Genomic DNA, 208,109 nt, shown 5'->3' on the forward strand with positions numbered 1-208,109 from the left:
TTAAAATATATGACTTCCAGAATTTTGTTTAATTCGCTTACTTAGTAAGACTCTGTACAAGAGAGTGGAGCCCAGAAGTTTAAAAAGGACCAAGTGCTTAACGTGATAGAAGATGGATAACCAAAAAAGTAGGTTAAAGCAGCTGCATTGATTACCTATTGCCGCATAAAAAATTTTCCCAAAATTTAGCAGCTTGAAACAACAAAAATTATCTTACACAGTTTCCGAGAGTCAAGAATCCAGGAGTGCTTTGTTGGGTGGTTCTGGCTTAGGTTCTCTCCTGAGGTTGCAGTCATCTGAAGCCTTGACTAGAAGATTAGTTTCCAAGATCCTCTCACTCACACGGCTGTTGTCAGGAGGCCTCAGTCCCTCTCTGGCTATTGTAGGAAGCCTTAGTTGCTTGCTACATGGGCCTCTCAACGTGGCAGCTTGAGTGTCTTTTAGATGTGGCAGCTGGCTTCCCCCAGAGTAAGCAGTTCAAGAGAGAGCAAGGTAAAACCTAAAATGTCTTTTATAAACCTAGCCTTGGAAGTGACATACCATCACTTCTGCCATTTCTCTTGGTCACACAGGCAGTCCTGACACAGTCTGGGAGGGGACTACATAAGGGTATGAATTACCAGGAGGTGAGATCATTTGGGACATCTTGGTGACTGGCTACCATGGCAAAGAATCATAATAAATTATAAATAGATAACTTAGACATTTTAGTTTTAGATGAATATGTATTCTTTGGTCAATCTTTTAATGTAGAGTCAATGCCTTTATTGGAGTATGGGTCTGCTCAGTATTCTGAAATATCTTTGTTGGATAAACAACACCTCAAAATCATCATCTGGGATTTCCAGTTTCTCTTAATTTTAAAAGGAAAAAAAATTTAAACATATGAAAAGCAATGAGTGCAGAATGCCCTGAGATTTTTACATATGTTGTACTTAAGTTTTTACACTTGTCTTCCTCACCCTTAGCTTGATGGTAGTTTTCATACTATGTGCTTTTATCTTTCCAAAGCATTCAACTAAGCTTTCATAAAAACTATTGTTGTTGTTATTAGTTGCTGTCAGTGTGGCTCCAACTCACAGTGACTTTGTGTATAATAGAACAAAATGTTGCCCAGTCCTGTGCCCTCTTCATGATGATGTTTGAGTCCACTGTTTCGGCTGTTGTGTCAATCCATCTCCTTGAGGGTTTCCCTTGTTTTTCCTGACACTCTACTTTACCAACCATGATGTCCTTTTCTAGCAATCTATATAAAAACTATAACTTTTTATTTTGGCTCTATTTTTCTTCCTTTTTGTAATATTTATGTAATTTTAATAACATGCAACTAGCATAACCAAGGTTGAGAACAAACCCAACCAATTCGTAATATGTATAGAAGGAATATATGTACATACTGGTATATCTTAGGTTTCTTAGAGTCTTCTCAAACTTAGTATGTCCAAATTGATCTCCTGACTGCCCCAGCCTAAGCCTTCTCTTCCCAGTCTTCCCCATCTCAGTAAATGACAACTCTATTCTTCCAGTTCCTCAGGACAAAAACTTCTCTTCACACCTCGTATTGAACTTGATACCAAATCCTACCAGTTCTACTTTGAAAATGTACCAAGAAAAAAAAAAAAGTACCAAGGATCTGACCATTTCTCACTACCTTCACATTACCTCTCATCCTGATTATTGTGTGTGATGGTTAAGTTTGGGCTGTGATTCTCAGTGGTTTGGCAGTTACTGTGTAGTTTAGTAGCTATGTAATGACATAATCACCTCCATAATGAGATGATGTAATGTAACCATCTCCATGATGAGACCTGTTATGGGAGTTTCCTTGGGGGTGTGGCCTACATCCAATATAAATGGACTTGGCAAAGTTCTTTGGCTTTTGTTCACTCTGGATCCTACAGCTGGCTCCTGTTCATCTGATCTGCAGTTCTTGGGACTTGAGCTAGCAGCTTATCTGCTGATCTTGGGATTCATCAGCCTTCACAGCCTGTGAGCCAGAGGCCTGCTGTCTGCCTTTCCTATGTTGAGTTCACCAGCCCCTGCAGCTAAGTGAGTCAGGAGAAGTCTCCAGCCTGACCCACAGACTTGGGACGTTCCAGCCTCTGTAATCACGTTAGCCATTTCCTTGATATAAATCTCTCTCTCTCTGTATATTGATATGCTTCACTGGTTTTGCTTCTCTAGAGAAGCCAGCCTAAGACATCTAGTACCAGGAGAGTGGGGTGCTGCTTGTAACAGATACCTACAATGTGGAAGTGGTTTTGGAATTGAGTAATGGGTAGAGGCTGGAAAAGTTTTAAAGTGCCTAATAGTAATAGTGTAGATTGCCTTGAAGAGACTGTTGGTGGAATTCTGGACATCAGAGACAATTCTGCTGAGGGCTCAGAAGCAAGCGAGGAGGGTCATAACGCCAGAGATGACACATACACCAAGAAGCAGCAGCAGAGAAATGGCAGCAGCAGAACCAGGGGTGGGACCACAGCCTTCTAGGTTTCAAAGAGTCAGATCTTCACCAACTCAGTTCCAAAGTGTGGGGCTGCCATTAATAAGTGCCAGGGAAATGGAGCTGGATCCACTGCCCAAAGCTGAGGGGGTGGGGCTGCCATGCCCAAGGGGCAGAAGAACAGGGCCTGCTAGGGCTAAAGGGGCAGGGTCAGCACTCTGACAGACTAGGAGAATGGGGTCACCCAAAGCCAAGGGAGCAGAGTTGCCATTCCAGTGGGCCTGGAAGGCGGAGCCAAAGTCCTGGGCCGAGGGGCCTCCACCCAGATTCTGGAAAGTGTGGTCAACACCCAGAGTCTGGAGGGCAGAGTTATTCCCTAAATGGTCTCAGAGAACAGAGGATTATTTTTAAGCCTTATGAGCTAATGTAAAGTGTTCTGCTGATTTCTTTGGTGCCTGTTATTCCTTCTTTCCCTCCAATATCTCCCATTTATAATGGAAATGTCTACCTTGTGCCTGTTCCACCATTGTATTTTGGAAGCAGATAACTTGTATTCTGGATTTCACAGGTGAAGAGGAATATTTGGCATTTGTACTTGGAGTCGATTTAAGAATTTTGGGATGATATGTGTTTTACATGTGGAAAGGAGATGAACTTGGGGGCCCAAAGAATGGAAAATTATGAATTGTGTTCCCCCAAAATGTGTGTCAACTTGGCTAAGCCATGATTTCCAATATTGTGTGGTTGTCCACCATTATGTGAGCTGATGTTCTACTCTGTTCTCTAGAGTGGCTATGGGCCAGCATTGACTCCACGGCAACAGGTTTGTTTTTTTTTTTGTTGTTATTATCCTATGTGTTGTAAATTCTAACCTCTATTAGGTTAATGAGGCAGGATTAGAGGCAGTTATATTAATGAGGCAGGACTCAATCTATAAGACTAGGCTGTACCTTGAGTCAATCTCTTTTGAGATGTAGAAGAGAAAATCAAACAGAGAGGAGAGGGACCTCATGCCATCAAGAAAGAAGTACCAGAAACTGAGTGAGTCCTTTGGAGCTGTTGTCCTTGCACTGAGAAGCTCCTAGACTGGGGAAAAATTGATAAGGACCTTCCCCAGAGCCAACAGAGAGAGAACAGCTTTCCCTGCAGCTAGCACCCCGAATTCAGACTGTGAGCCTCCTAGACTGTGAGAGAATAAATTTTTGTTTGTTAAAGCCATCCATTTGTGGTATTTCTGTTACAGCAGTGCTCGATAACTAAGACATTGTGGAGCCCTCCCAATTGGTCTCCCTGCTTCCTCCCTGTCCCTTTCAGTGTTTGAAGCACATCAGGGATGGTATTGAAGGGAGCAAAGCAGTGAGCTAGATCATCCAGTCCCTCTTTCTGTATTGGAGCAAATTTAAATAACTTATCAATTTAGAGCTTTTCTCTCATTGAGGAATGAATGGCTTTGTCCCTTGGAAAAGAATTTCCATCCTGAGCAAATAGATGTGTGGGGGTGGGGTGGGAAAGCAGAGTTATATTTAAGAGCAGGAGATCTTTTGGACATCCTTGCATAACCTGAGCACAGCTACCTGCCCAGGGCTGAAAGTTGGAAGTGGTTATCTTGTCACTGGTTTTGTTTTTTGTCTTTTCATTTTTGCATGTAGTGAAGAATTAAAGATCTCCCACACTGGAACATGTCCCCTCTGGATGTGCATTTTTCAGACTTTAGTACTACCTCCAATGGGTTGAATGACTGAGTGGCAGTACGAGTTGTAAAGGACTGGGGGTGCCTAATTTTTGCACATGCCTTTATGGTTTAGAGACATCAGAGATTTGCGTTCAATTGAAGAAAGGGGAAAAAAAAGATTATATATATTCGTTTATTTCATCTTTTTTTTTTTTTAACACTTTATCAACCAATCTCTTTGGAGTTAAAGACAGGGGAAGCAAGAAAGGAAGAGCAATACATAGATGAAATGTTCCCGAACTGATGCCTCGCACTCTTGCCAATAAAGAGAATTATAATGTAGTGACTTGGCTTCTTGATTGGAAACCAGGACGTGTAGAATAGCTAAGAGACGTGGGCCCCAGGGCAAACGGGTTGTGGGTAGGCGACAGCCAGCTCCAGCCTCCTAATGAAGACCATTCCAGCTTCCTTCTTTCCCAGAGGAGAGGCAGCCTCCCTTCGCCGGGCCCTGCCCGAAGTGTAGGACGGCCCATGGTTAAGAGCGTCAGTTCAGGGACCGAGTGCCGGGCGACAGGCAGGTTCTGGTGAAAAGTTGGCAGCCGCTACCGTCCCCCTCGCCTGCTTTCCTCCTCGCCTCCCCACCCCTCTCCGGGCGATTCGGCGGAGGTGGGGGGGTGGGGTGGGGAACTGGCCTTGTGTTTTGGAACAGCTGCAGCCGGCGCTGGGCCCGCCTGGAATGCAGGAACAGGCTGCGCACCAGGACTTTTATGGAAACTTGCTGCTGGAGACCGTGGCGGCGGCGGCAGCCAGAGGGCTCCCAGAGGCTGGAGCAGCAGCGGCAGCAGCCGGAGCGCCCAGACCCCTGCCGGCACTCAGGCGCTGGACGCACACAGCCCCTCCGTGCGCCAAGGAGGACATCGCTTCTAGCCGGCTCCTGGCGGGTGAGAGGAGTGGGGGAACGTGAGGCTGGGGCGGCGGGAGACAAAGGTGTCGGGTGCCCTGGTTGGGTACAGAGGCTGCAGGGACGCGTTCCCGGTCTCCTGAATGGGCTCAGCTGCAGGACCGGTACGGGTCGGGCTCCATCCAGCTGTGGCTACGGGCTGGTCCCCGGCCGGAGCGAACTGGCCCTCGGAATTGCGACCTTCGGCCTCTGCGAGTGCGGACGAGTCTGCTTCGTTGGCTCTCGGCGTTAACCGGCCTCTGGCTTCTGGTTGCGATTTTCTTACCCCGCTGCCCTGGTTTTTCTCCGCCTGCGCCTTGACCGTTGAGTTACGGTCCTGCAGGAAAGGAGCCCTCCGTGAGTGGAGTGGGTGCTAGTCCCTCTGCTGTTCCCTTGGGATCCGAGCAGGTAAAGTTCACAGTTTTCCCGGGAAGGAGCACCCCCGCCACGTGCCCGCCGCGGACTGGGTCTCAGCTGCAGTGTCTTATTTTTAAGAGGGATCATTCTTGATCTGACAGTGTGAAGTCAGGGGAGTGAAATGTAATTCAACAGCTCATCATCTACGCCCTCCCTCCAAACTATTTATTTTTCCTGATTCTGCCTGAGGTGGAGGAGCTAGATAGAGCTGAAAGTTGAAGTGACTGAAGAATATAGCCACCTCTTGAGACCTCCCATGTCTATTTGCTTTTTGAAAACGGCGAGCCATTCCAATTGTGTTTGTAAACTGTGAAACGCACTACGAATGCTAAAGATGTATTATTTTTGGCATTTGTATAAAAAAAAAAAGTTGAGAGGCTAGTTGATTGTTGCAGTGACTCTCAGATCTTCGTTTGAGGTTTATTGAAGGTCTACAGTGTGCCCTGAGAGTTGGAGAGAGAGATAACAAGGTAAAAATAGCATAAGGGTCTGTCCTAACAAAATGTCTGTCCTTGGGAAGGAGGCAGGTAGAGAAAAGAAGTAAACCATAATAAAAAAAAAGAAATTAGTTGCATGAGCAGAGCAATGGCAGCATTATTCATCAGCTAAATTTTGTCAATGGATTTATGTAACAGAGGCCTATTGGCCTGCCAGTCACAACAGAACTATGTCTTGGATAGTGCGATTAGGTAAACTTAAGTATTTATACCATCTTAGTCATACATTATTAAGTGGACCACATAACCCCCCCCCCCAACACCCCCCCCATACTATCCATTTACAGGATAAATTACTGCATAAGAAGACTCAATGTACTTAAAGCTCTGAAATTCTTTTGAGTTTGGGGGTATTGGTAAGGTAGAAAAATGCATAATTAATTAAATGAGGGAAAGAGGTCCTTGGGGAAGGATATTCAGTATAAATGAACTTTGATTATCTAATGTAGCTGGTTAAGATTCTTCCTTATAGTTGTTACCAATCCGTTTTTGAAGATATTTTTATTTTGACCCTGCTTCCTAGGAATAATTTAAGGAAAAATTGGTGCAATTCTGTCTTTCATCTGCAACAACTTTAAAGAGTTCTAATCAAAAACCACAAAATTCTTTTAACTTCAGTTTTCTTCATTACAACTATGATGTAATTCAGTTTTATTAGAAGATACACACTTTTAAATGTATTTTAAACTGAAATGTAGTGAATAGCAAATTTTCCTGCTCACTTTAAAATGAAATCTATGCTATTTTTGAAAATTTGATATGTAAGACTGATCATTGTCAAAACGTATGTCATGTTGAGATGACTATATTTAGCATCAAGAAAGGAATGCATTATCTAGGTTTTTGAACAGTTTTTTTCCGCTGAAATTTTCCTTGATGTATTTAGGTTAGGGTTTCACTTGTGAACAGAATGAAAACTGAGTGTGTATATTTGGAAAAGATTAATTGGGGACTGAGATTACTTAGAACCCTGAGTGGCCTGAAATGACACACTTCATTTAGGAAAAAAGTAAAACCTACCAGCTATCTTTGGAAATACCCAAAAGGCAAAGAAAAGTATTATTTAAATAAAAATACTCAGGGTTGTATATGACTAAAAGAAAACTGCAATAAATGTAAAAAAATATGTAAGAGATGAGCAGATGTTTAAAAGTTTATATGAAGAAAGAGGACTCTTAATACGTTTTATAGTATGTAGGCCACACACACACACACACACAAAACCATCTTGGTAGACTATTTCATGATTTAATGGAAAGCTGACCTACAAAATTCTTAGCGGTTTCACATACTTCTTTTTTAATTGATCTGTGGTCCACATTACCTGTGTAGCTTCTTTCTTCTGGTTTGTAATTGCATACTTATATTTAGATATACTTAAAATTGTTGTCTTTTTTTAATTTAAATATCCAGTTCATAGTTTGGCTTAAGTTATGGTGATGTACTTTCCACGCTATAGAGTGAGTGGTTCTTTACCCCCAAATCCAACTTATTTAATTTTTAGTTACAAATGTTTTTAATCATAAAATTAGTATGTCGTCGTTGTTGTTAGGTACCATCCAGTCAGTTCCAACTCAGTGAATCTATGTACAACAGAACTAAACACTTCCTGGTCCTGCACCATCCTCACATTAAAAATTAATATACCCATGTTATATTTGTAGTTAAAAATTATGGAGAATGGAAAAGGGGGGCTTTAAAATTTGACATACCTACTGTTAGTATGGAAACCTTGGTAGCATAGTGGTTAAGTGCTACGGCTGCTAACCAAGGGGTCGGCAGTTTGAATCGCCAGGGGCTCCTTGGAAACTCAGGCAGTTCTACTCTGTCCTGTAGGGTCGCTATGAGTTGGAATCAACTCGATGGCAGTGGGTATGGGTACTGTTAGTATTTTGATATATTTCCTTCTAAGTCTTTTTTCCACGCATGGGATTTTTTTCCTTGCATTGTCACATCTCAGTGAAACAACATACATGAGAATATCTGATGTACTGTCTGCCATATAGTCAGGTGTCCAATGGGTGGTTCTTTTTCTTTCTCCTCTTTTTCCTTGCCATCTCTCCCTTTTTGCTCTCAGATTAGAAGACAGGTAGATCAGGGGCTAAAAACTAAAAAAAAAAAAAATTTTTTTTTTTTTAAAACTGGCAACCAAAAAAGCCACTTCCAACCACAGACCTGCTTAAAAATCAGAACATTTTTAATAAAAATGTGGATTTCCAGCCACTCTTGAAAAATTGGAATATCTGAGCAAAACTAGGTCCATATTCCTGCATAGTAACTATAGAACTAAATAGTGGCTGCCTCCTTAAATGGGGCACATGTACTCCAGTTTGACATAGTCTCCACATTCCCTACAGTTAGTTATTACTCAGTGACATTACCAGTCGGATCCTAAGCTCTTGAGCATGCAGTTCCATGATCTAAGTACTAGGGCAAGTCTGAAGCCAGGTTATGACAGAAAGTCTGCTGGACTTGGCATTATGAACCTGGACTTTAAATGTTGTAAATTTATTTTGGTTAGCAAATCTCCTAAATAATGTGATCATGAGAGTGGGGAAGAAGTTACCATTCATTGACACTAATTGTTAAGTGTCAACTAGAGCTGGAAGGGACCATGTGTTGCTAACCAAAACAAACCAAATAGTTTAACTGGTGGGATTTTAGGTAGCATAGAGGAGATATTTCTGGGAAAGAAATCTTTCCCAGGATCTCTTAAATGATTCTACTCTCTCCCCATCCTGGAAATGTTTAGAAGAGATTTTGTCAGGCCCCTAGAGCTTAACCATAAAGGGGTTAGCTACTGTTTTGCCTTCTCACCCCACCAATTTCTTTGGAGCCAGAGGCCTAGGTCTTCCCATTCCTAGCTCTATCTTTCAGTGAAAGGCCATCTTCCGCTTGCAGAGAGGTGCAAACAAGCCCAGACTCCTCCCTTAATTACCACATCCGTTTGCTTGAGAAGCCAACTTCCTGAAGCCCAGAGTTTCTGGTTATTTATGATACCTAGTTTAACCTAAACCCACCCTCATTTTATTTTTATTTTCCATTATTATCATTATTATATGGTGCATATATATCATCAGCACTCCTTTTGGAGGTATCAGTCATAAGTCTAATTTGGGCCGATGTTGGATCAATTTTCCTGTTACTTCTTTGTCATTGGTTTACTCTTAAATATGTATTGAGCTTGTTCTATGTCCTGGGTGCTGTATGAGTTACTAAGAATATAGAGAGAAAAAGAGCACAGTTCTTACTTTTCAGTGACTCACAGTGTGATGAATGTACTTTGAAAGGTATCACATGCAGTCATATGAATGCAAGGTATTATAAACTATACTTACAGAAGAATGGTAGGGCAGGTTGAAATTAAGATTCTTCTTGTCAGTGAGGAGTTGTGTATTAGTAGGAGAAGAAATCTCACTGCTTCAAATAGGTGCAGTAGGATCTCATTTCAGATTTTTGAATTGTGATGAGGGTTATGACAGATTTTGTAGTTTTTTTTTTTTTAAAGTATAAGGTTGCAACCTTGATTAATTAAATGTAATAGAATTATATTTAAATTTTTATTTCTTGTACAAGTCAAAAAAAGATGAAAATTTAGGCTCACTTCTTATGGTGCTCAAAAGAATTTTTTTTTTTTGGTTCCAGTTAAGTGTACAGTTAAGTATCCCATTTCAAACATTCTGTAAGTTGAGACCAAGAATGTGCTTGAGTTCAATGATACGCTGACTTCAAAGCTGTCACTGCCTTGACAATTCTGTTCTCCTTGAAGAAGGAGATGATGATATGTTAACACAATGAAATAGTTATTGTAGGTGATAGAGAGCTACGATTTAAAATTCTTTTTTTGATTCCCAAATTATTTGCTATTCTTGTACTATCTTAATTGCATATCTAAAATATCAAGGCAAACTAATTAAATTTACAAAAATTGGAGGCCAAACATAGGTCCAGTCAACTTCTAGAACAGTAATATTAGCACACATATTTTAATATAGATCTGTTGTCCTTAGTATTTTATTATACTTTTGATGTATATATTTTCTCACAGCTTGAATCTCATTATACTGCCCAACCTGGAAATTATTTTGTAGCAACTACGCTTGAAGCATATTTTATCAGGCCATTAAGTCATTTTTGAAAACTTCATGAAGCCTATCTCACTATTACTATGCCAGGTGACACCAATATTAGTGTTACCTTTGGGCATATTATATATAAATACCCTTTTAAAGTCTCATGTGCTTAAAAATTAGGTAAAAATGGAGAATGATAGAGTGAAATGTGTAGTTGCCTCATATTCAAGAAACCTGGAGTCTAGCTCCTGATTCTGCTACTAAACAGTTTGTAACCTTGGAAAGTCACTAAATCTCTTTGTGCCTTAGTTTGCTATGGCAAATGAAGGGGCCTAAGTGATCTTTAAGGTCCTTATATAAAGAGCTCTGAAATTCCATGATTCTTAACCTGTGCGTAATCAGACCCAAAATGTATTCCTGCCCGGAAGTAAAACCTGTCCAAAACTGAACTCGTTTTCTTTTTTTGCGAGGAAAACAGAAAGTAGCAAGTTTACTATCTGTGCAGATAAGGAGCAATATGGGGTCTAGCGACCAGAAGACCTTGAGCTCCGCGAATCACCTGGTGGATTCGAACTGCTGACCTTTCGATTAGCAGCCATAGCTCTTAACCAGTATGCCACCAGGGTCTCCAACCCTGACATATAGTAGGGGCTTACTAATTATTTGTCAAATAAATGGTTGAATGGGTCACCACGTCCTGTTAATTCCACTTCTAAAATGTCTCTCCCAACCTTTCATTCTTATTGCCAGTGTTCCAGTTCAGGCCCATATTGTCTTTTGCCGAGACCGTTGTACTTGTTCTCCTCCCTCTAGTCTTTCCCCACTTTACTCTAGCTTCTGCACTGCTACCAGTCTGTCTCTCTTTTCCTTTCTACAATACATATCTGATCGTCACTATTCTGCTTAAAAAATCCCTTGCTGCATCTTCATTGCCTGTAGGATCAAGTTTAAGCTTCTCCTTAATGTGGCATCTAGGGATCGTCCCAGTCTGTCCATAGCTTGTCTTTCTAGTTTTATCATAGATTCACTGGACAGATTATAGATTCCTATAATGGTTCTTCAGGCATTGGTGCTTTTGTTCACGTTGATTCTTTTGCCTGGATGCCTTTCCCCTTTTCTAGCTTGTGAAATCCTACTTATCCTTCAAGGCTAACGCAAAGGTCACCATCTCTGTGAAACCTTCCTTAACCTCAGCTTTTTCCTTAACCCCACCACAGTCTTTTCCATGTTATTATACCCAAAACCCATTTCTATAGTCATATATATATAGTCCATATATATATATATATATATGGAAACCCTGGTGGTGTTGTGGTTAACTGCTATGGCTGCTAACCAAAAGGTCAGCAGTTCGAATTCACCAGGCACTCCTTGGAAACTTATGGGGCAGTTCTACTCAGTATATAAATACATATACACTGCTAGTATAGCACTTACTACTTTGTGTTATAATCAGCTGGTCCCTTCTATTTTTCCCACCCATCTCTTATTCGTTTTGTATCTCGTTGCCAGACATGATATCTGGCTCATAGTAGATTCTCCTTCTCATGAAAATACAATACATAAATACAGGCCTGATATGGGAAATTTGAAAAAGATACATCTTTTTTGATAAATTGTGTATAGACTATAGTAATATCACAATAGTTCTTCTGAAACCTCTGGTGGATATTTGGTTGTCTTCATTTAATTTGAATATTTAATATGCTGGAATGGCTTTACCAAATCCCTTTATCATCCCAGCCTTGTTTATTTTGAGCAAACTTTTGCTGATGAGCCATGTGTTCACCCTTATCTTTTGGTCATTGTTTTCTGTCCTTATCTTTGTTAACAACTTAACTGGCTTGCCTGGGATCTCAAACATTGGAAAAGTTCAATGAGGCCGAGTTGTTGTGCCACTACTGCCCCTTGAAGGTGGCCAAGGACAGTGCATCTGCCTGCTCAGACTTAATCACTTAATGCTAGACTGAGAGAAGTCTGTGAGATTCCAGAAGTAAAACCGTTTGGCATTCAGGTCGCTAAGTATAGGAACTGTTCAAAACAAATCTTCATTTAGCATTCTAAAATACAGTGAGGGAGTGTTCAGTCTTGGGGGTCCCCAAGATTATTCAGGAGTCCACGAAGTCCTTTCTTATCCAACAGCTAATCTGTATAAGGTCATATTCATATACTACATCCAAAACACTATACCACTGTAATTTGAATATTGAAGCACATATGAGAATGTACCTGTCCTTTTTTTTTTAAATATAGGAGCATGAATATTGATTTTATTTTTAATGAAATTTTTTATTTTCTTTCTTTTTTAAAGAATAATATTTTACTGTGTTTTCAGTGAAAGTTTACACAGCAAATTAGGTTCCCGTTTAACTATTTCTGTATTGTTCAGTAACATTGGTTACATTTTTCACAATGTGTCAACATTCTCATTATTTCCATTGTGGTAGTTCTTTCTCCTGTAATCTAGTTTCCTTTCCCCCTCCCCTCCTTACTTCTCACCTTTGCCTTAGAAGTAGACATTGACTGTTCGGTCCCATATAGATGATTTTTTAGAGGAGTGCAGTACTCATGGGTGACATTGTTTATTTTACTTTATCTGTTTTTGAGCTGAAAGATGTCCTCCAGGAGTAGTTTTGTTCAAAGTTTAAAGGGTATCTGAAGTTGGTAGTCTCAAGGGTTTCTTTAGTCTCAATTGGTCCAGTAAGTCTGGACTTTTTAAGAATTTGAGTTCTGTTTTATATTTTCCCCCTGTTCTATCAAGGTCCATCTTTTGTGTCCCTGATCAGAACAGTTAGTAGTTGTACCTGTCCTTTATTAAACCTGATATTAAAGAAATTTGCAAAAATATAAAATAATGCCACTCTTCTTACTAATTAATTTTTGGAAAATATAGTTATTTTTCATAAAAATTTTGTTTTTGCTTGTATATAATGGGTCTGTTGTTAATTTAAATGAATGAATATATATTTGTAATATTTCCTTTTTGATTTCTTAAACATTGAATATCTATAGATATAATCCATATATCGCATTTTTACACAAACAACACTCACCTTTCTATTCGTTTGCTGGCCCTGCCCAACCCCTAGCAAGGTATTTTCATAAGTGAGCTATGCTAATTTTTTTTTTATACCAACATGTGGAAGAGAATTGGCCTGGTGGTACTTGTGAGGGTGCCTTGAAGGGCAAGGCTGCGACTGGTAAACAAATGCAGAAGACGTGCATTATTTGCATAAAAATCCTGAACCCAAAAAGTTTGAGAATCACCACTCTTTTTCTTCCAGTGAGGGTATTTTCTTTAATATATCACAAACTTTCAGATGTTACCTAGATAAAGCATTTTCCAAACTAAATGTGTAAGCCTTATTATATTTTTGGTAACTATTTTTTATCCCATCTAGACTATGCCCTCCATACATCTATACACCTTTGTTTATATTGTAGTGCCTTACACTGTAGCTAGAGCATTATAGAAAATGTTCAATAAATGTTGCTTGAATAAACAAATAAGATTTATTCATTTCAGCTTTAATTTCTTCATCTTTTTCCATTTATTCTTAGTTCTGTTATACTCATCAGCTTTGAATCTATGAAATAACATGCATAGAGTATGGCACATAATAGGGATTCAATTATTAGTTTCCATCCATCTCCTTTATTCAGTATAGAGGCTCTTCCAGGTGTCTCCTCTGTTGTACAGTTTTTAAAAAGTTCTTACATTTTATTTGTATATATAATTTAGTTTCATTAATGACCTCATCAAATGAAAACTCATCAAAAAAATTTTTAAGTGAGTTGTTACTTTAAAGTTTTCCCAAGAGAGAATAAAAGGCAAGAGTTATGGGTTTTGATTGTGGGTATATTTCTGAGGAGACAGGAAGATGTGGTGCATAGTAACTAGGAGTTACTATGAGTGCAGCAGGTGTATGATTTAAATGGGTTTCTGGGTAGAAAGTACTTGTATGTTATGCTAAAATAGATGTTGCACAAAATAAATAAAGGGGACTTTCTATTGTTTAATAAGACAATGGAAAGACTGATAGGTGTTGAAGTTTGGCAGTGGATATTTGGGAGTTGGTTATATTAGTCTCTCTAATTTTGTATGGCAGATTCTCACCTTCCAGGCAGGAGACCAGAGTTTGATTCCTGACCAGTACATCTCATGCACAGCCACAACTCATCTGTCAGTGGAGGCTTCTATGTTGCTTTGATGTTGAACAGACTAAGATGGACTAGGAAGAAAGGCCTGGCAATGTACTTCTGGAAACCAGCCAGTGAAAACCCTGTAGATCATGACAGTCTGATCCACAGTTAGTCATGGGGATGGTGTAGGACCAGGTGGTGTTCCGTTCCGTTTTAATGGGGTTGCCATGAGTTGGGGGCTCACTTGATAGCAGCTAACAACAACAATTTTGTATATGTCTGAAATTTTCCGTAATAAAAAGCTAAACAAAGAAGATCAGTTAGATTAATATATCTGAGATATTTTACAATATAAAAACATTTTGAAAGCTTATATTAACTACATCTGGAAGACTAAGCACATTTGAAAGTCTCAGAGACTGAAGAAGAAAAAGGATTTATGCTTAAGGTAAAGTGGAGAAAATCACCATTTCTATTGTAATTAGTTTTGAAAAATACTTCATTGGTAAAGAAGTGCCTTAGGAATAGTCTTGGAGGTGAAAAAAGGCTGTTGAATTTACTTGTCTAGGTGGAATGGTCTTTTCTATCACCTCATATGCCTGTGAAAGGTGAATAATAAAAAAGGAAGACAAAGAAGAATTGATGCATTAGAGATGTGGTATTGGTGAAGAATATTGAATACCACGGACTGCCAAAAGAATAAACAAATCAGTCTTAGGAGAAGCACAACCAAAATGTTCCTTAGAAGTGAGGATGATGAGACTTTGACTCACTTAATTTGGACACGTCATCAGGAAAGACCAATTGCTAGAAAAGGACATCATGTTTGCTAAAGCAGAGGGCCAACAAAAACAAGGTAGAGCTCAGTGGGATGGATTGACACAATGGCCACAACAATGGACTCCAACATACCGACAATTGTGAAGATTGCACAGGACGGGGCAACATTTCACTCTCATACATAAGGTCACCATAAGTCGGAGCTGACTCAATGGCAACTGTTATGGATTGATTTGTGTCCCCCCCAAAATGTATGTCAACTAGTTAGGGCATGATTGTGTGGCTGTCTACCATTTTGTCATCCCATGTGATTTTCCTGTGTGTTGTAAATCCTACCTCTATGATATTGATGAGGCAGGATTAGAGGCAATTATGTCAGTGAGGCAGGACTGAATCTACAAGATTAGGCTGTACCTTGAGTCAGTCTCTTTTGAGATATCAAAGACAGAAGTGAGCAGAGAGACAGGGGGACCTCCTACCACCAAGAAAAGAGAGCCAGGAATGAAGCACATCCTTTGGACTCAGAGTCCCTGTGCTGAGAAAATCCTAGACCAGGGAAAGACTGATGACAAGGACCTCCCCCAGAGTCGACAGAGAGAGAAAGCCTTGCCCTGGAGCTGGAGCCCTGAATTTGGACTTCTAGCCTCCTAGACTGTGAGAGAATAAGTTTATGTTTGTTAAAGCCATCCACTTGTGGTATTTCTGTTAGAACAGCACTAGATAACTAAGACAGCAGTGAACAACAACAGGTGGAAGGTCAAAGAATGAGAGGAGACAGGGAACACAGAGTCTGAAGGAACCTGCAGAAGGGCTTGCAAGCCCAAATGAGAATTTTAATTCTGATCTATGATGTACCATGCAGTTAATGTCCTCAGAGTTGGAGTGATAGACTAGTGTTAGGGAATGCAGAGAGGCAGAGATTGAAGTAGATGAGTGGACAGCTGGTGGACCTGGATGAAGGCAGAAAGAATGTGGCCTACAGTATTACCCTACAGCACGAAATCAAAAGGATCAGGGCTAGAAGTTACTCTGGAAGTTTTTAAACCTAATTTCAATAATAGTGTATGCTTAAAATCATTATTCTGATAATATGTATCAGTTAAGAGCTTTGAAGAACAAACTCTGTTAAAATAACTGCCCTGTAGTAACAAGCTAATTTTATGTCATCATCACACTTAGACTCTGGTAACTATTGAAAAGGTTTGATAATTTGAAAGTGTTTATCAGGATTCTGAGGTAGGAAAAAACTGTTTACAGTGAATACTTTGGATTTTATAGCCTTCTCATTTTGATAGTGATACACATGAATACTAAATATAAACGAGTCTTTCTGGTAAGCATAACTATATGAAATTGGAGGAAGAGCTGGGGCTTCTGTGCTAAATAAAGCAGCAAATGTGACAAGTTCATAGATTAATGAAATGTTGACTGATAATATATGTAAAAAGCATGAAAGTGGGAGAGTTTAATGCTTTTTACATATATTACCAACAGAAGATTTTAATATAGTATAAACAGCTCATTAAGAGAATAAAAGTTGAGCCAAAGGAACAGGAGATTTTCAGACTTGTCATTTTTGATGATTACTGCATGGATACTGAATATCTTTCCATGATGGTTTTGAGGTTTATTTTAAATTACAGTTTATTATTTAACAAGCAATGAGCCTGGCGCTGAAAGGGAACCGATCCCCTATAATCTGAGAAGGGAGCATAAAGTCTACCAGATACACAGTTGAAAATCTGAATGGAAATAAGAGAAATGCAGGATGTGGATTGAGAGTGGCAGTCTTTTTGATCTTAGGCTATCAGGTATGGTTGATGTTGAAGCCCTACCTGTGCCTGCAGATAGTAAAGCAGGCTGGGCCACTTAAAAATACTGATCCAAACCTTTTGTTGAGAGTTTTTGCCAAGAGACTTAGCTCTATGAGAACAGGAACAGTGTCCGTCTTATTCACTGTTGTGTTCTCAGTGCTTAGTAGAGTGCCTGGCACATGTTGTTCACTGCTGTAGAGTTGGTCCCAACTCATGGTGACCCCATACACGATGGAATCAAACACTGCCCGATGCTGCACTATCTCCACAATCCACTGCAGATCGGACATTGTGACCCCTAGGGCTGTCATTGGCTGATTTTAGGCAGTAGACCACGAGGTCTTTCTTCCTAGTCCATCTTGTTAAGCATCACAGCAACACACAACCCGCTGATAGATGGGTGGTGGCTGTGCATGAGATGGATCGGCAGGGAATCAAACCTGGGTCTCTCGCATGGGAGGCAAGAACTGTACCACTGAACCACCAATGCCTCATGCCTGACACATAGTAGATGCTTAATAAGTATTTATGTAATGAATGACATATTCTATTTAGCCTGTAACTCTGCATAAGGATGATCATACATATATCCACACAGCACTTAACTGTTTATAAAGTACCTCGCCTTGAAGTTGGCAGGATTTCTCATTCAGCAAACAATTATTATATATTCTTTCTGTATGCCAGGCACATGCTAGCTGCTGGGATACAGTGTATACAAAATACAGCTTACTGTCAGAGAGTTCACACTCTAATAGAGGACATGGTCAAGAAAGTGGGTTATTACAGCATATTATGGTAAATGCTACAATTGGGGTGTTATGGCAGCACATAGGAAAGGCATCTAACCTAGTGTTGTGGAGTCGAGGAAGACTTACAGAAGAAAATGACAATTTATGTAAGAACTAAAGGACAAGGACGAATTAGCTCAGTGAAACAGGAATAAAGACATGGGAAGAACATTTAAGCCGAGGGAGCCGGCTGTGCAAAGGCTTGAGGCGTGCCAGTATTTCAGTATGGGCGATACAGTGAGAAGGAGAAGTGGATAGAAATGAGGCTAACAAGATAGTTTTAACTACCAGTGTATATTAAACCACTAAAGAAAAGTATAAAAAAGAGAAGAAAAAAGCAAAAACTGAAACCTGGGGGCAAACAACGTCTAAGAGGTGGAGAGAGGCAAAAAGCCCTCAAAGGAGACAGGGAAGGAGTGGCTGGTGACATGAATGAATAGGGAGAAAATGATGTTTTGGAGCCAAGTGAAGAGAATTTCAAGAAAAGAGTGATTGACAGTGTCAGATGTAGCTATGAAGATCAGAAAGAGGAAACTGTCCATTTTATTTGGCAATAGAGTGAAAAAAATTATACCTTTTTTACATATGAAACTGAAGTTCACAGAAGTTAACTGGCTTGTTTGAGACTGCACGGTGAATAAACGTCCTCAGCAGAAGCCGTAGCCAAGTGTTTCCGCCTCTAACTCCAGTGCTGCTTCCACCATCGTGGCCTTCTTAATGTTTTTGAAAAATCAGCAATAAACGGAAACATTGCCATTAGGATATTCATTCTCAAGTAATTAGATGAAAAGTTTTGTTGATTATAGCACAGGTAAAACCTTACAAACTGGATGTTACGCCCCACCCCAGTTGTACTGATATTATACCGATCAGCATAATATAATGGATAAGAATGCAGATTCTGTAAAGACTCTATAGTCAGACTGACTCATTGGTTATGTGGCATTGGGCAAGTTATGTGACTTTTCTAAGTCTCAGTTTTCCCATCTGTAAGAAGATTTCAAATCCTATTAAATAAACTCCAAGATATTATTCTTGTATTAATGCTTTTATCCAATTTTAAAATGATGGGGTTCAAAACTTATGAGGAAGGGTTTGGTAATAGTATTTAAAAGGTTGTCATGGGGCGTAAAGGAAATAATGCATGTTAACCACTTGGCACATTGCTTGGTACATTAAAAAAGGCTCAATAAATGTTAGCTTAGATTAACATTGTCATTAATTTTATTCACATTGTCATCAAAGGATGCACTTTCAAAATAGTGGATTTAGGCTGACAATACAATCAATGACTGTGGAAAAGAGTTCTTTGGAGTGCAGTTCATAGGCCAAATGGAGTCAAATTCATACCTTTAAATTTAGTTTAACATAGATAGACCATTGAGCTAGCTAAACTGTTTATTCCAGGAAGAGTCACGTCTCTTCTTAATTATCCACAAAGCAATCTTGTGAATATTTATTCTCTTGATTTTTGATTTTTTTTCCTCCAACATAAAACTGTTTAAGAGTAAGAATCCTAAGTGTTGCAATCTACATCTTAAAAGTAATTCCAGAATACAAAAAGCTAATAAACCACCAAATAGAAAATGGTCATGACTTATTTTGCTACAATTTTTTATCCTCAAATGGCAGAACAGAATAAACTGTCAGCAGTTATAAGTTCTAATTGCTTGCTTATATTTTAACCAAAAATAGTTAAGGCTAATACAGTTCAAATTTTTACTGACTTTGAAAATGAACAGAATACTAGAATGACCTTTAAAAAACTATTTTAAGTGGTTTTACTCATTGTATATTTAAAAAATTAATCTTATTTTATTCTGAATCTATAAATAAGCCAAGATATAATTTGAGGATTTGAAAAATTAAATTAAGAGTGTTAGCTGATTCATTTATTCTCCAGGACTACCCTTGACAGGCTAATTCTTCACTGTCACCAAGCCACTCAATTTTCTGTTCATTTCATTGGTGGTGGGGGTAGGGAGGGGGAAGCTGGTAGTGGTGGTGGAGGCTTCTTAAGTTTCCTTCTGGCCAATTAATTCAGCTAAAATTATCAGTCCCTATGATTCCATGTGAGATTACTCAGGTTCTTCTCATACCCTTTGGTATTACTCTTTTTAAAAATACACAAGTTATACGTGTTTATATGCTTACTGGTATGGAAATGTAGGTTTTATGAAGAGGGTAAATTATAGTCAGGGAGACCAAGAGTAATGAAATTAATCAAAATTATTAGTACCTCAGAATGTTAAGTACTCAGATAATTCAAAAATGGTTACAGCAGTTCATCAACAGGGAATTGCCAGAAACTCAAGTCGGATTCAGAAGAGGATGTGAAAGGAGGAATATCATTGCTAATGTCAGATGAATCTTGGCTGAAAACAGATAATATCAGAAAGATGTTTACCTGTGTTTTATTGACTGTGCAAAGGCATTTGACTGTGTGGATCATAACAAATTATGGACATTACAAAGAATAGGAATTCCAGAACACTTAATTGTACTCATGAGGAACCTGTACATAGACCAAGAGATAGTCATTTGAGCAGAACAAGGGGATACTGTGTATTAAAATCAGAAAAGGTATGTGTCATGGTTGTATCCTTTCACCATACTTATTCATTCTGTACGCTGAGCAAATAATCCAAGAAGCCGGACTATATGAAGACGAATGTGGCATCAGGATTGGAGGAAGACTAATTGACAACCTGCTATATTTAGATGACACAGTCTTGCTTGCTGAAAACGAAGAGGACTTGAAGCACTTACTAATGAAGATCAACGACTATAGCCTTCAGTATAGATTACACTTCAACATAAGGAAAACAAAAGTTCTTAAAACTGGACCAATAAGCAACATCATGATAAATGGAGAAAAGACTGAAGTTGTCAAGGATTTTCTTTTACTTAGATCCACGATCAATGCCCATGGAAGTGGCAGTCAGGAAATCAAATGATGGATTGCATTGGGCAAATCTGCTGCCAAAGACCTCTTTAAAATGTGAAAAAGCAAAGATGTCACTTTGAGGACTAAGGTGCGCCTGACCCAAGTCATGGTATTTTCAATTGCATCATATGCATGTGAAAGCTGGGCAATGAACAAGGAAGACTGAAGAAGAATTGGTGCCTTTGAAATATGGTGTTGCGAAGAATATTGAATATACCATGGGCTACCAGAAAAATGAACAAATCTGTGTTAGAAGAAGTACAGCCAGAATGCTACTTAAAAGCAAGGATGGTGAGACTTTGTCTCACATACTTTGGACAGGTTATCAGCAGGGACTGGAGAAGGACATCATGCTTGGTAGAGGGTCAGTGAAAAAGAGGAAGACCGTCAGTGAGATGGATTGATACAGTGGCTGCGAAAATGGGCTCAAACATAGCAATGATTATGAGGATAGGCAGGACCTGGCAGTGTTTTGTTCAATTGTACATAGGGTTGCTATGAGCTAAAACTGACTAGATGGCACGTAACAACAACAACAATGTTCGGTATTATTCTAGAGGTTTTCACATACGTTATCTCACCAAATCAAAACTCAGAAACAACAGAGCTAGAATTTGGGTTTAGGTATGACTAATAAATTGTGGCAATCCAAGTATGAAGTGTTAAAGGCTTGCATCAGTATGGGGGCAGTGGAAATAGTGATGTAATACATGAGAAAATTTGCAAGAAACATTAATCTTGACTATTAAAATTTAGGTGATAACAAGAATGAATAAAAATAAGATTTAAGAAGCTATGAAAATGAAAGATATGTTTTGTTGGTTATACAAGAAGAAATACCTAATAGTTAAGAGAACACAACTAGAGCTATTTGTTATTCTTATAGGAGGCACATAGATTACTTATAATCCTTGGTTCATGACACACTCTCATCCATGCATGACCTGCTTTTATTTAGTTAGCTGATTATAGCACTCACAGACCCACTAAACAACAAATGTTAGGACCTATTTAGTAACTTACATGGATTCATTTCCCACCTACTCTATCATATTGTCTCCTTTCCACAAAGAAAACTAAAGCCCCCAATGACTTCACCGGGGAATTCTTGCAGACATTTAAGGAAGAAATAATACCAACTCTATACAAGCTCTTCCAGAAAACTAATGAGGAGGGAATACTTCTTAACTCATTCTATGAGAGGAACATTACTGTGATATCACAAGTAGACACTGCAAGAAAACTATAGGCCTATATCCCTCAGGAACACAGATGCAAAACTTCTTACCAAAATTTTATCAAATCAAATTCAACAATCTGTTAAAAGAATATTGCATCATGACCAACTGGGGTTTATCCCAGGAATGTAAGGTTGATTTAACATTTGAAAATCAGTTAATGTAATACACTATATTAACAAACTAAACAAGCCCATATGATTACCTCAGTAGATACAGAAAAAGCATGATTCCAACATCCATTCCTGATAATTACTCCAGAAAAACTAAAAATAGAAAGAGACTTAATCTAATAAGGGTATCTACGAAAAACCTACAGCTACCATCATAATTAGTGGTGAAAGATCGAATGTTTTTCCTCTAAGATCAGGAACATAGCCAAGATGTCTACTCTTACCACTTCTCTTTAATGCTGTATTGGACGTTCTAGCTAGTACAGTTAGGCCAGAAAAAAGAAATAAAAGGCATACAAATTGGAAAGGAAGAAGTAAAACTATTCTCACAGTTTACACAATAGTCTATGTAGAAAAACTGATGGACTCTATAAAAAAGTTAATAGAATTAATAAGTTACTTTAGCAGGGTTGCAAGATATAAGATCAGTATACAAAAATAAATTGTACGTCTATATACTAGCAATAAACTGCTATTCAAAAGACACTGTTAAGAGAATGAAAAGACAAGCCACATACTGAGAGAAAATCTTTGCAAATCACACATCTGATAAAGGACTTTTATCCAGGGTACATAGGGTATTTCAAAGTTCAATTACAAAACAAATAACCCAGTAATAAAATGGGCAAAAAATTTGTACACTTCACCAAAGAAAATTTACAACTAGCAAATAAACACATGAAAAGATGCTCAATATCATTTGTCATTCAAAACCCAAAAAACCTGTTGCCATCAAGTCCATTCTGACTTATAGTGACCCTGTAGGACAGAGTAGAACTGCCCCATAAGGTTTCCAAGGCTGTAATATTTAGGAAGAAGACTGCCACATCTTTTCTCCTGTGAAGTTGCTGGTTGGTTCAAACCGCTGACCTTTTGGTTAGTAGCTGAGCAATTAAACCACTGCACCACCAAGCCTTAGGTAAATATAAATTAAGGAAGAAATAATACCAACTCTATACAAGCTCTTCTAGAAAACTAATGAGGAGGGAATACTTCTCATTAGGTAAATATAAATTAAAACCACAATGTGATACCTCTACACACCTTTACAATGTCTAAAGTTTACAAGACTGACCATACCAACTGGTTAGTGAAGATGTAGAGAAAGTATAACTCTGGGACACTACTGGTGGAAATGTAAAATCGTCCAACCACTTAGAAAACTGGGTGGAAATTTCTTAAAAAGTGAAACATACATCTACCATAAGGCCCAGCCATTATACTTTACTTATCCAGAAAAATAAAAGCATATATCTATCCAGGCAGTCCCCGGGTTATGAATGTCCGATTTACATATAACATGTAGTTACAAACCAACCCCATAAAACCTATTGTATTAAAAATCTGAGGTACATACAATGGCTTGTAATAACAAACAAACAGTACTTTGTGATGCACATCAAAACATTACTGTATCATCATTTAAAGATGTTTTAGTGTATCTGGAAGTGTTTCTTTAAAGTTTTTCTGTGTATCTGTTTTAGTGTATCTGGAAGTTTTTATGCGTAGAAAAGTACGCTACATACAAACTGACATTAGATATGAACCGTACCTAACTGCTCTGACTTACGTAAGAATTTGACTTGAGACAGATTTACCAATAGAACTCATTCGTAATCCAGGGACTGCCTGTACAACTAATTGTACATGAATATTCATAGCAGTTTTGTTTGTAATAGACAATAACTAGAAAAATAAGAGACCAAAAGGGCAACAATTACTGTAAAGCAACAGAACTCAAATGTCTACCAGTACATGAATGGTTACGGTATTTTAATGCAAATAATGTACACCTTCTACATTTGTTTGCCAGCTGCATCCTCCCCTGCAAGGTATTTTTGTAAGCACACTGTGCTAATTTTTTTACAGCGACATGTGAAAAAAAATTGGCATAGCGGAACTTGTGAAAATGTGGTTGGCAACCAAATGTAGAAGGTTGCGTTATTTGCATAAAATATGGTAATATATTGTAGTATATTCTATAATGGAATATTATTCATTAATAAATGAATTAACTGTTGGTATATGCAACCAAATGGATGAATCTATTTTTCAGAATAATTATGCTGAGTGAAACAAGCCAGACAATAGAATATATGCTGTATGATTCCATTTATATGAAATTCTAGGAAATGTAAATTAATCTACAGTGATAGAAAGCTTGTCTACCTGGGATTGTGGGGGAGGCAAGGAGATAGGAGGGAGGTATATATATTAAGGTAATAAATATATACAGCACTCCCAAAAGAAACTTGTGGGGGTGCTATATATATTTATGGTATGATTGTGGTGAAGGTGTTATGAGTACATACATATGTCAGAACTTATCAATTTGAACACTTTAAATAAGTGCATTTATTGTGTATCAATTATACCTCAACAGAGTTGTTTTGAAGTTTTTTTTTCTTTAATAGCCAATAGATAAAATTCTAAAAATTATTCAATTAATCCAAAGCTAGGCAGGAAAAGAGTATAGAGGAGCAATAACAACCAAAAAAGTAGACAAACAAAAAACAAATATTAAAATGGTAGCCCCAAATCCAATGAGACCAATAATTACATTAAATATTAATTGACTAAACACTGCATCTATCTATTAATATCTAAGGACAGACATTATCAGAATTGATTTTTTTTTTTTTTAAAACAAGGTCCAATTATGTTGCTGTACCCAAGAAATACACTTTCCATATAGGGATACAGATAGATTGAAAGCAAATGGATAGAAAGTGACATTCCATGCACTGTGTTAACGTAAGGAAGCTGGTGTGGCTATATTAATATCGGATAAAGTAGGCTTCAGGACAGTGAGATAAGAAGAGGGAAAGTTAATATAGATGAAAGGGTCAATTCTTCAGGAAGACATGGCAATATTAATATGTATGACCTTAAAGAAGTTTGAAATTACATGAAACAAAAATGACAGAATTAAAGTTAGAGAATGATAGAAGAGTTAGCCAAAAAAACAAACCAAAGAGATTAAAATTAGTAAAGACATAGAAGATCCAAATACTACCATCAATCACTTTGATCTAGTTAGAATTTAACCCAATAGTCACAGAATACGCAAACTTTTTAAGTGCACATGATATCTTCACCAAGTTATTCTTGGCCATACCCTAAAGAGATCTTTTAACACCATAAGCCTTGTACTTTCTACACCCTGAATCCTGGGAAAAGGAATTGAAAATCATCTAAATATTGTAATAATTTATTATTTGCTTGGCATTTGTTAGTATTTTTTGAAGAGTAATTAATATCCTTTTCTAATTACAAGAATACATAGCATATTATGATATCTACTAAAATAGTAAAAATTAAGCTATTGAAAAGTCTTATAAAGGAAACCAAAGTCCCAGAGAAGAAATTAGTCTACAGGGCTGATAGCCTACACAAGCCATGGGCTCATCTACCCTGAGGCCAGAAGAACTAGATGGTGCCAGACTACCACTACTGACAATTCTGATCAGGGCCACAGTAGACTGACCCTAAAAGAGCAGGAGAAAAATGAGGAACAGAACTCAAATTCTTAAAAAGTCAAGACTTGGAGGAGGGGGCCAAGATGGCTGACTAGGTAGATGCTACCTCGGATCCCTCTTGCAACAAAAACTTGGAAAAATAACTGAATCGATCACATACATGACAATCTACGAACCCTGACCAACAAACACAGATTTAAAGAGTTGACCTGAGTGACAGAGACCGAGAACGAACAACTACGGGGAAGCAGCGACTGTTTTCGGAGCCTGGAGCCAGAGTCCCAGTCAGGTAACCTTGGTGCCGGGCTTTGGACTGGATGCAGGGGAGCTGAGCACAGCATCCTGTGACGGTGCAAACACGAGGTGCAGACCTACCCCCCTGAACTGACCTAGGGAGGGGGCCCAGCCGGTCATCGCGGGCGGTGCGGCGACGCGGCTGGCAGGAGGAGAAGTCGCCGGGAGGCAGCGACTGGTTTTGGAGCTGGGAGTGCAGCGTCCCAGCCAGGGAACCTTGGCACGGGGCTTTGGACTGGGCGCAGGGGAGCTGAGCACCACATCCTGTGACGGTGCAAACGGGGCGCAGGCCCAGCCCCCTGAACTGATCTGGGGGGGGCCCAGCCGGTCCGCACAGACGGCGCGGCCATGCGGCTGGTGGGAGGAGAAGTCACCGGGAGGCAGCGACTGTTTTTGGAGCCAGGAGTGCGGCATCCCAGCTGGGGAAACTTGATGCTGGGCTTTGGACTGGCAGCGGAGGAACTGACCGCGGCTTCTGAGACAGTGCAAGTACAGGACGCGGGCCTAACCCTCGGGGGCAATCTCTACCCAGCCAGCACACACAGGTGACGCGCCCCTTGGGAATCTCAGATAAAACAGTCATCCCAAGCGAGATAAGTAACTTTGTCTATATTCTGGGGTGCTACTCTCTCCTGTTTTTCTGAACACTCCCCTCCCCTTCCCAGGCGGCTTCATTAACATTGGAATTTCCTGATCCAGAGGGAGAACGGCTCCGCGGCTTTTCTTTTCCTTAGAGAAGCAACCACAAAAAACCCGGGGACCAAAAATCCTTCCCTAATTGGACTAAAAACACAGAACCAGCTCCAGCCAAGCATATGTGATCCACAGTCTCGGGCTTTCATCCCTACAGGGAACAAGGTGGCTATTATAATGCAAAGGCATTTCTGATAGGGATCTGACTGCATTTTTTTTTAGCAGATATACTGGAAAGACAAGTTTCCCAGGTCTGATATCTCTGCGTATTCAACAGAGCCCTCACTGACCCACAACAAGGAACTGAGGGCTGAAGCTCCCCCCAGACCACCTAGCCTCCTGCCTTAGGGGTCTAAGGAGGATGACACCTGCCAATCTGTAGAGATACTTGCATTGGGGGCCTAAGGTACAGCTGCAGAGCCCACCCACCAAGGTGCTTTAGGAATAGAGACACACCTACCTCACTGACACTTGGGGGAAGCCTGTCAGCATCCTGCCCCCTCTGGAGTGTGAACCCCAGCTGCTACTAGAATCTGGTGCACACAACTATCACCACTACTTCTCAAGGTGGATAGGTGACAGGGTGCATCACACACTTGACCCAAAATCAGATTCTACTCAAGAATAGTGAATGGACTCAAGCATAGATATCTGGTAACAGCCCAAACCAGCTGGTAATAGGTCATAAGTAAGTCAAGGGCTACAACAATCAAGACAGCACAATCTAGTAGCCCATCCACGTATATTGAAAGAAAACAAAACAAGATAAGACTCAGTGAGCAAATATAGAATAAATCACTACAATATCTTAGTGATGGCTCAGAGACAGCAGTCGATATCAAACCATATAAAGAAGCAGACCATGACTGCTTCTACAACCCCCCAAATAAAAGAATCAAAATCTTTCCCAAATGAAGATACAATCCTGGAATTATCAGATACAGAATATAAAAAACTAATTTACAGAATGCTTCAAGACATCAGGGCTGACCTCAGAAATGAAATAAGGCAATCTGCAGAAAAAGCCAAGGAACACACTGATAAAAGAGTTGAAGAACTCAAAAAGATTATTCAAGAACATAGTGGAAAAATTAATAAGTTGCAAGAATCCATAGAGAGACAGCATTCAGAAATCCAAAAGATTAACAGTAAAATTACAGAATTAGACAACACAATAGGATGTCAGAGGAGCAGACTCGAGCAATTAGAATGCAGACTGGGACATCTGGAGGACCAGGGAATTAACACCAACATAGCTGAAAAAAAATCAGATAGAAGAATTAAAAAAAATGAAGAAACCCTAAGAATCATGTGGGACTCTATCAAGAAGGATAACTTGCGTGTGATTGGAGTCCCAGAACAGGGAGGGATAACAGAAAACACAGAGAGAATAGTTGAAGATCTGCTGACAGAAAAGTTCCCTGACCTCATGAAAGACGAAAGGATATCTATCCAAGATGCTCATTGAGCCCCATTTAAGATTGATCCAAAAAGAAAAACACCAAGACATATTGTCATCAAACTTGCCAAAACCAAATATAAAGAGAAAAATTTAAAAGCAGCCAGGGATAAAAGAAAGGTCTCCTACAAGGGAGAATCAATAAGAATAAGTTCAGACTACTCAGCAGAAACCATGCAGGCAAGAAGGCAATGGGATGACATATACAGAGCACTGAAGGAGAAAAACTGCCAGCCAAAGATCATATATCCAGCAAAACTCTCTCTGAAATATGAAGGTGAAATTAAGATATTTACAGATAAACACAAGCTTAGAGAATTTGCAAAAACCAAACCAAAGCTACAAGAAATACTGAAGGAAATTAGTCAGAAAACCAATAATATCAGATACCAGCACAACACAAGGTCACAGAACAGAATATCCTGATATCAACTCAAATAGGGAAATCACAAAAACAAATTAAGATTAATTAAAAAAAAAAAAAAGCTCAAAACAGGGAATCATTGAAGCCAATATGTAAAAGATCACAATAATCAAAAAGAGGGACTAAATACAGGTGGCATAGAACTGCCATATGCAGAGGGATACAAGGTGATATTGGACTATACAAGTTAGGTTTTTACTTAGAAAAATAGGGGTAAAGATTAAGGTAACCACAAAGAGGTATAACAACTCCATAACTCAAAATAAAAACCAAGAAAAATGTAACGACTCAGCAAACATAAAGGCAAATACTATGAAAATGAGGAACACACAGTTTACAAAGAAAAATGTCTCAGCACAAAAAAGTAAGTGGAAAAATGAAATTGTCAACAACACACATAAAAAGGCATCAAAATGACAACACTAAACACATACTTATCTATAATTACGCTGAATGTAAATGGACTAAATGCACCAATAAAGAGACAGAGAGTCTCAGACTGGATAAAGAAACATGATCCGTCTATATGCTGCCTACAAGAGATACACCTTAGACTTAGAGACACAAACTAAAACTCAAAGGATGGAAAAAAATATATCAAGCAAACAATAAGCAAAAAAGAGCAGGAGTAGCAATATTAATTTCTGACAAAATAGACTTTAAAGTTAAATCCACCACAAAGGATAAAGAAGGACACTACATAATGATAAAAGGGACAATTGACCAGGAAGATATAACCATATTAAATATTTATGCACCCAATGATAGGGCTGCAAGATACATAAATCAAATTTTAACAGAACTGAAAAGTGAGGTAGACACCTCCACAATTATAGTAGGAGACTTCAACACACCACTTTCGGAGGACAGGACATCCAGTAAGAAGCTCAATAGAGACATGGAAGACCTAATTATAACAATCAACCAACTTGATCTCATTGACTTATACAGAACTCTCCACCCAACTGCTGCAAAGTATACTTTTTTTTCTAGCACACATGGAACATTCTCTAGAATAGACCACATATTAGGTCATAAAACAAACCTTTGCAGAATCCAAAACATCGAAATATTACAAAGCATCTTCTCAGACCACAAGGCCATAAAAGTGGAAATCAATAACAGAAAAATTAGGGAAAAGAAATCAAATACTTGGAAACTGAACAATACCCTCCTGAAAAAAGACTGGGTTATAGAAGACATTAAGGAGGGAATAAGGAAATTCACAGAATGCAACGAGAATGAAAACACTTCCTATCAAAACCTCTGGGACACAGCAAAAGCAGTGCTCAGAGGCCAATTTATATCAATAAATGCACACATACAAAAGGAAGAAAGAGCCAAAATCAGAGAACTGTCCCTACAACTTGAAAAAATAGAAAGTGAGCAACAAAAGAATCCATCAGGCACCAGAAGAAAACAAATAATAAAAATTAGAGCTGAACTAAATGAATTAGAGAACAGAAAAACAATCGAAAGAATTAACAAAGCCAAAAGCTGGTTCTTTGAAAAAATTAACAAAATTGATAAACCATTGGCCAGACTGAATAAAGAAATACAGGAAAGGAAACAAATAACCCAAATAAGAAACAAGATGGGCCACATCACAACAGACCCAACTGAAATTAAAAGAATCATATTAGATTATTATGAAAAATTGTACTCTAACAAATTTGCAAACCTAGAAGAAATGGATGAATTCCTGGAAAAACACTACCTACCTAAACTAACACAATCAGAAGTAGAACAACTAAATAGACCCATAACAAAAAAAGAGATTGAAACGGTAATCAAAAAACTCCCAACAAAAAAAAAGCCCTGGCCCGGATGGCTTTACTGCAGAGTTCTACGAAACTTTCAGAGAAGAGTTAACACCACTACTACTAAAGGTATTTCAAAGCATAGAAAATGACAGAATACTACCTAACTCATTCTATGAAGCCACCATTTCCCTGATACCAAAACCAGGTAAAGACATTACAAAAAAAGAAAATTACAGACCTATATCCCTCATGAACATAGATGCGAAAATCCTCAACAAAATTCTAGCCAATAGAATTCAACAGCATATCAGAAAAATAATCCACCATGACCAAGTGGGATTTATGCCAGGTATGCAAGGCTGGTTTAATATTAGAAAAACCATTAATGTAATCCCCCATATAAATAAAACAAAAGACAAAAACCACACGATCTTATCAATTGATGCAGAAAAGGCATTTGACAAAGTCCAACACTCATTTATGATAAAAACTCTCACCAAAATAGGAATTGAAGGAAAATTCCTCAACATAATAAAGGGCGTCTATACAAAGCCAACAGCCAACATCACTCTAAATGGAGAGAGCCTGAAAGCATTTCCCTTGAGAACGGGAACCAGACAAGGATGCCCTTTATCACCGCTCTTATTCAACATTGTGCTAGAAGTCCTAGCCAGAGCAATTAGGCTAGACAAAGAAATAAAGGGCATCTGGATTGGCAAGGAGGAAGTAAAATTATCTCTGTTTGCAGATGACATGATCTTATACACAGAAAACCCTAAGGAATCCTCCAGAAAACTACTGAAACTAATAGAAGAGTTTGGCAGAGTCTCAGGTTATAAGATAAACATACAAAAATCACTTGGATTCCTCTACATCAACAAAAAGAACATCGAAGAGGAAATAACCAAATCAATACCATTCACAGTAGCCACCAAGAAGATAAAATACTTAGGAATAAATCTTACCAAAGATGTAAAAGACCTATACAAATAAAACTACAAAGTACATAAGAAACTAAAAAGGACCTACTTAAGTGGAAAAACATACCTTGCTCATGGATAGGAAGACTTAACATAGTAAAAATGTCTATTGTACCAAAAGCCGTCTATACATACAATGCACTTCCGATCCAAATTCCAATCTCATTTTTTAATGTGATGGAGAAACAAATCACCAACTTCATATGGAAGGAAAAGAAGCCTCGGATAAGTGAAGCATTACTGAAAAAGAAGAAGAAAGTGGGAGGCCTCACTCTACCTGATTTCAGAATCTATTATACAGCCACAGTAGTCAAAACAGCCTGGTACTGGTACAACAACAGGCACATAGACCAATGGAACAGAATTGAGAACCCAGATATAAATCCGTCCACATATGAGCAGCTGATATTTGACAAAGGCCCAGTGTCAGTTAATTGGGGAAAAGATAGTCTTTTTAACAAATGGTGCTGGCATAACTGGATATCCATTTTCAAAAGAATGAAACAGGACCCATACCTCACACCATGCACAAAAACTAACTCCAAGTGGATCAAAGACCTAAACATAAAGACTAAAACGATAAAGATCATGGAAGAAAAAATAGGGACAACATTAGAAGCCCTAATAGAAGGCATAAACAGAATACAAAACATTCCCAAAAATGACGAAGAGAAACCAGATAACTGGGAGCTCCTAAAAATCAAACACCTATGCTCATCTAAAGACTTCACCAAAAGAGTAAAAAGACCACCTACAGACTGGGAAAGAATTTTCAGCTATGACATCTCCAACCAGTGCCTGATCTATAAAATCTATATGATTCTGTCAAAACTCAATCACAAAAAGACAAACAACCCAATCAAGAAGTGGGCAAAGGATATGAACATGCACTTCACTAAAGAAGATATTCAGGCAGCTAACAGATACATGAGAAAATGCTCTTGGACATTAGTCATTAGAGAAATGCAAATTAAAACTACGATGAGATTCCATCTCACTCCAACAAGGCTGGCATTAATCCAAAAAACACAAAATAATAAATGTTGGAGAGGCTGCGGAGAGATTGGAACTCTTATACACTGCTGGTGGGAATGTAAAATGGTGCAACCACTTTGGAAATCTATCTGGCGTTATCTTAAACAGTTAGAAATAGAACTACCATACAACCCAGAAATCCCACTCCTCGGAATATACTCTAGAAAAATAAGAGCCTTCACACAAACAGATATATGCACACCCATGTTTATTGCAGCTCTGTTTACAATAGCAAAAAGCTGGAAGCAACCAAGGTGTCCATCAACGGATGAATGGATAAATAAATTGTGGTATATTCACACAATGGAATACTATGCGTCGATAAAGAACAGTGAAGAATCTGTGAAACATTTCATAACATGGAGGAACCTGGAAGGCATTATGCTGAGTGAAATTAGTCAGAGGCAAAAGGACAAATATTGTATAAGACCACACTATTATAAGATCTTGAGAAATAGTATAAACTGAGAAGAACACATACTTTTGTGGTTACGGGGGGGGAGGGTTTTTTACTGATTAGTTAGTAGATAAGAACTGGTTTAGGTGATGGGAAGGACAACACTCAATACATGGAAGGTCAGCTCAACTGGACTGGACCAAAAGCAAAGAAGTTTCTGGGATAAAATGAATGCTTTAAAGGTCAGCGGAGCAAGGGTGGGGGTTTGGGGACCATGGTTTAAGGGGACTTCTAAGTCAATTGGCAAAATAATTCTATTATGAAAACATTCTGCATCCCACTTTGAAATGTGGCGTCTGGGGTCTTAAATGCTAACAAGCAGCCATCTAAGATGCATCAATTGGTCTCAACCCACCTGGATCAAAGGAGAATGAAGAACACCAAGGTCACACGATAACTATGAGCCCAAGAGACAGAAGGGGCCACATGAACCAGAGACTTACATCATCCTGAAACCAGAAGAACTAGTTGGTGCCCGGCCACAACTGATGACTGCCTTGACAGGGAGCACAACAGAGAACCCCTGAGGGAGCAGGAGATCAGTGGGATGCAGACCCCAAATTCTCACAAAAAGACCAGACTTAATGGTCTGACTGAGACTAGAGGAATCCCGGCGGTCATGGTCCCCAAACCTTCTCTCGGCCCAGGACAGTAACCATTCCCGAAGACAACTCATCAGACATGGAAGGGACTGGACAGCGGGTAGGAGAAAGATGCTGATGAAGAGTGAGCTATTTGTATCAGGTGAGCACTTGAGACTGTGTTGGCATCTCCTGTCTGAATGGGGGATGGGAGGATAAAGAGAGTTGGAAGCTGGGAAAATTGTCACGAAAGGAGAGACTGGAAGGGCTGACTCAGGGGGAGAGCAAGTGGAAGTATGGAGTAAGGGGTATATAAACTTATATGTGACAGTTTGACTTGATTTGTAAACGTTCACTTGAAGCTCAATAAAAGTTAAAAAAAAATTCTATGCAGGAAAGGGAATGAAATATAAGTTCAAGGAAAGAAAAAAAAAATGATGTGAAATTTCCCACTGTTAAAGAAGAGCTACTTTGTACTTTACAAGGCTGATGCTGAGTATCAAATTGCTGTGGTATATACATTCTATTGGATACATTTAAAAGAATGATATAAGAGTTTCATTCCAAAATGTCAGTATTTATATTATGCCAGAAATTATATCTTTTGCATCTATTTAAACTTGTTATAATTTCAAGTGTCAAATTAAAAATGTGTGACTGGGAAAAAAAAAAGTCAAGACTTACTGGACCAGTTGAAACTAGAGTGCTCCCTGAGACTCTCACTCTGAGATCTCTTTAAACCTTGAACTGAAACAATCTCCTGAGGTCACCTTATAGAGAAATAACAGATTGGCACACAAAATAAAGGATATTACCCATGAGTATGGTGCTCCATTAAAAAACCACCTATATGATACCCAAAGATCAACAATTACTCTAAAGCAAAGATGAGAAGATAAGTGAGCAGAGAAACCAGAGTACTGGAAGCAGAACAACCAGAACACAAAGAGAATACTGAGACATTGTAAAAAATATAACTAATGTCACTGAACAGTTTGTATAGAAATTGTTAAATGGGAACCAAATTTGCTGTGCAGACTTTCACAGAAAAAACAATTTTTTTTTTTTTAATTCTTACAAAATACTAAAATTTTTTTTCAGGTGCAAAAATATACAACACTTCATAATTGCCTGAAGACCACATAGAGCAAAAATGAATGATATTTCCCAAAAGGCTGAGGTAAGTCTCAAAATTAAAAAAAAAAAAAAAAGTAAGTGGAGGAAATGTAGGATTGACTGTAGAGCTATTGGAAGGGTCGTATTTAGAAGTTCATAGTTAACAACATAGAAACAAGATATAAAACATAAAAAGAGAAATTCAGTCCGATCTCAGAGTCAGTATTTTCATTTGAGCTCTAATCTAGGAAGCATGATTACTGGGTTTGTGAATAATAGTAAGGTGGATGTGATGACCAGTGTCTTGAGTACCAATTTAAATGATCTTGATAAGTTGTAGAAATTATTTATATCCATAAATTCCAGCTAGATATTCACCAAAGGCTGTGTAGTATTTTAGGAGGAGACAATCTAATGTCCTTACTGTATATTATGGAATGTAAATCAACCTGGAGAATATAAAGTACAGTTTTTCAGTATTTAAAAAAAACAAAAACTGGATGTCATCTATACTCACAGAAGAAACTGATACTTCACCCTCTGATGAGGATCTTTCTTAGCTACTCCTTCCAATAGCTTCAATAAAACTTCTCTTAGTCTTCTTCTGGCTCTTGTCTGTCGTTATTGAAAGTTGTATTAAGAAAAGCTCAGCTACTGATGCCCCAAGTTTATAAACAAACAAAAAGACACTTTAAATGGTTAATATACACGCCGTAAGTAGGTAATAAAATGCAGAGCAACTCACAGTAGCTAAAAGGTGGGAATAACCTAATGCCCATCAAGAGATGAGTGGATAAACAAAATGTGGTTCATAAATACAGTAGAATATCCCTCAGTCATAAAGATAAACGGTGTTCTGATACATACCAAAACATGGATGAACCTTGAAAAAGTTATGCTGAGTGAAAAAGTCAGTCACAAAAGGACAAATATTCTATGATCCCACTTATATGGCTATCTAGAATAGGCAAACTTATAAAAACCAAAATTTATTAGTGGTTACCACGGGTAGAAGCAAGGGGAAAGGGGAGTCATTGCATAGGGGGCACTGAGTTTCTGTTCATGGTGGTAAAATAATTTGGAGATGGATAGTGGTGCTGGCTGCACAACATGATGGACGCTATCAATCTCACTGGATGTACATGTAAAAAATGTTGAATTGGCAAATGTTTTGTTATATATATTTTTACCACAATAAAACTTTAATAAAAAAATATGGGCTGGCTCATTGTGTGCCACAGATTAATCAGTTTGCCATTATCACTAGGAGAAATGGTTTGGTGTTCTGCTGTACTGAAATTTTATTTACTAAAACTTCTTTTAGAGATCAGTTTAATTTTCAAGAAAAAAATGAAAATAATTTGCTTTCTTGGATTTCAAGTGGTGGAAGATCTTTTCCACAGCCTTCTACCAGATTCTCCCTTCTTTGGGAAGCTCTCTTGCCAATTGGAAATTTTCCTCTTAAAGCTCATTCTATTTGAAATTGTATAACCGTCTTGCAAATTTTTAATGTTGGTTTAAGGAAGCTCTAGATGGGCAGTATAGCAGTAGTAAGAACATAAATCACTACTTGTGCACAAAGACCATGATGCACCTTAGCCAGAAATGAGGAATGAAGGACTGGCCTTCAGTTTTGCTCATATCAGGTATGGAAGACAGCAAGAAAGCAGTATATGAGTTATGCTTTAACCTTTTGCTCTGTTTAAACTCCACCTAATTTCATCTAAATTAGTCTTGGTACCTTTTAAGTAAGTGAGGTCAAATCTTAATTTTTAATAATGGAGTAGAGCCATAAAAATTTTTTAATTGTTTTTAATTAAAATTTTATATTCAATATTTTATTTTACTGACCTTTAACTTCTGTGGGATTCATCCCCAAATTGGACTTCTTCACTATATATTAATAGAATTTATACTCTGGTATTTTCCCATAATTTTATTTTTCATACTTGGGCTTTACAAATATCTAATAAGTTTCTGATGGTCGAAACAAAACTTTCAAACTCACTTATGTTTTCTGTTTCAATGTGTTTCTTATATATTGCTTATTCTGATCTATCATCACCTAAGTTCTTCCTATCTTATTTTTTAAACTTTCTTCTTTTTATTGTCTTCTAACAAAGATTCTGCTTTCTTCATCTAAACCTATCCCAAAAACCTATGTGCCAAAACTTGGCAAGGGTGATGTAAAGGATAAGTTTGAAGCCATGCAGAGAGCCAGGGAAGAAAGAAACCAAAGGAGATCTAGAGACGAAAAGCAAAGAAGAAAAGAACAATATATTAGAGAGAGAGAATGGAACAGGAGAAAGCAGGAGGTTATTTTATTTTATTTTATTCTTGTGCAAGTATTCATTTTTATATTTTTAATTTAATTTATTATTCACAGTAACCACATTTCATATTAACCATAATTCAAATAATTTTCTGTGTTTACCTTATAAACTAATTTCAAGCTCTGCATATAATTTTGTCTAATATTTGGAGATGTGTTCATATTAATTTATTTAACCATCTAGATTAAAGAAATGCTTGCTTCTGATGATGAGGAAGATGTATCTTCTAAAATAGAAAAGGCTTACGTCCCAAAGCTAACAGGTAAGAAACTCATGGAGTACATTGTAAATAAAATTGCAAAAAAGGAAACAGCAAAATATCAAACATTTTTCATATATTTTTAGGAACTGTTAAAGGTAAATTTGCTGAAATGGAGAAACAAAGACAAGAGGAACAAAGGAAGAGAACGGAGGAGGAACGAAAACGCAGAATTGAGCAGGATATGTTAGAGAAGAGGAAAATACAGCGTGAATTAGCAAAAAAGGCTGAGCAGGTATACACTAAATATAAAGTTGGTATTTGCTTTAGAAACTAATTGTGCAAAGTAAAACTAATCAGTATGTTGCCTAATTAAAATATTTTAATACAACAGAAGCTTATTAAATAGCCGCTTACCTGAAAACGATTGAGATTGGCGCATGCTTGACCCCACGGTGTTTCCTTCAGTTGTACGTAGGGTCGCTATGAGTCAGAACCGACTCGATGGCACCTAACAACAACAAACCTGAAAACAAGATCTTAAGCACAAATATTTAATATCAAATGCTGAAGGATAAGGGAAGAATTACCTATTTTAAGATTGAATATTGAGATGACTTTCGTTACTTACCAACCTATCTTGCCCACATTTCTTACACTGTTCACATTCCTTAAAGTATCCACAAGCACCTAACAAAATGCTAGTCTTTGAATAGCAATCAATGATTGTTGTTGTTGTTAGGTGCCGTCCAGCAGTTTCCGACTCATAGCGACCTCATGCACAACAGAACGAAAACACGCCATTCTCGCAATTGTTGCTATGCTTGAGTCCATTGAGTCCACTGTGTCAATCTGTCTCATGGTGGTCTTCCTCTTTTTGCTGACCCTCTATTTTACCAAGCAATCAATAAATATTAAGGCATAATTAAGACATCTTCCTACTCAGTAATTTGATATGAATTACATCACGTTGTATTTAATAATGGCTAGCTTGTTAACTTTTTTTTAAGTTGGGGAATAGTAGTCAGAGAAATGTGTGACACCTCTTTCCTTCATATAGTCATTACTGATTCCTACAGCCACACAGGATAAATGAGGAACGAGAAAAGCATCAATACTATGTTTTTATATATCCTCTTAATAAACTTAAAATTTCCATACATTTTAGATCAGAGCATGAGAACAAGAAACTGATAAGTATTTAAAAAATACACAAGACTCTGATCTAACTGCCTGAAAAAGCTCATCTCTCAAAAGTATTAATGATTATAATGATATAGAAACTTGAATTTCTAATAGTCATAATTACATTGTATAAATCAAAGTACTGATAAATTCATGGAAGTTCCTTTATTTGTTTTACATTTAAATTATTTGTAGTGGTAGAGTTGAAAAGATGGCAGTATGTTGTTTATGTATTGCAACGTGGTCTACATTGTAAGATCGAAAGAGATGATCAGTGTATTTAACTTAGTGAGATAATAATGGTATTTATCTACTCGAGTTGTTAATGAGATTATATGAGATAATAAATTCAAAGAGCTTAGAACAGTGCCTGGTATAAAGTCATTGTGCTATAAATACTTAATATTTCACCTAACCAATATTTCTTATGGATAAAATCATCAAACTGTTTTAGTTTCACCTCCATTTCTCAGCAACTTTTTAACAAATACCATAGCATGGTCTTCACAATATACTGCCTCTTTAAAAACAATTTTTTATTGGGAGATTGTGCTTGGCTTTTTGCCTACTTTTGAAGTGCCTTAAATCTATTTGCTATGCTCCCTTTAGTTTCCACTAAAATAGTTTCCACTATGTTTCTAAAAAGAAAAGTGACAATCAAATCAAAGCATATGTCATACTTGCATGCAAAAGAAATTAATTTACCCTGACTTTGCAGATAACCGTTTGTATAGTGGCAAACGATGACATATACCTGGTGAACTGTAGAAAAGAATGGAAACTTCCTGTATTTTATTACTTTGTACCTCCTTATCTCAAGAAGGAATCCCTGGTGATGTAGTGGTTAAGTGCTACAGCTGCTAATGAAAAGGTAGGCGGTTTGAGTCCACCAGGCGCTCCTTGGAACCTCTATGGGGCAACTCTGTCCTATAGGGTCGCTATGAGTCGGAATCGACTCAACGACAATGGGTTTTTTAATCTGAAGAAAGGATGGCATATATTTTACTGCTGCCACCTCTAGTCATCAAAGATGTATTTCTTTTACAATGAAATTTTACAAGGGAATAAATTATAAACAGCCTGGTGTTTGGCGGCAAATAGTGAGTATGTACCTGGGCTTAGTCTACTTCTTTTAAGTCTTGCATCCTCTTTCAGCACTGATTACTCTCTAGATTTTCAGATGTACCACAACTTCAAGAGCTGAATATGTAGGCAGTGGTTTCTCAAAGAAAAACTGTGTTTCGAAGAGGTGAGTTTGAATATGATGAAGATATAGAATAATCAGAGAGAGACAGAAACAAAATAAGGTCATGAAAAAAGTTTGAGAGCTACTTTTGTAGTAACCCTACACGTTACATGGCAGGATGCTGTAGAATTCCAGTTAACGATGTATTTGACCTATTAAATAAATATGTACGTAGAGCAAAACAAACTATTAATAATAATCTCACCTTGAAAATATAAAGTCTAATTTTAAAACCTAATCAAGTACATTTTCCATTCAAATCTAGTATAATTTAGTGTATCTTTGAATCCCTCAATCTACTGCCATCGAGTCAATTCAGACTCATAGCGATCGTATAGGACAGAGTAAAACTGCCCCATAGGGTTTCCAAGGAATGCCTGGTGTATTCAAACTGCTGACCTTTATGGTTAGTAGCCATAGCTCTTAACCACAATTCCACCAGCGTTTCCTATATTTGAATATGAGGAATAAACTATGGCATAGATTGTCAAGGAGTGTCTCGGAGTAACCTCTAATTACCATTTCTGAGATTCTATCATCTTATAATTAATTAAAAATAGGCATATTTCATATACTAGATGATAGAATCAAAGATCAATGATGTTACTGAACCAGGGAAGTTGAATTCTGTCTGGTGTGCTCAGATTTGTCAATAATCTGGGTGCTGGTCTTTGAAAAAGAGAATGTAACTTTATTGCAATGTGCAGAGCAAGGAGCCGGGAGAAAGTTCCTCAGATCCAACTCCTGGAGCCATGGGGAAGTGGGGTTTATATGTGATTTGGGTGGCAAATTCTAGAAGGCAGCCAGGAAACAGAAGGTGATGTGGTTCTTGTTGTACCACTCACTTCAGAATAGGGCCGGGTTGATAAGTTTCCTTCTGATTCGTTCCATCTATTGCTGTGTCCTCTGTTGAGGTCAATTACCGGTCACAGGTGGGCCTTCTGTGCATGCGGGCTGGGCCACATCTGGCTTGGGCTAGTTTAAGGACTGATGGAAATTTACAGGTTACAATGACATATAGGGGAGAATCTTGGTTTGGTATTATTTGGTTATCTTTGAGGATACCCTGATGGGCAAGATTACAATCCAACAAATTAGAAAAAGAGATGAAGTTATTGGTGCGAGAGGGAGATGTTGAAAAGGGGAAAAAAAGAAGTTGATTTGGGAAGGAATGAAAGATGTTTTGTTTTTCATAAAGCAAAAGAGAAAATTGGGAAGCAGCTCTTCAGTGACTGCTTCTGAAAGCCAACACTATAACTGAACTTCTGAATATCTCAGTTCTCTGAATATACTGGTACCCTTGGCCTCTTACACAAATTTAATCTTTTCTCTTGTTTACCAAAATCAATAGGGAAAAAGAATTCTTCTCTTTTGTTGTTTTGGCAATGGTTTAAAACGAGCAAAAAAAGAAAGCAGAACAAACAAAACCCCCCACTAACTCCAAGTGTAGTTTATTGTCTTTACCATAGAGGTAATAAAAACTCAGGAAGGTTATAGCGGCAAGAAAAAGAATTCGGTGTCAAGAAATTTAGAACTTCTCTTCTGTACATTCTCAATATCTGCTTTCAGAATATTTTTCAAGAAAGCATGTATTATATTAAGACGTATAATTTCTTCCTTGACAGAAAACACAGAAGAAAAAAGTAGGATGATGAGAGAGCAGGGGCTTAGCCAGCTCAGTTCCTAGTATGAACCAGGGTACAACAAAATTCCTTTGACTGCTGAGGAACAAACTACTTCCAGACTCTTTCATTGGCTTTAAAAATAAATTTAAAACAGTAAACAATCTGAATTTTTATTTTATAACCATTCCCATGGCTTGTGTTTCCTTTCCCTGAGATCTCAAAACAACATTGACTTATTTAAATCACTAATCTTCCCTCATTTTTCAGTTTGTTAAGTACATTAGCCTGCCTCTCTACTTAGCCTAAATGACATTTCTTGTGAGTAATGGCCAAATTTAACTCTCTCCTTTTGAAAGAGGGCCTTTTCAACTTAAATCTGGTTAAAATATAGAACAAACATTATAACTACCAGAATTATTTTCCTTTCTAAACTGTCCATGTGAAGGCCTATACCCTTCAGCCCACTTATTCTATCAGTTATATTTTTGCCATATACTTAATATAACCATGACAATTATTTGATTATTAATGATAGGTTTTCCTTTACTGGGGCGGAGGCAGAGAATGGGGGAGTGTTTTGGTGTATCTCAGATGAAATTGCTAATTAAGTTAATAATTGCTGCTCATAAGCTCACAGCTCGTAAGAGTGTGGTCCATTATTTAATTTCCAAAATTACAAAGGTAGGCTTTATTTTAATTTTTTCTTAATATGTTGTTCCTTGGATATTGGTACTGATACCAAAATACAAAAATGATTATAAGATTCACTCTCCATTTAAAGGAAAATAGTTGGCTAATTTGGAGCAACAAAAATATTTAAAAAATTATAAATTTGAATAATTACTATAAGTCACAACTAAATTACTTTTCAATTATATGTTTACCAGCAAAAATCCAATGTAATGTAATGATATGAAATTCTCATTCAATAGATTGAGGACATAAACAATACGGGAACTGAATCAGCACCAGAGGTAAACAGAAATTTCCTTTAATGAAACATTCACCTAAAATTATCTGATTCACAAATTATCTTTTAATTTAAGAAAAAAATTGGAAGAAAGAATTTTACTCTTTTAATTATAAATATAGCAATAACAACAAAAAAAGAAATGTTTCACAAAGCAAGATCCTACTTTTATACTTTCAAACACTATAGCTGAAGTGTTTTTAAAGTATGCTTTTGCTTTCATGGTTACATTAGAAAGGTAAGTCTCATTAGTCACAGTTTGAGATACTCTGGCAAGACTATATTTCATGAGCTGTTACTAACAGTTTAGATTGTTGAAAACTAACATTTAAAAAATTCAGTTTTCTTTTTCATCGTTTGACGTCTTCCTCAGAGTTCCTGACAGTTTTTGTTTTGGTTATCACATACTAGTACCTGTGAGCAGTATCTACTACCATGAAGGAATGTTCGACAACCACAGATATTTTGGTCATTCCTTTTTATCTAACAGAGATAATTAAAACCAATCAATTTGATGGTGTACCTAAAATTACAGCCACGTAAACTGGAAGCAGATTTATTTTAGGAGCATATAGTTCTTCACTTTATTTTTGAAAAAAATTCAGAGGCAACAACAGATTATTTAATAGAACTAATGAAAATGAATTTAAAAAAACAACAAATGTTTAAAATTTTTTAACAGGATTAAACACTGAAGATTTTCACTTATAAGTGTTTAATAAATCATTTAGAAACACTACTTTTTCTCAGTAAATATTAATTATAGTAAGTATTTAAAAGCTTGCATGGGCAGGAAAATCATATAGAGAAGCTGTTTTTTGGTTTGTTTTAATTAACTGCATTCATCCACCATCAAACTGATTTAGAAATTAGAATACTCTCAGGTGCATGTTACCTTTTGTGGGCTTGATTAGAGCACAGATAACTAAACTCAGGCACTGTCACTGTAGTTTTGCTACCTCAACGGTTGTGTTAACACTATATTCTAGGATATAGGATGCTCCTTGAAGTTTGTCAGCAATAGATTTCAGTAAGATTTACTCCTAACATACAATGAATTTAGAGGAAGGAATATTTAATAATAATCTGTAAAAAATAAATTTTTGTTTCTCATAATACTTGATAGCAATATAATGAAATTCACCAATGATGGAGGTAAAGTCCTGTGAAACCTAAATTTTGGTTAAGAAGAAATGTACTAATTATCTATCTTGTAAAATAGGAAGGAGATGAGTCGCTACTTGTGACAGTAGTACCTGTCAAATCACACAAAATATCTGGAAAAATAAAAAAGAATTTTGAGGATCTAGAAAAAGAACGAGAAGAAAAAGAAAGAATTAAGTATGAAGAAGATAAAAGAATAAGATATGAAGAACAACGACGATCTCTGAAGGAAGCAAAGTGTCTTTCATTGGTCATGGTAAATTCCCCCCTCCCCTTTTTTTTTTCTAATTGTGTTTTAAGTGAAAGTTTACAGTTGAAGTTAGTTTCTCATACAAAGATTTATACACACATTGTTATGTGGCCCTAGATGCTCTCCCTATAATATGACAGCACATTCCTTCTTTTCATCCCAGACTTCCCATGTCCATTCAACCAGCTCCTGTCTCTTTTTGCCTTCTCATCTCCACTTCAGACAGGAGCTGCCCATTTAGTCTCAGGTATTTACTTGAGCTAAGAAGCACTGTCTTCACAAGTATCATTTTATGTCTTATAGTCCAGTCTAATCTTTGCCTGAAGAGTTGGCTTCGGGAATGGTTTCAGTTGTGGGCTAACAGAGAGTCTGGGGGCTATGTCTTCTAGAGTCCCTCCAGTCTCAGTCAGACCATTAAGTCTGATCTTTTTACTAGAATTTGAGTTCCGCACCTCACTTTTCTCCTGTTCCATCAGGGAGTCTCGGTTGTATTCCCTGTCTGAGCGGTCATTCGTGGTAGCCTGGCACCATCTAGTTCTTCAAGCTGATGGAGTCTCTGGTTTATGTGGCCCTTTCTGTCTCTCGGGCTAATATTTTCCTTGTGCCTTTGGAGTTTTTCATTCTGCTTTGCTCCACATGGGTTGGGGCCAATTGATGACTCTTAGACGGCTGCTTGCTAGCTTTTAAAACCGAGGTCATTGTAAATTTTTTTAAGGAACAAATCTAAGCAGTTTAGTTAAGTTAGTTAGCAGCATTTCCCCTTATGATTAACAGATAGGTTTTTATGTTTTCTTAGGATGATGAAATAGAAAGTGAGGCAAAAAAGGAATCATTTTCTCCTGGAAAATTGAAACTAACTTTTGAAGAATTGGAAAGACAAAGACAAGAAAACCGAAAGAGGCAAGCTGAAAAGGAAGCGAGACAACGTTTAGAAGAAGAGAAACGAGCTTTTGAAGAAGCAAGGAGGCAAATGGTAAGACATTTTTTTTTTTAATTGTGCTTTAGATGAAGGTTTACATAGCAAATTAGCTTCTCATTAAACAATTAATACACATATTGTTTTGTGACATCAGTTGCCAACCCCACAATGTAGCAACATTCGCCCCTTCTCAGCCTTGGGTTCCCCATTATCAGCTTTCCTGTCCCCTTTTGCCTTCTCGTCCTTTGCCCCTGGGCTGGTGTGCCCATTTAGTCTCCTGTTGTTTTATGGGCCTGTCTAATCTTTGGCTGAGGGGGGAACCTCAGGACTGACTTCAGTACTGAGTTAAAAGGGTGTCCATGGGCCATACTCTCAGGGTTTCTCCAGTCTCCGTCAGACCAGTAAGTCTGGTCTTTTTTTGTGAGTTGGAATTTTGTTCCATGTTTTTCCCCATCTCTGTCCAGGACCCTCTATTGTGATCCCTGTCAAAGCAGTTGGTGGTGGTAGTTGGGCATCATCTAGTTGTGCTGGACTCAGAGTGGTGGAGGCTGTGGTAGTTGTGGTCCATTAGTTCTTTGGACTAACCTTTCCCTGGTGTCTTTGGTTTTCCTCATGTTCCCTTGCTCCAGATGAGGCGGACTGGTGGAATATCTTATATGGCCGCTCACAAGCTTTTAAGACCCCAGACAGTACTCAACAAAGTAGGATGTAGAACATTTTCCTTATAAATTATGTTATGCCATTTGAGCTAGATGTTCCCTGAGACCATGGTCCCCAGCCCTCAGCCCAGTAGTCTGGTCTGTCAGGGAGTTTGGATGTGTCTGTGAAGCTTCACCTCCACATGTCTGTCAGTTTGTCGTACTGTGGGGACTTGCATGTTGCTGTGATGCCAGAAACTATGCCACCAGTATTCAGATACCAGCGGGTCACCCATGGCAGACAGGTTTCAGCTGAGCTTCCAGACTAAGACAGACTAAGAAGGACCCGGAAGACTACTTCTGAAAAGAATTAACCAGTGAAAACCTTATGAATAGCAGAGCAACATTGTCTGATATAGTGCCAGAAGATGAGCCCCCCAGGTTGGAAGGCACTCAAAACATGACTGGGGAAGAGCTGCCTCCTTAAAGTAGAGTTGACCTTAATTAGGTGGATGGAGTCAAGCTTTTAATTTCCTGATGTAGCACAACTCAAAATGAGAAGAAACAACTGCAGACATCCATTAGTAATAATTGGAATGTGGAAAGTATGAAATATGAATCTAAGAAAATTGGAAATTGTCAAAAATGAAACAGAATGCATAAACATTGATATTCTAGGCATTAATGAGGTGTAATGGACTGGTATTGGCCATCTGAATTGGACAATCATATGGTCTACTATTCCGGGAATGATAACTTGAAGAGGAATGGTGTTGCATTCATTGTCAAAAAGAACATTTCAAGATCTATCCTGAAGTACAATGCTATCAGTAATAATATCCATATGCCTACACACAAATTTACACACCAACCACTAAGGCCAAACATGAAAAAATTAAACATATTCACCAACTTCTGCAGTCTAAAATTGATGGAATATGCAATCAGGATGAATTGATAATCACTGGAGATTGGAATGCAAAAGTTGGAAACAAAGAAAGAACAGTAGTTGGAAAATATGGCCTTGGTGATAGAAACGATGCCTGAGATCGCAATTTGGCAAGACCAATGACTTCTTCATTGCAAATACCTTTTTTAACCAACATAAATGGCAACTGTACACGTGGACCTCACCAGATGGAATACACAGGAATCAAATCGACTACGTCTGTGGGAAGAGACAATGGAAAAGTTCAATATCATCAGTCCTAACAAGGCCAGGGGTTGACTGCGGAACAGACCATCAATTGCTCCTAAGAAAGTGCAAATTGAAACTGAAACAAATTAGAACTAGTCCACGAGAGTCAAAATATGACCTTGAGTATATCCCAACTGAATTTGGAAACCATCTCAGGAATAGATTTGACTCATTGAATACTAATGACTGAAGACCAGACGAGTTGTGGAATGACATCATACATGAAGAAAGCAAGAGGTCATTGAAAAGACAGGAAAGAAAGAAAAGGCCAAGATGGATGTGAGAAGAGACTCTCAAACTTGCTCTTGAACGTCAAGTAGCTAAAGCAAAAGGAAGAAATGATGAAGTAAAAGAGCTGAACAGAAGATTTCAAAGGGCGACTTGAGAAGACAAAGTAAAGTATTACAATGACATGTGCAAAGAGCTGGAGATAGAAACCCAAAAGAGAAGAACATGCTCAGCATATTTCAAGCTGAAAGAACTGAAGAAAAAAATTCAAGCTTTGAGCTGCAATAGTGAAGGATTCTTTGGGGAAAATATTAAACGAGGCAGAAAGCATCAAAAGAAGATGGAAGGAATACACAGTGTCATTATACCAAAAAGAATTCGTCGACATTCAACCATTTCAAGAGGTAGCATATGATCAGGAACCGATGGTACTAAAGGAAGAAGTCCAAGCTGCACTGAAGGCATTGGTGAAAAATAAGCCTTCAGGAACTGACGGAATATCAATTGAGATGTTTCAACAAAGGATGCAGCACTCGAAGTGCTCACTCGTCTATGCCAAGAAATTTGGAAGACAGCTACCTGGTCAACTGACTGGAAGAGATCCATATTTATGCCTATTCCCAAGAAAGGTGATCCAACCAAATGCAGAAATTATCAAACAATATTATTAATATCACACACAAGTAAAATTTTGCTGAAGATCATTCAAAAGTGGCTGTAGCAATATATCGACAGGAAACTGCCAGAAATTCAGGCCGGATTCAGAAGAGGATGTGGAACCAGGGTTATCATTCCTGATGTCAGATGGATCCTGGCTGAAAGTAGAGAATACCAGAAAGATGTTTACTTGTGTTTTATTGACTGTGCAAAGGCATTCAGCTGTGTGGATCATAACAAATTATGGATAACATTGTGATAAATGGGAATTCCAGAACACTTAATTGTGCTCATGAGGAACCTGTATATAGATCAAGAAGTAGTTGTTCAAACAGAACAAGGGGATACTGCATGATTTAAAGTCAGGAAAGGTGTGCATGAAGGTTGTATCATTTCACCATACCTATTCAGTCTGTAGGCTGAGCAAATAATCAGAGAAGCTGTACTATATGAAGAAGTACAGAGCATCAGGATTGGAGGAAGACTCATTAACAAGCTGCGTTATGCAGATGACACAGCCTTCCTTGTTGAAAGTGAAGAAGCCTTGAAGCACTTACTGATGAAGATCAAAGACTACAGCCTTCAGTATGGATTACACCTCAACATAAAGAAAACAAACATCCTAACAACTGGACCAGTAAGCAACATCATGATAAACAGAGAAAAGATTGAAGTTGTCAAGGATTTCATCCTACTTAGATCCACAAACAACACCCATGCAAGCAGCAGTCAAGAAATCAAAAGATGTGTTGCATTGGGCAAATCTGCTGCAAAAGACCTCTTTGAAGTGTTAAAAAGCAAAATGTCATCTTGAAGACTAAGGTGCGTCTGAGCTAAGCCATGATATTTTCAATTGCATCATATGCATGCAAAAGCTGGACAATGAAGAAGGAAGACCGAAGAAGAACTGATGCCTTTGAATTGTGGTGTTGGCGAAGAATATTGAATATTCCATGGACTGCCAAAAGAATGAACAGGTCTGCCTTGGAAGAGCTAAAACAGAATGCTCCTTAGAGGCAAGGATAGCGAGACTTCGTCTTACATACTTTGGACATGTTATCAGGAGGGATCGGTCCCTGGAAAAGGACATCATGCCTGGCAAAGTACAGGGTCAGCGAAAAAGAGGAAGACAATCAACAAGATGGATTGACACAATGGCTGCAACAGTGGGCTCAAGCATAATGATTGTGAGCATGGTGTAGGACTGGGCAGTGTTTCGATCTGTGGTACATGGGGTCGCTATGAGTTGAAGCTGCCTCGACGTCGACGGCACTTGACAGCAATAACATGAAGCTTCCATGACCTTGCTTCAGTCAAGTTGTACTGGCTTCCCCTGTATTGCAAGCTGTCTTACCCTTCACGAAAGTTACCACTTATCTACTGTCTAGTTAATGTTTTACATCGCCACTCCTCCCCTCCCTTGTAATCACCAAAGATTGTTTCTTTTTGTGTGTAGACCTTTTCATGAGTTTTTATAATCTTGGCCTCATACAATATTTGTCCTTTTGTGATTGACTTATTTTACTCAGCATAATACCCCCTGGTTCATTCGTGTCGTGAGATGTTTTGCAGATTCATTGTTGTTCTTTATCCTTGCATAGTATTCCATTGTGTGTATGTATCATAGTTTATCCATTCATCTGTCAATGGGCATTTAGGTTGTTTCCATCTTTTTGCTTTGTGAATAATGCTGCAATGAACATGGGTGTGCATTTGTCTATTTGTATGTTGGCTCTTATTTCTCCAGAGGAAACCCTGGTAGCATAGTGGTTAAGAGCTATGGCTGCTAACCAAAAGGTCGGCAGTTCGAACCCACCAGGTGCTCCTCGGAAACCATACGGGGCAGTTCTACTCTGTCCTATAGGGTCGCTATGAGTTGGAATCGACTCAACGGCAGCGGGTATTTCTCCAGATATATTTCCAGGAGTGGGATTGCTGCATCTTATGGTAATACTCCTAGCTTTTTAAGGAAGTGTCATATCGTTTTCCAAAATGGTTGTGCCATTTTGCATTCCCACCAGCAGTGCGTAAAAGTTCCAATCTTCCTGTAGCCTCTCTAACATTTGTTATTTTCTGGTTTTTTTTTTTTTGTTTCAAGCCAGTAATGTCAGTTTGAGATGGTATCTCATTATAGTCGTGATCTAATGGCATCTCTCTAATGGCTAGTGATCGCCAGCATTTCCTCATGTGTCTGTTAGCTGCCTGAATATCTTCTTTGGTGACGTGTCTGTTCATATCCTTTGCCTATTTTTTAATTGGATTATCTTTTTGTTGTAGCGGTGTTGGATTTTCCTATAGATCTTAGATATTAGACATTTGTTGGGTTTGTCATAGCCAAAAATTTTTCCCAGTCTGTAGGTTCTCAGTAAAAACATTTTTTTAATTAATTTTTTTTTACTGTGCTTTAAGTGAAAGTTTACGGTTCAAGTGTACAAAAATGTATACATACATTGTTATGTGACCCTAGTTGCTCTCCCTATAATGTGACAACACACTCCTCCTTTCCACCCTGGATTTCCCATGTCCATTCAACCAGCTCCTGTCCCTTTTTGCCTTCTCATCTCACCTCCAGACAGGAGCTACCCACTTAGTATCATGTATCTACTTGAACTAAGAAGCACTCTCTTCATAAGTATCGTTTTATATCTTATAGTCCAGTCTAATCTTTGTCTGAAGAGTTGGCTTCGAGAATGGTTTCAGTTCTGGGCTAACAGAGAGTCTGGGGGCCATGTCTTCTGGAGCCCCTCCAGTCTTAGTCAGACCATTAAGTCTGATCTTTTTACTAGAATTTGAGTTCCGCACCCCACTTTTCTCCTGTTCCGTCAGGGACTCTGTTGTGTTCCCTGTCAGGGCAGTCATCGGTGGTAGCCTGGCACCATCTTGTTCTTCTGGTTTCAGGCTGATGAAGTCTCTGGTTTATGTGGCCCTTTCTGTCTTTTGGGCTCATATTTTCCTTGTGTCTTTGATGTTCTTCATTCTCTTTTGCTCCAGGTGGGTAGGGACCAATTGATGTATCTTAGACGGCCACTTGCTAGCTTTTAAGACTCCAGACACCACTCACCAACGTGGGATGCAGAATATTTTAATAGAATTTGTTATGCCAGTTGACCTAGAAGTCTCCTGAAACCATAGTCCCCAGACCCCTGGCCCTGCTGCTCTGTCCCTTGAAGTGTTTGGTTGTATTCAGGAAGCTTCTTAGCTTTTGGTTTAGTCCAGTTGTGCTGACCTCCCCTGTATTGTGTGTTGTCCTTGCCTTCACCTAAGATAATTCTTGTCTACTACCTAGTTAGTGAATACCCCTCTCTTCACCTCCTTACCCTCCTAACCATCAAAGGAGGTTTTCTTCTGTTTAAACCCTTTCTTGAGTTCTTATGATAGCGGTCTTATACAATATTTGTCCTTTTACAACTGACTAATTTCACTCAGCATAATTATTTTTTAACCCCTTCCAGGTTCCTCCACGTTATGAGCTGTTCTTGGATTCATTGTTGTTCTTTATCATTGCGCATGTATTCCGTTGCGTGAATATACCATAATTTGTCTATCCATTCGTCCATTGTTGGGCACCTAGGTTGTTTCATCTTTTTGCTATTATGAATGGTGCTGCAGTGAACTTTGATATGCATGTATCTGTTTGTGTGACAGCTCTTATTTCTCTAGGATATAGTCCAAGGAGTGGGATTCCTGGATTCTATGGTAATTCTATTTTTAGCTTTTTAAGGAAACACCAAATCGATTTCCAAAGTGGTTGTACCATTTTACATTCCCACCAGCAGTGTATAAGTGTTCCAGGCTCTCCACAACCTCTCCAACATTTATTATTTTGTGTTTTTTGGATTAATGTTAGCCTTGTTGGAGTGAGATGGTATCTCATTGTAGTTTTGATTTGCATTTCTCTAATAGCTAATGGTCATGAGCATTTTCTCATGTATCTGTTAGCTGCCTGAATGTCTTCTTTGAAGTGGCTGTTCATATCCCTTAACCATTTTTTTTAAATTGTGTCTTTTTGTTGTTGAGGTTTTATACTGTCTTACAGATTTTAGACATTAGATGTTGATCAGATTTGTCTTAGCCAATTTTTTTTTCCCAGTCTGTAGGTTGTCTTTTTACTCTTTCGATGAAGTCTTTTGAGGAGCATAAGTGTTTGATTTTTATGAGCTCCCAGTTATCTAGTTTCTCTTCTGGTATTTGTGCATTGTTAGTAATGTTTTGTATTGTTTATGCCACATATTAGGGCTCCTAGAGTTGTCCTTATTTTTTCTTCCATGATCTTTATCATTTTAGATTTTATATTTAGGTCTTTGATCCATTTCAAGTTCGTCTTTGTGCACGGTGTGAGGTATGGGTCTTGTTTCATTTTTTGCAGATTGATATCCAGTTATGCCAGCACCATTTATTAAAGAGTGTCTTTTCCCCAGTTAACGGACTTTGGGCCTTTGTCAAATATCAGCTGCTCATAGATGGATGAATTTACATCTAGACTCTCGATTCTGTTCCATTGGTCTATGTATCTGTTGTTGTACCAGTACCAGGCTGTTTTGACTACTGTGGCCGTATAATAGGTTCTCAAATCAGGTAGTGTGAGGCCTCCCACTTTGTTGTTCTTCAGTAATACTTACTTATCTGGGCCCTCTCCCCTTTCCATATGAAGTTGGCGATTTGTTTTTCCATCTCATTAAAAAATGCCATTGGAATTTGAATCGGGATTGCATTGTATCTGTAGATTGCTTTGGGTAGAATAGACATTTTCACAATGTTGAGTCTTCCTATCCATGAGCAAGGTATGTTTTTCCACTTATGTAGGTCTCTTTTGGTTTCTTGCAGTAGTGTCTTGTAGTTTTCTTTGTATAGGTCTTTTATGTCTTTGGTTAGGTTTATTCCTATTTTATCTTCTTGGGGACTATTGTAAATGGTTTTGATTTGGTGATTTCCTATTTGAAGTTCTCTTTGTTGGTGTAGAGGAATCCTACTGATTTTTGTGTGTTTATCTTGTATTCTGATACTTTGCTGAAATCTTGTATTAGTTTCAATAATTGTCTTGTGGATTCTTTCAGGTTTTCTGTGTATAAGATCATATCATCTGCCAAAAGAGATACTTTTACTTCTTCCTTACCAATTTGGATGCCCTTTATTTCTTTTTCTAGCCTAATTGCTCTGGCTAGGACCTTCAGCACAATATTGAATAAGAGTGGTGATGAAGGATATCCTTTTCTGGTTCCCATTCTCAAGGGAATGCTTTCAAACTCTCTCCATTTAGGATGATGTTGGCTGTTGGCTTTGTATAAATGCCTTTTATTATGTTGAGGAACTTCCCTTCTATTCCTATTTTGCTGAGAGTTTTTATCGTGAATGCGTGTTGAACTTTGTCAAATGTCTTTTCTGTATCAATTGATAAGATCATGTGGTTCTTGTCATATGTTTTATTTATGCGATGGATTACATTGATTGTTTTTCTAATGTTGAACCATCCCTGCATACCTGGTGTGAATTCTACTTGGTCATGGTGAATTATTTTCAGTAAAAACATTTTTTAACTTTTTATTTAATACTAAAAAAAAAAAAAAAAAATTTTTTTTTTTTTTTTTATGGAAGGTAGCTGGTTTTTCTACATTCATTAGAATGAATCTAAATTCATCCCTATAAATTTGAGACTTTCTATAGAAAAGGGCCTGATTTCAAAAATGTATTCATATTGCATACATAAAATGCATCTATATTGTTTTCTCGTTTCCTTTTGGGGACATTTTACCCAATATGCCTAAAAATTCATTTTTTGTCTTATAAATTCTTATTAAAAAGCCCATTGTTGTTGAGTCGATTCTGACTCATAGTGCCCCTATAGGACAGAGTAGAACTGCCTCACAGGGTTTCCAAGGAGCGGCTGTTGGATTTTAAGTGCTGACCTTTTGGTTAGTAGCGGAGCTCTAAATCACTGCACCACCAGGGCTCCTATAAATTGTTATAAATATGTGAAATGATTACTCATTGAACCTGGTTTCTCTTCATCTGTTAGTTCAGCCTGCACTGTATATAATGGCATGAGTGCAGCACACTTTCAAGTCTAATAATAAGTGTACACTTAGTGTTTCAGTTCAGCTTTTCAAATGTTTGAACATATCAAAATAACTATGGAATATGCAGTTTGCCATGCGAGTTTGTGTATCTGTATATATATGTGCATACAGCGTAGTGGTTATGACTATAGATTTTGAGTCCAGACTTCTTAGGTTCAGATAATTCTTGGATCTACCATTTATTTCTCAGAGCCCTGATGTCGCATTGGTTAAGAGCTTGGCTGCTAATCAAAAGGTCAGCAGTTCGAATCCAGCAGCCGCTCCTTAGAAACCCTATGGGGCAGTTCTGCTCTGTCCCATAGGGTTGCTCTGACTTGGAATTGACACTACACCAATGAGTATACCATTTATTAACTGTGCATATTAATTAGCTCTCTCTGTCTTAATTTCTCAGCTGTGAAATGGTGAAAACAATAGTGCCTACTTTTAAGGTTGTTATAAAGATTAAAAGGGTTAATACTTAAAAAGCACTTAAAATAGAGCCTGGTATATATTAAGTGCTTTAAATATGCTTATTGTTATTATGATATTAATAGATCTATTGATACAAAATAAAACCAGAAATAATAGAACACTGATTCCAATCTCATTAAAAGAATTTTAAAAGTGAACATCTATAATTTTAAAAGTTACCAGAACTTTCTTGATCAGCTCTGATTACTGATATTCTAAGAATTATATCTCTAAAATTTTAATTTTCTATACATTTGTTTCAAAATTTTATTACTTTTGGATAATTATACTTGTACAGTACCTATACATTTCAGGTATCACTGGTGGTTCAATTTAATGAAAAAAGAAACAGAAGTATCATTAATTAATAAAATCACACATTTTGGTTAATATTAAATTAAAATTTTAATTAATAAAATTATAAAATTTGAATTTTATGCAAAGTAGGGTTTGGTTATTTTGGTTTTAGTTCCAGATAATAATCTTTTATCTGATTAATATATGGAAAAGCACCATAGTTCATAGTAAAAATTCCATGAAAATTACAAAATGAAAACCTTTTTTACTATGAAATAAACTATTGGTAAGTATACCTGAACCTCAATTTAAATTATTTATATATATTTCAAAAAAAACCTGTTGCTGTCGAGTTGATTCCAACTCATAGCGACCATATGGGACAGAGTAGAACTTCCACATAGAGTTTCCAAGGAGTGCCTCGTGGGTTTGAACTTCTGACCCTTTGGTTAGCAGCTGTGGCACTTAACCACTATGCCACCAGTGGTTAAGTATATATAGCTTTTTGTTTATTCTGGGAGAGTTAATATTTAAGGGAACTCTTAAATGACTTCTTTATTTTTTAATCCTCCATCTTATCTATTTAAAAATTTTGACTTGCTTGAGAAGTTTTATTTAACTTGAGTAAATCTTTGGAATTTCTCCAAATTTGAACACTTAATCATACAAGACTTTATCATGTAAGACCTTAAAAGGAAGATTTTGGTCTAGCATATTAAGGGCTAAAAACACTCCTGTATGAGGTGAATAATTCTGTGCCTTTGATTTGTAATTCATTCTTGTCTTTGATGATTCTCAGTTTTTAGTAATTAATAGTTTCTTTGTTAGGTAAAGGAAGAGGAGGAAAACCAAGACACAGAAAAATTTTTTAAAGAATACCGCCCTGGTAAACTCAAACTCAGTTTTGAAGAAATAGAAAGGCAGAGGAGAGAAGACGAAAAAAGAAAAGCAGAAGAAGAAGCCAGAAGAAGAATTGAGGAAGAAAAGAAGGCATTTGCTGAAGCAAGGAGGAGCATGGTAAGACAGAACCTAATTGGAGAATGCCCCATTAGGATTCAGCTTTTTAGAATGTTAATAGAAATCATTAGACCTTGGGGAATACCCTGTTGTTTCTGGGATTTTGCCAAGAGTAGGAATAGCAAATAAATTTTAAATTCTTCTATGGCATAATGCCAGTCAGTTGAAGGTGTTTGCTTCAATGCAGTTCTGAGAAGGTTCTAATTAAATTGCCATCTCTGGCATAGATGATTGAATATTGTCTTCCTTCTTTGGGAAGACATGTTTTCCAGAATTTAGTATCTATAGAGAAGCAGGGAGCTTCCGTCCCTCCCCTCTCCTCTTTTGTCTCCCTCAGTCTTTCCTTCCTGCTTTTCCTTGTTTTCAATTTTCATCCTATCCAGAATATATTAAATGACCAAAGTCATTTAACCACAATTATTTAACTCTACAAAATACTCACTCATCACTCCTGGATATTGATACCAAATTAATTATGCCACAAAGTTATATTTCCTACACTACACTATTTTTATGTTTGTAAAATGTACAGTTATCTAACAGACTTTATTTTCAAGCAGTGTGACACTTGAACAGTCCATCTTCTTCTTGAAACATTTTAATTGGCTTCAGTGATATCATAACCCCGTTTTCCTCCTACTTCTCAGTGAGCCTCAAGTGTTTGACCTCATCACCCCATGCAGATGCTCAAATCAGAGCCTTAAACACCTCCACTTTCTCATTCATGCCTCACATCCAGTCACTAAATCTCATTTATTCTACCTCTTAAATCATTCTACAATCTATCAGTTTTTCTCCATTTCCCACTGCCACTACTATAATCCAGGTTACTGTTATGCATTGCCTGGGCCCAACTCCTAATTAACTTGCTTTCTTATCTATAATTCATTCTTCTCTGTAAAGCCAGGAGTGATCTTTACAAAAAAAAAAAAAAGGTAATTTACTTGCATTGCTACATTGTTACTACCATATTTTGCTTTAATATCTTTCCATTCCCTTTAAGCAAAAATCCAAAAACTTTAAAAAATGCATTCCTTTATAATTTTGCCTTTGTATATTATCCAGCTTAATTTCTTGATTCTTCCTTTACCTGCCACCTTTGTACCAGGCGTACTAAATTTCTTTTTATCTCTTCAAAGTGCTGTGCTTTCACTTCTTGTGCCTTCACAAATGCTGCCTGAAACATGTTGCTCTCTTCTTTCCTTATGCTCTTGTATCCCCTGTTCATCCATTCAGTTTTCTTTGGGAAGCTTTTACAGATGACACAACTTGAAGACAGGTGCTTTTTCTGTGTATTCTCATAGCACTTAGTACTCTCTCAGCCTAGCACTAATGCTGTACAGTAAGTCCCTGGATTATGAACGTCAGATTTACAAATAATATTTGCTCTTTAATGTTATATAAATTTGCCCTCACTTTGAAAGATTGAACCAGCCCCTACTTGCAAGAAATTCTTGATCATAATCACCTTTACTAGCTGCAGGTGCAGGTTTTAAATCATTGAAAAGTCCTCTAGCCTTTTCTTGCACTGAATAAAACTAAAAACCAAACCCATTGCCGTCGAGCTGATTCCGACTCATTGTGACCCTATAGGGCAGAGTAGAACTGTTCCATAGGGCTTCCAAGGCTATAAATCTTTATGGAAGCAGACTGCCATATCTGTCTCCTGCGGAGTGGCTCGTGGGTTCGAACCACCTCCACCTTTTGGTTAGTGGCTGAGCGCTTAATCACTGTACCACCAGGGCTCTGCTCTTGCACTAAAGGATAAATAAGAACCATATGCACCTGTTCCGACTTACCTACAAATTCTTAAAGACATAGTTAGGAACAGATCTCATTTGTAACCCAGGGACTGCCTGTATTGTTATTACTTATTGGCTGTCTTTCTCAGTGAGATTCTCTTTTGTTTATCAAGCACGTGGTACAATGCCTAGCATAACAGACCTCCAATAAATATTTGTGAAATAAGTGAAATTAAAACTATCTTGTGTATATTGGAAACCCTGGTAGCATAGTGGTTAAGGGCTGCTGACTGCTAACCAAATCCACCAGTTGCTTCTTTGAAGCCTTATGGGGCAGTTCTGCTGTGTCCTGTGGGGTCACTATGAGCTGGAATGGACTTGAGGGCAACAGGTTTTGTTTTTTGTGTGTGTATTAGGTAACCCCTGATTCACAAATGGTTCCTACCTAGAAACCCTGTAAACATTGTGAAAGCATTTAATTTTTAGAGAACATTTTCAGAAGTGGTAGAAGAGAATAGCTGTGAAGATTAGGAAACCTAATCCTGGGGGCAGATTTTAATACCAACCTGCCTCCAATTTTTCACTCTACTAAATTGCCTTTTTACCATGATTCATTAGGAGGAAAAGTGCAGAGAGGGGAAATTGCATTAAACCAAAACCAGGTTTCATCTATTTAAAAATGTCCTAGAGACATTTATGTATCAGGACAGGAAAAAGAAGCTTCCTTCATTTATGTTGTTTTCTTATTCAGGGCCAAGTACACTACCATATTTTTATTGAAATAACATGTACCTTCTACTTTTGTTTGCCAACCACTCCCTCCGCCTCCACGTATTGTCATAAGCACCAATATGCCTTTTTTTTAAGTATGTAGAAACATAAGGTTCGCTATGAGTCGGAATAGACTCGACCACAACAGGTTATAAGGTTGGCAGTTCCAATCCACCAGCTGCTCCTTGGAAACCCTATGGCACAGTTTTACTCTGTCCTATGGGATCGCTAACCCTGGTGGTGTAGTGGTTAAGAGCTATGGCTGCTAACCAAAAGGTTGCAGTTCAAATCCACCAGGAGCTTCTTGGAAATCCTATGGGGCAGTTCTACTCTGTCCTATACGGACACTATAAGTCAAAATGGACCTGACAGCAATCATTTTTTTTTTTTTTTTTAATGAGTCGGAATCAACTCCATGGCAACAGGTTTTTTATTTAAAAAAATAAGCATTGTGTGCTTTCAAAAATACCCTGCAGGGGGAGGGCATGGTAGCAAATAAACATAGAAAGACTCGTTATTTGTGTAAAATATGTTAATTTCATTTTATACATATATATATAATATATATAAATAATTACCGCTCGTCTCTCTCATTCACCGCTGTTTTAGCCACAGGGTCACAATTCAGGCCAGAGGTTTATGTGTAATATGCCTTCAGGGGGTCAGAAAACAGAATTAGCTCATTGTTTCCTATGGTAAAATGTATTCCAAATCAGCAACTTAAAAGCAAAGTTTCTATTTGCAATTTAGTAATTGCCTTTATGCAGATGATAATATAATAATAAAACCACCATCTGCGAGCTTACCATGGTATCAGGCACTCTGCTAAATGTTTTAAACTTTATTTAACCCTCATGACAACTCTATGAAAGTTGTCACAGATAAGGAAACTCAGATTTAAGAAAGATGAGATAACTTGCCCAAAATCACAGCTAGATGGCATGGTCAAATAGTTTTCTTGAAATTACAAAAAGACAGTTTAACTTATTAAAAAAAAAAAGATTCTTGAGGTTTTCAATCCCAGCTTCACCACTTACTGTTTATGTTGACTTTGGACAAGTTGCTTTTCAATGCCTTAGTTTCCTCCTCTGTAAAGTATGGATGTTAATAATATCTACTTCGTAGGATTACAGGATTAAATAATCACTACAGTGCTTAGAACTGTACCTGGTACAAAGTACGCTCTCAGTAAGTATTAACTATTATTATTTCTGTAAAATTAGCCTGATAGCAAATAATTCAGTACAATAAAATTATAGCATTAAGACTGATTTTTGCCTGATTATGAAGGAATCATGATGGGTCACCTGACTCATTCAGGTAAGACCAGGATTTAACTGAAATGCTCTATTTTGATTGCCAATGTGAAGATTAATTTTAATGCAATTATAAAAATGTTCTCAATATTAGAAAATCTTAAGGTCTAATTCAAATTACTCATAGCATAAATAAAGTCAGTGTTCTTTATGTTCAAGGGAATGTAGACTAGATGGATACATTTCCTCTGTAAATACAAAAAACCTCAGTTTTGCATTTTCTAATAATTCCTCCCTTGTTTATTGCTTTATATTTTTGAGGAGAATTTAGATCTCCTGATTTTTAGTTGAATGTGGAACTTTTCTATTAAGTAATCCCACTTTCTACAAGAAGTATTACCTTGTTACCAAAAAAGCCAAAACCCACTGCTGTCGAGTCGATTCCGACTCATAGAGACCCTATAGGACAGAGTAGAACTGCCCTATAGAGTTTCCAAGGAGCGTCTGGTGGACTTAAACTGCCGTCCTTTTGGTTAGCAGCTGTAGCACTTAGCCACTATGCCACCAGGGTTTCCATTACCTTGTTAGTATGTATAATTCTGGCAAGAGTAATAAAAGAATTATTTTAAACAGGTAATAGATGATGACTCCCCAGAGATGTATAAAACAATCTCTCAAGAATCTCTTACACCGGGAAAACTAGAAATTAATTTTGAACAATTATTAAAACAAAAAATGGAAGAAGACAAACGGCGAACAGAGGAGGAGCGGAAGCATAAGCTAGAAATGGAGAAACAAGAATTTGAACAACTGAGACAAGAAATGGGAGAGGTAAGATTTTTAAGAAACACCCATTTAGGTTCCACAAATATTTATTAAACTAAGCATTTTACATATATTGCCTTACAGTAACCTTGTATTATCATTCACGTAAAGCATATGCAACATACTCGTATGAGGCATTTCCCTGGTACAGGTTTTAGCATAGTTGTGTGCACATTCTAGCCTGCTATCACTGTATTCCTTCCTTGCTAGCTTAAAAAAGCATAACAAGATTGCAAGTGACTGAGGTCTTACCACACTATCTAAAGCAAATATTTCTTTTTTAAATACATCTCACAATTACGTATGGATACACCATGACTGAGAACTACTGTTCTACAGTATATAATGTACCCATTTATGCTTATTTTACTTGAGACAAGTAGAATTAAGCCGATAAATTTAATCAAAATAAAACTACAAGAATAATATGGATGCTAATAGGAACATTGGAGTTTGGCAAATCTTTGAATAATTTACTAAATTATTCTAAGACGAAATCTTGATACTGTTGAATTAAATCTTAGTATGCTTTCTCTAGTATTGAAATGAATTAAATACACACACACAAACACATGCTCACACACACAAATATGGAATATACAGGGCTAGCTTCATGGAAATGCAACCTGTGCAGCCACACAGGACCCCAAGCTGAGAAGGGCATTGCATTTATTTTGTAAGTGATGTCCTGCCTCCTGTTGCTGTTCTGACTGCTCAGGATGGGTTCTTAGCAGCCCATTTCTCACTTCCTGTTGCCGGAGCCCCTGGAAGTTGCCACCCTCCACCTGGGGTTTCTTAGAGGAGTAGGGGGAGGTCCAGGGGTCTGAGCATGTGTGTAGTGAGGGTTGGATAAAGCAAGGTAGTAGCTGTCTCAGCCTTGGGCTGACAGTGCCATGACACAATTGGCAGGTGACTTGATGGGGGCTTCTTGCAAGCCCCTGATCTAGAAACTAAGTGCATTCCTACTCATAAATTGCAATCCCTTGAAAGTTGCATGTTTGCCATGGGTTGGGGTGGCAGGCCTGTGGAAAGGAGACATTTACTTCCGTCCTGGTAGGAGTCCTGCAAATTATGTAGCTGGCCCTGAGGATAGAAATACTGTGTAAATATAAAGACATAAATATATATGTGTAAAATTCCATCAATATGTTGTGGAAAAATCCATGAAAAAAAAAAGTTCAATAGCATTTACTTTATAAAGGATACTGAAACTGAATTCTCTAGGAATTGCTAGGAAAACTAACATCTGAAAAAAAAAAAACAAAAACCTGTTGCCGGTGAGTCAATTCTGACTCATAGCAACCCTACAGGACAGAGTAGAACTGCCCCACAGAGTTTCCAAGGAGCACCTGGTGGATTCAAACTGCTGACATTTTGGTTAGCAGACATAGCCCTTAACCACTATGCCACCAGGGTTTCCATCATCTAAAGTAGAATATAATTTAGTATATTACTGAGATGTAATTAATTGATACATGACAGTGTGTACCTGTCAGTAAGACATTCTGGTGCTATTTGACTGTCTCAGTATGTCTGAGAGTTTTCGAGCAAAGTAGCACGCCAATTCCAAAATTACCTAGAGTGTAGATAATTAGTTCAACCACTTATTTTATCAGAATGATTTAGAAACCATTGTGCTGTGTGTACCTCTATCATAAATTTGTTTTTGGTATTTCAGGAGTTACATATTTTCACCCACATAGACTAAAAAAGTGGAGGTAGTATAAACAAGTTTTGTTTTCCCCCTTGGTTGAGCCAAGGAATTAAGCCTTATGTCACATCATCCATTATGACCCTACCGCCTTTTTTCCTTACTCTGCCTAGAACTCTAGGTCTTCTCCAGGAAAAGGACACCAGGAATAAGTGTAATATATTACCACTCTATATAGTGGGATTAGGGTTTAGCATAAGAAATATTACAGAGGACTAGACCCATTGCCACTGAGTTGATTCCAACTCATAGCAACCATATAGGACAGAGTAGAACTGCCCTTCCAAGGAGCAGCTGGTGGATTTGAACTGCTGATTAGCAGCCGAGCTCTTAACCACTGTGCCACCAGGGCTCCTACAAAGGACTAGTAGTAATAAATGCAGAAAAGGGAAAGTAATCTGAATATTACAAGACTCCTTTTCTATCTTTTTTGGCAGAATATATAACTGAGGATACAAGTGATATGTAGAGAAATGTTGTAGGCATTCTACCAGAATACATTTATAGAAATTCGTTAATTCAGTTAAAGTTTTGAAGACTGATATTTATTAGACTACAATAAAACCAAAGACAGGTGGAATTTTAAGGATACTCTGGCTCTATTTAGAGACAAAAAAATAATGACCAGTGGACTAAGCGACTAGGCAAAGGGTCACGCAGTATCAGATCCAGAACTAGAATTCATGTCTGATTCCTAGCCCGGTGTTCTTTCAATATTATTTCTTGGCCTTCCCCTGAACAAAAATCTTCCCATAATTCTTAGTAAAAGCTAATCCTGCCATACATATTTTAGTTCTAGCAGTTTATCGTGGAATGTTAAACGTGGTTTTGAGCCATATTCCTTAACAAAATAATATTTTAAATGGAATGTTATATAAAGTCTTAAATGTGTAGCACCAATCAGTAAATTTAGGAATTTATTTGAGGAGGTTATTTATGTTTGGCTTCAAATAAGAAATAGTGCACACTTTCTGGATGGTTTATTGTATGAAGTGATATATTGGTATTTAATATGTGAAAATCTTATATTTTTGAAGGAAGAGGAAGAAAGTGAAACCTTTGAACTTAGCAGGGAATATGAAGAATTAATAAAATTAAAAAGGAGTGGGTCTATTCAAGCAAAAAATCTAAAAAGCAAGTTTGAAAAAATTGGACAGTTATCTGAAAAAGAAATACAGAAGAAGATAGAAGAAGAACGGGCAAGAAGAAGAGCAATTGACCTTGAAATTAAAGAGCGAGAAGCAGAAAATTTTCATGAGGTACATTACTTTATATTTAACATAATTATGGTACAGGAGCCCTGGTGGTGCACCAGTTAAGGGATCAGGCTGCTAACCAAAAGGTCAGCAGTTTGAATCCACCAGCCATTTCTTGGAAACCGTATGGGGCAGTTCTACTGTCCTATAGTCTCACTATGAGTCAGAATCAACTTAACGGCACTGGGTTTCTTTCTTCAATGGTACCTTAATGACAATAACACTGGCTTGAAACAGGTCTTTGAACCAGTTTGTTCTGGTTTGAACCCCTGCTGAGCATTTGAATTTCCACCTTACATATACTGAACCTACATTTTAACAAGATTCCCAGGTGAGTCTTATGTATAATCAACTTTGAGAACCACTGCTCTACTAGTGGTTCTCAGAATTGGTCCCTAACCAGCAGCATTAGCATCGCTTGGGGAGTTGTTAGAACCACTTCCAAGCCCTGCTTTGAAGTAAGTTTTGTATTTAATCATGGATGTATATAATAAGTTGGGAACTAAATAACAAAAACATATTGTGATCTAAAGGGACTTTGAAAGACTTCCCGACTCCAGCATTGTTTCTAAATAACTTTTTCAGTGTTAAAACCTATAAAAAAAACCCAAAACCAAACCCAGCTCCGTTGAGTCGATTCTGACTCAAAGCGACTCTATAGGACAGAGTGGAACTGCCCCATAGAGTTTCCAAGGAGCGCCTGGCAGATCCGAACTGCCGACCCTTTGGTTAGCAGCCGTAGCACTTAACCACTACGCCACCAGGGTTTCCGTTAAAACCTATAGTGAACATCAAAAGGCTTACTTTTTAACAAAAACAGTTCAATTAACTAGCCCGTTTTAGTTTGGATCAGTAGAACCAGAGTAAGCTAGAGTTAAACTCCGTAAAGTATTCCTGTTTTAAAGATGATGCCCATAAAACCTCTACGATCTGCTCAAAGTCACACTAATAATTCAGTGGCAGAACGCAGAGGACAAGAATTTGAAGTGCATACCCCCATATGTAAAATGAAGAGGCAATCACTAGATGATTTGGCAGTATTACAATGTTCCAGGGGGGGAAAACAGACCTAGCTTCTAGCTTAATGACTGTTTCCATGGTTACGAATATTGGTTTAAATATGATCTGAATTTTTTTTTTTCTGCCAGAAGTTGCCGTTCTATAGTATCTAACAGCATTTAATCTATATTCTTCTAAAAAGTCATCTTCTTTAGTCAACTAGCAAAACAGGCGTGGGAAAATGCAAAAACTCCATGCAAATTCTTGGGACTATAAGCAATTCAATATTAGGTGAGCAGAGTGCAAGGCCCAGAACAGCAAAAGATACCCATGCACAGCTAAACTGACCATGGAGGTCTTAGATGCCAATGTAACTTTGTTTTATAGGTGTGCATTGAAGGGATTTTTTTTTTTTTTAAAGAAAGGAGTGATGTTATCAAAAAGCATTTTTAGAGCTAGACCATGCTGAAGCTAAAGATGATTTTAGATACATGCATTAAAAATTATTTGGATGCATACTCTGTTCCAGAGGCTATTCTTGACACTGGAACTACATCGGTGATGTAGATGCTACATTGTAGCTTTTACAATATAACAAGTGGGGTCAGGGTAGTGGAATGAAAAACACATATTGGGTGGCTATAAATAAAACTTCATAGATTAGTAAAGCAAGGCAAAGGTGAATAGGGAGTATGAGTTACTATTTTATACAAGGCGGTCAGGTACGGCCTGGAATGGAAAGGATAAATTAGTGCGTAGGATGTAAAACAGGATTTGGGATGGTGGTGGAGAGGAAGGAATCAAAGGGACTGGACATACATAAGGGAACACGGGAATACAAGAGGAAGAGCGCTCACGAGCTGTTTTAGACAAATGGAGATGCTGTGGAACATCCAGATGATATCCATCAATTTGGTGTGCATCTGACTGAAGCTTGTAGGGACTTAAGGCCTCGATTAGTTGTAGATATGTAGATAAACCTTTTAGTCATTGCCAAAAGTGAATGCCATTCCCATTTTTTAATGTTTCTTATGTCAGGCCTGGTGCTAAAGTTTTGGGGACAAATAAGTGAATATGATAGTGCTTGCCCTCAAGAAAGTCAGCGTAATGCGGTATGTATGAAAGCAATAGATGTTTTAAGTGCTGTAACAGTACGTATTTAGTGTATGAGGTCATACCGGATGAAGTCACTATGCCTAGGGGAGTGTTAACGGGGCTGAGAAAATGACATTTAAGCCAAATGTGGAGGTTGAATAAAAATTGCAGTTAAATAGGGGAAGCATTCCAGATTGAGGGAACAATGTGAGTCAAACATGGAGGTTTTAAATATTTACCTGAGTAGAAAAAGGTTCAAAGGACTATAATGCAATATTCATAGAATAAGGAGTGACAGGATAATGAGATGTAAAAGTAGGTTGTGGCTAATTGATGAAGGGCCTTTTTAATCCTTGTAAGGACTATAAACAATGTTAACACAGGACAGTTAAAAAGGTTTGTTTACCAAAGAATTCTGGCATCATGGAGGATGAATTGGAGGAAAGTGAAGGCATGAAGTTAGGGCAGTATTACAATGTTCCAGGGGGGAAAAACAGACCTAGCTTCAACAGAACTGAGTAACAAGTTGCTTATGGGCAGAAGAAGGTGGTTGCTGAGGAGCCTAACATTACTTCCAGATTACCAGGGAAACGAGATGATGCTACAGAGAATTCAGGAGATGGGGAGAGGTGGAATAGTTTTGGACATGTGAAATCTATAGCTATGTAAAAATAAAAAAACCAGTTGCTGTCAACTCCAACTCATGGTGACCTCACATATGTCAGAGTAAGCTGTGATCCACAGGGCTTTCAATGGCCATTTTTTTTGGAAGTAGACCACCAGGCCCTTCTTCTGAGGCATCTCTGGCTAGACATCAACCTCCAATCCTTCAGCTGTGCTTGAACCGCCTAGGGACTCGTGTTTAAAGTCAGTCTAAAATGCAGACCCTTAGTTCAGGAGATACAGAATCCAGTCTTTATGCATACTACACAAGTAGATGAAGTCATCCAGAAAGTTCATAGTTTGAAGGCAAGTAATAGTATCAGAGAATAACATTTAATAGATGGTCAGAAAATCAGTTGAGATTGAGTCTTTAGAGAGGTAAATATATTGTGCCTTTTTGTTAAAGGCAGTGAAACCTCAGAGCAGTCATTTCTACCCCTACAAACCATATAGGTAAGATAATAAATGAAACCTTCCTTAATCAAAGAATTCCATCCTCACTCCAGTAGAGCTTAATTTGTACCACTCATTTGGTATTTAAACCACGTAACAGCTTTAGTGTTTGACTTTCTAGTTATATTTTCCAGTAAGGTATACTCTGAAACCATTTCTTTTCCTTTCTTGTATCTCAAATTCACTGCATAACTGTACTGTCTTTAAGATTCATGTGTTGGGGCTCTTTTAAGAATGTTACCTGAGAAAGATCGCTCCATTTTACATGACTCCTAAGATTCCTTTCCTGGAAACATTTTTTTTTATTAACTTTTATTGAGCTTCCAGTGAACGTTTACAAATCAAGTCAGTCTGTCACATATAATTTTATATACATCTTACTCCATACTCCCACTTGCTCTCCCCCTAATTAGTCAGCCCTTCCAGTCTCTCCTTTCGTGACAATTTTGCCAGCTTCCAACTCTATCCTCCCATCCCCCCTCCAGACAGGAGATGCCAACAGTCTCGTGTCCACCTGATATAATTAGCTCACTCTTCATCAGCATCTCTCTCCTACCCACTGTCCAGTCCCTTTCATGTCTGATGAGTTGTCTTTGGGGATGGTTCCTGTCCTGTACCAACAGAAGGTTTGGGGACCATGACCGCCGGGATTCCTCCAGTCTGTCAGACCATCAAGTATGGTCCTTTTATGAGAATTTGGGGTCTGCATCCCACTGATCTCCTGCTCCCTCAGGGGTTCTCTATTGTGCTCCCTGTTAGGGCAGTCATCGATCGCAGCCGGGCACCCACTAGTTCTTCTGGTCTCAGGATGATGTAGGTCTCTGGTTCATGTGGCCCTTTCTGTCTCTTGGGCTCTTAGTTCTCGTGTGACCTTGGTGTTCTTCATTCTCCTTTGCTCCAGGTGGGTTGAGACCCCTGGAAACATTTTTAACGTGACTTTTCAGGGATCCAAAAAGGGCAACAATTATACATAGTAACAAATTAAACTGTTCATAAACTTCCTCCCAGTTAGCTCATGAGGAATTTTTTACTTACCCAAATTTATTTTTCTAAATGCAAGTATGAAGTAGCTAAATGAATAACTTAAGAATGTAAACTTTTATGCTCAAATCCGGAAGGAATGTTGTTAAGCGGGAGGGAACTATTTAGTCAGAACAGTAGTTAAAGAACCTGCTGGAATATCCTATCTTGGAGATTCATTTGGTAAACAAAAAGTAAAAATGTATATAATGTGAACAAAGAGGTCTTTTTCTCCTTTAAGTTTTGGAAAAGACATAAACCTACAGTAAGCAAACCACTGTTTAACTTGCACTTTGTTTTTTAAGCGTAACAACTGTATTAGCACCATTCATTAGCAGTAACTAGTCAGGCATTTATGTTTATCTTTTGAAGGGAGTGATGGCATAAAATAATTTACACATCAGGCATCTGGCTATGTCTGATGTTCTGCTATCTTACAACACTTTTAAGTCAAATAAAAATCTGACTCAGGAGAACCAGAAAAACTATCTTCTACCTCCTACTCCATTTATTGGAACTGAGGTACAACTCTCGAACTGATGCTAAAACATCCATGAACCAAGATTTTTCCTCTATAGGCACTTAGCTCACAGCTTGTTTCAAAAGTTTCCTTATTTAAGTTATATCCTGAATCAATTTTCCCACAATATTGTGAAACATAAACGGTAGAATTTCCGTATCACAGAAGCTTTAGTTTAGAAACCATCAACTACAACTTTAGAAACTATAACTACATTCATCTTAACTTCTTGCTTCCTGCTATTTGACCCTACTTTACTAAAACTGCTCCTGAAGGCCATCAGTGACCCATCACCAAGTTGAGTTTTTCCTAGACTCACGCTGCTATTAAATAAAAAAAAAACGCTATTAGGCAGCTGAAACTCTGCTTTTAATTACTGCTTTGGTTATTTCCATGGCTTCCAACTCTCACTCTTAAAAAAATAACTCAAATATTTCACCAGTGACCTCTCGTTCCAGCCATGGCCTCTTTTAACAGTTGTCCCTCCCTGCTGTTTTTCGACCTGTAAACACCGTTTCCTGACATTTTGACCATCAAGAAATTATTCGTTGGATGGAATCAATCTCTCAAGGGCAGTTTTATTAGGAAGGATGAGGAAAAAAATCATTATATGAAAAAAAACAGAACTCTGCTACATTCATACCCTATTATGTAGGAGTGCAAAAAGTGGTATGGAAACTCTTGGAAGAAGGGGATATCTTAATAATAGTTACAATGTATAGTCAGTCTAATCTTTTTCTATTATTCAGCTATCAACACTGAATGGGTTGGGCAAATAAAGACAAAGCCGGGGACCCCAGTAATATTGCGTGAACTTTATGTTGGAAGGGAATTAAGAAAATGTTTCACAAATCAACTTTGTCATCTTCCTGACTTGAGGGACAGTGACTATCTGCGTGTCTGTAGCATAGCACAAATAAGCATTACCAAACATGTTTTGCAACCTGTAAACATCTCGTTCAGATCTATTAATGTTTTAGTTTTTGATGGTTTCTAGAAAATAAGTTATTGTTATTCTTGGCCCACTTTCTTGAAGGAAGAAGATGTAGATATCAAGCCTGCAAAAAAAAGCGAGGCTCCATTTACTCATAAAGTGAATATGAAAGCTAGATTTGAACAAATGGCTAAAGCTAGAGAAGAAGAAGAACAAAGAAGAATTGAAGAACAAAAGTTCCTACGTATGCAATTTGAACAGAAGGAAATTGATGCAGCACTGCAGAAGGTACCAGGCTTATATATCCTTTATCTTCCAGATGCCTTAATGACTCTTTTTTATGTAAAATTTATAGTAAGCATACTTTTTCTTTAATTAAAAAAACATTTACCTTCAGAATTCTGACTAAACTACTATCTCAATTTTGTTGTAATGTAATTCACTTTGGATACTGCTCTGAAAAAAATGCTATTATAAATGCCAACTTGAATATACTTATTTTAATAGAAAAGAGAAGAGGAAGATGATGATGAGGGAAGCATCATGAATGGCTCCACTATTGAAGATGAAGAGCAAACCAGATCAGGAGCTCCATGGTTCAAGAAGCCTCTAAAAAACACATCAGTTGTAGACAGTGAGCCAGTAAGATTTACTGTTAAAGTAACAGGAGAACCCAAACCAGAAATCACATGGTGGTTTGAAGGAGAAATACTGCAGGATGGAGAAGACTATCAATATATTGAAAGAGGAGAAACTTACTGCCTTTACTTACCAGAAACTTTCCCAGAAGATGAAGGAGAGTATATGTGTAAAGCAGTCAACAATAAAGGCTCTGCAGCTAGTACATGTATTCTTACCATTGAAAGTAAGAATTAATCACTCTTTTAATCTGACTTTTGTATTTAAAAAGAAATTCCCTTTAAAAAAAAAAATCACATCTCTTCTTCTCTTTTTTAGCTGACGACTACTAGTTCCCTTCCTAACCCTCCCCCTGGAACTTTCTCGCTCTCCAACTTTCTTATTACATCCATCTTTTCTGTGGCGGGGCCAAAAACGAAAACCAGAAGTGCCACTGTGTTGACTTCTTGTTCTTTTTCGTAACAGTCTTCAAAACACAAGCTCCTCTAAAGAAAACGTACTTACTTTACAAATAAGCACCAGATTCATCGCCATATCATGCAGTAGCAGTCAATAAATGTGTATTTAACAGGGAATTGGGAAATTTATTCATTTATTTTACTGGACCCTATTAAAAAGGCTGTGTACTCCCCATCAGAGTCTACATCGTTATGTTTTAAAAATAAATAGAATGCATTATTTTGCATGAAACAATGGCATTTATGGGCTATTTACCTAAAATTAGTATGAAATAGATACTTAGTGAATTTGGACTCTATCAATTCGAGTGGGCTTTTTTCCTGAGTAGTGTATCCTTTTGGTTGTTGTAGTTTCAAAGTCTTTCTGAAGCAGATATATTTTGGTGGAGAGGGGAAATAAGGAGAGTTAATTCTTTTAATAGAAAAGAGGAAACATGGGCAAAAACAAAAACGAATTTAAAGTATGATTTTCAGAAATTGCCAGAGAAAATGTGAGAGAAACCACTGTCTATACAGAGTTCTAAGTGTTCTAAGTATTAAATATGTATTTTTAAAATGTGTGTAATGTATAGTGAAATTTCTAAAGCAAATTGATGTTATCTTGCCTGAACAAATCATATTGTAATAAGAAAACTTTGTATGAATAGTTCATGCAGGAGAAAACACTTTCAACATAATTAAAACTTAAAGGAAAATTTCTTAGAGGATTTGATTTAGGAAAAAATGGCACAACCTTCCGTTTTAAATTCTGGTCTTTAAAAAGAGTTTGTAAATAATTAACTACCATGATCTATTATCAAGTTGTTTTATATTTTAATATTCTAGAAGACAATTATTTTACAATATAAACCCAAAATAAAGTAGCTTCTATATTAAAAAAAAAAAAAAGGCTTGAGAAGGCAGATGCTTCCCCCTTTATCATTAGAATTAAAAAGATTTTGCACACACATTAAATGAAAAATAGTGAAGTGTAAACAGAAAATTCTTTTTACCGAGTACTACATGTAGAAAAGAGACAAAACACTTCTTTTTAATTCATCAATGTACATTTATTTTTTTATTGAAGAAACCATATAATCGATACAAAATTACAGCCATCATGTGTTCTTTTACATACAATACCATTAAAGCAAGCTCTAAACCGGTTTGTAAAGTATTCAATTTACCTCAAGTCCAAGCTGCATCTCCCTAAGACACTGTTCCCATCACAGTAGCCATTTTAAGCCAATCTTCTTTTTACACACGGGTAGTTTCTGTAGAGAGTGCTTTTCTCAGGACGAAAATGCATCGAGCATGCATAAGAAAAAATATATATATATGCGCAAATACATTTTAGAGCTTCTAATAGGGGTATCATTGAAGAAAATAAAAAACTGGGATTTTACTTGCTTTTTAAAAGCACCAATTTAAAAATCCCTCAAAAGTTTTTATATTGTGGCAGGAAAACTCAAGTGACATACTAAACAAAAAATAAAGTTATTTTTAGAATCAAAATTACCTTTAACTAGTTATTAAGATGCATTTTAAAATGTGGCAGAATTTGCAGAAAATAAAAATTAGACATCCTCACTGAACTGTAAATTCTACATCATCATTCCATACAACAGGTAACTTTCTAGGTAGTACTGGTTTTCCTGGCAAAGTATTCAAACAAACGAAATGTTATCACTTCTGACTATATTCCTATTTTCCTCCAAAGGTACTTCACTACTCCTACCCGAACCCATCCTTAAAAATTAACTACGGAGATATTTGTTTAAGGATATACTTTTATAAACTGCTAGTATCAAATCACTAGTTTTAGTATTAAAACCATTTTCAGTAATTAAAAAATAAAAGTATACTTCTTACTTCTAAAGGAAACATCAAACCATAAAAATTCTAAGTATCACACTAAGGTCTAAAAAAAAAAAAAACAAAAACTGTCAAATTTAAGTGCTATATAAATCAGTTCAATTTCAATCTAAACATTGTTTCTAACACTCCTAACATCTACTGCATTCAAATCAACTGGCTCACCTTTTCTGCTTTCCATTTATTTCAAGGTTAAGATTAGCGCCATTTAAAAAATGCTGTATTATCAGTGAAGGCTTATGGTAATGAATAAAAAAATTCTGAGACAGAATAATGCCCCAATATCTATTAGCATTCATTTATATTTTCTATTATAAAAATGCAAACTACAACTAACCAAAGCTTGACAGGCTCTTAAGATTCAAAGAGCCTTTTTATATTATCAATTTTAACATACCTATCATTGATTATTAAAACACACATACATACACACACAAATGTGGTGCAGTCGGTACCTAAAAAAATTGTAACAATTCATGGAACATTTAAGATCAACTGAATAGTACTTTAAAATGAAAAGTGATCAAAAGCAGGTACATTATACCCTATACCATATTATGTATGGGAATACATTTCATATTTCTCAATTATGATTTGCCAATTTTACCTTCTACATTGAGCCCTTCTATGGTCCATGCTCATCGGCTCACCAATGGCATACACTCAAAGGATTCCTCTTTATGGGTAACTATCTCAGGACCTGATTTTATGAGCTATGATTTGGTGCTTGCAGCATCTTCAGCACTGTGTGTGAAAATGAAGGCAGTATTTTTGAATATTTTTCTTTGTTGTAGAGATAAGCAGGAGTTTTAAAAGGATCAGCACATTTTAGAAATCGAATAAACAAAACTGTTAAGATGCTGCTTTAATACATTCATCTTAACTCAAAAGAGTACCAGCTAAAATTCTCAGTAAGAACACACAAACATTTTAAACTGGCAAAAAATAAATGCAGTGTCAGTATTATAAAGTATTATAAATCAGAAAAATATTGACTGCTATACAGATTATGAAAGCTTATTTGCTACACAGCTAACAGTTCACTGATGCACATGCCTTTTATCAAAACATCCTGCCAGTATTCAAGTTTTTTTCCTTTTAAGCATATACGAAAGTTATGAAAACTGAATTATCTTTTTTAAAAAAAAATCATAATAAAACTCTGACCCACAATGTCCTTACTGAATTACTGTAGTTCAAGAAAAAATAAAGAATCCATAGCTTTGGAGGGCAAAGAAAATATCCTGTCAATCATATAAACAGATTGTGAAGGCTGTTGAAGTTTCTGACCAAATGATTTCCTCAATCTTGAAAACTATGTAATTGCCCTTTCTTAATTGTAACAATTCTTCTATACTTGGGAAAAGATTACGAAAAGATTTGGATGTAGTTCAATTACAGCAGCAATCTACTCATTTCTTTGTTTTAATAAAAAAAACAAAAACATTACCCAGAAATGTAAACAGTTGCTTTAACAACTTACAGACTTTCCACTGAAATGGTAGCATAAAGAACAAAATACATATTGGGGAAGCAGTTGCAGATTGCTTTTGAATACACAACCACAAAAATCTCACAGGGACAACATTAATGTACTGAAATATTTATTTATATATGTCCTTAGGTTGTGCTTACCTGTTGCTTTTTGCAGCAGAACCTAAGGTGGAAGGTCTGGGAAGGCACTGTGAAGTATAAATAATTGCACTGTTTGCAATTAATAAAGATTTTAAACCTTAAATGAATCAAAATCAACAGCCTCCATTTTGTGAATTATGATACTGAATCCAACTGAACTATTTTTTAAGTTTAAAAAACGCACCACTTTCCTAAAAGGTCATCTATAAAGCAGTATCATGCAAAATTCTGAAATTGTTCAAGTCAACACCCTGCTCTAGAGATAGATAACTAACTCCTTAACTATTAATTTCAAACTAAAACTACATATCTGGATCTAAATATGGGTAAGGGAAGTCACTCCAGGTTCTATAAAAACAATCAAAAACATTTCTAAATAGCTACAATGAACTGTACTGCTACATTCCACCCTGTAGGTAATCTCAACATTTATGTCCTTGTACATCTTCCTTTTAAAGTATATTCAAAGCAACAAATGGTGCTCCCTATCAAAGAACTGACATATATTTATGAAATGGCATTAAAACCGCTACATCGCTTATTATCTGCAAACTGAAAACCACTTCTGTCTGATACATTTCAAATCTTTCATATTAATATACAAGATATGCATACTTTACATGGAAAAACAATTACTTTAGGAGCACCAGCGAGTAATAGTATTTAACTTTGTTAATGATCAGTTTTCTTTAGCTATAGCTAAAGCATATCAAAAATACTTACCCATTAAGCTCACTTAAAAATAAAATACAGACCTACATATTAATCTATGTTAAATTAAGAAGCAGTTATGGTTTTCCAAGATATCAGCACTGTATTCCAACATAATATTCACACAACGTATGGCATTTGCATTATGTGGAACATTGACAAAAAGATACTGTTGCAGTTCATCAATTTGTCATTCTGATGTACTTACAGTGCAATGCTCCTTGAAGGAACACAATCAAGGATGATACACAGCACAGTCCTCCTCACCCCTACAGAGCTAGTTCTATACTGGCTGGATCAAACCTGCACTTCAACAGACAATGGCAAGACAGACTGTATTTGCATGTAGTCTAATATATTAATATGCAAAGAGCCAACAAATATGCAAAGAGTAAAAACAATGGATTTCAACAAAATATCAGAACTTCAGCATGAGTGTTAAAGAGTAATAAAATGATTTCAAGTACATAAAAAAATTAAGTTGATTCAATGATTGGACTTGTGCATTTACAAAACAAAGCTTATCTATACTGCAAAATGAAAAAAAAAAAAAAAAAGCTTGAAAGTTTTTATCCCCATTTTGTTTCAATGGTAGATGCAATGTAGCCGTATTTTTGCATACTATTCACTTTTCTACCCTAAATTTAGAAAGAAACACACTAACATTGTACACATTGAAAGAATAGCTTTACACCAAAAAAAAACAAAAACAAAAAACAAAAAACTGTTCTTATTAGACTTCATACTCACTATCCGAAAACTGTTTAAAATTAGTTATACTAAAACAGTCTTGGAAATCAAGTAATTATCAAATTAAGAATAGAAAGGTTAACTGTTATAGCAGCAGTACAGGTCTGAAACAGTGGTCATGTATAAAAGGAAATTTCACTGTTAATGCAATGGAAGTATGCCAAAAGATCATTTGTACATACACACATGCAGTTCTTAATCAAACAGAAGAAAAAAAAAAAACAAAAAACAAAAATGAAGATACCAGGATTACTTGTGCCGAAACAGCCAAATACAATAAATGGAAAAGATACTCCAATCTACTACTATACTGCAAGGGGGAAAAAACATGCCAGTGTTTAAAAACTCAATTAGTACTTCATGGGGAAAGCTTATATTTGTGTATATGTATCTTAATTTATCATTGCTAAGAAATTATGAATCCTTTAATTACCCACATATCCAACTTACCGACACAGGAGGTTTCATATCATTTATTGTAAAGCACAAAACAGGCATTTTAAAAGTGAAAGTATACATTGAAAAAGTACATTTATATCACAAAGCATCGACCACATAATAGTTGCAAATACATTTGCTGGAATGTGTACATCTACACTAAATACTAAAAACAAACCAATTTTCATTTCTACACAGAAATATTAACCTCCTATCAGTAGTGATAGATATTTTGTACATTTTCCAAAAAAAAAAAAAAAAAACCAAAAAAACAAAACAAAACAAAAAAAACCACTATTGTTTAAACCAAAAACAAAATTAAGATCTTCATCAAGTCGTCTGCATCCATATATTTAACAAAGGTTTTTTTCCCCCACACAATGAAGCAAATACTGTATTGTCCACTTCTTATTATTGGCCCTGTGCAGAAGAGATACATAAGAAATACACAAAAAGTTAAAGAAAATCCTTTAAATGGAGCTAACTCAGGAGTGAATCCTTTAAGAAAGAAAAACTGGTTAATATAAATGGTGGTGGCTTCTTGCATGATTTTCAAATCCCTGGGGGAAGAAAATTTATTTTTAAAATCAAAGGCATTGTCGCAATACTCAGCACTCAGATGCCAGAAAGTGTAATAATACACAAATAAACAAACAAACAAAAAAAAACCCCAAACAATACACCACAGTAACTTCATTTGGATGGTTATACTTTGCCAGGTAAAAATTAAAAAAGGCAAACATACTCCCAAACAGACAAACAGCAAACATGCAGAAAAGAACAAATGAACAAATTTATTATACCTGAGGTGCTGGAGGATGCTGTGGCATTCCCTGTGGACTTGTCTGGGCATAGTAGGCTGCTTGTTGTCTATAGTACTCAGCCCAGGCTGCACTATAATCTGGCTGACCACCTGGTGGAGCCCCAGTAGGAGCAGGAACTGCTTGACCTTCGAGAAAACAGAACAACTTTGTTGCTGTAACCACAATTAATGGCCCAAAAGAATCTCATTTCTAATAAAAACAATACCTTGCTTCTTGTAATATTCCTCCCAAGCCTTTGAATAATCTTGTGTCTGCCCTTGTTGACCTAAAAAAAACCCCCTAAATTTTAATACAAAATTATATCCACCGTAAGTACAGGTTACAAAGACAAAAGTACAGAGGGTCTGAATGTTCCTGTTTTAGTTTAAATAGTCATTAGTATCAGAAAACTACCGTGTAATTAAAAAAAAAAAAAAAAGTCAGAATGCTCTTCACTTCCTTTTTGTCTTTTAGTAATCATAACTTTTATTTCTAGAGCATCACTATTAACAAAAATAAAACAAAACCACACAATCCACATAGCTTTAAGTAAGAAAGGTAAAGACTCAGGCATTATCTTGATTCAACTCAAACTGTTAATGTGTTAAATGTGTTTGGAAAGTGCTTCAAGTAAGTAGTCTATAAACCTTCAGATGGTTCCCTGGTGGTGAAAAACAGACAGTTAAGGAGGAGGGACAAACCCATTATATTCTTTTGGCCTCTTACCCAGTTGGATCTGTTTTATTACATGTTTTAAAATACAAATCAATCCTCAATGGAGAAATAGGAAAAGAAACAGTTCTGAGAAACAAAAAATTTTAAAAGCTTAAGAAGATCTGACCAAGATTTTTGTTTCCCGTTGATTAGTCAGTAAACTATAAGTTATACGTATATAGAAACAGGCAAGATATGTTTTAATAAAAAACTGAGTACAGCATTATTTTAATTAAAATAACCCAACAAAGACATAAAGAACAATTAATGAAGAGGTTCTAAGCAACAAGATCAATGAAACACATAAAACTTAACAACTTTCACGAGCAGGCCTTTTTCTAGGCAGGAAGACTTTTCTGAAGTAAGAGACTGAAGAGGCACAACCAAAACAACCAAACCAAACCCACTGCCATCAAGTCGATTCCGACTCATAGCAACCCTATAGGACAGAGTACAACTGCCTGATAGAGTTTCCAAGGAGTGCCTGGCAGATTCAAACTGCCGACCTCTCCGTTAGCAGCCTTGGCACTTAACCACTACGCCACCAGGGTTTCCAAAGAGATACATCAACCATATGCAATTCATGAACCTTGAATTAAGTTCTAAATTAAAACAAAACAATATACACCAAATAGCTACAGAAGACATTTTTTGTGGCAACCAAGAAAATTTAAATATGCACTGTGTACTGATGACATTATGGTCAATCTGGGCAGAAGGCATAAATATGGGGGTTCACTATTCTTTTTTCCAATTTTTTGAAGGTACAAAAATTTTCAAAAACATACTGGAGAGAAAAAGAGAGTATGTTTTCCTGTTCAGGGAGAAAAGAGAGTATGTGTTTTCCTGTTGAGCTTCATAATTTCAGCAGCATCTTGTTTAGTTTGCAATTGACACAGCTCTACGAAATAATTATTATAGGTAGGCAAAAAATACGAAAGCAGACATATAGGAAGCTGTTTTGTATGTTTGTCAGATGTTGCCAACAAAGCAACTTCTACAGTTTCAGAAAGTAGTCTATTACCATCATGTAACTGGTCAACTTAAGATTTATGACTATTAATTTTAAAAATATATGAAAACACCTCTCTTCTTTAGGTAACAGCACAGAGAAAGCCCATATACTATAGAAAAATTCTCATTATTTTTGTTTTCCATAACTTTTCAAAGAGGAAGTGAGTTTAACATTTCAATCTTATGAGGAGATATGATACAATTTACGTGAATATTGAACAGGTTTAAGTATTTAAAGAAGTGCTAAACAGCAATAAAACCATACAGCATCTCTTAGCAAAACTGTACAAATGAAAACCTGCTGACTTGAGGCCAAACCTGGTGAGGGTAGTAACAATTTTCACTTCAGATTTAAAAAAGGAACTAACCTCACTTTAAGGGGCACTTCACTTTAGAGGCAAAATAACACTGTAAGGTGGCAGGAACAGCAAGACACATTAATTCACCAGATTCAAATATTTCCTGAAAAACGACCCCAAACCCAAATATCCCTATGCAAACCTTAAAGTAAATGGGTGAAATTCTAATAAAATCAAACACTTGGTAGGTAAGTTGCAAACATTTGATATTCCAATCTTGACGACACTCAAAGAAAAATTCATTCCATTCTTCCAATCATGATCCATTCTGCCCAGCTGAAATCAGAGAAAGAACCCTTCCTATCTCATCATCTCATCTACTACTTGACTTTCTTCTGGCTTTTGTACCCTACCCTTTTCAGGCATGTTTTCAACTTTTCCCCCTTCTTCCTCTCCTCAGTTCACAAAGTTTCGATGTCAAATAGTTTATATTTTAGCAGAACATTACCTAATATTTACATATTTAAAAAACAAAACCAGACCCTACACATAGAGCAGAGCTACCTCACAGAAAGGTTTCCACGGAATGGCTTATGGATGTGAACTGCTGACCTTTTGGTTAACAGCCTAGCTCTTAACCACTGCACTACCAGGGCACCGATATTTACTTACAGATTTACAATATATCCCAAGAAAAAGCCGTGGCAGTCTGCTTCCATAAAGATTACAGCCTTGGAAACTCTATGGGGCAGTTCTACTCTGACTGAACTATCTCAGCTTTATGCTTTAAGTTCCCTTATTTGTAGTTATCTTAAAAAGATCTTGAGGACAAGTTATGTACCTAAAAGAAATTAGAGCAGTTAAGGAACCAATCTTTTACAAATGAAATTTTCCTGGAAAAAAATAAGTTGACCCTCTCATAGCTATAATAGCATGAAAAGCACTTATTAAAGATTTGACAACATTAAACAAACAGTTACTGTCAATTCAACCCAACTCATGGTAACCCCATGTGTGTCAGAGAACTGTGTTCTACAGGGTTTTCAATGGTTGATTTTTGGGGAAGCAGACTGCCAGGCCTTTCTTCTGAGGTCCCTCTGAGCACACTCAAACCTGCTACCTTTTGGTTAGCAGATGAGCCCATTAACAGTTTGTACCATCCAGGGACTAAATTACCTGACAGTTCCTTTTCAGATTTACATATGAAAAGGAATTCTCCAACTGTCCCACTTTACTCATAAAATTAACACTTGATCATTAAAGTACTATAGAAAAACACAACAGAAAAGGTGACTTGGGATGGGAAAGGAAGATCTTCAGTCAAACAAGGATTATTTAAGAGTTATTTTTATATCACCTTTCCTCACAGAGGATTTAACAGCCAGCATATTATTAAAAAAATAAAAATTTTAGAGAGTAATCAGCAGCGAATAGCAGAAAATGAAAAATTAAAGAAAGGCAAGGTCAACTGTGTACCCTTAAACTGTAAATAGAAAGTTTAAGATTTTGCAGATTACATTCAACGGGCCCACTCCTTCTGGACAAGTAATATTTAAAAAGGCTAAATAGATAGTAAATTTATTAATGGCCACAGTGCAAAGAAATAAGAAAAAATAAAGCACATAATTCAAACTTGTCCCTCAGTAATTACCTAAGTCCATTAACAGGCCTTTGTTCTTACCCATTTTTAATAAGAATGCAGGGAATATCTCTGGCATATTACCCTTTGTGAAAATACAACTTGGGGCTAATGGCTTCATGCTCAACTCTTTAAACTAGTGATATTATTTCATTACAGTTAAGGTGACCAGAGGTCCTGACCATTAAGATGTCACAGCACAGTTATCAAAAGCATCTTCATTCATTCTCAAAAGTGTATTGTTTGGACTACAAACACATGCTCATCCTAATTAAAGTATACTACTTTGAGGTTGAAGTTAAAAAAAGAAGTTTATTTTCACAGAATTTAGCTATTGTAGACTTGCCTGAGATAAGCCGGGCCACAAAAAACAAGAATGTTACAGACTCACGAATAACATTCAGCACGACTTTCCTGGAAAGCCATTCTACCAGGAAAAAAACATTTTCTTTAAAAAGAATATCAGCTGTGTAGAACACTTTTTTCACCATGTGTATGTACTTTTACACAAGAAAGAATCTGAATGAAATCATCTCCTCCTGAAAAATTTTCTGTGGAAAGTAAAATTCTTTGCAAAGAAATCATACTAAAATTTACACTGAGAGCCACAAGTAGACTGTATCTTATGATAAAATTCTACCACCTACAGATACTTTCTATGGTTATGAAGGATGGGCAAGGTTATCTGTTTAAACTCCATTTGTCACAACTGGCTGTGGCGTTTAAATGTGGTAACTTGAAGCTAGTGTTCTCTGTGTTAAAAATTTTCAAGTGACTAAGTTCTACTCTGTCCTATAGAGTCGCTATGAGCCGGAAGCATCTGAAAAATATTTGTCTGGAAGTATATCAGGTTGCAAAAGGTCCCTAAAAAGGCAAATTTGGGAGACAGGTTGGGGACTCAGACCCTTTTAAAGTTCAAATCCTGATTCTACCACTTTGTAGTTGTGTAACCTTCCTTTTCTCATCTCTACATGTGAAACATCAGTGAAGACACAGTTTTTTTTCCCTCACAGCACTTTTAAATAATGTATTTACAAATCATTTAACAACTGTACCCTCCATTAAAATATAATAACCAACCAGTAGGGCAGGGCTCATAGCTGACATGTGCACAATTAACTGCATTCTTAGCACCTATCACCATGCTTAACATGTAGTATATGCTTTATAGTTACTGAATTAAAATGGCTTTCCCAAGTGACTTATTTTTCTTTTCTCAGATATGCAAATATTATCTAGCCATTTACTTTCTGTCACTCTAAGTCACTTCTTACCTGCTTATTTTGCAATAAAAATAATGCTATTACACACCACTAACTTTTGCTTGGCATTCTAGAATTTAACCTTATGTCATTTAGTCTAATGTATTAACTGTCTTTGACAAAAGTGTAGGTAATATTCGAATGCCATGTGTGCCAGTGAGACACTTTCTAGGTTCAAGTAATAACTGGTTGACAAATGCAGTTACAGACAGAATGACCTTGGTATGTCTGAAAGTCCAGTGATTTTAGAATGCATTCTTGCTCAATTACTTCCACCTCAAGATTTTTAAAATAAATGGATTAAAAAAGCCCAAGGTAATGAAAACATGGTACAAACATGTTTTTATAAAAATCTTCAACCTTGTAATGTGGGTATTTACTAAATATTTCAATTGAATTAGGTGTACAAGGAAACAAATGCATAACATACCCATTTTCTTGTAGTATTCTTCCCAAGCCTTGGTATAATCAACCTGTCCAGCTGGAGCTGGATTCTGCTGATCTCCTTGTCCAAGGGGGGGGTGGAAAAAAAATTAAAAAATTTTAAAGGCAATTCGGCCCTTTCCCAAGTGTAGGAATGAAATTACAGATACCGATATGAACATATGGTTTTAATATACACACACACACTCAGATATAGAACTAGTTATAGCTGTTTGTGTATTATATATATATACATACGTATATATATATATGTATGCACTTAAGTACATATATTTCCTAGCTCTGTCCACTAAACACAGCTAGTAGCAATTATATGTCAGTAACAATGAGCATACTGAGCACCATGAGTTTTGTTTCTAAATTAAGTATTCTAAATATTACTAAACGAAATCTGGGCTCTCTGGAAAAATGGCTGATTCTAGGGTTGGAGCCCAGAATGTACAAAAAAAGCCTAGAATATTTTAACAGAAAGTAAGGGAGTAGTTAAAGAATGATGCGACATGTCAAAAGGATACAGAAGCTACTCTGAAGATATACCTGAATGGACTAATCTAGCAAAATTTGATCAATAAAATAATAAACAATAAAAATAATTTGAAAATACAACCTCTCAAATAAAAAAGGAACCCATGCTGATATAAACAAATAAATGAGGAAGAAAAGGAAAGCTCTTCCTTAATGTAAAATGCCAAATAAAAAGTAAAATAAATGACGGAAACAAAATTACCATCAGTTGTGGCTGAATCAGGTAGAAGTTATCAATAAGGCTAAGACTGATAAGATAGTGGCATCATCTCAGTATTGAGATTCCCTAGAAAATACTAATCAATTTCAGAGAGAAAAATAATTTTATGGTACAGAAGCCTGGCAGACACCAACATGACAAGTGATCAAGGTTGCCAACTCTAGGGTAGAAGAGGTCCCCAACATCATATGACCTCTGAAGTGTTAAGAGAACAGAATTATTTCTAAGGTAATCCTGCCCAGTAAGCATATGCATTTGGTCATGAGAAAAAATTGAAGGGGTCTAGGCTGACAGTCAAGCTATAGAATGAAAGGCCTGTATTCTTTACAATTATCATTAGGACTAATGATAGTGGATACGATAAAGAGGATGATGGAGCAAACAGGGATAAAACATTAACTACTGGGTACTGTTCTTTTTTTTTACTGTTCTTACAACTTTTATGAAAGTTTGAAATTATTTCAAAGTAACTTTACAAAAGAAAATTGTGCTTACTAAAGCTATGTTAGAAATTTTGGGTATCATGCAGTAATGCACTTCATATATAATTCCAAACACAATGTGTTCTTTCATTACCACACTTACCTTGTCCATTAGTTTGGGTTGTGGTTGGTGCACCCGTAGGAGCTGCAGGTGGTGGCTGTGCTTGTTGCTGATAATAGTGAGCGTAATAAGCAGCCCAGGCTGCTGAATTTGGATCTGTTCCTGCCTTAGCTAGAACAAACACAAGTTAAAGGTTTGCATCTGAAGACCATAATCACAAAAAACCAGCTCTCTGGCGATTTATTTAGAATAAAAAATGAACTGTATATAAAAAAGAATGAATAAAAACTTTTGCAATTCTTTTATGATTTTCATTATCACCATTACCTTTTATTACAAAAAACCTAGGCTCAGATTAAGTGACTTCCCTAGGTTACACAACTAGTGAGCACAGAGCTGGGACTTGAACAAAAATCTTTTGGCTCCAAATATAATGCTTTGTCTCAAACCATTCTGTACCCCCTTTGTTTCTAAACTGGTTCTACTGTAAGTACAAAAGTTCTGTAGCAGAAGACTAAAGGAAAAGACTTCTAGGGGTCAACCAGTACGAGAAAAACAATCATTCTAGAATTATGAACTTTGTTCTGTCTTGTTTTCAATGCAGAGATAACATGTAAATCTTGGAAAAGAATTAAGAGATTAGCTACGTTTCATGACAGTGAGTGTCCTAAACATAAACTTGAAGTCACTGCCTTAATTGAAATTCTTCCTTTATGCTGTAAGAGTCTACAGGATGGTCAAAGCTTTTAAGCACAGCATATCATTCAGTACCACATGGACCTGGATCCCCTGGCTTATCCTTTCCATTCTAGCCTCATGTGTCCTTTTGTCGCTATTTCTCCAACACTCTTAAGCTCTGGCTACAATAGATAGATAACACTTTTCAGAAGTCACCATGCTCTCTCGTCTGGGCCTTTGGGCACATTATACTTCCTATGAACATGGCTACCTCTCGCACATCCTTACGAATCAACTGATGTGTGAAAACTGTAAGAACTGTCAGAAATCAGAAATCTTCTTGATGATTCTGCCATTTATACTAGGACTATCATTTGGTACTATAGTTAGATTTTTATTAGTTTGTGTGCCCAGAGAATGTAATTTCCTTATCCAGAGCCTGTATCTATGTGTGATCTGTGTAGTCTTCATTCCAAATGAGAGTGAGTCTCAGCTGCTTAATAAATGTTAGTGAAGTTTAAGAAAAAAAGGATTTCTAGGGGGAAAAAAATCATAACAAGGTGTTAGGTTGCCCTCTAGACCTTTCTCAACTGATCAGTGTTGGATATTTACATGTCTCAATAGTGTCATGATCTATGTACTAATAAATATAAATATTTCATTTAACATTATATCTGCCTAGAGAAATTGAGATAAAAACACTTTAGGAAGCAATACTTTTATTACTGATGTATGAAAACCATACAACAGTTACATACATGGGCTTGAAGGGGTTAAAAACTTGCTTGACATCCCCTAATTAGGAAGTTGTAGAACTAGGACTCCTCCAGGTTTGTGTGCCTCTGAAGTCTAGGCTCTGAGATTAAGTGATTTCCCTAGGTTACACAAATACTAGTGATAGAAAATCTGGGGTTTGAATAAAAATATTGTCTCCAAATCTAAGAGCCTATTAATTTTTTTCACAGGAACAGATTTTCAGTCCAGAGAATATCGACAACAAAGCAATATCTGACTCTAAGCAAGAGACTTGGTAATTCTATCATAAATCTGGGCAGGGCCAACTAGCTGATACCTTTTAGTTAAATGAATTGCTTCTCTCCCAAAGGCAATGGTAGAAACCATATTCATTAACTAATTCTTACAGTGGTGAATACTAGTACTAGTACTCCATGGGGGATACTGAGATTATGATAGAGAGACAATTCCTTATTCTCATCATTTTTTTCCATCATGCCACCTACCCAAATAGTGCTCACAGGTACAATCCTGGAAGATACAATTACCCAATATAATTCCTCCTCTTTACTTTGCTTAAACCTCATTCCTCTGTCTCATCTCCCCATCCCAATTACCTTATTAAAAAGAGTGAAAGAAAAGTTCTTTAAAAACTAACTTTTAGACTATTACATATACTAAGTCATGTTTGGCCATTCTTTTTTTTAGTTCCCTGTGAGTCCTTATTACTAACACGAGGAGTGTACTCTTCTGCTATAACTGTAAACCCATTTTTGCATACTCAGCTCCTAGCACAGCTCAAGGTGTTTGTTGAATGAGTGGAAGTGAGACTGTGGCTGTCATATTGTGTCGTAACATTCCAAAGGGCACACTTCCTACGAAATTAAATCAAACTCAGTAAAACAATTCATTTAAATCAATTACTGTGGTTTTTGAGTGTATGTTTTTTGGGGGAGAAAAGTTTACTATGTGTCAAAAGGAATCCACTGGATTATACTGAACTGTATACCTTCTCTGAAACTACTTCAGTGAGAAACCTAAACGGTAGGAAGTAACAGTTGCTGCTGTTGGTCAAGTCGGCCCCCAATTCATGGAAACCCCACACACAACAGAATCAGACCATTGTGCTCCACAGGGTTTTTACTGGCTGATTTCAGAAGCAGATCACCAGGCCTGTCTTAGTCTGGAATCTCTGATGAAACCTGTTCAGCATCACGGCAAGCCTCCACTGACAAGTGGCGGCTGTGCTTGAGGTGCATTGGCTGGGAGCTGAATCCAGGTCTCCCAGATGGAAGGTGTGAATTCTACCACTGAACCACCACTGCCTTCCAGTTAGGTAGTAGGTGAAATAAAAATGAAACTGGATCTCCAAAACAAGGTCATGGAAGCTCCAGAGACATATCCAAACTCCCTGAGGGACAAAATTATTGGGCTGAGGGCTGTGAGGACCATGGTCTCAGGGAACATCTAGCTCAAATGGCATAACATAGTTTTTTATAAAGAAAATGTTCTATATCCCACTTTACTGAGTAGCATCTGGGGTCTTAAAAGCTTGTGAGGAGCCATCTAAGATACTCCACTGGTCTCACCCCATCTGGACCAAGGGAGAATGAAGAAAAACCAAAGACACAAAGGAAAGAGTAGCCCAAAGGACTAACAGACCACAACTACCACAGCCTCAATCAGACCGAGTCCAGCAAAACTAGATGGTACCCGACTACCACCACTGACTGCTCTGACAGGGATCACAATAGAGGGTCCCGGATAGAGCTGGAGAAAAATGTAGAAAATTGTAACTCACAAAAAAAGATCAGACTTACTGGCCTGACAGGCTGCAGAAATCCCAGGAGTATGGCCCCCGGACAGCCTTTTAGCTGAGTAATGAAGTCACTCCTGAGGTTCACCCTTCAGCCAGATTAGACAGGCCCATCAAACAAAACGAGACTATAGACTAGAAGGCAGGAGGAGACAGGAAAGCTGGTAATGGGGAACCCAAGGCTGAGGAAGGGAGAGTGTCGACATATCGTAGGGTTGGTAAGCAATGCCACAAAACAATATGTATACTGTTTAATGAGAATCTAGTTCTGTAACCTTCACCTAAAGTACAACAAAAAGAAAAAAGAAAATGCATCATAAATAGAGTGGTTTCAATGAATGCCCCTGTGACCAAGATAGGAAGAAAACTACGGGTAGAGGGAGATGCAAGAGTAGAATAAGCCAAATACCAAACCCACTGCCATGAAGTCAATTCTGATTCATAGTATACATGAAATTCAGATGTGAACAGAATACCTTACACAATGTATTTTAGAATTCTAACACTTACTACACACAGGCATGTTAGAATATAGGCCTATTTTTGCTAATATGTGACACTGCCTTAGCAGGAAATACTAGAACAGATTGCTGTATCTTATTTGAGAATTTGAAACTTTAATACCCAAGAATTTAACACTCCATTAGAATCTCACGTAATTTTATAAACGTGCACTAACCATTCTGTCAAGGATTATGTCACAATTAACAAACTGCACATTTTATTAGTACCAAAAACTTAAAAAACTGTATTTCTTCCTGTAGGTTTTGGCTTTACGCACTCTGCTGAACCAATATGAAAAAGCCAAATGCAGACAGAAAAAACTTCCACGAAAGCAGAAACCATATTTAACGTCAGTCTTATTCACCAGTACCTAACTCTTGGCAGAAAGAGTGATAAGCGCAGACAATACACACAATGTAGAATCAACACTCGAAAATTTGAGAATGTAACAATACATATTATCCGTGAATGAAGTGCATCATTTACCTGGATCAGGAGGAGCCTGTTGCTGCCAGTGTGGATAGGCATTTCCCCACCCCTGGGGAGCATATGGGGCTGGAGGACCACTGAAAACATAAAAGGAATATGAAAATATACCAATATACCAAAAGTTAGAATCTTTGGGAGAAAAGCCCAGAACAAAACCAAATACTTACTGAGGAGCAGGGCCAGGTGGTCCCGGGTTATAAGGTGCAGGATTGTACGGCCCCATTGGTGTTCCAGGCCCTGGAGGCCCAGGAGGTCCATGGGGGCCTGGGACACCATGTGGCCCATGGGGTACAGGTGGCCCTAAAGGATTTACTGGGCCCTGCAAAAAGGAAGGAAAACATACAAAAAATCAGAAAAATAGTGTAATGATTAAACAACCCAATGGCCAAATAATCTTCCATTTCTATCCTCTTATACAGTTACAAGCAATTAAGTTTTAGGTTTACCTTTCTTTCCTCACTCATATTACAAAGCAATCTTAACTCTGCCATTATTAATAAAACATGTAAAATTCGTTAAAATCAACAGCATTAACAAAAAACGAAATGTTTCCTTTGGCTCTATTCTATTAAAACACTATTTGCCTTTCCTTTTATAATTCTTATTTTTATTACTTCATCACCAGCTTCATCAAATACCAAGTCTGTATCAGCAACTCTTTGTCTGCATCTATACTATCCTAACATCAGTGAAATAACCGTCTCGATAATACACTCCCCAAATCGCTTAGGTCCTATATTGCAAACTAACTACAATAAGTCCCCAGGTTACAAACGTCGGATTTAAGGACAACTCATACTTGCCCTTTGATGTTATGTGAATTTACCCTCACTTTGAAACAACTGAATCAACCCCTACTCGTGACAAATTCTTCAGCACAATCACCTTCGCTTGCAGCATGTGCAGCTTTTAAATCACTGAAAAGGCGTCAAGGCTTTTCTTGCACTAAAGTAAGGCTAAATAAGAACTGTACGCACCTCTTCTAATTTACCTACAAATTCTACTTAAAGATACACTTAGGAAGTGATCTCATTTGTAACCTAGCAACTGTCTGTACTGAACACTTTACCTGTAATTAAACTCTTTCACAAACAAGCTAATGGTTCTCTTTGCAACCTTTTCTGCTTCTGTCACTGGAACCCCATTTAGACCAAGAATTTAAAATCATTTTTCTCCTTTGCCTTTCATCTCTCATAACTTTCTAAATAGCATCAAAATTCCCTCTATAATGCATTCAATAAATAAGGAGGTTTCATGCCCTTATCATGTGACATCGTAATTAATAATGCTGAGCTGATGTCTCTTTTGATAATCCAACTTGCAAAGACCATCAAATTAAATGTCCTGAAACAAACTTCATGCAATTCTTTTTTATTGTTGGAACCCCCTCCTCTTTTTGGTATATAAATATATTACGTCATAAAACCTTTAATTTCAGACTAGAAACTGTACCTTCTCTGCAGCACTAACAGGTGGATGTGAACTCATATCTTATTTAACCAACAGTGTCTACGCTATAAATTAGAAGCTTAAAATGTTTAAACCACAGTTGCTTGTCAATTTTCTCACTACAAAATAAAAAGACTAAACGTCATGACTTTAAAACTCCCTTTTATTAACATATTTCTTTAACTCTCCAATTGCTGGCATTATCTTTTCCATTATCCATGATACATCCTTTCCCAATCAAAACAATAATACTGAAAAAGTAGCAACATTTTATAGGGTTATATGTGCCAAGCACTTTTTGAAGTGATAACATGCACGTGTACACACACATACACACATTCACTCATTTATTCCCCAAAACTACAACTCAGTAAGGTAGGTACCATTATTCTAATTTTACAGAGGAGGAAACTAAGGCACAGAAAAACCTAGTAACTTCCTCAAGGTCATACAACCAGGAAAGAGTTGACAGGAGTTAACCCACGCAGTCAGACTCCAGAGTCATGCTCTTAACCACTATACTAAACAACCTATTTTACTTCCCCACTAATCCAACATAAATCCTGATCCATGCATGTTATGTCAGGCTAATAATATCCAAAACCAAGATGTGCCATTTATTTTTCTGCTTTGACATCAACCTCTGCCATTACTGAATCTACATTTTCTTCATTTTGTGAACAACTATACTTATTGTTCACATCACAGAAATTAGAATGTTTGTGTACATTTTTAAAAGTGTTTTTTGTACATAAAGGTATTCTGCACCCCATTCACAGCACAGGGAGCACCAAGAATTTCCCTAAAAAGATCCTATCTACTGATTTTTACGCAAACAATGTGCACATTATACAGTTTTGGCCATCCGCGCAAAACCCTCCTGCACGTTATTTTCCTAGGTGCACTACAGGCTGTATGTGTGGCCATGTTATTTGTAAAAAACATTGTACTATTAATAATTTTAAGATGATCCCTCATACTTTGTTAACTCTTTACAGTAAAAGGACTGAACTCAATAAAGCACTATTTGACTCATTTACGAAAAAGCATGGTCAAGACTCTTCATACATTTTTGCAATACCATCAGGAAACCTCTCCAGAGGAAAAATTTCCAAGTTTGGCTGTGTATCAGAATCACCTGGAACAGCTTTCTGAAATTAGATGCTGGGCCCCAGCCAGAGATCCTAAATCAGAACTGTCTGCAGTATGTTGTGTTACATGCAGCAGAGGGGTATGTGTAGGGGTGGGAGGCACTCAAGTAATCTGCATTTTAAAACCAGAAGATTTTGAGCCAGCCCAAGAACCAGGATTTGCAAACTTCTATTCTAGAGTGGAGGATGCATCTGATTCATCTTTGCCGCACCAGGGTCAGGTATAACCCAACACCCACTGCCATTGAGTCAATTCTGACTCACAGTACCCTATAAAACAGAGCTGAACTGTCCCATAGAATTTCCAAGGAGCGCCGGGCAGATTCGAACTGCCAGCCTCTTGGTTAGCAGCCATAGCACTTAACCACTATGTCACCAGGGTCAGGTATAGTAAGCCTTTAATAAATATTAAATTCTCTTTAACTATTTCCTTCTACACCCCTCACCAACCCTGATGTCCTGTTTGCAGGCAATGCCACTCTCTTGTCTACCCACACTGAAAGCCTCCTTACTATAAACCAAAAGTAAAGCTCTGAACACCTGTAACTGCATATTAGATTTTCTATTGTTGGAACCCTCTCCTCTTTTTGGTATATGTTATGTCATAAAACCTTTAATTTCAGACTAAAAACTGTACGTTCTCTGTAGCACTGACAGGTGGATGTGAATTCATATCTTATTTAACCAACAGTGTCTACGCTATAAATCAGGAGTTAAAAGCATACTCACACCAATCTTTTCTTCTATGAGCTGTCGAGCATAGTCTATTTGCTGTGGAGTGCCACGAATTGTAAATAACTTCATATTAGGATCTGCATTTGGTGGAGGATTTCTCTGAAGTTCTATTCTTGCACCAGATTGTTGGCTTATGCTTTTTATAGTTTCACCTCCTAAAATCAAAAGACAGTAATTTCTCTAAAGATTCAAAAGATACAAGAGAAGCCACTCAAAAGAAACGGTCACAATTAAATGGGCTTATAAAAAAAGTTTTGGTCAGTATCCTATCTGACAAAATTCTGTTAAGATTATCCATTTATTCTACACTTCAAAACAAATTATATGAAGTACTTCATGCTTCTCTTGAAATCCCAGCTTTAAAATTGACAACTTACCGAAATATTTGGTTCAAATAAATGTTTTTACAAGCAAAATAGAAGCAAATATAAAGGTTCAAAAATTTAAAAACATGAAAGCCAGGAAAAAACACCAAAAACAAAAACTACTTTTTAGGTCAAAATGGTTCTTACACTAACACTTAAAACTCTTGGTCCCAATACTCTATGTGATCCAAATTCCACATTTTTTTAATTTGATTATTTGAAAATGTTCTTTTACGTTTTAGTTTCTAAATAGTTTTCTACTAAAATTCTGCTTAAGAAAAACCATTGCCACTTGTTTACAAAAGCAACAAAACAGAAAAATTGGATAACGTGCTAAAATTTTCACCATACATTAAAACACCAAGTTTAAAATACTTGCCTTTTCCTATTATCAATCCAGTCTTCCCAGTTGGTACAATGAAATTAAATTCCTGTAGCCCACCAGGTGGTCCCATATTCCAGTTGCCCTGACCTCGACCTCTCCCTCGACCACCAGGTCCAGGTCCACCAGGATTACCAGCCTAAGGAGGGGAAGGACAAGAACAAAGTCAGCATAAAAATAAGCACTTTCCATGTTGAAATTATTACATATCTGCTTTTCCAACTCTCATATACTTGAACTTGAAATTTACAGAAGTTCAGAGATAACTTGGCCCAAATAGTTAACAAATAGTAACGAGCATTCATTCTTCTTATACTGGGGTGAGTATAGCAAGGCACTTATGTAGACCTCTTCCTGCTCCAAGATACCTACCTCAAAGCAATTTAAACCTTCTAGCAATTAATAAAGCATCATCAAGCAGGGTAATATAAAAATATAAGGGAGGACTTTCAGATTTGATGAAAACTTTACAAATGGAAATAAAACCATGAAAATGTTCTATCAAACCTGAACACTTCGAAGGAGGTCTGTAATAATTTCTGCAGCATGCTGACATCGGTCTGGAGGTCCTGTTATTTGTGCTATTCTATCCGGTGTTGTTCCATCATCTTCAAAACAGGCAAGCAAAAATTCATTAAACATTAAATGTGTGGCTATCAAAGGTAAAAAACCCCCCCAAAACAAATTGTTATTGCCACCAACACTTAGATTAAGTAATGTACTCGCCTGGTTTAAACTGAATTCGAACACCGGCATCATTTTGTATTTTTTTAATCATCTCTCCATTTCTTCCTATTACAATGCCAACAGCAAATCTTGGAATGGGGACCTTATACAAAGAATAGTTAAGTATTAAGACAGCCACATACTTCCTGAAAATTAATCTGCATCAAATCAACTGAAGTAAATTTATTTTGATGTTAGGTTTCTACCAAATAGAGCAATAAGATAGAAAATATATACTTCTGTATTCTACGGTAGAAAGTGGGAAAATGGATAAAATGTTAAATGGCTATCTAACACAAAACAGATGGACACTATTATATTTATGGATTAGCATGCAACTATTTTTATAATAGATATTTTTACTTACATCTATCCCTTCATTTCCTCCTATTCTTGACCCATACTCATTTCGAACTTCTCTGAAACCACCTTGATCACGAATTAACTCTAATACCATTTCCTTGGCTTGCTGAAGTAAAAAAAAAAGTTAGCAAATTTAGAAAGCATGTCGCAAAACATTTTAATTATTCATGCATGGTTTGCCCATTTTGCCAGCCAATCCCAACCCCCTTTTTATAAATATAAAGTTAAGTTTACTTGAACTTTGTATGGGTCTCCTGTAATCCTAAGAGGTTTATCAGCACCAGTGTTCTGAGGTCCATCTTGAATCATAACCATTTTAACTCCAGCCCGTTCCTGTTAACAATTGTAGAAACCATATACATTAGCAAATGAGAGGTTGGGGGAAAACTGGCATCGAAGCAGACTAAAAGCACTTATTATACACGCATAATACCTGAAGTTGTTTAATAGTTTCTCCTCCCTTCCCAATAACTAATCCTGCCTTGCTGGCTGGAATCATGATTTCTTGAACTGCATTTCCTGGTCCATCACCATGATGGAAGCCAGGAGCTGGTCTTCCTTTTTCAACAATTTGGTCCAATAACCGTTTTGCTGATCTGTTAACAAATTAATATTCAAGTAGTGAGTTACAACATACCAGAAAGCTTATCCAAAGAGGAAATATAAAACAATACATTCAGGAACCCCTCCCAACACAACTCAGGATTAAGTGGCTTAAAGTTAAACTTTAACAATGTTGTTATTAAAAAGAAAATGTCATCAAGGTTCAAAACTTCTGAAATTATGCAATAAATTTTCTAAATACACAATTCTTAACATTTTGGAGAACAGTCTAAATTTCCTAAGTAGTAACACTCTACTTCTAAAGTTATCTCACAACTAAGCTGATTCATCTAAGAACACGATTTACATTTTTAAATCGCACCACTTTGCTCAGCCATGTGTTAACTCATTTATTCATTCAACAAACATTCAAGAAATGCCAACCATATGTCAGGCACTCTTCTAGGTAATGGGGTTACAACAAAACAGACTAGAGTTCCTGCTAGAATGGCATATAACTTCATTAAGTAAAAATAACATATCAAATAAAACGTCATTTAGAAAGTGCTATAAAGAAAAACCACAGCAGGGTAAGGTAGACAGAATCTGTGTGAAGGGAGGTGATTTTACACAAACAGATATGGAAGGTCTCAGTGATAAGGAGTCATTCGAAGCAAGACCTCAAAGAAGTTGGGGAGTGACTATGGAAATATCGGGGGAAATTGTTCCAGGGAGAAGAAACATGAAGTATAAATGAGGAACATGTTCGATAGGCTGAAAGACTATAAAGAAGGCTAATGGGGCTAGAACAGAGTGAGTTGGGGGATGAATGATAATAAAGTCAGAGAGGTGACAGGTAGGCCAGACCATTGACTTTTACTATAAACCAAATGCAGAAGCCATGAGAGGACTTTGAGCAAAGCTGTGATGTGAACTGTTTTACATTTTTTTAAAAGATTCACTATGGCTAGGCCATTAGGGTTAAGAAGGAGCCTTTGTGGTGCAGCGGCTAAGTGCTTGGTTGTGAATTCAAAGGTTGGGAATTTGAACCCACCAGCTGCTCTGCTCTGTGGAAGAAAAGACCTCAACCTACTCCAGTAAAGATTATAGCCTTGGAAACCCTACAGAGCGGTTCTACTCTGTCCTACAGGGTTGCTGTAAGTCAGAATTGACTCAACAGCACCTAACAAAAACAACTAGGGACAAAGGTAAAAATAATCAAGTTATCTTGGGAAACTATGCAATAATACAAGCAAATGGTGCCATGGACTAAGGTGACAGTATAAAGTAGCAAGAAGGGGCTGGATTCCCAATAAATTATAAAGGAAAGATGACCAACAGTTGCTCACAGATAAATGGGGAATGAGAAAAAGATAGTTTTAAAACAGCTGCCAAATACTGAAGTATGGTGAATGAAGAAAAAAAGCAGATGGGGGTAGAAGGAAAATAAAGGAATCTATTTTGAATTATCTAAAGTCTGTGATGTCTAAAAGACATTGAAGTAAGAAACTGAGTTGTCAGCTGGATATACAAATCTAGAATTTAGGAAAGAGATCAAGGCTGAAGAAAAAATTTAGAAATATACAAAATTTATGGTCTATAAAGCCATGAGATTACATGGATCCACCTAAGGAGCCCTGGTCGCACTATGGGTTAAGAGCTTGGATGCTAATCAAAAGGCCGGCAACTTGAATCTCCTTGGAAACCCTATGGGGAAGCTCTACCCTGTCTTACAGGGTCACTAGGAGTCAGAATCGACTCAATGGCAACAGATTTGGTTTGGCTGGTTTTAAGGCGTGTGTATAGATACACCTTGTGAGCACTGAATTTTGTGCCAATTCCATGTTGAGGGTCCAGATAAAGCAGAATTAAGAGAGACTGAGGAAGAGCAGCCAGTGAGATAGCTGTCCTGAGGCAAAATAAATCAAGTATTTCAAGGAAGGAGTAGTCGACTGTGTCAAACACTGCTATTAGGCTGACTGATGTGGAGAGGTCATCTGTGGCCTTAACAAGAGCCAACTTCAATGGAATGGTGTGAATAAAAGCCTGACTGGCGTGACTGCAACAGAAAATGGAAAAACAAAAAGGCAGATGACAGAAAGTTTAGCCATGTCTTTTAAGGAGTTTTACTGTAAAAGGGAGTAGAGAAACACCAATGAGGGACAGTTTTTGTTATGGACTGGGGGCAGAGAAAATGTTTCCAACAAGTTTGTATGCTGCTAGAAATTTTTTAGTAGAGATGGGAAAAATAATTACGCAGAAGAGACAGTTCAACTGCAGGGACAATGTCCTTCAGTATGAAGGAGGAGCTGGCCTTAGGCACATGAAAACAAAGGCAGTATCTGAGTACTGTATGTACTCAATGAAGGCAGGCTAGTAGATTTATCGCTGGCAAAGGCAGAAACGTTTCTTAGGATTGCTTCTATGTTTTCAGAAAAGCTAAAATTTGTGATAAGTGAAGATGCTTAAGATTTGGAGGGGAGAGATAAAGTATCAAAAAGTCTTGAAAAAGAGTGAATATACAGAAAAATGTTGGCAATACAAAGGTCCACTCAAGGTTAACGGTGATGAGTTTTAGGGGAAATCAGCTGACATGATTATGTATTCTTTACAAGCAACATTCAGTTCCTTAAGTACAGTTTAAAGTGGATACACAGTCAGTTTTACTCATTTTCTGTGTTCTATGGTCTAGATGAAACCCTGGTGGTGTAGTGGTTAAGAGCTATGGCTACTAACCAAAAGACTGGCAGTTCAAATCCACCAGCCACTCCTTGGAAACCCTATGGGGCAGTTCTACTCTGTCCTCTAGGGTTGCTATGAGTCGGAATGGACTCAACGGCAACAGGATTGGTTGGTTTATGGTCTAGATGAGGAACCCTAATTGATAAAAGCATGAAGCACATAAACTTGAAAGAAGCTGGGAAAGTTTCAGGGAAGGGGCGGCGAAAGCAGCAATTAAGACAAACTTCAAAGAACCTTTACGTTATAACTGCAAGTCGGTTTTTAAGACTGTCATACTTACTGGACAGATTCAGGTGTTCCAGTTAACATACAAGATCTTTCTGGAAGGCCACCACTGTCTACAATTAAAAAAACCAAAAACTTTTAGATCAAGAAAAAATTAACAGGTTGTATCATTTTCACTAGCATCTTAAAAAACATTAATTACTCTATTTTTCAAATTACTTTAAAAATATGAAGAAAAAAATAGTACCAGGAGCTATCTGTATTTTGCATCCAGATTCCTGTTGTATGCGCGAGATCTGTTCACCTCCTCGGCCAATTACTAGTTTTAAAAAATAAAAAAACAGTTGAAAGATTGTGAAGTCTCTTTTGATTATGTTAATAAAGTTTTAAAATTAGGTTACTTACTGAATCCAACCATTCCATCTGGAACTTTGTATTCTTCCGTCATTACAGACCTGCTAAGAAACACCAGAAACAAGGACAGTTTGTTTACATACAAAATGTCATCTACTAATAAAAACCAGAAGTTTAATTTAAGCTCCTAATTGCCTAAATTAAGGTTCTAGGTATATACTCATAGCCAATATACTCAATACAGTCTATCATCTGAGTAAACTCACTATCTTAAATAAGGTGACACATCAAGCAAGGAGGGGATGGTGTGTGGAACAGTCTGAAGGCATGTAACTGAAAAGGAGTTGGGGGTGGAGTTCAAGGAATGTCATGTTAAGAGTTATACTAATTCACCCTGAAACCAAACCAAACCAAACCCGTTGCCATTGAGTCGATTTCAACTCCTATAAGAAAGAGTAGAACTGACCCATAGGGTTTCCAAGGAGCAGCTGGTGGATTCACACTGCCAATCTTTTGGTTAGCAGCCAAGTTCTTAACCACTGTGGCACCAGGGCTCCAACAGTTTATCTCAATCTGGCTAATTCCACCTATCCTTCCAATTTATAAATATATCTCACTCAAACAAACAAAAAGTCATTTTCTTCACATATACGACAACATACGCAGACACAAATTCCCTATACATGAACTTCGCTGTCATTAAAAACAAAGGAAAGGAAAAAAGACCGAAATGGATGTCAGAACACTCTCTGAAACTTGCTCTTGAACGTCATGTAGCTAAAGCAAAGTGAAGAAATAAAGTCAAAGAGCTGAAGAGAAGATTTCAAAGGGTGGCTGGAGAAAACAAAGTATTATAATGAAATGTGCAAAGACCTGGAGTTAGGAAACCAAAAGGGAAGAACACACTTGGCTTTTTCAAGGTGAAAGAACTGAAGGAAAAACACAAGCTTCGCGTTGCAATTCTGAAGGATTCTACTGGGAAAATATTAAAGGACGAAGGAAGCATCAAAAGAAGATGGAGGAGGTGGGGCCAAGATAGAATAGCCATATGCTTCCGTTGATCCCTCTTACAACAAAGACTAGAAAAAACAAGTCAAACGATTACATCTATGACAAGCTAGGAGCCCTGAACATCAAAGGCAAAGTCAGGAAACGAACTGAGCAGCACAGGAAGACAGAGACGGTTTAGAAGTGGAGAGGAGTGGAGTTGTGGGACCTAAATTGCCGGTGTCCCTCAGGCACCATTCCAGGGAGTGGCTGTGGTGGGCTGGTAGTAGGGTTAGTCCACAGTTCCCTGAGCAGCAGCCAGCCACACAGCCTACTCACACCCCCGGAACCAGAAAAGAATGGCGCTCTCCACAAAAGCTAAGCACTTGTGTATATTTTACTGCACCCCCCCACCCCCAAGCCGGCTTACGTGGCTGATTTCCCTGGGCCTGAGATAGACCCCGTTGAGTGCCTGGAGCTATCCGCCCAGCCTTGGAGAAGGAATGAATTAACAACTGAGGGAAAAGGTAATTTGCCAGCTCCACTAACCTGGGAAGCTCAGGACAGAAGCGGCTCCTGTCCAGGCATAAACGGTCTGTGGACTTTGAATACCTTCTCCCCCTGCGTAGACTTGTGTGGGCCTATTTCAGGAGAATAGGCCCTTGTTGGCAGACTACAACTGTTTCAGCTGTATGGTGAAGAGGTCGGTGTTTGATGTTTGACACCACTTTGCCTATTAAACAGGGTCCTCACCTACCCACATCAGGGGCCTAAGGACTAGCAGCTCCACTCAGGTCACCCAGCCACCCGTGACAGGGGTCCAAGGGTAACTGGTACCTCCCAGTCCTTACAACCAAAAACAATGGGTGCCCATGGTCTGTCTGCAGAACCCACCCACCTGTACACTCTAGGAAAGAGTGACGCGCATTCCTCAGAGACATTTCGGGGATGATGCCCAGTCCCCAGCCTTGTTCAGAGCATGATCCTCTGCTGCAGCCAGATACAGGTACCTAGACCAATCACCCCTGCCCCTCTAAGACTGTAGGACAGAGCCTGTACCATACACTTGATGACCAGCTACCTGGACACCTGAGCTGAATTCATACAAGAAAAGTGAATGGACTCCTAGACTGATATACCTGGTAATAGCTCTAGCCATCTGGTGACAGGACATCAGAGCTTCAGTGGTAAAATAATCAACAAGCTCTCAAAACAAAGAATCAAGGGATCTTCTAGATGAAAGCGCCTTCCTGGAATTACCGGATGCAGAATGCAAAAGATTAATACACAGATCACTTCAAGATATTAGGAAGGAAACCAGGCAATATGCAGAGCAAGCCAAGGAACACACCAATAAAGCAACTGAAGAAATTAAAAAGGTTATTCAAGAACATAATGAAAAATTTATTAAGCTGCAAGAATCCATAGAGAGACAGAAATCAGAAATTCAGAAGATTAACAATAAAATTACAGAATTAGATAACTCAATAGAAAGTCAGAGGAACAGAATTGAGCAAGTAGAAGGCAGAACTGGTAAGCTTGAAGATAAAGCACTTGGCACCAAAATATTTGAAGAAAAATCCGATAAAAGATGGAAGGAATTTAGAGTCAATATAACAAAAACCACTGGTCTACGTTCAATCATTTCAGAAGGCAGTGTGTGATCATGAACTGATGGTACCGAAGGAAGAGGTCCAAGCTGCACTGAAGATACTGGGGAAAAACGAGGCTCCAGGAATTAATGGAATAAAAACTGAGATGATTCAACAAACCGAGGCAGTGCTGAAAGTGCTCACTTTTCTATGCCAAGACATTTTGGAAGACAGCTATGTGGCAAACTCACTGGAAGAGAACTGCATTTATGCCTATTCCAAAGAAAGGTGATCCAACCAAATGCAGAAATTACCGAATAATACCATCAATGTCACAGGAAGTAAAATTTTCTCAAAAGTGGCTACAGCAGTACATGGACAGGGAATCCAGAAATTCAAGCTGGATTCAGAAGAGGACGTGGAAAAAGGGATATCATTCCTGTCAGATGGATCATGGCTGAAAAGAGAATATCAGTGCTTTACTGACTATGCAAAGCATTCGACTGTGTGGATCACAACAAATGATGGATAACATAGCAAAGAATGGGAATTCCAGGATACTTTGTACTCAGGAGCAATCTGTACATAGATCAAGAGGAGTCATTTGAACAGAAAAAGGGGATACTACATGGTTTAAAGTCAGGAAAGGTGTGCATCAGGATTGTGTCCTTTCATCACACTTATTCAATACGTATGCTGAGTAAATAAACAGAGAAGGTGGAGAGGCATCAGGATGAGAAGAATCATTCACAACCCGCAATATGCAGATGACACAGTCTTACTTGCTGAAAGTGAAGAGGACTTGAAGCACTTCTGATGAAAATCAAAGATTACAGTCTTCAGTGTGGATTACACCTCAACAGAAAGAAAACAAAAATCCTCACTAGACCAACAAGCAACGTCATGATAAATGGAGAAAATACTGAAGTTGTCAAGGATTTCATTTTACTTGGATCCACAATCAATATCCATGGAAGCCACAGACAAGAAATCAAAGAACAGACTGTACTGAGCAAATCTGCTGCAAAAGGCCTCTTTATAAAGTGTTAAATTGCAAAGATGTCACTTTGAGGACTAAGGTGAACCTGATCGAAGCCATGGTATTTTCAATCACCTCGTACGCATGTGAAAGCTGGCCAATGGATAAAGAAGACTGAAGAACTGATGCCTTTGAATTATGGTGCTGGTGAAGAATACTGAATATACCACGCGCTACCACAAGAATGAACAAATTTGTCTTGAAAGAAGTACAGCCAGAATGCTCCTTAGAGGATGGCAAGGCTCCATTTCACATACTTTAGACATGTTATTAAAAAAAAATTATTAGGAGGGACCAATTCCCGGAGAAGGACATCATGCTTGGGAAGGTAAAGGGTCAGTGAAAAACGGAATGATCTTCAATGAGATGCACTGACACACTGGCTGCAACAATAGGCTGAAACATTAACAACTGGGAGGATTGTGCAGGACTGGGCAGTGTTTCGTTGTGTTGTACATAGGGTCATCGTGAGTCAGAACTAACTCGATGGCTCTAAACAACAACAACTTAGTTGTGTTTATACACAGTTAAATGAAAACTCACAAAACATTTTTTGAAAATCTTTTGACTATACCTTTGCTGCTGATGCATTGGTGGTAACTGTGTTCCAAAAGCTACCAAAAAATTAAAGATAAAATGTAAATTTGCAATTTAAATTCACACCTATATATTTTAACAATACAATCTTACTGAACAATTGTAAAATCTGTTCATGACACACAGAAAATACATCAAAGAGAACAAAATTTTATATAGAATTCTTAAATCGGCATTGAAAGTGAGCAAAATGGAAAAGAAGGATGGAGATTATTAGCAATAGAATAGAGTAAAACACTTTCCTTTTTCATGTAGTGTAAGCATAGATTAAGAATTGAAGCAGTTAAATAAACTGAACGTGTAAGGTAAGTTAGCACCAAATCTTACTAATATACGTGGCCATAATTAAAGTGAGAGGTTGCAGAAGTAGGAAATAAAGGTATGCATTTACAAAGAAATTCAGGCTAGACATTCTAGAAGACTATTTACAGACTTCAGATATTAAAATTTGGTTAGTTTTTAACCCAGCTTTAAATACTTACAGTCATTTTGAGGAGCAACTTTCTTAGCATCTGGTTGATCTGCAAAATTAAGAGTTTTTTAATTTTTTTGCCAGTAAGTATAATTTTAAGACTTAGTTTCCCCCCAAACAAAATTAAATATTAATATAACATTTATTGACTTATCTGATAGTGTTTGTCATGTGAACAGAAATTGCCAAAACTCAACCCATACTTGTAGTAGTCTAAAAAAATTACGTTTTCATTCTCTTCATGTTTAAAGATGCACAGACATTTAAAAAAAAAAAAAAAACTTTTTTGACTGTATCAAAGCACTGACCTTAATGTACGTTAAGCACTTTTGAATGATATAAGAAAGTATTTAGATCCGTTACTAGAAAAATATCACATGCTAAAGGCTAATGATGCTTCCACTGTAGGAACTGAAGATTGGAAGAAAGAAAAAAGCTATCAAAATGTGAAAATCTGACATATCAGAAGTTGAGTGTATCTGACAGTGACCACAAAGCTATGCAAAAAATAAATTCACATTACAAGGCAATCGCAATCTAAACTGCTGAATTTTCCTAACCAAACGTTTCCCAGCAAAACACTTCAGCAGAAACACTCAAAGCAACTACATGACTACCTTCCTCTGAATCCTTTACACAGATGAGTAAATACAATGCATACCTTAAAAGAGACAACCTGTAGCTGAAAGTACTATTCTCCTCCCCACTTCAAATGTAAATAATTAAACATCAGAATGTTGTGCAGCAAAAATTCAGACACATAATCCAAGAAATATTTGTGTCCATTTCAAGAATCCACTGGTTTATTTCACGTTTACATACTAAACACAGGTAATAAATAAAAATTCCTGCCTTTAAAAGGAGAGGGCATTCCCTCCCAGTGTGTTGTACTGCTCGGACTTGTCCAAGAGCCATCTACACATAAAATAAAAAGAATACATTACATACAACATCTGAAGCATCATTAGCTCATTTTTTTTTGTATATTAAAAACCTCACTATAAATATGAAAGACACTTAAATGAAAGGAAACCAAGTACTCCTGGTCAAAAAGCTACTAATACATTCTATAAGCTCAAGAATCCTCTTTAAAAACAAAAAACAAAACAAACAAACAAAAAAGTGGGCAAAAAGAAAATGTATCAAAATTCATATATCAAACCTAAAAGAAAAATTACATGCATACTTCTAAGTTCGGAACTTCGACATTAAAAAAAAAAAAACACAAGGCACTGTAAATCCACTGTTATAAGTTAAACCTGAAACACAAAATACTAAAACAAACAAAACATAAAAAGTGGTATAACCTGCAACACGCTGAAGTAGCAAGCTATAGAAACTTCAACCTTTAAAATGAAATCTGAAATAGCAAAATCATGAAAACATAGCATACAAAGATTCATTTATGCATGATGAGAAAAACTAGTGAGATGTCTCCTAAACAATTCTTCTTTTTGTTTTTTTTTTCCATTATATTAACAATAAGTCTGTGCAAACTATCAATCTGGCACAATCCTAAGAGAGAAAACTGAACTGCTTCTTAATAAGACAAAGTTTGCTGGCTGACCCAAACTTTACCTACCTTGTTCAGGTCTCTCTTTTTTTCCTTTCTCTTTGAGGCTAACAAAAATCTTACAATTTTAGGAACCTTATGATTAAAGTAATGTTTCAATAAAAACATTTGAAAAATATTGAAAAATCCCTTCAGCTAAACACTGTATAAGATAATTAAAATACTTCTGGTATAACTTACCTCCATCTTCTAAAGGTCTTTTTTGTCCCCCATAACCATAGTCATTTGAGTTCAGTGATGTACCAGCATCACCTCCAATTTTTGCTGCAATCTTAAAACAAACAAATAAAAACCACACCTTCATCATCAAGAATGGCACAAACTATTACGTATTACATTCAACAGTATATATCCTTACTTCCTAACTCATATATATGCTAAATATTTACATAATGGTATTAATTTGATAAAAAGACAAATTAAACTCAGATCAATTTATTGCTACTATTGAAGCTGGAAACCCTGGTGGTGTAGTGGTTCAGTGCTATGGCTGCTAACCAAAAGGTCGGTAGTTTGAATCTGCCAGGCGCTCCTTGGAAACTCTGTGGGGCAGTTCTACTCTGTCCTATAGGGTCGCTATGAGTCAGAATCGACTCGACGGCAGTGGGTTTGGCTTTTTGGTTTATTAATATTTCAGGGCATTATCAATCAATCATCACCTGCAATTAAGCTTCTGATACACCCGTATAAGAACCAACAAAGAAGTAATCGGCTAGAAATCTTTAGAAGATAGACTGACCAAATAGCTTTGAAGAAAACCTGTGTTCTAACTGTGTTTTCTCCATGGTTCTTATCCTTCAAAAGCTGTATGTTGAGTACAGAGAATGTGAACACCTTGTAGGACCCTAAGTCTGTGCTATCCAATACAGCAGCCACAACTACGTGTGGTTATTAAGCACTTGAAATGTGGCTGGTTCAAACTGAGATGCGGTTTAAGTGTTAAAATACACACTGGATATAGACAACTTAGAACAAACAAAAAATGTAAAGTATCTTTTACGCTGATCACATGTCGAAATGATATCATCTAGATATGTTGGGTTAAATACAAATACCTGGCTTGTATTTCTATTGGACAGTGTTGCTTCAAAGTAACATGGGGGAGGCAGGGAGGCAGGAGCCTGGGGAGCTGCACCTCCAAAAAAAACCTCAGCTATAGGACTGTAATCCTATTAAAGTCACGTCACTTTAAAAATTTTATAATTTAGAGTGGGGTAAGTAATTGCACCTGACTAAACATCACTTAAGAAAAACCAGCCTCAAGTCATAAGTAGCACACAACCAGTGGACATTAATGCATTTTTCTATGAAACAGGAAATGGAACTAAGTATTGGTAAAAAAAAAAAAAAGTATTTCTAAGCGCTATCAATGAAGCACTCTTCTGTTATTGTTAGATGCCATCGAGTCGCTTCCGACTCGTAGCGACCCTACGTACAACAGAACGAAACACTGCCCAGTCCTTAGCCATCCTCACAACTGTTATGCTTGAGCCCACTGCTTGTTGTCAATCCATCTCGTTGAGGGTCTTCCTCTTTGTCACCGACCCTGTACTTTAAAAAGCATGATGTCCTTCTCCAGGAACTGGTCCCTCCTGATAACATGTCCAAAGTAAGGGAGATGAAGTTTTGCCATCTTTGCTCCTAAGGAGCATTCTGGCCGGACTTCTTCCAAGACAGATTTGTTCGTTCCTTTGGCGGTTCATGATACATTCAACATTCTTCACCAACACCGTAATTTAAAGGAATCAATCCTTCTTCAATCTTCTTTATTCATCGTCCAGCTTTCACATGCATACGAGGTGACTGAAAACACCATGGCTTGAGTCAGGCACACCTTAATCCTTAAAGTGATGTCTTTGCTTTTTAACACTTTAAAGAGGTCTTTTGCAGCAGATTTGCCCAATGCAATACATTGTTTGATTTCCTGACTGCACCTTCCCTAGGTGTTGATTGTGGATCCAAGGAAAATGTAATCCTTGACAACTTCAATCTTTTCTCCATTTATCATGATGTTGCTTATTGGTGCAGCTGTGAGGATTTCTGTTTTCCTTATGTTAAGGTATAACCTATACTGAAGGCTATAGTCTTTGATCTTCATCAGTAAGTGCTTCAAGTCCTCTTCACTTTCAGCAAACAAGGTTGTGTTATCTGCAGGTTATGAGTCTTCCTCCAATCCTGATGCTTGTTCTCCATACAGTCCAGCTTCTCGGATTATTTGCTCAGCATATACTGAATAAGTAGGATGAAAGAATGCAATCCTGATGCACACCTTTCTTGACTTTAAACCATGCAGTATCCCCTTGTTCTAAGGACTGCCTCTTGATCTATGTACAATTAAGCATCCCAGAATTCCCATTCTTTGCAATGTTATCCATAATTTGTTATGATCCACAGTCGAAACCCTTTGCATAGTCAATGAAACACAAGTAAACGTTCTTCTGGCATTCTTTGCTTTCAGCCAAAATCCAGCTATGATATCCCTTGTTCTACATGCTCTTCTGAATTCAGCTTGAATTTCTGGCAGTTCCCTGTCGATGTACTGCTGCAACTGCTTTTGAACCATCTTCATCAAAACTTTACTTGTGTGTTACATTAATGATATTTGGTAATTTCTGCATTCTGTTGGATCCCCTACACTATACGTTATAATAAACGTTTTATACTTATTTTTCATTGAATCACCACAACTACCTCCTGAGATAGAATACTCAGTGAAGTAGATTCATTTTACAGTTGGAAAAAATCCCAGAGGGCACATAGCAAGTAAATGGTGGTCATCTCTATCTGGTGCCAAATGCCTTCAACTTTGGGCAATCCCTTGTTTCTAAATTTATATATAGCTCCATGCTAGTTACTATCATCAAAATTTGGTTTTCTGGTTAATTTTTTTTTTTCACAGAAAATGTCAAGAATACTCAAAACTGTAATAATGTAATGAACTCCAGTTTATCCATCACCCATCTTCAATAATCATAATGGCTTTACTAGGATTATTCCTTACTGTAAATAAAATGGAGATCCTGACATAAAACTATTTCAACTGCATCAAGCCTTATTATCAGGAAAATGGAGAGGGTAAAAGCCAAATTTGAGGAGCCCTGGTGGCATAGTGGTTTAAGTGCCCAGCTGGTGATCAAAGGTGGGTGGTTTGAACCTACCAGGCGCTCTATGGAGAAAGATGTGGCAGTCTGCTTCCATAAAGATTTACAGCCTTGGAAACCCTATGGGGGCAGCTCTACTCTGTCCTGTAGAGCTGCTATGAGTTGGAAGTGACTTGACAGCAATGGGTTTGGTTTGGGTGGAAGGGCAAATTCAAGGACTTCAGTCTTATGTCCAATACGTATCAGTTTCCATAAATTAGCTGTACTTCCTAGGGCTCCTGGATTTCCCTTTTCTCATCTATAAATACAAATAACTACCATAATGGGCATTAGGACTAAGTATAATAAAATATAGCGCTTGATAAAGAGAGCTCCACACGTTTGATTTTGCTGACTTTGTAACTCTAGTCAATCTAAACTTCCTCAGCCATTCTTCACTTTCTCAATCAAAAGTCTGTTTGTATCTTTCATCATTTAATTCAAATCTTATTTCTTTCCTGTAAGTTTTCCCTAATCGCTCCTGAAAACAACTGTGTTTCTACCCCTAAATCTTAAAGCGCTCAGTATTTGAAATGTTCATTAGGAACTGAATGTTCTAACATTCAGATCAGAGAAAACAGCACTACTAATTAAAGAAAAATGGTTTAGGCTGTAAATACCTCCTAGGGTTTACAAATGCTCTACAAGTTTGCAGAGCAGCAGCACTTCTTGAATTTCAAGGAACTTTTGCACAGAGAAAGGATACTTACATATACCTCCTTATTCTGGTACAGGAGCCCTGGTGATGCAGTGGTAAGGCACTGGGATGCTAACCAAAAGGTCAGCAGTTCAAATCCACCAGCTCACTCCTTGGAAACCCTATGGGGCAGTTCTACTGTCCTATAGAGTCCCTATGAGTTGGAAACAACTCGATGGCAATGGGTTTGAATTCTGGTGCAGAGGTTAAGAGCTCAGGCTGCTAACTAAAAGTCAAGCAGTTCGAATCTACCAGCCCCTCCTTGAAAACCCTATTGGGCAGTTCCACTCCGTCCCGTAGGGTTGCTATGGTTGGAATCAACTCTACAGCAATGAATTTGGCTTTTTTAAATTCAGTAGTCTGAAAACTATCCAAATTAAAATGCAGCCTGATACTTAATCCACTCAAAAGAACCATTAACACTAGCTCAAAAATTCAGAAATGATATAATTACATTAAAGAGTTTTTTAGTAAAAATACCAACACAGGCTGGATCAATTCTCCAAGATCAACAGAATATGTGTATTTCCTAGGCCACTACAAGGAGGATTAATTTAAGATAAACAATAATTCCTAACCTCTAAGTATACAATCCTTACTAGGCCCGCAGAATTAATTGTAGGTAATCCCTAACTTTATTTGATTTTAACTCACAGTAATAATTCAAGCTTTCCATTTGGACCTGATTCTACTTAAATGAGTTTTTCTTGCTTTCACTTACTTTATTAGCATTTTCACTTTCTTCATGGACTGTTCTCAGAATCCAAGAATTTCAGAATTAAAAGTAAATTGAAAAGATTACTTAGTCATACTGCCTGATTTCAGAGATTAAAATAATAACAATAATAAGGCGATTACCAGAAGAGACATAAACTACCTAAATGCCCAAAATGCCTATCTCCTAATTTTCAGTCTACTGCATGTTTTGCCTAAGCTTTGGGATCAGACTGCTTAAGGCTGTAATCTTGCTGGTTCTACTGCCCACCTGCTTTTTACTCTTTGCCTAATTTTCTCAAGTATCCTGTGCCTCATTTACCTTATCTGTATAAAATACAGTTTCTAGGCCTACCTCATAGGAATGTTGTGAGGATTAAATAAGTTAATACCAAATATACTTGCACAGAAACTAGTATATAGTGTATCCTCAATAAGCTGCCAGCTGTTATGAACAAATCAACACACTGTAATTCAACTACAAAGCAGGGTCCACATTGTGACTTCAAATATTTGATCAAAAAAATTTAACAGATTTTTATTCACCCTAGCCAAAAACATACATTCTACTAGTGAAAAATGCGCCTGTCTCTGTTTTTGTATCTCTAGGATCTAGTACAAAGTTACCCATATTATAGGCAGTCAAGAAATAAATTTTGAAAGAACAGAATTATCTTAAAAACAAAATTTCATTACTACATTAATTTGTTAGATGTTTATTGACCCAATTAAATATTTAGTACATTTTATGGGTAGGGTCCAGAAGGATTCAGTTCTCATGGACTAGAATTGTATAAGAGGGGTGGAGAACACCAGAAATATTACCAGGCCATCATTTCATTAACCTTCAAATCCTCTCTCTAGAACAAAGGAATCTTCACTTATTACCACAATCAAGCCTCTCCTATCCTATGACAAAATAATAAAAAAAAACCATACCCAAATGTAGTTTTCAATGCAGAGATGGTAATAAAAAACCAACAGCTCCATTTGGTATTTTCCTACCATCCAAAAAATATATTGTAGCCTGACTCACTTTTGCAATATTAGGGAAGAGAATAAAGAGTAATGAAGTACTTAACTATTAATTTAACAGTTGTTTAAAAGGAAAGGAAACCCTGGTGGCATGGTTAAGTGCTATGGCTGCTAATCAAAAGGTCAGCAGTTCAAATCCACCGGGTGCTCCTTGGAAACTCTATGAGACAGTTCTACTCTGCCCTATAGGGTCGCTATGAGTCGGAATTGACTCCTGGGCAATGGGTTTTTGAAGGAAAAGGATGGAAACAACGTATTCTTGCTCAGTTTTTGATCTACCCCTCTATTCATCTAGTCTCACACTGCCCAGTTTTGTTCCTACTGAACTCCTAGGTAGGTTCAAACCACCAACATTTCATTTACACTTCTTTTTATGAGTGATCAACAAAGACCTAACTAAAAAAATCCTAATCTCACCCTCTGGAGTTACAGTTTGAAATCTACAAAAAAATGAAATTTTGAAGTGTAGAGGTCGGAAACCCAAAACTAGGGAAGCAATCTGGTGCCCCTCTGCTAGATTTTGTCCAAAGTATTATAAAAATTTGGAAATTTCACATAAAAAAAATAGACTAACAGGAATTCTCTTGAAAAAGAGAAGATCAGCAACTCCACCTGAATTATCAGAATACAAAAATCAGGTAAATACTACCAGTATTTACTACATAGGGACCACAGAACCTAATATCCAAATAACAGAACCATCCAGTTAAAAATGCCAATAGCACCCTCATTCATAAAACACCTCTCGAGCTCCCTGAGGTCAAGAAGCTGTTCTTACGCATCTTCCTCCTAAAAAACATTGTTTTACACTCTAGATAAAAGAAATTTAAGGTTAGTTGGGGATACTGAAAATATAATATGCTCTTTACACAGATGAGTGAACAGTATTTCTGATAACTGACCTAACTTATTTCAGTCAAAGTAGTACTATTCCCTAGTTATTCCACACTTATTTAGACAAACAGCTATGACTTATAGGGGCATCCTCAAATTAATAAAAATGGGTAATTCAACAACTGGGAATCTCAGATTTAAGATGGATTTTATAAAGAAACCTTTAAATCATCACAGCAAAGGCATGAGGGCAGCTAACCTATGTCATACAAAGAAGACAAGAAATTACATACTTTCAGAATAATTTCTATATTTAAAAAGACTAGCTTTACTCAGGAAATTATAACTCAGCCACACAAAAAAATCCAATTTTCAACTAAAGCATGCAATTCAAGGTCTTTCACAATTTGGATCTCAGATTCATCTGTACCTCTTCTCACCTCATTTTCCACCCTTACTATCTCCTACAGTGATTCCACTCCTAGGTTCTTGTCATTGCAAAATCCTTGTGCCTTTACACATGTTGGTTCTTTTCTCCACTGGTCAAACACATTCTCTAATGCCTTGCTCAAATATCACCCCTTTACTTGGGCAGTTAGGTGCCCTGATGCCCTGTACAGTGCCTGCCTGACTCTTAGTTGGATCTCCATAAATGCTTATAGAACAAGTGCATGAACTAACAGCACCCATATTTTGTCTACTACTCTGACAGCATTAATCAGATACTACTATTCATTTGCATTTGGTTCCCTTACTATACTACAGCTTCCAAGATGGCACAGATTCAATTTCCAAAACCAAAACCAAGACCACTGCCCTCGAGGTGATTCCAACTCACAGCGACCCTATAGGACAGAGCAGAACTGCCCCATAGAGGCTCAATTTACACATAAAAAAATCTCCAGCATCTGGATTCGGCATGTAGCACAAATTACATCAATATGTTGATTGAATAAAATAATTCTGGTGACTCTTCCCACCTGAATAAATAATAAAATCACTAACAGAATTTCTGTCACAGTTACATAAACATTTATGTTGTTATTCTAAGCATGTTCTTAAGTAGTAAATACTTAAGTGAAAAAACCCAGAATTAGTATTAACGATGACCTTTTGCTGATTCTCCCAAATATTTCTGATTATAAATGGCTATACGTATATTTTTTATGAGTTCGGCTTTTGATTCAAACGATCCTTTAATCGTCCTGGAGAATAAAAAAACAAGTTAAAGAAGTGACCTCCTAATGCAATCAAAACACACTAGAAAATTGGTGATTATCATTCTCCTAACACTATGGTGTACTACTTTTTTCACAGCTTTAGTTTGGGAAAGAAGTGCCTTCGGGGCAAATGAACGCACCTACGCGGTACAAAGAGGTCTGGTCAGTTTACAACTCTGAACAGCGAGGCAGATTCAAATTGAAACTTCGGGTATAATGAGCCTGAGGCCATTTTGAGAAATAATGGGGGAAAGACTGGTAGAGAACTGAGTGACACGGAAATCCCGCCCAGAGGAAGGATTCCGTCTCGGGATACTAATACTCTAAGTCTCTTCCATGTAGGTGTAAAGGTGAATGACATAGATCCTTTAATTGAGAGAGAGAGCTAAAGAGAGTTGGAAGCTGTAAAGTATGCTTTAATGACAAATCCCTTACTACGGCTCCTGATAGCAGACCTTACTCCTTTCTCAAACTCATTATTTTTCCACACTACTGTGTGAAACTACGCGCGCTTTATCCCACGGAAGATGATGTTCACTCTGAGAAAAACGGAAGGTTAAACTAACTCCTTGGAGAAGCGCGAGTGCGGTAGAAAGGAGAGAAAAGACCTAAAGCCATTTTGTGTAGCACGCGTGGGTTCTAAGTAGCTTAGACACTAAAAACACAAAACCAGGTTCTGGTCTCTAACCGATATAACGACGTGGGAAAACCGGAGTAGCCTCACATTTCGGAGGCCAGAAGGTCATTGCTTGACTCTTCCTCATGCGCCAAGAGGCAGCGGCCTACTCAGCCAGCGGCCAAGTACCGTGAGCTGTCGGGATCCCGCCGCGCGGTCCAGGCTTACCTGCCGGGCTCTCTGCAGCGCATCTTTGAAAGCATCGTTCACTCCTCCACCGCCGCCACCGCCACCACCAGCTGAGCCCGAGGAGGGTGGAGGCACCGTTGAATAGTCTGCCATGGTTACCCTACAGTGGCCGCTGCCGCTTCTTCGCAGAGACCTCCTCTCAGCTAACTGCTAAGAAAGAAAGAAAATGGCGGCCGTCGAGCCTGTACCACATTCTTGTGCGACCATCGTGCCGTAAAGGGGCGGGCACTGAGAAAGAAATCTCGCGATATTTCTGAGGCAACGAGTTGGTGTTGGGGGTGGGGCTGAGAAGGACGAGGGAGAGAAATGTCGCGGGAGTTGTGTTTAGGATTTCGCGAGAACAGGGGATATTTTGGCGTTTGTTTTCTACGGATTGTTGTGACTAAGTTGGGAGTTTGTTCTTGTGGAGTGGGTAAGACTGATGTTGCGGCCGCGATTGGCCTTGGGTTTCGGAATGCCTGAAGATAAAAAAGTAGTAGTTTTTTCGGTCGCCGACGCAAGGATGAGTCTTTGGCGGGGGTCATTCTGCGTATCCCTGGGGAAGGGCGTGACGTCGACTGGCTGGGCGACGCAACAGTGTCTCGAGAGCGCTGCAGCCGGAGGGCGGGTCGGAGAAGCGCGCCCGGGACGCCGCGCAGTGATGCTCCGGGAAACGTCTGCCCGGCCTAGCGGGAACCCAGCATGATTCTCAGGGTAGTAAAGTGCCCCTGTAATTTACTTCTAGACTTTCAGATCTTATAGTTTTATCACAATTGGTGATGAATTCAGCCTGGAGGCATATTTGTTTTTAAGCTGGTTTCAAAGCTTTTGTTTAAATAAGGTGAGTGAAGCTATAACAGTGATTCCTTTTTATTTTTTGTTTTTTGAATATTGTTTCTAGAATTAAGTGTTAACCAGACTTAGTAACCTAGTATATTGGATGTGGCCTTGGCCAGTTTTCTTGAGGTCCTTAAAATTAAGAACAGCACCTCTCTTCCCTCCATCCGTCAGGAGATTGTCCAAAATTGACTTTGCGGCTTTGGAGAAGCAGCTCCTGCCCAGTCCCAACCTGTGGGAACTCAAATGTAAGGTAATGTTCTGAATTGTTGTTCCGACCTCCTGACCTCAGGGCTAGATGATTTTTGTGTTTCCTGTTGTCTATTTTTTTTTTATTTCAGTTACCAAGTAATTCCAGACATTTCTCCAGACTTTCCAAAGCATATCGGGGCACGTAATTTACTGCCTTAGTAGTAATCATTTTGTAGTTTCAGGAATTCATTTAGGGTGCTTATTCTGTTTTTCCTTGAGTGTATCACAGCGATTTACCCCTAAAATTCTTTGCAATTAGATAACAAAGAATAACGGAAAAGGAGCTTTCCCAGCTTTGTGGCATTTTGTCTCTTGTGAACTGGATTTAAGAGAGTATTTTCGCATTGCTGGTTTTACAGTAATTCTGAAAAAAGTATGCTGCAGTTCTGTTCTTGTTATGTAAAATGAATGTGTCCACTTGGTCAAGGCCCAAACAAATCAGATAATTAAAGTTACAGGCACATAGACACAAGTGGGCTATCATTTCCCTCCAGTCATCTATTTGTGCAGATTTTACTGTTTATAGACATTCCTTTAAGTTTTTATGGGATTTGTATTTGGAAAAGCACTGAATGTTTCGGAATATGTAGGTTTAAGCATAGTTGGGATATAGATTAAGCATAGTAGTGTTGACTGGTATAGCCAAAGAGAACTTTTTCTGTTGTATCTTGAGAAAGCCTACCCATCAAACAGATGGCATATATTAAGCAGTAATTGGTTTTCTCATATTTTATATACCAGCCAGACCTTCCGATCACCAGTGTTACCAGAGTGATATAATTTACCCCCAAAGCAAATATTTTCCCATGTACACCACGTTTATTTTAGTTGTCTTTAAGTTTTGAAGATAGGTAGACCATTTCTAATTTTTTTTTTTTTAATTCTCGCGGAAGTATGGGTATTCTAGGATGGGAACCGTTTAGGATCAAGGTTTCTCAGCTTTGACACTATTGATAATTTGTTAGTAGGGGCTGTCCTGTGCACTGTAGTATGTTTAGTAGCATCCCTGGCTTCCACCTGCTAGTTGCTTGTAGCACCCTCTACCTCGTTGTGACAACCAAAAATGTCTTCAGAGGTTGCATATGTCCCCTGGGGGGCAAAGTCGCCCTGCATTTAGAACCTCTGATTGATCTTGATTCCTGCCCCGCTTCTTCATCCATCCACCAGGGGGGCCTATTGACCATACTGGCAAATTATATTCCCAATTCCATAACTTTTCACCTTCATTACTCCCACTTTAGTCCAAATTACTTTTGCCTCACATCTGGGCTGTTAACAGTAGCATTCTAATTGGTTTCTCAGTTTCTACGGTTACATTGCTGCAATTTACTTTATTAAAAAATTTATGGAATTTTGTACAGAAAAGTATATAATACATATACACACATATATGTAATTGTTTCAAAAGTAAGAAGCATCATGTGCTACTCTCCAAGAATGTTCTCCAAGGAATAATCTGTAACAAGAACTTTTTAAGTACCTGAAGTGCCTCTCATTGATTCTGCTGCAATTCATTCTTCATAAGCAGTTTGGATGACTTTTTTTAAACATAAATCATATCATCCAATCGGTATCCTTCCAGTTGTACTTTTAATCCTATCTGCATAGTGTCCTAAGGGCTCCACGTAATAAGTCCCCTGTTTGTCTCTCCTTCCTTTCATTCTTCTCCAGCTACCAGGCCTTCTTGCTGTCCAACCAAGATCCTTCCTGCCTCTAGGACTTTACACTTGCATTTTCCCCCTGTCTGGAATGCTCTTCCAAGACCTTCATATGGATGATTTGTCTTCATCATTCAGGCCTTAGTAGTTCAGATGTTACCTCCTTAGACCTTCTCTAACCACTGTGGTTCTGCCATTCTGCAATCACTGTATTCTATTACCGTGTCTTTTTTTATAGCATTTATCACTATCTGAAATTATTCTATGTTCTATGTATTTACCTGTTTAGTTGTCTCTCATCCCTCATTAGAATGTAAACTCCTGAGGAGCAGGGACTTTGCCATTCTCTTTCACCATTTATCAGTCCCTAGCATGTAGAGTAGAGTAGGCACTTTAGGCATTTGTTGGATGAATTAATATTAGAAAAAATTTGCCTGTATGTTTTAGTTGGTTTTGTGACTTTGGGCAAGTGACTTATTCTCTGTGTCTCAGATTCCTCATCTACATAATGATCACAACCTACCTTGCCATCCTCAAATGAGATATCTGTGTGTAAACTCTACAGATACCATAAAGTGCCATGCAAATGCAGATTGGTATTATTAAATATGTAATTCAGCATTTGGTATTTTATGATCAGCAAAGGATAATACTGTACTTCTGTAAATTTTTTGGATTAAACAGCTATATTCAAATCATAGTTTTGGTAAAATTCAGGATCTTGCAGCAGCAATTGAATTGTGGGAAAGCTCTGAAACCAGTGACTTTTGATTATGCTAATCATGTATTACTTGTGAGGCTAATCATGTATTACTTGTGAGTACACCCAGTCTCCTCAGAGCTATTTGTACTTGCTGGTTACTCTAACCAGTTTCATTATAGCATGAAATCAGACTTTTCCTTGACTAAGGGTTTATTCCCCTTTGCAATGAAATTCTCCTTAAAAGTGGTGTATCATGGCTAATCTAAAATTGGTTTATTGTGTTTTGAGAGATTAGCTAAGTATCCTGCTGAATTACATTTTATACTAGTCGCAGTCGTTATAGAAACTTTAGAATTAATTGTTAGAACTCTGGCAACAACCTACAAAATTAAAATATTTTAATTCCTTTAATATTAAAAAAATTAACTTCTGACAGGTATTTCATATTTCATCCTCAGGATGAAGCAAAAGTCAGTTTGTGTTTATAGAAAGAAGCCCAGCCGGAAGCGTGTAAATTTGCCAAGTAATAGAATGAAAAGAGTAGTTAGCAAGTTTCTTCCTTTTACTTTCTGATTTATTGGTTACCAAAATGACTGAGTTATTTTTTCTTAGCACAGCTTTTCATTATTGGATTTGTTAAATCTGAGAAATATTGACAGATTCTTATTTATAACTATTGGAGAAAAACAGTTACTTATGACTTTTTGAACTGGCATTTTAGTGTGGCAACATTTTACAGGCTTCCTGCATCACCTTATGCACTTGCCTACCCCCTGACAGTACTTAGGCAGAAGGATCTGGTAACTTCATGCTGTATTCCATCTTATCTGCCTTTTAAGCCAGGCCTGCATTGTTTTCCGTGCACAGCCACAATACCTGTGGGTTAGATATGAGGAGGAAAGGGACCTCTTCAAATTAAAATGATGGCCCCAAATGTTAGGATATTCAATCATTTCATTAGGTGGGTGGTAGGTCTTACTGACTTTCATCTCCTTTCCAACTGAGTTTCTAGGATTCCATTTCAACCTAAGGTGTGAATGGAAGCAGGAGGTATTTGAATTATAAAGGACAAAGTTGTTAATGCTGATATAACTTTGGAACATTGTGGAAAATAACAGTTTTGACCAGTGTTTCCAACTGGAGGCAACCTGGTATAGTGGAAAGGACTGTGGACTTTAATCCTGGTTCATGTGCCCTCTGATAAGTCACATAACTTTTCTTCCTTTCACTGGCATACCAAAAGGAGAGGGCAACTTAATCTGTTTCTGAAATGAAGTAAACAGTGGAAGGTAATAAAAATTGTCATGTTTTTGCACAGTGATTTCTGTTTCCATTTCAGAAATTGCCGTATTCATCCCACTCTGAGTTACCAGAAATTTCTTCTCTGATTTCACTGTCAAATTTGATCGAGTGTTCTGATTGAAGGACTGTTAGAAGACTCCAGATTACTAGGTCATGTTGTTTATGACCACTGATTTGTTTTAAATTCAGCCTTTTACCATCCTTGCCATCCCCATAGAGCCCCTGGACTTTCGCATGATCTTTTTCTCTGTCAGGAACATCTCACCTATTCCATTTTCCTGTTGCCTGTTTAATTCCTATTTTTCCAGAAAGCCTGTCCAGAACTCCCCAAATTTAGAGATGCCTGTTTTCTCTGTTATACCATATCATGGTACTTATAGTGTAATATCATTTATGTTTACTTGGAATTCTCAATAGATTGTAAGTCCATAATGGTGGGGGATGTGTATTTTGTGTGTGTGTGCTGCATACCACACTCTGAAACAAAGCAATAGCTAATGCTGTATACTAGGCACTGTCCTAAGTGCTTTAAAAAATATAAATATGTATTAATTCATTTATTTTCATAATACCTTTATGAGATAGGTTCTATTAATATCCCCATTTTGCCAGGGCACAGATAGGTTAACTAACTTGTCCAAGGTTCACGTTAGTAAGTGTTAGAGCTGGAATTTGAACCGAGGCAGCATCTAAAGTTTGAGCTACCACTGTTGGTGCTCGAAAATACTTGATGAGTAAATGAGTGCTAAATCTATGAAACATGAATTAGCGAGATATATTTCTTTGTAATTTTTAGGGTATGGTTCACAACTTAGTATTTTATATTTGTATTTTAAAAATATTTGCAGTAGTTTTTTTTTTCCCAAGACTTAAGCCAAAATTCTTCATGGGAAGGCAGCTCTTAAAGTAAGGTAATAAAAACAGATTTAACTTAAAAAAATCTAACAAACATGTATATTGTGTAAAATGATATAGGCTTGTTTTTTCTACTGTTAATTGTATTTGTTAGTAATATGCCTTATTAAAGTATATAGTGCTCTATGTTTTTTGTGTGTGTGTATAAAATTGATGATTTATGTTATTTTCCCAATATATTGTTGGAGGCTTTATATGTTTGTAGTGCACATCATTAACTAGATTACAGGTGTCTTCAAGCTAAAGATAGAATTTATTAATTTTCCCCCTGTATTCCCACACAGCATCTGTGATAGTATTTGTACTGTTAGTCTCTGCATATTGGATTCTTGTGCAAAATAGCCCATCACAAGGGTTTATAGATTAGACTCTTCTGAGAATTATGAGTAGAATGGCTAATTCTTTATAGGTTAATTTTTTAGAACAATTAATGCTTGAAACAAAGATTCTTTGTGAAAATATAAATTTTCTCAGCTTTTTAGGACCACTTCAGTGAAGGTGGAGTAATATTTAGGGTTTGCTAAAGCGCCATACCTAACTTCTCAGGCTTCTCCCAACCTGATAAGAGAAAAAACATCCTTACTCTATCATGGAAGAGGCCTCGATATAGACTGTTTGGCTAGCTGTACACATCTGTTGGCATCCTGTCTACTTTACTGGATCTGACTTTTGGCTGGGATCATAGGGGATATAATGCAGCATCACAGGATATATTGTTGTTGTTAGGTGCCATTGAGTTGGTTCTGACCCATAGCGACTCTTTGCACAACAGAACGAAACACTGCCCAGTCCTGAGCCATCCTTAACAATCGTTGTTATGCTTGAGCTTATTGTTGTAGCCACTTTGTCAGTCCACCTCATTGAGGGTCTTCCTGTTTTCCGCTGACCCTGTACTCTGCCAATCTGCCAAGCATGATGTCCTTTTCCAGGGATGGATCCCTCCTGACAACATGTCCGAAGTATGTAAGACACAGTCTCACCATCCTTGCCTCTAAGGAGCATTCTGGCTGTACTTCTTCCAAGCCAGATTTGTTCGTTCTTTTGGAAGTTCATGGTTTATTCAATATTTTTCGCCAGCACCACAATTCAAAGGTGTCAGTTCTTCTTCGGTCTTCCTTATTCATTGTCCAGCTTTCACGTGCATATGATGCAATTGAAAATACCAAGGATTGAGTGAGGGGTACCTAAGTCTTCAGGGTGATGTCTTTGCTCTTCAACACTTTGAAGAGGTCCTTTGCAGCAGATTTACCCAATGCAGTGGGTCTTTTGATTTCTTGATTGCTGCTTCTGTGGCTGTTGATTGTGGATCCAAGTAAAATGAAATCCTTAACAACTTCAGTCTTTTCTCCGTTTATCATGATGTTGCTCGTTGGTCCAGTTGTGAGCGTTTTTGTTTACTTTATGTTGAGGTGCAATCCATACTGAAGGCTGTGGTCTTTGATCTTCATTAGTAAGTACTTCAAGTCCTCTTCACTTTCAGCAAGCAAGGTTGTGTCATCTGCATAATGCAGGTTGTTAATGAGTCTTCCTCCAATCCTGATGCCCTGTTGTTCTTCATATAGTCCAGCTTCTCGTATTATTTGCTCAGCATACAGATTGAATAGGAATGGTGAGAGAATACAACCCTGACGCACACCTTTCCTGACTTTAAACCAATTGGTATCTCCTTGTTCTGTCTGAACAACCGCCTCTTAATCTATGTAAAGGTTCCTCATGAGCACAATTAAGTGTTCTGAAATTACTGTTCTTCGCAGTGTTATCCATAGTTTGTTATGATCCCGGCAGTGGAATGCCTTTGCATAGTCAATAAAATACAGGTAAACATCCTTCTGGTATTCTCTGCTTTCAGCCAGGATCCATCTAACATTAGCAATGATATCCCTGGTTCCACGTCCTCTTCTGAAACCGGCCTGAATTTCTGGCAGTTCTCTGTCGATATACTGCTGCAGCCATTTTTGAATGATCTTCAGCAAAATTTTGCTTGTGTGTGATATTAATCATATTGTTCTATAATTTCCACATTTGGTTGGATCACCTTTCTTGGGAATAGCCATAGATACGGATTTCTTCCAGTCAGTTGGCCAGGAAGCTGTCTTCCATATTTCTTGGCATAGACGAGTGAGCACCTCCAGTGCTGCATCTCTTTGTTCAAACATCTCAGTTGATATTCCATCAATTCCCAGAGCCTTGGTTTTCGCCAGTGACTTTGAAGTAGCTTAGACTTCTTCCTTCAGTACCGTCGGTTCCTGATCATATGCCACCTCTTGAAATGTTTGAACATCGACTAATTCTTTTTGGTATAATGACTCTGTGTATTCCTTCCATCTTTTGATGCTTCCTGCGTTGTCTAATACTTTCCCCATGGAATCCTTCAGTACTGCAACTTGAGGCTTGAATTTTTTCTTCAATTCTTTCAGCTTGAGAAACGCCGAGCGTGTTCTTCCCTTTTGGCTTTCCATCTCCAGCTCTGTGCACATGTCATTATATACTTTACTTTGTCTTCTTGAGCTGCCCTTTGAAATCTTCTGTTCAGTTCTTTTACTTCATCAATTCTTCCTCTTGCTTTAGCTGTCCGACGTTTGAGAGCAAGTTTCAGAGTCTCCTCTGACATCTATCTTGGTCTTTTCTTTCTTTCCTGCCTTTTCAATGACCTCTTGCTTTCTTCATGTATGATGTATGATACTTTTCAGAATTAGGCTGCCGGGTCCTTCTTCCTAGTTTGTCTTAATCTGGAAGCTCAGCTGAAATCTGTCCTCCATGGGTGGCCCTGCTGGTATCTGAATACCAGTGGCATAGCTTCCAGCATCACAGCAACACCCAAGCCCCCACAGTACGACAAACTGACAGACACGTGGGGGCATAGGATATATAGGAAATTAAATGTCAATATTTAGTGAGAAACCTTTAGGGCACCCTGCCCCTGCTGGTGAGCCATAATACTCCCAGTTTCTCATTGCTTTAGGTAATAATGCAAGGTTGAGAATTTGGAACTACTGAAAGCGTCTGTCTGGAAAACTGTCGCTTATCACCCAGTTTTTTTTAGTGATTTTAGCTAATTTTATAGCATGTATTCTAGTAATGTAAAATTCCACACTATATACACAAAAGCGTGTACATTTATAAGCACACAACAAACCCCAGAACCTACTGCTGTCAAGTTGATTCCGACTCATAGTGACCCTATAGGACACAGTAGAATCCCCCATAGCGTTTCCAAAGCTATAAATCTTTACAGAAGCAGACTGCCACATCTTTTTCCTGCAGGGCAGCTGGTGGGTTTGAACCACTGACCTTATGGTTAGCAGCTGAGTGCTTTAACTCCTTAAACACATACACGTATAGTTTCATAATTTGCTTGTAATTGGTCCTATACTTACTCCCCAAATTCATTTCCAGGCATGTATCTGTGCAGCTATCTATAAAACTTCCGTTTTGAATGTTGCCTCAAAACCAAAATAAATTCATATTTACTGTTATTATTGTCCCTTTATTTTGTGATCAAAATCTTACCCCCCTCATGTTGGTCATATATTTATTTATATATCAGTCCTTTTAGTCTTCTGTTAATTTTATCTTTTTCCTTAAATTTTTAGCCAAATGAAGATCTGGCTTGAAAAATCATTTTTTTCATGAAACTTAACCTGACTAACCAATCCCAGTGACATTTTACTTAACTCAGTGCTTGTCTGCCTCGCTACAGGGAGATTTTTTAAAAATTTAAGGCTGAGCCCCAACCCCTACTCCCAGAGACTGATTTAATTGGTCTATATCTGTATCTGTAAAAGCTTCTTTGGTTCATCTTAAAGTGCAGACCACATTTGAGAACCATTGAAATCTACGTGCTCTATCAGACTTTTGCTTATGTTTAATGCCTTGAAATTTGTTCTCTAGATAGTCTTGAAAAACTCAAATTTAGAAACATTTTCTATTTTTGAACCTTGTCAACTTTTTGTTGATCTAGGGTAGGACCTAGGATCGTGTTTCTTAATCAAGGGCCGCCTGTGTCATGTCACCTGGTATGCTTTCCAAAAATGCAGATTCCTGGATCCCACTTGAGACCTACTAAATCATGTATAGAGAAATTTATTACTATTATTACAAAAAAAAAAAAAAAGAAACCATAGTTGATTTCTTATGCTCAGTAAAGCCTGAAAACTGCCCTGTTATACAAGAAGTACCTAGTGGATGTTTAGAAAATTAATCTGAATTGAATTTTGTTTTCCCACCTAGATAGTGGTAAATGTCCTGAATACAGGGATCTTGTTTATTCCTCTCTCCCTTCTTGTCTGTAGAAGAGGATTGGGCAAGGCCTGGGTCTTGTTTTTTGGTTTGTCCAGTATGATTTAGTGCTTTTATGTTGGTAAAACTTAATAAGCTCCAAATTGAATTCTTTATTTTACTTATCATTTTTTCTTACAGGGTTGGAGCTTGACAAATTGTTGGATGAATGGCTATGAATGATGAGAGCTTTTGCAATTAGATGGTACTGAAAGGTAGCTTCACTTAAATTTTTCTTAGAAAACATGGAAAGACCTTGAAGATCATCTGTAATCTGTATCTTTCATTTTATGGTGGAGGAAACGGTGACGCAGATTGTTTGTTTTGTACAAAGTAACAAGGTAGTTGTGGGGCTAAGAGTAGATTCCTAATCCAGTGCTCTTTATTTTAGGAAATACCTTTTCCCCAAAGCAGCAGTGATTGAGTTCCTTCAGATGGAAATTTTCTGCACCCTGCTTAGGAAGAAGAATCTGTGCAGAACCAAAAACATTCTTGATTTTTGTAACCAGGATGACTACTTTTACCTAGAAAATTTCCTTTTAGAAATACATTATTAGAAGATTGAGGATTTTTGCCAGTGAAAAACTAAACTGATGATAGGTAAAACCTCCTTGGGATATAGTTTTGTTGCTGTTTTTTTTGGGGGGAGAACTTTGCTTCCCTGTCCTGACGTTTCTGTGTCTCTATTTATAGTAGTGATCTCTTTGGAATTTGCCTTCTAATTCTGTTCATTTATGTTGCTTCACATTGATATTCTCACTTCAATTTTTTTATGTATTTAAAGTGACATGTACTTGAGAAGGAAAGGAAAATTAAATTTTTTAAAGCATCTGAGATTATTTTCCCATGATTTACCACAATTTGTTTACACCACGTTATTTAATTGTAGCAACAAATTTTCAAGGTATAATGGTTTTTTTTTTTTTTTTTAACTTTAGAGTATATGAAGCTTACAGTAAACTCCCTTTTTTTAGGACAGATGTTAGGTTTAGATTCTTAACCTTGCTCTTTAATTATGTACTTTTTTGATACAAGTGAAGATCAAAAAATTTTAGTTAGAGCTTTTAAGTGGTAAACTACTCAAGGACAGAAACTGTCTTATTTACTTTTGAGACTAATATAATGCTTGGCATTTAGGATGTGCTTACTGATTCATTAATATCATTTAATTCAGTAAAGTACTGGACATTGTTCTAGGTACTAGAGTTATAGCAATGAATAAAACAGACAAATATCCCTACCCTTATGGAGCCTATCTTAGTGAACGATTGTTAAATGAAACCATTAATCCATTTGCAAAGACTCTGTATTTGTTTGAAATAGTTATTTGCATCAAAGGCATAATAGTCTGTAATTTATTCAGCAGTGGGTTGAAGTGTCACAATGGTAGAAACTTAATGATCAGATCATTCAACCTTTTCTTCTAGTGTCCAACAGCTACCATTACAAAGTACCATAAACTAAGTGGCTTAAAACAACAAAAATGTATTCTCTCGCAGTTCTGGAGGCTGAAAGTCTGAAATGAAGTTGTCAGCAGGGCTGTACTCCTTCCACAGGCTCTAGGGGAGGATCCACCTTGTCTAGCTTCTGGTGGTTCTTGGCATTCCTCGGCTCCTGGCAGCCTAACCGTAATCAGTCTCTGTCTTTACATGCCCTTTTTCCTGTGTCTCTGTGTCCCCTTCTTCTGTTATAAGGACACTGTTGTTGTTAGGTGCCATCAAGTCAGTTCTGACATATAGCGACCCTGTGCACAACGGAATGAAACATGGCCTGGTCCTGCGCCATCCTTACAATTGTTGCTATGCTTGAGCCCATTGTTGCAGCTACTTTATCAGTCCATCTCATTGAGGGTCTTCCTGTTTTTTGCTGACACTCTGCTTTACCAAGCATGATGTCCTTTACTAGGAACTGATCCCTCCTGATAACCTGTCCAAAGTATGTGAGATGTAGTCTCACCATCCTTGCTTCTAAGGAGTAGTCTGGTTGTGTAGAACACTAGTCATTGGATTTAAGACCCACCCTAAACTAGAATAATTTTATCCCTAGATCCTTAACTAATTATATCTGCAGAGACCCTATTTCCAAATAAGGTTGCATTCTGAGGTGCTAGGTGGACATGAATTTTGGGGGGACACTAACCCATTACCAAAACAAAAACCAAACTCACTGTTCTCAAGTCAGTTCCGACTCACAGTGACCCTGGACTATATTAAATTATTTGAAGTAATCTCATGAATGCTGGTCATTGTCATCTTGATTGTCATTCTGATTGTTACATATTCACCAATGTTCTGTCTGTAACCCTGAGTAAAGGCCTCAGGTTGCTGGCCAGGCCACAACCATGGCATTTCATCTCGTATCAGATACCACTGAGTGCTTCTGCCTGTGCTGGCCTTAAAACTCTGTACACATCAAAGTTCTAGTGTTTACTTGTTTATTGTCTACACTCCAGAGTGTAAGATCCACAAGTGTATAAAATAATCCATGCCACATAATATATGCTATTAAACACTGAGTAATTTAATCCTTGGCCACTCAAAATGCAATCCCCTCCATACTCATGACCACAGCGTACATCTAATCTTCATCCAGACTATCCCAACAATAAAAATCTTGACTTTGATATTCTCCTCTCTTAAGAAGACCTCAGTTTAGCTTGCTTACCAATGTACTCTACCTGTTTCTCTAGTCTTCTGCCACTTCCCTCTTCTTTCAGTCTCTGTTTCTTTCTCACTTTACTTCATCAGTTATATCAACAATTCTGAACTCCTAGACACCTTTGTGGAGCCCTGGTGGCACAGTGGTTAAGAGCTTGGCTATTAACCAAAAGATCAACAGTTCCAGTCTACCAGCTGCTCCTTGGAAACCCCATGGGACAATTCTACTCTGTCCTGTAGGATTGCTATGAGTCAGAGTGACAACCGTTCGTTTTTTTTTTTTTTTTAAGTCACCTTTGTCTTTCAGTGCGCCCATCCCTTAAATCCACAACTCTTCAGTTCAAATGCTCCTGAGAAGGAGTGTCTAGTAAGAAGAGAATAGACTTTTAAAAAGCCATACTTTAATTTACCATTTGCATTCTAAGTCATCTTGCCAAGTTATTTAAAGTTTTTGAATTTCATTTTGCTTGTTGGTACCTGTGATGGTTAAAGTTATGTGTCAACTTGGCTAAGCCATGATTCTCAGTGGTTTGGTAGGTATTATGTAATCATCTTCCCATTTTCTGATTTGATATGAGCAACCAATCACTTGAAAGGGGAGTTCCCTTGGGAGTGTGGCCTGCATCCAATGTATATTGATGTTCTGGTAAAGCTCACCCTCTCTGGATCCTGCAACCGACTCTTCATCTTTTGGTTGCTGGTTCTTGGGACGTGAGCCAGCAACCTGTCATCTGACCTGCAGATTTGGGGATTTGCCAGCTCCTGCAACCCCGTGAGCCTGCAGCCTTCTGCCTCACCTGCTAAGTTTGGGTTCATTGGCCCCTGCAACCACGTGAGTGAGGAGAAGCCTCCGGCCAGATGCCTGACCCCTGGATTTGGGACTTTCCAGCTTCCACAACGGTGTGAGCCATTTCCTTGAAATAAATCTGTCTGTGTGTATTAGTATATACACTTCACTAGTTTTGCACCGCTCTTAGAGAACCCAGCCTAAGACAAAGTCATTGTGCAAATGGCACTTTCTCTGTGAAGTCTTTTCTGTACACTCCACCTAAAATTGTAATTCCTCTATTCCCCATTCCTACCTTATTTTCTTAGTACCGTCTCCCTAGTATCATCTAGTATATTATATAGTATTTTATAAATGTCTTTTCCACTAGAATGTAAGTTCCAATGAGGGCAGGGATTTTTCTTCACATTGTATCCCTAGCACCTAGAAAGGTGCTTTGGCATATGGATGGTCCTTAATAAAATACTTGTGATGAAATGAATGTTTATTCATTATAGTTCCTGGCTTCATCTGGGTCATCAGTGAGATTTTAGTAATACTTCACTTGTCTCTGATCAGTTTCTTTCTCATTTCCCATAGCTGCTGTGCCAAACCATCATCATTCTCGTCAAACTCCCTACTTCATTCTCAACTCTTTAGTAGTGGATGTCCTTCTTAATTTGTTTTGTTTTTACAGAGCATTGGTAACACCTCTGAACTTCTTGATCTTCCTAGTTCTTTTATTTTCAAATATATAAATTTGCTCCTAACTATTTCCTTTTGATTTCAGAGCCCACGTCCAATTTTCTTCACGTCTCACCTACTCACACTCTTGATACTACACCATCTTCTCTGAGGCATCACTTAAGCAAATATTTTCTTTTGTATCTTAGCATTTTTGTATCTCACCTTCCTCTGTAGTTTTTTTCTCGTCTCTGCAATCTTTGTGGATAAATATTCTTTATCCTTCCCTTATTACAACTCTGTTTTCTTTCCTTCACAGACAAATTTTTTGAAATGTAGTTTAAATTTGCCATTTCTGTTTTCATACCCCTCTCTTAGTGTTCACTACATTCTAGCTGTTGATTTTATTGCTTACAATTCTGCTTCATAGAATTGAGAGAATTAAACGAGATTAAGTGTGGAGTTTTTAGAATAATGCTTGCACATAGTTAATATTTTTTGGAGTGCTTTTTTGGGTTATGGTAATATTAGCTATTACCATTGAAACCAAAATTGTTCTCACTCCTGTGGATACTTGCCTTTCATCCTCCTGACTTTCCCATATCCTTCACGAAACACTTAACTCCTTTTGATTTTGGAAAACCAGGGGTATTAGGATGTTTTCATCTGCAAGTAATGGAATAGCCTATAAAAAATGACATCCTATCCAAAGGGGTATTTGTTATCTCTTAATAAGATACCCAATAATTAATGCCCCCCAAATTGATTCTGAGGTGCAACAATGCTACCAAGGGCCCAGGTTCTTGCTGTCTTTGTGCTCTGCCATTCACACTTTGCCATTCTCATTGTCTCACAGATGTCTACTTTCAGGGTTGTAAGATAGTATCGTATTTTCATTAATAACAGGGAGGGAGTGCTAGGATTTCTCTTGGTTGAATATCTATTCATAGCGAGGAAAACCTTTCTCAGAAGTTCCCCAGAACATTTCTCTTACATATCATTGGCTAGAGCCATGTCACATTTCCACACTGCACCAGTCATTTGACAAAAGCAAATAGGATTACTACTACTGTAATAGAATTAAACCAACCATGAGTCATTACCCAGGGACTGGTGCTCCTACCTTCTTTGAGATCTTTATTCCTAGAAGAAATTAGAGTTCTATTAGCCACTAAGAAGACAAGAATGGTTATTTGGTATGTAACCAGCAATGCTTGCTATACGTTTCTCACCTGATTGGTCTCTGATCTTTCTCAGTCTTTTTCATTGAGTTCTCTTGATTGATGTGCTCATTAAAGCCCAATGCCGTCGAGTCAAGTCCACATCATGGTGACTGCATGTGTTACAGAGTAGAACTGCTCCATAAAGTTTTCTTGGCTGTAATCTTTATGGAAGGAAATTGCCAGGTCTTTCTTCCATAGTGCCACTGGGTGGGTTCAAACCACCAACCTTTAGGTTAGTAGTTGAGCGCAAACCATTTGCACCATAACCTCTGAAGTGTTCCTTAAATGCTGGTAATCTTAAGGTTCTTTGATTCTCTCCAAAAATTAATCCTCTGCCACACTTTAAAATACCATTTGTATTATGATCCTTTATAAATCTTGATCTCCAGCTAAGGCACCTTTCCTATGGTCCAGTTCAGAATGTATGTCTGTTCCTGGACATTTTTTTCACATTTAATTGAATATTGTGCTAGGTTTTGGGGAGTCAAAAATTGAATGAAACTTGCCCTCAATGAGCTTACATTTTAGCTGGGGAATTAACCAGAGAAATAAATAAAGTACAGTAGTGATTAGGAATGCAGTCTTAGGTAATAGTAAAATTTACCAAGTATAGAAGTAGCATAGATGAAGGGGTAATTAAGAGGGTTATAAACATGTTTAAAACAACCCATGTTTCCCTTCGGTAGTTCTTACATTCTGTACTTTAATTAGTAGTTACAACCCAGTGGGGAAAGCATAAGCAAACATAACAGCTATGCAGGGGGATAAGTGAGAAGAGGGAAGGTGTAGAGAAATATGTGGCAGCTGAAGGTCAGAGGAACCTAACCTAGGCTGGAGATCAGAGCAGCCCAACTAGAGGCTGATTCTCAAAGCAGAAGTAACTAGGTGAAGAACACCTGGAGTGGCAAAGGGGAATACACACACACAGGCACACACACCCCACTTATTTTTTGCATACTGAAAAATGTCATTTCAAAGGCATCATCTCAGGCACCTGTGTACTTGTTACTGTTTCTGAAAACAGTAACAACTCTTGGAAGAAAATTTAACTGATTATAACTAATTTTGAAGATTCTCAGTAGTGGCAAATCGTTACACTTTGAAGGTGAATTTAATTTTGGGAAACAGCCAAAGTCATATATGTCATATATACCCAGGACTGATAAATTAGATGGGATGGTCAACCTAGACAGTATAGAAGTACAACTATTAAATGGTCTTTCTCAGCCTTTTGAGACACGTGGCCTTTTTTTGATAAACATCACAACCCCCAAACACTGTAATTATTCCCCTCAGCAGGCATGAAAATCAGTGTACAGGTTTTATTCACCATCAGCCAAGCAAAAGGTGTTATTTTGAGTTCTTGGAAAACCATAGTTTTAAAAAAAGCTTACCAGATATGATACAATTTTACTGTGTTTTGTACTTTTCCAGGCTGCCCTCTTCCTTCTTCCAGTGAAGATTTATTTGTATAAAGCAGGGTTCAACAAACATTTTCTATAAAAGGCCAGGTAGTAAATATTTTAGGCCTTGTGGGCCATACAGTCTTATGTTGGAACTACTACTCAACTCTGCCACTGTGTGGTGAAAGCAGCCATAGACAGTGTGTAAATGAATGAGTGTGACTGTGCTCCAATAAAATTTTATTTACAAAAACAGCAGAAGGGCCAGATTTGGCCTGTGGACAGTAGTTTGCTGATTCCTGATATAAAGTACCAAAAATGAATTTTCGTAGCTGATTCTGTCTCTAAAGGCTATTCAAAACTTTTGAACTTGTAAAAGCATTGCTGTAGTCATTTTGAAAAAGTACTGTACCTAGAAGAAATAAAAACATTTGAAAATAAAGAGTTTATATATTATAACTCATAAATTTCCCTGTTTTTCTGATAGTTAACCCATGATTTTTTAATGTTTCCTCTCAAACCATATTATCAGCTCTTTGAGGGCGGGGACCATACCTTAACGCTATTTTATCCTTCGTGGCACATAAAAGTATAACACAGTAAGGTCCCATGACTGTTGCTTTCAGTTGATGATTTAGTCTAGATAATCAAAAGACTATATTTCAAAAATATTAAAAACTGAAACATTAGAATTCTTCTATTTAAAATTAAGTTATGAGGTGGTCCAAGATGTCAGTGTAGCCAGATGCCATATAATGTTCCTCTTAAAGACCCGAGAAAACAAGTGAATTGGATAAAGATGACAGTTTTGGAACCTGAGCATCAAAGGCAAGGCTGAAGAATTGAACTAAGTGCCAAGTGGAAGGAGAGACTGTACAAAAACCGTGGACATGGAGAATTACGAATCACTGGTGCCCAGCCAGCCGAACACACACAATGTGGCCATATTGAGACAAAGCAGGCCACGTTTTCAGCCGTAGCCCCCATCACCTGGTGCAGCCAAGCAGAAGTGACTCTGCACCCAAGTCCAGAGCCAGGCAGGAGTGCTCCCCGCCCTGCTAAAGTAAAGTGCACTCATCTTACCCACCACACCCCACCAGCCCCCCAGGCAGGAGGCCCACGGACCTGTGGTTCCCCCCATGCCACCCATCGGTCTCCCCGCCGCACACGATCATGGTCTGGTGGCATCCACCACTGCCCTGTCCCCTGAGTCAGGGGTTCACGGACAGGTGACACCTGCCCCTTTGCTCAGCCACTTGCACCAGGGACCTATGGACTGGCTGCACCCACCTCTGCCTAACCACCTGCACTGGGAGCCTGTGAACCAGTGGCATCCCCTCTTCTGCCCACCCAAGTGCACTGGGGGCTTGCGATCTGGTGATGCCAGCTTCTTCGCCCACCCACCTGTGCTGGGAGCCCGTTATCCTGTTGGCATCCCCTCTTCTACCCACTCAGCCGTGCTGGGCACCCACATTCAGGTGGTGCCCACTCCTAAGCTCAGCCACCCAAGCTAAGACCTGCAGGTTGGCAGTATCCATTTCTCCACCTGGCTGCCAGCAGCTGGGGGCCTGGGGACTGGCAGCATCCCCCTTTCCATCCAGCCAACTGTGCCAGCAGCCCAAGGACCAATGACACTCTCTTCTACACCCAGCTGCCCACACTGGGGGCCCTCACACCGGCTGTGCCTGCTGCTCCACCCAGCCACTGGTGCCAGGAGGTAGTGAACTGTACGTGCCCAGTCCTACACCCAGCCACCCATGCCTGTGTCCTGCAGAACAGTTGTATGTCCTACTTCCTTCTTTCACCTGTGCCAGGGGTCCAAGGATCAGTGGCACACACTCCCCTGTATTGCACTCTACTGGACAGGGGCATGGCTTCTTAGCAGGCACTTGTGGTCTGGTGGCATCCACCCTGCTTAACCCTACTTACCGCCACCACCCTCTGCAACCGGAGGCTTGTACTCACTCCAGCCACCCCTCTGCAGCCCTGCCTGCCTGCTGGGACTGTAGATGAGAGTTTCTGTACCACCTACCCAGTGACTGATGACCTGGGCACCCTCAGCCTGACCACCCAGTGATTGGCAGTGCACACATACAACTCCAAAACCAGCAACCAGTGAGAATGCTCCCTGCACCCATGGACAGACACATCATCTCGCCAGCAATGCCAGCTACATCCTCAGCTACCCCACAAGACCAGGAAAGAGACCTGCACTCACATACCTAGCCACTGCCCCATCCACCTGGAGAAAGGTGGTCAGAGCTCCAGTGCACCCATGCTAGTGGCCAGAGTAGCATGTATCCCCTGCCTACACAGATATATCAAAACAAAACAAAGATGCAACAAACACAAAAAGCATGTTAATGCCTCGGAGACATCAGAAAATATCAACTCACATAAAGAAGCAGGACAAGATGGTCCAGGAAATGACCAAAATAAAGAACCAGAAAACTTTCCAGATGAAGAAATGGTAATGGAACTACCTGATAAGGAATTGGAAAGACTAATATATAGGCTTCTCCAAGAGATCAAGAAACAGATTGAGGAAAACAGACAAAATCAAGGAAAACACAAATAAATATGAAAATTCAGGAAAACAATATAAAAACAAAAAGACCAAAAAAAAAAAAAAAAATCAGAAACCATACAAAAACAGCAACTAGAAATCCAAAAAACTAACAAAATTTCAGAAATGGACAACTCAATTCAAGAATATAGGAGTAGAACTGAATGAATCAATGGAAGACCGAACGACCAAAAGAGAGAACAAATCCCTTGACACCAATTTGAGGAAAACTCAGGAAAAGGAATGAATAAAAATGAAAGTCTATGAATTATGTGGGGCACTACCAAGAGGAAAAATTTATGTGTGATCGGAATTCCAGATAAGTGGGTTTACTTTCTTCATGGTTACCTTGAAATTTACCTTTTTCTTCCTAAGTTTAAACCAGTCTCATTTCAAAGTAACCACAAAGAAAGTTAACAAAACTCATCAAAATAAAAAAGAAGAAAAACATAGACTCAGTAAACACAAAATCAATGACAATGAAAGAAATGAAAATCCACAAACAAAAAGAGCTCAGCAGAGAAAATTAAGCAGAACAAAGAAACCATCAACACCAAAAAAAAAAAAAGACACACACACACACAACAAAATGACAGTAGTAAACTCATACTTACCAATAATCACACTGAATGTAAATTGCTTAAATGCACCAGTAAAGAGACAGAGTGGCAGAACGGATTTAAAAAAAAAAGATTACCCGTCAGTATGGTGTCTTCAATAGACCCCCAATATGTGTCTTCAATAGAGACACCTTAAACACAAAGACATCAATAAACTAAAGTCACAGGATGGAAAAAAAACATATCAAGCGAACAATAACCAAAAAAGATCAGAAATGGCAATTTTAATCTCCAATAAAATAGTCTTTAAACAAAATCCACCATAAAAGATAAGGGAAGGACATTATATACTGATTAAAGAGTCAATCCACCACAGGGACTGTCATAGTTACCTAGTGCTGCTGTAACAGAAATACCACAAAGGGATGGCTTTAACAAACAGAAATTTATTCCCTCACAGTTTAGGAGAAGCCTGAATTCAGGGTGCCAGCTCCAGGGGAAGGCTTTCTCTGTCGGCTCTGCGGGAAGGTCCTTGTCATCAATCTTCCCATGAGTCTAGGAGTTTCTAAGCACAGGGAACCCAGATCCAAAGGATGTGGTCCATTCCCAGCTCCTTTATTGATGACAGGAGGTCCCTCTCCCCTCTGCTTCTTTCTTTTATATCTCAAAAGAGATTGACTCAAGATACAACATAGTCCTGTAGATTGTGTCCTGCCTCATTAACATAACTGCCTCTAATCGTGCCTCATTAACATCACAGAGGTTAGAGTTTACAACACCTAATTACATCAGATCACAAAATGGAGGACAGCCACACAATACTGGGAATCATGGCGTAGCCAACTTGTCACACATTTTGAGGGAACACAATTCAATCCATAAGAGGGACATAACCATAATATATATGCAACCAATGGCAGGGCTTCAGAATACATAAACTCTAACAGCATTGAAAAGAAAAATAGACAGTTTGACATTAATAGTAGGAGGCTTTAACACACTACTCTCGGTAAAGGGCAGAACATCTAGAAAGAAACTCAATGAAATTACCGATCTAAATACCACAACCAACCAACTCAAACTCATAGACATATTCAGAATACACCAGTCATCAATAGCAAACTGTGCATTCTTTTCTAATGCATATGGATCATTCTCTAGAATAGACCACATTTTAGGACATAAAGCAAGCCTCAATAAAATCCAAAATATGAAAGTAATGCATTTTCTCTGATCACAACACTATAAATAGGAAGACCAAGGAAAGAAAATGAAATACATGGAAACTGAATAGTACCTTGCTTAAAAACTACTGGGTAATAGGAAGAATTCCTGGAATCAAACAAGAATGAAAACACAACACACCAAAACCTTTGGGACAGGAAAAGCAGCATGCAGAGGCCAATTTATAGCAATAAATGCATGCACCACAAAAGAAGAAAGGGCCAAAATCAAAACATTAACCCCATGACTCAAACAAATAGAAAGCAGCAAAAGAAGCCCACAGTCACCAGAAGAAAGGAAATAAAGAGTAGAGCAGAAATAAATGAAACAGAGAACAGAAAAACAATAGAATCAACAAGACCAGAAGTTGGTTCTTTGAAAAGATCAATAAAACTGACAAACTAGTAACCAAATTGTCAAAAGAGAAGCCAAAGAAGCAAATAACTGGAATAAAAAGTGAGATGGGTGACATTACAACAGACATTGAAATAAAAAGGATCATAACAGAATACTATGAAAAATTCTACTCCAACAAATTTGGAGACGTAGAGAAAATGGACAAATTTCTAAAACATACTATGTACCTATACTAACAAGCTGAGGCAGAAAAAGTGAACAGACCCATAACAAAAGAAGAGATTGAAGAGGTAAAAACAAACAAAAAACTCCCAATTAAAAAAAGCCCTGGTCTGGATGGCTTCACTGGAGAATTCTACCAAACATTTGGAGAAGAGCTCACACCAATACTACGCAAACTATTTCAGAGCATAGAAAAGGAAGGAATACCCTTGAATTCATTCTATGAAGCCAGCATTACCTGATAATGAAACCAGGGAAAGTCACCACAGAAGAGAAAACTACAAACCAGTATCCCTCATGACTATAGGTAGAAGAATTCTCAACAAAATTCTAGCTAGAATTCAACAGCACATCAAAAAAAAAGTAATACATTGTGACCAAGTGAGATTCATACCAGGAGTGCAAGAATGGTTCAACATCAGAAAATCAATGTAATCTACCGTGTAAATAAAAGAATTACATGATCGTCTATATCAACATTTGATAAAGCCCAACACCCACTCCTGATAAAAACTCTCAGCAAAATAGGAATAGAAGGGAAATTCCTCAACATAATAAAGGACATTTATATAAAACCAACTGCCAACATTATTCTCAATGGAGAGAGACTGAAAGCACTCCCCTTGAGAACAGGAACCAGACAAGGATAGTCTTTATCACCACTCTCATTCAACATTGTCCTGAAAGTCCTATTTAGAGCAATAAGAAAAGGAAATAAGGGACATTGAAATTCCTAACGAAGAAGTAAAATTATCCCTATTTGCAAATGATATGATCCTATACATAGAAAATCCCAAAGATTCCACAAGAAAGCTAATAGAATTAATAGAAGGATTCTGCAAAGTAGCAGTGTACAAGATCAATATACAAAAACCATTTGGGTTCCTCTACACCAACAATGAGAACTTCAAAAAGGAAATCAAGAAAACTATACCATTTACGGTAGCCTCCCAAAAGATAAATTATTTAGGAATAAATCTAACCAGGGTTATAAAAGACCTGTACAAAGAAAACTACAAAACATTACTGCAAGATACCAAAAGAGACCCACATAAATGGAAAAACATACCATTTTTATGGATTGTAAGAGCTAACATTGTATAAACATCAATACTACCCAAATTGATCTTTAGATGTAATGCAATCCTAATCAAAATTCCAACAGCATCTTGTTGGAACTTACAGATTGGGAAATTTTTTTCTCTAAATTTTCTCTAAAATTCAAAGACAACTTCAACACCTAAAGAACAAAAAGGCAAAAAATCCAATTAAAAAATGGGCAAAGTATATGAACAGACACTGCACCAAAGAAGACATTCAAGTGGCTAACAAACACATGAAGAAATGCTTGCAATCATTAGCGATTAGAGAGATGCAAATCAAAACTACAATGAGATAGGATCTCACCCCGACAATAATTGCATTAATCAAAAAAAGGAAAATAACAAATGTTGGAGAGGGTGTGGGGAGATTGGAACTCTTATGCACTGCTGGCGGGAGTGTAAAATGTTACAACTACTATGGAAAACGGTTTAACACTTCCTTAAAAAGCTAGAAATAGAATACCATAACTGAAAACTGAACCGAATATGATCCAGCAATCCCACTCCTAGATATATACACTAAAGAAATGAGCTGTGACATGAGCAGACATTTGCACTCCCATGTTCATTGCAGCATTATTCACAATAGCAAAAAATGGAAACAATCTAATTGTCTGTTGATGGATGAATAGGTAAAATGTGATGCACACACATAATGCAGCATACACTATGCGATGATAAAGAATAATAACAAATCTGCAAAACATCTCACAACATAGATGAATTTGGAGGGCATTACACAGAGTGAAATAAGTCAATCACAAAAGGACAAATATTGTATGAGACCACTATTATTTAAAAAAAAAAAAAAAAGGTTTACACACAGAAAAAACAAAAAACATTCTTTGGTGGTTACCAAAGGTGGAAGGGCAAAAGAGATAAAATTACTAACTACATAGAAGACATGGGAAAAAGATGTGGCAGCCTGCTTCCATAAAGTTTTGCATCCTTGGAAACCCTATAGGGTGGCTCTGTAGGGTCGCTGTGAGTCAGAATCAACTCAGTGGCAGAGAATTTAGCTAGAAGACGTGTTAATATTGGTGAAGGAAAAGACAGTATTCAATATGGAGAAAGTCAGCACATTATCAAGGCAAAGAAAGACACTGAGAGGAACACAAGAATAAAGAGCAACTGCAGTAATTATTGGAAACCCTGGTGGCATAGAGGTTGATTACTACAGCTGCAAACCAAAAGGTCAGCGGTTCAAATCCGCCAGGTGCTCCTTGGAAACTGTATGGGGCAGTTCTACTCAGTCCTGTAGAGTCGCTATGAGTTGGAATCGACTCGATGGCAACGAGTTTGGTTTTTTGAGTTACAGTAATTATTATCAGTAGTATTAACAAATAATAATTTACGAATGGATACATAGGTAGTTTAAAAAAAAAATACTCATTGCCATGGAGTCAATTCTGACTAGTAACAACCTTAAAGGACAGCGTAGAACTACCCCATAGGATTTCTAAGGAGCAGCTGGTGGATTCGAACTGCTGGCCTTTTGTTTAGCAGCTGAGCTCTTATCCACTGTGCCACCAGGGCTCCACATAGGTAGATAGGTATGCTAAAAAGGTGTGGGAGTGTGTAAGGGAGCACACCCACCTACAGATGTAGGTTTGGTTGTAGATATTGCTACATTCATAACTGTAGGTGCTGCATGTATATTAATATAGACAATAGAGCACACAAGGAGTACAGTCATGGAAAGTCCCTAGACATAACCAAACAGCTCACGGGATGAAGTTCCTAGGCTCAAAGGTGAAGGATCATAGACTCAGGACATCTACGTCAATTGGCCCAACACAGTTCATGAAGACAGTGTTCTGCATCCTACTTTGATGAGTATCATCTGGGGTCTTAAAAGTTTGTGAGCAGCCATATAAGAGACAACTATTGGTCTCTTCTTGTCTGGAGCAAAGGAGAGTGAAGAAAACCAAAAACTCAAGGGAACAATTAGTCCAAAGAACTAATGGACCATATGAACATCAGCCTACACAACCCTGAGACCAGAAGAAATAGATGGTACCTGGCTACCACTATGACTGCTCTGACTGGGATCACAACAGAGGGTCCAGAACAGAATGGGAGAAAAATGTAGAATGAAAGATCAAATTAAAAAAAAAAACACCAGACTTAGTGTGTCTGACAGAGGCTGGAGGAACTCCCGAGACTATGGCCCTAAGACCCTTCTGATGTTTACCTGTGTTTTATGGCTCATATTGTAGCTTGCTTTGTATTTCTGTCATACAGTGCTGCTCTAGAGTATGTGATCTTTTGCCGTAATCAGTTTTATAATCAAATATCAATTTATCAAGACCCATTTTAAATGATCTAGAGATTTTGTAGTTTCCTTGGTTATCTGGTTCAATATTTAAAAGTAGTGTAAGTAGCACTATATTTTAAATGCTTTCAAAATTCTACGAAAGCTTGAGATCAGCTCACTGCACGTTTACTAGTCCTTTGGTAAACTCTTCAGTGACTTCTTGTAAAAGAAGGGCTAGTTGTACTAAAAAACCTAGTGCCGTTACTAGGCTCTCTTATTAGAATACGTTTTAATATCACTACAGTTAGAAAAAAATTAGTTCTAGGTTCCCAAAAAAGGAAATGATTTTTTAAAAAGCAAAATACAATATTTCTGATTCCTAGTTGTCTCCAGACAACCCTAATTTTTATAAACTTCTTAAGATAATTTTATTTTACCTTACTTTTAAGAAAAAGAGATGTACTTTTTAATTATTTGAATTTTATTTGAAATATTTTTCTTGTAAAGACAAATCAATAAAATTAAATGCGTATATTTTATGGTAGGACTTTGTGCACTGAAAATATTATAAAATCAAGTAGCAGGAATACAGTATCGAAACTTAAAAGCTCTTGGGAGTTCTTAATATAATTATAGTAATAAATTACTAGGAAATTAACATAATATTAAAAATAGTCTGAGGAGAATTATGACTGATAAGACTCTTCTTATGGGCCTTTATACTGGCGATTGGAATACAAAAGTTGGAAACGAAGAAGAAGGATTGGTAGTTGGAAAATACGGCCTTGGTGATTGTTATGGATTGAATTTCGTCCCCCCCAAAATGTGTGTCAACTTAGCTAGGCCGTGATTCCCAGTATTGTGTGATTGTCCATTGATGTGATTTTCATTTGTTGTAAATCCTACCTCTATAATGTCAATGAGGCAGGACTCAAGCTACAAGATTAGGTTGTGTCTTGAGTCAATCTCTTTTGAGATATAAAAGAGAGAAGTGAGCAAAGATACAGGGAGGTCTCCTACCACCAAGAAATAAGAGCTGGGAGAGAGCCTATCCTTTGGACACGGAGCCCTGCACTGAGAAGCTCATAGACCAGGGGAAGATTGATGTCAAGGACCTTCCCCCAGAGCCAACAGAGAGAGAAAGCCTTCCCCTGGAGCTGTCACCTTGTTTTAGGACTACTAGCCTCCTAGACTGTGAGAGAATAAATTTTTGTTTATTGAAGCCATCCACTTGTGATATTTCTGTTATAGCAGCAGTAGATAACTAGGACAGTGATAGAAATGATGCCAGAGATTGCTTGATAGAATTTTACAAAACCGACGACTTCTTTATTGCAAATTCCTTTTTTCAATAACATAAACGGCAACTATACACATAGACCTCACTGGATGGAAAACACAGGAATCAGATTGACTATATCTGTGGAAAGAGACAATGGAAAAACTTGATATTATCAGTACAAGGCCAGGGGCCAACTGTGGAACAGACCATCAATTGCTCATATGCAAGTTGAAGTTGAAGCTGAAGAAAATTGAAACAAGTCCACGAGAGCCAAACTACAACCTTGAGTATATCCCATCTGAATTTGGAGACCATTTCAGAAATAAACTTGATGCACTGAACACTAATGACTGAAGACCAGACCAGTTGTGGGATGAGATCAAGGATATCATACATGAAAAAAGCAAAAGGTCATTAAAAAGACAGTGTCCTAGTTATCCAGTGCTGCTGTAACAGAAGTGCCACAAGTGGATGGCTTCAACAAACAAAAGTTTATTCTCTCACAGTCTAGGAGACTTGAAGTCCAGATTCAGGACGCCAGCTCCAGAGGAAGGCTTTCTCTCTCAGTTGGCTCTGGAGGAAAGTCCTTGTCATCGGTCTTCCCCTAGGAGCTTCTCAGTGCAAGAACTTCGGATCTAAATGATGCACTCTGCTTCTGGCACTGCTTTCTTGGTGGTATGAGGTTCCCATGCCTCTCTGCTCACTTCTCTCTTTTATATCTCGAAAGAGATTGGCTTTAGACAAAATTTAATCTTGTAGATTGAGTCTCTGCCTCATTAACGTAACTGCTGCTAATTCTACCTCATTAACATCATAGAGGCAGGATTTACAACATATACGAAAATCACATCAGATGACAAAATCATGGACAATCACACAATACTGGGAATCATGGCATAGCCAGTTTGACAGATATTTGGGGGAACATAATTCAATCCATGACAGACGGGAAAGAAAGAAAGAACAAAATGGATGTCAGAACAGACTCTGAAACATGCTCTTGAGCATAAGTAGCAAAATCGAAAGGAAGAAATGATGAAATAAAAGACCTGAACAGAAGATTTCAAAGGGCAGCTCAAGAAGACCAAGTATCATAATGCAATGTGCAAAGACCTGGAGATAGAAATCCAAAGGGAAAGGACACACTCAGCATTTCTCAAGCTGAAAGAACTGAAGAAAAAATTCTCTGGGCAAAATTTTGAATGATACAGGAAACATCAAAAGCAGATGGAAGGAATAAAGAGTCACAATTCCAAAAACAATTGGTTGATGTTCAGCCATTTCAGGAGGTAGCATATGATCAAGAACAGATGGTACTGAGGGATGAATTCCAAGCTGCACTGAAGGCACTGGCAAAAAACAAGGCTTCAGGAATTAACAGAATACCAAAAGTGCAACAAGTGGATGCAGCACTGGAGATAGTCACTCATCTATGCCAAGAAATGTAGAAGACAGCTACCTGGCAAACTGACTGGGAGAGAACCATATTTGTACCCATTCCAAAGAAAAGTAATCCAGCAGAATGTGGAAATTATTCAACAAAATCATTAATATCACACACAAGTAAAATTTTTTGAAGATCATTCAAAAGCAGTTGCAGCAGTACATCAACAGGGAACTGCTAGAAATTCAAGCTGAATTCAGAAGAGGATGTGGTACGAAGGATATCATTGCTGATGCCAGATGGATCTTGGCTGTAAGCAGAGAATATCAGAAAGATGTTATCTGTGTTTTATTGACTATGCAAAGGCATTTGCCTGTGTGGATTATAACAAATTATGGATAACATTTCAAGAATGGGAATTCCAGAACACTTCATTGTACTCATGTAGAACCTGTACATAGACCAAGAGGCTCGAAGAGAGCAAGGGGATACTGCATGGTTTAGAATCAAGAAAGGTGTGCATAAGGGTTGCATCCTTTCACCATACTTATACATTCTGTATGCTGAGAAAATAATCCAAGAAGCTGAACTATATAAAGAAGAACAGGGCATCAGGATTGGAGGAAGACTCATTCACAACCTGCAGTGTGAAGAAGACTTGAAGCACTTACAGAAGAAGATAAAAGACTACAGCTTTCAGTATGAATTATACCTTAACATAAAGAAAACAAAAACCCTCACAACTGGACCAAATAAGCAACATCATGATAAATGGAGTAAAGTTTGATGTCAAGGATTTCGTTTTACATGGATCCACAACAAACACCCAGGGAAGCAGCAGTCAGGAAATCAAATGATGTATTGCATTCGGCAAATCTGCTGCAAAAAACCTCTTTAAGGTGTTATGAAGCAAAGATACCACCTTGAGGACTAAGTTGCACCTGACCCAAGCCATAGTAATTTCAATTGCCTCATATGTATGCAAAAGCTGGACAATCAATGAAGAAGACCAAAGAAAAATGATACCTTTAAATTATGGTGTTGGCAAAGAATATTGAGTATACCATGAACTGCCAGAAGAACAAACAAATCTCTCTTGGAAGAAATACAGCCAAAGTGCTGCTTGGAATAGAGGATGGCAAGACTTCATCTCCCATACTTTAGACTTGTTACTATGGGACCATTCCCTGGAGAAGGACATCATGCTTGGCAAAGTAGAGGGCCAGTGAAAAAGAGAAAAACCCTCAATGAGATGGATTGACACAGTGGCTGCAACCAATGAGCTCAAACATATCAATGATTGTGAGGATAGTGCAGGACCGGGCAGTGTTTCGTTCTGTTGTACATGGGGTCGCTATGAGTCCAAACGAACTTTCTGGGAGTTAACAATAACATGGACCTTTTTAGGTTAGTTTGACCTTTTATTGAAGCTCCTGGAAGTTTACAAATATTATTAAACTTTGTTAAGAACCCTTTAATTTACTGAGAGTAGAACAACAACAACAAAAAAATTCACTAGCTTCCAAATAAATTTATATTTAAGAAATGAAACGAGCTTTTTAAATAGTTTGTTTCAAAAACCAAACTACTGAATTAGCACTTTTTGAAGAGCATGAAGGAGCACATATCAAAAAATGACATTCAAAGCTTTCTATGTCTGCTTTGAGCGTTGTGCTCTTTTAAAGAACTATCTATATGGGACCAAATTGACAACAGCAACCCAAAAGGTTAGATAGGAAGCTTGCGGGGGAGGTGGGCAGTGAATTTATGTTAATGGTGGATGAACCATTCAAAAAATGAGGGTGAAAATGTTTACAAAACTTGAATGTAATCACTGTCACTGAATTGTACATGTTGAATTTGTGTGTGTTTTGCTGCATATATTTTCAAGAACAAAAACAAAACAGCCTTCTAAAATCTGACCATAACTCTTTTCTGTCAGCTTACCAAGTCTAAAATCTGACCATAACTCTTTTCTGTCAGCTTACCAAGGCTAGAACCTTGTAAATCCTGAACCTTAACCTGACCGGTCTTTTTGCTGTATCAAATGCTTTTTTGCTACTGGGCTTTTTATTCCTGGTTCAAATCTCAAACTTCTTCCTTTCTAAATTCTAACACTCTTTCAAGACATTCTTCTTTCCTGAATCCCTTTCATTCCCACCACTCCACAGATAGCTAGGATTTGTGTTGTATTTTACTTTTTGTAAAATCCTTTCACATAGTTTCTCATTGTTTATTACAATCTAATGAGGTAGGTGATGATATCCATTTTATAGATAAGGGAATTGAGGCTTAGAGAAATACATGACTTTTCCAGAGCTCTGATAGCTACTAAGAAACCAGATGCTCTCATTCCAAGTTTGGTGCTCTTTCTTCTATGCCATGATTGTACCTTAACTCCTGTAATAGTTAAATAACACTTATTTGGCTGTTAATTGTTCACTGTCTTTTGTACTACATTTAATTTGTTAGCTCTATTCAAAGGGATATATTTAGATTTATACAGGGAAAAGGCAATGAATGGGAAAACGTGAATAAAGCTGAATATATTTCTTCTCGATAATAGAGTCATAAAGGTAATAAAGAGCTCTACGCACTTCTAACCCAATAGAATTCTTACACTAGAATCCCAAGGTACAATAGTTAACACCAGTATATTCTGTGATCTTCTCATAATGTTGCAAAATATGAGCCTATTTTACAGATGAGGAAACAGACATCTAGAGACTAAGTAACATTGTCCAGTGTATTAGAGTTGAATTTGGCTATGAATTTCAGAAACCTCAAAATAATAATGGCTTAAAGAAGTAGAAGTTTAGGGAGGCGGAGCCAATATGGCAGAATAGACAGGCACTTCCGGCAAGCCCTCTTTACAACAAAGACCTGAAAAAACAAGTGAAACGAATATATTTGTGACAAGCTGGGAGCCCTGAGCTTCAAAGACAAGCTTAGAAAATGAACTCAGGGGCAGGGGGAGGAAGAGACCGTCCAGAAGTGGAGAGGAGATACCGGACCTCAATCATGGGGAGCCCTCAGACACCATTCCCAGTGCGGTGCTGGTGGTGGTCTGCTACTAGCATTCGGCTGCAGTTTCCTCAGGGAGAAGCAGCCACCCACACAGCCTAATCACACCTCTGGAATGTGAGAAGAAGGGCACTCTCGGCAAAAACTAAGTACTTGTGTATATTTTACCGCGCCCCCCCACTCCCAAGCCAGCTTCAGTGGCTGAATTCTCTGAGCCTCGGATAGGCACTGTTGAGCACCTAGGGCCATCTTCCCGACCTTGGGGAAAGAAAAAATTTGCAATTGGGGGAAAAGATAATTTGCTAGCTCCACTAACTAGGGTAGCTCAGGACAAAAGCAGCTCCTGTCCAGGCATAAACCATCTGTGGACTTTGAGTACCGTTACCTTCTGCATGGACCTGTGTGGGCCTATTTCAGGAGAATAGACCGTTGTTGGCAGACTCCAACCAATTCAGCTGTGTGGTGGAGAGGTGAGTGTTTGATGTTTGATATTGCTTTGCCTATTAAACGAGGTCCTCACCTACCCACATCAGGGACCTAAGGACTGCTAGCTCCACTCAGGTCACCCAGCCACCCGCTAAAGAAGTCCAAAGATAACTGGTACCTCCCAGTCCTTACAACCAAAAGCTTTGGGTGCCCATGGTCTGTCTGCAGAACCCACCCACCTGCATGCTCTAGGGAACAGGGACGCGCTTTCCTCAGAGACACTCAGGGTTGGTTCTCAGCCCACTGCCTTGTGCAGAGCATGACCCACTGCTGCAATCAGATACCGGTATATATGCCAATCATCCCTGCCCCTCTAAGACTGTAGGACAGAGCCCATACCACACACTTGATGTTCAGCTACCTGGAAACCTGAGCTGAATTCATAAAAGAAAACTGAATGGACTTCTAGACTGATATACTGGCTAAGAGCCCTAGCCATCTGGGGACAGGACGTCAGAGTTCCAAAGGTGAAAATAATCAAGCTAACTCATTCAAGCAACCCACAGGGGTATACCAAAACAAAACAACGCAAGAAGCCATGACACAGTAAGCAAGCATAAACTAATACAATAACTTATAGATGGCTCAGAGACAACAGTCAATATCAAGTCACATAAAGAAACAGACCATGATCACCTCAACAGGCTCTCAAAACAAAGAATCCAGGGATCTTCTAGATGAAAGTGCATTCCTGGAATTACCAGAGGCAGAATACAAAAGTTTAATATACAGAACCCTTCAAGACATCAGGAAGGAAATGAGGCAATACGCAGAACAAGCCAAGGAACACACAGATAAAGCAACTGAAGAGATTAGAAAAATTATTCAGGAACATAATGAAAAGTTTAATAAACTGGAAAAATCCATAGACAGAGAGCAATCAAATTCAGAAGATTAACAATAAAATTACAGAAGTAGACAACTCAATAGAAAGAGGAGCAGAATTGAGCAAGTAGAAGCTAGAATTTCTGAACTTGAAGGTAAATCACTTAGCACTAATGTATTTGAAGAAAAATCAGATAAAAGAATTAAAAAAAAAAAAAAACCTTAAGAATCATGTGGAACTCTATCAAAAGAAATAACCTACGAGTGATTGCAATACCAGAACAGGGATGGATAACAGAAAGTGCAGAGAGAATTGTTGAAGATTTGGTGGCAGAAAACCTCCCTGATATCATAAAAGATGAGAAGATATCTATCCAAGATGCTCATCAAACTCCACCTAAGGTAGACCTTAAAAGAAAGTCACCAAGACATACTATAACCAAACTTGCCAAAACCAAAGATAAATAGAGAATTATAAGTGAGGGATAAACAAAAAGTCACCTACAAAGGAGAGCCAATTAGAATAATTTCGGACTACTTGGCAGTCACCAAGACATATTATAATCAAACTTGCCAAAACCAAAGATAAAGAGAATTATAAGAGCAGTGAGGGATGAATAAAAAGTCACCTACAAAGAAGAGCCAAGTAGAATAAGCTCGGACTACTTGGCAGAAACCATGCAAGAAGGGAATGGGAGGACATATTTAAAAAATTGAAGGAAAAAATTGCCTGCCTAGAATCATATATCCAGCAAAAGTATCCCTTAAATATGAAGGTGAAATTAAGACATTTCCAGATAAACAGAAGTTTGGGGAATTCGTAAAAACCAAGCCAAAACTATGAGAAATACTAAAGGGAGTTCTTTGGTGAGAAAATCAATAGTATCACGTATCAACCCAAGACTAGAACATGGGGAAGGGCAACCAGAAGTCAACCCAGACAGGGAAATCCAAAAAGATGAAGCAAAATTATTATAAAAAATTAAAAAACAGAGTAACAGCGATGTTATATAAAAGAAGACAACATTAAAATACTAATGAGGGACTAAGAAATGTAATCATACACCTTCCATATGGAGAGGAAGATACATCCATACAAAGAAATAAAAGTTAGTTTCAAATTTAGAAAAATAGGTGTAAATAATAAAGTAACCACAAAGGACACAAACTATCCTACTCATCAAAATAAAATACAAGAAAAAAATAGAGACTCAGCAGAAACAAAATCAACAACAACAAATATGAGGAAAGGACAATATATAAAGATACTCTACTCAGCACATAAGATTAAGTGGGAAAAAGAAACTGTCAACAACACACAAAAAAGACATCAAAATGATAGCACTAAATTCATACCTATCCATAATTACCCTAAATGTAAATGGACTAAACGCACCAATAAAGAGACAGGGAGTGGCAGAATGGATTAAAAAACAAGACCCGTCTTTATGCTGCCTACAAGAGACACACCTTAGACTTAGAGACACAAACAAACTAAACTCAAAGGATGGAAAAAAATATATCAAGCAAACAACAATCAAAAAAGAGCAGGAGTGGGAATATTAATTTCTGACAAAATAGACTTTAAAGTTAAATCCATCAGAAAGGATAAGGAAGGACACTATAGAATGATTAAAGGGACAATACACCAAGAAGATATAACCATATTAAATATTTATGCATCCAATGACAGGGTGGCAAGATACATAAACCAAACTCTGTTAGCATTGAAAAGTGAGATAGACAGCTCCACAATAATAGTAGAAGACTTCAACACACCACTTTCAGTGAAGGACAGGACATCCAGAAAGAAGCTCAATACAGACATGGAAGATCTAAATGCCACAGTCAACCAACTTGTGCACATGGAACATTCTCTAGAATAGGCCACATATTAGGTCATAAAGCAAGCCTTAGCAGAATCCAAAACCTTGAAATATTACAAAGCATCTTCTCTGACCATAAGGCCATAAAAGTGGAAATCAATAACAGGAAAAGCAGGGAAAAGAAATCAAACACTTGGAAACTGAACAATACCCTGCTCAAAAACGACTGGATTATAGAAGACATTAAGGATGGAATAAAGAAATACATAGAATCCAATGAGAATGAAAAGACTTCCTATCAGAACCTTGGAACACAGCAAAAGCAGTGCTCAGAGGTCAATTTATATCAATAAATGCACACATACAAAAAGAAGAAAGGGCCAAAAATCAAAGAATTATCCCCATAACTTGAACAAATAGAGAGCAACAAAAGACACCCTCAGGCACCAGAAGAAAACAATAAAAATTAGAGCTAAACTAAATGAAATAGAAAACAGAAAAACACGTGAAAGAATTAACAAGACCAACAGCTGTTTTTTTAAAAAAATCAACAAAATTGATAAACCACTGGCCAAGAGAGGAAGCAAAAAACCCAAATAAGAAATGATATGGGCAATATTACAACAGATCCAAATGAAATTAAAAGAATCATATTAGAGTTCTATGAAAAATTGTACTCTAACAAATTTGAAAACCAAGAAGAAATGGATGAATTCCTAGAAACACACTACCTACCTAAACTAACACAAACAGAGGTAGAACAACTAAATAGACCCATAACAAAAGAAGAGATTGAAAAGGTAATCAAAAAACTCCCAACAAAAAAAAAGCCCTGGTCCAGATGGCTTCACTGCAGAGTTCTACCAAGCTTTCAGAGAAGAGTTAACACCACTGCTACTAAAGATATTTCAGAGCATAGAAAAAGATGGCAATACTACCAAACTCATTCTATGAAGCAACCATATCCTTGATACCAAAGCCAGGTAAAGACACCACAAGAAAAGAAAATTACAGACCTATATCCCTCATGAACGTAGATGCAAAAATCCTCAACAAAATTCTAGCCAATAGAATTCAACGACATCAAAAAAATAATTCACCATGACCAAGTGGGGTTCATACAAGGTATGCAGGGGATGGTTCAACATTAGAAAAACAATTAATGTAATCCATCATATAAATAAAACAAAAGACAAGAATCACATGATTTTATCAATTGATGCAGAAAAGGCATTTGACAAAGTTCAACACCCATTCTTGATAAAAACTCTCAGCAAAATAGGAATAGAAGGAAAATTCCTCAGCATAATAAAGGGCATTTATACAAAGCCAATAGCCAACATCACCCTAAATGGAGAGAGCCTGAAGCATTCCCCTTGATGTCGGGAACCAGACAAGGGTGCCCTTTATCACTGCTCTTATTTGACATTGTGTTGGAGGTCCTAGCCAGATCAATTAGGCTAGACAAAGAAATAAAGGGCATCCAGATTCACAAGGAAGAAGTAAAAGTATCTCTATTTGCAGATGACATGATCTTATACACAGAAAACCCTAAGGAATCCTCCAGAAAACTACTGAAACTAATAGAAGAGTTCAGCAGAGTATCGGAATACAAGGTAAACATACAAAAATCAGTTGGATTCCTCTACGCCAACAAAAAGAACATCGAAGAGGAAATCATCAAATCAATGCCATTTACAGTAGCCCCCAAGAAGATAAAATACTTGCAAATAAATCTTACCAGAGAGGTAAAAGACTTATTCAAAGAAAACTACAATACGCTTCTGCAAGAAACTAAGAGACTTACATGAGTGGAAGAACATACCTTGCTCGTGGATAGGAAGGCTTAACATTATAAAAATGTCTATTCTACCAAAAGCGATCTATACATTTAATGCAATTCTGATCCAAATCCCAACGACATTCTTTAATGAGATGGAGAAACAAATCACCAACTCCATATGGAAGGGAAAGAGGCCCTGGATAAATAAGGAATTACTGAAAAAGAAGAACAAAGTGGGAGGCCTTACTTTACCTGATTTTAAAACCTATTGTACCGCCACAGTAGTCAAAACAGCCTGGTACTGGTACAACAACAGATACATGGACCAATGGAACGGAATTGAGAATCCAGACATAAATCCATCCACATATGAGCAGTTGATATTTGACAAAGGCCCCAAAACAGTTAGTTGGGGAAAAGACAGTCTTTTTAACAAATGGTGCTGGCATAACTGGATATCCATCTGCAAAAAAATGAAACAAGACCCATACCTCACTCCATGCACAAAAATGAGCTCAAAATGGATCAAAGACCTAAGTATAAAATTGAAATGATAAGGATCATGGAAGAAAAAATAGGGACAACGTTAGGAGCCCTAATACGTGGTATAAACAGTATACAAAACGTTATTAAGAATGCAGAAGACTTAAATGCTAACAAGCGGCCATCTAAGATGCATCAATTGGTCTCAACCCACCTGGAGTAAAGGAGAATGAAGAACACCAAGGTCACACGATAACTAAGAGCCCAAGAGACAGAAAGGGCCACATGAACCAGAGACCTACATCATCCTGAGACCAGAAGAGCTAGTTGGTGCCCGGCCACATTCGATGACTGCCCTGACAGGGAGCACAACAGAGAACCCCTGAGGGAACAGGAGATCAGTGGGATGCAGACCCCAAATTCTCAAAAAAGACCATACTTAATGGTCTGACTGAGACTAGAGGAATCCCGGCGGTCATGGTCCCCAAACCTTCTGTTGGCCCAGGACAGGAACCATTCCTGAAGACAACTCATCAGACATGAAGGGGACTGGACAGTGGGTAGGAGAGAGATACTGATGAAGAGTGAGCTAATTATATCAGGTGGACACTTGAGACTGTGTTGGCATCTCCTGTCTGGACGGGGGAGGGGAGGATAGAGAGAGTTGGAAGCCAGCAAAATTGTCACGAAAGGAGAGACTGGAAGGGCTGACTCATTAGGGGGAGAGCAAGTGGGAGTACGGAGTAAGGTGTATATAAACTTATATGTGACAGTCTGACTTGATTTGTAAACGTTCACTTGAAGCTCAATAAAAGTTAATAAAAAAAAAAAATGCAGAAGAAAACCTAGATAACTGGGAGCTCCTAAAAATCAAACACCTATGCTCATCCAAAGACTTCACCAAAAGAGTAAAAAGATTACCTACAAACTGGGAAAAAGTTTTTAGCTATGACATTTCCTATCAGCATCCGATCTCTAAAATCTACATGATACTGTAAAAACTCAACTACAAAAAGACAAATAACCCAATTGAAAAATGGGCAAAAGACATGAATAGACTCTTTACTAAAGAAGACATTCAGGTAGCTAACAGATACATGAGGAAATGTTCACGCTCATCAGCCACTAGAGAAATGCAGATCAAAACTACAATGAGATTTCATCTCACTCCAACAAGGCTGGCATTAATCCAAAAAACACAAAATAATAAATGTTGGAGAGGCTGTGGCGAGATTGGAACACTTCTACACTGCTGGTGGGAATGTAAAATGGTACAACCACTTTGGAAATCGATTTGGTGCTTCCTTAAAAAGCTCAAAATAGAACTACCATACCATTCAGCAATCCCACTCCTCGGAATATATCCTGGTGAAATAAGAGCCTTTACACGAACAGATATGTGCACACCCATGTTCATCGCAGCACTGTTTACAATAGCAAAAAGACGGAAGCAACCAAGGTGCCCATCCATAGATGAATGGATAAATAAATTATGGTATATTCACACAGTGGGATACTATGCATCGATAAAGAACAGTGAGGAATCTGTGAAACATTTCATAACATGGAGGAACCTGGAAGGCATTATGCTGAGTGAAATTAGTTGCAAAAGGACAAATATTGTATAAGACCACTATTATAAGAACTTGAGAAATAGTTTAAACTGAGAAGAAAACATTCTTTTGTGGTTACGAGAGGGGGAGGGAGGGGGTGGGAGAGGGGTATTTACTAATTAGATAGTAGATAAGAACTACTTTAGGTGAAGGGAAAGACAACACACAGTACAGGCGAGGTCAGCACAATGGACTAAACCAAAAGCAAAGAAGTTTCCTGAACAAACTGAATGCTTTGAAGGCCAGTGTAGCAGGGGCAGGGGTTTGGGGACCATGGTTGCAGGGGACATCTAAGTCATTTGGCATAATAAAATTTATTAGGAAAACATTTTGCATCCCACTTTGAAGAGTGGCATCTGGGGTCTTAAACACTAGCAAGCAGCTGTCTTAGATGCATCAATTGGTCTCAACCCACCTGGATCAAAGGAGAATGAATAACACCAAGGACACAAGGTAATTACAAGCCCAAGAGACAGAAAGGGCCACATGAACCAGAGACTGCATCACCCTGAGACCAGAAGAACTAGATGGTGCCCAGCTACAACCTATGACTGCCCTGACAGGGAACATAATGGAGAACCCCTGAGGGAACAGGAGAGCAGTGGGATGCAGACCCCAAATTCTCTTAAAAAGACCAGAGTTAATGGTCTGACTGAGACTAGAAGGACCCTGGTGGTCATGGCCCCCAGACCTTCTGTTGGCCCAGGACAGGAACCATTCCCGAACCCAACTCTTCAGACATGGATTGGACTGGACAATGGGTTGGGAGGGATGCTGGTAAAGAGTGAGCTTCTTGGATCAGATGGACACTTGAGGCTATGTTGGCATCTCCTTCCTGGAGGGGAGATTAGAAGGTAGAGGGGGTTAGAATCTGGCAAAACGGACACTAAAAGAGAGAGTGGAGGGAGAGAGCGGGCTGTCTCATTAGGGGGAGAGTAATTGGGAGTATGTAGCAAGGTGTATGTAAGTTTTTGTGTGAGAGACTGACTTGATTTGTAAATTTTCACTTGAAGCACAATAAAAATTATTAAAAAAATAAATAAAGAAGTAGAAGTTTATTTATGGAATAGGAGCCTGAAGATAGCTTTCAAGGCTTGTAGGGTGGCAGCATCATGAACTCATCAGGGATTGAGGCTCCTCTTTGTTGCAGTTTTCCTATCCTTAGCATGTGGCCTTGTCATGGTCCAAGCTGTTTGGATTCCAGGCATCACTTTTGAATTCCAGTCTGTAGGAATGAGAAAAGGTGAAGAAAGTAACCCCACTTTGAGGAACTTCTTGGAAGTCACACATGATAATTGTACTTATAGACCATTGGTCAGGGCTTGATCATAAGGCCGAATCTGGCTTTGAGGGAGGTTGGGAGATGTAGTCTTATTTTGGGTGTTTATGTGCCTGGCTAGGAAATTGATTGTTCTATTTCTGAGAAGGGGAAAACAAATATAGGTAATCTCCAACTTAGGAAGGGGTTCTGTTCCAGAAGATTCCATTAAGTCAGTTCTGATATAAGTTGAATACCTCATTTTTTTTTTTAGTTTTCAGTATTATTGCCTTTTGTTATCAGTATCTTTATAAGTCATAACATTGAACATCTGCAAGCGAACATCTCAGAATGATAACATTAGCAAATTATGCACTGCAATATTGTAAGTAGTACATATTAATGATAAGATGTAAAAAAAGAAGAGATGGTCATTATGTGTAGTTCGTCATAATTCATATTTGCCATAAGTTGGGAACTACATTATTTAGGTAAAACTAGCAGTCTTTTCCATACCCATCATAAACCATTTTTGGAGTATATTTCCCATATAGATTTTTTTTCCCTTTCTAGGGATCTTTTTCATTCAGAAGTCTTTGATGTTTATCGTAGTTGTCTATCACTGATGAAACATTCCTGCTTGTGTCCCTCCAACATTAAAGAGGGTACTACTTCAGACCCTATTAACATCCGAAGAGTTTGATTGGTTTAGCACTGATTCCTTCTGTTTTAAGTTAACCAAGCTTATGAAATTGTTCTTTCCTCTTGTAGGTAGTGTGCTAATTGCTACCACTCTTTAGGAGTTCTCACGTTGCTTAGTGTGTATTAGAATCCCTAGGGGTTCTTGTTAAAAATACAGATTCCGGGGTAACTGGTGATTTTGAAGCAAGTGATCCTTAGAGTATACTCTTCACACCAAAAAAAATCTATACTATATTCATTAGAGGTGTTTGGATATGCTGATCAACTTTTAGTCAAATAGGTCTCAGGTAGAGAAAAAACAATATTAGATTTTTAAAAAATGATTTTTAGTCTAAATTAATTAAAACCAGAGAATAGTTATAACTAGAACATTCAATTTTTCTACAGAAATAAATTCTTAAGCTGTTGATCACATATTCAGTTTTTCTTAACCTCAGCAGCTAAAATAAATTTAAGAATGAGCATAAAATCTAAATAGAAAATAATAAGTACAACTTAAGAACCTTGTAGAAAGTTATTGGAGTAAAACGTGCAGTCCCTTCATTCATTCACTTAAAACATGTGTTGTGCACTTGCTATGTACCTGGCTACTGCCCAAGGCAGGTGTTCAGAATACATTAGATCTTACAACAGAACAGAGTTCTGTCTGCATGGAACTTATTTTCTGATGGAAGGGGAGACACAGTAAAAACTACAAAAATAATTTATATTGTATGATAACTTATTTTCTGATGGAAGGGGAGACAGTAAAAACTACAAAAATAATTTATGCTGTATGATAGAAAGTAATAAATGCTATGGGGAAAAAAGACAAAGTATTGAGCAGGTAAGAGGATATTTAGAGTGAAACTTGTTGAGAAGATGAGATTTGGGCAAAGATTTGGATATGAGAGGAAAAAGTATTCCAGGAGAGGGAGCAGTTAAACTAAAGGGCCTAAGGCAGAAGCATCTCTGGCAAGTACTAGAACAGGAAGGAGGCCAGTGTGGCTGGAACAGTGTGTTCATGGTGACAAGTAGCAGGAGATGACATCCCAGAAATAGTAGGGTCAGGTCATGTCAGACTTTGTAAGCCATAAGGTCATTGGTTTTTGCAACAGTGAGCCAAGTATGTATTTCTAGTATGGAAATCAAAATTACGCTGTCTGCTGCAATGATTTCTTGGTTACTGCTGCTTTCAAATAAGCATGAAAGAAATTTTTTCCTTCAGTATATTAAAATCACTAACAGCCTTTATCATTTGTCTTAGTGTTTTAGGTGATAAGTTTTGGAAAGGTGATGAGTTTTAGGGGATGATAAGAAAGCCAAAATAGAAGTGTATTTTCCCATTCATTACTTTTTATTCCTGTGCAGTGTATCTGCAAAATGGTTGTCTAGCAAATGCTTGAATACCTTCAGTGATAGGAAACTCATCACTCTCCGCTTTTGGACATATTGGACTCAGAAAGTGATATCTTCAAAGGAACCAAAATTTATCTCCCTCTACTTTCTATTCATTGGCCTAGTTTTACTCCTTTATGCCACATGAAACAACCTTAGTTTGCTTAGCAGATGGTATTCTTTAAAATATTTTTTAAAACTGTCCTGTTTATAAACAGTAAGTCTTTGCCACATGAAATAGCTGCAGTTTCTTCATCCATTCCTTCATGCCTATCTTTTCACAAATCAGATATTACACATAGCTTAAAGACTCCTTACCAGGCCATCTGCTTTCCTGAAAGCATTATAATCAGCCTGTACCTTTTTAAAAGTGTAGTACCTAAACTGGCTCCTTGTGCCATAGCCAAAATAGCTTCCCATCTTAGTGCTGAATTCTTGGTATAATTTCTGAGGCAGAACTAGACAGAGAGACCTTTCCTATTTACCATAGCTTTTTTTTTTTTTAAAGTAGCCCCTCACCATCAATCTGTATCTTAGTAACACTGTTTTCCTTAAAGGACTTAAAACTCTCTGAAATTATCTTATCCCTTCATTTGCTTGTTTATTAGTCTCCCAGCGCTGTAATAAGAGTTGAATGAGAGCAAGGATGTCGTCTGTCATGTTTACAGTTTTTTAAAACTTTGTCTGACACATAGTAATCACTCAATACATATTTGTGGAATGATTGAGGTTATTTATGGGGAATGTATACTATGATAACGACAGTTTTTTAAACAAGTTTCTGTAGTAGCTATCATGCTATAAAATGGGCATTCAGATGCTACCGACCGCTTAATTCCAAATACGAGTCCAAACTAGTGTAATTGCTTAAAGAAGAACGTTTACAGGTAAGAAAAAAAAAGTAGGATTTCTAGAACAACTTAATTTTAAGTCGATAAGGTGTAATGTTTTAAAGATACTTGCTTACATGTGCATATTCTATTTGTTAACCTAGATGGGATAAGAACTGAATCACTTCAAAATTTTTGTTTTATTTTTATCTAAAGATAAAGTACATTTGTAACTATGACAAAATTCTTAGGTATTATCATGAATTGAATTGTGTCCCCCCAAAATTTGTGTCAGCTTGGTTAGGCCACGATTCCAGCATTGCGTAGTTGTCCACCGTTTTGTCATTTGATGTGATTTCCCCATGTGTTGCAAATCCTATTACAGTATGTAATGAGATGGATTAGTGGCAGTTATATTGATGAGATCTACAGGATTAGGTAGTGTCTTAAGCCAAAATTTTTGAGATATAAAAGAGAGAAGCAAGCAAAGAGACATGGGGACTTCATACCAGCAAGAAAGCAGCACTGAAAGCAGAGTGCGTCCTCTGGACCTGAGGTTCCTGTGCCGAGATGCTCCCAGACCAAGGGAAAATTGATGGCAAGGGCCTTCCTCTAGAGCCGACAGAGACAGAAAGGCTTCCCCTGAAGCCGATACTCTGAATTTGGTCTTGTAGTCTACTAGACTGTGCGAGAATAAATTTGTTTGTTAAATCCATCCCCTGTGGTATTTCTGTTATAGCAGTACTAGATGACTAAGACAGAATTTGGTACCAAGAGTGAGGTGCTGCTTTAACAGATACCTAAAATGTGGAAGCGGTTTTGAAACTGTGAACGGATAGAAAACCAGCAGCAGCAAAGAACCGGCAGCAGCAGAGAACCGGCAGCAGTAAAACCAGGAGACCAATGCCAGACAGCTCTGGAGCCCACCCACAGAGCAAGAGAGCTGAGTGCCTGTGCTCTGGAGGCTTCCTGGTGGAGTGTGGTGCCTCTGGGTGCTTACCAGTGGAGCTAGGCTTGCTGACCCACAGAACAATAGAGCTGAGTGCCTTCTGGCCGAAGTTTACTGGTAGAATGGAGTGCCTCCAGGCACTTATCGGTGGAGCTATGGAGTGTTGGAACACTTGTCCCAGCAGGGCAGATGTGGGCATGAGGCGTGAGGAGCCAAGAGGCCAAGAAACCAGGAAGCAGAAGCTAAAGAGACAAGGAACACAGGAAGCTGAGCTGCGTCAGTCTCAAAAGGTATGGCCAGGACCTCTGGGGTTTCAAAGGGTAGAGCCATGGCCTCTGATGTTTCTAAGGGTTAAGTCGCCACTCAGATGGTCTAGGAGAATGGTGTGCCTAAAGCCAAGGGAGCAGAGTTGCCATCCCAGCAGGCCTGGAAGGCGGAGCTTAACCCTGGAGCCAAGGAGCCTCCACTCTAAATCTGAAGAGTGTGGCCAATACCGAGTCTGGAGGGCAGGGCTATTGTATGAATGGCCTCAGAAAACAGGATTATTTTCAAGCCTTGAGGGCTTATATGTTCTGCTGACTTGCTTGGTGCCTGTTATGCCTTCTTTCCCTCCAATTTCTCCTTTTTGTAATAGAAATACCTACCTTGTGGCTGTTGCACCTTTATACTTTGGAAGCAGATAACTTGTATTCTAGATTTCACAGATGAAGAGGAATTTTTAGATTTTGGACTTGGAGTTGATTTAAGACTTTTGCTATGATATGATGGGGTGAATATGTTTTACATGTGGTAAGGAGATGAATTTTGGGGGACCAAGGGGTGGACTGTCATGGATTGAATTGGGTCGCCCCAAAATATGTGTCAACTTGGTTAGGCCATGATTCCCAGTATTGTGTGATTGTCCACCATTTTGTCATTTGATGTGATTTCCCCATGTGTTGCAAATCCTATCACTATGATGTAATGAGATGGATTTGTGGCAGTTATATTGATGAGATCTTTAAGATTAGATAGCGTCTTAAGCTAATCTCTTTTGAGATATAAAAGAGAGAAGCCAGCAGAGAGACTTGGGGACTTCATACCAGCAAGAAAGTAGCACCAGAAGCAGAGTGAGTCTTTTGGACCTGAGGTAGGTTCCTGTGCTGAGATGCTTCCAGACCAAGGGAAGATTGATGACAAGGCCCTTCCTTTAGAGCTGACAGAGAGAGAAAGGCTTCCCCTGAAGCTGATGCTCTGAATTTGAACTTGTAACCTGCTAGACTGAGAGAATAAGTTTCTCTTTGTTAAAGCCATCTACTTGTGGTATTTCTGTTATAGCAGCACTAGATTACTAAGACAGATATTTTAACAATTATGCTTGAAATCTGAAGCCTTTCCACAGGAATGAGAATTTAGTCTGAGTTTCAGATTTACACCAAGCAATTTGCTCTACTGAGATCTATAATAATGAAGTATCAGTGCTTGAAGGTGTTTTAGGAAAGTATAAGATATTGTTGTTGGTAGGTGCCATCAAGTCAGTTCCTACTCATAGTGATCCCATGCACAACGGAACAAAACTTTGCCTGGTCCTGTGCCATCCTCACAATTGTTGCTATGTTTGAATCCATTGTTGTAGCCACTGTGTCAATCCATCTTTTTGAGGGTCTTCTTCTTTTCTTTGACTACTACCAAGCATGATGTCCTTCTCCAGGGACTGGTAACTCCTGACAGCATGCCCAAAGTATGTGACACAAAGTCTCGCCATCCTTGCTTCTAAGGAGCTTTCTGGCAGTACTTCCTTGAGGATGGATTTGTTCATTCTTCTTGCAGTCCGTGGCATATTCAATATTCTTTGCCGACATCATAATTCAAAAGCATAAATTCTTCTTTGGTCTTCCTTATTCACTGTCCAGCTTTCACATCCATGTGAGGCGATTGAAAATACCATGGCTTGAGTCAGGTGCATCTTAGTCCTCAAGGCGACATCTTTGCTTTCTAACACTTTATAAAGAGACTTTTTGCAGCAGATTTTCTCAATGCAATCTGTCCTTTGATTTCTTGACTTCTTCTTCAATGCGTGTTGATTGTGGATCCAAATAACATGAAATCCTTGACAACTTATCATGATGTTGGTTATTTGTCTGGTTGTGAGGATTTTTGTTTCCTTTATGTTAAGGTGTAATCCACTCCGAAGGCTGCAGTCTTTGATCTTTATCAGTAAGTGCTTCAAGTTCTCTTCACTTTCAGCAAGCAAAGTTGTGTCATCTGCATATCACAGTTTGTGAATGAGTCTTTCTCCAATTCTAATGCCTCGTTCTTCTTCATATAGTCCAGCTTCTCATTTGTTCAGCATACTGATTGAATAAACTTGGTGAAATGATACAACCCTGATGCACACTTTCCTGATTTTAAACCATGTAGTATGCTCTTGTTTTGTTCCAATGACTGCCTCTTGGTCTATATACAGGTTCCACAGGAGCACAATTAAGTGCTCTGGAATTCTTATTCTTCACAATGTTATCCATAATTTGGTATGATCCATAATGTTGAATGACTTTGCATAGTCAATAAAACACAAGTAAACATCTTGCTGGTATTCTCTTCTTACAGCCAAGATCCGTCTGACATCAGCAATGATACACCTCATTCCATACCCTCTTCTGAATCTGGCTTGAATTTCCAACAGTTCCCTGTCGGCTGTCCCCTGCAACTGTTTTTGGATTATCTTCAGCTAATTTTACTTGCGTGTGATATTAATGAGTAAATAAAAAAGAATAGTGTCCAATAATTTCTGTGTTCTGTTGGATTACCTTTCTTTGGAATGGGCATGAATATGGATCTCTTCCAGTTGGTGGGCCAGGTAGCTGTCTTCCAAATTTCTTGGCATAAGATGAGTGAGTGCCTCCAGCGCTGCATCTGTTTGTTGAAATATTTCAGTTAGTATTCCGTCAATTCTTGGACTTTTGTTTTTTGCCATGCCTTCAGTGCAGCTTGGGACTTCTTCCTTCAGTGTCATCAGTTCTTGATTATATGCTACCTCCTGAAATGGTTGAATGTCAACCAATTCTTTTTGTTACAGTGACTCTGTGTATTCCTTCCATCTTCTTTTGATGCTTTTTGGAGCCCTAGTGGCACAGTGGCTAAAGTGCTCAGCTGGTAATGGAAAGGTCATTGATTTGAACCTACCAGGCACTCTGACAGAGAATGATGTGGCAATCTGCTTCTGTGAGTATTTATAGCTTTGGAACTCTATGGGGCAGTTCTATTCTGTCCTATGAGTTGGAATTGACTTGACAGCAGTGTTTTGTTTTTTTTTTTTTTGTTTGGGTCATTCAATTTTTTGTCCATAGAATCCTTTAATACTGTAACTTGAGACTTGAATTTTTTTTTCAGTTCTTTCAGCTTGAGAAACACTGAACATATTCTTCCCTTTTGATTTTTTAACTCCAGGTTTTTGCATATTTCATTGTTATGCTTCACCCTGTCTTCTCCAGTCAGCCTTTGAAATCTTGTGTTCCTCTCTTTTACTTCATCATTTCTTCCTTTCACTTTACCTACTCTGTGTTAAGAGCAAGTTTCAGTCTGTTCTGACATCATTTTGGTCTTTTTTTTCTTTTCTGTCTTTTTAATGACCTTTTGCTTTTATCATGTATGATGTCCTTGATGTCATCCCACAACTGGTCTTTCTTCCATCATTAGTGTTCAATGCATCAAATCTATTCTTGATATGGTCTCTAAATTCAGGTGAGTTAAACTTAAGGTTGTACTTTGGGTCTGTGGATTGTTTTCATATCCTTCAGCTTCAACTTGATCTTGAATAAGATGTAGAGGATAAGATATATTCCATTATTAGATGACCAATAGTTTTATTATGTGTAATTATTGACATATTATATAAAAAGCAGGCCAAATATTAGAATAGAAACAGCATAGGCTCGTTAATTTTATATTAGTATTGAAACAATGTCTATTTAAGTATTGTTAAGAATATTGAAGCTAATTATTAAATTGCAAGCTATAGAAAAGCTCTTTGAAATCTTATCACTAGTTCAAATATCAGATATGTATGTACATATATAAATCACATGAGAAAACATATGGAAATGTTTTATAAACTGTAAAGTACTATATAAATATTATAGGCAAGACACAGAACAGTTATTTTTTTAACACTGTCTAAGAAAAGACTACCCAGTAATCCAGTGCCATCGAGTCGATTCCAACTCATAGCGACCGTTTAGGACAGAGTAGAACTGCCCCGTAGAGTTTCCAAGGAGCGCCTGGTGGATTCGAATTGCCGACCCTTTGGTTAGCAGCCATAGCACTTAACCACTATGCCATCAGGGTTTCCTAAGACTAGTCTAAGAAAATACTAAAATTAAGAATTGAATGTCTGAAAAGGGAAGTTGGCAAGGGGCGTGATCTTGTAGTATGTCTGAATTCGTTGGGGGTGAATCTAATAGTTACTTTAATGCTTCATGTGAAGTAAGACTTCTTAAGCAAAGGGAGACTCTTTGTCAACTTCCAAGTGGTAGCAAAATAATTTGTATAGCTTAGAATAAGGAAAATAAGTTATATGTATATGTCATTATATAAATCTTAGTTCTTTCATGTGTATTATCTTGTGACTCCCACATTAAACTTTGTGAGTTAGGAATTCAGAGAAATTAAATTATTTGCCTAAGTTATTTACCTATTAAGTGGTAGAGCTAAGATTAGAAACCAAGTACATATTCAAATTCTTAAGTCAGTCTTTACTTAATCTTTAATTTAGCCTTTAGACTTTTATAGCCTTTGTATGCTAGACCTATAACAGGAATTGAAAATTCAGTGATAAATAATCGTTTTCCCTAGGCAAATTTCAAATAATTCAATACGACTGAGGTATATGAGGCAGAGACAAAGATATACATTTTAACAATATAAACACTGGATTTGAAATATAATGAATGCTGCCTATGTGAAGTTTTAATGATATTAAGTTTTTACAGAGAATCAGGATGAAAAAGTAGCAAATATTAACCTGCTTAATTATTTGGAAAGAGTGATTTTTTCTTAGTTGGACAGCTTTTGCGTGTTTATGCTTGTAAATATGAATTATTATAATCTGGTACATGTCTTAGTTACCTAGTGCTGCTATAACAAAAATACAACAAGTAGATGGCTTTAACACATAGAAATTTATTGTCTCACAGTTTAGGAGGCTAGAAGTCCAAATACAGGGTGCCAGCTGTAGGGGAAGACTTCCTCTTTCTGTTTGCTTTGGGGGAAGGTTCTTGCCTCCTTTCAACATCTGCGGGCCTGGCGTTCCTTGGAGATCTATGTGCACCTTGGCATTAATCTTCCCCTTGGTCTAGGAGGTTCTTAGCACAGGAACCCCAGGTGCAAAGGTGGTAGTCAGGTGTCTCTGCTTGCTTCTCTCTCCTTTTATCTCTTGTAAGATAAAAGGTATGACTCAAGGAAGGGTGGTGCATCCCACTCTACTCCTCATTAGCATAACCTAATAATGCCTGATTAACATAACAGAGAACTCACTCTCCAATGGGACCATAACCACAGGCATAGAGGCTAGGATTTATAACACATAATTAACATCAGATCACAACATGGAGGTCAACCATACAATGCTGGGAACTGTGGCCTACCCATGTTGACACGAATTTTGGGGGGTCACAATTCAACCCATGACAGTATAGTAATTGTTTCTAGAAAAAAATTGTTCATGGCATAGTTCACAGATGCTAACTCATGAAGGTTAATGTCAAAGATAATACACATAAAAAAACTAAAATTTATAGAATGACATATACATACAATTTTATTATTTTAAGCTACACAAACTATTTTACTGCTACTTGGAGCTTGACAAAGAGTCTCCCTTTACTCAGGAAGTTTTACTTTGCATGAAGCATTAAAGAAACTACCAGATTCACCCCAAAGATTTCCGGTATACTCTAAGATCATGTCCCTTGCAAAGTTTTCTTTTCAGAGTATAGTTTATGAGATCATCATAATCATATCTGACACTTATAAAGCCCTTACTTGTGCCAATCCCTTTTAATGCATAACATACTTATTTAATTCTTACAACAATCCTATGAAGTAGGTATCAATATTAATCACATTTAACAGATTAAACTGAAGCACAGAGTGGTTAAGTCTAAGGCCATGCAGCGAATAAGTGGTAGCACCAGAATTCTAACCCAGACAGTCCGGTTTCAAAATCTTGCTTTTAACAACTACACTATCAATATTCCCTGATGCCACCTGAGAAAATTTCATAGCCACATTACATACTTGTCTTAATTATCTGGTGCTGCTATAATAGAGATACCACAGGTGGGCGGTTTTAACAAAGAGAAATTTACTCTCTCACGGTTTAGGAGGCTAGAAATTCAAATTCAGGGCACCAGCTCTAGGGAAAGGCTTTCTCTCTCTGCTAACTCTGTGGGAAGGTCCTTGTCATCAACCTTCCTCTGGTCTAGCAGTTTCTCGGCACAGGGATCCTGGGACGTGCTCTGCACCCAGCTCTTTCTTGGTGGTAGGAGGTCTTTCTCCTCTCTGCTGTTTCTTTCTTTTATATCTTAAAAGAGATTGACTCAAGATAAAACCTAATCCAATAGATTGAGTCCTGCCTCATTAATATAACTACCTCTAATACTGCCTCATTAGCATCCTAGAGGTTAGAATTTACAACACACAGGGAAATTACACCAGATCACGAAATGGAGGGCAACCACGCAATACTGGGAATCATGGCCTAGCCAAGTTGATGCACATTTTTTGGGGGGGACACAATTCAATCCACGACAATACTTATGTTTGAGATTTCATATTTAACTAAAATACTATAAACAAAGTATAAAAGAGCTTCAGTTTATTTGCTTATTAATTCTTCAATAAGAAGTATGGAGCAACATGGTGAAAGTAATTAATGTCACTGAATTGTACATGCAAAGTGCTGAAATGGCGAATTTTTGCTATATATATACTCACCACAATTAAAAAATTGATTAAAGAAAAAAAAAGAAGTATAGGGGAATGGAACTCATAGTTTTCTAATATCAACCACTACATGAGAAATTTCAGGACTAAGCGTGACCTATTTAAGAGTTAAATATTGGCAGAAAACATTTTCAACAGGTGCATGGGTAAAATGTTAGAAATCATTTGTCCTCAATTAAAAAAAAAATCATTTTATTTTACCTCTGTTGCTGTTGTTGAGAATATACACAGCAGAATATGCACCAATTCAACAATTTCTCCATGTACAATTCAGTGACATTGATTACATTTTTCAAGTTGTACAACCATTTTCACCCTCCTTTTCTAAACTGTGCCTCCCCCATTAGCATAAACTCACTACCCCATAAGTTTCATAGCTAATCTTTTGAGTTGCCATTGTTAATTTGATTCTATATAGATAGTCCTTAAAAGAGCCTGATGCCCAAGGCAGAACTCTTTACTAATTAAGCTAAACTATTATTTGGTTTAAAGAAGACTTCAGGGAATATTTTTGGTTTAAGGTTTAAAGATTATCTCAGGGTAATAATTTCTCAGGGTTTAAGGTTTAAAGGGTTCATCCAGCCTCAATGGATTCAGGAGTTTGGATTCCAAGAGAATTTGAAATTCTGTTCTGCATTTTAACCTATTGATCAGAATTCTTTCATAGAATCTTTGATCAAAACTTTCAGTAATGGCAACTGGACACCATCCAATTCTTCTGCTCTCATGCTACATCATAGATGGAGCTTGAAGACACTATACTGAGTGAAATAAGTCAATCATGAAAGAACAAATATTGTATAATCTCGCTTATATAAAAAGGCAAGAACAGACAAATGTCCTCAATTATTGAAAAATTTAATAGTAATTTCTTCTAAGGCTCTAGAAGGAATGCTATTTTCCTCTGTACTAAATTATTATAAACTGAGAAATGATCTGTAAATTGGATAAAACATTTTATTTTACTGTCTATGAATAAAGCAGAAGATAAAAATGGCGTCAGTTGCCTGACTAGATATATTTTTAGATTTTTGTGTTTGCCATCTTGTTATCTAAATGTATTTTCATACTTATAACTATGATAGTAAAAACAAAAAGGACTCATGCTTCCATGGAAATAATTTCTCTATTTATTATTAAAGTATGATATCCCAAGTAAAGAAACTTGATTAAAGTTGTTGAAATCAAACGTAAATATTAGGATTTTTACTTAATTCTGGCCTATGTCTCCCTAAAATACAGTGGCACATTTCCCCAAAATAATTATGAACCACAAAAGCTTTATTGCTATTAACTTTGATAAACAAAATAATAAATACATTTAAGTTTGTTAATGTGGTTGAAAAAATTAAAATCATGTCTTTAAAATACATTGTAACTTGCCTTCTTTTAGAGATGAACACACCTGCCCCAAAATGAGAACATGATGGTGTGAATTGTAAATATTTAAAAGTTACTTTTTAATAAAGGAAATAAAATTGTGTTTTCATGGAATAATCTGATCAGTATTTGAGTAGTAAAGTGAAAATTTAAAAATGCAAACAGTAATTTCATATTTTTGTTAAAAATACTATAGCAGCCTTAAAGAAATTTAAGGGAAAAAAATCATTACTAACCCAAGCTGATTTTTGTTCTCATCTGATGTTCTTTCACACATACATATACCTGTAACATCAAATAAGCAGGTATTTATGAGATTTCTAAATAGTGTTTCGAATAGACTATCATGTAGTTTTTTTGTTTGTTTTTACTTTTAAAAAAACACTTGTAATACATGAGCTTTGTTTACTGCTCTTCTCTGCTCCATTTTCCCTGGAGGCTGCCACTGTCGTATCCTTTACATACTTTTCCATTTTTTTCATGGTAGTTATTTTAGAGGGATGACTATTTTTCTCCTCTGCACCACCCTCCTCAAAAAAACAAAAACCCTACATTCATCTCATACAACTTGGATGAGCAAATTCTAATTTAAAGCGATACCTAATAGATTTTTAACCAATAAGAAGTAAGACAACTCAGTCTGAAAAAGGAGATGTAATAGTAAAATGTCTCTGAAGTACTATGTAATTTTAGTAATTATCATAGTTGATCCATTACCCTGTTGCTTCTAATTGCATGAGTATATTTGTATATACCCCAACTTAAGACGTATTTGAGTTACTATAAACTGCGCTTAAAACCATCTGTTTTTTTGTACATCTTATCATTAGCAATGGAGTCCTGATGGCACAATGGTTAAGAGCTCGGCTGCTAACCAAAAGGTCAGCAGTTTGAATCCACCAGCTGCTCCTTGGAAACCCTCTGGGGCAGTTCTCTGTCCTATCGGGTTCCTACGAGTAGGAATTGACTCTACGGTAACAGGTTTGGCTTGAGGTTTTTTGGGTTTATCATCAGTAGTATGTAGTAAATACAATGTTAAAACATATCTGTTAGTTTATATATAATGTTTCCAACCCCAAAGATAAAGATCAGATTTATAAAAACACTGATAACAAAAAGCAAAAATAATGAAAACCAAAAAATAAAATACAATAGAAGAAGTATTTTACTTATGTCAGAACTAACTTATAATGAAGTTGTCCGAATAGAACCCTGTCTTGGGTTAGGGACTACCTGTATAATAATTTTTTCTTTAAATTATTTTCTAAGGATAAATTTTCAGAGGGGTATTTTCAGGACTTTTAAAATTATTTTTAGTGTCTTAATAACTATTGCCAAATGTTTTAAAGAATTATTTACAAAGCCTTACAAAACTACAAATGTGCAAGTAGCTGCTCTTTTTACCAAAACCTAGCCAGATGAAATTTTTTAAATGATTTTTTAATTATGTTTTTGTTGTTTGGAATATATACAACAAAATATGCACCAATTCAACATTTTCTGCATGTACAGTTCAGTGACACTGATTACATTCTTTGAGTTGTACAACCATTCTTACCCTCTTCTTCTGAGTTGCTTCTCCCGCATGAACATAAACTCACTGCCCCCTAAGGTTCCTATCTAGTCTTTTTAATTGCTGTTGCCAATTTGATCCCATATAGATAGGTCTTAAAAGAGCATAATTGTCAAGGCAGGCACTCTTTACTAGTTAAGCTAAAACTAGTACAGTTTTAAAAAAATAACACACACCGTCTACATTTGTTTGCCCACTGTGCCCTCCTCTGTGAGGTATTTCATAAGTGAGCTGTGCTAATTTTTTTTTACAGCAACATGTAAAAAATATTGGCATAGTGGTGCTTACAAAAATAACTCTTGAGGGGAGGGTACAGTGGGCAAACAAACGTAGGAGGTGCATGTTACTTGTGTAAAATACGGTATTGTTTGGTTTTACGAAGACTTCGGGGGATATTTTTGGTTTAAGGTTTAAAGATTATCTCAGGGCAATAGTTTGGAGGGTTCATCTATCCTTCATGGTACCAGAGAATCTGGATTCCATAAGAATTTGATAATCTGTAATTTTATTATTTAATAGCCTTGAATCAAAATTATATTTTTCCTTATTAACTTAAAATTTCCAAGTTGAGATGAATTCTTGCATTTCAACTTTACCACTGTAATTCTGTTTTGTCTGTGATATTTGGAGAAATATGAAAATCCCTATCACCCTTCTTTATGTTCGGAGAGCCATATTTCTTTCCATCAGTTAATACATGATACATTTCTCACAAATGTGAAAGGCTAAGTCTTTGGGTTCTACCTTTTATTGATTTTTATTTGTGCGTGTGTGTGTGTGTGTTTTAACAATTTAATATCTCAAGTCCTGACAGTACTTCTAACTCTCTGAAAATATATTGCTGAATCAAATAAGATTCTTTACCCACCAGAACAATTTGAGGTTTTTCATAGTAATATCAGAGTTCCTTTGATAATGACTATTTAAAGGAATTCCCTTGGAAATTCATTGTAGACTACGTGATTTTATTATACTTTTACTCTACTATAGATGATGATCCTTGCAGTGGACCCCAACCTGGCAATATGCTTTTTTGAAAATAGGACTCTTCACATGACATTGGATGTTAGTGTTTTTGTCTAAAGTTTTTTTGGATTTGAAAGTTTTTGTTGTTTTTTTTGACATTGAATGTTCCTTGGTAGGACTAAAAAAATTGCTGAATAGATGACCAATTTCTGTAACCTGTAAGTAGGCTAGATAGATTTTATGAATTTTTAATACCAAGATGTTTTTAAAGTATGGAGTTTTTAGAAATAAGAAATCTTAGATGTCAGACTGAGTCCAGCACAACTAGATGGTGCCTGGCGCCCACCAGTGACTGCTCTGACGGGGATTACAATAGAGAGCCCCAGACGGAGCTGGAGAAAAATGTAAAACAAAAATTCTAACTCACAAAAAAAGACCAGACTTACTGATCTGACAGAGACTGGAGAAACCCCAAAAGTATGGCCCCTGGAGACCCTTTTGACTCAGTATTGAAGTCACTCCTGAGACAGGCCCATAAAACAAAACAAGTCTAAAGGGGCACACAAAGCCAGGGGAAAGGACTAGAAGGCAGGAGGGGACAGGAAAGTTGGTAACAGAGAACCCAAGGTCGAGAGGGGGAAAGTGTTGACATGTGGTAGGGCTGGGGAACAATGTCACAAAACAATATGTATATTAATTGTTTAATGAGAAACTAATTTGCTCTGTAAACCTTCATCTAAAGTACAATAAAAAATCATAGATATCAAAATGCACAAGGATAAACATTCAGAAAGAACTGCTGGATTTTTAATGTAAAGCTGTTTCGTAATGAATATCTAAAGGAAATCCATTGTAGAGTAGGTGATTTCTATTACACTTTTACTCTGTATGATGATCCTTGCACTGGAATTGCTTTTAAGTTTTATGATACCTATCCTTTTTACGACATAAAATTGTTATATTGACTTCTGGCATGTTATAAAAGAAAACATGTTATAAAAAAAAAAAATGTTATAGACCCCAGGAATTTTGAAATGACACAAGTTATTTAAAAATGTTAATATAAACAAACCAAATTTTAGTATTGAAAAACTTGAAATTTGTAAAAGAAAATAAATTCATAAAAGAAATATACTAACATTTAGGAAAGATTACCTAAAATGGTATGATAGATTTTTCTTTTACCTTCTGTGTTTTCCAAAATCTTCTGCAATGAGTATATATTTATATTTATAATTAGGAAAACTGTGTTTTAAAAGAAAAAATATTTCTCATAATACTCCCCCTTAGAGGAACCCTGGTGGCGCAATGGTTAAGCACTCAGCTGATATCCAAAAGGTTGGCCATTCAAACCCACCAGCTGCTCCATGGGAGAAAGATGTAGCAGTCTGCTTCCATTAAAGATTTACAGCCTTGAAAACCCTGTGAGGCAGTTCTCTGTGCTGTAGGTCACTATGAGCCAGGATCAACTTGACAGCAATGGGTTTGGGTTTAAATAGTATATTTAGATTTTAAGTTAATCCAGTTAAGGTCTTAAAAGAAACACAAATGGGTACTGTCTGTAACCTGATACTGTTCTCCTAGCATTCCTGCTGCTCAAAATTTCCTTAAACAGTGATGTAGGGGTGGGACATCTCACTCTGTTTTAGTTGAAGTAACTAAATTTGCATATTAAGTTTTCACAAATAAACATTGGTTTGTTAGACCTATTAACTTTTGTGTACTACAAAAAGCTAACTAAAATCTTGTTTAAGTCCTTTACTTGTTTTAAAATATTGGTTTTAAATTTTATGATACATATCCTTTTTACAACAAAAAATTGTTATATTGACTTCTGGCATTTCTGACTTATAGACCCCAGGAATTTGGAAAAAGACACAAATTATTTAAAAATGTTAATGTAAACAAACCAAATTTTAGTGTTGAAAAACTTGAAATTCATAAAATAATTTCAAAGATGCCTTTTTTCATAATAATTTATTTTAACATAAGATGCTTAATAGCTATACATTTTTGTTGCTTTTTCACCTACAATGGAGTAAATAAATATGTAATTTAGGCATTGTATGCTGACACAGTGGTTCCTTTATCCACTTGACCTCTTAGAAAGGAAATAAAAATGATACAGCCAGAAGGAAAATGAATAGTTAATTGTGAAGGAGGAGAAAACGTAGCTCAGTACTTTGACTAGAGGCAGCTGGGGAAGTGACGTCCTGTAGCATTTGCTGTTCTAGAAAGTACAGAGACACGTAGTGAAAATGGGAGGATCTAGAAGGAGGCTGTCTCCTGTGTAGTGTATATTTATCTGTAAGTGAGCTGTTGGGGAAGGAATTAAATACAGAAACGCTGTCTGCTTGCTTCCTTAAGATAGCTGGCAGAATTGCCGATTTGCTTTAACTTTTAAAATACCCAGCTTGGTTTATTTTTCTTAGAATCATTATATTGCTAAGACTGGGGACGCTGTTTTCTTTTACAAAGGGAAATCTAAGTTCATTTCAAGGCATTCGAAATGGGGAAAGACTATTATTCCATTTTGGGAATTGAAAAAGGAGCTTCAGATGAAGATATTAAGAAGGCTTACCGAAAACAAGCCCTCAGATTTCATCCAGACAAGAACAAATCTCCTCAGGCAGAGGAAAAATTTAAAGAGGTCGCAGAAGCTTATGAAGTATTGAGTGATCCTAAAAAGAGAGAAATATATGATCAGTTTGGGGAAGAAGGTAAGTATTCTGTTTATTCTGTCTCTTCGCCTCTGTATCTTTCCGTCTTTTTTATTCCCTCTCTCAGCCTTTCTAGTTATCATTAAATTGGATTCTTGGACATATCAAAATTAGAAAGACAAATAATGGATAAAAACAAGATTTCATTCTAGATCATATGAATGGGTATTGCATAGGTATGAATGAAATGTACTTGTCTGCCTTTTTTTATTTTAGCATTTTGTATTATACATATTCTACCCTTAGAGTTATGATGTTAACATTGTATATTTTAAAGAGACCTTAAATTCCCATACCCATTAAGAATTATGTCAGAAGTCTTATGCAACCTGTTTTGTTTTCTAATGGATTTCCTCCCAGAACCAATAAAGAGCCTTTAATCATTTAAAACCTTAAGATTGGCAGTTTAAATCCTGGGCAGTTTATATTTTATTCACAAAAACAAAAAAAAGTTTTTTTGCCTTTCTTATCAAAGCTAGTTCAGACTGAACAAGATAGAACCATTTCCCTTAGAAGCAGAAGGCCCAGGCATTTAGCCTCTAGTTGTTTTTGGCATTTTGCCTAGAGAGGAAAGAATTTTCCTGATGTCATAAAATACCAGAACAAGTTTTTAGCTTAATTGTAAACAGTAATTGTGTGCCAAGAAAATGTTTTCAAAAATACAATTTTTAACCTAAAATGGCCACCTAGAGTTAGAACAATTTTTAATTTACTTTTAGGTAACATTTCTTTTGAGATTTTACCATCTAGGTAGAGAGTAAAGCGTGACATCTTCCCTTTCCTCTCCCTGCTGTACTTTTATTTCTTGCATTGTGAGATCAGAAACTAGTTGAACACTGCAAATGAGGGTAATTTAAAATTTATCCTTTTATCATTCCGGATTTTTAATCAAATTTGTCCATCTCCATATAAATTCAGAAAGCACTCTGGTTAATGTAGCTGTAAGACTATATAAGAATATTTATATTCTTAGAATATATAAGGATATTTCTTTGCTAAAGTAAATATTTTAAAATTGCTAATTAAAAAATTTAATTTCTATTCTAGGATTATCAACTGTTTGAATGAAGAATGTTATTTCATTATTAACTGTTCCCCTAAAATGTTTTCTTTTAAATCGTTACGACTATAAAAATTTTTTATATCCCTTTGCTTCTTTTATTGCATTTAATGTTACATTTTCTTAATTAGAAATATATCCTTAAAAATGCAGTCAAGCAGTGACTATGCTCATTTGAATTAAAAATATTAAATTTAAACAAGCAGCGTGATTGTGTACAGAGGATTTTGTTGTAGTTAGCTGTAATTTTCAAAACTTGGCCTTGCTGATATTTATGCTGCTGATTTTGGCGTGTTAAGGCCCTTCAGTGTCAGGTTCTTACAAAGTAAATATTGAAAAAAGCAAATAGTGGGCAGTTCAACTCTGCTTGTATATACCATGTTCCCCATGGCCAAACCATGGAAAATACCATTATTTGGTTCACCTGAAGTGCTAAGCAGACTTCTAGATACTACCAACAATATACTACTCTTTCTGAAAATAATATTTTGCCTTTTATAGAGAAATCCACATAGAGTAACACTATAACTTTCCATAGAATAGCAGATAGCCAGCCACTGCTTTGAATCTAAGGTATTTGGCCACATTGCATTGCTAGCTCAAGTTTGACTATGACTCAGCCATAGTATTCAGTGTTTATTTAGTATATTTATCTTCATAATTTTCAAGTCACCAGATAGTACATTTTTCTTGGTTTAACATTACCTCCTAATAGTGCTTTTCTTTTTTTTATATGTAATTTGTCTTATTTTTCTTGTTGTTAATAATATATATACACAGCAGAACATACACCAATTCAGCAATTTCTACATGTATAATTCAGTGACATTGATTACATTCGAGTTGTGCAACCATTCTCACCTTCTTTTTCTGAGGTGTTCCTTACCCCCATTAATGTAAACTCACTGCCCCCTAAGTTTCCTGTCTAATCTTTTGAGTTGCTATTGTCAATTTGATCCCACATAGATCTTAAAAGAGCACAATGTTCAATTTACTAGTTAAGCTGAATTCTTGTTTGGTTTTAAGGAGACTTCAGGGGATATTTTTGGTTTAAGGTTTAAAGATTATCTCAAATAATGCTTTTCTTGAGTGCTATTTCTCCAGTATAATGTTTACTGATCATCATTAGTGAGCAAATTTTTTAAAAACTAAACTGGGATCAATCTTTTTCCTTTTTTGACTCAGGAACTGCTATAAGCAATAAGAGGAAAGAGTGAGAGAATAGGCTTTTTAAAGCATAGAAGTATATTCAGAAATGTCATTCTCTAGTGATAGGCCACTTGAAAATATGGTTGAATGAAAGTTATTTTTCTCCAGAGAAAAGTGTTATATTTATTTGCTCTTTACTCGGAACATCTCATTAATTCTTTAAAAAATTCCTCTTTGAGGACATTGTGAAAGCATGGGAAGACATTTTTTCTCTTTGCCTTTCCTTGATCTGCTGTACCTGCAGGCCTTGTTCTGTAGCCACTGTTCTATGTGCTTCCCTAATAGTAATAAAACACTGGATTTTAGGACTGTGAAGCCACTACTAATTTACCTGATATACTTTTTTTCTTTTTTTCAATTATTATACTCTATTTTAAGACTTGAAGCCTGGGACAGTGGGCAGTGAGAATAGGGAATCAGGAATTTAGAAGAGTATAAATCAGACATGCTAAATTTAGATATTTAGGAACTAAGAGAACCAGTAAACCAAAAAAAAAAAAAAAACCCAGTGCCGTCGAGTCGATTCCAATTCATAGAGAACCAGTAGTCTAGTTTATTTATGTTCTGAACATCTCTCATATCCACAATTTAAAGTTTTGGGTTAATAAGTTGAATAAATATAGAGATGTTTTAAGCTTACCATATGGCCCAGAAATTCCAATCCTAGGAATCTGCACAAGAGAAATGAAAACATATGTCCACACAAAGACATGTATGTGAATGTTCATAGCAGCGTTATTTATTATGGCCCCAAACTGGAAACAACCCAAAAGTCCTGTCAATGGGTGAATAGATAAATAAAATGTGGTGTATCTATACATTGGAAGACTATTCAGCAATTAAACAGGCTGATTTAATAAGACTTGATACAACATGGATGGAACTAAAAAATTATGCTAAGTGACAGAAGCTAGATGTAAAAGACTATGTATTGTATGACTCCATTTATATGAAATGTTTAGAAAACACAAATTTATAGAGACAGAAAGAAGGTTAGTGATTGCCTAGAGTTGGTGGTGGGAGGGGAGATTAACTACAAATAGCCACCAGGGAACAATTTGCATTAATGGAAATGTTCTAAAACTAGATTGTGGTGATAGTTGCACAACTCTAGGTTTACTAAAATCATTGACTTGCATGTTTACAATGGGTGATTTTGTTTATGATCTGTAATAAACAAAACTATTTTAAAAATAGCTATTTAAAAACTGCGGAGGCATTTTATCCACGATTGAGTCATTGAAAACATAGAACTACAGAAATTTAAAATCAAACTTTGAATCAGTACCTCCCCAAAAGTCTTAGATTTAATTCTGAATGGTTCCGTGGATGTTAATTGAAGTTTGCGTTAAAAGATTTTCAATAACATTCCCTTATAGTTGGGTATTTATTCTAGTTCTGTAACATTTCTCTTTCTTTATGCCTTTCTTTTTTTGTTGTTCACTCACTGACTTATTTTAAATACTGAAAGGTAGTGTTTATATGATCAAACGTTTATTTAGTATATTAATCTTTATACTAGCTTGCTTCTGTTCTTTCACTTTTTAATCAACCGACTCCCATTATTTATTATGCATTTCTAAAATATGTAAGTAAACTTGATATTTTTTAATCAAAACCTGTTTAAAGAGTTTCATTTTAGTAACTCTATAAGCCTTGCTATCAATTTGGGTTTTTTATATACTAGATTTCCTTAAAGTAAGTTATTAAAATGTTATTATTTTTTCCCAGTGTTTTGCTTTTTAATAAACTTATAGTTAACTAAACTAACTAGGGGAATTCATTGTTATACATAGTATCCCAAACACATGTTTGTTTGGATTGCAGATTGGTTGGTTGGTTGTTTTTTAAATAATAGCAGTCCTGCTAAAGCATAGGTTAACGTTGATTCCAGAGTGCATTCCTCAATCATACAAAGTGGTAGTGGTGTCTAGAAAACATTTTGGGAATATTATTTGAGGAAATCCAGTTGAATATTACAGTTTTCTATAAGCAATCGAAATATAGGTAATTAAGAGTTGACTATACAGTTTTTTATACAGTTAATGACACACCTATCATTATTCAAGTTTTAAGCAATGCAAGTGACACGTAATCATTCATGTCTTATTATAATGACATGAATTTTGGTAGGATTTCTCTGCCCTATTATAATAGCCTTGTCTTTTGCTACGCAGTTGAGTGTTTAGTGTCTAGGAAAACCTCAAAGTTGCATGGGAGGCATTTTGTCAACTTTGATAAATAAGTCACTTAAGATAGACTGTGAATCTTCTCAGGGATTCTGTAATCCTGACTGAGTTATCATTTTTAGAGAGTAGGAAAGGGGTTTTAGGAAAAACCTAAACCCATGATATAATAGCTTACAATATTATTTTCTTTTCATGATTCCATTATGGGTTCAAAAGCGTTTAGATTTTGTATGATAGAATGTTAGAGTGGGCAAATTACTTTATTAACGGTGTTAAATTATTATACTCTGTTAATATAGGATAAAAGATAAAACAATTGAAATAACTTAAGAATTGGTTTAGCCATATCATCATGACCTTGAGTTATATACATATCCTACCATTAAAAAAAATCACTGACTTTTTAACATTGGGAGTTGTTATCATAATTATACCTCTGAAATTTATAAAAGGAAGTTTTGTATGAGTTACATGCTAGTATTTCTTCTCTACCTTATACTTGTCATTCTGTTTCTACATGGATTTTTCCTTAAGTGCTGTTTGACTATATCGTTCAGTACATATTTTGATTATTATCAGATTATTAGGTCTCTTTCGATGCCTTTAGATTTCTATTCATGATGGAGGTGAATTTTAGACATCAGCTGAGCCTTTCTTAGATCAAAGAGAGAGAGAGAAGGTATGCCTTTTAATGGAAGGAGCCAAATATAAAGCAGGACATGCAAAACTCAGTCTATTTGAAAGCATATTGAGTGCTTTCAGTGAAACTTTTAATTATTAAATCTCTCACATGTGTATGTGTGAAAAAAATATACACACACATACACACATATACATACACACACACAATGCTTTTGCTTCTGCCTTCTCTATTCTGACAATCAAGACAGCTTTTTTGGTTTGGTTTAGGAGGATATTAAGAATTGGTTCATTTCCTTCATTCAATAAACATGAGTGCCTATCATGTTTCTGCCCTGTATGCATGAGCAATGCAAAAACGAATAAAATATATTTCCTTCCCTCAAATTACTCACTTTTTGGACATACTGGAAGATAATGGAATCCCCTACTTTAATCTCTTAAATTTTTCATGGTTGTATAATTTTTGTTTGTTTCCTTGGTCAGGAATGCCTGTAAGGCTCACTCAGGAACCTTGCTGATACTGTAATGATATAAATCCTTGCCATTATTGCCCACTTAAAAGATCACTACAGTTTTGTGGGTTTTAGTAGAAATATTTCCTTGGCATGTAGTAGAAAATGCAGTTTCAAATATGCGATTTCTGTGAGCTACGTATCGTTTAGTAGAGCATTAAAGCAAATAAGTATATTTGACAATGTGGTAGTGTCAGAGGGTTAGTATATAGCTATCTGAAGTGGGTTATCCAGACAGAAATAACCAGTCCAAAGGCCTTATATGTCTTGAGGGTTTACAGCTCTTGATTTCAGTCTTCTTTTTACCTACTGCTGAAATTAATGGAATCTAGAATAGGGCTAACCATTTTACTGCTTAAAAAAATAGTCTCATGAGGTGTCATCATTATTAGAATATTTTTCTCTTTCTGCCACAGAAAGAACGCTATTTTAATTCTTAAACAGTACAGAGTAAAAGTTATCTGGGTTAATTACCAAAGCTGTTTAGTATGAATTTGGTATTCTATATTATTGATTGTACTTATTGATTATAATGGCACGTATATATTTAGTTTCTGCATCTTGCATTGGTAACTGAAGACTTTTTAACTGACATCTCAGTATGCCAAACCAGTAGTTTATAAGATAGGTTCCTGATTTTATTTTGTTTTTCTTTTTTACTGTTGTGACGGTTACCAGGAATGAATAATGACTAAATCTAAGGATTTGGAGGAAGGATTTGAAAGCTAAAAATTTAACTTAGGATGGAATCATCAGAAGTTATATAGCTGTTTTTATTAATTATAATGTCCTTTCTGGCCAATATTAATAAATTGTAACCTAAGTTGGCCAACATTATTTGCAATAACATTTTTAAAAGTTTAACTTTCAAGGGTTGTGAACTCTTTTCTAATCACACTTATCTCTTTTATTTAGGGTTGAAAGGAGGAGCAGGAGGTACTGATGGACAAGGTGGTACCTTCCGGTACACCTTTCATGGAGACCCTCATGCCACATTTGCAGCATTTTTTGGAGGTTCCAACCCCTTTGAAATTTTCTTTGGAAGGCGAATGGCTGGTGGTAGAGATTCTGAAGATATGGAAGTAGATGGGGACCCTTTTAGTGCCTTTGGATTCAGCATGAATGGATATCCAAGAGACAGGAATTCTGTGGGACCATCCCGCCTCAAGCAAGATCCTCCAGTTATTCATGAACTTAGAGTATCACTTGAAGAAATATATAGTGGCTGTACCAAACGAATGAAGATTTCTCGAAAAAGGTTAAATCCTGATGGAAGGAGTTATAGATCTGAGGACAAAATTCTCACCATTGAGATTAAAAAAGGATGGAAAGAAGGCACCAAAATTACTTTTCCAAGAGAAGGAGATGAAACACCAAATAGTATTCCAGCAGACATCGTTTTTATCATTAAAGATAAAGATCACCCAAAATTTAAAAGGGATGGATCAAATATAATTTATAATGCTAAAATTAGTTTACGAGAGGTAAGTTTGTAGAACCTGGGAATTCTGAGCCCAAACATAATCATGCAGCTGGTCTTAGGGAATTTATCTAAATAATAGTTAACATTTATTCAGTGTTTACTACATATTAATTTTTTAATCTTCCTAACAACTCTCTGAGGTTGTACTACTATTATACCTCTTTTATGGATGAGGTTTTATTTTCTAAGTTTAATTACCTATGTTAACAATTTAAGTGTCAAGTTTAAGTGCCAACTGGATTATGTACTATGGTGCCTAATGTTGTGTTAATTCTACTCTGTTTTTACAAGTGTGGTTTATGAAATCTACATTGGTAATCTCATCATTTTAGTGCATCTGTTAGATTTTTCCAAAATAGTTAATTTGGAGTTATAATTGTATAACAAGCAAAAATATTAAACATATTAAAAGACAAGATAATTAATAAAGGTACTGTCTTAATATATGAGTTATTACTGTATTTTAGACACTATACTCGAGGGCACTGGGTTCGTCTGGGATAGTTCATATTGGATTGTAATCCTGCAAATCTGGTCGTGTCAGTTCCCTGCTTAAATTTTTTAAATGGCTCCGCATAGCATCTACCATAAAGTCTAAACTCTAGCTTAAAATAGAAGGCTGCTTTAACCTGCTTTCTACCCCGAAATGCATTTCCCTAGGCTTGCTCTATCATTCTTTTATTACATATCTGTGTCATTGTTTGAGTTCTACCCTGTGGAACAGTATTGTTCCTCATTCTGCCCCAATACCTGCTACTGGTCCATTGTTTAGCTTAAGCATCCTGTACTCCCAAAAGCTAGGGGTAAGTCAGGTGCCCATCCTCTCACAAAAGACCTCTGCACATACCTCCATGCCAGCATTGTACTGTATTACATTTGCTAGTTTGCTTATATGTCTCTTCCAGTAGGTTGTGCTCTTCTTAAGGTGGAGTCTATGTCAATGGTGCCTATATACTAAGCATTTAACAGGAATGCATGGCATAGAGTAGGCACTCAGTAAAGATTTGTTGAATAAAACAATACCTCCCTGTCCCAAAGTTTTCCCTCCAGAGAAGTAGATAGCTGCCTCTATCCTGTTCTTCCCAGCTCTGAATTTCTCCCTCTTCTCTTCCATTCCATTCCTGCATCTTGAATGTTGTAATAGTAGTCTCAAACCTATCAACTTTATTCCATGGCTATATGAAGGACATCCTTTCCTTTCCTGTCCTGTGTATTTTTCAATAACATATCTGATAATGCATATCTTGAAGAGATTTTCGACTGGGGAGAACATTTTATAACCACTGATTCTTTTAGAGCTTAAAAATTTAGTGGTAACATCCTTTACCACCTGGTAATTTTTTTGTTTAGATTTCTAAGTTTTGAAGTTTGTTAATTTTATCTCATTTGATCCATTTTAGGCATTGTGTGGCTGCTCAATTAATGTACCAACAATGGATGGAAGAACCATACCTATGTCATTAAATGATATTGTGAAACCTGGAATGAGGAGAAGAATTATTGGATATGGGCTGCCATTTCCAAAAAATCCTGACCAACGTGGTGACCTTCTAATAGAATTTGAGGTGTCCTTCCCGGATACTATATCCTCATCATCCAAAGAAATACTTAGGAAACATCTTCCTGCCTCATAGAATGAAGAACTTTGTTACCCATATTTTGACAAGGCACTGAAAATATAAAAGGACTGGCAGTTTACCGAAGTAGATGTGAATTCTGTATAAAGACATGTAAATTCTTCTGAGGGCTCATTAAATTGCATGAATAGAGATGGGTCATATAAATAGGCAAAAGGGATTTTTACAGTTAGAAATTCAGAGAAAACCACTCACTGTATTTTATTTCATTTTTCCCAAATCAGAAATGTTTAGTATTTTGCTTAGGTGTACAAGTTGTTTTTGTGGAGTCAGTATATATATTTCCATATATATTTTCAATAAAGTACTAGACTATCTAAGTACTTTATTTCTTACATCTTTAGATTATCAGTATGATAGGTTCCCATTTATAATGGAAATTATAATTCTTAACTAAACTATGCGTATGGTATGTATTTTAAGAGAAGATTAATAACCTAAGTAATTTGGAAATGTGGTTAACTAGACTTAAATCACCTTTTAAAGTGCTGGTATAGGGCTGGTACCTGGTAAAAGAATATCCTGATGCATATGTTTCACCATTTTGATTTTTAAAGTATGCTGTAGCATTTCTTAATAACATAGTCGCAATATTCATAATATAGACCTTTTCTTCATAAAAAGGAAATTAATGGAAATTTATCTCCTATGGAAATCCCAGTTGCCTGAATTACTGATATTTTAGAAATAGGCTGTTTTTAAAATGCCATATGTAATTTTAAGCAAGTTGACTATATATCTTGGACTTAATAAATTATAGGTTCATTTTATTGTCCTCTAGTTTAAAATAATTTGTTTAACAATGAATGTGTTTTCAGGGGAAATGCTCTTATTTGGAATTAATTTTCCAATTATACAGTCTTCTGTAACTTACTCATAATATGCTGTATGTACCTTATGCAATTTCCCTAAAAGTAATAAACTACCAGTATGGTCTTAAACAAAAATATGGGAAAAATAAACACTCTAACTGCTGCTTATGGATAATGTTGCTACTACTTGTTATGCATATAAGTATTTTACTTTTTCACATGTATAGATTGCATTTCTTAGGTGTTTTAATTTTTTAAATATATTTACGTTCAAAATTTATTTTGTTTTTGTTTTCTGTTTTATAACTAGTTTGAATGATGTTTTGAAACAAAGTTTTTCATTGAACAGTAATTTTGGAGGTTGAGTCATGTATATACTAGGTATACTGGATCCTATCACCTTTTAGCAGAACATGAAATCTTCTTTTAGAAATTTAATATAAATAGGTTACAATAACCATATACTTTTTAAAAAACAGCTTTATTAAGATATAATTTACATACCACAGAGTTCACCCTTCTAAAGTTTATGATTCAGTGGTTTTAGTATGTTCACAAAGTTGTGTAACTTTCACCACTTTTTAATTCCATGACATTTTCATCCCCTCACAAAGAAACTCCATACTCATTAACAGTCACTCTGTATTCCCTGCTTCCTCCATCCCTTGACAACGACTAATCTACTTTTGTCTCTATGGATTTCCCTATTCTAGACATTTCATATAGAAGGACTCAAACAATATGTGACTTTTGTGTCTGGCTTCTTTCACTTAGCATGATGTTTTTAAGGTTCATCCATGATGTGGCATGTATCAGTGCTTCATTTCTTTTTATGACCAAATAATTTTCCATTGTATGGATATACCACATTTTGTTTATCCATTCATTAGTTAATGAGTATTGGGTTGTTTCTACTTTTTGGCTATTATGAATAATGCAGCTATGAAATTTGTGTATAATTTTTTTGTGGACGTATATTTTCAGTTCTCTTGAATATATACCTAGGAATGGAATTTCTGGGAATAACCATATATTTTTGTTGCAAATGGAATATCCCTGAAAAAGTGCCAGAGAATTCAACTAATCACACTCATCAAAATCGTTTATGATTTCTTTATAGCTTCATTTCTCTGAATGACAGTTAAAAGTCCCTAGGGAAGCATGAACATCATGGAAATTTTCTCACAAGTCTAAGGACCTGGAGCTAAAAAGTGTCAGTCAGAGTGGTGGGTGTGGTTTTGGTTTAAACCAAACATTATCATTTATTACAATAACTTTGCTTGATTAAACATTTTCTCCCAGATGAAATAATATAGATAAAATATATGGGTAATCTCTGGATAAAAAAAATAAAATTTTTTAAAGTAGATTTTTCTTCTAGTAGCAAAATTTACATAAACCAAAACCAAGCCCATTGCCGTTGAGTCGATTCTGACTCATAGGAACCCTATAGGACAGAGTAGAATTGCCTCATAGGGTTTCCAAGGAGCGGCTCATAGATTTGAACTGCTAATCTTTTGGTTAGCAGCCGAGCCCTTAATGTGACTGCGCCACCAGGGCTTCAAAATTGACCTAACTTTACAAAAACAGTATACCAATTTCTTTCTTGTCTTAATAGATATTGATAATGCTGTAGTAGCTAGTAAGTACTAATTGTTGAATATTGAATCAGTGAATGTAAAAGTAGAGTTTTAAATTTCTATTTTTTTAAATTATGGAATTACTTTCTATTTTTAAATGTTTTTAAATTCAAACAAGATCTTGGATGCCTGGTATAGTTTTAAAGTACTGTGGATCCCAGTACAGTAAGCAGTAAGCGATAAATTATGTAATATTTACTTTTTAATATTTTATTGTTTTAGGTCAAAGTTTACATAGCAAATTGGTTCCTATTTAACAATTTTTATACAACTTGTTCCATGATGTTGGTTACATTCTTCACAACATGTCAACACTCTCATTATTTCCATTCTTTTTGTTCTGTTTCCCTTGATCTAGCTTCCCTGCCCCTCCTTAGCATATCATCTTTGTTTTAGGGTAAATTTTGACTGTTTGGTCTCATATAGTTGATTATTTAAGGGAGCACAATATTCATGGGTGATACTGGTTTTTTTTTTTTTTTAATAAGCCAATCTATTATTTGGATGAAAAATGATCGTCAAGGGTGGCTTCAGTTCCAAGTTCAAAGGGTATCTTAAGGCAATAGTCTCAGGTTTTCCTCTAGCCTCTCTCAGTCTGGTAAGTCTAGTCTTTTTTTATGAATTTTAGTTTTGTTCTACATATTTCTCCCATTCTAACCAGGACCTTCTATGTGTTCCTGGTCAGAACGGTCGGTAGTGGTAGGCGGGCACCATCTAGCCCTTCTGGTCTCAGGCTAGATGAGGCCATGATTCATGTGGGTTATTAGTCCTGTGAACTAGTTTCTTCTTTGAGTCTTTGGTTTCCTTCATTCTCTTTTGTTCCAGATGAGTAGAGACCAATAGTTGCATCTTAGATGGCCGCTTGCAAGCTTTTAAAACTGCAAACACTACTCACCAAATTAGGAGGAAGAACATTACCTTTATGAACTATGTTTTGCCAATTGACCAAGTTGTCCCATGAGACTATGGTCCCAAGCCTTCAAATTCAATAAACCAATCCCATGAGGTGTTTGGTTTTGTCTAGGGTGAATCTGTAACTGTGCCCCCTATGAGGTTTGTTATATATATGAATACATATGAAACACACATAAACGTATAAACATATACCTACAAATGTACCTATACCTGCACACCCATATACTCACATGTGCCGCCTTATACACATATGTGCATACATGTCAACCTATGTAACCACGCAGAATATTTTTTTGGTTGTTGTTATTCTTGTTGCAAAATTGTATATTATGTTGTTGTTGTTAGGTGCCGTCGAGTCGGCTCCAACTCATAGCAACCCCATGTACAACAGAACGAAACACTGCCTGGTCCTGCGCCATCCCCACAATCGTTATGCTTGAGCTCATTGTTGCAGCCACTGTGTCAATCCACCTCTTTGAGCGTCTTCCTCTTTTCTGCTGACCCTGTATTTTGCCAAGCATGATGTTCTTCTCCAGGGACTGATCCCCCCTGACAACATGTCCAAAGTGTGTAAGACACAGTCTCGTCACCCTTGCTTCTAAGGAGCATTCCCGTTGTACTTCTTCTAAGACAAATTTGTTTGTTCTTTTGGCAGTCCGTGGTATATTCAATATTCTTTGCCAACACCACAATTCAAAGGCATCAATTAATCTTTGGTTTTCCTTATTCATTGTCCAGCTTTCACATGCATATGATGCGATTGAAAATACCATGGCTTGGGTCAGGCACACCTTAGTCTTCAAGGTGACATCTTTGCTCTTCAACACTTTAAAGACGTCCTTTGCAGCAGATTTACCCAATGTGATGCGTCTTTTGATTTCTTGACTGCTGCTTCCATGGCTGTTGATTGTGGATCCAAGTAAAATGAAATGTTTGACAACTTCAATCTTTTCTCCGTTTATCATGATGTTGCTCATTGGTCCAATTGTGAGCACTTTTGTTTTCTTTATGTTGAGGTGCAATCCATACTGAAGTCTGTGGTCTTTGATCTTCATTACTAAGTGCTTCAAGTCCTCTTCACTTTCAGCCAGCAAGGTTGTGTCATGCATAACGCAGGTTGTTAATGAGTCTTCCTCCAATCCTGATGCCATGTTCTTCTTCATGTAGTCCAGCTTCTTGGATTATTTGCTCAGCATAGAGATTGAATAGGTATGGTGAAAGAATACAACCCTGACTCACACCTTTCCTCATTTTAAACCGATCAGTATCCCCTTGTTCTGTCCGAACAACTGCCTCTTGATCTACGTAAAGGTTCCTCATGAGCACAGTTAAGTGTTCTGGAATTCCCATTCTTCGCAATACCAAAAAAAAGCCAAACCCAGTGCCATTGAGTCAATTCCGACTCATAGCGACCCTTTAGGACAGAGTAGAACTGCCCCATAGAGTTTCCAAGGAACACCTGGTGGATTTGAACTGCTGACCCTTTGGTTCACAGCCGTAGCACTTAACCACTACGCCACCAGGGTTTCCATGTTATCTGTAATTTGTTATGATCCACACCGTTGAATGCCTTTGCATAGTCAATGAAACATTTACCAAAATTGCTGCTTGTTCTTGTTTACTTCTTAGTGTCTTCATTTACCTTGGACAAGTTGTGCAGATTTTACCCATATTGGTATTGCCTTTCCTATTACCAAAAATGAGTGTCTACTATCTAGAAAGTGATTCTCCCTCCCTCACCCTCCCACTCCTGGTAACCATCAAAGAGTGTTGCTTTCTGTGGGTATATCTATTCTTGACTTTTTATAAAAGTGGGACCATACAATACTTGTCCTCTTGTGATTAACTTAATTCACTCATATAAAGTCCTCCAGATTCATCCATGTTAAGATGTTTCGGGGACTCCTCATTTTTTATAGGTGCATAGTATTCCACTGCATGTATGTACCACAATTTGTCTATCCATTCACCTATTGATGAGCACTTAGGTTGTTTCCTTCTTTTTGTTATTGTGAATAATGCTGCAGTGAATGTAGGTGTGCATATGTCTATTCACGTCACTGCTCTTATATCTCTAGGATATATACCTAGGAGTGGGATTGCTGGATCATATGGTATTTCTATTTCTAGCTTTTTGAGGAAGTGCCATATTGTTTTCCACAGTGGTTGTACAATTTTGCAATCCCACCGGCAATGTATAAGAGTTCCAATTCACCCGCAACCTCACCAGCATTTGTTGTTTTATGGTTTTTTTTTTTTTTTTTGATCATTGCCATTTTTGCAGGAGTGAGATGGTATAAGTTTTGATTCGCATCCCTCTAACGGCTAATGACTGTGAGCAACTTTTAATGTATTTTTTGGCTGTCCAGATGTCCTCTTTGGTGAATTCTCTGTTCATGTTCTTTGCCCATTTTTTGATTGGATTGTTTGTCTTTTTGTTGTTGAGTTGTTGGAGTTTTCTATATATTTTAGAGGTTAGAGCCTTATCAGATATGTCTTTGTCAGTTTTTTTCCCAGTTTATAGATTCTCTTTTTGCTCTCTTGGTAAAGTCTTTTGAAGTACATTAAGTATTTCATTTTTAGGAGGCTCCAGTTATCTAATTTACCTTATATCATTTGTACATTTTTAATTTTGTTTTACAGATTATAAATGCCAAAAATTAGGTCTCCTACTTTTGAACCTATGTTATCTTCCAGGAACTTTACAGTTTTAGCTTTAACATTTAGGTCTTCAATCCATTTTGAATTAGTTTTTGTATATGATGTAAGGTATGGGTCCTGATTCATTTTTCTACATACGGATATCCAGTTTTGCCAACACCGTTTGTTAAAGAGACAGTTTCTTTCACATTGAATGAATTTTGACCTTCTGTCGAAGATCAACTGCTCACAGATGATTTACTTCTGGGTTCTCAATTCTATTCCATTGGTCTATGTGTCTGTCATTGAAACAGTACCAGGCTGTTTTGATTGCCACAGCTGTATAGTAAGTGTTGAGATTGGGAAGTAAGAGGCGTCATATTTCGTTCTTCTTCTTCAATATTGCTTTAGCTATTTGAGACCTTTCTCTTTTTTTTGGTATCTTTTTCTGGCTTTAGTATCGGGGTTATGTGGGCTTCATAGAATGAGTTAGGGGGTATTCCTTCCTTTTCTATGTTCTGCAATAGTTTAAGTAGAATTTGTGTCAACTCTTCTCTGAATGTTTGATAGAATTCTCCAGTGAAGCCATCTGGGCTGGGGTTTTTTGTTGTTGTTGTTGGGTTTTTTTTTTTTTTTTTTAATGACACCTTCAATTTTTTTTTTTGTTACGGGTCTATCCAAATTTTCTACCTGTAATGTGTTAGTTGGAGCCTTGTTGGTGCAGTGGTTAAGTGTTTGGCTGCTAACCAAAAGGTCGGCAGATGGAATCCACCAGCCACTCCTTGGAAACCCTATGGGGCAGTTCTACTCTGTTCTATAGGGGCACTATGAGTTGGGATAGACTTGATAGCAACGGGTTTGGTTTTTTTTTTGCATCTTCTCATTTTTTTCCTTTGTCAGTTTGGCCAGTGGTTTGTCAACTTTATCGATCCTCTCAAAGAACCAACTTCTAGTCCTGTGGATTCTATTGTTTTTCGGTTTTCATTTTCATTTATTTCTGCTCTAATCTTTATTATTTCCTTTTTCTGGTGACTGTGGACTTCTTTTACTGCTCCTTTTCTATTCGAGTTGTAAAGATAAGCTACTGATTTTGGCCCTTCTTTTTTGATGTGTGGATTTATTGCTATAAATTCTCTGAGCAGTGCTTTTGCTATGTGCAAGGGTTTTGTACGTTGTGTTTTCATTCTCATTTGATTCTAAGAATTTTTTAATTTCATTTTTAATTTCTTCTATTGCCCAGTAGTTTTAAAGTAAGATGTTATTCAGTTTCCTTTTTAAAAATTTTTTTCCTTGTTCTTTCTAGTTTTATGGCATTATGGTCAGAGAAGATACTGTGTATTGAATTGTGATGTTTTTTAATTTATTGAAGTTTGATTTGTGAACTAAAATATGATCTGTTTTGGAGAATGGCCCATGAGCATTGGAGAAGACTGAGTACTGTGCTGCTGTTGCGTGGTGTGTTCTAAATATGTCTATGAGGCCAAGTTGGTTGATTGTGTTATTTAGATCTTCCATATTTTTGTTGAGAGTCTTTCTAGTTGTTCCTGTCCATCATTGAAAGTGGTGTGTTAAAGTCTCATACTATTAATGTAGAACTGTCTCTTTCTCTTTTCAATTCTGTTAGTTTGTTTTATATATTTTGGAGCTCTGTCATTAGGTGCATAAGTATTTATTATGGTTATGTCCTCTTGGTGAGTTGATCATTATATAATGCCCTTCCTTATCTCTAAAATGGGTTTTGACTTAAAGTCTATTTTAGCAGAGACTTTTATTGCCACTCGGGCTCTCTTTGGGTTTCTGTTTACTTGATTTTTTTTTTTCTATCCTTTGATTTTTTTAACCTATTTATGTCTTTGTGTCTAAGGTGTGTCTCCTGTAGACAACATATTGATGGGTCATGTCTTTTTAAATCCATTCACCATTCCCTGTCTCTTGACTGCGGCATCTAAACCACTTATATTCAGTGTGATTAACGATAGGTATGAATTTTCTGCTGCCATTTCATTACGCTTTTTATTGTGGTGTTAACAGTTTCTTTGTTCCCCTTAATTTTCTGTGCTGAGTTCTTTTTATTTATGGATTTTTCATTTAGTTTCCTTTGTTGTTGATTTTGTGTTTGCTGAGTCTTTTTTATCCTTCTTTATTTTGTTGAGTAGATTTATTAATTTTCTTTGAGGTTAATCTGATATTTACCTTTTTCTTTCTAAGCTTGTATCTTAATATTGCCTGATTTCCTCTCCATATGGAAATTGTATAACTACAATATTTCCTCTTTTTGTTTTGAAGTTGTTGTCATTTAAAGATTGACATCTCTGTTACCCTGTTTTCAGTTTTACATCTTTATTTTACATTTGAGAATTATTTGTCTGTGCTGGTATCTGGGTGGTGTTGTCGTGTGTCTTAATCTCAGGATGTTGTTTGATGTTGTTTGTTCTCTGTCCAAAGGGCTCCCTTTAATATTTTCTATAAAGTTGGTCTGTCTTTTCCAAACTCTGTTAATTTCTGTTCATCTGGGAATGTCCAAGTTTTAGCACCATATTTGAAAGGCAGTTTTGCTGGATATGTGATTCTTGGTTGGCATTTCTTTTCTTTCAGGGTATTATATATGTTATCCCTCTGCCTTCTTGCCTGCACGGTTTCTGCCAAGAGATGAGCATTTAGTCTTATTGGTGCCCCTTTGTAGGTGATGTTTTGTTTTTCATGGGCTGCGCTCAAAATTCTATGTCTTTTGTTTTGGAAACTTACTTTATGATATGTCTTTGTGAATTTCTTTTGGTGTCTATCCTCTGTGGGGTTCATTGAGCTTCTTGGATAGAAACCTTTTCATCTTTCATGATATTAGGGAAGTTTTTTGTCAGTAAATATTAAAAAATTCTCTCTCTGCTTTTTTTTTTTTTTCTCTCCTCCTTTTCTGGAATTCCAAATAAGCGTAAATTCTTCTTCTTGATAGTGTCCCATGTAGCTGTTAGGCTTTCTTCATTTTTCTTCATTCTTTTTTCTGATTGTTCCTCAAACAGATTAGTATCAGGGGATTTGTCCTTTCTTTTGCTGATTCTTTCTTCAGTTGCTTCAATTCTATTTCTGTGTTTGTCTGTTGAGTTATCTGTTTCTGATATATTGTTTTAGTCTTCAGGATTTCCAGTTGTTGCTTTTGTATGGTTTCTAATTGTCTATTTTGTTTTTCTGAATTCTTCAAGGGTTTTGTCTGTGCTTTACTTGATCTCCTTGAGGATCCTATATATAAGACTTTTGAATTCCTTATCAGGTAGTTCTGTTACCTTTTCTTCCTTAAGGAAGGTTTTCTCCCCCTTTATTTTCTCACTTTTTTGAGCCATCTAATCATGTTTGTTCATGTGATTTGTTATCATCTGCTGCCACTGAGGCATTAAGGTGTTCATTTATTTATTTATATGTTTCTTTATTGACTGTATGTTTGTTTTGTGCTGATTTTTTTAAATTTGTTTTGATGTATCTGGAGCTTTGTTTCTTCTCTTTCACTTGAGAATGTCTTTCTTCCTTTATATTATTTTAATTGTTGTTGTTTTGTGATTCCGGGTATGTGTAACTTTGGTGGTCCCTGTTGGCTGGGCATGATTTCCTCTCACTAGTGATATGGTGAGTCTCACTCATGTGCAGGTCCTCTGTGGTTATGCTTATTTGTCTTTCCTTACCAGGTTGAGTGATAATAAGTGTCAGATGTTGGGTGGTCAGGGCCCCTCCATAGCCCTTGTGGGACTGTGGAGTCCTTACAGGTTGGTGCTAGCAGTTAGTGCATTCTTTGGAGGTCAGGGCAGGACATTTCTGGATCCACTCTGAGGGAGTGATACTCAAATAGATGGGGTAGGCCCACTGTTCATGCATGAATTAACATCTCAGTAACCGGTACTGTATCAAAGGATTTCAGTGCAAGTACAGATGGCCGGCAGGAACTGTTTGGGTGTGAGATGCGTAATGTTGCAGCTGGCTGGACATTGAATATGGGCACTAGGATCTTCTGATCATCATTTGGTGGAGGTACAGATTGTGTCTGTCAGGATGTGAGTTGGCGTTGCTGATGAGGTGATGTGTATGTCCAACTAGTCAATGTAGTACAGGTGCAGGATTGTTCTCACCAGTCACTGGGTTGTGCACGTGTGTGCACACTGCTAATTGCTGGATGGCTGGGATGAGGGTTCACAGGTCACCAGTCACCAGGTGGGTGGGCCAGGCTTGCACATGTAAATGAGAGTTGCTTGTGCCCCAGGTAGGGGGTTGTAGGCATGGCCGTTCTTATGCACCCAAGTGCAAACTGCTTGTATTTCAGGGAGAGGGTGGTGTACACCATTGGGCTTGTGTGGGCAAGTACAAGCAGCCTGCACCTCCAGAAGGAGGTGACGGTCATGTCCACATTTGTGTGCATCAGCATAGTCCTCCTGCATCTTAGGGAGGGGTTGGTTGGCATGGCCAGACTTGTTCCCTTCAAAGCGGGCCACCTGCTCCTCAGGGAGGGGTAGTGGCTGGGCTTGGCTGCATCAGCTAGGACCTCCTGCATCTCAGAGACAGGGTGATGGGTGTGGCAGGCCTGTGAGTGCAAGTATCCGCAGCCTGCACTTCTGGCATGGGGTAGTGGATGGGGCTGGGCTTAAGCATCCACATCTGTGTGGGCCTCCTGTGCCTCAGGGAGGGGGTTGTGGGCAAGGCCAGGCTTGCTTGCCTTGGCTCCAACTACCTGCACCTCAGGACACAAGCTAACGCAGATTGCAGGTGGGGTGACTGCTTGCACAGGGCCAGTTCTCAGTTGGGGGGTAGGGGACTATAGTTTGACTTTTTACTGGGTGGCTCCCATATAAATGGCTGGGTGACTCCACTGACAAGCAGACCCTGCATAAATGCCTAGCTCCCTCCCTTCTTGCACTCACCAGAGGGACTGGAGCTCTCACCCTCCCCACTGTTTCTCCTCTTTACACCCCTGCAATTGTGCAGTCCCTGTCTACACTTTCTTCTTCTCTAAGGCTCAGATGATGTAGTCTGTTTCACTTGCTCTAGAGGGACTTCACAATGGTTCACCTGTTTCAAAGCTATACCATTCTCAAGCTTTCCCCTCTTGAGTGCCCTGTTCCTGGCTACTTCCTGCCCACCTTATTTCTTTCCAAGGTTGTCTGGACAGAATCTCTGCCGCCAGCTCTGTCTCTTTACAGTTGCTTTCCTGGGTTCCTCACTCTGGGTTGCTGTTTGTTGCCATCCCAAAATGGCCATACGCTCCATGCTGGCTGGCAGGCCGGGCACAGTCAGTCTGTGAATCTCTGTTTTCCTGGTTGCTTCACTCTGCCACTCCCTCCAATCAATGCTCCATCTGTTTCTTCAACTCTCTGTCTGATGCTGTGGTTCTGAGGTTGCTTTTTTTTGTCTGTTTTACCTAGTTTCTTGAGTCTTTTTGTCAGGAGGCCTTTGCAGTATGTATATCTAAGGTGCCATATTGACTGAAAGTCCTAATATTTATTATTATTAATTTAAAATATGTAGGCTGTCATTCTCCTTATTTAATACAATCTTTATTTTTGTGAACCTAAAAAGTGACTTCTTAGTGTTCTCTCTAAATCTATTTTTTTTTTCCATAACAACTGAAGTTTTGGCTAATCATTTTCCTATCACAATGGTTCTAGAAACATAGCCCTCTCAGATGGGGAAATTATATTTTACTGTGGCTTTTATAAATTACACTCACTTATTTTAATAAAAAAACAACCTTGAAAATTAACAAAGCCAACTTCACAATAGTAATTACACAAAAAGAATAGTTATACATTTTTTACCTTTATTCCAGAATTTTTGATGCATAAATTTTGAAGAAAATTATTCGGAAGTTAAAATTGGAATCCAATTTAAAATTTGGAACCCAATAATGAGGCTTTAATATTATTCAAAATATTAGTTGCTAGGCTTTTTAGGTTTATTCTTCTAAAATTTGAAGAGAGTATATTAAGCGGCGTCATCTCTGTTTTGGCACAAGAAAAAAAGGTAGATTTATAAACAACAAAATTTATAAGATATAAACTATTTTGTTGGTTTTTACTATGGTATCAAGGTCATTTAACCAAAATAATGTAACTTAAGAAGATATTTTAAATATTTCAGAATGGAACTCAAATATGCTATTTTTATTTAAAGTTAGAATCTTGAAGTATTAGTCATGAGGAATTTATATATCTTCCTTTATTTTTCAAGTTTTAAACAATGATTTATTTAGTATTGTATATAGACACAGGAAACTCTGGTGGCATAGTGGTCAAGTGCTACGGCTGCTAACCGAATGGTCGGCAGTTTGAATCCTCCAGGCGCTCCTTGGAAACTCTATGGAGCAGTTCTAGTCTGTCCTATAGGGTCGCTATGAGTCAGAATTGACTCAGTGGCACTGGGTTTGGTTTTTGGTTTATAGACACGGGTCATCTCATTTAATAATTTGTCTTATTAAGTGTGATGTGTCTAAATATTAAGAAAATTAGCCATTGGCCAGGAATTCTAATTTTGTATTGCCATGATTTTTTTTTTAATAATTTTTATTGTGCTTTAAGTGAAAGTTTACAAATCAAGTCAGTCTGTCACATATAAGCTTATATACACCTTACTCCATTATCCCACTTACTCTCCCCCTAATGAGTCAGCCCGCTCCCTCCTTCCAGTCTTTCGTGACAATTTTGCCAGTTTCAAACCCTCCCTACCCTCCTATCTCCCCTCCAGACAGGAGATGCCAACACAGTCTCAAGTGTTCACCTGATACAAGTAGCTCACTCTTCGTCAGCATCTCTCTCCAACCCATTGTACAGTCCCTTCCATCTCTGATGAGTTGTCTTTGGGAATGGTTCCTGTCCTGGGCCAACAGAAGGTTTGGGGACCATGACTGCCGGGATTCTTCTAGCCTCAGTCAGACCATTAAGTCTGGTCTATTTATTTATTTATTTTATTAGAATTTGGGGTCTGCATCCCACTCTTCTCCTGCTCCCTCAGGGGTTCTCTGTTGTGCTCCCTGTCAGGGCAGTCATCGGTTGTGGCCGGGCACCATCTAGTTCTTCTGGTCTCAGGATGATGTAAGTCTCTGGTTCCTGTGGCCCTTTCTGTCTATTGGGCTCATAGTTACCGTGTGACCTTGGTGTTCTTCATTCCCCTTTGATCCAGGTGGGTTGAGACCAATTGATGCATCTTAGATGGCCGCTTGTTAGCATTTAAGACCCCAGATGCCACATTTCAAAGTGGGATGCAGAATGTTTTCATAATAGAATTATTTTGCCAATTGACTTAGAAGTCCCCTTAAGCCATAGTTCCCGAACCCCCACCCTTGCTCCGCTGACCTTTAAAGCATTCAGTTTATCCCAGAAACTTCTTTGCTTTTGGTCCAGTCCAGTTGAGCTGACCTTCCCTGTATTGAAGATTGTCCTTCCCTTCACCTAAAGTAGTTCTTATCTACTAACGAATCAGTAAATAACCCTCTCCCACCCTCCCTCCCTCCCCCTCTCATAACCACAAAAGCATGTGTTCTCAGTTTATACTCTTTCTCAAGATCTTATAATAGTGGTCTTATACAATATTTGTCCTTTTGCCTCTAACTAATTTCACTCAGCATAATGCCTTCCAGGTTCCTCTATGTTATGAAATGTTTCAGAGATTCGTCACTGTTCTTTATTGATGCATAGTATTCCATTGTGTGAATATACCATAATTTATTTAACCATTCATCCATTGATGGACACCTTGGTTGCTTCCAGCTTTTTGCTATTGTAAACAGAGCTGCAATAAACATGGGTGTGCATATATCTGTTTGTGTGAAGGCTCTTATTTCTCTAGGGTATATTCCGAGGAGGGGGATTTCTGGGTTGTATGGTAGTTCTATTTCTAACTTTTTAAGAAAACGCCAGATAGATTTCCAAAGTGGTTGTACCATTTTACATTCCCACCAGCCGTGTATAAGAGTTCCAATCTCTCCGCAGCCCCTCCAACATTTGTTATTTTGTGTTTTTTGGATTAATGCCAGCCTTGTTGGAGTGAGATGGAATCTCATCATAGTTTTAATTTGCATTTCTCTAATGGCTAATGATCGAGAGCATTTTCTCGTGTATCTGTTAGCTGCCTGAATATCTTCTTTAGTGAAGTGTGTGTTCATATCCTTTGCCCACTTCTTGACTGGGTTGTTTGTCTTTTTGTGGTTGAGTTTTGACAGAATCATGTAGATTTTAGAGATCAGGCGCTGGTCGGAGATGTCATAGCCGAAAATTCTTTCCCGGTCTGTAGGTGGTCTTTTTACTCTTTTGGTGAAGTCTTTAGATGAGCATAGGTGTTTGATTTTTAGGAGCTCCCAGTTATCGGGTTTCTCTTCATCATTTTTGGTAATGTTTTGTATTCTGTTTATGCCTTGTGTTAGGGCTTCTAACGTTGCCCCTGTTTTTACTTCCATGATCTTTATCGTTTTAGTCTTTATGTTTAGGTCTTTGATCCACTTGGAGTTAGTTTTTGTGCATGGTGTGAGGTATGGGTCCTGTTTCATTTTTTTGCAAATGGATATCCAGTTATGCCAGCACCATGTGTTAAAAAGACTATCTTTTCCTGAATTAACTGACACTGGGCCTTTGCATGACTTTATTTTTAATGACATTGAAAAATCTTTACTAATTCCCTGATATGGAACTGATTTTATTTTTTAACATTTTAATTTTATTTTTAATTTAAATAATTACAATTGGTTATAATTAGTTCGAGACCTACGTGTAACTAAAAGAAAAAAATTGGGTCACATGTGCTTTGTGAATCTCAATAATTTCTTTACAGAGGCTTTTGTTTTAAATGTTTGAAAAATATATACATATTATTGATTTAAAATATCTTCAGAGAAGTGAGGACGCTAAATCAAAGAGCAATACATAATTCTAATTATTGAGGGCAATTCAATTTAAATGTTTTAAGTATGCTTAATATCTAAATATTTTTAAAAATTACTATGAATATGTAACTATTGTGAAAAGTCTGAACCAAGTAGTTTATGTTTACTTATAGATGGCTGTAAATACTTTCATTATCATTGGCCAAAATGGCATGCCGGCCACTTGTTATGCCTCTGAACCTCAGAGCTGAGGTGTTACTGTGGTTCTAAGGCACTAAGGTGGGTCCCTTTTGAAATGCATGAAGCTCAGCAGAGGGGAGTTGGAGCCTCGTTGTTGTATAGGTGTTACCGGGTGGAAACCCCAGGTTCTTACTTGGCATGAATCCTATTTATTGGCCAATAAACAAGAGACTGAGGTGGGAGAACAGGAAAGGCACGTTTATTTCATTGTACAAGAAAATAGTCAGTCGGAGCTGCTGCTGCCAAGACTGCTTGCCAAGGTTGGGCAGGCAAATTACTTTTAAAGGGTTTTACAAATAGGAAGTTCATACAAGTTACATCAGCAGCATTCTTAATCATACTACACAGGCCCATGGGGTTTGCAAATAACCTCCAAGCAAAAGCAGGGTTCAAATGCAAAGCTGAGGAGGAGGAAGTCCAGCAAAAGACAATACAACATTGTAGGGGAGGAAGCCAGGTAAAGAATACACCACTGTGAGTGCTCTGTCTCAACTGGCCAATACTAGTCATGCCAAGTACCTGGTAACAAAGAAATCAAATGGCCCATTGCATTGGGCAAATCTGCTGCGAAAGGTCTCTTTAAAGTGTTGAAAAGGAAAGACATCACCTTGAAGACTAAGGTGCGTCTTACCCAAGCCATAGTGTTTTCAACCTCCTCATATCCATGTGAAAGGTGGACAATGAATAAGGAAGAAGGAAGAAATATTGATGCCTTTGAATTGTGGTGTTAGAGAAGAATATTGAATATAGCATGGACTGCCAAAAGAATGAACAAATCTATCTTGGAAGAAGTACAACTAGAATGGTCCTTAGGAGCAAAGATGGTGAGACTTTGTCTCACATACTTTGGACATGTTGTCGGGTGGGATCAGGCCCTGGGGAAGGACATCATGCTTGGTAAAGTAGTGCGTAGGCAAGAAAAGAGAAAGACCCTCAATGAGATGGATTGACACAGAGGCTGCAACAGGCTTAACCATAACAACAATTGTGAGGATGGTGCAGGACCAGGCAGTGTTTCATTCTGTTGTACATAGGGTTACTCTGAGTTGGAATCAACTCGATGGCACCTAACAATGACAACAACAACAAATCTACTGCACAGCTTTGAATTGTGGTGTTGGCGAAGAATATTGAATATACCATGGACTGCCAAAAGAATGAACAAATGTCTTGGAAGTACAACCAGAATGCTCCTTAGAAAAGAGAATGGAGAGACTGTCTCACATACTTTGGACATGTTATCAGAAGGGATCAGTCCCTGGAGAAGAACATCATACTTGGTAAAGGGTCAGTGAAAAAGAGGAAGACCCTCAGCGAAATGGATTGACACAGTGGCTGCAGCAATGGGCTCAAACATAACAGCTGTGAGGATGGCACAGGATGGGCAGTGTTTCTTTCTGTTGTATGTAGGGTTGCTATGAGTCTGAACTGACTCACAGCACCTGACAACATGTAATGTTTAGAAGTGATTTTTTTTTTCCAAGTAGGAATACATTTTACACTAATCCATTTGCTTGTATTTGTGTGTGAATGTGTATATGTATTAATTTGAACCATATGGAATTGTAGATACTCAACTTTTTGGCCTATGAAAGTGATAATTTCATATAGTTTGATCCGTATCTATAGATCTATATCATATACCTTTATTATATATCTGGATCTACATCTGTATATATATCTATAGACTTGTGCCTCTTAACTCCCTTCAAGTGAGCTCACTGCATATACATCCATGGTCCCATAAGGCTGTGTGATAGAGTTCAGAAATCCCTATCTGAGATTAGGGAAGCAGACAACATAACTGATGGTAGTAAATGCAACAGCTTCCCACACCCAACACGTGTGTATCTATGTCTTTTGGCCAAGCCATGCTGGGGGCGGGGTGACTCATGGCACTTCTCCCATGGCCCTGGGGGCTTCTTGGGTCCATGCATACCCTGCACCTCCAGGACCGAGCCCCGCGTTCCAGGGATCCCCAGCAGTGAGTAGCGGGCCCGCTGCAGGAACCAGGACTCTGGGAAGGCATACAGGATGCAGGAGTGCTTCCAGCGCCAGGCCAGGGTCGGAGGTCGGAACTGGAACCAAGGTTCTGGGCGAGCAGGCTGGGGCCTAAGTGTCTGGATGCTGAGAGCTATCAGTTGGGTGACCCGGTGGGAGGTGAGCACTCCTACATGGACCCGAGATCTTGGAAAGATGGGTGGGCTTCTGAGGGTGGGCTGGGAGGAGGCGTCTGGAGCAGGGACCCAGGTCTTGGAGCAGATGTCTGGCGCTGCCAGGCATGTAGTAGTACCCAGCCACCCACTGCAGTAAGAGTCAGTGGATTCATCTTCGTAATGACCCTGTAGCGACCCTATAGGACAGAGTAGAACTGCCCCATAGAATATCCAAAGCTGTGGAAGCAGACTGCCAAATCTTTCTCCCTTGGAGCAGCTGATGGGTTGGAACCTTTCACCTTTTGATTTGCAGCCAGGTGCTTTAACCACAGCACTACCAGGGCTCCCTTGTATAGTGATACAGTACATGTATAACCTATATTACCTTGCCAGATATGTTAGCTGAAATACAGTATTGTATGTGTACAGTATCGGGTATTTAGTCAATAGCAGGTACACTACTGGATCCCACATAGCTTTGCTAAGTATAGTGTTTGCACGATGTCCAAATCACATGATAACCTGTTTCACAGAAAGTATCCTGAACTTTAAGCAATGCATGACTGTATATTCAAAAACCAAACTTGTTGCCACTGAGTGGATTCTGACTTATGGCGACCCCATGTGTTACAGAGTAGAACTGCTCCATAGGGTTTTCTTGGCAGATCACCAGGGTCTTCTTCCATGGTGCTGCTGGGTTCAAACCACTAACCTTAATTTGGTAGTTGAATGCAAGCTGATACATACTTACCTGTAAAAATATATACTAAATATATGAATTGTTGTGTTGTATGTCATGGAGTCAATTCCGACTCATAGAGTAGAACTGTTCCATAGGATTTCCTAGGCTATAATCTTTACAGAAGCAGAATGCCAGGTTTTCTTCTCCTGCAAAGTTTAACCTGCATTTAACTTTTGCACCACCAGGACTCCTTACGTATGTGTGTAAGTTTCGTAAACCATCGCTTACCCTTCCTAGATGAGATAACGCTAATATTTTCTATTTTATTCTAGTTTATTAATTTTTTTCTAATACTACTCCACTACATTTATTTCATGATCAACAACCATGAGTGAAATAGTTCTATAGTTTGAAAAATATTCATAGGTATTCTCATAAGAATATAAATGCAGTAACTGCTAAGATTTAAAACTTAATTGCAAATTTGTTGAATTTTACTTTTAAGTTATTGACTGGAAAGTTTTAACCCATTCTTTTATTGTTGGAAGAGCAATAGATATAGCTTTCTTAGTCATGAACAAATTCCAGTAAAAGACCGTTATTTCAATGAATTTGTAGACGGAGTTTTCTCTCCTTGGAATTTAAGATAATTGTAGACAGGAAAGTGAATTCATATTAAATTTATCATATTGAAGGCCTGCATCAACTGTGACAATAACAGTCAGATTTCCTTCACATTCTGCTTATACATCATTGTAGCAAGCCCATTAGTTGGTAATGGGAACATTTTTAAAAGTTGAACTTACAAGCCAAAGACTTTACGAAGGCCTTACATAAAAGCTGAGCATTTTAGTCAGAAACATAGACGTGTCTTAAATTTTCATTAGGTTTATTTAGACTATTAGTCCAGAAATGATTTGAGTGAGCTTAATTTTCTTGTGCTTTGCCTTGAATGCAAGGAAGATAACTTCTAAATGAAGCACCATCAATACTTTTAAAAAATTTCCATTCTGTTTGCCAGCATTATCACAACCATTCTTTTCAGGATTATACATGAGAAAACAAAATACCCTTAAAAGTTGTCTGTCTGAATTCTATTTTCATAGTATTTTAAAATTTTAGTGTCATCATCAGTGAGCACAAATACAATGTGGGGAGAAGTACATTTCCTAATTTGTTATCTTCAGTGGTTTTCATTTATAAGTACTTGCTGTAATCATTGTTTTAGTAGACTGTATGTAGTATTTATGTGTAGCTTGTTGGAACTCATAGACTTTTGGGTAAGTGTCCTTTTTATAACTTTTATTTCAGTTCAAAGAGTGCTTCTGTAATATAAATAAATGGGGCCACATACTTCTACAGTATCCTTAAGGCAGCAGCAGCCAGGAAATAATCTAATAACTGTTCTCTTAAGAAAATTAGAAATGCTTAGAAAATTAATTTGCAGTAAGTGGTGTGTGTGTACAATGTTTAAAGTCATAAAATCTATTTTTTCTGAAAATATATTTTCAAAAAACTAAAATCACCTACCTTTTTCTAGAAAAAAATCAGAGTATTGTTTGACTAAGTGCATTTGGAAGATATTAGCTCTATTAAGTAAATCATTAAACATAGTGAGCAGTTAAATTATATGTTGTTATAGTAAAGAAGGATGCTTCTTTTTCTTATTTCCCACTCAGAACACAGAAGGAAATAATAGTTGTTTCATTTAATTACATGTACTGCCTCACTTAAATAAGCACTTATAATAGTGTCAGGCTTAATAGTAAATGTTAGCTCTCATTAGTCACAGCATCTCCTTCGTTTGAACGTGGACTTTTAGAATCCTAATTTCAGGCCTCAGTTGCCAAGATTTATCTTTCAATATTAATTAAACATTTAAGAGCTAACTATGAGCCAGGCATTGGAGTCTTGAGAATTTGAGGGTTTCCACTGCCTGGCCAAGATAGACAGCAGCATGAGGTGCAAGCTCTCTCTGACATAATCAACCCTAGAGAAACTATAGAGCTAGAGAAACCCTGTAGAGAGTTAAGGCTGTCTTAAATGGCTTGTGTGTCAGGGTTGGTGACGCAGCAGTGAGAGGATTAGTTGGAGGAAAGCTTTCTAAGTTCTGCTCTTTCCTTTCTCCAACATTACCTTGTAACAGTCATTACCTGCAGCTTCCCTGGCAAAATTGAGGCAACATCCCAGGCTGCAGATGCTGATAACTGCAGAGTGTTACCAGGGCAATGCAAAAGCCTCGTTGGTAAGAGGTATGGACGAAAACATATGCTGACTGACTGCTTGTCCTTGGACATTCATTTCTCCTCCTTCTGTTCCAAAACCCTTGAGCTGATGAATTACTTCTCCCAGTACTGATTTTCACTAAGAATTTAAAGGTGAAACCCTGACAAAAGAGTTATTTGGTCAGGAAGCAGCAGACGGGAATCATCAATTGTGTTTAGGTGATGCCTGGGGCTCTGTATGCTTGGGCTCCTTCTCCTCCAGTCCTTAAACTCAGTGATTGAGTTAGGGGCCTTGTTTTTGACCCTCCCCCAACTTATGTCATCAGCCAGAGTACCCACTTTGGGAATGTGGCCAAAGCAAATAGATACCTGAGGTACCCCAGACCACCTTTCCTTTTGCACAAAGGGGACACTCCAGTGAATGACCTGAAGTCCTGCACTCTGGGAGGATTTCCCCTCACCATGTCTATCAGGACCTTCCCTGGGTGGGATGTGAGGCAGCAGCCAACCACTTCTGGCTGGTCTTAGCATACTGTGCAGACTCAGACCCTTGCTTTTTCCTCTTTTATTAACTAGTCATTACTTGGGCCCAGTCCCACACGTATCATTTTTATTTAATAATGGAATGCTGCTGTGTATGTTTCAGGAGTTGCTTTTCAATGGGGTAATTATTTCAAAAATAAACTTCCTTTGGGAAACATATTTGGTTTAATCCTCAGAAAAAATTAGCGTCAGCTATCAGCAAAACTCAATCATTTATATATATATTTTAAATTTTATTTTGTTGTTGTTAAGAATATACACAGCAAAACATAAGCCAATTCAATGATTTCTACACGTACAGTTCAGTGACATCGATTACATTCTTTGAGTTGTGCAATGCTTCTTACCCTCCTTTTCTGAGTTGTTCCTGCCTCATTAACATAAACTCACTGCCCCCTAAAGTTTCTGTTTAATCTTTCAAGTTGCTGTTGTCACTTAGAAGAGCATAATGCTCAAGGCAGACATTTTTTACTAGTTAAGCTAAATTACTGTTTGGTTTTAAGAAGACTTCACGGGAACAGACACTTCACCAAAGAAGACGTTTGGGTGGCTAACACATGAAGAGCTGCTCACAATCATTAGCTGTTAGAGAGATGCAAATCAAAACTATAATGAGATACCATCTCACCCTGGCAATAATGGCACTGATCCAAAAAACAACAAATGCTGGCAAAGTTGTGGGGAGATTGGAATTCTTATGTACATAAAATATAAAATGGGAACATAAAATGGTACAACCACTGTCTTACGCTGGGTTCTTTACAGAAGCAAAGCCAGTAAAGCATATGAATATCTATATAGAGAGACTCATGTCGAGGAAATGGCTCATGTGGTTGTAGAGGCTGGAACGTTCAAAATCCGTGGGTCAGGCTGAAGGCTTCTCCCAATTCATATAGCTGCAAAGACTGGCAAACTCAAGAGTGGCAGGTTAGAGAGCAGGGCTGCGAAGGCCGACAAATTCCAAGATTGGCAGGCAAGACTGCAGGTAAGCTGCTAGCTCAAGTCCCAAGACTAGGAGGTCAGACAAACAGGAGCCAGCCACAGGATTCCAAGCGAGCAAAAGCCCATGAGCCTTGCCAAAATGTCCACTTACATTCGATGCAGGCCACAGGCCCAAGGAAACTCCCTTTCAACTGACTGGCTACTCATAGCAGATCCCATCACAGAGGTGACCATGTTATATCAAATCTCATCATAGAAGTAGTCACATCATCATAGACTGCCAAATTACATCAGAACCACCAAACCACTGAGAATCATGGCCCAGCCAAGTTGGCACACAACTCTAACAATCACAACCACTATGGAAGATGATATGGTGCTTCCTTAAAAAGCTAGAAATAGAAATACCATACAATCTAGCAATCTGTTACATGAATAGACATATGCATACCCATGTTCATCACAGCATTGTTCACAATAGCAACAGATGGAAACAACCTAAGTGCCCATCAACAGATGGATGGACAAACTGTGGTACATATACACAACGGAATACTATCCAGGATTAAGGATAACGATGAATCTGCAAAACACCTCATATCATGCATGAATCTGGAGGACAGTATGCTGAGTGAAATAAGTCAATCACAAAAGGACAAATATTGTATGAGACCACTATACAATAATCAAGTATTCAAGAAAAAGTTTACACACAGAAAGAAACCTTTTTTTGATGGTTACTAGGGATGGAAGGAAGAGGGAGGAAAAATCACTAACTAGAGAGTAGACACATGTTAACTCTGGTGAAGGTAAAGGCAGTACACAACTTGGGGGAAGTCAGCACAACATAACCAAGGCAAGGGAAGATACTGAGAGATACCCAAGAATAAAAGGCAACGTCAGTAAATACTGTAACATACATAATCCTGCAACAACAGTAATAACAAAAATTTATGAGGGGATACATAAGTAGATACATATGCTAAATGTGTGTGAGTGGGTGTATGGGAGTATACCCACATACATATGTAGGTTTGCCTATGGATATTTCTCCATACATATTTGTATGTGCTGCACATTTATTCATATAATAGAGCACACTTGGGCACAGTCATGGAAACATCCTAGACACAGTCAAACACCTTGTGAGACTGAGTTATTGGGCTTGCAGGCTAGGGACCATAGTCTTGGGCGACATCTAGATCAATTGGTATAACATAGTTCATAAATACAACATTCTACATCCTACTTTGGTGAGTAGGGTCTGGGGACTTAAAAGCTTGTGAGCGGCCAACTAAGATACAACTATTGGTCTCTTTCCATTTAGAGCAAAGGAGAGTGAAGAAAACCAAAGACTCAAGGAAACAATTAGTCCAAAGGACTAATGGACTACAGGAACCACAGCCTCCACTAGCCTGAGACCAGAAGAACTAGATGATTCCCAGCTACCACTTCTGACCACTCTGACCAGGATTACAATAGAAGGTCTGGGTTAGAGTGGGAAAAAAAAATGTAGAACAAAATGTATATTAATAAAATAGATCAGACTTACTGGTCTGGAAGAGACTGAAGAAACTCCTGAGACTATGACACTTAGACACCCTTTGAACTTGGAACTGAAGCCATTCCTGGAGAGCACCTTTCAGCCAACTAATAGACAGTCCTATAAAATAAGCAATAACACCCATGAGGAAAGTACTCCTTAGAACAATTACCTGTATGAGACCAAAAGGGCAACGTCTGCCCAAAAGCAAAGATGAGAAGGCAGGAAGGGGCAAGAAAATCAGATGAATGGAAATGGGGAACTCAGGGTGGTAATAGGGAGAATGCTGATATGTTAAGGGCATTGCAATGAATGTCACAGAACAATGTGTGTATAGACTATTGAATGGGAAACTAATTTGCTCTGTAAACCTTCATGTAAAGCACAATAAAAAAAAGAAGACTTCAGGGGATATTTTTGATTTAAGTTTTAAAAATTATCTCAGAGCAATAGTTTCAAGAGTTCATCTAGTCCCCTTGTCTCCAGAAAGTCTGGAGTCCATGAGAATTTGAAATTCTGTTCTCCATTTTTCCCCTTTCAATCAGGATTCTTCTGTAGAATCTTAGATCAAAATGTTCAGTAATGGTAGCCAGGCACCATCCAGTTCTCTGGTCTCATGGCAAAGGAGGCGGTTAGCCACACATTCCATATCCTCCTCCTATTTCTGACTCTCCTTCTTCCTTTGTTGTTCCAGACAAATACAGACCAGTTGTTGTGCCTTGGATGACCACTTGCAAGCTTTTAAGCCCGAGGCACTAAGCAAAGAACTAGAAGGTAGAACAGAAGCACTAAACACATTATTAGGCCAACAAACTGGGATATTCCATGAAATCATGACCCTAAACCTCCAAACCAAGGAACCAAATGGCTTGGTTGTATATAAGCAGTCTCAAAAGCTACTCTCTCTCTCCCTTTTTTTTTTGGTCATTGTTATAAATTTATTTTCACTTTTTCAACAATCACAAGGATAGTAGCATTCTAAATTTTCTATTTACATAGGGATAGTCCGGTTTCACCTTTCAAGTAATACTGATAATAAGTTAAGGTAGTTCCAAAGTTTTGTATTGAATCATAGAATCGTAATTACTTTTGTACTTAAAGGAATCTTTGATCATCTGGTCCAACTCTCAGGTTTTATTTTTTGCCTTTTCTTTTTTTTAACAAGTGAGGGAACTGGTTCCTAGAGCTGTTAAGTGACCTTCCCACAAGCTAAATGGTAGTAGAGCATGGACTAGGCTTCCTTATTACTTGTCTGGTATTTGGCATTAACCACATTATTATTATAATCAATTGCTTACAATATAAAATTCACATTTCTGTGTTCGAGATCATTTATAATCTGGTATCAACTTGCTTTTTTAGTTTTATATCTTGAAACTACAACCCCTGGCGCTTTTGTAAGTAAGCCGTAAATACCTACTAGTGCTTGGCGTCTCCAGGAAAGGAAGCCCCTAACAATTTCTTTCTTCATGTGGTCCCTATGCCATTCTACTACCACCCTCTATCTGACAAAATCAAGGTACAGCTCAGATGTGAGACTTTCCTGATCTCTTTGATCAGATCTATCCTTTTTCTCTTTCTGCTTATTTCCTTGTAGAGCTTATTATAATTTGCCCTGTATAACTAACACTTATAATTATCTCCAACTTAGTTAGGTAGGCTTTTGTTGGAAATTGTCTATTCTCCATCATTTAGATAATACCTTATAGAAAATTTCTCAATAAATGTTTGTTGGATTGAATTACATGCTGAATAATTTAAATAGTAGACATTTTGTGGAGTTAATTTGTTAATTTTTTTTTTAAGAAATATGTCCAAGGAGGTAGGTAATGCCAAATGTTTTTAAAACACTATAAATTGAAACAATCTGGGAGGAAATTATTCTGAATTAGTATTAAATGTATCATGAAGAAAGATTGATTACTTTCAGGTTTAGTTTATAACTTGAAATACTTGAGAACTTGATTTAATGAACAGATAAAAATGTGGTGATTAGCATACCAATTATGGAAATTTTCAATTATATTTTAAAATGATTAGATTGCAAAATTTTTTTTAATGTTTCTCTCATAACTTATATTCACTATTTAAGCTAACGTTTCTTAGTACAAAAATCTTGGAATAAAGTTTTAATTCATTACTTTGAATAACTTAAATAGATACCATGTTCAGATAGCCTATTTTCAAAGTTTAAGAGTTCAGTGAAATACGCCATATTTAAACTATTATTGAACACAGAACACACCTACTTGATTGAGAAAGTACTACAGGAGCTTAGAAAATGTCATTCATTTTTCGATCGCTATGAGTCAGAATCAACTCGACAGCCACGAGTTTTTTTTTTTTTTTTTTATTGTGCACTAATGGAGCCCTGGTGGTGCAGTGGTGAAGAGCTCAGCTGCTAACCAAAAGGTCAGCAGTTCGCATCCCCCAGCTGCTCCTTAGAAACCCTGTGGGGCAGTTCTACTCTGACCTATAGGGTTGCTATGAGTTGGAATCAACTTGATGGCAACAGGTTTGGTTTTTTGGTGATTGTGCACTAATAACAAATTTTTATTAATCATTTATTATGTGCTAGGTACTATGCCACCTGATCTACAAACATTATTTCACATAATCCTCATATTAACTGTCAGAAATATCTTTAAGTATGAAAAAATTAGCCAACATAGATTAAATGGTTTTCCCAAGATCATAGTTAACTACTACTACATAACAACACGATTACTTGAAGCCACATCTCTTACGCTAAAGCTCATGCTCTTTAATTGGTATTCTGAACAGCTTTCCTCAATTATAATAGTTTTGGAAAGTGTAAGAAATTATACTGACTCTCCACTGGCCCTACAAATTCCCTTATCACTGATGTTTTCCTTTTTTTTTTTTTTTTTGATATATAAACTCACTATTTCAATTTGCTTACTTGACTTTAAAAAAAAAAATTTATTGTGCTTTAGGTGAAAGTTTACATAGAAAATTAGATTCCCATTCAACAATTTATACACAATTTGTTCTGTGACATTGTTTACAATCCCCACAATGTGTTAGCACTCTCATCATTTCTACTCTGCCTGCCCTACTTCTATCCATCCAGCTTCTCTGCCTCTCCTTCCCTTCTCATCTTTACTTTTGGGTAAATGTTGACTGGTTGTTCTCGCATAATTGATTGTTTAAAGGAGCACATTCCTCATGGGTGTTATTGTTTATTTTATGTTGTTGCTGTTAGTGGTTTCTGATTCATAATGATCCTAGTACAACAGAGAGAAACACTGCCCGGTCCTGCATCATCCTCATAGTCGTTGCTGTGTTTGAGCCCATTGCAGCAAACACTGTGTCAGTCCATCTAGTTGAGGGTCTTCTTTCTTTTCGCTGACCCTGTACCAAGGGTGATGTCCTTCTCTAGGGACTGGTCCCTCTTGATAATATGTCCAAAGTACATGAGACAAAGTCTCACCATCTTCACTTCTAAGGAGCATTCTGGCTGTACTTCTTCCAAAACAGATTTGTTCGTACTTCTGGCAGTCCATACCACATTCAATATTCTTCGCCAACACCATATTTCAAAGGCATCAATTCTTCTTTGGTCTTCTTTATTCATTGTCCAGCTTTCACATGCGTATGAGGCAATTGAAAATACCATGGTTTGGGTCAGGCATAACTTCGTACTCAAAATGATAACTTTGCTTTTTAACACTTTAATGAGATCTTTTGCAGCAGATTTGCCCAGTGCAATACATTGTTTGATTTCTTGACTGCTGCTTCCTTGGGCATTGTTTAGAGATCCAAGTAAAATGAAATCCTTGACAACTTCGATATTTTATTTTATAGACCAATCTATTACTTGGCTGAAAGGTGACCTCCAGGAATAGCTTCAGTTCCAGGTTAAAAGGTTATATTAGGGCAATAGTCTTGGGCATTCCTCTATCAGTCCAATAAATCTGGTCTTTTTTTTTTTTTTTTAAATGAATTTGAGTTTTGTTCTACATTTTTCTCGCATTCTAACCAGGACCTTCTATTGTGTCCATGATCAGAATGGTTGGTGGTGGTAGCTGGGCACCATCTAGTTCTTCTGGTCTCAGGCTAGAAAAGGCTGTGGTTTAAGCGAGCCATTAGTCCTGTGGAATATTTGTCTTTTTAAAGGAAAGTACAATTCAGGATGCCCACTGAAAAACCCCATTTAGATTTTCAGGTTATCTCTATGCCATGTAAAATCAAAGTTGTATGCATTCTGCTTGGCAGATATAAAGTTCAACCCCGTCTTTGCTAAAACTACAGCAAAACCTGAATTATGTTATCTTGAACTACAGAGGTTGTATTTATAATGATTAGTTTTCATGTCGAATTCTTAATTAAGAAAAAAGAAAAAACCCACTGGTTAAGTTCAGTGTTCTAAAAATAATTACCAAATGTGGCAAAAATATTTTTGGATACATTTATCTACATGATTTTTCCAATAAAACTAAGAAACAAAATAAAAAATATTTGGCCTTGTTTGAGAACCTATGATTTGCATTTGTTTCAAACTTAAAATGGAACAGTCGGAGAAAATTATCTTATCACCAGCTAATGCCTTTCAGGTGCTGACAATCTTTCACATTTTTCCCTCAGCAAATGGAAAGTAGCATGACCCTTCCCAGATTTCATATTTTTGCTCTGATAGAATTATTCCAGAATTTCTACTCTTACATGAGATGTTTATTTGTCTTCAAGAAATTATATTTCTTTTTGTCATTGTTATCTCTGGACCTTAAAATCACTGTAGCAATTATCTTCAAAAAACTATAGATTATTCTTTTCATTGAAAACATCTGTTTTACTCTATTATTTTGGGTTCTGCATAAAAGAAAATTATTTGCCTAATTCTGAAAGTTTCCAAAGGCTTATATGTCAACCAATTACTATTATTACCTTGACTTTTGTATATAATCATTGAATGATAAAATACATGACTTTTTGAATAAATGTAAAATGAAAAAAAAAAAAAGGCAAGGTAAAATAGCTGCCCTCCAAATCCCATGCAGCTGTTCCATATTTACATACTTGTGGAAGAACTTAAGGTGACTGTGGTGGTTCAGTGGTAGAACTTTCCATGTGGGAGACCCGGGCTCGATTCCCCATCAATGCACTTCATGCATGGCAACTACCCTTCTGTCTGTGGAAGCTTGCATGTTGCTATGATGCTGAACAGGTTTCACCGGAACTTCCATACTAAGACTAGGAAGAAGGGCCTGGCTATCTACTTCCAAATATCAGGCAATGAAAACCAAATGAATCATAATGGGTCTGATCCCCAACCAATTCTGGGGATGGTGCAGGACCAGGTGGCGCTTCCTTTGTTCATTTGTGCATGGGGCCCCCATGAGACATGGGTCAACTAGATGACAGCTAAGATAAACAGAAGAATTTATGTTAAATTAGCTTACTGTTCACACTTGTTCTTGCCTCTTTAATACTTTTTACCATAACTTTGAAGATGTAAATAATTTGGACTTTATGCCAGAGGGTTTCTTCCAAGTATATATAGATGACATAACTCACATAAAATACTGAGCACTAAGCCAGATACACAATAGGTACTCAATAAAAGTTGGCTATTATTGATAAATAACTTATCTTTTCTATTATATCACTTCATCACTTTTTCTTCTTCCCGTTGTCCACTTCTTTATTTCCAATTATTGCGAACAAAAGTTGCTTGAATTTCAGCTAAGTAAGGGTTATTTTCTTCCCCATTTGAGATCTTCAGTTGTTCATTGTTGCCATGCAACTATAAAACATGCTATCTTTAGTCCTAGGGAAAACTGCAGATGGTTTAACAAATCCTGTGTTTATTTTCTCCCAAGCATTTGCTTACTGGATACATACATATTTGGGGGTGGGGGTGGGGGAATGAAAAGTGATCAGTGTGTATCTCTTCAGAACTAATGTTAGACATCATAAGGAGGGAAAACAAGCTAGTAAATGTATCTTATTACTTGTTTGATGACTGCATGCTTTCCATAAACATAATAGAATTGCTTTTGACAAACATATAAGGTGATATTAATTTAACCCTGGAATTTTTTTTTTTTTTTTAATGATTCACTAATGTGTGATGCATAGTTAATACTTTTAGGCTGTTAGAAACATCAAATGCCACTGAGTGGAAATACTGTAGATTGATAGACTGGGTTGAACTGTAAAGTGGAGACAATATTTTGAGTCGTTGCACTTACTCCATTCATTTTGGGTAGTAATAAAGGTCAATTTATTTTATCTAATAATACTTCCTGATATCTATTTTTTATATATAACACCATGCGAGGACCTGAAGAGGATACCAAAGAGAACATGGTTTCTGCCATCAAGGGACTATCTAGTTCCTTGGGAGACAAATTACATATGTGAAAAAAGTCAGCATACATGCAAATAAAAAACTATTTTGTAAAGAACTGTTTTTAGTGCAATACACATGCATTAGGAATTCAGGAAAGTGAGAGATTAGATGGGCTGGTGTGCCAGATAGCTTCTAGATCCACCCTTCACCCTCCTCAGTCTCTCCTGGAGGCACCTGCAGTCTGGGCCATATTAACAGAGGCTCCCTTCCCTCTGGCCTCTGGTTTAGTTCAGCCATTGTTGAGCCTGGTTTACCCTGATCTGAGGGAAAGGAGGGAATGAGGTCAGGTTAGGCACATTTGCAGGACTGGGACAAGAGTACAAATGGAGACCCATCTACTATATGCCTAAATATTTAAAACTAATTGTTTAAAAACAAACTGTCAAATATTTTCTAGCCTTCCACTTTGGCCAATTTATCTTCATAATGACCTGAAACACCAAGTTCAAATGTAGAGTTCCCCAATTCCTCAGAGTTCTACACTGGAACATAGGGATGTGGGGAGAAACAGGCCTCTGCCTGCAGCCTTCCCCATTCTTTTCCTCCATGTCTGTTCTGTGCCCTGCCTTCTCTCCTTCAATCTCCCTCCCCCAAAGAGCTGCTCCTTGGCTATCGCTCGGGCATAGGGATGCACACACCAGCAAAAGCCTATTCAGGTCCTGGAAACAAGCCTGGGTCACTTGGGCAGGGAAATCCAGGATCCTAGGTATCCGGAGCATGGTCTTAGAAGGGAGCACATGAGCTCTGGGTGGCCATGCCCACGTGGCCCTGTGGACTCTTCGCCTTGTGGGGTGGAGGAGGGCCAGAGCAGAGACCCTTCCCTCCTGAGTCCATGCATAATATTGGGTAAGGCTATTCATTTCCTCAGCTTCTTTCCTTCTAGATAGACTCTGGCTGGTTCCTTCAACCACATGCCACAGCTCCTCTTAAGGTGGTTCTCTCTACAGAACTTTCTCCTTCTACTCCATTTCTTTGGACTTTGAGGTACTATACTATATCTTCTGGATATACCCTGATCACCACCTGCCCAGTCCCTTTATTAAGTCATCAACAGATATCTTAATCTGAGTGTACCATGTTTCCTGCAGTGACAATAGTCGGTTCCTTAAGTGAGATCTCACAGCAAAAGTGGGACTTCAAGTAGACCTTGAGAGAATCTTTCACTTTCTAGGCAAGGAAAAATAGGATTAGAAATTAAAGGGCCTTGAGAGGTTATGGAATTTAACTTTCCCATCCTATGCCAATACTTTTGCCCTCTTCGATAGTTTATTTGACACATGCTCAAAGGCATTCTTCTATTTGAAGTTTTTCTTAATTTCACACCCTCCTTAATCACGCTGTTCATACAGATATTGATAATACTTATCACAATTTATTGTGATGATCTGTTTTCACCCTCTCCAAGATGAGGAGTTCCATGGGTGGAGGGATTCTGTCTTAATCATCTTTATCCAATCACAGCTTGGTAGAAGGTATTCTGAAAATGTTTGTTGGCTGACCTCAATGTGATGTTAGTTGTTAGCTGACAATGAGTCAGCTCCAACTCATGGCGACCTATGAATAACAACAAAATTTTGCCTGGTCCTGTGCCATCTTCATGATCATCAATATGTTTGACTCCATTGTCGCAGCTATGGTGTTAAGCTATCTCATTGAGGGTTTCCTTCTTTTTTTGTTGGCCCTCTACTTTGCCAAACATGATGTCTTTTTCATGTCCTATTTCAATGTAATAGTGTCTTCTAACTTGTTTATTGTCAGATTTAATTTTTTAAAACTTGCTAGCAATTAAATTCTAGTTAATGACATGCATGCTGAAGCATTTAGGGGGAGGTTACTGATATCTACAATTTACTTTGGTAGAGAAAATATAAAAAAATTGTTGGATGGGTAGAGGGATGGAGAGACAAACAGGTATGTAACAAAACAAGTTATGTAAAAACGGTAGACTATACAGGTGATGAATATACGGGTGTTCACTGTAAAATGCTTTCAACTTTGCCGTAGTTTGAAAACTTTTATGTTGAGAAAGTTTATTGGCACCTAGTACTCTAGATATTCACCTCCATCCTTTAACTTCCAACAGAACTTATTTTGCTAGTTACCTACCCATAAACCTGTTGCTGTCCAGTCTATGCCAACTCATAGTGACCTTTTTTCCCCCCTCTTTTCCTTCTCCTTAAATGCTTAGCTCCATCTAGAATTATCTGTGGCTTTACTGCAGTATTTTCAATTTTTTTTATCTGTCTCTAAACAATTTGTCTCATCTGTACTGTCATTAATTCTTGCTACTTTCACTTTTGCAACATTCACTCCTTCCTGCATCCTGGCCCCTGTTTTACTAGTAAAAACTGATCTCTGAAAGCTCTTCCCTACATCAGAATAGCCAAGTCATATTCTTCTTCTATTGCATCCCTTTACAGAATTATAAGAAAAGTTGCCATTTCCCTTTAGTGAAAAGTCTCTTGGTGGAGATAAGTCTCTTGACCCCAGATCACTGACTTGTTTCATAAGCCTTATCTTCCCCTTGGCATGGTACTGTTGTTAGTGCTACCACCACACTGGCCTTTGGGATTTGCTCCTCTTTTAGTGCTCTGGAGAAAGCCTGAATCCTTCCCTAAATTGTCAAAAGGTCTCTTTTAAAGGTGGAGGGATATCTGAAGCCAGTATTTGAACATTATCGAAGGGATGACAGCACGACATTGGTCTGGCAGATGGGATGATGGCTTGTAGGGTGCCAGAGGAGAGGCAAAGTGCCAGTAGGTGAAAAGGATGTATGCTAAGGCAGTAACAGTGGGGATGGAGGGCAGGAGATTCAAGAGATGGTCCTGAAATAGAAACAGCAGTCATGAACTCCCTCTAAAGGAAAAAATAATCCTTCCAGGCTAAACGAATAATTTGTTTTATAAGGATCAGCACAAAGCTGGTTTCTATGAGGCAGAGGTCAAAGATATCCCAAACGTCTAACTCTTCCAAGCTGCTGTACAGCTCCTTTATCACTAACATCATCTAGTCCCTTTCCCCTCAGTACTCTTCCTCCCATCTCTGGGTTCCCTGATTTGCTGCAACGCCTCGCAGAACTCACAAACTGTATGAAGGAAATGGCTCATGTGGTTGTGAAGGCTGCAAGTCCTAAATTCGTGGGCCAGGTGTAGGCTTCTCCTAAACCATGTGGCTGCAGGGGCTGACAAACCCAAACCAGCAGTTCAGACTACAGGCTGCTGGCTCACAAGGCTGCGGAAGATGGTGAATCAGGTCACATGATAGCACCACTCCCCTGTACCCCCAGCCCAAGTGGCTGTGTGGGCCGGTGAACCTCAAAATCAAATCGGCAGGTGGGACAGCAGGCCTCTGGAGATATCAACTGATCATGAATCAGACAAAGGATCCAGATGCAGAGAGAACCTGGCCAGGACACACATATGTATCTTAGATGCAGGCCACACTCCAGGGAACTGAGTAACTTTCATAAGGGTGGGGCTTTAGTCACACCCTCCTGCAAGGCTGCAACCCAAGACACACCCTATACCAGTTCTGCCTCATCAACATG

General features: G+C 37.5%; 3 protein-coding genes across 16 annotated transcripts; 2 read left to right on the forward strand and 1 right to left on the reverse strand.

Annotated features, from left to right (window-relative positions):
* Positions 1-4,883: 4,883 nt before the first annotated feature.
* On the forward strand, positions 4,884-69,530 carry NEXN (nexilin F-actin binding protein). Of its 3 annotated transcripts, XM_049875606.1 has the most exons (13): positions 4,884-5,056; positions 34,195-34,273; positions 36,726-36,804; positions 36,888-37,036; positions 41,730-41,771; positions 42,990-43,187; positions 43,978-44,154; positions 54,474-54,662; positions 59,065-59,262; positions 62,005-62,226; positions 68,010-68,195; positions 68,415-68,772; positions 68,865-69,530. In XM_049875606.1, the coding sequence occupies exons 2-13, from the start codon at positions 34,247-34,249 to the stop codon at positions 68,876-68,878; spliced, it is 1,839 nt and encodes a 612-aa protein (XP_049731563.1). In that variant the 5' UTR covers positions 4,884-5,056; positions 34,195-34,246; the 3' UTR covers positions 68,879-69,530. The 3 variants fall into 3 exon arrangements, with proteins under 3 accessions (XP_049731563.1, XP_049731564.1, XP_049731565.1); XM_049875607.1 differs by having other exon boundaries at positions 4,885-5,056; positions 68,415-69,530; XM_049875608.1 differs by lacking the exon at positions 41,730-41,771 and having other exon boundaries at positions 4,887-5,056; positions 68,865-69,270.
* A 557-nt stretch (positions 69,531-70,087) lies between these two features.
* Positions 70,088-110,084, reverse strand: FUBP1 (far upstream element binding protein 1). Of its 11 annotated transcripts, XR_007516341.1 has the most exons (24): positions 109,857-110,084; positions 101,553-101,643; positions 100,652-100,714; positions 99,810-99,848; positions 99,305-99,344; positions 95,164-95,216; positions 95,006-95,077; positions 94,814-94,871; positions 91,682-91,844; positions 91,483-91,581; positions 91,253-91,354; positions 90,886-90,988; positions 90,667-90,767; positions 90,157-90,298; positions 89,407-89,567; positions 86,245-86,396; positions 86,075-86,154; positions 81,898-82,026; positions 80,554-80,628; positions 75,422-75,481; positions 75,196-75,341; positions 73,413-74,812; positions 72,494-72,540; positions 71,390-71,602 (listed from the first exon to the last, which is right to left on the reverse strand). XR_007516341.1 is itself a non-coding variant. In XM_049875597.1 (22 exons), the coding sequence occupies exons 1-22, from the start codon at positions 109,968-109,970 to the stop codon at positions 74,804-74,806; spliced, it is 2,049 nt and encodes a 682-aa protein (XP_049731554.1). In that variant the 5' UTR covers positions 109,971-110,084; the 3' UTR covers positions 73,005-74,803. The 11 variants fall into 11 exon arrangements, 8 of the variants coding, with proteins under 8 accessions (XP_049731562.1, XP_049731554.1, XP_049731558.1 ...); XR_007516339.1 differs by adding an exon at positions 70,088-70,257 and having other exon boundaries at positions 71,466-74,812; XR_007516340.1 differs by having other exon boundaries at positions 72,494-74,812.
* A 123-nt stretch (positions 110,085-110,207) lies between these two features.
* Positions 110,208-176,092, forward strand: DNAJB4 (DnaJ heat shock protein family (Hsp40) member B4). 2 transcript variants are annotated; one of them, XM_049879588.1, is made up of 3 exons: positions 110,208-110,697; positions 172,796-173,364; positions 174,764-176,092. In XM_049879588.1, exons 2-3 carry the CDS (start codon positions 172,930-172,932, stop codon positions 174,995-174,997), a joined length of 669 nt encoding a protein of 222 aa, XP_049735545.1. In that variant the 5' UTR covers positions 110,208-110,697; positions 172,796-172,929; the 3' UTR covers positions 174,998-176,092. The 2 variants fall into 2 exon arrangements, with proteins under 2 accessions (XP_049735545.1, XP_049735544.1); XM_049879587.1 differs by lacking the exon at positions 110,208-110,697 and adding an exon at positions 165,750-166,268 and having other exon boundaries at positions 174,764-176,086.
* The last annotated feature ends 32,017 nt before the right edge of the window (positions 176,093-208,109 follow it).

Source organism: Elephas maximus, chromosome 3, assembly GCF_024166365.1.
Source record: "Elephas maximus indicus isolate mEleMax1 chromosome 3, mEleMax1 primary haplotype, whole genome shotgun sequence".
Classification (NCBI taxonomy): domain Eukaryota; kingdom Metazoa; phylum Chordata; class Mammalia; order Proboscidea; family Elephantidae; genus Elephas; species Elephas maximus.

What these genes read in the sequence shown, in the direction of transcription:
- NEXN (XM_049875606.1), top strand. Translation starts at nt 34,247, where the DNA reads ATGAATGATATTTCCCAAAAGGCTGAG. An exon ending in ATATTTCCCAAAAGGCTGAG is followed by an intron (nt 34,274 to 36,725) that starts GTAAGTCTCAAA and finishes TTAACCATCTAG; the next exon opens with ATTAAAGAAATGCTTGCTTC. An exon ending in TAGCAAAAAAGGCTGAGCAG is followed by an intron (nt 37,037 to 41,729) that starts GTATACACTAAA and finishes CTCATTCAATAG; the next exon opens with ATTGAGGACATAAACAATAC.
- DNAJB4 (XM_049879587.1), top strand. Translation starts at nt 166,058, where the DNA reads ATGGGGAAAGACTATTATTCCATTTTGGGAATTGAAAAAGGAGCTTCA. An exon ending in TGATCAGTTTGGGGAAGAAG is followed by an intron (nt 166,269 to 172,795) that starts GTAAGTATTCTG and finishes TCTTTTATTTAG; the next exon opens with GGTTGAAAGGAGGAGCAGGA. An exon ending in CTAAAATTAGTTTACGAGAG is followed by an intron (nt 173,365 to 174,763) that starts GTAAGTTTGTAG and finishes GATCCATTTTAG; the next exon opens with GCATTGTGTGGCTGCTCAAT.
- FUBP1 (XM_049875597.1), bottom strand. Translation starts at nt 109,970, where the DNA reads ATGGCAGACTATTCAACGGTGCCTCCACCCTCCTCGGGCTCAGCTGGT. An exon ending in AATGCCCTCTCCTTTTAAAG is followed by an intron (nt 99,849 to 100,651) that starts GCAGGAATTTTT and finishes TTAATTTTGCAG; the next exon opens with ATCAACCAGATGCTAAGAAA. An exon ending in CCACCTGGCCCTGCTCCTCA is followed by an intron (nt 86,155 to 86,244) that starts GTAAGTATTTGG and finishes TTATGTTTTCAG; the next exon opens with TGGTCCTCCAGCCCCATATG.